At 44.9% G+C, this 223,956-nt stretch overlaps 20 protein-coding genes across 41 annotated transcripts; 9 read left to right on the top strand and 11 right to left on the bottom strand.

Annotated features, from left to right (window-relative positions):
* Nucleotides 1-2,142: 2,142 nt before the first annotated feature.
* Nucleotides 2,143-7,181, bottom strand: LOC119229110 (atypical chemokine receptor 3-like). The gene is made up of 2 exons (XM_037489271.2): nt 6,937-7,181; nt 2,143-4,211 (listed from the first exon to the last, which is right to left on the bottom strand). Exon 2 carries the CDS (start codon nt 4,139-4,141, stop codon nt 2,993-2,995), a length of 1,149 nt encoding a protein of 382 aa, XP_037345168.2. The 5' UTR covers nt 4,142-4,211; nt 6,937-7,181; the 3' UTR covers nt 2,143-2,992.
* An 8,883-nt stretch (nt 7,182-16,064) lies between these two features.
* Nucleotides 16,065-24,731, bottom strand: LOC119228818 (ribosyldihydronicotinamide dehydrogenase [quinone]-like). Of its 4 annotated transcripts, none has more exons than XM_062565115.1 (6): nt 24,679-24,731; nt 17,122-17,289; nt 16,910-17,040; nt 16,723-16,836; nt 16,546-16,647; nt 16,065-16,408 (listed from the first exon to the last, which is right to left on the bottom strand). In XM_062565115.1, exons 1-6 carry the CDS (start codon nt 24,680-24,682, stop codon nt 16,109-16,111), a joined length of 819 nt encoding a protein of 272 aa, XP_062421099.1. In that variant the 5' UTR covers nt 24,683-24,731; the 3' UTR covers nt 16,065-16,108. The 4 variants fall into 4 exon arrangements, with proteins under 4 accessions (XP_062421099.1, XP_062421100.1, XP_037344655.2 ...); XM_062565116.1 differs by having other exon boundaries at nt 17,122-17,286; nt 24,679-24,703; XM_037488758.2 differs by lacking the exon at nt 24,679-24,731 and adding an exon at nt 17,411-17,483.
* On the top strand, nt 20,416-21,837 carry LOC119228820 (ribosyldihydronicotinamide dehydrogenase [quinone]-like). Of its 2 annotated transcripts, none has more exons than XM_037488762.2 (6): nt 20,416-20,467; nt 20,600-20,764; nt 20,843-20,973; nt 21,047-21,160; nt 21,237-21,338; nt 21,477-21,837. In XM_037488762.2, the coding sequence occupies exons 1-6, from the start codon at nt 20,464-20,466 to the stop codon at nt 21,774-21,776; spliced, it is 816 nt and encodes a 271-aa protein (XP_037344659.2). In that variant the 5' UTR covers nt 20,416-20,463; the 3' UTR covers nt 21,777-21,837. The 2 variants fall into 2 exon arrangements, with proteins under 2 accessions (XP_037344659.2, XP_037344658.2); XM_037488761.2 differs by having other exon boundaries at nt 20,597-20,764.
* Nucleotides 23,322-24,761, bottom strand: LOC119228826 (NAD(P)H dehydrogenase [quinone] 1-like). Of its 3 annotated transcripts, XM_062565114.1 has the most exons (7): nt 24,741-24,761; nt 24,679-24,704; nt 24,383-24,550; nt 24,174-24,304; nt 23,987-24,100; nt 23,810-23,911; nt 23,322-23,676 (listed from the first exon to the last, which is right to left on the bottom strand). In XM_062565114.1, the coding sequence occupies exons 2-7, from the start codon at nt 24,680-24,682 to the stop codon at nt 23,377-23,379; spliced, it is 819 nt and encodes a 272-aa protein (XP_062421098.1). In that variant the 5' UTR covers nt 24,683-24,704; nt 24,741-24,761; the 3' UTR covers nt 23,322-23,376. The 3 variants fall into 3 exon arrangements, with proteins under 3 accessions (XP_062421098.1, XP_037344666.2, XP_037344667.2); XM_037488769.2 differs by lacking the exon at nt 24,741-24,761 and having other exon boundaries at nt 24,679-24,730; XM_037488770.2 differs by lacking the exon at nt 24,741-24,761 and having other exon boundaries at nt 24,383-24,547; nt 24,679-24,723.
* A 1,581-nt stretch (nt 24,762-26,342) lies between these two features.
* On the bottom strand, nt 26,343-27,778 carry LOC119228814 (ribosyldihydronicotinamide dehydrogenase [quinone]-like). Of its 2 annotated transcripts, none has more exons than XM_037488753.2 (6): nt 27,708-27,778; nt 27,407-27,571; nt 27,198-27,328; nt 27,011-27,124; nt 26,834-26,935; nt 26,343-26,694 (listed from the first exon to the last, which is right to left on the bottom strand). In XM_037488753.2, exons 1-6 carry the CDS (start codon nt 27,709-27,711, stop codon nt 26,395-26,397), a joined length of 816 nt encoding a protein of 271 aa, XP_037344650.1. In that variant the 5' UTR covers nt 27,712-27,778; the 3' UTR covers nt 26,343-26,394. The 2 variants fall into 2 exon arrangements, with proteins under 2 accessions (XP_037344650.1, XP_037344648.1); XM_037488751.2 differs by having other exon boundaries at nt 27,407-27,574; nt 27,708-27,772.
* Nucleotides 27,779-33,347: 5,569 nt separating this feature from the next.
* LOC119228923 (helix-loop-helix protein 1-like) lies at nt 33,348-33,716 on the top strand. Its single transcript, XM_037488918.2, has one exon. It carries the CDS (start codon nt 33,348-33,350, stop codon nt 33,714-33,716), a length of 369 nt encoding a protein of 122 aa, XP_037344815.2.
* A 2,130-nt stretch (nt 33,717-35,846) lies between these two features.
* LOC119228985 (vang-like protein 1) lies at nt 35,847-51,754 on the top strand. The gene is made up of 9 exons (XM_037489043.2): nt 35,847-36,138; nt 40,164-40,412; nt 41,229-41,400; nt 45,545-45,973; nt 46,224-46,399; nt 46,918-47,051; nt 48,819-48,969; nt 49,463-49,697; nt 49,956-51,754. Exons 2-9 carry the CDS (start codon nt 40,342-40,344, stop codon nt 50,214-50,216), a joined length of 1,629 nt encoding a protein of 542 aa, XP_037344940.1. The 5' UTR covers nt 35,847-36,138; nt 40,164-40,341; the 3' UTR covers nt 50,217-51,754.
* A 707-nt stretch (nt 51,755-52,461) lies between these two features.
* Nucleotides 52,462-57,480, bottom strand: casq2 (calsequestrin 2). Its single transcript, XM_037488593.2, has 11 exons — nt 57,005-57,480; nt 55,767-55,851; nt 55,540-55,640; nt 55,331-55,442; nt 54,588-54,661; nt 54,383-54,513; nt 54,221-54,266; nt 54,087-54,141; nt 53,267-53,367; nt 53,105-53,179; nt 52,462-52,974 (listed from the first exon to the last, which is right to left on the bottom strand). Exons 1-11 carry the CDS (start codon nt 57,239-57,241, stop codon nt 52,693-52,695), a joined length of 1,299 nt encoding a protein of 432 aa, XP_037344490.2. The 5' UTR covers nt 57,242-57,480; the 3' UTR covers nt 52,462-52,692.
* Nucleotides 57,481-58,487: 1,007 nt separating this feature from the next.
* On the bottom strand, nt 58,488-59,889 carry LOC119228716 (potassium voltage-gated channel subfamily E member 2-like). The gene is made up of 2 exons (XM_037488594.2): nt 59,796-59,889; nt 58,488-59,246 (listed from the first exon to the last, which is right to left on the bottom strand). The coding sequence occupies exons 1-2, from the start codon at nt 59,823-59,825 to the stop codon at nt 58,914-58,916; spliced, it is 363 nt and encodes a 120-aa protein (XP_037344491.1). The 5' UTR covers nt 59,826-59,889; the 3' UTR covers nt 58,488-58,913.
* Nucleotides 59,890-62,120: 2,231 nt separating this feature from the next.
* Nucleotides 62,121-70,005, top strand: LOC119228712 (mucin-2-like). 2 transcript variants are annotated; one of them, XM_037488583.2, is made up of 6 exons: nt 62,121-62,262; nt 63,152-63,237; nt 65,118-65,171; nt 66,305-66,343; nt 66,966-66,992; nt 67,172-70,005. In XM_037488583.2, the coding sequence occupies exons 2-6, from the start codon at nt 63,231-63,233 to the stop codon at nt 69,514-69,516; spliced, it is 2,472 nt and encodes an 823-aa protein (XP_037344480.2). In that variant the 5' UTR covers nt 62,121-62,262; nt 63,152-63,230; the 3' UTR covers nt 69,517-70,005. The 2 variants fall into 2 exon arrangements, with proteins under 2 accessions (XP_037344480.2, XP_037344481.2); XM_037488584.2 differs by lacking the exon at nt 65,118-65,171 and having other exon boundaries at nt 62,122-62,262; nt 67,172-70,004.
* Nucleotides 70,006-73,073: 3,068 nt separating this feature from the next.
* On the bottom strand, nt 73,074-77,785 carry slc5a3b (solute carrier family 5 member 3b). Of its 4 annotated transcripts, none has more exons than XM_037488586.2 (2): nt 77,651-77,785; nt 73,074-76,527 (listed from the first exon to the last, which is right to left on the bottom strand). In XM_037488586.2, exon 2 carries the CDS (start codon nt 76,304-76,306, stop codon nt 74,174-74,176), a length of 2,133 nt encoding a protein of 710 aa, XP_037344483.2. In that variant the 5' UTR covers nt 76,307-76,527; nt 77,651-77,785; the 3' UTR covers nt 73,074-74,173. The 4 variants fall into 4 exon arrangements, with proteins under 4 accessions (XP_037344483.2, XP_037344484.2, XP_037344485.2 ...); XM_037488587.2 differs by having other exon boundaries at nt 77,085-77,779; XM_037488588.2 differs by lacking the exon at nt 77,651-77,785 and adding an exon at nt 76,727-76,880.
* A 1,005-nt stretch (nt 77,786-78,790) lies between these two features.
* Nucleotides 78,791-98,197, top strand: dop1b (DOP1 leucine zipper like protein B). 2 transcript variants are annotated; one of them, XM_037488184.2, is made up of 38 exons: nt 78,791-79,025; nt 81,637-81,814; nt 82,351-82,532; nt 82,626-82,796; nt 83,112-83,301; nt 83,470-83,568; nt 83,713-83,836; nt 83,917-84,026; nt 84,419-84,530; nt 84,622-84,742; nt 84,870-84,989; nt 85,209-85,317; nt 85,693-85,929; nt 86,019-86,329; nt 86,413-86,816; nt 86,904-87,175; nt 87,277-87,429; nt 87,558-87,658; nt 88,050-88,240; nt 88,318-89,914; nt 90,095-90,194; nt 90,278-90,469; nt 90,668-90,790; nt 90,877-91,011; nt 91,108-91,163; nt 91,235-91,339; nt 91,535-91,601; nt 91,703-91,862; nt 93,624-93,706; nt 93,808-93,917; nt 93,995-94,144; nt 94,964-95,025; nt 95,503-95,631; nt 95,746-95,882; nt 95,960-96,015; nt 96,107-96,250; nt 96,373-96,505; nt 97,051-98,197. In XM_037488184.2, the coding sequence occupies exons 2-38, from the start codon at nt 81,677-81,679 to the stop codon at nt 97,306-97,308; spliced, it is 6,942 nt and encodes a 2,313-aa protein (XP_037344081.2). In that variant the 5' UTR covers nt 78,791-79,025; nt 81,637-81,676; the 3' UTR covers nt 97,309-98,197. The 2 variants fall into 2 exon arrangements, with proteins under 2 accessions (XP_037344081.2, XP_062420815.1); XM_062564831.1 differs by lacking the exon at nt 78,791-79,025 and adding an exon at nt 79,461-79,623.
* Nucleotides 98,198-99,074: 877 nt separating this feature from the next.
* Nucleotides 99,075-108,856, top strand: morc3a (MORC family CW-type zinc finger 3a). The gene is made up of 19 exons (XM_037489180.2): nt 99,075-99,293; nt 100,687-100,759; nt 102,084-102,216; nt 102,374-102,597; nt 102,840-102,993; nt 103,325-103,469; nt 103,594-103,722; nt 103,830-103,949; nt 104,047-104,144; nt 104,289-104,396; nt 104,501-104,629; nt 105,180-105,251; nt 105,403-105,445; nt 105,574-105,648; nt 105,964-106,051; nt 106,132-106,204; nt 106,289-107,354; nt 107,763-107,953; nt 108,078-108,856. The coding sequence occupies exons 1-19, from the start codon at nt 99,255-99,257 to the stop codon at nt 108,235-108,237; spliced, it is 3,120 nt and encodes a 1,039-aa protein (XP_037345077.2). The 5' UTR covers nt 99,075-99,254; the 3' UTR covers nt 108,238-108,856.
* An 868-nt stretch (nt 108,857-109,724) lies between these two features.
* On the top strand, nt 109,725-116,679 carry chaf1b (chromatin assembly factor 1, subunit B). The gene is made up of 14 exons (XM_037489661.2): nt 109,725-109,840; nt 110,258-110,398; nt 110,592-110,724; nt 110,819-110,939; nt 111,658-111,761; nt 111,849-111,945; nt 112,077-112,155; nt 112,620-112,713; nt 112,812-112,881; nt 112,978-113,069; nt 113,171-113,330; nt 113,586-114,197; nt 115,090-115,178; nt 115,870-116,679. Exons 2-14 carry the CDS (start codon nt 110,273-110,275, stop codon nt 115,968-115,970), a joined length of 1,878 nt encoding a protein of 625 aa, XP_037345558.2. The 5' UTR covers nt 109,725-109,840; nt 110,258-110,272; the 3' UTR covers nt 115,971-116,679.
* Nucleotides 116,680-117,677: 998 nt separating this feature from the next.
* Nucleotides 117,678-124,574, top strand: si:dkey-229b18.3 (uncharacterized). 2 transcript variants are annotated; one of them, XM_037488800.2, is made up of 7 exons: nt 117,678-119,004; nt 119,311-119,378; nt 119,540-119,768; nt 120,190-122,129; nt 122,419-122,631; nt 123,260-123,387; nt 123,550-124,574. In XM_037488800.2, exons 1-6 carry the CDS (start codon nt 118,665-118,667, stop codon nt 123,362-123,364), a joined length of 2,895 nt encoding a protein of 964 aa, XP_037344697.2. In that variant the 5' UTR covers nt 117,678-118,664; the 3' UTR covers nt 123,365-123,387; nt 123,550-124,574. The 2 variants fall into 2 exon arrangements, with proteins under 2 accessions (XP_037344697.2, XP_037344695.2); XM_037488798.2 differs by having other exon boundaries at nt 122,416-122,631.
* A 15,547-nt stretch (nt 124,575-140,121) lies between these two features.
* On the top strand, nt 140,122-161,714 carry bcl9 (BCL9 transcription coactivator). 4 transcript variants are annotated; one of them, XM_037487777.2, is made up of 10 exons: nt 140,122-140,273; nt 142,376-142,544; nt 152,970-153,443; nt 154,548-154,861; nt 155,160-155,267; nt 155,403-155,589; nt 156,265-156,361; nt 156,450-158,646; nt 158,967-159,239; nt 159,336-161,714. In XM_037487777.2, exons 3-10 carry the CDS (start codon nt 153,157-153,159, stop codon nt 160,373-160,375), a joined length of 4,503 nt encoding a protein of 1,500 aa, XP_037343674.1. In that variant the 5' UTR covers nt 140,122-140,273; nt 142,376-142,544; nt 152,970-153,156; the 3' UTR covers nt 160,376-161,714. The 4 variants fall into 4 exon arrangements, with proteins under 4 accessions (XP_037343674.1, XP_037343675.1, XP_037343673.1 ...); XM_037487776.2 differs by lacking the exon at nt 140,122-140,273 and adding an exon at nt 140,280-140,686; XM_037487778.2 differs by lacking the exon at nt 142,376-142,544.
* Nucleotides 161,715-162,380: 666 nt separating this feature from the next.
* On the bottom strand, nt 162,381-168,543 carry acp6 (acid phosphatase 6, lysophosphatidic). Its single transcript, XM_037487782.2, has 11 exons — nt 168,255-168,543; nt 166,828-167,053; nt 166,607-166,735; nt 165,873-166,003; nt 165,665-165,744; nt 165,488-165,575; nt 163,740-163,872; nt 163,327-163,427; nt 163,124-163,219; nt 162,860-163,025; nt 162,381-162,779 (listed from the first exon to the last, which is right to left on the bottom strand). Exons 2-11 carry the CDS (start codon nt 167,044-167,046, stop codon nt 162,645-162,647), a joined length of 1,278 nt encoding a protein of 425 aa, XP_037343679.1. The 5' UTR covers nt 167,047-167,053; nt 168,255-168,543; the 3' UTR covers nt 162,381-162,644.
* A 2,526-nt stretch (nt 168,544-171,069) lies between these two features.
* Nucleotides 171,070-172,496, bottom strand: gja5a (gap junction protein, alpha 5a). Its single transcript, XM_062565220.1, has one exon. It carries the CDS (start codon nt 172,432-172,434, stop codon nt 171,271-171,273), a length of 1,164 nt encoding a protein of 387 aa, XP_062421204.1. The 5' UTR covers nt 172,435-172,496; the 3' UTR covers nt 171,070-171,270.
* A 16,497-nt stretch (nt 172,497-188,993) lies between these two features.
* Nucleotides 188,994-220,842, bottom strand: LOC119228773 (guanine nucleotide exchange factor DBS-like). 6 transcript variants are annotated; one of them, XM_037488694.2, is made up of 33 exons: nt 220,233-220,842; nt 207,634-207,717; nt 206,187-206,301; nt 202,969-203,059; nt 200,190-200,309; nt 199,807-199,923; nt 199,369-199,518; nt 199,155-199,279; nt 198,167-198,281; nt 197,957-198,076; nt 197,081-197,272; nt 196,798-196,989; nt 196,469-196,628; nt 196,250-196,311; nt 196,080-196,165; nt 195,455-195,521; nt 195,255-195,370; nt 195,060-195,129; nt 194,889-194,981; nt 194,720-194,812; nt 194,507-194,632; nt 193,787-194,008; nt 193,597-193,689; nt 193,134-193,212; nt 192,901-192,970; nt 192,697-192,803; nt 192,414-192,506; nt 191,936-191,998; nt 191,403-191,468; nt 190,734-190,843; nt 190,266-190,378; nt 190,072-190,175; nt 188,994-189,985 (listed from the first exon to the last, which is right to left on the bottom strand). In XM_037488694.2, the coding sequence occupies exons 1-33, from the start codon at nt 220,480-220,482 to the stop codon at nt 189,936-189,938; spliced, it is 3,714 nt and encodes a 1,237-aa protein (XP_037344591.2). In that variant the 5' UTR covers nt 220,483-220,842; the 3' UTR covers nt 188,994-189,935. The 6 variants fall into 6 exon arrangements, with proteins under 6 accessions (XP_037344591.2, XP_037344590.2, XP_062420989.1 ...); XM_037488693.2 differs by having other exon boundaries at nt 188,994-189,988; nt 220,233-220,841; XM_062565005.1 differs by lacking the exon at nt 220,233-220,842 and adding an exon at nt 215,637-215,963 and having other exon boundaries at nt 188,994-189,988.
* A 1,889-nt stretch (nt 220,843-222,731) lies between these two features.
* LOC119228922 (putative gustatory receptor clone PTE01) lies at nt 222,732-223,676 on the bottom strand. Its single transcript, XM_037488917.2, has one exon. It carries the CDS (start codon nt 223,674-223,676, stop codon nt 222,732-222,734), a length of 945 nt encoding a protein of 314 aa, XP_037344814.2.
* Between the last annotated feature and the right edge of the window lie 280 nt (nt 223,677-223,956).

Genomic DNA, 223,956 nt, shown 5'->3' with positions numbered 1-223,956 from the left:
ACCTTGTTTGGTTAACTAGTTGGTAGAAGTTCACTGGCCTGGAGCGAGCCGTCATCAGGCTGCATTATCAGGAAGCGATCGACGGGACTCAGGTCAGACGAGTAGGTCCTGTGAGGGGGCAATCATTCAAATAAGAAAGGAGAGGAAGTGACCGGTTGGGACGGAGATGACCGCCTCACACAGGGAGTGCACAGAGATCAAGGCATTTTCACAGGGGAGAAGAGAGGCATCGTCAGCAGATCAATCACTCGGTTTGACCTTTGTGAACTTGGTTTGACCAGAGCAACCCAAAACACGCCTGGCCCCGGCTGCACCAACACATCCCATCACCAAGAATACCTCAAGAGCACCACAGCTGGTGACGTGTGCAGAAATATCTACAGGTAAAGGGTTAACCACCAAGGAGAGAAGGAGCTTTATGTCATTTTTATTTATGACATTTTTTCAGATGTTAATTTTTACTACGGGGAGGACACACACTGTTGTTCTTCAGTGGGACAGCAATATATCTATTTCCTCAGGATAGGGAGGAACGCTGGAATGAGCTGCATCTCCACTTCTCAGGCGGAAATGATAATGACAGCATCAGGGAGATGTCCTCGGGAGATATGGTGGCGCGGTTCTTTTGAGCACCAAACTGGTCTTTAATTTGGAGCTCATCCTCCCGTAGAAGGAAGGGGAAGACGGCTCTCGGAAGACGGGGGAAGGACTAACAAATTGAAGATGGCCGCAGAGAGGGACTCTGGCGGCGATGACAGTGGTGGGGTGGGGTGGATCCGACAGGGTAGTGGGTCAAGAGCCGGGGTTCAAGGGAAAACACTGATGGGCTGATGCATTGGGGCAAACTGACATTTCTTTTCCTATAAAATATACTGAATGATGTACATAATGAAAGATGAAACATAATTATATTGCATCCTCAGACCTTGATGGTAAAAAGAAATGCTCGTGCTGTGCCTTTAAGTTGGTCAGCGTAAGAATCTTTTTTTTTTTTTGCAGTGTGGAAGAAAGTTGGTAAGAAGATACCTGAAAAACATCAAATATTCTGTCAAACTGAACTGAACCGTAACTTAAATGGAGCACAGATGACACATCACACGGCAGCTGGAATGAATCACACACAGCGGTGCACGTTTGAGCCGGACGAGGTTGTTTGTTTGATTTGTATAATTTCAGTGCCGTGTGTGGCGTGTACGGTACGCCAATTAAAACCGTCAGCTTAATTTCCAAAAACCAATGTCGATGGAGCGTTTTGGGTCAAAACACATTTCAGGAATCTCGGGCCACGGCCATTAAGTAAAAAAATGATTATACTGCAAGAGCCAAAGAAACTCAGACGCCGAGGCATAACATTTTCTCAGTATTTAATATATAACAAAACACATACAATACCAAAGGAATGCCTTCATTCTTGTCGACACATGTTTGTGTCCCCAAGTCTTTACTTACTGCAACAGGAAATCAGTGTAAAAGCAAACATGTGCAACGAAATAACATGACACAATGAGCTCTATGTCAGCGCATCAGAATGATATGTTGCTTCCTACAACAGTGAGTAAACTGTATAACTCAATATTTATGACACATAAATTGTCATTACTGGGAGTCAAGCTGAGGCACGCCAACACACATATACAAACTATAAAATAAAAATATACACTTGGTTGTTACAGCTGCTGCTTGTAAAAAAAAAAAAGCAGTTTGGCTTTACTTTAATGTTGTTTGGTCATAAATATTTTAGCCATCTGCTGCCTGTGTGCTGACACACGTGGGTGTGCAAGTGCACATGTACGTCCGTTACACCATTAAGCACTGACATAAAATACAGCTCCCATAAAACATTTCTATTTAATACTGAACATTGACACGGGACCTACATCTATTTGATCTTTAAGCTGTCACATGCAAAGCGCAACACCTCAGCATGCGACTTTCGGGAAAATCTATACTGTTGAGGAGAGGTTAACTTTAGATGAGAGGGTCGATACATGGTCACTCTTGTGTCCGTATGCACTAAACGTGAAGCTAAAGCCAGCGTGTGATTATCTAGCTGAGCTAAGAACGACTGAAAAAGAAGAGTCACTGCCTCAGCTGAGAAATATTCCATGTTAATTAGTCAACTTTGGATGTGATTTCGGGGGGGGGGGGGGGGGGGGTATTGCTTCCCTTTGGACAGAGCACGGCGAGATGTTTCCACATCTTGTTGCTCTCATACAAAGCAGCGAGCTGTAGCTTCATATTTAGAGAGAACGGATCTACAGGTCACACTAATCCTCTAACAGTGGGACGCAGATCAGACCCGTTTTACATCATTTACAAACATTAGTTTAATGAACGAATGCGTTTGAAGAATTGAGCTGATCTGACACGAGGTCATGATCAATAACAGAGACAGCAGGACTCAAACACTGAGCCAGTCAGTTCCTTCGATTAAATGGTGAAGCAGCATTGTGGGAAGTGTAGAACTGATCAGTGTGTGATGCCTATGATCATTTATAATGGAGGAAAAACATTTAAAATGTACACTATATAAATACACATTTATTTTAAAAAAAAGAAAAGATTAACAATATTACTCTGTTGATACTATTGATATTCAATGCCAGTCACATTATACACACCGCAGACACACACACGCACACACATACACACACACACACACACACACACACACACACACATGGAGTACAATCCTACATCAACAGTACAAGCAATGGTTTTACACACATATATATATATATATATATATACAGCCACTGTATTGGCTTTACAAATGAGTGACAATGAGTGAAATATATATAATCAGCTGTTATAATAAAACTGCTTTGTAAGTGCTTTTTGAAACGATCCGTCAACCTTGACATTATCTTCAAGCCCCTTTCTGCGAGATGCACATTTCTGTACAAAGGGTGCCGTCTTTCTGCAACGAAACGAATCATTTGTAACAGCAATTATGTTACACGTGTCGTCTTGTAGATTCAAAAACCCCGCCTCAGACCTGTGGAGGGTTCTCTACAGCTACCGCCGAGTACTCGGCCTCAGACATGTTGGAAGTGTCGATGAGGCGTGCCAAACCCGTCCTGGTGGAGTATTTAAAGATGAAGGCCTTCATGAGGTCATAGCGGTAGTTTCTGTTGATGAAGTTGTAGAGGATGGGGTTGAAGCAGCAGTGGAGCAAGGACAAGCACTGGGTGAGGTGCAAGGCCACGTAGATCACATTCTCCAGGCCGCAGGTCAGAGGCACCAGGCCCAACTGAGACAGGGAGTCAACCAGGAGGATACCGTGGTAGGGCCCCCAGCAGCCCAGAAACACCACAATGTAGGCCAGGATCACCCTGCGGCTCACGCGCCGCTCCTGGTCCACGGGGGAGGACGCCGCCGCCGAGGAAGAAGCAGGGGACGAGCGGGCGAACGCTCTGGCGAGCATGGCGTAAAAGACGGCGATGACCGGGAAGGGCAGAACGAAGCCCAGCAGGATGAAGCTCAGCTGCACGCCCACCATCCACTCGCGGGGGTTTCCCTCCGGGTACACGGGCCTGCACAGCGTGGCCTCCCCGTGGGTGGACTTCACGGTGCGCAGGAAGTAGGTGTCGGGCAGCGAGGCGGCCAGAGCCAGAAGCCACACCCCTACGCACACCGCGCCGCGGATCAGCTTCCTGCGCGGGCCTCGCTCGCCGTCGCCGTGCCGGGTGGCGCTCACGTAGCGGTCCACGCTCATGCAGGCCAGGAAGAAGATGCTGCCGAAGAGGTTGACGGAGAACAGCAGGTGCGTGAGTTTGCACGCCACCTCGCCGAAGGGCCAGTGGCCGTGCTGGGCCAGCGAGCTCACCCACACGGGCAGGGTGGCGCACACGCAGAGGTCGGCGACCGCCAGGTGGGAAATGTACACGTGCGTCTCGTGGCGAGGGGCCGAGTCCCTCTGGGCGCGGATGTTCACCCAGAGGACCAGAGCGTTGGCGGCGAGGCCGATGATGAAGATGAAGGTGTAGAGGACACACATGGAGTAGAGCAGCGCGCTGCGGTTGAAGGCCGTGGCGCACACCGTCGTGTCCACGCTCGATATGTTGCTGAAGGCTTCGGAGAGGTTGAGGTCCTCAAACGACTCCCACAGGTCCTCCAGCTCACTGGTGCTCAGACTCATTTTTCCGCAGTTAGGAGAGGGCCGAAGGCGGCGGGGAGGTAGTTCACACCACTTCAAACCAGGAGGGAAGCTGAAAAAACAGGACACACCACCAAAATCATTATTTCTTGCAGCATACTGTATTTATTTACCTGGATAACAACTAAATGCAACCTTCTGTTTTCATATTTAAGAAGCAATTTTATGTTCATAAAGCATGGCTTATTTCACGGTGTGGACAAGCTAATAAAAACAGAAAGCCGCTGGTGCTGTGCCACCCGATCCCGAAGATCTTAATGCGGTTAACTTGTAAAAACACCGCTTTCATGAGTTAATGCGAGCTCTCTGTAGCCGTGTCAAAAACATATTACTCGTCCATGATTGATGTGCTGTCAGGGGGTCGTACAATAAATGTTTACATTAGCTCCACTAGATTAGACATGAGGAAGTGGGTTTGAGAAATCCAAACAGGGTTTATTTCCGGAGCGTTCCGGGCATTCCAAGATAAAGCCGCTGGTCAGGGTGAGAAACCCGATGCCATGTTTTCCTTTAACATGCTTGTTATAGTAAGAAAAAAAAATCAGATATTTCTCTCCGGCTCTTGGAGGAGACGGCGAGTGAGAACCTGTCACCACCCGGATGATCAAAGAGAAGACTGCCTTTAACCTTGAATACGTCATTTCACAACATCTGAGTCCCATAACTTGAAAAGGCCCTTGCGTGCGGATTTAAAATACAGCACACAGTTAAATCTACGTGTAAAGCGACTCAAGCCATGTTCAAGCTCCCAGAGGAGGTAGTCGTGAACAGATTGGTCCGGCGATAACCTGGTGTGATTAGTCTGAGCCCAAAGGACCACTGAAACCCTACCTTTTCTTTTTCTGTGATGTCTTTCTTTGCTCCCCTAACTGGCAGCTCGCCACAGTGTGAAAGATCAGAGGTGAAAGGTAATAGATTAAAACCAGAACACGAGGGGCTTAACCCCGCTGTTGCCCCCGTACGACTCGTACGCCCACGCGGGGAAATGTGTGCAGGGATCAGCGTGAGTCTTGACGCCTTCAAAACGCTCCGTCCGAGGTCAAAGCGGAGGTCAGCGACCACTGGGCGACGCGGCGTGCCGGAAAACTGTGAAATGTGACCGCTTCACACATCTGTCTTTTGCTGTACAAAGTATACTTGACACAAAGGAGCGGAGGATGATGACAGGAATAAAGGCAATGAAAACGCACGCTAGCACACATGGAAGTTATTATGACGTGCAGCTGTCAAGTGTGTGTTTTGTCTGCTTTTGTTGTCTGTTATCGATTAACTTTTGCATTTTCATTTCAAGCTATGCTTCTACCCTTTCAGAGGGAAATGCAGTTTTTCAACCACGGCATGTATTTATCAGCTACATTTGCCTGTTACTTTGCAGGTTTAACCATGTTGAACACAAAAATCCAATTATGTTGTCAAAGATGCTGAAATGCCTTATTGAAATAGCCAAAAGCATTGCATATGCAAAGTGGTTCAAATGAGCTCCTCTTGAGTTGGACTACTTTCAGGAAATCATCATCTTCATCACAATTTGGGTAATTTTTTGCTTGAAAGTGTTTTTTTGCATATATTTAATTCATTGGGTTAACCCCAAAAATACTTTTTCATCTATTCAAGTCAAGCTGGAATATAAATTACATATATGTGATGAGAAATGTTGTACTTCTCACCCCCTACTATCCATGGCAAATGAATAACTTTATTGGATAAAACTTGCATTACATTTTTGAATACTGGACTCTTGTCTGGAATGAATTATTTAGGTCATTTTTCTAAAATAAGTAAATTGCCTCCTCGGATTAGTAACCGATCCCTCTTTTGATAAAGCAGTTTTCAAGAAGAAACGTCACACTCTTGGCATTTCATTCTATTTCCAATTACACTCGAAAGTGCCTTTCGTTGTAATAGAAGGATTTTCAATGCCGAGATAATCCCTCACAATGGCCTCTGTCTAATTCCGTTATATTATATGGAAAATACCTGGAGGTGCCAGGTAGCCCGACAGGCTTCAAGCTAATTAACCCCTTAACACCCACACCGTCAGATAACGGAGACAGCACATGTTGCCCCCCCCCCCCTCCTCTCTCTCTCTCTCTCCCCCCCCCCCTTCCCTCTCTCTTTTCAGCTCGCGCGCATCCAGTTACAAATAAGCCGGAAAAGTCTTTTGTTGCTCAATACACACGTTAAAAAAGCGATCCAAAGCGATTTTCACGTGCTAATGCCGCCGATATGAATGGCGCAGGTGCAGCGTGTTTTGTCAGAAGTTTCTGCGCACTTTAGTTTTTTTTTAGGCTTTTAACGACGAGAGCACTTCAGGTGGTTTTCTTTTCTTTTTTTTTGTTGTTGTTGTTGCGTAGAGTCCTCGTGCGTCGTTGTGCACAGCCGATCCATCCAGCCGAATGTCCCAGACGGCTCCGTAGTGTGGCTGCACACATCATAACACGTCATTGTTGCCATTGTTGATTTGTATCAGGCTGGAAACAAACATCCCTTATCGGATGTCCGCTTGCTGCACAGTAGCCGCTCCGTGGCTGAGCGTCCATGCAAATACGCGGGCGCGGATGCCCGCTGGGAGGATGGAGGACCCTTACAAAAAAAAAAGTCACCTAAACGGCATAAATTGCCTGCTTTAGTTCAATAATACAAGTGAGCATGCGCTGTGTCCCGGTTTGTACTCGCAGGTTATTTTAATTAGAGGAATGCAGTAAACAACACATTATTGGTATCGAGGTATTCAAGTGTTAGAAACCTGCACCAATGAGCTCACACACGCAGCTTACCTGTTTGTATTCCCGATCCCTCGCTGAGGTCTTCTCTTCAGAAGAACAGATGCGTGGTTTCAGTGTGTGTGTGTAGCTTTGGGTGCTGCGGGGAAACTTCCACTCCACTGCGGCAGTCTGGTGTGCGCGCCCTCGTGTGATTGTGAGTCTGTTGCTTGTTCTGCACTTGCTGAAACTCCGAGGAGAAACGCCTCTAAGGCTGGTCCTATGGCAGCCGCGCGCATTGACATGGCATCGCCAGAGGCGCTCAACAAACACCAAGGTGCGGGTGGGTTTCGGCTGGAGAAGGAAATAAAAAGAACACGTGGAATTTCCTGTTTACAAATCTCCATAAATGAAGAGTCATACGTTTTTGCATTGCCGAACGTTATGTGTGTTTTTACTTTATTGGTGTAAGAATGCACGTCTATAATATGGCATGCAGTAGGACAATGCATCATAGAAAGGGTTTTATGAATACATTAAGGAAAATGCTACCAAGTAAGATAAATGCAATAACATGTGATTATGCAAATTTAAGAAACGAAAACATGAGAAAAATTGTTCTGCAACAGTGGTCGACGTTGATCATGATTTAACACAGGGCAACACATAAATTCGCAATAAAAAAAGGTTTATAATTTAGTATCAATGTTGCCACAAAAAGTCAAAAATGTAATAATTCTTATTACTTTTTTGGAAATTGGAATAATTTACTGTGATGCAATAATGTATCACACGTGCAAACCACGATGTTACTTTGTGACATTTTTGTCCAGATGATTGATCGTCACAGGCTTATAGTACATAATAAATGATGATACATCAAAATCATTCATTCATAACTGCATATTTCCTCATTCCATTTTTTGATATTGCAGGCAGAACTATGTCTATATCATACAATTTATATAAAGCATTAATACACGACATATTGAGACACATGTGCATTTCACCACTTATCTTAAGGTTTTATCAATTGCCTTGTATTTCTATGATCTGGCCAATGCAATACAACAATGTCAACCTTTGAACACTGATATATGGAATTAAATAACACATACAATGCGCAGTACACATTAATGCATTACAACGGCACCTCCTTGTGCCCTGCCCCACGTTACCTAAACATGAAACCAGATTTGCAGACAGTCAGTAAACCACATCTGTTTTCTGCTTCCACCCAAAACCACCAAACGGGTTAAACCCACACCAAGCCCTTCCGAGGTAACTGAAAATACCATCTGAATAACGAACTACACCAACAACTATGTTCACGATTGAGTCAGCAGGTCGATCTGATTAAAGGCTGTATTATTAAGGAGAATTTTGACAAAATGAAGGATACAGTTATATCCTTCTTTTCTTGAAGCTTGAAACTACGAAAAACAACATCATCTGCTGGAGCCTTTTTTGTGTCTTTGTCGGTGGAGCCGTATTCAGTGTCCATACGGGCACATCCTCTGGAAGCAGCACAAAGCATTGTGGGAGGCTCATGTGTTTACTGAGGACCGTTAAAAGCTCACCTGCAACTCTGGTGGCCTCACAGCTGCTCCCACCAGGGCAATTATCCCCAAGTTCAATACAAAGGCGGAATCACAAAAGACGGCATTATGGAATTTGTAAAAACACACACACACACACACATTTGTTATGTTAGATTTGTGGTGTAACATACTTTGATAGAGCTCACGAGTGAAAGTAATTGTTTTTTTAATACCAACGCCCAATTGGTCGCGGCACAGACCTAACCAGGTACAATACGTCTCGCATGTTCTCTCAGGAAAAAGCTGTTGTTGACTCGTACAGGTCAGCCCACTGAAGTTTATTATGACTGCGTGTTCTGTATTCGGGGATGAAATGTAGCCAGCAGGCTATACTCTGACCTCATTAAAGACCAGAGTTTAAAGTCAGTTTCAATGAGGCTTTAAAGAGAGCTCCCACTACGCACGCATACCCATTGTCCTCCATATCAGGAGCATCGGGGGGGGATTTGTAAGCCTTTCTGATAAGCATCCGTAGCTCTGCAGACCGCTGCCAACCTCTGTTCTGCAGACCTCATTCACAGGGAAGCCGGACTGGGAACAGCAGGGGTGTGTGTGCGTGTGTGTGTGTGTGTGTGTGTGCGTGCGTGTGTGGGTGTGTTTTGTTGTAGAAAAGGCCATCCAGCCACCAAATAACCTTTGCTAGCATTAGAGGCATTTTGATTATGCTATAATTACACAATGGGAACATCAAATATTGTTTGAGCCTCTTTAAACCTCTTCACCCTTTGAATGTGTTCACATTCATTATTAAATGGCATGCTACATATTTCATTTTGTTTATCATTCCTATTGGTTAGATGATTTTGTGTTACAGCTGGTTTGTTTATCATCACCCTAATTACACAACATTAAAAACAACGGTCAGAAAGTATAAAGAGAGATATTTTCCTCAGATGGTAGAAAAAGGGCTAATATGCAAAATGAAGGCTTGCTGACAACTTAAAAGGTCAAAGGTCATTATAGATTTGACAGCTGCTTTCCCAAAAATGACCCCCAAAAGAACGATAAATGCAGGTTCAATCATTATAATTATATTTTCATTCATGTGACTCTACTACTTGTGCCCAAGCTGTACATGGGAATCCTCCAGCTTTGCTCTACATGTGTTCCTGCTCAAAGCAACAACCAGTTTTTATTTGTCCGCTATTCAAACACAAGGGTGGGTCCTTCATTTCTCTGGAAAGTGCATTCAAACACTATGGCCCCTCTTAAACAATTCCTGCGGGGTTTTAGACACAGCCAAGTTTGTCATGTAGATTTTCACACTCAGGGCAAACACACGATCTACAGATAAAGAGAGGAAAAAGGCCGTCGATCACATAAAAAAAAAAACTAAGAGAGGGCTCTAAAAGCAAGGTTGAGGAAAACGGAGGAAGAAAGATTTAAGAGTTATTCCTAATGACTGCCGTTTCCATTGTAGTCTAGTCCTGTGTCACAGTGGGGGGTCTGATAGACACAATCTATTTTGGTGCAAATCTCCATTCAGAGGGTCCTTCGCAAACCACATCTTTACCATCTTTATTGTTGCCCTCCCTCCCACTCGGAGGCTCCCTCTTGCATTTCTCTACTCCAGCACATTCCTCCCTATCCTCTGCCTCCAACCTCACTCATCTTGATCACTTTATTCATTTACCTTCTAGGTGGATGAGGGCCTGTGTAAGTGAAGCTGAAAGCGGGGATCACGAGGGGGAGGATGGAGCTTGCGATGGAGTGTGTGAACACCAGGAAGTAAAAAAAAAAAAAAAATTCAAAAGGACAAAAGATTGGCAGCTATTTCTTCCGTTCGGCTTTGTCTGGGGGGGGTTTTCAGCCAGTGTTTTGTCACTGGGGATTTTCTGCGGGTTTGCGATGAGGTGATCTTTTGTTTTCTCTCAGGGAAATGTTCGTGCAGGTGCACGTTTGACAGAAAGAGCATGTCCCTCTCGGGGAATGCAGAAACCAAGGCATTCCTCACTTTGAAAGCGCACCCCTCACACTAGCCTCGGCAATCCAAGCGAAACCTGAGAACTCCCCAAATGTCAAACAGGCAAAAAAAAAAAAAGTGAGAATATACCAAAAATCCTTGTGTTAAACGGGAATGTTAAATACACGATGTATTAAAGTTGTTATTTTGAGCCACTTGGGGGCAGCAGAGAAAAACTGTATTGACCCATCACCAGATTTTTAAAATGATATGGTGATCTATAACCCCTACGTGAGACGAAAGGCAAAAAAAAAGAAGAAAAGAAGAACTCATCTACAGCGTTAACAGAGTAGAAGTAAAGGCGATCTGGGGCTCATACAGTCCATTAGCGTTGTCTATCATCTCTGCACGCAGCAGTAGATCACGCACACACACATGCAGGTTTCACTTCCCCCCCCCCCCCCCCCCCCCCCCCCCGACACAAGCCTCACAGGTTTCTGTTTCGGCCCCACCCATTCAGCACCGCGGCACACCAACAGGCGCCCTGTGCACTGACATGAGCCAGCTGACAGGTCACTGGGGTCGTGTAAAAACGGGCCTAAAAGATGAAGAAATGTCCTGCTCCCGGCGACAGTGATGGTGCACTATGGATCAGTGACAGAATCTGTCCACAGGTTGCACAGGGAGGGAGGTGTCCCTCTCACCGTGTTCCCCCCGGGGGGGGGGCTCCCATCTCGTAATCCTATCCGGACAATGCTGATGTGTGCCTCATGCAAACCGACACAGAGTTCACAGATAAGCTGGCTAAACTGGAGGTTGAAACTTTGCATTGATGGTAAACACGGCGGTTTAACGTAGACAAAGTGACGTTCCACTCGCAAACAAGAAATGTCGAGTTGTCTAAGAGCGTGAGCACGGAGGGAAAACTAAACACCGCACGGCTTTATTGGATGTAAACACCACTCCGCAGCACTCAAACAGGATGGTGGGATAAATATTGTCGATAAACAGCAGAATGAAGCCTGTCTCCCCGTAACGAGACGGGACTGAAATGAGGATACACTGTAAAAGGATTCTTTTAGAAATTACCCTACGGCATAAACTTATCAAAAGCATCACGGGAACAAAAAAACACCTCAGGCCATTTTTCTCTGTCGGAGGGGTGGGTCCCATTCACGCTCTCCCCATTGCACACACAAACACAAATGTGGCAATTGAGGGGTATTACGGCCAGGATGTGGCAACCCGGGGCAGCATCTGGAGTTCAGCCATGTTTGCCGAGAGTCAATCGCACTCCCATTCATCTATTCTTTCCCCAGAGTCCCCTCCGTAGCCCTGAGCTTCAGCTTCATCTGTTTCTCACAGGCAAAGACACGAGAGGCCATTTGTAGTCTTTCATTGTTCGTACCGACGCGCGACACTGGGTGAAATATCCAAAGGGAGTGGATACATGAAAACAAAAGCCAAAAAGCAGATTGGATCACGAGATGGAAGCGGAAGAGGAGTCGACATGGGAGCCGGGGGATCAAACGGGAGTGAGGCGACAGGATGTGCTGTGATCACTACGCGTCTGTTTCTCCCACCTCTCTCTCCCGGCTGTGGAGATAGTCGGAGATCTGCTTCTCATTAAAATATAGGGGGGGAAAAAAAAGGGATTTAGAGAGGAGGATAATGGCTGACTTCAGGCTTAACCCTGTCTCTCCCCAAACCACCAAGAGGCTTCCCCCCCCCGAACCTCGCAGCGTCACTCGAGCCTCGTAAATACGAAACAGCTTTGCTGGGCTCACGTCATTTTGCCGGCACCGGGCGCTTCATACATCAGAGGCCGAACGGAGGGCCAAGGGCCTGACGTCCGTTCATTCATCAAACCACGGTGGCGGGCCTTTCCGTGTGAGGGGTTTCAAAGTTGCACTGCACAGACCGTGTGCGTGTCAGGATTTGTCAACAGAACTTTTAAAGTCAACAAGCGTCGGCCAAAGTGCTTTGTGATTGAATCGTTGGAATGAGAAGAAGGAAGAAAAAAAAAACGACTTGAAGGGGAGAAGGTCGGCGGATTCCTAAGAAAACAGGACGACTATATAGAAACATCAACAAAATGAAGTACAAAATAATAAAAACTGGGATAATGTCTTGGTGGTGATAAAAGGGAAAAAAGCGAGATGGGCCTTTCGAAGAGTTAAATGCATCAGTGGAGGCAAACTCAATCGATGGCAAAGGGAACATGCTCAACAACCTGCGGCTTTCACCTGCTTGTGTGGAACGATGAGCCTGTGATGTGCTGGAAGATCAATAATATCAGTTCACAACACACCTCCAGTGAATGTTCAAATCGCTAATGAGCGACAGAGGTCTGTGAAGTGCCATTGTGATGTGAAAGTTTCCTGTGCATTTTAACACTGGTGAGAGGAGAGGACCAACACAAAAGAAGGATGGAGATGTGAAGGAAAAGACCAAGGCATGAAAGACACATCCGGCAGAGGTTCGTGAAAAAAGGAAGGAGGCAGTGATTGTTATTATTCCCCCCCCCCCCTCCCCCTGGTGTTTTTCCATCCTTTTTTAGGCTCCTCTGCCATATTTGTGGGGGTGTTCCTCCACAGCTGTTTTAGTCCACTGTTTTTTATAATTTGATCCAACCAGCTGCTTGGATCACAAACATTGGACCGTGAGAAATTCATCTTTGATACTCACACACACACATTTTGAAATATAGATGCAAGTAGTTTACACTCTGCAATGTATGAGTACATGAATTGTATTTATTACCAGAACGTTTCAATGTAATTTATTTTGTACAGCCTCTCAGGTAAGTTACCACCTGAAGTAAAACCATATAAAAGATGTTTGAGGAACAGTAAAAAGTTTCTCCTTAACTCATCTCTAGGAACTCATCCACAAAGCACACGCTGCAAGAATAACTTGGTTTGGGAGCCTGCTGTGATTGGTGTAGTTTGGGGGATGATTGTGCTCAGATGTCAGAGTGAATTCCTCTTGTTTCATAATGATGGAGAACATACAATGGACACTCTGTGGTAACTTCAGTTAAAGCACCAGGGGGAAAACATAGCTCTTCATTAAAGAGCCGCCCGTTGCTATGTCAACATACCTGTCTCACTCATGCACATGCACACACATGGATTCACTCACACACCCACGTGCACGCTCACACGGGCAAAGTTTGACAGGCTGTATGTTTAGCTGAGGTTTAATTGATTGAATTTTAATGTGGCCTCTGAAAGAGTGAGATGATTGTTGATAGGAATAATTTGCCTCATTTCTCAGTTTTGCTTACTTTCTACTTCACTTTGCCATCACTCTCTCTCTCTCTCTCTCTCTCTGTCACACACACACACACACACACACTCTCTCTCTCTCTCTCTCTCTGTCACACACACTCTCTCTCTCTCTCTCTCTCTCTTAGCTGTCTATTTCTGGTCATAGTGTTAAATGGCTAGCCTGTTAACACCATGACATCTGGTGCTAACACAGGGACCCTTTAACGGCCGGTATCAAAACACCCAAAAGTCAACGACAGCAATCAGTCACATCTGGCTCAGCACGGTCAACATCAGTTCTAAGGGATCATGCATTTTTCTGTATCATTTTTAGATTTGAACTTTATTACAGTCCCAGGTTATATGAGTCCATCAATAAAACTGTGTTTTGAATATTAAGGAGACATTAGCTGGGGTTTTTTCTTTCCATTTTTTGCGCTAAGCTTAGCTTGCAGAAATCAGAGCAGAATGGATTTTGTTATCTAAAAGAATCTGTACGATTGTGTGCAACTTTTCCAGTCAGTCTGCTCTGTATCGAGTTCAATGGGAGGAAGTGGGCACCGTTTTTCTTTTACCAGACAAAATGGGCTTCTCTGCAGGCAGTGTGGGAGAACTGGGATGGACAATGGAAAAGCCAGATGGACAGGAGGAGAGTGGATGGCTCAATAGGCTGAGCAGAATGTTGCAAACCTAGAAAATGTCTGATGTTTACTGGATAACCTACGGATCTTGACATTTGGACTACTTTTGACAGACAAGGGGAAAATCTCAAAACATTTCAGCTTTCGAGGACAAGTGATCATGAAACTGGAGCCAACTGAACACAAATAGTGAGCTTTCACAACATGCACAATGCTGGAGTTTCTACATGTCCCAGGCTGTGCCATGGACGTCAGAGTGCAAGGCCATTTCCTTAAGTGTGCTCCCCGTCCCGACCCCACCCCGATCTCATTTCCTCCATACCCAAACAAAAGCTGCTTCTTTGGGAAAAGTGCTCAGCCACTTATGTTGCTGCGGAGCGCAAACCTGCTTGCAGACTGCCGTCAGCATGTCTGCACATAAAAGGTACAGAGCAGACAGAGCACTTCGGCTTCTACCAGAAGGCACGGGATGACCGATTTATTCAAAATAAGCAGTACAAGCTTAGCCCACCCAAACATTCAATTCAAACTTTCCACAGGAATCAGCAAGAAAGTAAAGCTTTGGTGGAGAACCAATAGGGCAGCGCTCGTCATTACACATGTTTGTGTTTGAGGTTTCCCCAGGTGGGTTTCCCGTCAGGAAAAACTTGTTTAAGGTTTCAAACAGACAGCTGGAAACTCTTCTTCCATCAAAGCTGTTGTAAAGAAAGAAGAAAAAAAATCACAGGGCTCTTAGCCCCACAGGCCATGCAGATCTGAGGGGAAAGAATCAGGATACCAGCCTACAGACACCACAAACGTGGCTTAGAATATAGATTCAAACACAGAATGGGCAAGTTGAGAGTTTGATACAGAATTAAGTTAAGCTGGTAAAATAGTTATGCGCAGACTACGGTCCATCGAGTGTCTGGTTAAGTTGCAAGAGATCTAAAGACAGGGCCACTTTTTGCGGTGCAAAACTCTGAATGGTGCAAGACAGAAAACCTGGCACTCAGTTACATTGAAGAAATGTGACTTTTATATTCTTTAAATCCAGCTCTTCATATTGAGTAACTATTGTTCATGCATCAAAAACTGAGAAGTTATATACTTAGGCCTTTAGTCACAATAAAATACAGCAGCCTTCATGTCATTAGACTCCTGCGTGGACCTGGCGGTTGGGTGGCAGTGTTTTTCCCAGGCGGAGGGTCACGTTGCAAAATTAGTCGATGGAGCAGGAAGAGGATCAAAAGCTTTTCAGACCAAAGATTTTAAACTGGTAAAAAAAAAAAAAATATGGATACATTTAAGTTGTCCCAACATGTGACAGCTGACCATGGGAAGTAGTCTGTAAGCACAGTTATGTGAGTCTTCATGAGATAGGATGCTTTAAAGCCTCCAAAAAAGGGGCAAAGGAATGAAAACCAAGCTGCAATTATACCATCGGGTAGAGAGTGCAACATTAAGGGACTTGCTAACCAAATATTTAGCATGACACTCTGGATCACAACAATGTGTTCCATAAGTCTTCTACATGCTCAACTGGTGTGTCAAGTTGATCGCATGCAAAAGGCAGAACACAGATAACCCCTGATATGCAAATATAAAACAGTCCTCACTGCATCTTTATCACTACTTCAAAAAAGCCAAAAAGTTTTAGTAAAAGGTTGTCCTAATAGTTGCCAGATCTGGTAGAGATAAAAATAAATACTCTTTCAATACCATGTCCTTCAGATAATGTTTTGCTTTCACGTCAATGCAACACACTAAAGCCATAGAGGACTTTACAGACGTCAATATAATAGTTAAGCCTTTATTTCAGTTTAATAAAATACAGCAGCCTTCATGTGATCAGACTCCAGCCTTCATCTGGCTGTTGGGTGGTAGAGCTTTTCCCAGGTGGATCCCAACAGTCAGACCGTACTCCTTGGTGGCATTTTTCTCCTGGAACTCAGGCTTCAGCTGGAAACCCTTCTCCCCGTCAAAGCAGTCCAAGGGAGTGAAGGAAAGGGGCTTCTCTGCCAGGACACCCTGCAGTCGTGTACGCCATCCCTCCAGCAAGGTGCTGCGTGCCTCGGAGGTGAGATGAGAAGGAGCCCAGAAGATCTGAGGGGCCAGAACCTGGAAGCCACAGTAGTGCAGGATGCCATTCTGGAAGGAGAGAAGAGGCAAATGGGTTCAACAGTTCATTCATCATGGTCCTTTGAAATGATAAGATGGATTGAGGGAACCCACTCAAAATCCTTGACCCTTTATATTCTCAGTTAAGCAATATTCTGATGCAGTACCTGTAGCGGCCATAGTGTGACGTTCATGTCTCCATTAACACCATCTGCACTAAACATGGACTCCTGAGACCCAGTGGTGAAGGACAGCATGGCTTTCTTGTCCTGTGCAGAAAGGAACAAAATCAGAAGAAATCATCTCAAGTCGACCAAAGCAAGTCCTTTTATTTGAGCCTTTACCTTGAAGATGCCCTGGCTGTATCTCCTCTCTTCAGAGTAGGCATAGCCCAGTGTGAGCACCCGGTCCATCCAGCCCTTCATGATGGCAGGAACAGTGAACCAGTACATGGGGAACTGAGGAGTAGGGCTCGGTGTTAGTATGGAGCATGGAGAGGCTTCACCAGCACACTAGTCACCAAGCCTCTACCTGGAAGATGATGAGGTCGGCCTCACTGAGTTTGCGTTGTTCCTCAGTGATGTCTGCACACAGCTTTCCTTCCTCCCATGCCAGCTTGGTCTCCTCAGCATAACGGAAGTGAGCGGCATTCTTCACGTCTCCTGCCCAGACAAAGCATTTCATTCAGTTCTGATATTCAATGATCACCAAACCTTTTTAATGCCAGGGAGTAACTGATGTACCAGTGATGTCCTCAGCAGTAGCAGTGGCTTTGAACTTCATGGCGTAAAGGTCTGATACTTCCACCGTGCAGCCCTGATCTGCCAAAACTTCCTTAGCAGCGTCTTTGGCAGCAGAGTTGAATGATTCAGAGCTCTGGTGGGCAAACACGATCAACACCTTCTTTGCTGCTAAACCAAGGAGTGGAGATTGGGAAATGAACACCCAACAAAATGTAATAAGTAAACAACACAGTCCACAACACTAAACTTTTTTCAGCATATCACATACACTGCAGACTACATAACTCACCCATTCTGAATCCAGCCGTCTACTGCTGAGCTTCACTGAGCGTTGGTGTGTTGAAGGAGAGAGCAGATCAGTGTGGTGCAACAGTCAATGTGCTGTTTTATACACCACAAGACCTAACGCATGCTGTCAATCAGCAATCAGGGTCATTAACCAATCACCTGGCGTCTCTCAGCGGTCCCATCAATGTACCAACATATCTTTTACTGAGCCTGGACATCATTTTTAATTCGGGAGTTGAACTTATGTGTTCCAAAAGTCCAATACAATGAAGGTTTTATTAGTGAAATCTTACATGTTTAGTTAGTTTTAATCCAAGAAAAATATACCATAATTATTCATTCGTCTTCTATTTCAAGTCAATGTGGGTTTCATTCTTTTCAGAAAGAGATTCGTTAAAGTCTTTTCATGCGTCTTTTACACGGGAACCGTGTGGACATTTGATAGCTTGCATGTCTTCCTTTTGTGTACAAGATGTTATTAAATCATGTGCCAGAGCTGATGTCTCTGAACCACATGAAGCAGATGCGGCTCGGTGATCCTCTCAGTCTGGAGCTGGTGGTTTCCAGCTCGGTTATCCTCAACATTACTTTCCTCTGAAGAAAAATCAGCCTGTGGTCAAGCCCACTCACAAATGTGGCCCTGTTAAAACATAACATTTGAGACTAGAGGCTGCCCACATCTGGGACCAAGATCAGTTCTGAGTTTCAGCCACTGAGGATGAGCGGTTAATGGACAACTACGTTAGCGTTCAGCTGCACATGCGTGTGAGCCTGCAATTTGAGTGACACAAATCAATTACTACTGTCAGCTAACCTAATTTTCCCAATGTCTCATTTTTTGGGGGCATATTGAAATTTTAAGTTGTTGGGTTTGTAGGTGTTTGCAATGTCAATATGAGCATTGTTTTTCAATCATCCAATTTTTAAGTCCTTTTTGATTTTTTTTCTCACCATCACCACCTCATTTGTGTGGCAATTATATTAAAACTGGCGACCTTCTCTCAGTTGTGATGGGGAGGGATCAAGTGTTTAGCCGGAAGGTTTGTTTTCATGGTTTGAGACTTTATTGAGCTACATGATCTTAGACTTATTTGTCACAACATAGCCTGAAGTAGTAACCTTTCTGCTACATGCGTCAGGTATTTAGCGTGTGCTACTCATGGTTTCAGTGAAGGACTACAGCCCACTTTTAGAAGCTCCATTACACAAACCTCAAACACATCAGGACGCAAAGATGTTACATTCACATAGAGGCTTTGTTTATTACGTTTATAAATGCTGGATATGGATTTGAAAATGTGGCCTGCAGTGCCATCATATGGCCGCTGTGAGAAAATACAGTCCTTTGATCCTTTACATGTGGCATTACCTTAAGCACAATACTTACATCTACTGCACATTAGAAGATGTAGCAACAGTGTGCAGATGTTACACAAGTAAACACATTGTTTACTGTAACACTAACACACCAAGGACAAGCGGCCTGTAGTCAAGAGTTTCCGTTGTGACTCTATGAAAAACGGGATGAAAAATGTATGGATCTGAATGCTGAGTGTCTTTTTCTCCATCTGTTCAAGGTTTTACCACCACTGTGAATATCTGCCGGAGCTCGAGGGGCGAAGTGAGGAACAGCTTTACAGATGGTGATTCATGAATGTCGGCTGTTTAATTGGCAGAAGAGAATCACTGTAAAACATGCAAACTGAAGCCTTTAACAGATTAATGTCACCCATCTAATCAATCGAAGGACCAAAAGTAAGCAGAGCACCACAATTTACTCTGATACTTTTGGCTCAATCTCAGCACCGTCAGGGTTGCAAGGTAAAAGTCAATCAAGTTGTTCATCAGCTCCAAGGTTCTTCATCCTCTGTTATTTACAATCGGCCTTTGTCAGAAATTCTAAAAGCCAATTCTCAAAGAAAATCGCTCTCTCTGGACACATTTTCAATGTTAACACCGGCTCCGGAGCCAACGAGACACGTCACCTGAAACTCTGAACTCTTACTTTGATCAGGAACAGTGGATCATGAGTTCATCATCACAAGATCAAGAAAGAAATAACTGCAGGGACATTAACTGTTTTCATTAGGAGAGTTGATTTGGCAATCCTTGTTTTGCACTCAATACCTGAAACATGTAGCAGAAATTTAAAGAGATATTTGATGTTCTTGATGCAATATTGTGACAAATAAGTATGGGATCAGGCCGCTCAATGCATCACATCCCGGTGCCTTAATTTACAAAAAGCGCAGTGCCATACAGAGCATCTCTGGGATGGTGAGAGCTTTGTGCTGCAACTCAAACTCAAACCCAGCAAAACAAGGAATGCACCCAGATGCTCAATAAAAAGCATAACTATTGTGGTGATGGTGATAAAAGAAAAATAAAGACCAAGGAGTATTTATTAGATGTCCTGTTAAAAATCCAGAATGTGTATTTGAAAAAAGAATTATTGTATGGATGTGGTAAACATCAACTACCCTTTAAAACTGAGGCTTAAGGGGCAACATTCATATGCGAGACCCGGGCCAACCGATTCTTTGAAGAAAATATTGTTTGGGATGACAGACCTGAAACCAAAATCAGTACAGTGAGCGGATCCCTGAACCAAATGTGCATCATGAGGTTTGGAGACATCAGGACGGGAGCTCACTTTCATTGAGACGAACGAACACAGAAATGTACGGTTCTAAAACATCCACACGGTGACTCCGTAAAACACATGAGAACCAAGACCTCCGAGACCCAAAGCATCTGCTCAAAGTCTCCTTCTGGTTAGTGGGTTGCACGAATAAAAATCTAAATATTGTTGGGTGTTAATTCTCCGTTTCAAAATGTTGTCCAGACTCCAGACAGTAAAATATATGTATATGCCATGTTGAGAGTTCTGAGAGACACAATGTGATTGGTTGATAACTTCATGTTGCTCATTGAAAGCACCTGTGTTATGTCCTGTGGTGTATAAAACAGCGTGTTGACTGCTGCTCCACACTGATCTGCTCTCTCCTTCAGCTCACAGTCAGCGGTGAAGCGCGGCAGTAGCTTGTTATCAGAATGGGTGAGTTCTGTGTTGTTGGGGGGTTTTGTTGTGTGTTTCATGTCCTGTGCAATGTTGGCTATCATCAACTTCACCCTTGTTGAATTCTTGACTTGTGTGTTCATTCCCGATCTCCACTCCTTGGTTTAGCAGCAAAGAAGGTGTTGATCGTGTTTGCCCACCAGAGCTCTGAATCATTCAACTCTGCTGCCAAAGACGCTGCTAAGGAAGTTTTGGCAGATCAGGGCTGCACGGTGGAAGTATCAGACCTCTACGCCATGAAGTTCAAAGCCACTGCTACTGCTGAGGACATCACCGGTACATCAGCTACTCCCTGGCATTAAAAAGGTTTGATCATTGAATATCCGAACTGAATGAAACGCTTTGTCTGGGCAGGAGACGTGAAGAATGCCGCTCACTTCCGTTATGCTGAGGAGACCAAGCTGGCATGGGAGGAAGGAAAGCTGTGTGCAGACATCACTGAGGAACAACGCAAACTCACTGAGGCCGACCTCATCATCTTCCAGGTAGAGGCTTGGTGACTAGTGTGCTGGTGAAGCCTCTCCATGTTCCATACTAACACCGAGCCCTACTCCTCAGTTCCCCATGTACTGGTTCACTGTTCCTGCCATCATGAAGGGCTGGATGGACCGGGTGCTCACACTGGGCTATGCCTACTCTGAAGAGAGGAGATACAGCCAGGGCATCTTCAAGGTAAAGGCTCAAATAAAAGGACTTGCTTTGGGTCGACTTGAGATGATTTCTTCTGATTTTGTTCCTTTCTGCACAGGACAAGAAAGCCATGCTGTCCTTCACCACTGGGTCTCAGGAGTCCATGTTTAGTGCAGATGGTGTTAATGGAGACATGAACGTCACACTATGGCCGCTACAGGTACTGCATCAGAATATTGCTTTAACTGAGAATATAAAGGGTCAAGGATTTTGAGTGGGTTCCCTCAATCCAACTTGTCATTTCAAAGGACCATCATGAATGAACTGTTGAACCCATTTGCCTCTTCTCACCTTATAGAATGGCATCCTGCACTACTGTGGCTTCCAGGTTCTGGCCCCTCAGATCTTCTGGGCTCCCTCTCGTCTCCCCTCTGAGGCACGCAGCACCTTGCTGCAGGGATGGCGTACACGACTGCAGGGCGTCCTGGCAGAGAAGCCCCTTTCCTTCACTCCCTTGGACTGCTTTGACGGGGAGAAGGGTTTCCAGCTGAAGCCTGAGTTCCAGGAGAAAAATGCCACCAAGGAGTACGGTCTGACTGTTGGGATCCACCTGGGAAAAGCTCTACCACCCAACAGCCAGATGAAAGCTGGAGTCTGAGCACATGAAGGCTGCTGTATTTTATTAAACCGAAATAAAGGCTAAACTATTATTGATTGATTTTTGTTTTTTTTGGACACCTTCATAGTATAATTTTATATTTAGGGATTAAGCTTTACGGTCTAAAAATGGCATTGAGGATGTATTTTAGAGTTTGGGTACTTTTTCTCACATATGATGATCTGGCTCCTCCATAAGCTTACCTGGTGCTGAACTGAGTCTATGACCACCGGGAGCTCAAATGAGACCTTCTCAAATGTTGCACTACTGGAACTTCTGCATAGAAGACTGTATTTTGGTATGAGTTTATTTCTCCAGCGTCTTGCTGGATTCCCTTGACTTGTTGGCCTCTAACCGCCTTTCCTGTGCTGACCATGTGCCCAGTTTACTTGTTGACATATGCAAAAAGTATTTTTCTTATGGTGATTCAGTTAGGTTTTCTGCCGGATGTGAGTAAGGTTATTGTGCAAGTAAACAACCTGATGAGCACAATGCACTCTCCAGCTAAAGCATCCTTGGGACAAAGTCCCCAATTTTCACTTTACCAGTGTTCCCTAAAGCTGTAGCTCCTGGTGCCAGCAGGGTCCTGCTCCCCCAGCATTAATTTCATTTGCAGCCACAAATGAATTACTGTGTTGAACCTGCTGTTCCAATCAACTTAATTCAAAGCTGCTTTGACAATTTGGGGTAAATTATTATTCGTTCAACTGAGGCCTCATTATTTTCCAGCATTTGCTTTACCTACAATCACATGGCATATTCCATAAAAACCTTCTAAAGGCTTATTTAGGTCAAACTAGCAGTCATGGTAGAAACTACCAACTTGCAAGGTTCTTGTCTGTACCTTAACGCAGCCATCTCCATCCTGTGGCGCTTGTTTTACCTTCCTTCTCTGCCAATTCTTGCAGGAGGTAAAGGTTCCTGAATAAATGGCATCGGATTATAAATCAAAATACACAAGTTTAATGTTGTATAGTGTAATGTTTTAAACAGGCAAAGGGAGCACTTAATGCCATAAGGTGATACATGCAATGCTCAGAATTTATCCCCATTCGCACAGCTTGCAGAAGCAGAATCTGGCAACCCAGTTTCTGCCTTTGTGTGGCCATTTTTCATGCAGATCAGTTGAGTATTTCTCTTTTGGGTTTGTATGGATATGGTTGAAGTGCACTTAGGGAACGTTGCTTTGGATAAAACAAAATGGTCCCACTTGGCTTTAGGTTATTGTTTGTACACTGCAATTTTAGCTCCACATGCTAACGTTTATGGCCCCTTGAAGTTAATATTTCTTTGGTTATGGCCACGTGAACAAGTCAGTTACTCCAGCCTCATTCATGCATGCAGAGGTGGCGTAGCACCGAGTGGAAACTAAAACTACAGATAGTGATCACAGGATATTTTAAAAGGGATTGGTCAAGTTTTTGGAAACCCTACATAGACAAGCCAACACCAGGGGAATTATTCAGGAGCACATGAAATAAGGGGAAGGGGAAAAAGCTGCAATGCAGAAATAGTGATGCGGCAAAAACTATGCAACAGACAATATAATAGTTTAGCTTTTATTTCGGTTCTTCAATAAAATACAGCAGCCTTCATGTGCTCAGACTCCAGCTTTCATCTGGCTGTTGGGTGGTAGAGCTTTTCCCAGGTGGATCCCAACAGTCAGACCGTACTCCTTGGTGGCATTTTTCTCCTGGAACTCGGGCTTCAGCTGGAAACCCTTCTCCCCGTCAAAGCAGTCCAAGGGAGTGAAGGAAAGGGGCTTCTCTGCCAGGACGCCCTGCAGTCGTGTACGCCATCCCTCCAGCAAGGTGCTGCGTGCCTCAGAGGGGAGACGAGAGGGAGCCCAGAAGATCTGAGGGGCCAGAACCTGGAAGCCACAGTAGTGCAGGATGCCATTCTGGAAGGAGAGAAGAGGCAAATGGGTTCAACAGTTCATTCATGATGGTCCTTTGAAATGACAAGTTGGATTGAGGGAACCCACTCAAAATCCTTGACCCTTATTCAGTTAAAGCAATATTCTGATGCAGTACCTGTAGCGGCCATAGTGTGACGTTCATGTCTCCATTAACACCATCGGCACTAAACATGGACTCCTGAGACCCAGTGGTGAAGGACAGCATGGATTTCTTGTCCTGTGCAGAAAGGAACAAAATCAGAAGAAATCATCTCAAGTCGACCAAAGCAAGTCCTTTTATTTGAGCCTTTACCTTGAAGATGCCCTGGCTGTATCTCCTCTCTTCAGAGTAGGCATAGCCCAGTGTGAGCACCCGGTCCATCCAGCCCTTCATGATGGCAGGAACAGTGAACCAGTACATGGGGAACTGAGGAGTAGGGCTCGGTGTTAGTGTGGAGCATGGAGAGGCTTCACCAGCACACTAGTCACCAAGCCTCTACCTGGAAGATGATGAGGTCGGCCTCACTGAGTTTGCGTTGTTCCTCGGTGATGTCTGCACACAGCTTTCCTTCCTCCCATGCCAGCTTGGTCTCCTCAGCATAACGGAAGTGAGCGGCATTCTTCACGTCTCCTGCCCAGACAAAGAGTTTCATTCAGTTCGGATATTCAATGATCAAACCTTTTTAATGCCAGGGAGTAGCTGATGTACCGGTGATGTCCTCAGCAGTAGCAGTGGCTTTGAACTTCATGGCGTAAAGGTCTGATACTTCCACCGTGCAGCCCTGATCTGCCAAAACTTCCTTAGCAGCATCTTTGGCAGCAGAGTTGAATGATTCAGAGCTCTGGTGGGCAAACACGATCAACACCTTCTTTGCTGCTAAACCAAGGAGTGGAGATCGGGAATGAACAGACAACTCAAAAAATGACAAATTAGATTATTAAGTTCATGAGATCCAACATTGCACAAAGCACAAAAAGGCCTCCAACAAATAATTCATGACTCACCCATTCTGAATACGCTGCTGCTGCTGCTGCTGCTGCTGCTGCTGCTGCTGCTGCTGCTGCTGAGCTTCACCACTGGTGTGTTAAAGAGAGAACAGATCAGTGTGGATCAACAGTCAATTTGCTGTTATATACACCACAGGACTTACTTACACATGCTGTCAATCAGCAATCAAAGTCATTAACCAATCACTTGGTGTCTCTCAGAGCTCTCGTCAATATAAAAACATACGTTTTATTCAGCCTGGAACAACATTTTCAAATTCGGAGTGGAACTTCATTTAAAAAACCCAATATTATTTAATCTGTTAGCAGTGAAACCAGCTGCAAATTAAACTCGTTTCAATCACAAGGAAAACATTCAACATGTATAGATATTCATCTTCTACTTCACCACAATGTGTGTTTGTCCCACTTTCCCCTACAGACGAGACAAAGTGTATGTTTCTCATTGCCTTTGTATTTGTTTGTTTGACACAGTAACAGTCTGGATATTTCAGAGCATTCCTGTCTTTGTTTGTGTACAAGATGTTTAAAAACTGTCTGCCATTCTGATGTTTCCAGGCCACGTGATGCAGATGTGGTTAAGTGATGCTCAGTCTGCTGTCGTGGTTCCCAGATCTGTTATCCTTAATTTTGCTGAACCTCTAAAGAAAATGTGGCCTTGTTGAGCTTAATTACAAATGTTGCACAGTTAAGAAACTAGAAAGAAAGTCTGAGTCAAAGGGTTAGTATGTGTTTTGGAGATAATTAAGAGCATTTCATTTTCAAATTTGAATTTTGTGTTTACTTTCAGAACAAAATAATATTGGACCATGCAGCAGGTTTTGATGAAGTTATTTTAAAATTCATAATTGTGGGCATTTCTTTAGTTTTAGTGGAGGGCCGGCAACCCTCGAACTGTGTCGCAAGGCCCGATGCGCAAGTACCTTATTGCTTTTATAATACTATTACTAGTGAAAGTATAAATAGCAATTAGGTGCCTTTTAGCACAAAATAGTTGTAGCCACCAAACATCTCATTTCATCAGTCGAGAAAAAAAAAAAATAGTACCCCGTATGTGCATGTACGCAGCGTTGGGTCTCCTTGAAAGATCTTATTGACAACGCTCATGACGTCCACCTTAAATGTTCGGTTGAGAAAACTCTCATTGCCTCAAAACAGTGGAATTTGTTTATTTCCCCCCAGTGATTTCTGGAGCTGAACATTGAAATGTCAACCGTTGCAACAAATCTAACCTTTTAATTTGAGTGTGCATTGATATAAAACGCTAGCGTCAATGTAAATGGCAACTGTACAGGACTCCCTCACATAATCAGAACACTGGATTTCAGCAACCCATATTATAATCAGTATGGCGGAACAAAAACATGCACATAATATGTGTCAAGTAACACTTGCGGGTCAACTTTCGTTGGTGGGGAGTCACTTCCTAAGTGGAATACTAACATCCCATTACTATAAACCCGTAATTGTGAATGTTAAACAGCACTTTGTTAATCCAGCAGACAGGCCATAGATGACTTAAGTAATGGCTGACCTCAATTATAGTTATACAATAAAACAGCAGCCTATTTTATAATTTTTTGATGCCATTTGTACACATTACAGACAAAGCCCTCAATAGTCAGCTTTTGTATGAGGCAAAGACTTTGCAATAGACAATATAATAGTTTAGCCTTTATTTCGGTTTAATAAAATACAGCAGCCTTCATGTGCTCAGACTCCAGCCTTCATCTGGCTGTTGGGTGGTAGAGCTTTTCCCAGGTGGATCCCAACAGTCAGACCGTACTCCTTGGTGGCATTTTTCTCCTGGAACTCAGGCTTCAGCTGGAAACCCTTCTCCCCGTCAAAGCAGTCCAAGGGAGTGAAGGAAAGGGGCTTCTCTGCCAGGACGCCCTGCAGTCGTGTACGCCATCCCTCCAGCAAGGTGCTGCGTGCCTCGGAGGGGAGACGAGAGGGAGCCCAGAAGATCTGAGGGGCCAGAACCTGGAAGCCACAGTAGTGCAGGATGCCATTCTGGAAGGAGAGAAGAGGCAAATGGGTTCAACAGTTCATTCATGATGGTCCTTTGAAATGACAAGTTGGATTGAGGGAACCCACTCAAAATCCTTGACCCTTATATATTCTCAGTTAAAGGAATATTCTGATGCAGTACCTGTAGAGGCCATAGTGTGACGTTCATGTCTCCATTAACACCATCGGCACTAAACATGGACTCCTGAGACCCAGTGGTGAAGGACAGCATGGCTTTCTTGTCCTGTGCAGAAAGGAACAAAATCAGAAGAAATCATCTCAAGTCGACCAAAGCAAGTTCTTTTATTTGAGCCTTTACCTTGAAGATGCCCTGGCTGTATCTCCTCTCTTCAGAGTAGGCATAGCCCAGTGTGAGCACCCGGTCCATCCAGCCCTTCATGATGGCAGGAACAGTGAACCAGTACATGGGGAACTGAGGAGTAGGTCTCGGTGTTAGCATGGAACATGGAGAGGCTTCACCAGCACACTAGTCACCAAGCCTCTACCTGGAAGATGATGAGGTCGGCCTCAGTGAGTTTGCGTTGTTCCTCAGTGATGTCTGCACACAGCTTTCCTTCCTCCCATGCCAGCTTGGTCTCCTCAGCATAACGGAAGTGAGCGGCGTTCTTCACGTCTCCTGCCCAGACAAAGAGTTTCATTCAGTTCTGATATTCAATGATCAAACCTTTTTAATGCCAGGGAGTAGCTGATGTACCGGTGATGTCCTCAGCAGTAGCAGTGGCTTTGAACTTCATGGCGTAAAGGTCTGATACTTCCACCGTGCAGCCCTGATCTGCTAAAACTTCCTTAGCAGCATCTTTGGCAGCAGAGTTGAATGATTCAGAGCTCTGGTGGGCAAACACGATCAACACCTTCTTTGCTGCTAAACCAAGGAGTGGAGATTGGGAAATGAACACAAATGAGGAACCTGATAAGTGAAACAGCGCTGAGATTGGGTATGACTCAGATCTTGAGAAACACAGAAATCACTTAACACCACATAATTTATAGCTCACCCATTCTGAATACAGACGTCTACTGCTGAGGTCCACAGCTGGTTGGTGTGTGGAGGGAGAGAGCAGATCAGTGTGGAGGAACAGTCAATGTGCTGTTTTATACACCTGTCAATTGACACCTGTGCTGTCAATCAGCAATCAAGCTCATTAACCAATCACCTGGTATCTCTCAGAACTCTCATCAATATACCAACATATATTTAGTGAGCCCGGACACCATTGTTAAAAGGCGAGTGGTTATTATATATTTAGGTTATTATATATGATGATGATATATGAGGTTTTTATCAGTGAAACCACCTGCTAGATTTGGCTAGTTTTAAACAGAGAACAATGTACAATATTACCTGAAGATAATTATCTTCAGTAACACGGATGTGTTTATGCATATCTGGCATATCTGGCTGTTTTGAGCGACATGCCATACTCATTGACGCATCATTGCATGATTCTGAATATCTGCTACGTGTGTCAGGTAGTCGGTGTGTACTCCCGAATGTTTGATAGAACAACAATTTTAAGGCGTTCTTTTACACAACAGCGCAACCATAAATCTCTGGGGTACTGGGGGACAACAAAGAGATACACACAAGCTAAAAGCCTCTATTTAAAACTGGGATTAATGCTGGAAAATATTTAGAAAATGTGGCCTCTACTGCCATCATTCGGTCAATGCGAGTTATTTGATCCTTTTATATTGTCTTGTTATTTAGGATTCTGTTCCCTGTGAAGGCCAGAGGGCTGGTCCAGTATTGCCATGGTTACTTTAGATTTAAGTGACAGGTGTGTGTGTGTCTCTATGTCTTCCCAGTGAGTGTGGCGACGCCCTGTCATGGTTGTCTCTGGCTGCCGTCACAAGGGAGGTGACCAGAAAGGATTTTTGGGTTCCCCGTTGTTCTCTCAAATGAGAAAAGTTATATTCATTCAAGACTAAACGTTTCAATTTCAACAATTCCACATCTCAATCAGTTTCTATTTTCATTATAATTTGTTTTTTCAAGCAGCTGATGTCAAAAAACTAAAAAAAAAAATGTAAATATTAAAGTAGTTCTCACAGCAAAACCGGTGTATAACTGAGCAGAAATATAACAACTAGAATAGATTTCCAGAGGTGTTTATTTTCCCAAAAGGTTTGTGCCAATAGTTTAACACAATCCTGAACTGTAGGTGCAGTGCTTGTTGACCTGCAATGTGTCACTAATAAGAAGCAAGGTGGCGATGTCTTCTTTTCCATCTGTACCGAGGAGCCCGTTAAAAATCAATGAATTCCCATACTCCAGTAGACATAATATTTCCTCCTACTCTGACAGTGGTCCAGTATATTTTCCAGGACAGCGATTTGATGCTCTTCATGGTTTAATCACATTGTGAATATCTGCCAGATTTCAGCTGGTGATTCATGAATGTCGGCTGTTTATTGGCAGAAGAGAATCATTGTAAAACCTGCAAACTGAAGCCTTTAACAGATTAATGTCACCGATCTAATCAATCGAAGGACCAAAAGTAAGCAGAGCACCAGGATTTACTCTGATACTTTTGGTGCAATCTCACCACCGACAGGGTTGCAAACTCAAAGTCAATCAAGTTGTTTATCGCCATGGGGAAGGTCTTGCAGAGACCTTGATTAGTCTCTGTGAAACATACCAAGCACCTCCTCCGGATAGCCATCACAAACCAGTAATTTGTTGTACTTATAATGGCTCTTATTTAAAGCAAGTTGGAACTCGGCTTATTTGATGAAATTGCACTTTGTTGTTTCTTGTTCTTTTGGGTTTGTATCCTTATGGTTGAAATGCACTTATTGAACGTTGCTTTGGGAAAAAAGCTAAATGACATGTTATGTAATCCTTCGTCAGAAATTTAAAAAAAAAAAAAAGTAAGTACATATCCCTCTCACCATTTACAAGGTCAACAACAGGTTGACAGAGACACATCACCTGAGACTTTTACTTTCCTCTCATCAATAACTAATGGTGAATTCATCATTACAAGGTAAAGTGAAAGAAATTAATCCTGTAAAATTACCTTTCTTCATAAAAGTTGTGAGGCCACCAGAAAGTGAAGTATAATTAAGGGCCATTTTGCGGACAGAAACTCACAATTTCCCATGACATTGGCGCGGTACCATGTGCACTATTGTTCAATGTTTATTTAAAGTTTCATTTTGAAGCTGTAATAACAGTTTGACATTATTCTAAAGTAATAGTTGAAGCAGACAATAGATGGAGTATGATTGGATCCCAATCCCTGGCCAGGAGAGTAGCTTTATGTTGCTTTGTTTTTGTTTTTTTACTAGACAGTGTAATGGTAATTTGGTTCCTAAATATGCTAAAAAGCCACTGTCTGTCATATGTATGTATCACATTAAAAATGAAGGCATCAGGAGAGAAAAGTACCTTGTAGACTTCCTCTCAGTTCCTCACACATTTAAATGAAGATTTACGTCTCACAAAACCTCCTTATTATTGTGGATGCTTTCAGGTCATGGACGAATCAAATCATTTTCCTAAAATAACAGTACCGTGGATGTGGCATCGGGCCTGACTTGTGGCCATATATTAATCAGTTTGCATTCCTGGCTGTTTATTTATACATCAGACGAAAAAATGTTTCTCATTTCAGTTAAAAAGGGGGCCAGACGTTCTGCTGTAGCCGAGACCTACGACTGCAAGTATCCTGCCAACAGATGCTCCCAAACAAGGAGCGATAGACACCTGCTATAACAATGAAGAGGAGACTACACATATAAAAAAAAATAATTAGATGGAAAAATGTTTTTACATTTGTTTGTCCTCCTCTTTGTAATTTTTGTTCTCTTCCAGCCTGCCATTATTATCGTAGTTTTAAATACACCCTGGCATTGCCATTTTTGTGTTTTGTCTAGGGCGAGATTTGGCCTTTGGGCTGTTATACAGTGAAAATAGAAGAAAAAAAAGCCAAATATTATAATCGCATAATCCTCATGCTTATCTTTTCTTATCTTCTGTCCTTGTGGGGATAACAAGCCACTTACTACATTTTGTCAGCCTGAAATATCCTGAGCCGAAGCCCCTGAGGGCAACATGGTGAAGTGATGTTCACTGAACCGCGACAGGGTCTAGCGGCTAAACACCGAGTTGCATTCAGAGTGAATGACAGAAAACAATTTACAATTAAAGCTGCGGGCAGCGTTGGACGGGGTCCTCGCTACTCCGTGCATTGTCATGGTCTTATCGTAGCCTCTTATTTCAACATATCACCAGGACATTCTGACCTACCATTCCAAAATCAAAGTCTCTCAAAATACCATAAATGAGCTGAATAGTTTCCTTCAAAATCTTTCACAAGACTACGTTTGGTCAATTTCAGGTTATAAATAAAAGGTAACTAAAAATAATAAATAACACACTACGTCCACGTCCGCTTTAAAGTACACTTCCCCAGGGTGTGACTTGGTGATAACCAAAGTAAAATACCATACATGAGCCAATTTCCACCGCCAATCACCAGACTACATTTGGTCAATTTGAGAAATTGCCAAAAATGTGTTTTTCAAAATTCAAAATGGCGGATTATCTAGTTATGTGCATTTGCATACCATGATTGACTTTTTCGTAGAGCATATCCAAGAGCACATGTGTGCCAAGATTAAAGGTGATTGGACATCAGGGGGGGGGGGGGGAACTGGCCTAGTTTTAACAACTTTTGGAATATGATAAAGGCCCCAAAAAGGCCCTTAGTTTGGGAGAATAATAATTCCTTGAAATACAATAGGTTGCTCTATAGTCGCAGCGAGGACCCTAAATATATATTGATGAGGTGGTTTGCTTTGCTATGTTGTCAATACATGGAAGTTAAGAAGACAACACAATTAATTTGTTATTCAAAGAATGTATTTTGTTGTCAATTCAAAAAACTCTTTAACAACTTCACTCTCTCCTGCACATCCTTAACTAACCTGTTCCACCATCATCACAGGGGAGGAGACCCTTTTGTAATTTATTAACTATATTGATATATTATCATGTTTTCCTCAAATGCAGAGCAAGATGCCAGAACCTCAGACACAGCCTCCAAGTAAAATCCGAACCACACAATCAGGAATTATTCTTCTGTGGCACACACATCATTTGCACTAAGGAGCGCTAGACTGAGTAGCCTTTATTCAATTTACACAGTCCATTTTCTTGCATGGACGCATGAGCTGTTTTTATGTGCAGACCTCATACGCTCACCCTCTTTCTCTAAACCCAGCTACCCCGTCAGCACTGGAACCATTAAAGCATGAGCCTGGTGAAATAAACACCTTCTGACCAATACATCAATGGGATTTTACAACTCTCATTACCAGCTGAGGCTTTGCAGTTACTACACAGTAGTTTTTCTGACAAAAGATACCCTGAGCTGTCATTGTTTTGTAATAGGAAAAAATAGATGCAGGCAATTTTGATTTAGCAATGAGACCAACTAACACGTTTTCCTATTTAAATAGAGGAGCTAAATTCAGTTCACACTAACAAGATGTGGATTTGTCGAGTAGATTATATTCAATTTATGTTCATTGTGATGGGTCTCAACCAAAGCTAATCTGTGCGTGCGTCGTAATGGGGATCAAATGTGAAACTGGAAGCTGGAGGTTACACAACAAACACCCTCAGTCATCATTCGTCTGTGTCGTCACTTCGCTCCAGTCTCTCTGTTTGTATACTGTATGTCTGAGCTGGGGTTGTGTTATCTTGCTCACAACCAAAGAGAGGTTGGTTGGGAGAAAGGCGCAGACGTTTTGCCAAAGGATGTGATGTGCAGCTAATAATATGACAGACAAGGAGGAGGAGAAGACGAACCAACGTACTGTTACCAGCATTTTCACTCCACCCATGAACAAGGAGAAACAGCACAGGGCTGGTGGAGAGATAACTTCACGTGATGCTGCCGCGCTGACTGATATGGAATAGGAATGCTGCTTTACTGTGACTTTTGAATCAGTGGGCTCTGTTGATCTTGAATGTATAAGGTAAGTTAAAATGGCATGTATGTATCTTGCACTTCAACAAAACCTTTGCCCTGCAGCACACTTCCAGAGGTTTCAGCGGTTCTAAATACAGAGTCAGCTGGTTGCAAGCTTCATACAGGGTCGGGGGGGCTGGAGTGAATCCCAGCCAACATCCAGAGAGATACGGGCTCCCAATATAATAATTTATGGATCTTAGATAATAATTAAATAAGATTTATAAGTCGCATTTGATTGTGTCTTGACATTGTTTCAGCACCACGGACAGCGCTCCACTCAAGTCCCTCGTATTTCAGAGTCCTTTGATACGTAGCCAAGTTTTACAATTTGAATATGACAAAACAAGAGTAATATAATAATGTTGTTGATTATAGTGTGTAGTTTATTATGATGTAGTCATAATGTTTGTTTTTTAGTTGTAGTGGATTGGACGTGTATAAAGTGGCAGAAAATAGAAATAGTCAAATAAATTAGTGCCACAAAGTTGCACGTGTAGAAAAATAAGTTAATGTAACTTTACCCCTTATGCCTATTATGTGACGACTGTATCGGTCGTTTAAGTAGAACATCATCCTATCATCTCTAGCTGTAATTTCTACTGACTTTCTACTATATTTTCTGCAGGATCCTTCCGTCTTGAGGACAGAAGCATGATGCTCAGTCCTCGCCACGCCGAGTCTGACAGGCCCTGGGTACAAACAGACTCTTCCAATGTGCCCTGTGGGTCCGGGCCTGCCCAACTTGAGGCGTGTCGGGGCAAGGTGCGCTCCGTGAGTGTCCTCGCTCTGAGCAGGGAGGAGAGGAGGCGGCAGAGGCGTGCGACGGCTACGTACCGATCTGCGCACGCCACCAGGGAGCGCGTCCGCGTGGTGGCCTTCAACGTGGCCTTTGCACAGCTGAGAAAGCTGCTGCCGATTCTTCCACCAGAAAAGAGCTCGTCCAAGATTGAGATCCTGCGACTCGCGATTTGTTACATCTCCTACCTCGGGCACGTGCTGGATGTTGAGGAGCACCAATAAGAGGATGCAGGGTGTTTGTAGACACCACAGATGAATGATTTCTGGATGGTGATGCCAGTGGATTCTGAGGAATGCCTTGGTGTTATTGTCGTAATGGCACACTGTAGACATGCATGCATCATGCATCTAGGTGGTGGGAACATCACATTATTTTTTACATTTCATGGGAGATAGTTGCCGAACTGCGGGTCTCCTTTCAACAGAAGGAACAGGATGAAAAGTATTTCGATATTTTGAACAATGCTATATATTATACTTGTTTAGTCAAACTACTTAAACAGGCTTCACCATATATTTGCTATCAGTTATCTGACTCTTCTGTGTGGTCGGTTTGCATTTTTTAAATATATTTATTAATTTACACAGAACCTATTCTGTCTTCTGTCTCTATGTGGGATTCCGGTGCAGGAAGTCCTTATGTTAAGCATGAACTAGGACAGCTTAGTTGCGTCCTCCAAGTATCTTACAATATTTTGAAACCCAGAATTTTCTTATTTGAAGGCCTTGCTATTAGATTTCATCTTACAACGTGTCTTCTGAAGCTTTTTGTAGCAGTGCTATATTTATTTCAGATAAAGCCATAAAGGGAAGCTACACAAGCTGTTCCTCTCTGTTCGGATGGATGTTTCTCTAAAAGAATAAAAATAACCATAGTACAGCATCTCCTTCCTCCCGGCGGACACAGGCACACAAGTGGACATACTTAGAATGAATGTACCAAGACAAGAAGAGAGAAAGAAGTTGCAACATTTGGCTCACTGTTGTGGGATGAATACCAACATTATTTTATTATACTGTCACGGTTTGGCCTCGCTTCCTGTTTTAGTTTGAAGTTTCATGTCTCTTGTGGTCCTGGGTTAACTTCACTTCCTGCCTTGTCTTGTGATTGCGTGATTGTCTCCACCTGTGTCCAATCACCTGCACCTCCCTTGTGTATTTAAGCCCTGTGTGCCTGTTGTCCTTTGTCGCGTCATTGTCTATATGTCCCTTGTCGTTGGAGCACGTCTTAAGTTTGAGAATAAAGAGCACTTTGGATTGAGAAACTGAGTCTGGGTCCTCACTGCATCCTGCCCCAGCCTGAGTGTGACATATACATTGTATTTTTGTAATTTTTAGAGCATATAAAATGCTAAACAGTCCCTCAGACTGTAATTTAGGATGTTCTGAGTGTTATTTACATCATAGTCTGGCTATACAAATTCCCAAAATATGGCTTTTATATTTTTTTATGAAATCAGGCAGTGGATACAAATTATTTCACGTCCCTTTGAATTTTCTTTCTTTTCTTTCCATTAGCCGTAAGCCGCCCCGTGCTCCTTCTCTCATCCCTTTATGTGAGTCTCTGTGGTGTAATGTGGCCCTGAGGGCCTTGAGGTATTGTTCATTTCCACTCCAGCGGTAAGAGTGACATCCCTTTGTATGGACACTGCACAGTACACACACTACACATTTGGTGTACACACTGGATACAAAAGGTATGTTGGGAGGAGAGGAGCACGGGCCTTAACACAAGGATTTTATGATGAATAAGGCAGTGGACGCTGCACATAAAATCATATTCTGTAGTTTTTGCTCATGGTTAAAATACTAAAACCAAGAACTGTGACACATACTTTGTTCGGAAGGAGCTGCACTGCCCTCTGATGGAGATCTTTGGAGGAGAATGAACCGTTAAAAGTTAATGTTCTCTTTTCTTTGAACAGGCAACCATAAGGGCATGTTTACTCACCTGTCATTACCACCAAAGCCAAGATAAGGGTAGAAGGTGTCGTTGCTGTTCTGATGATATTAAAGTTCAATGTGTGCTGTTTTGTGCTTTATTTGCATTTAGTAGTTATTGAACTTTCCCAAATTGTATTACCATCACCACAAAATGTATGCCGTACAGTACGCGTGTTGATCTTGGGTTTCAGTGCACTGGCAACTATATGTGCATTAGGCTACAATTGTGTACGATATTGCTCAATGCTGTTTAGCTTTATTTTCAGCAAAGAAAGTTCAATGAAGTAACAACGGCATCCACTCGTTCTGCTTCTGTGGATATGCACATTTCCGAAGGACCACCTTCGCCCCCAAACTGTGTTCACCAATCGGCACAGTGAAGCTCAAACGTCCAAGAAAAACAGATTTTCGGAGGGTGGTTATCAATATTCGACTCACAGGGACCGCACCTCCTGCTGCTGGTTTCGATCCGTCGTAAAGAACGACCTCGTGTGGGCTGCTGCAGAACACACCGATCGCAGGGCATCTAGAGATGCGCTGTACCTCCATGCTGCCTCCCTCCGGTGCTGCTAACCACAATGGGCAGGACCGTGTGAGGGAGCTGCCCTTGTCAGTGCGGCACGGACGCGCCTCAGCGGCACCGCAACATCCACCCCGAGACCCAAGAGCGGAATATGGCACACGTCTGAGGAAGGAAACGGTAGGTACATGCATCGGTTGTGCGTTTATTTTTACGGGGCAGGAATCACTGATGAAGTTCAATGCCGCCGTTGGGGGGCGGGGGGGGAATGGTTTCCTTCTGATCAGACATGCAGCCTTTAGTCGTCTTTCCCAGCATCTCCGTTGAGCCTACATCGCGGGCTACTTGTGCCTTTCATTCAGACACTGCCCGTCGCATTAAACGCATCGCGGCCAACACAGCAACGTAATGGATGCACTTTGTGTGATCAAATCTGCTGCGGTGAAAGGTGTCCAGGAGGCTACGGAGACCAGGTCGATCGTAACCGAAACTGCATCTGCGTAACAGAGAACTAAACGGCACATCCTTAGCACCCTTTCAGACCCAGTAGCCTACACAAATAAAGGGCGTATTAAGCTGCGGCTGCAGGGTGATGGCGTGTATCGCCACCACCCTGCAGCTGCCTGAAGAGCAGTGCGCACAGCTGGATGAGGTGTTACCATGACTGAAGCCTCCTCTGACACCGTCGGTGCTTTCTATCCCAGGCATCTGGGAGTCACGGTGCTGCAGGGGAACTGTGGTGCACCTGCAGTCATGCATTATTGATTAATGCTGATAGCTCCCCGAGCAGAGAGCTGGGAGGGCACGTTGAGGTATGGCGACCCTTTGAATAGGTGACTTATTCCCATGGAAGCCATTCTTGCCACGAATGATCAAAAGGAAAGCGTTGCCGGCGAGGCTTTTGTCATCGCACTCTTTTAAACCGTGTCATGCAGGGCAGACTGCCACAAGTGTAATGAGCGGAGCTTTACCTTTGGGCTGATAAGGAGTGTTGGGATCCTGCGAAGCTCGGCTAGCCAATGTAATGCATGGTGCATTTTAAGATCAGTGCACACAAGTGTTTTTACACGCATACAAGCATACTTTTCCCAAGGTAGGAATGTACTGTTATCTCTCCCCCCCCCCCCCCCCCCCCTCACTCCCCCTCTTTCAACTGTACTTGGATTTAGTTCCACATGAGCAGACCAGGAGGGACTAAGATTGCATTCCAGAGTAATGTGTCACGCCTCAAACCTTCTCTTTTTACTGTGCATGTGTGTGAGAACAGCATTGTGGGTGAGATTCTCTCCAGTCACTCAAAGGTCACATGTTTGCTCTCTTCACATATTTAAAAATACCTTTTTTTGCCAAGTCAAGACTCATACATCAAATAACGGAAGGAAAGTAACTGCCTTATTAAATACATCCCTGGAACAGTGGTGAAGCACTAAATGAAATGGCTTCATTTCATGGGATTTCAGTCAGTAAACAGCGATGTTAGAATGTGTTCATTAGAAGCTGTTCCTCTAGGTTATCCAAAGTCCAGGGAGGGATTAGAGATTGTTATCACTATAAATAACACTGGCACAGTGTGTCACCTATTATTTGATTTCAAAGAGGTCTCACCCGGCTTACTCGACTGTGTTACTCACTTGTGTGTGTGTGTATGTGTGTGTGTGTGTGTGTGTGTGTGTGTGTGTGTGTGTGTGTGTGTGTGTGTGTGTGTGTATATGTGTATTATTTGCCTATTTAAAAGAAGGAGAATATATACTGGATACACGGTTACCAGTTAATGACATCAAATACATGATAAAGTAAATCCACACAGCAGATTGCCGGCTGCTGCATCTGCAGATTTTGGTATAATGACACCAGTTCATGGTGCACATGAAGCAAGGAAGGCACAAGGGCTAATGGGTGTGAAGAATGGCACAGATGCCATGGTAACCAGGCCTCATCATGTGCTCCAGATGAGCAACCAGGCTGATCTGTGCAATTTAGGTTGCCAGCAATCAATTGGGTATTTGATGCAAATATTAAATTCCACACCTCTTACTCTGTCTGTTTTGGAGGACAAAGTCTGTTTGAGGGCCAAGGATATTCGACAAAAATCTGTAGTTTTGAATATCTTATTATTCATTGATGCGTTGGATCAGCGGGTAAAATGGGACAAACAACCTAATCCGTCAGATGTTACTGGTCTCCCAACGGACTGCCCCACATATTTGTTGCAATATTACATTCTGTTTGCATTTTCTCTTCAGAATATGAAAAAAAAAAAAAAAAAAGTCCATGATGCCACGTGAGTCTGTACCTCTGGGCCTGTGTAGTTACAGTAGCCCCCACTGTGCAACAGCCTCCATCCCGCTAAACCAACACATTAATGATTGTTGGTTTTACATTAGTGTCACTTTCTGCCCTTGTGAATCTCTCCACGGTGCAGCCAACCAGAACGCGAAGCATCCCGGCCTCAGCAGAGAAACCCTCAACCACGCAGAGTCCGTCACAGACGACCACTGAATTCTTTTGATGGACTGACTCAGAACGCGGCCTCTGGTGCACATTGTTATGCTTTATTCATAGTTAGCCGTTGGTTTGTAACTGATAGTTTTTCTAGCCCCGCGGCGTTGATTTTCCACATGGCCTGGTTCGCTGTGCCTCTTCAGGCTCGTCTCGTGGATGAGTGGGTCCTCAGAGGAATCACCCTGGCCCACATACCACTGCCACGCGTTCAGGGATCAGCACTCGGGGGGGGGGGGGGGGGTTTAACAGCTTTTATTCAAATCATTGCCTTATTCGTTTAACCATATGGGCGCAGGGTGCAATGAGAAGCCATTGTTTGCTCTTTGTGCCCTCTCTGACTTTCTCACAGACGCATAACACAAATTTACCCCCAGCAGGGGTGATTGATTATTGCTCCGAGATGGGGCCTCCGGTGTTGCCAAGGCAACAGCGGACGCTCCAGATGTGGGTTATAAAGGATAGATGTGACTTTCCTCTTTTTGCGTAATAGAACCGCTGCCTTGATGTTGTGAGTGCTATGTTCAAGTACAATGTTTATTGAAGACCTGTAAACAGCCCTGCCTTGTTCGGCACATGTCGCCCTACATGTATCAGCGCAAAGCGATACGATATTCAGTATCAGTGAAACCAGCATTTTTGTGTAGCGTTTGTCTGGCGCCATACAGTGGAAATCAAACCATTATTTTATTTCCAGAGCATGCCGCTGCGTGGATTCAGATACTGATATGATGAATGTGCGGTTTTTCACTCTTTGTATTGGGTACCATTGGGTACAGAGACGACACATAGTCGGTAGACGACGGTGAGGAGGCGGACAGGGGGGGAGTAGTAAAATGAGACTGGGCTGGAAAAAGTGAGGGCACGTGGTTGTCTGGACAACAACTGTGAAGCAGACAGTAGATCGAGGCTTTAATGAATGGTCATGCATGGTGAAACCCTCGTGCAGATGTCCTCATGCATCGCACAGCGGGCCCAGGAAGTGAGTCTGATCCTCATAATGATTTAAGCAGGAATGGAGAGTTCACATGCTGATAATGTATCACATGGAAAACATTTAGTTTATGCTTTAAACATCACCATGGCTACGGTATTAAAGAGGGTTTTATCCTTGTCTTATTTATTCATCTAGTTCTTTTATGGTGTATTCTTTTTTTATTTGACTTTTACAATATGTTTCAACATATTGTCATTCTGAATCTAGTTGCGATACATCGTCTTTGTTTTCTCCCTGAAGTTCCTGTACGTTTGTTGGGTCATGACAGTATATTTAACCAGGAATTATCCCGTTATTTATTTTACAAGAAGGACCTGGCCAAAATGGCATCATTAAGACGCAGTCATATGTCTACATTTTGATTGGTTTGAGAGGTATAAATGAGTGACCTTATTTAAAAGACTTACATTACTCGTCACACGTGTTGCATTCAAAGCATTTCAATGCGTGGTTTTGCCTGGTTTCAAATACATTTTCTCTTGTAAATTATTCCAAGCCCAGTTTGAATTGTACAAACATGAAATCCAGAATATATTCTGAAGACAAGTCCATACAGTCAGGATAGATATTCAATACAATAATAAAAAATTAAAATACATAAAGAAGATTATCACTCAAGCTTGTATGGCCTTGCTAATATAGCTGATGCATTATGTGTTGAACATGATTTGCTGCAGGCCTCACACCCTCTTATCTCTCCATCCTGCAGGTCAATGTGGCTACTAAATCAGCTATCTGGGGTGGTTGTCAGTCGCTGCGGCTTCCCGAGGCCCGTCTCCATAGCAACCGCTTCCTCCTCCTGAGTGCTGCTGGCAACTAACCCTCTCTGCCACACGACGATCGCTCCTCATCCCCCTGGCCAATAGCCAGCTCCGTGCCGCGTTGGAATGGACACCGAGTCGACCCACTCGGGATACTCGTATCACTCCAGCCGCTCAGGGAGATCCAACCGACACGGGTACGTCTCCTGTTCTTGTTATCGCTCTCTCTCTCTCTCTCTCTCTCTCTCCCTCCCTTCCTGTACAGATGATTTCTGCTGGATCACCAATCGCAGCTTTTTGATTTGGTATTTTATGTAATCGCTTCAGTGCGCAGTGTGTCTTCTGTTTAGTTGTGTTGGCTGATGGTCGAATGAATCTAGCTTAGAGGGGAAAGTGAGAAGCTGGAGATAGAGACAGAAGGAGCTGGTGGATTTGGGTCGTCACAGCTGAGTGAATCCATCCCATGTCCCTGATTCACATGGTCCGTCCCGCAATTGAGAGAATAACTTGATTCCTCTCCTGTCCCTGTCCCTTCCTCAGAATTCATTTCTACTCCTATTTCAATTAGAGCTACAGCTGTTATCTTCACTATAGAACAATGTTTGTTTTGTGTGTGTCTTTGTGTTCGAGCTGAAAAGATTTATATTTTTTGATTGATAGAAAATATGAGCAGATATTTTAATGAGTCTCATCCCTCAAACAAACATGTGGTTGTTTGAGCTTTTCATATATGAACATTTTAAGATTTTCCTTTTCACATAAGTCATCAATTAAGTTAACCGAGTTGTGTGGTGGTGGACTGCTGGTTGGACGAAATAGGAAATTTGATTACATCAGCTTGGGCTCTGGCAATTTGTGAGAGCAATTGAATTGCTTTGGAAACACTCTATTTATAGACAACACGGGTAACTCAAAGAAATAATCTCCAGACTCAATCAATAATACATAAATGAGATCACGAGAATGTGTTTTTCAACGCGTCTATATCCCTCTTTTTGTTTGTTCCACCCCAGCGATCGAAGCCGCGAGCGGCACAAGGCGAGCAGCAGCAAAGACAGCACGCGCTCCGAGAGGTCTGTCGTCATCAACCCCCCCGACACGCCCTCGCAGGACTCCCCCGTCCACAATGGAGAGCCGCTGCCAGGGGAGCCCACGTCAACAGCAGACCAGGAGGACGAGGGCCAGGTATCTCACACCCAGGTGTCCAAGGCGGCTGATTTTGGAGAGAAGGTCTTTATTCCTTCAGAAAAAAAATCAGAAGGCGGGGCTCATTCTGAATTTGGTCACGTGACCTTATAAACTCGTCCTTAGTGCAGCCGGCTGCCCGTTGCCACGGCGCCTGACACATGATGACAATGGTGACAAGGGATCAAATAGGGCAGAGGATTAGCATCCATCTTGGAGGTCTGGACGGATTTGTACGTGTGTGTGTGTGTGTGTGTGTGTGTGTGTGTGTGTGTGTGTGTGTGTGTGTGTGTGTGTGTGTGTGTTATAGTGGGTAGAACTGTCAGACCTGAACGCTTTGAAAGCAGAGCAAATTGATTCCAGTCATTCCATAAAGCTGAGCTCTACAATAAAATAAAGCAGAATGCTGTTATATTGCAGCTCAACTACAGAATAGCCATAATTTCACTAAGCTGACGCCGCAGAGATTAAAGAGGCACTCAAATGTTGCTCACAGACTGGACACAGAGGAAAACATTCCCCATGTAAAAGAGAAACTTGTTGTTAAACGACGTATTTAAGAAACAGGACATATAGCATTGGGTCAAATTGTAGCTGTTCTAGAGCTTTGGAAAGAGTTGTTTCAGGCGGTTTCCAGTTTAAACAGGAAGCAAACACTCTCCTAGCTACAAGCTCCCCCCCATGCCCCCCAATGTCTATTCCTTTAAATGCAGATGAGCACATTCGTTGCAATGAAAGTCAAAGAAAAGGGAGCGAAAAGCGGTAAAAAAAACTACCAAATGAAGGGAAAAGACTTAATGTTCGGGCTACCTTGACTGGCTCCCTGACCTACTTGAAATCTATAGTACGAAGATGGTGTATGTACTCTTGTATGTGCTGTTTGTGTGTCAGGGAAAAAGTTGTGTGTGTGTGTATGTGTGTGTGTAGAGAAGCTGAGGTCTGAAGCTGCTGGAAGAAGATGTACTACGCAGCACGTCGTTTAATGTCATTATGACACGGACATGCTTTCAGACAGACTTTCTGACCATTTTGGAGAGGTCTGACCTACTTTGCCGTCTCTGCTGTGCGTTCCCTTCCGGCCGGGCAGCCACATTCCAGCATGTCAAGGCGCTGTCAGCTCCTAGCCGAGGCCCATTGTCCGCAGTGTAAGGTAATATGCCATTGTATTGCATTAGCCCTTCAGACAAATATGTCCAAATGGCATAGGACACCCATCATCACCAGCACCAAAGTCAACCCAGCCGGGGCTTTTTTTTGGGGTAGGAGTGTGTGTGGGTGGGAGGGGGGGGGTGGGGGGGGTTGTTGCTCTGTTAAATAGCAGAGCCGCTGTAACACTAACGGGCTCCAGAGCAGAGAGACGTTCTCACACACTGAGATTAGCTTGAGCATCCGGCCAAACGGCGCTCTGAGGAAAGCTGATCTCAATAATGCCCATGACATAAGGATACGGCCTCTTGGACCACAGCTTCTGTGTGTGTGTGTGTGTGTGTGGCTGTCACTGAGACTGTCCATGCTGCTTGGTGAGAGACGTCGGGACTTTTTTTGCCAGAAGGCGGTGAATTCAAGTTACACTGTCGGCTCCGTGGATATCAAAGCGTACGGGGGAGAACCTTCTGCTTCTCACAGCCACTACTCTCTCAATAAAAAAAATGAACCACCTCAATTAGAAGAACCAATGGTTGGAAACCTGCCAGGTATTTTAATCTAGTTAAACAAACACACCAGTGTGTGAATGTAACTTCAACAGCCCCCATCAAGGGCTCGGCTTTTGTGTTCCGTAGCTGGCAGGCTGTCTGCTGTGTGTTTTTGTGGTTGTGTGAACGCTGGTAATCAGTATGTTGTTGTGTTGTTGGTGCTTCGGGGATGGCGGAACAGGCCTAAACATAATCCACATTCACCCTCTGCCAGATGAAGACCCTGCCAAGCAAGCAGCAGCGGCCGTGCTCACCCCCCCCCCCCTCTCTCTTCTGTAACCCTTCTCTGTTTCATTCCCTCTCAGTTACTCTTACGCTTTACTGTATGTAGAGATCAGGGCTTGATTAACGCTGCGTTAATCTTTGGGATTAATCCGCTGAGACTCAATGGCTGCGTTTAACAGTGTATCAGGTCGCTAAGTGAAAAGCTGTGTCTCTCTATAGGGGAGACGTGAGCATGAAAGCTGGTCCATATGAATCATTATTTATTACATATATACTGTATTTCCTCTTTCAGCCGGCAAAAAACAAAACTGTGCCTCAGAGCTGACGTCTGGTGATGAGTGACACAAATACTCAACAGACAAACAGTAATGCCACATCCAATCAATTGCAATTTTTACTTTTAGAAAATCCAACTCTAGTGGAAAACTCCTTTTGCATTTAATAATGAGATAGCGAGATAAACAAAAGCACAAGTGCTAAAATGCAGCAAAAACGACAACTTAAGCACCAAAACACAGCTCCTACTGAGCATCTTTAAATGATGAATGCTGGGAAATGCCATCAAAACCGCACAAGAACCAATTAATAAATGGAGTTGGAGTTGTTTAGTCAACTTTTGTTTCGACAGTTAAAGCTGAACGGGATATTGTTTTTGTGTTACCACATATTCCCCTGGACCCTGTTAAAATAAAGAGTGAAAGAGATGTGAGAGGAATAGAAATGAGACTGGATACTAAAGGGAGTTGACGGTGCACTTACATGGGGGACCTCTGGCCTCACAGATACCCAGAATAAATCGCTGCTTCTGGATCCTCCCCCACCTCTTTTCTTACTGCTATCCATTTAAATTCTACCTTAAACCCTACTTTCAACCACTGCCACCCTCCCGCTCTCACTTTCCCTCCCTCACATCCTCTTATGCTCATTCATCTTGTGGCTCCTCCGGCACGGCAGAGTTAATTAGCCGTGCACAGCAAAGGACGACAGAACTCATATTTATGCAGTGTTCACCCTACATTTTCCTGATTGGAAATATGCAAACGCCATGTCAATTTCATATATTTCCTATTTCACAAATAAAATAACAAAAGTTGTGTTTACTTTTTTCAGTGGGCGCCATCTGTCTTATTACTAATTGTCTGGTTTCTTTGCACCTTCAGCAGGCCCATATGCCTCCAGTTGGGCTTTCCAGACAGTTGTGCTTAAGTGTGTGTGTGTGTGTGTGTGTGTGTGTGTGTGTGTGTGTGTGTGTGCGTGTCTGTGTCTGTGTGTGTTTGAAGCCATGTTCGGCTTGTCTTTCTTCCTAGCCCTCATCCCTGTCTCTCTGCAGCTGCTGTTCCTGTGAGTGATTGTAGTTGGCGGGATCTACAACGCAGGAACACATGGGGAACAGAGCATGGCTAATTACCCAAATTAATGACAGGCACATAAAAAAAAAGATATTCCATTTTAGAGCAGACTTGTCATTCATTTATACTCCCTGTCGCTCTTCCTGGAAAATATTTATGCAAAAAATGACCCTACTGAAAAACAAGCTCCTTCTTTTATGCGTGTGTGTGTGTGTGTGTGTGTGTGTGTGTGTGTGTATTTTGGCACATTCTAGCCAATGTGAACGTTCCAGCACTGTCAACCTGTCAGTTTGCATTACTTCAATGGGACTTTGAAAAGCCTGTCACAATGAGGTAAAACTCCAAGAAAATGAAATGTCTGTGTGAATGCTGCATAAAATCCATGATTACTCAGTAGTCGAATAGAATATTTGAGGAATTGTTGAACGTCAGATATAGATTTATATTCCCTCTGCTTTGTCTATTTTGTCAGCCATTTTAAAATGACAAAGAAAGACATCACTCTTAGGTCTTGATATTTCCTGGAGTGCACTTGTAGTTTTTGGTTGTACTACCCAAAAAATATGATATCTGTCTCTGAGGTTTTATTCTCCACCCAAAATACCCAAATAGGACCAGAATTTCTTTAAACTCACATCATTGAACATTTACATTTAAAGCCGCACTGGCTTCAGTGGACGCAATAACTGTTGGTAATTTGAGAGAAGTTCCTCATACAGAGGTTTCAAATTTCATTTTTTGCATTTTTCAGAACAGAATATGCCAGACGAGTTTTTTTTGGGGGGGGTTGAATCAATCCTTTAAGTGCCAACAGAGACCGTCTAATATCTACAGTTAAATTACCTTTCCTTTGCCTTTCTCTCTTTCCTACCTCAGGATGATAACTGGGGGGAGACCACCACCGCGGTGACAGGCACCTCCGAGCTGAGCGTTTCCCAGGAGGATGTGGTGGGACTTGGGAAGGAAATGCAGGACCGGACCCGGGGCTTCCGACGTTATCTCCCGCTGGCCGTGGGCTCGTGTGTGGCGCTGGTGGTGCTGGCCACTCCCCTGGCCTTCCTGCTTCTTCCCGTTTTGATGTGGCCCGACAGATTGCAGGCTTGTGGCGCGGCCTGTGAGGGCCTCTTCCTTTCCATTGCCTTCAAGCTCCTCGTCCTCCTGATGGCCATGTGGGCCTTGTTTCTCAAGCCGGGCCGTGCGAGCCTGCCCAGAGTGTGTGTGTACCGCGCCTTCCTCACCACACTCACACTCCTGCTCACCATGTCTTATTGGCTCTTCTTCGGGGTCCGGATACTTGATGCACAGGTGGGTTTGAGACTGAAAGTATTTATATGGCTTCAAAGATAATAATAATCTTTGAATGTTAAAGGGGTTAATGATGTTGTTTTTTTTAGGATAATGCTGGGATTTTAACTTGCCGCTGCTGCTTATCTTGCTCTTGAAAGCTAGATATTTAACCTCAGAGACACTTTTCCAGTTAAATGTAGGCGGAATACAATTGAGGAATTGTTTTTTCATCGTGCAACACATGTTTTCCGGTCATGTGGTCCAATAGGACGAGGACTACCATGGGATAGTCCAGTTTGCTGTGTCCCTCGTGGACTCCCAGCTGTTTGTCCACTACCTGGCCGTGGTGCTAATGGAGCTACGTCACCTCCAGCCCTGCTACACCGTGTGCGTCATCCGCTCCACAGACGGAGAGACACGGCAGTACAACGTGGGACAGCTCAGGTACGTGTGTAGTTACTGATGAAATATGAGGATTAAAGGAGAAACTTTACTACTCATCTTCAAAGCACACATTAAGACACACACACACACACAGTCATACACTGTTGAAGTATGTGTGTTACATCACATCATTCACAGAGAAGAAGGGCATAGAAAGTAATTGAGTTACTCATCAGCCTCCCGTCAAGTTTAATCAAGCTATTCTAGGACTTGAGGGGGGGGGGGGGGGGTGCCCGCCTAACTTTGTTACTGAACCAGTGTATGACTTCAAGAGGACTATGAGACAACTGGGCTAATTACACAAGGTTTGTGTCACGAGGCTAAAAACGTAATGTTTTTTTTTATTGGCTGGTTGAAGGTTGAAACCTTCATGAAAGGCTTATACAGGTTAAGGATACACATTGTGTTAATCAGGATCTATTTAAAAAGCATGCAACACATTCATAACAAAGGGATCCGAATCAGATTTCATCCTTAAAAAAAAAAAACCCACTCTGTGTCTCTTTCTATTCATGTAGCGTTCAAAAGGCTGCTCTGTCCATTTTGGAGTATTACTACAGAGACTTCCCTCTCCATAACCCAGCCCTCCTCTCCGCCTCCAAACACCGGGCTGCCAAACACCTGGCCGGGTTGAAGGTCTACAACGTGGACGGTTAGTCCCCTCATCTGTTGGATATCAGTAACCTCTACATTCCCTAGGATTTCCGTTGATGTTCTTCTAAACTTGTTTTAAGCCTATAACGTCACCCATTCAGCAGTTGTATGTCACAGTAACTCAGTCTTCCTTCAGATAGTCAAGAGGTTTTCTGCAACGGATTCGTCTGGACGTCCGTCTGAAGTGTGACTCGTTGTTGGATCCAAGCCGCAGTCTTTCCTTGTTTATATCCCTGTTTTACTGCAACGTGACGTTTTCTTTTCCACCTCCATCTCTTCCATGAGCAGCTTTTAAAAACAAACTGAGAAAATACCTTTTGGACCGTAAGTAGAGATGAAAGTCCTGAGCCATCCCTCTACCCAGCACTTTATCACGGGAAGCCACTCACTTCACGGTTCGCTTCCCTCCATCTTTACTGCACTCTGATGCCTCCGTCCCTGATGGAGTATACTGTATATTGCATCCACTGAAAGCACTCCTACCACGCACACACTTAGACCCTCACAAACCCCAACTCTGACACTACAATACTCTTGATATATTGACTCCCTGCACCCACATACACACTCCTTGTAATGTAATGTAATATTGCACTCATTCCTGCTGTGAAAATGCTCCTCACCACTCATAAACCCCTCCCCACAGCACAGCACAGTGGATTTGATGCTCTTTGGCAGGGGTGCAGCATGGGAAATGTTGTCCTCGTAGCACCGTCCCTCCGCCCCAGCCCCCACCCTATCAAAGTGCAGCGGAGAGGCCTCCAGGGAGCCGTGGAATTTCAGGCCTTAAATAATTCATCAGAGTAACGCTCATTCCTCACATACTCCCACATCTCTCCTTTCTCCCACTTAGCCCGTCTCCAGCTCGACCCCCCCTCCCCCTCCCCGTCTTTCTTTTCATTTTGCACACGCTTCAACCCCCCTCTCTCTTCTTCGCAGTCATTCAAAGTCGCTCTGCTCATAGCGTTGATATGTGGGCCAGGAACTTAACAGGGCTTGTTTACCAATGCTTTCAATGAAAGATGTTTAAAATTCTTCAAATGGGTGCACTGCATTCTTTCCCGAGTATCTACTAGACTGCTCTGCCATCCATATGTATTGAGAATTTCGGCATCTCTTTCTCACCTGCACACAATCACACACATATGCAGATAACATTATTAATTATTTATACTCGTACCTGACCTGCAGCATTTACTCTTTAATCTCCCCCAAACTGTTATGATGTTCATTAATATGTACCAGACCTTACTCCCCCACAGTAAAACCCCAGGAACTCTAATATACCTATAATACACTGCTACGGATACAAGCTCCCTTTGCTTTATGGGTTTGTCATATTTACCTGTATATTCACAGATTAGATTAGAGCTATGGCTTTTGAAGTGTAAAATAATGAATATTTAATCTGCAACTGGTATATAAAGGTTTCTGCATAGGAGAAACCTAAAATCATTGCAGTTTATTTTTCCTCTTGTTATTGTGCTATAATCAACATTCAACATCTCTGTGACTGAGAGATAAACACACACTCTTTTAAAATCCTCCGACCTATGCAATGGACCTAACAATGAAGAGGCAAATGACTAATTCTTTGACACCTCCAATGATGTGTGGGTTCAGAGCTGTTCTCCCATCTAGCCTTTTCTGTCCACCATTCAGACTGAGGAACAGCCCATTAATCATAGACACTGGTGGGGCCAGGTGCCATTTTCTCCGACTCCTAATAAAACCAATTTGCCTGTGTCCTCCCCGTTTGGTGCAGCCCCGGGGAGTACTGCAGGAGCGCAGCCTGGTAATGGGAATCAGTCACGAGCAATGGTTACAGCTGCCGCCAAACGCAAAGACAGCGCCCACAATGAGCTGTACTACGAAGAGGCAGACTACGAGAGGAGAGTGCGTAAGCGCAGAGCCAGGTGAGTCGCAGGAACAAAGGCCATCATGCTGGAGGGCAGCTTATTGATCTCTAGACTGGGTCAGACACGCAGCTCGACAACAACATGAATGCGTGCTTTGTTACGCCTCCTCTCAGGACGGCATCACAATTTCTCTCAACACCGCCTTAAGTCTCTTGAAGTTGTTGTTGATATTCTTCTGCTGTGAGATTTGTCTTCAAGAATAGGTTGTTTCCCCCGTGGGGAAAAAAAAAAGGTTAAGAGTTGGAACGACCGTACAACATTTGTATTCAAACCTGCGGTCTACATTCCCCTTGTTTATAATTTGCATTCATCTAGTTGGGCATGTAGAAACAATGTCTAAAGAAAACAAGTCTGCAAGCCACCTTTTGGTACCAGACACTGTGGTGTGAATAACAGTAGAAGAAGAAGAAGAAGCCAGGTGTGTGTGTCCCATGTCTGAAAAGGGGCTCCACAGTAGCTGACTGCTGCGTGTGTGTTGCCTCTCTGTCAGGCTGGTGGTGGCTGTGGAGGAGGCCTTCACACATGTCCGGCGGATGAAGAAAGAGGATGAGCAAGCCACGCCGTCCGACATCATGGATGTGCGCGAAGCAGCTCTGGCCATATTTCCCTCCATGGCCAGGGCCCTGCAGAAGTACCTCCGCACCACCAGGAGGCAGCACTGCCACAGCATGGAGAGCATCCAGAAGCACCTCGCATTCTGCCTCGTCAACAACATGAGCCCTAAGGTGAGGTTCGATTAGAACCTCTCTCTAGGTAACCAAAATATTGTATTGTCGGGAATGAAGCGCGTTGTCCATATTTCAAGCCTCAAAAGGAAAAAGTTAACAGGATGTGAAGGATATTCCCAAGTTATTACAAGTGGGATGTTCTCTTAGAGCAACGTCTTATCAGCTAAGACAACATTGACAGCGCTTCAGCAAACAAATCAACAAACAAATCAAAGTGTTTTGACTTGGTGTCTTTGCCTGTGTGTGTTTGTCCAGGCCTTCCTCGAGGCCTACCTGGCCCCTGGTCCGACCCTGCAGTACGGCCCTGAGCGCTGGATGGCCGACCAGTGGACTTTGGTCAGCGAGGCTTCCGTCACCGGCGGCATAAAGGAGGGCTCCGAGTTCCTACTCAAGTGTCTTGACTTTAGCCTGGCTGTGACCATCAAGGGCATCCCGTACATTCGACTGACCGAGGAGTACATCGACCCCAAGTCCCACAAGTTTATACTGCTGCTCCAATCGGAAACCTCAGTTTAACGCAGTGGACCAGCGCTGCTCATCTGGACTTGCGAGACTGTTACCATTTTTGGTCTGAATTTTTTAAACTATGACTTTTGTACAATTTGTTTTTTTTTTACCTATGTGTATGTAAGTTTTTCACATAAAGTATCTTGTGTCCTCGTCTTTGTTCCCGGTCGACATGAAAGCATTAAAAGATAGAAAATGGGGGAGAATGGGTTGTTGCGGAGTTTGCAGATCACATTTCAGCATGTGGGAGCCTTCATGATAGAAGCAGTGTGTATTTAGGAAGAAACTTGCTGTAATGTTAATGTTAAAGGATATTTGATGAAACCCGCAACCATTCTCACCAAAATGTTTCTTTTTCAGTCCCAGCAATGATTATTTAAATGTCCCGTATTGAAAATGTATGTACAGTATTTATATGTGAATATTTCTTTATCACTTCAGACTTTTTATATGGAAATTTTGCATTGCTTGAATGATTTTTTTTTACCTTGTCAAAATCATTTAGCCTTGTTTGTATTTGTGGAGATAGATGGACTGTAAATAGATCAAGGCATGTTTGTAAATGTCAAAATCACTGGAATTTCTTTGACTGTATGCCAACCTCAGCAAAGCTGAATATAGATGGAGTAGGGAATAGATTGTGAGCAAACACATGTGACTTCTTGTTATGTATGTATACCTTAGTGTGTGCAGTATACACTGAACTATTTGTAGGTTAATAGACATATACTTCATGTTTGGACGGATTGAGATTCATGTGGTTGATCTTCAAAAAAGGGCACTTTGGGCTCTTTCATTTAAAAACGTATCCTTTTTTATCTTTATCTTCATCATGAGGTGCATTTTTACAGCATCTTCTGCATTTACATAATGCATTAGACAATGCATAGCCCAAATTCATACTACTTATATAAGTAGTATAAAATTTGGATCATTGAGAAATTGAAGTTTCTCTTAGTATCTCCCCAAAATTAATTTTCTCACTTATCTCTCTGGCAAATGTTTTGAGAGTGTAAATGAACTGAAGCCAGTGTCAGTATTTCTGCTTCCAGTGTTTTGTCTCACTGCCACACTGCTGCCACCTTACTGCGGCTACTGGAACTGCACCTTTGTGTGAGTACTTGATCTGTAGTTTTAAAATCCTTTGTGTTCATGCGGCGCGGCACGTTGTGAAATTCATCTCCACACAAGTGTCACCGTGGTCACTGATGGCGCCGTTTTTGTTGAGGCTTTTAGAGTTTTGATGGTTGCAAATAGTTGTTTATTACACATGTGCCTCAGTTAAGGATAGGTTGTGCTCAGCATACTGTACATGTGCGGCCAATTGTGTGTGGGACCGGGCGTGCATGTGTGTGTGTGTGTGTGTGCCTGATTAAGAGAGAGAGAGAAAGAGAAAGGATTTTAGAAATAAAAAGGGAACATAAGGAAGAAAAGAAGTTGTTTTTTTCAAATGCTTTGTCCTTGTCTTCTTTTATAGAACATGTAAAATCACAGAAACTGTGTCAAAGTCACATTTGTAAAAATAATAAATATTTGTATTAACCTTTTCAAGCATTTGATTGTTGCCTTTCTCAGTAATAGTATTCTGTTTTACCATAAGAATGGTCAGCCTCAAACAGCCTTTCCAGTTGTATTTGTGAGATCTGGATTGTCTGGTGTCTGCACATTTCTGAGTGGACTGCTGAACTTCACCAATTGAGCATCTCGTGACGTTATTTGCTAGATGGCCATGTTGTCCTTTATGGCTTCTCAGTCATTTGTGGGTTCTCCATGGACTGAACATTAATGGAATACGTGTTTTCTGGATCACAATCAATAGATGGATGGACGGATGGATGGATGTACATATGAAAAAAGGGAGACAAGAAGAGAGCCGTTGAGGTGGAGAAAGGAGTGGTGGTGGTAAAAGGTGTAGAAGGGGAAAGCAACACAGAAAAGTAAAAGGGCAGTACTGCAAGAGAGGAGGAAAACAGGAGGAATTATTTTTCCAGTCAATCCTGGGATTAATGGCATTATGCCCTCATCAATCCGGCTGGGAAATAAAGTGGCTGGAGAATGGAGAAAGGAGTGAGAGATGGAAGAAGAGATCAGTGGTAAATGGAGACTCTGAGCGCTTGGTTTTTTTCCAAAGTTGGGGTCAGCCAGTAATGTTTTTCCTGACTATTGACTTTTTCATGTATAGAAGATATTAATTAGATAGCTGGTTGACATCGACAAGCCTTTATTATTAAATTGTGTCTATAAATGAGTGATTTCTGTGTGTAATGTGAGAAATGTCTGGTCCAGTATAAAAAGCCCATTCCAGTCACATTTACATTGTCCCCCAAAAAATGTTTTTTTTAGCAAACATTATGGATACATTTATTATTCTTGTTATTATTATAAATAATAATTGTTTATTTTTATTTTTTTATGTAACAGTACAGTTGTTTGTCTGAGATCCATGTAAAGAAGAGAAAGAACAATAAAGTCAATCTTCACTGGATTACTCATCATCATCATCTTCATCGTCGTCATCATCTTCATCGTCGTCGTCTTCGTCATCATCTTCATCATCTTCGCCATCATCGTCTTCGGCATCTTCGTCCTCGCCTTCGTCCTCGTCTTCGTCTTCGTCCTCGTCTTCGTCATCTTCCTCTTCATCGCCGTGGTCGTCATCGTCCTCAGTGTTGACCTTGCCCGAGAGCACGTCTTCGATCCAGTCCTCCAGCTCCTGTGCGGTGGGCAGGTCCTCCTCGTCCTCCATCTCCAGCCACACGCTGTCGGCCTGTCACAGACGGAGAGGTCAATCATCATCAGAGAGGTCAATCATCATCAGAGAGGTCAATCATCATCTGAGAGGTCAATCATTATCATCACATCACTCGTCACATCGTCCCTTGTTGTTTGGGACTCACATCTGTGACGTTGACAACTCCAATCTGGGGACGGAACAGGTCCACCTTGAAGGTCTTCTCCCAGTAAGGGATCAGCTGAAGGGGGTCACCGACAAAAAAAAAAAAAAAGATCATATCAGACCATGTCAGCTAAATCAATCTTCTTTTTTTTTTACAGCTCACCAGTGGAAAATCGTCGGGGTCGATCCAGACGATGCTGAGCTCTGGTAGGTGGGTGTTGTCTCTCGCAACTTCCTTCAGGATCTCCAAGAACTCAAAACCATCTGGAAGCAATGTCACAAATCATGAACTAATAAAACGCCTAAAAAGTATTGATTTGGAATGAGAAAGAGAGAACAACCTGATGAAATTTGACATTACGGTCATGTGTTTGTTGCTTTTTACTTAACGCTAATTGAGAAGACTCTCGTATGTGTCTTAAATGCAAGGCTAGAAACCATCGGCTAGTTAGCTTAGCTTAGCATAAAGACTGGAAACAGAAGAAAACAGCTAGCTTTTTTTCTGAAGGTAACAGAATTTGCCACATCGAACACTTGGTATATCTCGTTTGTCTGTTAACAAAAAGTGTAAACTCAACATATGATTTGTGGTTAACTATCAGCCTCGACTGCTGCTAGTCTTTATTTCAAGCTAAGCTATGTCCATGATGGCTCAAAATTCGTATTTATGGTACAAACATGAGGATGTAATTGATCAGCAAGTAAGCCTAACCCAAACCCTGATTCAGTGTATTTTGAAAATCTTTATTTTCTGTTTTATAAATGGTGTTGTCTTTCATCTGCTTATATAATTTATACTATTACATTGTTAATGTACGCATTGTTCTCAATGTATTTGATTGATTGATGATTGAGAGTGAGCATTCAAAAGTGAACAAAGCATTTGCTGTAAAACTCCAGGGTCTGAATCAAATATGTTCTGGTTTACCCAAATTCAATAAAGGCCAACAAATAGGGTCATATAGCATGTGACGCGTCCTTACCAGGGTCTTCCTCCTCTGCAAAAGCCACAATATGGATGCCCTCAATGTCATCCTCCTGAGGAGAAGGAGACACGTCGTACATGCAATGTTATTGTGAACTAAATTCAAAAGGCTGAATGCTGAAGATCACTCACCCAGGTCTCAAACATATCCTCCGCACGCAGCTTTCTCAGAGTTGGTCTGATGGCACAGGCGACGCATTCAGTTATAAAGTATGTGTCCAATGAATAGACCATAAAAAGAAGTTGGTTAAATAAATACACATTTGTTTGAGTAACCATTTTAATGATGTTTACCGTCGGTGTTCAGTTATGAACTTCACCAGATCCTCCTCAGAGTGAGGCTTCCCCGGGATGGTGACGGGCTCCTCCATGAAGGGTTCATAGAAATCCACCTCGTTCAGCTTCAGAGTCAGCTCCTTGGCCACCTGAGGCAACAAAGACGGATCCCTCCAGACTAATCATGCATTCCTTCGGGTTTGTGGGTTTGTGTGTTACTTACAGATTTCTCAAATGTGGCAAAGAACTTGATGTAGGGCTGAAACTGCTCTGCAGCTTCTTTAAATGCTTCATAGTCTGCGGATGAAACGTGAGAAGTATCCAGTGTCATTCAACTGCATTATGTTGTAAGCATGAAGGTTTTCCTGGTCACACGTCTTTTTGAGTTTTCTTTGGCTGTTGCATACGTGCCACGTGTGAACATTAGGGAGCGGAAATAGCTGAACTTTGACCAGTCCGAAAGGGATCTAGCTGCAGCTCATCACTGCAAGTTAACTACTCTAGACTCATTTCTCCCACAGCACGAGGGATGGAAGCAGGCCGCAGCAGCTGTGTTTGCAACAGTGATAAAAATGGATCTGTAAATCCGTGGAGATGCGAGGGGTTAAAATGCATTTATGGTGAAAGCTCGCCCCCCCTCCCCCCAAAAAAGACTCTGCTTTAATCGTGCCATAGTTTTAAAAAACCATACACTTATACGTAAGGCACCCTTTAAAACAGTGGTTCTCAACTTGTCTGGCTTGACGGGTGGTGCCTTCGCGTTCTAATAAAAAAAAACCGACACTCCGCTGTCCCTTCAAAATAAAAGCACAGGATGACATTTTTTTTTTTTTTACATTTTTCCATGCAAAGGCCCGCAAACCACTACAAACGGGTCCGCGACCCACTAGTGGGTCGGGACCCACCAGTTGAGAAACACTGCTTTAAAACATAGTATCCCTCATGAAAACAGGCTCAAACGCTCACGCTCAGAGTCCTCGTTCTTGAAGAATCCAACGAGGCGGATGTCCACTTCCATCCGATCGAAGGCTCTCAGCTCCAGAGGATTACCGATCAGCTCCACCGGCTCCTCCAGCAGCTACGGACGACACAGACAGAGGCACCGGGATGAGCTTGTGACGTCGTGAAGCGCGGTTTCCGATTGCTGCCAACAGCTGGGGATCGGGCCGACTCACATCCAACAGAAACTCCACCAGAGTGTTTGCCGAGAGCAAGCCGTCAAACTCAATCACCCGGTCGGCCTTGAAAACATACACGCTGCCCTCCTCCTCCAGGCCTGTGGTTGAAGGAGATTTCGTATCAAGACACACTGTTCTTAAAGTTATTCGACTGTTCTGTCAATGTGTGATAAAGGCCATTATCTCGTAGAACAAATAGGTTACCTCTCTATTTATACACCTACCTAGTTTCTTTGCCACTTTTGCATCTTTGTGGGAGTCGACCATTCCAAACCCAACGTCCTTCTCCTCCAGAACCTGAGCGGCGAGCTGCGGCCGAAAGAAAGAGAGCGTGAGGGAATAAACGGTAAAAACAAGACTGAACACATAAAGAAACAAGTTAATGGCAGTGTGACCGCAGCGTTAGGTCAGGTTCAAATAAAAATAAAATAACACCAAAGTTGGTCAAATGTCAGAAGTACTCAGGGGCCACGGAGATGCAATTACATAATCGCACAAGCTGCACGGTTCTAAATATAGCCGAAGCTGCAGCAATTGTTCTGAGAAGTACAGTAGGTTAGAAAATGGAGACTATTCTGCCATTAATTACCGTTTCCTCCACGCATACGCGTGGGCACGTAGGCGATGGGATTCTGAGCTGCCATCCGTCACAAGCTATGCCCCTGACAGTTGATGCTGGCATTGTGCGAACAAACACAGCAACGCACTAAGAGAACATAGCTTGTGTTCAATCACTTGAAAATAGTCGCATGCTTTCATTTCTTCGGAATGAGGCGGTATCGACATAAAGAGCAGAGCCTCCTCGAGGAGAGCAGCTAACCCTCCGCCATGCGTAACATGAGACGAGACACAGTGCTCACTGTCTCCTTGTGTGTGGGATTCCAACAAATGCATTTCTTTGACATATCGACCTGTAGCTTGTCGGTTAGCTGAGGCCGAAGACAACATATCTAAAGTCATGTTTGAGTTTGCTTGAAAAAAAGAAAAGAAAAGACTGCAATATAGAGGGGAAGTTAGTTGTCTCCTTGACAAGAATTGCTCTAAAACACAACTCGCATGAGCTGCCGGCCGGTTTCTGCCCGCAGAGGAAAGTCGTTGTTGGAGACAGAAGCACGCAGAGCTAAGCTCACCTGACTAATGAGTATATGCTATACTTGTTGACCTTGACAAAACTCACATGCACTCACTCACACATTAAGATGGAGTTTTACGTGTTGCAAGGGCAGTGCACTCTAAATATTTGATTTGGGTCCTTTCCCGCATATCACTGATTACACATCAAACCTTGTTATTTCCATCAGCTTTTTTTCCTACGTCTCTTGCAGCAAAGAGAACGTCTCTTTTTTTATTTTGATTTGATCATCATTAATTAAATGCTTATCCCCCTTGGTCTTGTTTTGTTTTTAAATGTGACCCAGCACCTCTTCTCCAACTACTTTCATTCCTTCTGCTTATACTTTACCTCCAACACCAACTCGGTCATCTTGTGTTGTTTTTGCAGCTCCTTGCTCTCTGATACGGGCCCGTGGTAGAACATGCATACCATGCTGTGCTCCTTCAAGGCCTTCTTGTAATTCTTGTCATTGATGTCGAGGACGCGGTCTTTCCCGTCGTACTGTGGGTACTCGAGGCCCTTGGCGGCCGGGGCCAAAGGCACGAGGCTCAGGCACTGGAGCAAGAACAGGCAGAGGGACAGCATGGTCCACAGCGAGCACGCACGCGCAAGGTGAGCGGCCGGCTGGCGGAGTTTCGTTTTTTAATTCACAGAATTAAACTGCACAATCGAAAAGGTTTACCCCGGCCCTGTGTATACGGGAAAGTAGGAAAAGCTACAGTAGGTTTTGGAGGTAAAAGTTCTCACGCATCCCGGGCTGTGCAGACAAATCCGGGTTCTACGGACATCCTCAGGTCCTGGCGCACTGTTTCTTCCTCCTGCACGCCTTCCCTCAGGCAGACACAAACACAAAAGAGGAGCTCTCCTGGGCCTGTGAGGGTACTGAGGGGGGGTGTACCATACATAGCTACGCTCCGTTACCACTTCTGGTGCAGGACAGGCCCATTTTTAGGGACCAGTTGTTTGAATGCTAAAAATAAAGCTGCGAGTGAGAAAGAGAGATAGCGAGGGAGGGGGGAGGGGGTTCATCGTGAGTACAGTTCTTGCTCCCATTGATGTGGGTGACGTGGGAGGAGACAGTTGAGTCCCAGACATTTGGGGTATTTAGTTATTTCAAGCCGTTTAATTCCATGAGAAGCTTGAAGTTTGGAGGAGAAAACGCTGGAGTATTTTAAGTAACATCTGCCAACAGGTGTGCAAAGGACACTACAATAATCTTTGTATGGTGATTATTTAAAAGATTTATCAGACCACAAACTGACTATACTCTTATCTATATATATATATAACAGCAGTTTGTGTTGTTTTTTGCCAGAATGTGCCACCTTGATTGATCAATAGTTTTCCCCATTTTGCTTTTCCCATAGCTACACACTGACTGTACTCTTTAAGGTGTATTATGCAATCTTCACACGTTATTCCCCATTATTACTACTATCATGGAAGCCAGTTTGAGAAATGATGGGATAATGAAATACTGTCATAATTTTGGGGTTTCCCATTTCAGAATTGTTATTTTTTCATAGCTGCAAACTTTTAGTCGTTTCTACCTCTTCAGTCCTCTTCGTCAAGTATAATAGTTTTCAAGCTGCTTGGAGAAGAGCCTCGTCTGTCCTCTGCAGGCAGGAATCATGTATGACATGCTGAATTATAAAAGGGTTATTAAAGTGTCACATTCTCAACCAGACGTACCTGTATCTGTACCTGTATTTGAGCAGGTATTTACCATGGATAAACTGTGTTGTTTGTATTTTTGTAAAATAATACAATATGTACATCGTGCAAAGAAAGGCTTGTATCTACTTACATGTTGACTTGTAAAAGCAGTAAAAGGACCAGTGTTTTCACTAATAACATTAACAATGGCTCTGGCTTTGTAAAGTCATGACAGTGTGAAAGCGAGCCAACATTTTTGATTTTGTTATTTCAGGGTCACAATGATTTGCAATCAACCCATTGGAACAACACGTGCTTCCATTAAATACATGTTGGATAACATTCTCCAAAAAATCAGATGAAACAAACACATTTGTCCGTGACGTGATGCTTGACTTCATATGACATGGCTGTGACAGGTCGGGTACCACTGTTCTAATGCATTGTGGCTGTTAGTGGAGTAAATCTTAAACAACTAGTTACATACACAATATCTAATAAATCGTATCATATGAAATAAAAAAAGTTTTGACCGTGAGAACGATTTACTAACTGATTCGCTTGTGAAAACCGGACGCTCTGTTGAGGCTCTTTGCTTGAATCATCCAGCTCCAAAGTTGGTGATAACATCGCCTTGTTGTATCTGAGCGGTCCAGTCCTCCTTGATGTATTGGTGGTAGGGGTCATTGGAGTGCTCTCTCCTCTTGGATTTCACTGTGCTCACCAGCATGGCTACAACAATGAAGGCAAACATGCCAATCATCACCACTAGATACCAGATGACGTTCTGAAAGTTCTCCTCAGCCAGAGTTTTGTCCAAAGCGTTGGCTGCAGCTGTCATGTTACGCCTCCAGTTGTCCAGGTAATGACCCAATGCACTGGTCAGGGACCCCTCCAGCCGAAGGGTCAGATTGGACAAATCAGATGCACTCATCTAGGTGGAGGGAAAACAAAGGATGTTTTTTTTTCTCCAAAATGTAAGCTTAATTCAGCAAGTTTATTAAATATATTTAATGTGTATTAGTATATTGTAAATTCTGAATTTAGACTGAATGCATACTCAAATAAAGTCCAATGAAGAAAAATGTATTTAAAGTAACCCAATTACTATGAGTAAAAAAAACTGCGTACAAATGTCACGAGAGTCTGGGATCTATCTGTCACTTGAAGATATTTAGCAGGTCCTCTTTACAGAGTTGATCGCCATGTTTCTACAGTAGCACATTACAGACAAACCTAACAATGGCTCTGGGTCGACCACTGTGGTTCTCTCACAACTGAGTTGTTATTTAGAGACGGCAGGAACAATGCTCAAAAAGCGGAACCATAAGAGACATCAGCCATCGTCCAGAAATCAGTATCGTGATAGAAAATTGTATAATAGAGCTTTGAAAAATGTCAGATCCGCAGTGCCAAAACAGATTTTGAAGAAATTTGAAGATATCTGAAGAATGCTGTATCTGTTTAGCTTTTCTGTACAAACCTTCTGCCAGGCTTCCAAAGGCTGAATCATGAAATCGGTCGTCTCGGACACCTTGGAGGGGAAATAGAACAAAGCAAAGAGGCCCCTGACGGACAGCAGCTGTTTGCAGTAAGAAGTGAAATGTTCGGCTCACGGAAACACACCACTGCTCATTCTTTGTTTACTTTTTTAATCTTTTCTGTTTGGCTACAACAGTGGATTTTGAGGGGGGGTTGACCTTGAAAATGTAAGGCATACAACTTGTTAATGACCTTGAAAAGAAATGGGAGCGCTGAAAGAATTTTTAGTGGCTGACGAGTGTGTTTATTCAGCTAATTGCGCATTTGGCCACACGGTGGAAGCACCCTAAAGGGAGACATTGACTGCAAGGCCTTAATATTTTTATGCAACCAATGGAAGAATAAAACAGGCAATCAAGGCAATTTGAGAAAGTGTGAGTAACTATGCACGCAGCCATAACTGGCCAATTAAAATATTGTGCAGTTTTGTGGAGCAGGACACACCTCACACACCTGAACAGGCACCTCCATTTGTCAGTGGGATGAAAGAATACTACAATGTGTCTTAAACTCACCGGGCACCAGAATGTCTGAGGTTATTTGCAAGAAAGCAGCTAGTGAAATGAAATGGATTTGACGCATTGTTTTACCATTTTTGTAAATCTTTATAGAAAGCCACCATTTAAATAAATAAAAATAAATGTTTGCCAATAAAGTAAACTGGTTTGTATTTTTTATAATTTATGTTTTGCATAAAGTTGGATCACCCTGAGCAGTAGAAGTAGGGGGTTCAATACTCCTCTTTGATGATCAGTTTCCAGTAGCACCGTGACTTGCAAGAATGAGACCATGTGATACATGGTTTGACTCGTTAATCAGAATCAAGCATCATGTTCTGCATCATACAATTAAGTCATTGTTGTCGGGCCTGTGCTTGAAGAATGAGATTTCATTGTGTTGTAATTGATGGCTTCCTCCACAGTCCACACATGGCATGGCTAGTTACTAATAGAAGCAGACAAACCACTTTCATTTTAGTTGCAGTATGACCATGATTCCATTCTATAATTATGAGAATCTTGAGATAATTAATAATTCATAGGAATAGAAAAACCATGCATTAGCTGATCATTCTACTGATTTTCCTAAATGAAAAGCGCTGAGGGACTGGAACGTTGGAAAAGATATCCAAAGTAGTACTTTAACAGATGTCTTAATAGACATGTCAATACCATCATAAGCAGTCTGAAGATGGGTATACAACTAATCAATGGTTAAGCTTCCTTTATTTTGAAACAAATGATAATCAAATGATCACACTTCAGGTGCAATTGTCACGATCCAGCGCTCCTCTTCCCCTGAAGAGGCCTTCAAATCTGTTGTGCCCCCTTATCCCTACACACCTGTGTCTGGTTACCCATCAAGCTGGTCTGTAAATATACCCCTGATTCCTTTGTGTTGCTTGCAAAGTCTGGTGTCTGGTGACCATCACATTCTGAGCGTTATCCTGATCTCCTGTTTTGCCTCGTGTTGAAGACTCCTTGTTTGTTCCAGACCTCGTTGCCTCCTGCCTTGATCCTTGTCGGTACCTTTGCCCATCTACCAGAGGGGTATTGCACGAAACCCGGATAAGGGATTTATTTTTTTAACATGCATCACGTGTCACTATTGCTCTCACCAGTTTGGTTTAAAACTCTACTTTTGCAGATGTTTAGTTCGGTGGTCCCAAACTTTTAGCTCACGGACCGTTTTCACAATATTTTGCGGACCGTAAGAAGGTAAGAAGGATTATAATCACGTCGAAATACCACCGGGGGGGGGTATCGTTTTCCAGACGGACGGACCGACGGGGCGGGGTTAGGGGGGGGGGGGTATCGTTTTCCAGACGGACGGACCGACGGGGCGGGGTAAGGGGGGGGGGGGGGGGGGGGGCGCTGGTGGGCGAAACTGCGCAGTGGGGAGTGAACCATTGACAACTGACTAAATTGTGATAAGGGCGATTTATAAAGTCCCATTCACCGGTGTTTCTTCCTGCACCATGATGTCCGCTTCTGAACGACGTGTTGGATGACGAAGCGCTGATATTAAGACGTGCTTTCAGACGTGAGAGGGTGTTCCGGGACAGATCAGAGTATATATCACACACACACACAAATGCAAAGAAAAATGTAATTCATTTATTTCACAAATTCAATTCCTTAAGGGTTCTCTTCAGGAGGTTAGACTCTAATTTGTACAATAGTCACGGATGGTGTAGCAATATTGTTGTCCGGGTGGAAATCGGGAGAAAGGTCGGTCCGGTAGATTTTCGGGAGGGGCTTTGAAATTTGGGAGTCTCCCGGAAAATATCGGGAGGGTTAGCATGTCTGGCTGCGTCTTGCAGCCCAGGGAGCGTGGCTGCTGCACGGAGCGTGTTTGGTGCCTGTCCATTCCACGTCATCGACGGCGTCTGCCGACTGAGGCTTGAGGTGGGAGAGCGTGGCCTTTAAGCCGGTGTTACACCCCTAATGGTTTTTACACCTACTGGTTTTCCTACGCGTGCGTGTTTGTGTTTGCCCGACAGCAGCAGATGTGTCTGCGCCTGTTTCCTGATTCGTCACACATTCACAAACATATTGCTGAGAATCTACAAAACGCATCACAAATCCATTGCAGCGTTCACGATTGCATAAGTGAGCACTTCATCACAACCACGTATGAAAACATTTATTTAAGAAAATATTTTTAAAAATTTTAAAAACGATCGGGATTCGGACCCCGTGAGTCAATACATCCTTAAGCCGACGAGCCCACTGCTCTACGCAGTGAGCTAAGACAATTCATAGGTTTCCCACACTTTATGTAATAAATATATTGCATTTAAGCAGGACACGATGGCTGGAAGAAACGTTTTGGTGTGGGATCTAAAACAACTGGATACCTCGCGGCGAAGAACACGTCCAAACAGTTGTAACGCTACTTTTTCGCGAGGCTGCAGCCTTGCGCCGACACATTTGGATACAAACGGATATCGTTTTCTTACGGGCTTGGTGTGACCTACACGTTGAGACAAATGTATCGATTCCTAATTGTCACACAATTAAAATTGCAAAGATTCTAAAGGAGTCAAATCTCGTGAAAGTTCTCAAATTACATTTTCGCTGTCCAGCATGTTTTCTTTAGAGATACTTTATTTGGTTTTTCAATGATTTATTTATTGTGACTATAAAAAACGTTATTAAATGATAATAAAATGTAATGTAAAAATGGTGATTATCAGGGTTGGGGCATTTCTTCTTCTACTGCATTGGCCTTTATAATCTGTACTTTTAGTAATAGTCACAAGCACTAATGGCTTGTACATGGACCAATTTGCAGGGCATTGTAGGACCAAGGTTAGTCCAGCTACACATCTGGTTTTCCAGTGAAGAGGTTTCCAGGGACATCATCTGTTTCAATGCCAGGTAAACCTAAAACAGTTATAGTTACATATGTGTTACAAGCTCTTAAATACCTGGAAGGGTAGATACTTTCACTGTGATAAAACAAATGTATGAAAGTAATAAAAGGTGGTTACATCAAAGATGAATTCATTGAATCGTTCACTGAAAAACACTTTCCAATCCTGGTTTTCCAACAACTGTTAAGTTAAGGACTTCATTTATCTAACAGTGACATTGGTGATTGTGAACTATACATGTTATAAACTTATCCAAGCTGACGATGATGAAACAGAGAGCTGGAAAGTGAAACACTTGTTAGTATGGGGCCTAAACTAAGCTTAAGAGGGGCGTGTGCCAAGAAGTACTTCAACACCCCTTGGGTATCTTTTGCTTAGCTTATTTTTACATTACATGTTATTTAGCTGGCGCTTTTATCCAGAGCAACTTACAATAAGTGCATTTCAACGACAGGCATACAAACTCAGAAGAACAAGATATAAGAAAGTGATTTGACCTTAATAATCACAATCCTGCCAAGCAGCCCCATGAAGCTGGTTATTAACTTTGTAAATCAATCCAGGGTTTCCTTGTCCGATTACAAATATAATTACTAATTGGATATTTCAGTCTATGACAATCTACACAATGTCCGACTGCTTATAGTTCTGACTAATTAGGAGTGAATTTATTATTATTTTTTTAATTAGGGCTATTTTGTCAAACTCTGAGGCCTATAGATATATCTACTGTATATATAATATTATCACATGATGTTAGGTGTGTTATATTAAAAGTTACACAACCAGACTTAGGTGAGTTTCCTTGTTGAAATCTGGAACAGCATGAAAAGAAAATCTAATGATGCAGTGATCAAAAATTCCCCAACAAGAACACAACCACGTCACCCATTTTTTCCTGCGTGTGGCCTAGTTTATTAACGCAATTAAAAAACAGGTCTGGTCTGCATTGTTGGCATTGGGGACACCAATTACAGTACTATTTATGTCTACTTTGCAGTGTGGGAGTTTGCTATGGATAAACATTTCCGTGTGTTTTGCACCTTTCAAAGTACTTTGCAGGTTGTGTTTAAAGTCTATTTAAGTCTATTTGAATTCCATTTTTTTAACAAAACAAAATGAGAAGGAGTTAAAAAGGGTTAAAACGTATGTCTTTTTTGAAGAATATCTATTCTCTCTTGACATTGTGAGACTATTACATGATTCATCTTAACAACACTCAACCCATACAATCCCAAAATCTCCCCTGAAATGAGAAAATGCAAAACTGGTGTCTTTAGTAAGCCTTTGAAACAATCATTCATAATTAGTCAGAACTGTGACAGTGGGACATTGTGTAGATTGTTTTAGTCTCAATTTCTGTTGTTTCTTATTAGTTGAACATACCAAATAAAATTCAAAAGGGGAGGTATCTAGGAGGCATCCTGATCAGATGACAAACTCAAGCGTCCTTTTTTGTGTTTTGTATAAGGCTACCTGTATGAAAGTGGGAATACCTTGTGTTCATTTTCATTTGCTTTTGTTGAATTTTGGGAGGACTGAGCTGATGGCTGCAGAATTAAAATGTTATGTATTAAAAAAGTCATAATTCAGACTTAAATCGGACACAATTAAAACAAACGCATGCAAAAAAACCGCCTGCAAGTAACTCAGAATGAAACGATTTTAATATCACTGCTTCATGTAGGCCATGATATTTCTGAGTGTCTATAGGGACCTGATAATGTAGAACGCTGATGCTGAAGATCTGTTAATTCACTCATTAACATTATGAGGGTCTTTATTTAATAGCTGTCATTTACTCAGGTGTCATTTGAAACCATGTTGCTTTACCATGTAGCAACCTTCTTATTTGTCAAAATTACAGTTTAGTCTTTGTTGTAGATTGCAGCGCTGTGCTGATTGCAGACCTTTCCATGTTTCTGATAGTCAGATGCTGTAAGTACTTCCAGTTCAGGGGAAGTTTTGGGATTGTATGGTTGTTGTTCAAATCAATCATATTATAATGTCACAATGTCAATTGCCTTGTTACCTATAATTATACTTAGGGACGAGAGAGAACAGATATTCTAATATAAGACGTTAAGCACTGCTATGAACTAAAAACTAAAAACTTTAAGAAATGCTTTTCCACCGTTTGTATGAATAACAGATATCACATGGCATCAGGTGTGTTAAATTAAAAGTTACACAACTAGACCTGGGCGGTTTCCTTAAAATGTGGCACAGCACAAAGAAAATAAGCAAGAACACAAATACTTTACACCCAATCTCCTGTGGCCTAGTTGACTGACCTAGTTGAAAAACATTCTACTGGGTTGTCATGGAGCATGTTTATATTTCGAAAATAGGGCTATTCAGCAGTTTGAACCCCTTTTGACTCTTTCCCATTTTGTTTTGTTAAAAAACTGGAATTCAAATAGAGTTAAATAAACGTTCAACACAACATGCACAGAACTTTGAAAGGTGCAAAATCATCCATCCATATGAAACTATGTAATTGGTGCCCATTGCCAACAATGCAGACCAGACCTGTTTTTCACCTGTGTTAATCAACTAGGCCGAAATAGAGCGTGAAATGGTTGTGTTATTGTTCGGGAATTTTTTACCACTGCGTCATTAGACTTTCTTTTCATGCTGTTCCGCATTTCATATCATATTTTCACATATATCTGTATAGGCCTCAGAGTTTGTTACAGAGCATTATCGGATAACGTTCAGCTGCATAATTGGAACATTGCGACCTACATATTTGCAACACCTTGTCTGCTCCTCGAGCATAAAAAGCATCGCTGCAAGTCATCTGTCAGTCACTAGACACAGCAAAGACAGTGCTTGCTTCTTTCACCTTTTGTAAGTATACCTTTTACTTTGATCCGAACCATCGACTTTTAACTTATTCCTTTTTTTTGTGCTCTCCATATTTCTATACATGTATGAAATGCAGGGATACTGTCGATTTATTTTGGGGAATGTCTCCTAAACATTTTTACTCAGGATGAGAATTTGTCAATTCAACCATTGTGCTGACATTTTTCACGCTGCATAATAATCTAATGCTTCTTTTTCAGGGCATCCAAACCGTGTCAAAATGCTCACTCTAACTGCAGGTAAGCACACTGATGAAGTAAATGTTTGAATTGAAAAGGTCAGTTTAACCAATTTACAAACATTTTTACTAACTTGACTCCTTTGGTATCTTAACAAGTGGTGGCCTCATCAGCCCAACATAGTCTTTATCTATCGTTCAATGATAGCATAGATGGCTATGGTAACTTAAGCTCAAAACCTAACCTACATCGGAACAGGTTATGGTAGAGGCGAGATCTCAACTCCTATGAAAGCAAAGCATTCTGACCGATCCAAGCTTGTACGGGTATAGTTAATTATTATTATACAATTAGCAAAAAGAAAACAGAACTGTGTGAGTGTAAACTGACTGGTTTACAATTTCCCTGCTTCATCTAGGGCACGAACGATCTGACAATAATTCTATGTCAATGTAGTAAAAATGTATTTTGCAGATGTATTCTTAAAGCAGGTTTGACAAAATGTAGCCTTATTATGTCAAAATTATGTTTCATAATGTCTATTTTATTTGCTCAAAGTGAATTTCAAACAGCAAGAAATAGAATATATTCCTTTTGGTTATATGTATGTTGTAATGCGTTGTGGTACAGGCCCTGTTAATATTAGTTTGAACCCATTACTAAAAAATGTGTCCCTTTCAAGGTCTCTGTTTGATCATCGCCAGCTTGGGTAAGTTTACGACATGAAATCATGTAATCGATGTTGTTAACTAAGTGGAGAAGTAAACTATTAGTAGTTTTAAGTATATATACAATACAATGTCATCATCTTTGTTGTATTCTTTTTTTATTACATTTAAACACATGGTTGAACAGCAATTAATACATATCTGAAAATGATTATTCTAGGTGTACCTGGCCTTGCGAGAAATATTCCAGTGTACAAACGAGGATATGGAAACCCCTGTTATGGAATGCAAGATGGGCCGTACCCCAACCCCAATGATCCTCATTCGTATTACAACTGTGTTTGGGGACTCGCCTACATCCAAAAATGCCCATTGCATTTAGTGTATAAGCATTCTATAACTACTTGTTACTATCCCGGATCATCTGAAAGCAGCAGTTCATCACATGAAGACACCAGTGAGCAAAGACATCCTACCAAACCTCCCATTATGCCAACTACTCCTCCCACCACAACTCCTCCTGCCACGCCGATTGAGACAACAACAAACGGTACTTACTATCCTGGAAGCCTCTGCGCTGGAAGACCAGACGGGCAGTACACCAACCCTAATGACCCACATTCTTTTCTCAGTTGTGTAGCTGGACAAACCTACATCTTACAATGCCCAGCAAATTTGGTCTATGTAGAACCCACTAATAGGTGTGACTATCCCAGTAGTCCAACTACCAATGGAAGCCTCTGCACTGGAAGACCAGACGGGCAGTACACCAACCCTAATGACCCACATTCTTTTCTCAGCTGTGTAGCTGGACTAACCTACATCTTACAATGCCCAGCAAATTTGGTCTATGTAGAACCCACTAATAGGTGTGACTATCCCAGTAGTCCAACTACCAATGGAAGCCTCTGCACTGGAAGACCAGACGGGCAGTACACCAACCCTAATGACCCACATTCTTTTCTCAGCTGTGTAGCTGGACTAACCTACATCTTACAATGCCCAGCAAATTTGGTCTATGTAGAACCCACTAATAGGTGTGACTATCCCAGTAGTCCAACTACCAATGGAAGCCTCTGCACTGGAAGACCAGACGGGCAGTACACCAACCCTAATGACCCACATTCTTTTCTCAGCTGTGTAGCTGGACTAACCTACATCTTACAATGCCCAGCAAATTTGGTCTATGTAGAACCCACTAATAGGTGTGACTATCCCAGTAGTCCAACTACCAATGGAAGCCTCTGCACTGGAAGACCAGACGGGCAGTACACCAACCCTAATGACCCACATTCTTTTCTCAGCTGTGTAGCTGGACTAACCTACATCTTACAATGCCCAGCAAATTTGGTCTATGTAGAACCCACTAATAGGTGTGACTATCCCAGTAGTCCAACTACCAATGGAAGCCTCTGCACTGGAAGACCAGACGGGCAGTACACCAACCCTAATGACCCACATTCTTTTCTCAGCTGTGTAGCTGGACTAACCTACATCTTACAATGCCCAGCAAATTTGGTCTATGTAGAACCCACTAATAGGTGTGACTATCCCAGTAGTCCAACTACCAATGGAAGCCTCTGCACTGGAAGACCAGACGGGCAGTACACCAACCCTAATGACCCACATTCTTTTCTCAGCTGTGTAGCTGGACTAACCTACATCTTACAATGCCCAGCAAATTTGGTCTATGTAGAACCCACTAATAGGTGTGACTATCCCAGTAGTCCAACTACCAATGGAAGCCTCTGCACTGGAAGACCAGACGGGCAGTACACCAACCCTAATGACCCACATTCTTTTCTCAGCTGTGTAGCTGGACTAACCTACATCTTACAATGCCCAGCAAATTTGGTCTATGTAGAACCCACTAATAGGTGTGACTATCCCAGTAGTCCAACTACCAATGGAAGCCTCTGCACTGGAAGACCAGACGGGCAGTACACCAACCCTAATGACCCACATTCTTTTCTCAGCTGTGTAGCTGGACTAACCTACATCTTACAATGCCCAGCAAATTTGGTCTATGTAGAACCCACTAATAGGTGTGACTATCCCAGTAGTCCAACTACCAATGGAAGCCTCTGCACTGGAAGACCAGACGGGCAGTACACCAACCCTAATGACCCACATTCTTTTCTCAGCTGTGTAGCTGGACTAACCTACATCTTACAATGCCCAGCAAATTTGGTCTATGTAGAACCCACTAATAGGTGTGACTATCCCAGTAGTCCAACTACCAATGGAAGCCTCTGCACTGGAAGACCAGACGGGCAGTACACCAACCCTAATGACCCACATTCTTTTCTCAGCTGTGTAGCTGGACTAACCTACATCTTACAATGCCCAGCAAATTTGGTCTATGTAGAACCCACTAATAGGTGTGACTATCCCAGTAGTCCAACTACCAATGGAAGCCTCTGCACTGGAAGACCAGACGGGCAGTACACCAACCCTAATGACCCACATTCTTTTCTCAGCTGTGTAGCTGGACTAACCTACATCTTACAATGCCCAGCAAATTTGGTCTATGTAGAACCCACTAATAGGTGTGACTATCCCTAAATAAATTAGTACAGATAATGGAGGCCATGTATTAGAAGAAATGGGGAATACATAATAATCATAATTACCATTCTTCTCGGATCCATCTACCAAATTTTGTTAAATGTGCAATTTTGTTTGTTTCTTCAATGCTTTTGGATGTGAGGAATGTAATAGTGGTTTAATATCACATTATTTTCTTAACTTCATTGGTGTTGTATGGGGTATAAGCCGATGTAACTGTTGCGTGTGTAATCACATTGGGTGTTTCCTCTTTGGTTTGTGTTTAACCCTCAGTGAATGAATTGTTCTTACATTACAAAACAAATGTGGCATATTGTAATTATATTCATGTGATCTCAGTTTAAATTGAAATAAATACCTTTATTATAGTGAAACAATGAAGGAATAAATTACCGCAAATATACCTGACTTATTGTGGCACGTTTTCTTTGCACTATTTTTGGTTGTTCTGTATTAGTTTCTCTTCACCTGTCTGCCGTTTGTTAAAATAAAAACACAGCACGTCATGATCATGTTACAGTGTTAGATGGAGACAAAACAAAGTCAAGAATAGAGGCCAACACTGAACACCACTTCAGAGTAGCAGCTACAGTTACACATCAACAATGTCATCTTCCTGTGTTCTGGGGTGAGAATTGATGTTGCATTTGTTTTTAGATAATTTACTGTTGCTGGGATAAAACCCGCAGTTGGGCTCATCCATTGCAACCATCACCAAATCATGGTGGAACCAGCAAAGACAACCAGTGGACAGCTGGCAATTCAACTTCCATTTAATAACAGACAAAAGTAATGTGTTTTCCCACGCTGTGACAAGTCTGAGTAGATTAGTCATATATAGTGCATGCTACTCTGGCGCCAGTGCGTTTCCAGGGCATCCGCATTGTGAACTACACAAACGACGGGTTGATTTTAGCGCCATACGAGCAGCTGACGGCCCAACACCAAGATGTTGCGCCTGCCCACATCACCCGTCTGGGGCTGAGACTCAACGCGCTGTCCCCAGTGCATTGGACCACCTTCCTGGGCGTTATTTGGGATTCGACCACGACGCGGGCACATCCGTCTCCCGCTCGAGTGGTTTCCTATGTGATCCTTTGCTGCCTGTTACATATGAGACCGTTGCAGTGGTGGCTCAGGGCCAAGGGGTTCTCCCCGAGGGGAAACCAGCGCCGTCTGATCGAGGTCATTCGGCGTTGCCTGCGGGCTCTGGCCGAGGGGGAGACACCCTGTCGAGACCCAGGGACTGGAGACTCCATCCCGTTGGGGTGGAACTCCTTTGGTGACACCTCGGCACGGCCTCCAGAGAGACTTCTCTTTGTCCTCTGTGGTTCTCCCTGGTTGCTCTGCTCCCAGGGGTTCTGGAGAGGGTCCATCTGGACGGTGGTCTACTGCTAGTAGCCCTGCTCTGGCCGGCCCTAGAATGGTTCGCAGACTTTTTGTCGCTCCTCGCAGGTCCTCCGTCGGAGACTCCCATCAGGGTGGACCTGCTGTCTCAGGCGTCGGGGTCCATCGTTCACCCTCGCCTCAAGCTATGGAATCCATGGGCGTGGCCCTCGAGGGGTCCTCCCCCGTTCCTAACGTCGGACCAGGAGAAGCTTAACCTCCTCTGCCCAGTCAGAGCCCTAGACCTTTACGTCCGCAGGAACGCCCTGTGTAGACTTTCCGAACAGTTGTTTGTGTGTTTCGGACCACCCAATACTGGCGGCCCGGTGACCAAGCAGATGATGAGCAAGTGGGTGGTTGAGGCCATCACACTTGCTTATGAATCGGCCGGCCAGCCAGCACCTTTGGCTGTCCGGGCCCATTCTACTAGGGGTATGGCGGCTTCTAAAGCCCTTTTATCGGGAAAAGTATCGCTGCACGACGTTTGCATGGCGGCAGGCTGGTCCTCTCCCCACACGTTTGTGAGATTTTACCGCCTAGACCTTAACTCTACGCCTGGAGCACAGGTGCTCTCGTCTGAGTGTGCGTTTTAACTTCACACCACGGTCACTTGCTCGTATGGTGGAGTGGGTATTGGCGTTCCCACCGCGTTTTTACGCAGCTTGAGTTCCCTGAGAGGGAACGTCTCTGGTTACGTATGTAATCGTAGTTCCCTGAAGGGAACGAGACGCTGCGTACACTTGCCATACTCCCGGCTTGCCCGTAAGCACTTGATTTGGCCTTTCAGAGATGAATGGTCCTGCCTTTCGGGTCCCTTTATAGCGTCCTGGTCCTGGCGTCGCCCGCCTATGACGTACCAGCTCGCCATTGGTTAGATTTCACACGTGCTTCATGACGCGTCACGCAGAGGCGTTCCCACAGCGTTTTTACGCAGCGTCTCGTTCCCTTCAGGGAACTATGGTTACATACGTAACCGGAGACGTTCCCCCACCACCACTTCCAGGACTACCACAGGGACCACGGGTTTAGCTGAAACCATTTGTTCAGCTTCCAGATCAAATGAAACTAGCACTACAGTTTCTGGATCAGCTAAAACGATGCCTTATTTAATGCCATTTATGGCACATATTGCGTTCATAATTGTGTATTGTATAGGCATTTAAATAATGCAAATATGTTATGCAAAGGGAAAATATAATTAGTAGAAAGCTACAATTTAAAGAATACTGTTACATTGTAAAACTCTTGATTTTAACTTTTTGAAATTCTATTATGAAGGCTGTTTGCGGTTTCATATGCTAAACTAATCTTCAATATAGGGGAAATTTAAATGTATGATACTTATTGGATTGGTAGAGTATACGGTCAATGTTATATTTAGTGTAGTGGTGGATGTTGAGGTAGCACAAGTTTTGGTAGTTATATTGTAGATATTGGTAGTTTTTAGTGGTGGTAGTGAGAAATACAGTACATTGTATTGTAGAGTCATGGCTGCAGCAAGACAACAGTGTCTCCTGGTGGTTGTTCGCATACACTGCAGCTAGGCCAGAGCGGCTCATTTGAAAATGAAAAGCATTCCTATATATTGTGAAAATGTATTCCTATGATCCTTTTGTGATGAAACATGAAGTAAGTTAACTTAAAATATCTATTTTTTATCTATTGGAAATCGGGACTGGAGCTGCTAATCAAAATGAGTATTTTTTTTCCTACTATGGAAGTCAATGGGGTCCATCAACTGTCTGATTACCGACATTCTTTAAAATATCTTTCCTTGTGCTTAGCAGAATAAAAAAATCATACAGGTTTGAAACAACTTGATGGTGAGTAAATGATGACACAATTTTCATTTTTGGGTGAACTGATGTCGAATGGTCTCCTGTCAGGGCGATATGATTTACTTGAGCCAAGACCTCTTTCCTTTTTTCTTTTTCGTTTTCATAGAGCTCGTGGATTTTCGTCATAACTGTGGCTCTTGACGGTGGCTTATAGGATGAGTCTTGAGACGCCACTTGCAAAACATCAAGGAAAGCTTCTACAATGCTAATGGGTCTACCGCGCTTGGGTCTGCTCCTTTCTCCTGTGATGCGTCACAGCAATATTGTGTAGTCCCTTATGTCAACCAAATCACCTGGCATGAGAAGAAAAAAGAAAAGAACATAAAAGGGCACTGAATTACATTTTTTATTTTAAGCCTCTAAAAACATCATCAATAAAACAATAATGTGTGTTCTCTCAGAGAGAAGGACAACATTTTAAAGTGACATTGCAATCATCGCTCAATCCTCCAAACCCACTGCCAGCTCATTTGAGAGAAAATCACAACTCTTTGTTTTGTCTACTTTAGCATATTAAGACACATTTGGTAAAACGAGTTCATACGCACTTGAAACAATTAATTGAACTGCAACAAAATGTACATTGTGGGTGATCAAATTCTCAATAATATACCGAACGTTCACATATTGCAACAGACTCTACACGTGAACAACGTTACAATGACATATTCCTAGATTACGAATGGATACACAATAAAAAGCATTGGTCGAGGATTTTTGTTGAAACAGTGTCTTAATAAGGATATTTCTTCTCAAACGAGAAGAAATCTAGATTTAAAAAGTGTAACAATTTCTAATGTTGTGCCTCTCCTCTTCAGTTCTTATAATTACCAGATATTGACTGTAAGCTCAGACATACCTCCAGTCGGGCCCACATAATGGTGATGTGTTGGTGATATATATATGTTAACATATATGTTTGTGAGATCATTTGCTGATAACCATGAAATGACAGTCAAGGGCTTGAACAAAATGTATCATAAACTTAAATAATATCGTAACAATTTAGGATTCAGTGGCAAAAACTCGCAAAAAGACGCAAAGGCCCTCGAACATAAAACAGTTTTTTGACTTGACAACATACAAACTACGGTCACCATTTAAATAGAAAAATAAATAAGCATAAATCGCGGAATACATTAATTTGTCACAGAAAAAAAAACAGTGCAAATAAGGCAAATATTAAGTTAATAGATTACATAAAAATCCCAAATGTAAGTGCTGCACAAATAAACTTCACAGTCATTAAGCCGCAGAATTGCTTTCATGTTGAAAAGCTTTCATTATTAAAAATAACCGATTAGAGTAGATCTTTGTTAGAGAGCTACGAGAGACATTACCACGGATCTTCTCAATTTAGCCGCCAAACCCCCACACAACGCTTACCTCAATAAACTAACATCCACGCAGTTCACAAGTGCAGAGTTCACCTACAGTGAGAAATAAACATACATTGAGATGGCCAGACAACAGTTGATGAACAGACCCACGTTGAGGAGAGCTTTAACTTGAGGCGGCTCGTACAGCCTCTCGGCAATGACTCTGGCGTCCTCCTGCATGAGGCTTTGCTTTGGGCTCTGTGCTTCCTCCTTACATCCACAAAACCATTCCAGTGAACGCATGAACCTGGTGGTCTCCCCAACATCATGGCAGCTTTCCTTTCTGATCATCTCCATCTTTGCACTGTCAAATTGCTCCGGAGGGGTGGTGACAGGGGATGTTTCCGTACTTGGTGTTTCTGGGTCACAGACAGTGGATGGGATCAAGGGCACGACAAATGCCCCATCCAGACACTTCTCCTCTCTGACATTTAGGGGCATTTCTTCCTCCAGGCTTCTGTCCGCACCGCAAAGGCTCTTCTCGGTCAACCTGCCAGTGTCCTTTTTCTCCTCTGCGGGAAGCATTTTCCTGTTGCGGACCCCCCAGAATGTGGTGGTGCGAACCTGCTCCTCATCCGGCGCAGGGGTGCAGAGGCTGACCACCACTACCACGAAACACGTAATCCAAAAAAGCCCGGCAGCAACGTACATGTAGTGAATTTTAACGATGAGAGCGGGCCTATCGTCCGGCTGGTCGCAGCGGGGCTGGCGGTAGATAAAAGCCAGGATCAGCCGCGTGACACCCAGCGTGAAGCCCGTCATCGCTCCGCAAAAGGCTCCTTTCTCGTTGCACCGTTTCCAGAACACACCCAACAGGAACAGGGCTGCGATCGGTGGAGTGAGGTAGCCGGCGACCTCCTGGATGTAGAGGTACGTCTGTCCGCCTTGCATCTCGATGATAACAGGGACCCAGGCAATGCTGATCGCCACCATGAGCACCACGAACAAGCGCCCCATGATCAGCAGCTCGCGCTGAGAAGCCTCGCCTCGAGCCGTTTTGTATATGTCCAGGGTGAAGATGGTGCTTGCGCTGTTAAAGATCGAGTCCAGGTCACTCATCAGGGCAGCGATCATGACCGCCATCATCAGACCGCGGAGTCCCACAGGCATCACTGCCATGACCAGGCGCGGGTAGGCGAGGTTTGAGCAGCCGGCCTGGGAGCCACACACAGATGTGCAGTGCTCCGGCCCAATGCAGGCGAGCTCGTCCACAAACATGATGCGGGAGATCATTCCCGGGATGACTATTAGGAACATGGGGAGGATCTTGAGCAATCCAGCCATGAGCGTAGAGCCCTTAGCGTGAGCAAGGTTCTTTGCTGCCAGTACTCTCTGAACAATCACCTGGTCAGCGCACCAGTACCAAATAGATGCGGGGGTCTGGCCCAGAAGGAAGCCTGGCCATGGGATGTCTTCGTCCAGAGGACCCCGAAGGACACGTAGCGCGTTCGGTTTAGGATCAATTCTGCAGGAAGGAGAATAGGTGAAGTTTCCGGTGGCCATTATTGCAGTAACATTGGGGACCGCCTGCATGTACTTGGTTCTGACACCTTCTAGCCCACCTACTTTGATTAGGCTAAGGATGCTTAAGGTTAGGGCTCCACAAATCATCAACACTGCCTGAAGTGAATCCGTGTAGAGCACTGCCACCAATCCGCCGGTGACGGTGAGCAGGGCGGTCATACTAATGAGCAGGAAGATAGACACATAAAGGTTCCAACCCAGGGACTCTTGAATGAAGAGAGCTCCAGCAAATAAGTCCACAGACAGCTTAGTGAAAATATATAGCAGTAGAGACAAGAAAGCAAAGTAAACCTTTAGCCTGTTGCCACCAAAGCGCTTCGACAGGTACTCAGGCATGGTGTAGACTCCCGAGTGTATATACACAGGGACAAACACCCAACCAAGGAGCTGCAGAAGTAGAAGCGCATTAAATTCCCACGCTCCAACGGCAAAGCCGCTAGCTGCGCCAGAGCCAGCCAGGCCTATGAAGTGTTCACTGCCAATGTTGCTGACGAAGAGCGACGCACCTACCACGATCCACGTCATGGAGCGTCCAGCCAGGAAGTAGCCACTCACGGTGCTGCGATTGGATTTCCACATGGCAAAAAAACCTATGGCTAGCACCAGGACAAAATACAGGGCTACCACAACTACGTCTACTGTTTCCATTCTAGAACCCATTATGACAGATTACCTAATGATATATAATATGACATAAGTAGGAATCCCAATTATACAAATTCTTAATGGGAAAAAAGGCTACAAATGTTTCATATGGAGGAAAAGGAAATGTTTTGTTTAGGTTTGATGTCTGGATTCTGTGGTAACCACCGTCTGCTTCAGAGGGGTTTATCCAACGGCACTGTGGTTCGTTGTAGTTTTGGAGGATGGCGTTCAAATATCTGGTTCGGCAAAGAGAAAGGAAAAAACTTATTAGAGCAGAATTTGAATAGAGTAAAAAAAACAAACACAAATGCTTGAAAGTTTACAGCCTCTCTGAAAAGGATGGAAACAGAGTGGAGCGTATAAATGACTGGACATCATCTCACAATCAATAATACGTTCTATGAATCACAGGAAGATTTGCTGATTCTACTTAACTCAGATTTGCAATCACAGTAACTTTCTATGTTTAGCCCGCTCATGGACTTTCCTCCTAAATCTTGTTAACATAAAGACATCAAGATTGACTTCCAAGAAAGAATAATAACACCATTTAAGAAATCAGCAAGTCAAGAAGGAACTCAAAATCGTAAAATTATTTAAGATAACAAACATGCCTGTGTCTATAGTCATTTTCATACAATACTGCCATATCATATTTGAATATTATCATTATGTATGCAGTAACATTGAAGATGCATTATAATGACTGACTGCAAAAGAGGAACTTTTTTCCTTTTTACATCGTTTAATTTTATGTATTTAATATGAATAAATCGAGTGAGGAGAAACGTACAAAATATGCCTCACAACGGATGCCGCTGTTTAGGGGGGAGTTGCCACGACAGTTATTGCTGCTTTGGGACAGTTGTCACGACAGTTGCCGCTGCTTTGGGGGAGTTACCACGACAGTAGTCGCTGCTTTGGGAGAGTTGCCACGACAGTTCTCGCTGCTTTGGGGGAGATCCCTCCCACCCAGATGTTGAGTGCGCGTGACGTCAAACTGACGTCTCGCATCGCCGTCGTCGAGCGCTGTTTCCCACAAACTAAACCCACGCCGTACGTAATGCTAACCACCGATGCTACGTGCTATCATTTTAGTAAGAGGGAAACACGGTTGGACGAGGGAACAGAGTTCCTTTTAACGCATAACCGCTGTTCTCCGGTCTGTCTCCTCCAAACTGTGGGGGTGGGGGGGCCGAGTGTCTGTTGTAGGACAACGCCGACTGCGTCACGTACGACTCCTCTGCGCAACAACGCTCACCTAAAACCACCTGAGGCCGATGGATAAACTACGGGGATAAACCCTAGTCATTTGACACAGGTCATCATCAGCGCAGCTTCGCAGAACTTAACACTCACATGACCACACGTATGACGTGACGCACGATACCACACGCGGGCTCCCCGGCTCCTTTGTTTTGAACACGCCCCGGAGGACAGATGTGAATGAAGAAGTCACTCGTTGCCCGCAAGACTTCAGCCTCCCGGTTCGACGTTCAGCCTGGTTTCTGTCTCTTCAGACCGCGCCCCCGTGGAATTTTATTTTTCGAAACGACAATTTGTATTGTTCCAACGACATGTTAAAATGGGCTGAACAATAAAAAGGGAAAGCGTGTATTTCTTTTAAAAAATTGTCATTCAAAAGAGGAGGCGGATGCATCAGCCAGTATTTGTCTTTTCATTGATGCAATTTGTGTTCAGTAGGCGTATCTGCTGATTCACTCATAATGTTTATTGAGCTTTATACTTATTATATTGCACTCTGTACGAATGTATATTTTACAGCAGAAAGAGGGATTGAATGATGAGGCTTTAATTATTCCCTCTTACCCTGAGTATGTGTGTGTTTGTGAATATATTAAATGAATGCACGCGTGATTGTACCTAATGCAAATTTGAGCTTACTATATCAAGAGACAGCAACATACATGTATTTTTTTTATCAGACAAAGAAAGCAAGCATGTAAAAGAAGCTACTGATAGATTGTGTATTAAAATATATGTACAACAGTAAGTGATAATAATTAGCAGTACATTATTGTCCAAACTTTGGACTCTTAACTATTGATAAAAGTATCAGGCGCAAAATGTTGGTGTTTGCTTTTCCTGCAATAAAAACTGGTCAAAGTTAACTAGTTTCGTTTTCTTTGCAGTTAAGATATAAAGTCAAAGACAGGATCAATTCAGTTATGGGTATTGTTTTGTTCAGAGGTTGCAGTTCAGTCACTATAGTTAAAGCCTGCAACTATCTGACGTAGAGGTGAGAGGTTTGTAAACATTGCACATCCTGGATTATACCAAAGCCTGTGGGGAGTGAACGGTGACGTCCACCTCTCAATTCAAAATCCGCACGCCGAGAAACTGGTTTATTTTTTGCTTCAAGCGAGGAAATAAAATATTCTTTTCTTGAGAAACACCCTTCACGCGACGGCCTATCGACAAACACCCCATTCGCCGGGTCAACTCACCCCCGCCGCACCCCTTCCCTTTCAGAAAGTGAACCCTCCGCCTGTTTAGGCTGCGCGGATCAGCTGAGTTTGACTATCCCGCCCCCGTTGTGGCTATCGCGCCGTGGTACTCGTAACGCTCGGTGACTCCTAAGCGCAAATAACAGGTTCACCACCTCTTTTCCTTGCGCTACGTGTGCTCGAATGAGGCTCCACGGTGACCGCGCCGTTGCTGCTGTGAGTCGGGCTGCTCTCCGGCGGCGCTCCTTGGGCTTGTTTGGCAGTTGGTGAGTCATCGATGCACCTGATAGCTAACGTTAGCTTTTTTTTTGTTGTTTTTGTTTACGGCGGTTGTCTGAACGGTACGTTGTGTCTTGTCATAACCAAAATAGCATATTTATTTCTTGTGATACTACAGAGGGAAACCGTGTTTTTTTTCTTCTCAATATTACGTTAACGTTATTGTTTTATTTACCAGCTGCCCTATTAAGCAACGGGTAGTTTCAATTATAGCGTAACGGTAATTTTAATAATGCTGTCTGTACACGAACACATCCGACCGCATATTCATTTCTGCTTTCCTGGTCTTTGAAGCAGGGCTGTTATGATGCGGTCCCAAGTCGTGCTCTTACATAATACACTGATCCTACAGTACAGTTACCGGCCAAAAGCTACAGCAGGCAACTTGTCATTCTGCCACAGCTCGCGTTCTCTATTTATCTGAAACTTGTCTCCAACAGAATCCCCTTAACGTCCTTAAGGCGTCACGGTAGTCTGCGGGCTCGTTGGTCCGCCCTCATCGATCACACTCCGGCCTAACAACACTTAGCAAAAGTGGATGGTTTTATTGCGTCTGCTGTTTTGCTTTGGAGACCCAACGAGGAGGTGAGAAGGTGCGTTTAGTTGTATGACCTAGACCTGTCGTTAGATTTGATTTTAGGGATCCTCATTTGCTTGCAGGTTGCAAACAAATACCTTATTATCTAAATGGAAACATGCGAACAGGAACTGTAGAAAAGCAGAAACTAATTTGGGCATAATTTGCTATATGGCATGACTTGTTTTTTTACTGACTTTATCCACGGCTGTCAATGTAAACTACATCATTGGAAAGGCAACTCCACCAGTAACAAGACACGTGGCCTTCGGTGGTTAAGACATGTTTAAAAGTCATTAAACCGTTTTTATGAGAAAATAAATAACCATTTGAAATGCATGTTTATGATTTAATTATTTCCTGACACATATTTTTAAGATGTGACTACACAGCAATTGCTTAAATGTATAATGGGATGACGACAAGTGGTGGTTAGTGCAGCTAAACATTAAACTGAAAACCTTAAAATAAAAAATTCCACTTGCCGAAGAGTAGTGGTTCATAAAAATGGATCACTTATTATCACTTCTCTTTTTAATGTAACGCTCATTATAGTATTATTTCTGTCTCAACTCAATCAGTCACCAGGACAGTATCCTTTAGTACAAGAGTGTTATTAGTACATTAAATGATTTAGAGAAACTCTCAGGAGGTGTAGGCCTACCTGCTGACTGTTGAGGATCATGAGAACTAAATATACCAACCTGCCTAGGTTGTAGGTTGGTATATTTATTGTAGTAAAATTCCCGCATTAATCCTACTACAAGTTAACAGAGGCTTCAGTTTTTTGTTTCCACATTGCACATTATTTTGATTAAGCAAAAAATGAATCACTGTATTCCTTTTAAACTCTGCAAATGTAATTTGAATTTGTATTGATTCATATAAGTGTCTTTCTGTCTGGAGGCTGATAGTTTCACCAGTACTAAAGAGTCGCCCTGCACGTGTTGTTGGTGTTGGCCCCGATGGTAAAGCTCCTCTCGGGTCCAGATGTCTGTGCTCATCTAATCCTGCCTCAACTCCCGAGCCGTCTCTCCGTTTAGCTTGATTCAAATTCACTACATGCTTGTACAAACACCGCCTTTGTAATGTGCTTGAAAGTAAGAAAGCTACACCTTTTTAAAATCATGCACTATATTTACGTTATATATTTTCTTTTTTTATCTTTGTAGAATAAAATTTAGTTGATTTCCCAATGTATTCCTAAATTCGTTTTTTAAGGCAGCACTAATTAACATTGACTAAAAACAAAATAGAAAAGCCAACAGCAGACAACGTTCACATACGCTGGTGGACATAGTGGAGCGGTTAGCATAAGTGCCAGACAGAAGTTAATGGGGATCAATATAGAGCTAAAACGAGATGGAATATTGAACTTATATTCATCAGCGGTTGAGAGCCAGTGTTTCTCTGCTGGATGTGTGTAATAACAACACCATTAGGTAGTTGAATATTCATTTTTTTCCCCATGTTGACCTCGAGAGGCCAAAAATAAACGTTTAAATTCTGCTTTAAATGTCACTGCGAGGACAGTCGATCCATATATCTCTATCGGTTTGCGCTCAGTCCATAACTTGTTTTTCTCTGGGAGAACATGCATTGCTACACAATGTTATCAGGACTCTCCCCCCTCCCTGGCCAAAATCTATAAATGGGTCAGTCAGATAAACACTGACCAGTCATGAATGAAGACATTTGTCTTCAAAAACTACCCGCCTTTTTATTTAGAAGAGAGCTAATTGGCTAATCCTATTTGCCAGAGACGAGCCTCGGGGGCAGAGGGACGCCCGAGAAGCTGCAGAAGCTGCAGGCTGACTGATAATATCAAGATCAGGAAACATTTATTACCAAAATGTGTCAGGCATACAAGGAATTTGACCTGGCGGTTGGCGCAGAACAGTTGGACAGTTGGACAATGGACAACATGACAACATCACAGAGCTGATTCTTGTTCTTCTGATAAACAGACTCTCCTCAAACTTTCCTTTTCTCCCTGCTCCCCCACCCCCCCTCTCATCCAGAAATATTGTGCCGAACATGCAGGGATCAGACTGAAGTACCATGGATCCCGAGGAGTCAGAACTGCAGAGTGACTATCGCTATCGTAGCTATGCGGCGGTCATTGAGAAGGCGCTGCGTAACTTTGAGTCTTCGAGTGAGTGGGCCGATCTGATCTCCTCCTTGGGCAAGCTCAATAAGGTATGCTATGTTGCAGCGGGGCGGCGTTGACGCCTTAATGTAACTGCTGATATCTTTCTCTGGATCTCTCATTTCGTGCTGCTAATGCTCCCAGAATAAAGTGTGTCGATATAGAACATTGGTCTTTTTTAACGTTTTTTTTGCAGGTGTCAACTTCACAGCTGCTGTTGTTAGTTTCAGTTCTCTGTCCGAGGAAGTCGTGGTTTTTCTTCAGACGGTTATACACCCATAGTGCTGTAGTGTTGTAGCTATTTGTTTTGGGCAATAGATTTGTCCCTTTTCTTTTCCCTAGTAGAGCATGTGTTTACTTTGGAGTGTCTGTGTGTTGATGCAAAATTATTTGGCCTTTAAGTACAACAAGAATTTAAAGAAAAAAAGATCTGTTACACATAACATTTTAACACAATTATATGCACAACATCTCTTCCAGCGTTCCTATGATTTATTCAATTTGAAGGTTATGCCACATTTGAACACGTAAATGTTTTTGCTAGTGACCAACTCAGTATTTCTGTGTTTTTCACTCTTTCTTTTAGGCCCTACAGAGTAACCTTCGCTACTCCCTCCTGCCCAAGAGGCTGATCATTGGGAAGCGTCTCGCCCAGTGCCTGCACCCGGCTCTGCCCAGCGGAGTTCACCTCAAGGCTTTGGAGACCTATGAGGTCATTTTTAAAATTATTGGAACAAAATGGCTGGCCAAGGACCTCTTTATTTACAGGTAAAGAAACAGGCACGAACGTTTAAAGAGATAGAGAGCCTGGTTATGTGCGCAGTGTTGTATGTAATAACGTGTGTGTGTGTTGGTTTTCAGCTCCGGATTGTTCCCACTGTTGGGTCATGCAGCCATGGCAGTGAAGCCGATGCTGCTGACACTGTACGAGCGTTACTACCTCCCGCTGCAGAAGGCTCTGCTGCCCAGTCTTCAGGCCTTCATAACAGGACTACTTCCAGGTCTGGAAGAGGGATTGGAGGTTTACGACAGGTACACATACTCTTAATTGATCCTTCTTGCATTTACTTGCTCATAAAATCCTATTCATCTGTGCTTTAGGGTCCTATTGTTGTCTCAAAATGATCAAACATACCTGCACCGTTGCACTGGAGGATATGTTCCTTCCTTATTACTTACAAAGGCTGCTGTGAAACTGAAAAAAAGAGGACTTTTATCTGAATTGATTGATGTGACATCACCAACCAAAGTCAGCCCTACAACTCAGACGTATAGATTAGTTAGGGGACGTATTGTTTGAACACATGTCAATGGGTTGTCTGTACTTTGCCATCTCTCTCTGTCCAGGACTGATGCCTTGCTGCTCAGGTTGTCGCTGCTGGTGGGTCAGCAGGTGTTCTACGGTGCGCTGTGGGGCAGCATGCTGGTGACCCCCATGGTGCGACTGCCCGCCTCCGTCTTCATAGTCACACATTTTGACTGCAAAGCTTCTCCGCGCCAGCAAACGCACATGCTGGGCTACGACCACAGACTGGTGGTGAGTGTCTGTGTTTGTCCTAATGCACTGTTGCGGTATGAAGCACATTTAATTATGATGTGCTTGTTTTTTCCTGTCCTATTTCAAATTATTTCTGCAATGTGCCCCATCGCCATCTTTTGTCATCCGTCTAAACCTCTGAGCTCCTCGACTTCTGTGTGTCTTCAGATGAAGTCGGTGTGTCTTTCTCTGCAAGATTCAAATGTCCTGGTGCAGAGGAACATGCTTGAAATCCTGCTCTACTTTTTCCCCATCGCTGTGTGCCTGGTAGGTACACATACAAACACACGGAAACATCTTTGGTTCCATGTGATCTCCCGCTTGGAAGTATCCATTATTATTGAGTTGTATCCAACAATCGCTCTCATGATGTTCCTGGGACAAATGTCACTCTGTGTGTTGTTGCTTTAGGACCCAGCGGAGGCCAGTGTTGCCATGAGTGGTAAAGACATGATAACGATGGTTTCTGCTGCCATACTCACTCTACTTCGCAGAGACATGTCCCTTAACAGACGCCTTTACGCCTGGCTCCTCGGTACTGACCGCTGAAGAACTTTTCTTTAATGAATGAACCACTTAGTTGCACAGATAATTCAGTACTTTTCTGTTTTTCAGGGGTAGACAAAAAAGGAGGAATGGTGGGACCTCACCCCACCCTGTCCAGCACCACTGAGGAACACGCATCCTTTTACTTCAGCACTTACTCTAGGGATTTCCTTGTGCAGGTAACGCACTCCTGGCAGCACACACCAAAACTTGGTATTTTGTTTTTAGTACAACCTGATTCGTCAATGTTGTTATATATATATATATACAAATATATTTGGAAGAATACGCAACCAGAGGATGACAGCAGAAATGGAGCTAAAAATTCTCTCTGCACAAAAATAACCATATTTACCGAAATGTCTGAATATAGTGAACTAATAACATGTCTGCACTAAACTATTGCTGTATGGATTTTTTCCATTTAAAGCATACTTTTCAGCTAGAACAGTATTTGAGCAGACGCACAATACAAAAACATCTTTGTCAGGTGTGTCTGTTTGATAAGTGTCCCCATATATCTTTTTCCACTGTTTCTTTTAATTGCATTTGTTTGTTCCTGTGACCGCAGGCTCTCATTAACATCCTAAGACAGCAGGATGTAGAGAACGACCCTGAGAGTGTGATTGGCTACCTCAGGCCCTTTCGCATCATCATCAGTCTGCTGGACAAACCAGAGATAGGTAAGCACACAAACACGTCAAAAGGCTGAATTACTTGATCCGCCACTTTACTCTAAACACGCTTTACTGGGAACATGGCGTTTCTGCACAGGTCCAGTGGTCTTGAGCAGTGTGCTGCTGGAGGTGGTCCGAGCTTTTTACAGCTACTGTAGAGAGATGCTGGGGGAGGAAATCATCGCCAGCACAGGTCTCTCAGGCAACCAGCTAGCCAGGTAAAAGGTGTACTGTAGAGGATGGGAAAGATGCAAGGATGTCAGTTGTTGAATACTTATTCAAATGAACTTATGACAAAAAGGCAACTGACAATAAATGTGCTTTCCTTTTTGTTGTCTGAAACAGTACAATAAAAGAGAATAAGAATGCAGCGGACATTATAAAGACGGTGAATATGCTTGTGACATCCATGAACAAAGAGTACCTTTGGGAGTACATGACCCAACGCTTTTGCACTTCTCTCAGGTATGGCAAGAATGACTGTGACATCAGATGTTGATTATACAGCCAATTGGACTGTTGTAGAAACATGCAAGATAAACAACATAGCTTTAATAATGGAAATGAAAGCCAATAGATGGATTGAAATAAATTGGTGGCAAAAAGAAATCTGCATGATTTCTTTTTTTGCTCTTCAAAATCAACCAACAATGCTGTTTTTATTTCTCCTTCTTTACTCAATAGTGACAAAAATGACCCACCAACACCTCCTCAACAGGAGCACAGTCATTCTGCTCCGTCCATCGCAGAGATGTCCAGTCTCATCATTTTTCTGCTTGATGTTCTCCCTCTGGTAAACCACTGACACACTTTGACACCTTTTAGTTCCCCATTGTACATCTAAATGTATTCTGTACTTTATCAGCCCTTGTTTCTTGTTCTTCTGGGTTTGTTCCCTCTTGGTTGAATGCACTTATTGTAAGTCGCTTTGGATAAAAGTGTCGACTAGCTAAAAATTGTAAACTAAATTGATGCAGTGAATAATGACTATTATTAAAGAAAAGAGTTTTGCCAGAAAAAAAATAATAGTGGTTTTTGGAAGATTTAACAAGTACTACAAAAACAGACAAATTGAAAAGGAAGCAAGCTTTTACTTTGTTAGCCATTGTTGCACCCCCTGACACACCAATATATACACCATACACTTGCACCGTTTGTTTTCCCACAGGAGCTTCATGCTGACATCCAGTCCCAGTTTCTCCCTGAGATGTTAAGCACCATGTTGGAGACCCTGCACAGCCACATGGACTTAGTGTGCCTGGAAGATGTCACACAGTGTCTACGTGCATGCTTCAAGGTCCTGAGCAAGATCCAGATGCCTGTAGCTTATTTGGATGTTGAGGCAGGGGCACGGACAGAGGACATCAAGTTACAGTCCCCGGGGGAGGAAAGCAAACAGACTCCGGTTGGTAATAACGTCTGCGTCAATGTGGTTTACTTTTCATTGATGTTATTGATGCGTAACAGTGTTCATATCGATTATACTCTTTGTAGGATAAAGAGAAGACGGGCGAGAAAGATGCTGTTGGTAATGAGGTTAACGGTGACCTTGGCGATGAACAGATGAGCAGAGATGGAGATGAAGCAGATCTTGCACATGGTGTTTACCCAGCACTCCGGTCTGAGGACAGCGGATTGGGGATCAGCGCCTCGCCTTCAGAGCAGCATGTCCCACAAGGGATGCGGATGAGGGGGGGGGAGGAGAATGGAATTTCCAAAGAAGGCGAAGGAGTGTGGAGGAAGGGAGGCTGTGTAGACACCATGAGCCAGTGTCTGCAGGACATCCTGGCTTTTATAACCACAAGGTAAGCTAATGCGCAATCCAACCCACATGGACCTCTTTCTATAGTTTTGAGCTCTAAATATCTTCACTTCTACCATGTTGTAGATACTTGCTGGTGCAGGTGGAGGATGTCGGGGGACTGCAGGAAAGGCCCGAGCACGACCTAACTGCGGTTGCTGTGGATGAGAAGACTTTGTTGCCGGGAAAAGGGGGACGTGACATCAAAGACAAGCTTACCGAACTGTTCATTCCACACAAGCTTAAGAACCACCCTAAATCCGAGGCCCAGCCCTTAGCAGCCCCCGCAGGGAAGAAAAAGGAGCGTGGGCATGTAGGGAGTCTGGACTGGGCGGCTGGCTACATGCCCCGCGGCAGGGCAGAGATCCCTGAGGCCTGCCGACAGGCGTTCACCGCCACCTGCCACCTGCTGCTGGAGTCTACCACCTTCCCCGTCTACCTGAGCGAAGACGAAACTCTGGTCCTCAACGGTGACATGTTTGACCTGACAGGTCAGCACACAGATGTTATTTATCACGCTGTTACTACTGCTGTCCGCTACGTTCCTTTTTTCACGTATATTTTTTTTTTCCCCACAGATCGTGATGTCGACAGCTTGCCAGTGTGGTTGAGGTCCTTGATGACGCTGTGCTGCCTGTCCAGGGACTACAACATCCAGCACACTGCAGTGTCCGCCATGTTGGAACTCATCAATCACTCCCAGTCCCTGGCACTGGTCATCCAGGACAAGCACAGGCGCTACATGGGATCTGACTCTAACCCTCTGAGTGGGCGGCTGCAGATGGTCACCGTGCCACCCATCCACCCGGCGCTGCTTCGCGCCATTGAGGAAGGCACAGATTTCTATCAGGTTAGGCCACACAAGGGAAACACGTTGGTGTAACTCAGAGCTGTAGTGTAAATGCAGGGTTCATTTTTCTTCTTCTTCTTCTTCTTTTTGCTGTGACTCAGAGGGTGTCCCAGGTATTGTGGAACCAGCTGGACACCGAGCGTAGAGAGCAGCACACTTCCTGTGTGGAGCTCTTTTACAGGCTCCATTGTTTGGCTCCATCAGCATCCATCTGTGAAGACATCATCTGCCAGGCGCTGTTGCACAAAGACAAGGTGTGTAGGATGCCTTCCCACATGCTGAACACATTTTAATCTGCAGCCAGCATGCGTCGGATTGTCTGTGACGCACAAAGAGAGCTGCTAGGAAAGCCAAATGTTTGCTTTGTGTTTGTATGCCGCAGGCTGTTAGGCTGGAAGCACTACACCGCTTCACAGTTCTATGGCACCTGACCCGGGAGATCCAGACCAACAGGACCACGTCCCTCAATCACTCCTTTGATCGGTTAGTACATAGTTGAAAAGTGGGGACTAATGGTGGTAGTTTCTTTATGAATGCATATCCCTTAAACACTTAATATTCTGTAAGTATGTGTCACTGCTTCTCTGATAGTGGATAAACTTGCTGCACAAGGAGGCTTTAGTTTAAGATGCAAAGTGAGAATTTCATGCAAATGTCTAACACTGAGTGACGCGAAACCGGCAGTAACAGTCCAATTGGACTTCACAATGAATATACAGCTCTTGAAACCTGCCAATTGAGTCAAATCTGAGACATAGTTAGTTAATACCTTCTTTGTATTATTCTTACAAGTATGATTATAAGCATGAGATTCTCTGTGTTTGGAGATCCTTCATATACCAAATCTGACTGTTGAGATGTGTGTCCCTCTCAGGTCTCTGTGTGTGGTGGTGGACAGTCTGAGCTGTACAGACGGCTCAATAAGTGCAGCAGCTCAATGCTGGCTGGTCCGAGCTCTTTCGCTCAATGACGTGATTCGGGTCCTGGAGCCGATTCTGTTGTTGCTTCTTCACCCCTCTACTCAGCGCTGCTCTATACAGAGCATCAAACAAAATCTCACTGCTGGTAAGTGCTTTCGTCAGAGCAATTTGCCTATCCTGTGTTCAAATTCCAAAATGACTGTTTGGTCTTGTTTCTCAAAGGTAACCTGAAGGTTCTAAGCAACAGAAGCCGTAGCTCCACCAGAACCTCTGGAACATCTGCGGACTCCATGTCAACAGAGGTCACCACCTTAAATCTCCTGAACGTTGTGGACCGGGAATCCCTGTGGGCAGAGTTGGACAGAGGCCCGGAGTTGGCCCAACCGCCGGACACCTTAGTGGTGTCTAGGAGTGAGAGTGAAGGGACGGAGGAAGAGCAGGAGGAAGAGGGGGAAGAGGAGGAGGCGGAGAGTGAAAACACAGAGTCCGCTGACACAAGTGGTCCTCATCTTTCCACTGAGAACTCCAGCTCAGGCTCCGTCCCCTCCCGCAGCATTGAGGAAGGAGCCGTAGTCAACGGCCTGCGGCGGGCAGAGTCCGAGCACACGCAGGCCTCTGATTCACTGTCGAGCGAGGATGAGGAGGATCTGGAGCTGGAGGCCATGGCCAGGTCCCGCCTCTTGAAACAGGAGCGCGAGAAGAGGGAGGCCATCGACTCTCTGTTCCGCCATGTGCTTCTTTATCCCGTGGCGGGCGGCTGGCGCCATCTGCTCCAGGGCCTGGCACTGCTCGACAGCCTGCTGCGGAGCAGTGCAGAGTGCCCTCTTGTGAGTGCCCTCTCCTACACGTCTCTGGACACCAGCTCTGCTGCACATTTAAACCTGGTCTCGAACCTCCTTCAGCGCCACCAGCAGGCCCAGGACGGCCTGGGCTTCTACGGCAGCCCGCTCTCCCCTTCTTCCTCCCCCTCCGTGCCGCCATCCTTGCTCATTGAGCTGTTGATGTCCCTCTGCCTGCGATTCCTGCGCTCTCATTACCCTTCCTATGTGAGCCTGGGTCCCATGGACCTGCAGGGGAACAGGGAGGTCCAGGTGAAGAGTGTGGCGGTGCTCACGCGGATTGTCCACCAGCTGGGCTGCATGGCACGCGGACAAGAGGGCAACGGGGCCGGTGTGGAGACCATCCGCAGACTCCTCTTGGGATGCAAGGTGCAGCAATACGCTCTGCTGACCCTTTCTGCCTCGATGTATGTCTGCCAGAGGGTAACGGACAAGGGGCCGCCCAAGGAAGTGCAGGTGCTGGATGAGCAGGGAGGCCTGTCTGAGGAGGGCCTGGTGAATCTTGGAGCAGGAGGCGGACAGGAGCAGTACCCCTTACAAATGGAGTTATTGAGACTCCTCCAGGCTCTCATAGTCCTGGAGTCCCACGTGTGGCCCGGGGGTGCCGTCTCCGCAGCTACGTCAAGCGGGGCAGCATCCGGCCAACCCGGGGAGCCTCGTGAATCGCCAACTGCCACCACCCCGCTCGCACGTGAATGGCAGACTGCGGTCCTCTTCCAGCAATCCATCAAGGCAGCGCAGTATGTCCAAAGCCACCCAATCACGGCCCAAGGGATGTTTGTTTCTGCCGCAGCCAGGGCTCTGCAGCCCCAGTACGGCTACGCCATGCACCCCCACTGGGTGTCACTGCTGTGCTCCACTCTGCCATACTTGGGTCGCTCGTTGGGCATCATCGTGGCTCCACTCATCGGTCAGATCTGCAGGAACTTGGACGAGCTGGTCAAGCTCTACGAGCACGATGGCGGGAAGACCAACCAGAGGTAGACGGATCAGCTCCGCTGTAATGATTTGATGAAAGACGCACTGCTGACTTTCCTAATTGTTTTCGGAATTCAAGAAGTAAAGCTATATTATCTACATTTTACACTGTGTTTCATGTCTGAAATCTAAAACTATTGTTTGGTGAGTGTCTTGATGTATGTTTTCTGTCCTGTGATAAGCCCGAGTTGTAGGAGGGAAAACATTGCTCCTGACTACCCTCTGACGCTGCTAGAAGGCCTGACCACCATTACACACTATTGTCTACTGGACAACAGGAAGGTGCGGAACACACACACACACACACACACATATTTAGCTCTTCTATGTGTGAGAATAATAAAACCCATTTTTCTCCCTGTCAGTCCCTGGTGGCCTGTGATCCTGTGGATGTCCGCAATGCACGCAACGCTGTGATTGAGGCGCTGCCACACATGCTCAGTAGCATGGCTTTGCTCTGGGGTGTCGTCATGAGGGAAGATTTTCAGAGGCGCGCCTCGGAAACTGCCCAGAGCAGCAGACACGCTTCTACCTCTGTCTACTTTAAAAGCACCAAGGTGTGTACTTTGCTACATGCGTGTACATTTTCTTTTTGTGGGAACAAAATCTATGCAATAAGTTTCCTTTATGGTGTTTTTCTTGGGTTATATTGGCTACACTTACACATATTTTACCTTTTAAGCTATGTGCATGTGTTGGAAAATGAAAAAAATAATGTAAAATGTCATCCCTTTTCACGGCGTGTACATGTGTAGATCTTACGGCAGCGGATACTGGAGTTTCTTCTCCCTCTAACTGGGCCTTATGGGATTCCGCTCATGGCTTCGCTGGGAGCCGTGTGGAGCAGCAGAAGGAATAAAAGGAGACATAAAAATAAAGTAAGAAGTGCAGCGTCGAAATCTGAGCTCCAGCTCACCAGAAGCCTTTAGAGCAGCTTGCTTTCATCACACTTCGTCTTCTTCAGGTTTTACCAGTGGCCAGCGAGTCTCGTCTAACTATTGTGGCTCTGGTGAAATCGTTGCACACCTTGCAAACAGAAACGGTTCTACAATTGGTGAAGGAAGTGGTGAAAAAACCACATCAGATCAAAGGAGAGCAGGTAAACAAACATACAGCCGCTCAAGCATTTTGGAGGTGTCAGGTCAATTCTTCTTAATCTTGTAAAAATCTTTGCTTTACTTTTGTTCTCCATCAGAAGTCAACGCTAGTAGATATCCCCATGTTACAGTTCAGCTACGCCTACATCCAAAGGTATTTAAGAAATACAATGCAAGTCACCAGTATGAGAATATGTTTTTGTTAAATGATGTTTCTCTATGCAGCATTTCAGCTCAGACTCTGCAGGAAAACGTGGCTCCTCTCCTCAGTTTGTTACGGGAGTCTGTTCAGCTCAACCTGGCCCCCCCTGGACACTTCTTGCTGCTGGGGTCAGTTCTTTAACACATTCAGTTCTTACAAACAAAAGTAGTCTGGTTAGTATTAGTTGTAATACTATTGTATTACAGAATACCCTCATACAGAGTCTATGACCTTGACATTAATTGGCCTGCTTGCTGCATTTGCTCAAATATTTACCAGTTTTCTGAAAAATCTGATTCTCATCCACGGTTTCTGTCTTTCAGAATACTCAACGACATTGTCAATAGGCTCCCTAACCTGGAAAACAAAAAGGACAGTAGAGATCTCCAGGTATGATGCACGTTGTCTTGTTCTCGCTATGATGGAGATGGCGAGCCAGTGCATTTGAGATGCTGCGTGGCTGGTCGACTGATGGAGACATTGTCCCGCAGGAGGTGACTCAGCGGATCCTAGAGGCAGTGGGCGGGATTGCAGGCTCATCTCTGGAGCAGACCAGTTGGCTCAGTCGCAGCCTTGAGGTCAAAGTTCAGCCGCAGGTGGGCCCTGAAGCAGACGAACTCGATGACGCCGAGGTGGATGGTGATCATTGCGGTAACTTTTCATCTTCTTTGACAAATTGACCTCATATGCAATTTCCATCCTCTGTTTTAGAAGATGAGCCCAGATGATCAATATCTTGCACTGGCAAATTGATAATGGAGCTCACAAATCAATGCTCTTTCTATTGTAAACTATTGTAAAGATTGTTCAGACTTTTACTATTTGGGTTTAATGAGGCACTAGCCACAGTCACTGGATGGCTATAAGCACACCCCTAGTTTGAAGAAGCAGGCAGGACTACCAGCACTAATCCATCATGTTTAAAGGAGCTATCATGCTCTGCTGCTGCGTCCTGATACAAGGATTTTTTTTATTTATGCTTTGTAATGGCAAAATATAATGATGCCATAATGTTTTATTAGATTAATGTCTAAAACCAATCATGACTTTAATTCTGAGGAAGTTCCAAGACACCAGCAGTGTGGGAACTATCAGAGCAGAAGAATCTCAGAGCACCTCTCCTCTTTGATCCCATTTGTCTCTCATAACACCGCTGCATGAAGGAAGGAGAAGGTGTGAATCTCTTCAGACGTAGTCCTGGATCTAATCAAACATCTGTTGTAAGCACCTTGAGTTTTCCTTTTAGGTCTGGGACCTCCTTGGCTGTCTCAAACTCTTTGGCATAACAAAACCAAGGTGTTAACCCTGTCGATGTATAAATATAGCCTTGTTCCTCTCAAACATTAAGAAGAAGCTCACCACTGCCTGTCCATGTATAGATGTTGCAGACCTCTTCTTCCTTGCAAGACATAAACGGAAAATGCAACTTTGGTTCACAAGAGACTTTACAACTGATTCCCGATTGCACGAGAAAATCTTCCACAACAGCTTCAACCTCTCTAGATTTGGCCTTCCGTTCCTTTACGGTTAAAGTGTCGTCATTATCAAGGGAAACTGCCATGAGGACATGACACGCATTGTGTTCAACCCGTGCCCCACAGAGCGGCTTAGGTTACAAGCGGCAGGTGCCGCAAAGAAGCAGAGAGTGAGGAGAGAGAGAGATAGAGCGAGAAGTGCAGCATCAGAAAGGCAGTGAAAAAAGACAAAGTGCGGCACAGAAAAAATGCTCTGTTCCCAACTTAATTGAAAGTAAATTAATTTCAAAAATATGTTTACAAAATGTAATAAAACTATTAAGTGGAAATGAAAAGTGATATGTAATTATTTAATACTATACAAATTTTAAAAATGTTTTTTGATAGAGTTTATATATTATAATGCAATAAATTCAAAACAAAGACCCAATGAATTTTTTTTCTTTGGCGGCGGGGGGGTGCGATTGGAGGGTCTTACAATGCCTCTATATCCTCAAAGGGAGCCCTGACAGAAGAAGATCGGGAGTCATTGTCTTAGATGATGTAATCACCTCCAGACCCTTTTCTGCCTTATCACCGTATCTCACAGTTGGCGCCACAAAACCTCCTCCACAATCTGCTGCTAGTGTAAAGGTTGCGTTGTAGGTTTTGACATCACGGAACAGGTTTGTTCCTAATCATTTGAAAAGCAAACAGAATTAAAAATCATATATTGGTTTACACCGAACCTTAGTTGAATTTTCCCAACAGCGTCAAACAACCTGTATAAGGCTCGAATGGCAGGAGCTTTATTTAAAACAACTTTGACTTGTCTTCTGTGGTGAAATATGTCCTATATTCTGGTTGTTTTTGCACATGTCGCTCGCTCCCAGAGTTATTACAGGTATAACAGTCCCCAGTGAGCTCTGTATTCTCTTTCACCTCATCTCCTTTTCAGACCCAGTGGCTGAACCCAGCACCATGGTTTCCTCTTCGGCTCCCTCCGCTTACAGCGTCCAAGCTCTTGTACTTCTGGCTGAGGTATTTACACTTTCCCTTTTTTAGCTTGTTTTAATGTCAATAAGATGAACAGGAGACTCTTTCTGTGTTCGTATTGTTTAACACATTCTGTGGGTGCTTAGGTCCTGGCACCCCTTCTGGACATGGTGTACCGCAGTGATGAGAAGGAGAAAGCGGTTCCTCTCATATCTCGGCTCATGTACTATGTTTTCCCTTACCTGAAGAACCACAGGTAACGAGTGAATACTAACAGCTTTGGTCTGTTGCGTGTCAATGGACCTCCTTTCACGTGTGCTTTCTTTCTGCCAGTGCCTACAACATGCCCAGCTTTGAAGCGGGTTCTCAGCTACTAAGTAGCCTGAGTGGGTATGCCTACACCAAAAGGGCCTGGAAGAAAGAGGTCTTTGAGCTCTTCATGGACCCCCTCTTCTTCACTATGGATGTCTCCTGTGCTCCCAAGTAAATATGTTTATTTGTTAGGAATACACAAACGATGATTGTGTACCGTCTTTTGTTGTGAAGACAAAAGGCCAATAATGAAACATACAAAATTAGAGGGACAGTGTAGACAACTCCGGAAATTTAAAAGATGTATAAGGTTAGGTTTACAAAAAGTACAACAAAGAAAAATATTAGTAATTAAGCTGAATGATTAGACAATAGCTAATTACACAATAAACCAGGTCTATTTTATGTGCAATTTTTAAAAAATGTCCTTCCTTAGCCTTATTTGAAAGTAGAGTACTTAGGGTAGAAACCAAGCACTTCTCCAGCTTATGTTCTTCATTTTAAGAACTCCAGGCAAAGTAGAAGAGATCAGTCAGTCTTTTCCACCAGATGGGAAAGTGTTTTTTTTTTTTTTGGTCAAACAAATGCAGTAGTCGACATTACTTTGGATGTCAACGTACATATTCTTGTGATGTGAGCATGCAGTAGTGATGCATGTTGTTGCCTTGCAGTCGTCCTCTTTGTCCACGCCATGGCCAATGGTTGCTTTTGTCTTTGATGACTAAGATTTCTTTAGTCAATTAGTTGATTCTTAAGCACTAAGAATTTGTGTCGTGGAGTTTAGCCCTAAATGACGTGAGCGTTACAAACCGGTCGTTCAAGACTTAAAGAAGTGGTTAAGTACGTCACCTGTTTCCAGAGGGACGAGTGAAGGGATGCTTTTGATTGATCAACATTCTGGTCAATTCTGCACGCGTGTTATTAATTTTTCAATATACTTTTGCTCTAAATGCTAATATTCTTTCATTGACTGCTCTTTATTCTCTATAGTTGGAAATCCATTATTGACCACCTGCTGACTCATGAGAAGACCATGTTTAAAGACCTCATGAGTGAGTACAGCTTTGAGGAAATGTTTGTGGTGTAAATCTGAAGGTGAGACCTAGTCATTTTTTACTTTTAACATCTACTATAGACGGATACATAGCAATCTGTGAACCCTTTGTTCTGAAAGTGGAGGAGCCAACGGCCAAGAGCTCCCTTTTTGGTGCAAGGCTCATTGTCTACAGTGTGACTCGAGTTCAGAGATGACGTGTACAGACTTTTTCACCAGTTTATACATCAATTCCAAATCCCCCAAAAAGCAAACAGAACCAAGCAGATCATTCCTCTTTGACTCTCCATATGTTTACTTGTACTCATCAAAAGCCAACAAAGACATGGTCACTACTACAGACACTAAAAAGAGGAAACCGAAACACCTCCAATATCAAAATCTTCTCCCGTTGCCCAAACTTTTAGAATGTCACTTCTGGAAGCAATGTGTGAATTCCAACTAAAGACCCGATTTTGATTTGATTATCCTGTAGGCATGCAGAGTGGCTCCCTGAAACTATTTACTAATGTGGACCAGAAACCCATGCTGCTGAAGCGCCAGGGATTCGCCATGTTCAGTGGAGAACTCGACCAGTATCATCTCTATCTGCCCCTCATTCAAGGTGCGGTGCCGTTTCTGAATATTTATGTCAAATTCATCTAAATTTGTTTATCAGAATGGAAGAAATAAATTGGATGGATATATTGTGTTCTAAATCTTCCCCTCCCCCTTTCAGAGCGTCTCACTGAGGCATTGCGTATGAACCCCAGTCCTGGTGTTTCAGCCCAGATGTTCCTGATGTTTCGTGTTCTCCTGTTGCGGATTTCATCCCAACACCTCACATCTCTTTGGCCAATCATGGTCACAGAACTGGTACGACGGTACTTGCTTTATTCACAGTGCTCCACTCGTTCATTTAGGTTATTGATGATGTAAACTTGTCTTTTCAGATTCGCATGTTCGCTCGTTTAGAGAAGGCTATGCTGATAGATAAAGACGTGTCAAAGTGAGATGATCGTTTTATTCACAAATTCACATTTTATCATCGCTCTGTTGACGCTCTCACTCGAACTGTACTCATTTTGTGGACCACCTAGGCTGGCCAAAGTGGTGCGGGGAGCCCAGGACAGGAGTGGACCAGTGAATTTCTCTCAGGCTGAGTTGGACATGTACTTGTCAGCCTTCAAGTTTTTGGACACCTCCCTGGCTTTTCCTCCAGAGAGGATGCCACTCTTCCAGATGTGAGAGCTCGGGACTAAAGGACTCAAATACATGGCAGCAGATGTCTTCGTATGAGTCGTGGTGGTGTGTTAATCATTTTGTCGTGTCATTTTGTGCCTCAACGTTTCTGTTTCGTGTCCAGGTATCGTTGGGCATTTGTCCCTGAGGTGGATGTGAACCGCTACTCTGGCCCAGAGACCACGCTGATGGAAGGCGAACAGGAATGCACACCCCATGTTGTAAGAGTACTGGAAAGGATCCAGCAGCGATATGGGGTAAGATAATCTGACTCAATAGCGGTTTTCATTCATCTTTATTAAATTACATTTATTCAGGCAGTGTATTCAATGTGTGCTCCATAGTAGCTCTGACACAGTAATGGGTGGAGTTTGGCGGAGGGTACATGTTTGTGCTCGAGACTTTGGACTCACCGCAGTGTAGACACTCACAGACGTGCAATGTCCATAAGGGTTTAACATGTTCAGCTCTTTATTCACACAAGCCCACATTTCTGCAGACTTTCCTGAGGGAATTCCCCACCATAGTTCACTGCAGATTTAACTCAGGGTTACCAGGGGGTATCCAGGGGCCTAAAACACCAGGGGAACCAATGAAGGCGACTCACATATTGAAATAACATTAACACTTACGATTTAGAATTTGACACACACACACACATTAAATCCGAATCTTTGTGAGACACTTCAGCCAAAACTGAACTCTGTAGTCTTTGTTGTTTTATAAAGGACCAGACAAAGTCCAGTTTTTTGAGTGTACACACACTCAGTCTGATCCATAGAGTCCTGTCTTTATGTTGCAGACACTGAATGGGCTGAGTGAGGAGTCTGCCACAGAGGATTTGGAGTTTCCTCTCCTCCCCCAACGCTCACTGTCCTCCATCACCCAGCTGGTGCCTTTCCTTCGCACCCTTTGCTGCTCCTTCCAGGGCCCTCCTCCCAACAGCAACCCCATGCCCCCCCTCCCAGTAGCAGAGTACCCAGCAGCCCGTGCAGACACAGTCCTGAAGAGGCTGGAGCACATCACGGAAGAAGAGTTCCTGGACTCCATGGAGAGTTAGAACTCAAGCAGGAAGCTTTCAATCCATACGTCCTCTTCTCAAGCTCTTTAACTTGCATCCGTACAGTTGGAATACTTGAAATATTCACAGGTATATAGAAAAGAAAGGAGACGTTTAGGGATTCTATTTTAAATGTTTTAAATTTGCTTAGCTTTGAGTTGCTTTCACATTGAATCTGTGTTGAAAAAGCCAGCGGTTGTTGTAGTTATTTCAGTAGTTGTAACTTAACACAAGTATGAAATCTGAAGGACTGTGGAATGCTTGTTTATCTTTCAAGGACGAGTATCATCTGGGTTGGAAAATATTTACAAATTTAGATTATGTCATTGTATGCACTTTCATTTCATATGGGTTTAGTGGTAATATGTTCAAATTAGCCGCCATGCACCTTGAAATAAATTCCAGTCAATATTTTAAATGGCAAGTTCGCTGTGAAGAACGTCATTGAGTATTGTTGATGTGATCTTTGGACTTCTTCATAACCTGTTTACCACACCTTCTGGTGCGAGCATAATGTCTGTTTGACTCCGACAATGTTAAATCTACTGTATATATGGCTGCTGTTGGGTACTCTCTTGTTAGTGGATACGTCATTATGGGACCTCGCAACCCTTCCGCTTAGATTCATGTGAAGAGTTGTATGTGAAAGTTACTGAATGTCATTTGTGTACACCTGGAAAACCATTTGAAATACTATTTGGGGTACGCTGCTAAAATACATGCTTGCCATTTCTGGTTTTAAAGGGATATCAGTTTTTACAACTGCCTATTATATTTTTTATTTCCACAATGCTGAATGCTTAAGTAATTTATTTTAAATGTTTAAAGGATAATGTTGTGTTTTGAATTAACAGAAAGAGGACTCATTAAATTCAATTTTAAGCATAAATACTGTGTTTTCACTTCACAGCTCCAGTTGCCTGTTTCTCTACATTTGTGTTAGAGAGAAATAGTGACTACAATAATTCCCATTCCTCCCTCCCATATCCTAAAATGTCCATTTTACTACAGGCAAAGCGTTTCTTGCACCTTTCATAGAATATTCAATGCAGCGGGGAAGTTTTGGACTAATTTGCCTAATCAGAGATGAACCCCTGAAAGATAATTGACAACTAACTGGGCAAATTGGATAAGTCGAATATAGCTTACATGAATGAATAATGCAAAGCCTACTAAAGTCAGGAAAACATAACTTCAGCATTTTTTGGTACCAGAATGTTCCTTTTGAGAAAGCTGCAAATAGAAACCCCTTTGATTTAGGTTAAAATGCAACCCTTTTAACATCCTCTGGCCCAAATTGAACCTTTACACACTCGGACACTAACTCCATGAGGGTTTAGGGCTGTCCCTTTGTCGAATTTAAGTTTTTGAGGGCTCTCTGGTAGACATTTTGAGCCCTTTATAAATGAATTCAACTACACGATGATGGGACGTTAAAAACGGGGTTACCAGGAGAAACGGGAAACAACGAGGACAGCACGTGTGTTCAGACTGTCATAATAAAATGTATACATTTAAAACACCAGGGATTTAAGATGGAGAAACACACGAAAACAGACAATATGCATTAATCTACTCATGAAATATGAAACGTCACCGAAGCACTTTTGATTTAAAAATTTGTTTAAAGTACATGTATCACTACCAACACAACGCTATGGTTGAGCGAGCTGACTGTAGCAAGATGGCCGCCATGTGCGGACATCTAGCCCATAGACATCTAGCCTTTATATACAACGTTATTTACGGGCCCAATAGCCCCCGATGGGATGCGGAAGATCGCCGGAAATTACGTTTAGATTTTCAACTCTAAAGTTTTTTTTCTCGCACCACTTTTTCCACGCCGCGCCCTGAACAAATGAAGAGACCAATACCGAAACCTAATCTTTGCCGTTCGCTATTCTCCATGTCAATCTCTCCGACCAGCTCCCGTACTTGAGTGAAAGATGGCGGCGCAAACGGACCGCGGCGTCCCGCTCAGCACGGTGAGCAGCACGACATACTCGTCACCTAAGTTGTAATTGGGACATTTTACGTTATTCCTTCGTGGTTAACTGTCAACACTGCGGCCACGGCTGCTGCGCTCCGTGGGGGGGGGCGGAATATGTGTCGAGAGCCCCCGTTGAGCGACGCTAGACTGCGTGTTTACCTTTTTATTTGGCTTGTTTATAATGACGCCACTTTATTCTCTCTACCGCGAGTTTAACCGTGTGAGATGGAGAGGTTATTGCTCCCTGTAGCAGAAAATGTTGGCGTTTTTTTAAATTCACTTTACCAACGCCAAGTCGCCCCGTGTGTTTTTCTCACGTTTACACACGTGTAGTGACGCAAATGACAAAAAAGTTTTCCCGGTGATTTAATTCTTCAAAGTTCGTTTGTACCGAGCTCGATCATCCTGCAGTAGGTTTCGCTTTCGTTTACGGCCTTCGTGTTATTCAGCCGTACATTCAAAAGATATGCAAGGTATCTTGTCTAAGTCATCATTGCTTACTTTGTCTGCCCAGACCACTTTACATGTACGCATAAGCAGGTATACATGAAGCCACTCATAGCAAAAGTGCTGGTAATCTAAATTTGGCTCCTGTGTTGCTTGACTTCCCACTCTAATCATCTTTCTTCCCGTATTTCTATTAAAATTAAAAAGACTCAATCCTTTTCCAACCATAAACATACGTGTTGTTACTCAGGTAATTAACTCCAAAGTTTTCTCTCAAATACAATCCTCATCTTACGTTTTATAGTAAGGTAAATTCTCTGCATGCATGATTCAATTGGTAGGACTACGACACCCAAATGCACACGTCACATAAGAAACCGAATATTATGGAGCTAGGATGCACTTTTCAGAAAATCAGAAACATTGATCAATTGTGTACCTCTGGGTTGGTGGACCGGACGGACTTGTGTGGTACATCACTCCGGTTCCAACGGCTTGTTCCCTCCTCAGACAGGCAAAAACACACTGGAATGAATGGAATAGCATGATGACTCAACGGTTCCCTTCCATATGATTGGGTATTTTATTTGTGTATTTCCCTCTCTTTTGGGATAGTATTAAATGAAATAAACCTAATATCACTGTAGATTCCAACAATAATTGAATAATAAATGCATAAACATGTACCAAAATATAAAGTGTGAATTCAAACACTCACACGGTCCGCACACACACCTACACTGACCGTCCTGAATAAACTGTTCATGGTGAAAAGCTGCTGTGAGTTTACTGGTCATTTGACTGCACGTCACGGCCTTTTGGCCCGCCGTGATGAACACAAAATGAGCGTCCTTCTTAATAGCTTTCGGGTTAACGGTTGATGGATGAACAGAAGGCCACTTTGATAACTATTTTCTCCCTCTTAATGTGTTCCTGTGCAGCTTTGTCCCAAGTTTCTTCATTCAAATTCCACCAGCCACACCTGGCCCTTCAGCGCCATAGCTGAGCTCATAGGTGAGTCGTCATCACACGGTGTGTTGGCACGTGAAAAAGGCGCTCTTACTGATATTTACTGTCAAGCGATGTCCCTGGTTTATCTGGTTTAGCAAATTAAACTTGTACCGACACTAAAGTGCCTTCAAATGGATGCATTTCCGTCACCATAACATACTTATGCGGTGGAAATCTGTGGATAATGCCCTTGTGAGAAATCCAAAGTATCTTAAACTAGTCTGTGATTAAGTATTTATTACTAACTAACATATAGGAAAACAATTAGAATACACAAATGATCATTACATGCCGTAAGTACAGTCAGAAGTCCATTGACTCAATTCAGCTGAAAAGGGACAGATTGTTCCTTCTCCCTTACTGGAGCAGCTTCTCGGTGTAAGAGAAGCTTTAAACACACATCAGAGAGGTTTGTGTTGTCCAAGCAGACACCCATGGACAAGGAAGGTGAACAGGATGTTGAAGGAATGTACCCTCTGTCCCCCTCCCCCTGCCCACAGTGTGACCGTTGTCATGTTGGACAGACAGCTAGAAGATGGACCAATGGGTTGATCTGTTTCAGTGCAGAATAGAGGTCACAAAGTTCATGTTAGAAAACTCAAAGGGCAAAAGACAACTCAGCACGGGATCAACCAATTCACCCCCAATATCCTGCCTGCTTTAATCCAAAGCGACTTTCAATAAGTGAATTTCAGCCATAAGGATACAAACCCAGTATCCATAAGAGCCATTATAAGTACAATTTAAGTGCTACAATTTGTTAGTCTTTTTAGTCAAGGTATTGCCTCAAGAGGTATGTCTTTAGTTTGAGATCATTGCAGGAATATTTATACAAACACATATTAGAAAGAAAAAAAGAAAGAATACAGGCACCCGAGGTCCCACACAATACACGTCTGATTACACTTAGGAGCCTTATCACCTCTGCCCTGGTGCTTTTGTCTTGCGTCTGGGAGCGGAGACACGACCTTAACGCGCTTAGACTCATGATGAGCTTCAGACCTTTATTCTTGTGAAACATTTAAAATGCCTGCTCAATTCACGTTTCTTCCTGGAATGTGAAAGCGTTCCTGGAAGTGTGCATCGGCTTCTCTGTATTTCAAACTTAAGTCTATCACAATGAAAATGTCAACTCATTGCCTTCTTTGTTGTTGTAAAATTATTATTATTATAGGTATTTTCCATCTTTTTTCCTTTAATATAACAATTGCAGCTCCGTAGAAGGAAACAAAAGGGGTCCACATTCTAGAATAGTGTGAGCAATAAATGCTGCAGTTTGAGATTCTTTTGTGAATTTAATCTCTCCCTAAATTGTTTATCTTAACAGACAATGCCTATGATCCAGATGTCAGCGCCAAACAGTTCTGGATCGATAAGACTGTGCTCAAAGGACAAGAATGCCTCAGCTTTATGGATAATGGTAATGGACTGGACCATGAAACGATGCACAGGATGCTCAGGTGCTGCTACTTTAGGTTTCATTTGGAAATGAACATAACGACCATTGCTTAAACCCTTTTAAAAGTGAATGTTGCACGTGATGCTGCATCGGTGTGTGTGCGAACCATGACATGAATCATGTACCGACTAAATAACAAATCCCTGTTCCCCCTCTAGCTTTGGGTACAGCGATAAGGTCGCTGTGAAGGGCGTGGCCCCAATCGGCATGTATGGCAACGGGTTCAAGTCTGGATCCATGCGTCTCGGCAAGGACGCCATCGTGTTCTCAAAGTCTGAGAAGGTCTCCTGCGTCGGGATGCTCTCTCAAACCTACCTGGAAAAGATTGGCGCCAACCAAATAAGTGTTCCTATCGTCTGCTTTGAAAAAAGGAATCCTTCCTATATCCTTCATCTTCTGCATTAAAGCATTCTGCTTCATGTAAAAAAATGAAATGTCCTCAACTGGTTACAAGAAGCCTGCAGGGAAGATATAGAGAAATCTGATGGACACTCAAAGAGTTTGTATGAAGCATATTGGTTTGTAGTTATTTGTTTATTGCAAGTATTTCACGCAGGCCGGATGGAAGTCAAAGTCGTTTGACCCCTGCTTTTCAATGCAAGTTGTCCTTAACTTTGGCTTCACATGTTGTAAGAGAGGAGCAGAAATCCAGCCTGAAGGACATCCTGGAGTATTCCCCTTTCAAGACAGAGCGAGATCTGCTTACCGAGGTCAATGCCATCACCAGCTGTTCCGTCAAGTCAACGGGCACACGGATCATCATCTGGAACCTCTGCAGGTCCGTCCGTGGTTCCTTCCCCCAAATGCATGTTTTATGTTCACTGTGCCTCAGATCTGTTCAGTGTTCATAAGGAGAAATTATGTTGGCACCCTAACTACTGACCTGAGAACTCAGTACATCATTCCTGCAGCAAACATGCTTTAAGGCCGTGTTTCCTACAAGCTGCAGGAGGGTTGATGAACATGGTTATCAATAATCAATAACGCTCCAGTGGCATGCATGTGAGCGTCTGTTTGTCACAAAGGGGCTGTTTCCCTGTGAGTGGAGTGATTAATGTGATTAACGAGACAATCCAACTGACTGTGAGACACCTTTATGTTTTCAACAGGCCGTCCACTAGATCCACGGAGTTTGATTTTGAGACGGACCGCTACGACATCCGAATTCCACCCGTCGTGCACGAGGAAACGAACGACGCGCAGCCTCCGGTCACGGCCAATTTACACATCCCTGAGAGTTTAAACTCACTGCGGGTGAGCAGGGCTAGTGTGTGTTTCCTCCAACGGTTCTTAGTGATGGAATCATACCGCAGCCATCACTGTACATGCCGTCAACTCTACAATGTTAATTTAAAAATGTTTTTTTAAATGTGTGTAGGCCTACTGCAGTATTCTGTACCAAAAGCCGAGGATGCAGATCATCATTCGGGGTCAGAAAGTGAACACCCAGCTCATTGCTAAGAGTCTTGCCTTCCGCATAACGGACCAGTACAGGCCCACATTCCTTGTATCCTTTCATCGCAGGCTAACTATGATCTGAGTTTCGTTTGGCACGGTTTGTGCGCGTGTGCAGGAAGTGTTGCTCGAGTTTTCCTTAACTATATACTATTTCAGAACAAACCAATTCCCATTACTTTTGGCTACAACACCAAAAGTAAGGACCAGTATGGCATCATGATGTATTACAAGAACCGGCTCATCAGAGCCTACGAGCGCATAGGCTGCCAGCTCAAGGTGATTGTGTTGTGCTTGTTGAGTACACACATTGTCATGATGTTTTATTGGGGTTGTTAGACCAGTGTTTCTGTTTCTGAACTGTTGGTTTCTGCAGGCCAACAACAAAGGCGTTGGGGTCATTGGGGTCATAGACTGTTACTTCCTGGAACCTACGCACAACAAACAGAGCTTTAGTGAAACAGATAAGTACAGGTACCGGCACCAATGCTAAATTCTGCTCTTTTCATGCTGATTGATGTTTATTTTAGTTGCAGCTCAAAACTTGCAGACAAACAATATTTTGATTATTTCTCAGCACTTGGCCAGTAATGCAGAGGTCTAAATGTCTTGCTACAGGAAAACTATGTCCAATTTGGCGACCAAACTGGAGGACTACTGGAAGGAGATGAGCTACAGGAGAAAAACGGAGCATCCAAATTCCACCATACCAGTGGAAGATACCTTGTTAGTACATTTTGCAGTGGCGGACATTGTGCGTTCTACATGCGTAGTCGAACCATGTGAGCTTCCCACATGCTCTGATACCCGTCCACATCTTATGTCCTCAGGAAGCGGCCAGACCAGGCCTGGGCGCAGTGTGATGATTGCTTGCGCTGGCGCAAACTCCCGGACGGGATCGACTGCGACAAGCTGCCGAAGAAATGGTTCTGCCGCATGAACCCGGATCCTCAGTTCAGGTGACCACAGCATTATCTCCTGTGATGAACTACACCAATGCAGATCTGTCTTTGTTTTAAACGACAAACTAAAAGTAAGCAAGTATTTCTCCATTTAAGGATACATGTGATCATTATTTACTCTTACTCACATTTATGATTTTTTTACCAAACTGTCAAATTTTGGGGCTGGTTCAGTTTATTTCACTGTGCAGTGGAGACTGAAGTTCACAACAAAGCTGTAATATGATATACAAAGTTACAAGGTGTGGCCTCAGCTTCTCAGGACAGGGTCCTTTTGAATTATCGGCGCCTGACATGTGTATTGGCTGTCGGTTGAGGGGCTGAATTGGCTGTGAGAACTGGCTGTAGGAGTGGGTTTCCATGTAGACAGAGACGATCTATTTAAAAATGTAAAAAAGGTTTCTTATCTGAGACCGAGGTCACTGAGGACGGGAGGGAAAGGAATACATAGAGGCACTATGAACAGAATATAAAATAAATACTAAGATGTATTTCTTCTTACTTTTACTCCCTGGATGTTTTAATTTCATCTCTTTTGCCCTCCCAGGAGCTGCCTGGTGGAGGAGGAGGCTGAGGACTCTGAAGATGAGCAACCATACTGCAAGACGTATAAACAACAGTGAGTCCAGTTTCACTTCAACACCCCCCCACAACTTTGCCCCAAGATGTAATTGAATATATTTATGTATTTTTGTATTAAGCTCCCAAAAGGCCTATAATCCTAGTTCATCATAATTGAAGGGACTTGATTTGGCCATTTGTTTTTACAGAGAGAAGGAAGACAGAAAGGCTGAAGAGGAGAAAAGACGAAGGGTAAAACCAGTTTCCTCCACATGTTGCCTGTAACAACAATAAACGTTACTTATCTGATGGTAAGGTTTGTGATTTTTAAAAGCATCACACGTGATTAATAGTGTGTTTCAATATTTTTATAATTGGAGGAGGCCAAAAAGCACGAAGAAGAACAACGTCGGGCTCTTCTCAAGAAGCAAAAAGAGGCCCTGAGACTTCTGCAGGTTGGAAGTCATGATGACTAAAGTTGCATTGCTTGTGTAGATGCTTAAAGATTATTTTAATTGATAAATAGCAGGAAGGGAATATGGTGTAGGATTATTATTATTTCCAAAAAAAGCACATCCTTTTGTTTGAACGCATTTAAATGTGTTTTTTATGTTTTAGATGCAACCTCTTTCAGCTGTGAATGCTGTTACAAATCACTCTTTATCCTGAAGAGCGATGCCTGTACTGTTTGTCTGCATGAGCTGATCAAGCTGCAAGTTTCCACATTGGGATTCACTGAAGCTCTTTCTTTGTGTTTTGCTTGTTGACAGACTGCCCGTTCCCCCTCCACCTCGCCGAGGACGGTAAAACAACCGGGTGCTGCTCTTCTAGTTAGATTTCCTCTCCTGACACAAGCTGGTAATGTGTGCGTGTGTGTGTCTGTGTGCGCGCGACCGAGAATGTAATGAAATTCTAAATGTATTTTTTTGTTTCTCTAGCTTACAGCCCCTCCAGTAACAGTGGTCTTCCAGTCATTTCTTCTGTATGCTCATTGGTACCACATCTTAACAAGTAAGGTGTTGTTGTTTTTCTAGCTTTAATAGATACATTTCACTTTGAGAATCATATTAATCAATAAAAGTATATGCTCTGCAGGAGGAAAATAACACAACCGGCTACACCAGAAACAACTCTCAAAAAAACTAAAATCAATGGGAACTCGGATACGTCCACATTCCTCAATATGAGCCTACAGAGTTCCCCATCAGTAATAAATGATGATGATGATGATGATGATGATACAGATGAGGACATTTCCATTTTGGAAACCACCAGTAGCCCCAGCGTGAAAAAAGTCAAGATGGAGCCCACATCATCACTTGAAGAGTTGTTGCTTTGGGAGTGCAATGATGATGATGATAATGACGCCCCAGAGACGAGTGTTGCAGGGACAGCCTGCGCAGGGTCTGCAGCTGCGGGAACCAGTCCCACCCCGGGACCCCCTCTACCGGTGTCCAGCAGCACCACCCAGACAGAAGGACCCAAAATAAAGATGGAAGAGGAGGAGCAATTTAAGACTGAAGAGGAGGAGAGAGCGTGCCACAGCAAATCCACTGAGACAGGTAGTCGGCAGAGTTTGAATGTGGACATCGGCGTGTGCACGGCCGAGCAAAGACAGGTAAAGCTTGAGAACGGTGGAGACACTCACCGTGCAAATCCGACAACCCCGGCCTTGCAGAACAGAACGACACACAGTCTGGATAGTGACGCGGTTGCGGGATGTCCCTGTGCGAATGCGCGTGACGAGAACCAGTCGACGCTTCACTCTCCCAACGTCCCTGCGGCTGTAGAGCCGATGCAGGCTACAGCTGGAGAGAGAGACCCCTTCCAAGAGCAGGTCCAAAAACTCGCCTTCCAACTGCAAGACATGCGGAAAAGTCTGCAGGAGCCATTTCAGGTCAATGTAAAGAAGGAGTGTTCTCACCAGGCCACCCAGACGGAGGAAACCGGGGGGGGGACGGACTACAAAGCTCTGTTTGAGAAGGCCAATCAGAAAACGAACGAACTGATTAAAGAAAAAGAGCTTTTATTGAGAGCTACTGAGAGCAATCCGAGTGTTGCAGAGTGTAAAGAGGAAAGCGATGATGTGTCGCTGCATGTTGACCGCCTGAGGAGAGAATTGGATGAAAGAACAAAGGAGAGGGATGAGCTGCTCGCAAAGGTCAGTGTCCTAGCTTAAAGAGTGGTGATGCTCTTTCCTTTTTTTTTATCTATTGTTGTTGACAAAATATTATAAACATACATGCACACAACTTATGCTCATTGAAATGCGATTGACTGGTATTGTATGTACGTGCATGTGTGTGTGTATATATATATACAAGTGTGTATATATATATATATACAGCCGGTGAAATAAGTATTGAACAGTATTGTTTTTTTCCCGGTTTCATTTCACATTGTTACACATGTTTCTGAACGTCTTTGTTTTGGTTTCCTTATTACTTGGGTTGTTACCAACATCTGGTGAAAATTTTGCATAATTTACTCTTTAAATATACCATCTTTCTGCTGACCTACTCACCCTTCCTCATTTTATTTTCTCCTGGGGGATCTGCTACGCCATCAGGTGGACCACCTGCAAACGCAGAATGACTACCTGCAAATCTTTTCTATGGAACAGCAGCAGGGGACGGACAAGGCTCGTGAGAGGATCACAACTCCACACAGAGCCACGGGTTCCACGGTACAAACGGATCCAGCGGAACCCGGATCGATGGCACAGTCGGACACAAATCCTGTGTCCGATGCATCAAGGAGGTTGGATTATTGGAGAATCACCCTCCTTTCAGTGTGAATTTATTTGACAAAGCCATCGAGGAACTCGGCAAGCCCGAGACGCAATGATGTAAATCACAGTTTTGCTTTTCTCTCCTCCCTTCAGCTTAATCGAGCTCCGGCACAACATCGGGCGTCTTCTCGTCTCCTATGTGCCGGCTCTGGACCTGGGCCAGGTGAATTATGAGTGCAATGTAATCGATGAGATCCTTGAACAGGTTCTTTCTAATAATGGGGAGATGGATGCGGGAGAGTCACCGCATTGACTGAATTAGCAACTCCTAGAATCATGGAATGAAGAACCACACACCGTCTATGATCAATGTGTAACTTTATGGTTCTGGGTGATTAAGGTTATTTTAATGTTTTTTAAAAATTAAATACCATATTGATTTGCACTCTTTATCTCAACAGATGTATACTGCTATAAATGAATTGTGTGGCAATACAACTACAGTGTACAATAATGAATGTTATATACCAATCACTTTGGTGATCGGATTTTAAGTAAAACCAAAGGCAAATGTAACAGTAATTGTCTTCTTTGATTTGAATTGTAGCGTGTTCTATTTGTTTTCTATGAAATATATTTGTATATTTTCTCTTTTACTATGTGATGAAATGCACATTATAGTTGGTATCTGGCTGAACCCTTCTGGTTGGACAAACCTAGAAGAAGGGGTTATTTCAGAGTGACACTCAAACTTAACTGAAAGATGAATCAACAATCGCCCCCTTGATGTCTTTTAACAGGCTGTACTGTTTTTTTTTTACAATGTTTAATAAAAAATGATCATGGTAAAGTTGAACTACTAACACCATGTGCAAAAAATACTCTCTTATAAGTAAAAGTCTTACATTCTCAATAAAACTTCTTGAAATATACTTAAATCCCCAAATGTAAATGTTTAATTGATGCATAATTGTGCAGGCATCACTAATTCTGCAGTGGGTAAAGGTGAAGTTTAAGGTGAAGGTAAAGGACAATTTTACCTTGTGTAGTATTGTTGAGTATAATGTAGCCTAAAGTGGAAATATTCTGTTAAGTAACTCAAGTGCAGCACTTAAGTGAATGTACTTAGTTTCATTACACCACTCCCCTGGATAAAGGACTAACTGCAGGCTAATACTCTCTCCCAGGATAGATTATCTTCATACAGATATTTTGACAGGTGAAGTGCACCGTGGGACAAAGCACCGAGATTTTTTGGATGTGAATGGTTTCGAGGCTTTATTTATTTATTTAAGGTTCATCTCTCTGTTAAATGTAAATATTTAAAAACTAAATGTTTTCAAAATTGCATATCGAAAAGACACGCTGAGCCGCTAATGTTTTCATGAAATATACTGGTGATTGGGACTCTTTTGTCTTTGGTAACAAATCGCATGATGCCCTGATTTGTGATAGTAGTGGCATAAGCATTTATGAGATGTCCTGTGTGATAAAACCGCATCCGAGCACATTTAACTGAAAAATGTGGTTATTAATCATGGAAATAAAAGCGCTTCCTAATAACACTTGAAAATCTTATACTTTCATTACAGATTAATCCGTGTGTAACAACAATACTTTTGTGTTTAATATACTCGATTCGTGAATGAAAAATGATCCCTTTCTCATGTTTGACCTTAACTAAGCTGTTTCTAGAGATACATCTGTATCATTTGTTTTACAAGTGAGGGTTAACCAAACTGTACCTTGAGCAATAACGTTAGTGATTAACGCATGAGTAAGAACCACCATGGTTAGGATTCACAGGCGCTTTTGCTTCCGGGTTCCTGTCCAATCACAACACTCCAGTCGGCCGGAAGTTTGGAACGAATTGTACGCGGGAAATTGCTCAGCTCTGCAGCTGGACGGCAGTGGAGGTAGGACACTCTAATTTACTTAGAAAACTTCAGTTCTAAGAATACATACATATATATTTATGTATATATGAGTCGGTGATATCCGTGACGAACATGTTTGTTAGTAAACAATACCTCATCCGGCGTTGCAAGTTTACGCGGTTCTGTCACTTGTGAATGACGTTGGCCCCGTTTAATGTATTGCTAACGGTGTTAGCTGGTTGTAGCATTTAGCTTTGTTTAGTATGCGACCGAGTAACGTTATGTCGTGTTATGCAATTGTTTCCTATTGTAACGTGTAACCCGGGCTTCATGTTGTCCAGAATGAGGAGATAACTGTGTTCCGACATGTGCTAACGTTAGCTAATACGAGCAGATGAGAAACTACAACTAACGTTAAGTCAATCGATGCATTTGTTTCCCCTCCCCGTGGGTCAGTGTCGGATATAGAAAATGAAGGTGGTCACATGTGAGATTGCATGGCACAACAAGGAGCCCGTCTACAGTCTGGACTTCCAGCATAGCGCAGATGGACGCGTCCATCGGCTGGCCACAGCTGGAGTGGACACTACAGTCAGAGTGAGTGCAATGAAGGGATGAAAGCTCATCGTGATGCTCTCAAAAAGCTGAACGTGTCGAACGGGGAACTAACCCTGATGGCACCTTTTTTTTTTTTAGTAACCAGAGTTGTACAAACTCGTTTGTTTCGTGGGACACGCAGCCGATTTAAAGAGTGCGTGTTTAACGACCTTTTACCCTGATGTTGATGCAGCTGTGGCGGGTGGACAGCGGTCCAGACGGTAAGGCGGTGGTGGAGTTTCTGTCTAATCTGGCTAGACACACCAAGGCCGTCAACGTGGTGCGCTTCAGCCCCAACGGAGAGCTGCTCGCCTCCGGCGGAGATGGTACGTCACCCAAAGCAATAGTACACACACGTTAGATGAGACGTGCATATAGTATCTGAAATACACTACGGCGTTTATTACTCGTTTTGTATAGATGCCGCAATTCTGCTGTGGAAGCTCAATGACTCAAAGGAGCCTGAGCAGGTGTCCATGTTCCAGGAGGATGAGGATGCTCAGCTGAACAAGGAGAGCTGGTCCGTGGTCAAGACTTTAAGGTAGACAACTGCTAAAAGTACTGGGTAGCTACTGCTGCTATGTTGTTTATAGAAACAATTTGCAGAAACAATGTCCGATCTACTGTGTATTTATATTCAGGTGAAGCTGATTTCTAACACAAAGTACTTTTGATTGACTGATAGTTCACGTAACTAAAAGTATCAAAACCCGGCTCAACTTTTGCTCCAACACAATTCTGTGTTACCAGATGGTGTGTTGTAAAAGCACAAGTCTGTGATACCTACACAAAAGATCATTTTCGCAAATGACCCCCACTTAGACTTTTCTGAGCTTGAATGAAATCAGCAGAGGTAAAATGTTTTAACTTTAGGCCATAATCGAAGTACGCCACGGTTAAGCGAGTGCAGACCTAAAGAGGCTGTGAAGGCCTGCTGACATTTATCTCGTTTAGCTCAATGTTAGGAACCACCTTTTTGAGACGCATAAATAAATGAGTATTTTCTGGCTTATTTTATATTGTAGATCTAAATGTTAAGTTTCTTACGCTTGTCTTATTTACATACCTTATTTCACGCAGCACTACAACAACAAAAATTGCAAAGATCAGACCGTGCCAAGTCAACATTTCAGGACTTTTACTTTTACAGTTTTACTATTTGATTACTCTAGAGCCTCTAGATTTTTTTGTCCATTTGTAATTGATGTGAAGCAATAGCGTGATTGTACAAAGACATTTCTTATTACATTTTTCGACAGGGGACACATAGAGGACGTGTATGACATGTGCTGGACGCAGGATGGAAACTCCATGGTGTCCGGCTCCGTGGATAACACCGCTATTATGTGGGACATCAACAAAGGTTTGCTTGCAACCTGTAAAATGATTTATCCTTTACGTTCATCATGTTGGTTTCAACTGTTTTGTTTTTTTGTGTGTGTGTGTTTAGGACAGAAGCTTTGCACCCTGTATGACCATAAGAGCTACGTGCAAGGAGTGACCTGGGACCCTCTGGGGCAATATATAGCCACTCTCAGCTGTGACAGGTAGAAGAACAGATATTCAGACAAGCCGGTCAGCCCACATGGCCCCATGGTGGATCTAACCGGCATTAAATTAATGCCTTTTCTGTAGCGCAGCTTCGTACTTGAATGTTTTGTGTTTTCCTCCCTTTCAGAGTGATGCGTGTGTACAGCACTCACACCAAAAAGAAAGCCTTTTGCATCAGTAAGATGAGCTCTGGGCCAGAAGGAGAGGTCAGTGGAATGTTTGCACTTGCAACTCCTTTTTTGTTTATTTAATACGGTTTTCTTTTATATACATTCAAGTACACTTGTGTATTTAGTCTGTTTCCGTCATATAGTCTGCTCACACTGGGGTAATATATTATTATATATTCAAAATGTAACAAAATCTCTTGAGTGTAGGTGATAGTGATTCAGTTTAACTTTCTATTCGTCCAATACAAAACATCCGTGAGATGCACGGTTTACTTTTATTTATTAGAACTAGTCATGTACGGTGACCCGATATTTACCTTTTACATTGTTCCATTTGGAGAGTTTTCTGCTTGAAACCAGCTCTCTGTTCTCACTCCTGCTCCTCTCTCGGTCCTCTGTTGACCCAGACATAGTCTTCTCTCTTTGAGTTTTCTGCTGCCAAGTGAGTGAGAGATGTAGCACCCACGTTCCCAGCGCCGTGTTTGTCTTCATCGCTGCAGGTCAAGCCGTACAGAATGTTCCACGATGACGGCATGAGGTCGTTTTTCCGTCGCCTTTCGTTCACACCCGATGGGTCTTTCTTGTTGGCCCCAGGTACCCGAGCATCCCGTTCAACGTGCTGTAATATCCTGAATGCGATGGCCTACATCAACTGATTTCTGTCTTCTCTTGTCGCACTTACATGACCGTAGCCGGCTGCGTGGAGGTTGGTGAGAACATCATAAATACCACTTACATCTTCTCCAGGAAGAGCCTCAAGAGGTAACTTTTATCACTTCCTGGGACATTTCTGCTTCTTCTTTTTTTTCATTTTTGGCTGCAATGATTCCGGGTTACTGAATCCCAACTGTGTTTCAGGCCTATTGCTCACTTGCCTTGTCCAGCTAAAGCCACGCTGGCTGTGCGCTGCTGCCCCGTCTACTTTGAGCTGAGGACCAAGACGAAAGAAGGCAAGAACACCCGTCCCCCATTAGTTAAGAGACAATGAGGAAGTCCTCCCTTTTTTTTTTGTCTATACGTTTTCATTTTTTTTACCCTTTCTCCCCGACAGACGGTTCAGTGGAGGTTCTTCCCAACGTCTTCCAGTTGCCGTACCGCATGGTGTTTGCTGTGGCGTCTGAGGACTCCATCCTCCTGTACGACACGCAGCAGACCATCCCTTTCGGCCTGGTGTCCAACATCCATTACCACACACTCAGCGATCTTGCGTGGTAAACTACGGCTGTCCTCCTAGCACAGTTGTCTTGCAGTAGTCCTATGTTTGAATTAATCGTTGCCGATGTTGTGGATCCGAGTAATACGTTATATTTCTATTTCTAGCCACCTCTTTATTTGTGTGTATTCTTTCGGCGTTCTAACATCTTGGGGCGGGTGTTGCAGTCTTCAATGAGCACAACACCAGACTTCTCTGAATCTGAGACGTCCGAAACGCCTTCTGACACGTTTTTGGATCGTATCTTCTTCAGGTCCCGCGACGGCTCCTTCCTGGCGGTGTCCTCCACAGACGGCTACTGCTCCTTCCTGTCCTTCTCTCCTGGCGAGTTGGGTACTCCCCTGAAGGAGCCCCCCACCCTGGAGGTCTTTGCACCCACCAGTGGTGTTGAGAAAAAGGGCAAAAAGTCCTCAGCGGCTAAGACCTCGTCTCCTTTGACCCAAGCACCCAGCTCCGTCCCGACCCCCACGTCCAACAGCGGCCTCGGCAAAGACGTCCCGTCCGTCACCACCCCTGAGGAGAAGAAGGGCACCCCGAGAGGAAGGTCTAAACCTCAGCCCCGTAGGATCACCCTCAACACCCTGGAGGGCTGGGGGAAGCCCTCCGCCGCCAAAACCACGGCTCCTCCGGCAGCTCGGACACCTACATCGGCACCATCTACTCCCCAACCCTCCGCTCCCCAACCATCTACTCCCCAACCCTCTAGTCCCCAACCCTGTACTCCGCAACACGGTGTCGCCACGCTCACCCCCACCAACTCCTCCAAAATACAGCCACGCATCGCCCCCCTCACTCCCTCCACACCAAAAGCCCTCAACGGTGCTAATAGTGCTGGCTCCACCACTCCAAAGGGGCCGACCCCAAGGTAATAAAAAACGCTAGATATGTTTGATTCTGTCCCAGTGAGTTATAGTGTGTGTGTGTGTGTGTGTGTGTGTGTGTGTGTGTGTGTGTGTGTGTGTGTGTGTGTGTGTGTGTGTGTGTGTGTGTGTGTGTGTGTGTGTGTGTGTGTGTGTGTGTGTGTGTGTGTGTGTGTGTGTGTGTGTGTGTGTGTGTGTGTCCATGCACAGCGATGCTTTGGTTGTGGTAGGACGGGACTGCTGCTCATGGTTATTGCATTCAGCCTTTAATATTTCTAATATGATATTGCAGCAAATAATGAGAAATACACATCACCAAGATGGTGTCTTCAAACTGTATTTTGTATAAAATATTTTAACTATTCGTGACTTAAAAAAAAAAAAGGCATTCAATTAATGGTTATTTTTGGAAACACTATTGAAATGTGAGGAAGTAATGCAGTGAGCGCTCTGCGTCCACTTCCCTCCTGCTGATGATTAAAGCAACTAAGCTCATTATTTCTGCCAATGCAGTTTGAAAGAGCACCAAAATGCAGAATGTGTGAAATATTCTCAAATATAAACAGCTGTAGAGGGCCTGTGATGTTTCTGTCTGTTTACATGCAACATTACATCCACGGAGAACAAAGCCTGTCTGGAATGAAGGATCCGTTGGACCCCCGCTGGCTGTAAAAAAGAATCACAGGCTGCATTAGACAATAGCAGGTCTGCTCATGCTTTTGGGTTTGCCTTTATATCAACTTGGGGCGTTTGCCGTGGCCAGTTTTGACCAGTTCGCCTCCCCGGCAATTAAACAGACATAAAGAGGGAGGAAGCGGTTTTATAAATGTGGGTCATATCTGGTGCTCGTGTGTTTTCTCCTGCTCGAAGCCTCTTTACCGTCGTTTCTGTTCACAGGAGAGTATCTCTGACTCCCATCGCATCCCGATCTCCGGGTATTGGTTCCCTCTTTCGCACTCCTTCCTCCACTGAGAAGGCCAAACACGGTTAGTGATTGCAACTGTTGGCCTTCATATTTTAAATATTACAAAAGAATGAAAATGATGATGCGTGACTCAATGTGTGTTATGATATATTGGGCCAACGTTTTGTTCCTCATTACAAAATCAGATGATGCTAAACATTTTTTTTTAAATCTATATATTTGAAATGAACTCCTTCAATCATCTAATGTAACTGAGAAACGATGGAAACACACTTTTTAGGAACCGATCCATTTCACCAGGGAAGTGTCAGCACAACAGACTTGTGCACCTGGTTGGAATCAGTGTTATTTTGGCAGAAATTGAGCTTTTAAAAGAAATCTTAACCCTTGAAGGATTTATTTTATCCTTTGATTTTTTTTTTTCTGTAATTTGTTAGAAAAGCCAGAGCTTTAAAACTCCTTTATTTAAATAATATTACCGTTTACATTTGGTTTTGACCATCAATTTCGGATACGCCAAAGTACTTTGTGCCAAACCGATAGTTAGCTCACTCAAAACATTAGCAGTACTTGTTGAGCTCAGTAGGCTCCAGTTGAAGCAGGGAGTCGACCTTCGTTCCGCTAGGAGTGTGTTTTCAGAATGCAGTGTGACCACCTGCTTCTTTGCCCAGTCAGACCGTTCAGATGGGTGCATTCCTCATTTGTGGGACGCTTCTGTCACTGATTTTGTTCATTCGTTTGTGTTTCTGCAGAACGTCCGTCTCCCCCCTCCGACCCAGTGTGCCAGCCTCCGGAGTCCAAGCGGCCGAAGACCAGTGATCCCCCAGTAAAGACCAGCGGCACACAGACCTAGTGTCCAGTCGGAGCGGCCGCGACATCGGAGGAGAAGCCCCCAGTTACAGAAGCGTCTGTACTAAACCACTGAGGCTACTCGTGGAACATGGCACCATTGTGCAACGTCATTGGGCAACGTTGTGTTAGTTGATCAATGAGGTCTGTGCTTCATTGAACTAGATGAAGCCGTGACCCCCCCCTCTCATAAAGTAGTCGTTCTAAAAACAACCGCATTGCAGCAAAGTGTTCTTGAATTAGTACTTATTTTAGCTTTGTGCGTTTTTGTATCATACAGTCAACAGATAATTGTATTATATTTCATTTGTTTTGTATTTTGACGCTAAAGCGCTTTCATACAAAAGGAGAGGGTTGTCTCACTTATTTTCAAGAACATTTGATTGTGAAACTTACAGGTTGAAACCTGAGAGAAAAAACTCAAGCACCTCAAGGGTTAGTGCCTCGTGAGAGCGTTGAATACTCAACCCGAGTCTTCAGTTGTTGCAGACAACACAGCCGGTTGAGTGCAAAGTTAAAAATGGACTTTCTCCTTGTCTAATAAAGAATGTTTCATACAGAGTGAGTGTTTTAAGTGGTTTGCAAAGAATAACTACTGCATGACACATGTTTACATATTGACTCCCAAACAAATACATCCAGTAAATTACCCTGGACATGGGTATTTGTTATAAAATATAATGTCCTCCGAGGTTAATAATCCCGCTAAATTCCCACCCAAGATACAGACGAAATGTCTGTGCCTAATTAAGTAAAAATCACTTCTGATGCCCAAGGGTACACATGCCACATATGTTGCAATGCTTGTAATCAAACGTACAAATGACCCACTCAATGCATGTTTGCAAGCTTATCATCAACCATGGTCATTTTTATTGATGTGGCCTTAGTGTTTGAATTGGGCTTAAATGCTAAACAAAATGCTTCATTGAGTGTTGACCTAGGACAGTTGGAGATGCATTAACTTGATACGGAGGTTTTGATTTTATTTGAAATGTTGGGGACAATAGATGTGTCTATACTATTAAATAGTTATTAGTAATTAAAACGTAATTAAAGTAATTTCACCCTGGCATTCAGTAAAAGGCAATATATAGCATCTAAATATTTAAATCAAAAGATCTGGAAACATTTGTAAAAGAGACAACAAATCCACTTGATGGAATTTATTTGAAAGGAAATGTGTTTAAATGCATGTGTTTTTAGATGAAATTGAAAATGTTTTTTATGCTTCTGTCAAAATGAAGGCATTTTTAATTGCAACTTAAATATGACAGCAAGCCAATGTAAGGACATGGGAACGCTGCAAAGTTTTCATTGGTAATCACGGGGTAGAAAGGGATAGAATGTGTGTTGAAAGTTTTGTCAAAGCAATTGTAAAAATCTATATGTGTCTCTATTTTTGACAAGAGGGGGAAACAAATACATTAGTGATTATTTAAAATAATTGGATGCAGTTTATTCCAACTAAATAACGGTCCTTTTAGGAAGATTAAAACAGGGTAAACCTAATTTGGGAATATCTGTCAGAATTGAGCCAAGTACATTTATCACATGTTCATCTTGACCGCAGACAAGTGAAGCAATACCAGTTTACTGGCGTGTGCGAGCAACCTACCCTGCTTCAACGAGAAAAACACTAACTTGAGTGGCAGCTCTGTCAGCCAATCACACGTCGTCTGGTAGAATATCTTTAAAGCTTCTGCTAATGGCCTTTGTGTGAAGGCGGGTAGGACTCGTCTCGGTTAGGCTACTGATTAGCAACAAACAGAAGGTTACGACTTTAGGAAATTGGATCAAATTTAACCGCCGGGCTGACTTTACGGCGGCCCAGAGCGACTATAAGGGTTTCGGATGTCTACCCGGAGTTTGTTGTGTCGCTTTCTACGGGGAACCCGGTGGTGATTTGCAACATTTCTGGCTTATCGACGAGTCAAACCCTCGCGTTTTGGGTCGTTCAAGTGGCGATGCTGAGCCCATAGCTGCGTCATCATGTTGCTTCCGTCTCGAGTTGTCGAAAAGAAATCTCAAGTTAACGCCGGAGGTGAGGCTGCCCGCCGTCATCCAGCCCCCGGGGGCCACTCTCGACCCCTGAAATAGATGGAAGGCGAGCTGTCGGTGTGCGGGGTTTGCGGTGAACCCGTTTTACGTGGTCTCCGTGGAAACCGGTTGACTTTAACGCACATCACTCGGCGTTCGGTTGGCGCGATGCTTTCGGTATTTCGACGTCACGCCATTTAACGCGTCTGTTGATGTTGCGTCGCGTGAGAACCCGCGCGATATTTTTTTGAGAAAAACCAAAATACGACCCAAATGCTAAAAAAAAAAAAAGCCGGATTTTATTTATATTTGTAATTTAAAGAGACGTTAGCCACGACTGTGTGGGTAGTGAGAAGTGATGCTCTCACTGACAGTTGCTGGGCACCTTCTGTGTTAGCGTCGCGTGGGCAAAGCTAGCTTCTGTGAGCCGTAATGAGAGACGTCGCGGTTCATTTGAGCTTATTTGCAGCCCCGCGCCGGACTATTCGGAGTGGTTAGGCCCGGTGCGTCCGCTGTCACCGGTATCAGGTCGCTGGGTGAAGTTTTGCCCTCGCGGCCCACCGCTGTGACCCCCTCCCTTGGGGGGGGGAGGGGGGAAGTGGATACAAGTTAAATACACAGTATTTAACGTTAACCACCGTGTTTTTAACCAAAAAAAATGGCTGGTATCTGCACCCATGTCGGTGCCAGTTACGCGAGCGCGGAGACGTTTCGTCCGTCCAAACCGTGGACTGATGAAGACAGAGCCGGAAGGATGGAGACAGCCGGGAACTCTGAAGGGCGTGGACCTCCCGAACGGCGGTCGCCCAACTTCGAGACGATAGACGGGCTGTTGTACCGCAAGAAGCTGGAAAGGGGCTTCGTCAACTACCGGGAGGTTTTGGAGGAGGACCGCAGGCAGGAGGCCCTCTCCACCTTTCACCGGCGGCGCCTCGGCCAGCGCCACCTGTCCCTGGAGGAGACTTATAAATGCGTGGCTGAGAACTACTGGTGGGAAGGTAAGAACTTCCCTTCCTGTTTACACGTCTGACGTCATTGGAGGAAAGTATGTTGTTGATGTTCACGGCGTGCGTCACCATGCGTGAACTTCTTCTCTGTTATCTACGTCCACCTGGTGACTGGGATGATTGTGTATTGTTGGGGGAGAGAGTCATTTAACCCCCCCCCCCCCTCCCTCCATGCACCACCGCCCCTCCCCACACACAGTAGTGATTGAATCAATCGTAGATCAAGACATGTACTCGCACTGTTGTTCACGCCACCGTTGAGACCCGTTCATGTTGTTGATTGCATTTTCTTCACAGGGATGTACTTCCAAATCAGAGATTTTGTCCTGGGCTGTCTGGAATGCCAGCGAACTAAGAAAACCGAGGTATGGAATAGGATTCTGTACTCAAATTCTCAATCTCTCAGCTCCTCTATTTTTATCTGCATCTCACATTTTTTTTGTTTTCTCGCTCTCTCGTTCTCACGCGCGCTCTCTCACACTTGCATGTCTCACATGTCGCATTTCCCTCTGCGTTTGCCTCTCAGGAGCCGGGTGGCAGAGGATGCGTTACGAAGACGATGGTGTCGCACGGCGCCGACATGCTGAGCAAGCTGAGGGGTCAGCGGGAGGCGGGGCTGTTCTGTGACATCACGCTGCGGACAAACGGGCGATCCTACTCGGCCCACAGAGCCGTCCTGGCGGCCGTCAGCGATCACTTCCAGGAGATCTTCACAGAAATGGACTCGAGCATGAAGGCCGATATAGATCTCACCGGTAAGATTAGAGGGCCAAACTGATGTTGAAAACAGCTCAGCCTGGACCATGTCCACAGACCCCCCCCCCCCCCCCCAAAAAGAAGCATGTGGGTGTTATCTTAAACCTCTTAGTCAAAGCTTTACTATGAGAAAGTAAAACATTCTTAGGTTGGAGAAGCTGGTACCGGGCAGTGGCTGGCTGTTCTTCTCAGCCATAGTCTGTCTTCTCATTTACACGTCTTTTTGATGTGATGTGTGCCATCAGACAGCAGCAGGCTTTAACCAGTGGCCCTGATTAAAGCACTCGTTGTATTGTCTCCCCCGTCGTTTACACTTGCTCCCACTCTCCAATCCGCTGTTTACACACAGTCACTTTCATCTCACTCCCTGATTGACTGAAGTTCAACACGTATAATAAAAGGCTCCCTCTCTTCTCTCAGGTTTTAGTGAGGACAGCCTTCTGTCTCTGCTGGATTTCTCCTACTCCTCCACTCTGTGTGTTCGCCAGGAGGACCTACCCGAAGTCATCGCCATGGCACGCCACCTGGGCATGTGGCCCGCGGTGGAGGCCTGCTCCGCTCTCATGAAGGAGCAGGAGCGGAAGCTCCGTCCTCGCGACGGTCACATTGCTGCTTGTGCCGGCCCATGTCGCGAACGTTACTGCCAGCGCAGGGAGGGCAAAAGGAAAAGGGCTTTTGGCTTGGAGGACAACGGGAACAACGGCTTCTGTTTGCTGCTGGATTCGTCCGACGAGTCGTTTCAAGGAGGCCCGAGGCGAAACCTGCGTCGGACCCCGAAAGCCCACAACGGTCTCCCTCTGAGTCCCTCGCACAGGATGAAGCTCATGGACTTTAAATCTCCCTCCTCCAAGAAAGCCACCACGCCTCGACACGCCATACCCAACGCACAGTCCCAGAATGACTCTCGCATCTCCCCATCAAACTCCCGCCTCCTCCGCTCCACTCCCGGGGCAGCCAAAGAGCTTCAGAGATTGCTGCCCGCGCCGGAGAGTCCTCGCCGAAACCGGCGAGCTCCCCCCGTCCCGCGGCTGTCCCGCGCGTCCATGTCCCGGGTTGCGAAGATCGCCGCGTGCAGCCCCGTGCGGGTAAAGCAGGAAGTGGTGGAGGTCGGAGAGGACGAGCAGGACAGTGCGAGAGCGCAGGAGAAGTACGAGCTGATGAGCGTCCTCGGGTTACAAAGGACCGCCCTGCTCCCCCGACCGGAGGATCTGATCGGCTGGAGGCAGAAGAAACGGCTGAGGAAGCTGAAGGCCAACAACTACTCGCTGACGAAGCGGCGGAAACCCCGCCCCGCCTCCCCCGTCCTGCCGTACGGGGCCGTGGCACTGTCCCTTCCCCTGTGTGACCCCATTAACACTCACCTCCTCGCCAAGTCGGGGAAGACCAAGCCCGCCGGCCCGGTCGGCAAACCGCAGGCGAAGGCAAAAAGGCCCAAGGGCGCCCCGCGGCGGGTCCCTCCAAGTGACCGGAGCATGCGAAGTCAAGGCGCCTTGCCCGACATGTTTCAGCCGTTCTGCGGGCGGGAACTCCGGCGGTCGGTGAGGAAGGGCGACGTCCACCTCGCTGCCCGGCAGCCTCGGCGACGCAGCGCCAAGAGGCCTCCTGCGAGAAACCCGGTCAGGATCAAATCCGAACCGGTCGACTACTCCGTCTCGGGCTTCTCTCTGTCATCCGACAGTCGCCGCGGCAACGCGCCCCACAGGTCACCGCCTCCGCACGAGACGCGAGCCAAAGGTAACGCCGCCGCCGCCGTCAAAGCGCCGCGGTACAACAGCAGCCGGCGGGCACAGAAGACTAAGCTTGCGCGGAGCTCCGCGGTAAAGGGGCCGAGGACCAAGTGTGAACCCGGAGAAGAGGAGGAGGAGGAGGGGAAGGTCGGGGTCTTGGACAATAAACCCGGTGGGCTCCAGTTTTCGGAGCGCGCGCATCCGGCGTCCATCTACAACAACCCCCTGTACAAAGTGATCAAAGAGGAGCCCGCAGACCCCGTGCCCGTTGGTGGCACCTTTCCCGAGCCGCCCTCGCCGGACCTGGGCAAGCGGCAGAGCAAGCCCCCCATCAAACTCCTGGACTCTGGCTTCCTTTTTAGCTTCTGTCGGCCCACCGGGGGCCTGAAGAAAGAGGAGGAGAGCGTTGACATCTGCCTGACGCGCTCTGTGTCACAAGTCAGAGAGAAATTCGCAGCGGAGGAGTCCCCACACAGGGCGCTGAGGGCCCGGGGGACCACTGCCCCACCCGCGGTGAAGAAGGAGAGGGTCGCGAGCCAAAGCAAGGTCCAGAGACCCAGGCAGAACTCCCGACACAGCACTCCTCATCTAGCCAAATCTGTCAGGTTAAACGCCACAAGCACCGTGCCGAAGGTGGGTAGATTGATTGATTGGGTGTTTTATGAAGGTTATCGCAGTTTTCTTTGTTTTAAAGGGAGCATTAAGCATCCACGTAGTTCAGTGGGAACGATAGAGAAAAGTTCACCTTTGGCAGCAGTAATTATAAACCATCTGAACAGATCATTTTGAGTGATTGATTCCATTCAGCTTTTTTTGTTAGCGTCTGCTCCTCTTCAACATTTTGACGTCCACGACGTGTATGCAGAATGTGAGGGGAAGACCCTTCATCCTGTGTCACTCTTTTCCCCCGCATCTCCAGCAGCAAGCGAACCCCCCTCCGAGTGGCAGGAGCCGCGTCTCGCTGGACGCTGTGCAGCGGGCGAGGCTGAAGCAGCTCCGGGGGCCTCGCAGCCAGGTGCCCAAAGTCCCAAAGGCGGCCCATTCCTGCTCGCAGTGCTCTGCCTCCTACAAGGACTGTGACGCACTCATCATGCATCGCCTCCGGCACATCGAGGGCAAGCACTGGCCGTGCCTGGTAAGCATATTTGAGATTGTAAAGTAGCGGTTGGGAACCTTGGGTACACGTGCCCTCATTGGCCAACGGCATATTATTGGCCGTTTATTTGATTTTCTTCTGCTGTGCCGCTGATCGGCGAATGGCGTTGCTTTAAAAAAAAAAAAAAAAAAATTGTTTATTGCTCCTGAAAAATATTGGTTGAGGGTTGGTCAGGTTAATGTCCTGAATATCGGAAAAGTTTTATTTTGTTTCATTAAATATTTCACTTCAATTTTCCTAACACGAATGGCCTAGAATTAGGTATCAGTTGGAGATAAAAATGTTGATTCGGCTCACTGATTATTAAGAAAATAGAAACCTAGCATTTCATATCAAAAGGTTGCCCATGTTTAATTTCTATTTGACTACACTGTAGTATAATCTAGTTCATTCACCAGTTCCAATATTTTTAAATGCATGACGGTTCAGTGACAGGATTATTGCACATAATAGTGCTTATACATTTTGCCCGACAATACTACTTGTGATTTTGTCAGGTCTTAATTCTTTGTGCTAAGCTAACCAGCTACTTTGTAGTACCCTGTGTGGAGCGTCTCTGTTCACGTGCGTGCTGTTGACCCTTCGTCGTACCCTCTGTGCCGTGCAGCTCTGCAGTAAGACGTTCTTTCGACTGAGGAATGTACGGAACCACATCCACACCCATGACCCCAAGTTGTACAAATGTCGGAGCTGCATTGCTGCTGGCTCCTGAGGCAGCTAAACTGCGAGGCCAAGGTGAGCGGAAGTGGCTAAAGTGCTGTAAAAAAATGTATATTTAAATGTGGATGGCCTCTCAACCGTCATTAGTAAAAAAGTATGTATTTGAGCTGTCAACACACTGTAATGCGTTGTGATCACGTGTGCTGATTTTGTCGGTTTCTTAACACTATCTTCCAGGATGAAGGCTTTTCGGGGTGTGGCACCAGCAAACAGGCTGTGGCCGGAGGCACATGATCGATCAGCAGCTTGTACATAATGCATCTGTCACGCATGCACACACACACACACACACACACACACACACACACACACACACACACGGCGCACAACAGACTGGAAAGGCATAATTATACCGATTCTAATCATTGCTGTTGCCAATGATTGCTAATGTTAATGAAATAACCAAACCAAGGTTTGCTGGTCCTGTTTGCGTTTCCGTAGCAACAGAAGGTTAAACTTGAACATTACACTCAGGGGGTGGGAGAAGGTGATGCCACGGTATGAAGGGATTATAACGTGCATCAAATGAAATGTCAAGTGATTGTTATAACTATTACTGCTACTTATTTTTTTGTATGTATAGATGCATTTTGAGTGCACTTATATAATAGCTTACGTTGTTATCCTAAGAAGAGGGGGTGCGATCGAAGGTTTGGAGGCCTTGGTGGGTAAACTTGAAGTGATCAAAGTGCTGGAGGGAATACTTGAAGTTGGTGGTGGTGGGGGGGGGGGGGGGGTCCTAGGAGAGACTGTCCTTTTTGGGTGTATCATTGGGTCTTTGTGCTTTTTGGTGTGCTAACTTTAAAAACACCTTGAACAGTCTGCCCCTCCTTGCGTATTTATCTCTCATGGTCTGAGTCAGGGACTCTTCGGGCTGGTATGGTGACACCACTGCATGTGTATTTGCAGGCCATTTGTGGTCCACTGTCTTTTCTAAGGCTGCCAATTTAAAAAGGGGGGGGGGACATGTTCTTGGTTTTAATGTGAATTTCTGACTAGTAATCGGCAATTGTAGAACAGATGTTTATTGATCACTTCCACTTTGATCCAAGAAAAGACACTTCTTGTTCCACTCAAATGTCCCCTTCTGAATCAATGCAATGCGTACACATTAAGAGATATTTAATTTTCACATTGATTTTAGAAATAAATGAGCTGTCTATTGCTATCTGTTAAAAAACTGAATAAAGTTTTGCCTTTCATATCTTGTTTTTCTGCCTTTTATTTCCATAACGTTTTATTGAGAGGGATAAAGGGCCGGTGTACCCTGCAGCGCACTTTATGACGCAAGCTGGTTTTGATCATGTGACACCGGGTTGTTCGATAAACCTGCTGTGGGTTGTACGCTGCATTTATCCAGTCAGGAGGAGATCTGTCTGGATGTCGTGATCCAGGAGGAATGAAGAAGAGCTTCATGCATGAATCACTACTCTGCATCCTTTCTGACTGATTCATCTGCAGCCAAAATAAAGTTTGTTGTATTATTACGAGTGCAGCAAGACGGATATAATAAGAAGCCCTGATGATCCCTCTGAATGCAGAAATTAGAACGGAAAAATGGGAGCAACTAACGTTTGGATGCATGGGAAATTAAGACCTCACATGTTGAAACATGAGGAAGGTCAAAATTGTTATTAAACGTATAAAATGTAGTGGAATTAGGCAATAATTGACATAACTAAAACATAAAATATTTGAAAATAATTGCAATGATTCAATTAAATCCAATTATTAAAAAAAAAAAAGTATATAGGTGTGTCAAATCACAGAGAAAGAATGATGAGGTAGATTTGCATTTTCTCCCAATCTCATAAATATTTTCACAAACAAACCCTGAAGGTTGAAGCAGCCCGGGAAGAGACAATGGCATCGTTAAATAGAAAAGCAAAAATATACACTCACCGGCCACTTTATTAGGTACCCCATGCTAGTAACGAGTTGGACCCCCTTTTGCCTTCAGAACTGCCTCAATTCTTCGTTGCATAGATTCAACAAGGTGCTGGAAGCATTCCTCAGGGAGTTTGGTCCATATTGACATGATGGCATCACACAGTTGCCGCAGATTTGTCGGCTGCACATCCATGATGCGAATCTCCCGTTCCACCACATCCCAAAGATGCTCTATTGGATTGAGATCTGGTGATTGTGGAGGCCATTTGAGTACAGCCAACTCATTGTCATGTTCAAGAAACCAGTCTGAGATGATTCCAGCTTTATGACATGGCGCTTTATCCTGCTGAAAGTAGCCATCAGAAGTTGGGTACATTGTGGTCATAAAGGGATGGACATGGTCAGCAACAATACTCAGGTAGGCTGTGGCGTTGCAACGATGCTCAATTGGTACCAAGGGGCCCAAAGAGTGCCAAGAAAATATTCCCCACACCATGACACCACCACCACCAGCCTGAACCGTTGATACAAGGCAGGATGGATCCATGCTTTCATGTTGTAGACGCCAAATTCTGACCCTACCATCCGAATGTCGCAGCAGAAATCGAGACTCATCAGACCAGGCAACGTTTTTCCAATCTTCTATTGTCCAATTTCGATGAGCTTGTGCAAATTGTAGCCTCAGTTTCCTGTTCTTAGCTGAAAGGAGTGGCACCCGGTGTGGTCTTCTGCTGCTGTAGCCCATCTGCCTCAAAGTTCGACGTACTGTGCGTTCAGAGATGCTCTTATGCCCACCTTGGTTGTAACGGGTGGTTATTTGAGTCACTGTTGCCCTTCTATCAGCTCGAACCAGTCTGGCCATTCTCCTCTGACCTCTGGCATCAACAAGGCATTTCCGCCCACAGAACTGCCGCTCACTGGATGTTTTTTCTTTTTCGGACCATTCTCTGTAAACCCTAGAGATGGTTGTGCGTGAAAATCCCAGTAGATTAGCAGTTTCTGAAATACTCAGACCAGCCCTTCTGGCACCAACAATCATGCCACGTTCAAAGTCACTCAAATCACCTTTCTTCCCCATACTGATGCTCGGTTTGAACTGCAGGAGATTGTCTTGACAATGTCTACATGCCTAAATGCACTGAGTTGCCGCCATGTGATTGGCTGCTTAGAAATTAAGTGTTAACGAGCAGTTGGACAGGTGTACCTAATAAAGTGGCCGGTGAGTGTACATTCCGGATGAATCGGAACAAAAGCTGAGGGACGCTGGTTGTGGTTGGAGAGGATTTGATGCGCTGTCAGTGCAGAGGAGCTCAGTGCTCTTCAGTCCCCTCGATGCGGGGAAATGTTCATGTGAATTCCAGCAGCAGTTCCCCCTGCTTTACTTTGACTTTGTGCGTTTTAAAAAGCTGAAATGCTGAACTGCTTGTTTTCCCCTGATCACTTTGCCCTGCTGATGTGCAAATCAGAACATCATTTGCATGTGACGTGGCGACGGCGGGTGGGTGGGGGCCGCCGCCGTCCTCCAATCAGAGGGTTGGTGGCTTGATCCCAGGCAAGACACTTAACCCCATCATTGCTCCTCTAGCTGTGACTACAGTGTGTGAATTACTGATGGGCAGGTGCCACTGTGTGTGATAGGTCCTGTCATTAGTGCATGAATGGGTGAATGATGTCATGTAGTGTTTAAAGCGCTTTGAGTGGTCAGAAGACTAGAAAAGCGCCTACAGGTCTGTTTACTATGTAAGATTTCAATGGAAGACCTACCAGGTTTCCAGAGAACTCTTGCATGCAGAGCAATGCATCGTGAGAGCAGAGAACCAAATGCAAATTCCAAATGATTTAAATTGGGTTACATGGAGTGCGTGAGATTGTATTTAATAAATTGACATAGACATTTCAACTAATTTCTCTCCCTCCCTCCTTTCTTTCCCTGACTTTGAGCACCAGCACTGAGGACACATGTTGAAACTTCATCAGTGTTTTTTTTTTTAGTCAAGTAGCTGCAACCCAAACTCTGCAGCTGAATTTAGCTCTTGCACGCTGTGCAGAGTCAAAAGAGAATATTTCAGCGGAGAAACCTCAGTGAGCTCTTTGCTGTGAGGGGACTGCTCGTCAAAGCCGACAGACGGAGGACTTAATCACTCCATATTACACTCAAAAAACACTCTCACTCCTTGGAGCGGGTCCCTATCCGCTTCTTTTTTTGCATTCAGGTTTCACTGACAATACACCCATCACCAAAACCAAAATACATGATCACTTCTGCTTCAGATACGTGATCTCGGCATGAAGTAGATTTAAAGGCCGTTTCGCTGTGAAATCTCAGATTGGTTTCATCCGACTGAAATCCCGCCTCTGTGAGGTCCTTTGGAGTTTCTGCCTCAAAGCATCAGTACCGTGACCTGACACTAGATGGCAGCCTGCACTAGCCCGTAACAACGGCTGCTTGGTAACAATCACGTTTAAATGCGATCCATATGAACCCCCCTCGCCGCTCGTGTGGTGTGTGGCTGAGAGCAAGCGAGGGGCGCGTTTCCAAACTACAAGTTGACTAAAAGAGCTCCAAGGATGTGATCGTATTATGACCAGGACTTCTGGAGTTGTGCATCAATACAAATAGCTGCTGACTGAGTCTTAAAGGTTAATGATCGTGGTCTAAAGCACCAAGGAAATGGTAAAACTCCTCTGACAAAGATCCCCAATAATAACATGTTTTCAGTTAATGATTCCAAAAGGTCAAAAAGAAAGGATAGTCAAATACAGATGGAGTCTGTCTGAGCCGACCGTGGAGCCTTCACACTGCAGCATTATTCGGGGGCCTCAGCGGACTCTTTCAGACCCACTGCCGAGGGGGCTTACTTAGGTTACCCTTGTCCCACCGGCCACTGCATATGGAGGCTTATGTGAGTTTAGGGAGCCATGGAGAGTACGCCCAGGAACAGCTGACAATTTATGCTAGTGGGGCCCCCACATTCTCAGAGAGAGAGAGAGAGAGAGTGGGGAGAAGAGTGGGGGCGGGGGGGGAGGAATGGGGGAGAAGGAGAGATGAGGGAAAAATAAGGGGGTGGGGGGTTGAAGTGTGCAGAAAGAGTAAGAAGTAGGGAGCACGGCAGACCTGGGCTCAAGGGGTGAAAGGAAGAGAGAGGAGGAAGAAGAAAGAGAGAGAGAGGGGGGGGGAGAGGGAGAGAGAGAGAGCGAGAGGGAGAGAGGGAGAGGGAAAGGGAGGCTGTCTTGTTTGTAGCTTGTCAGCAATTGCTTGAGACAAGCTTCCCCTCCATGTGTGAAAGCTACTTGGCAGGAATGCTCGGGCTGTACCAAGTGTGGCCAGGCGGGAGGGGTGTTCCACAAGAGGCCAATGTGTGGCTGAAGTAATCCTTCGGCGGTGGCGGCTCTTTGATGTTGTATCTTTGTTGATGTGTGTGTGTGTGTGTGTGTGTGTGTGCGTGTGTACGTGTAGGAAGAGGGAGGGAGCGGCGGTGTGTGGGTGTGAATGGGGCTGGAGAGAGTGTTCTCTATGGATATGTGCTCTCTTTCCCCAGCAGCAACAAAAGAGAGGGAATGAGACACCCCCCCCCCCCTCTCCTGCCCCTCCAGCCCTCAAGAGAAAGAAACCAAAAAAAAAAAAAAAAAAAAGAAGGGAAAGAAGATGATGAAACCTGAAGTGGTTTTGCGGTGTGAATTGCGCGTGCGTTACAGCGCGCGCACACACACACGCGGATGCTCCTGTTTGCGTCTACCTATCCGTGTGTGTCCCTGCGTGCATGCCAGTGTGAATTGCTTCTCCAATTTAATCTGTTTACTAACAATCTGTGTGTACCCTGTCTGTGCTATTTATGTGTGTTTGTGTGCGTTGAGGCCCGGTTTGTGGGTGTGTTTTTTCTGCATGCGATTGTCTGTGTGTGTTTGAGTGTGGCCATGTTATGTGTCTTGTCCCCAGTAGAGGCTGTTATTGTCCTAGGAATATATATATATAACAATATGTGTGTGTGTGTGTGTGTGTGTGTGTGCGCGCTGCAGGTCAATCTCCAGTAGCCTGTTGCTTTCTGCTTCGGACGTCTCTCTCTCTCTCTCTGCATCAGGAGGAGTGCAGACCCAGATGGATTCTTGCATCCTGAACCCTCCTCTCTGGCTTCCTTATTCCCATTGAGGCCTGCCCCGAACAAACACACACACACACACACACACACACACACACACACACACACACGTGCACACACATTACTGCTGCTTCACTGGCACAGAGAGGAATATTTTACAATTTAAACTGCGTTTAATGCCGAACACACACCGAGTAGTTGGCTCCATTTCTTCTCAAATAACTACAAACTCCTCCTCATCTCCCCCCTCCCCCCCTCCCCCCCCATAAATATCTGTCTCTGTCTCTCATATTCTTACAAATGCTCACTCTGCTGTTGGCAGTCCCAGGGTTTCATTTCCACACTCATCCTTTTGTGTGTTTGAAAAGCAGTTAGAGAACGTCCAGTCAGCAGCAGCAGCAGCCTCTGTGTTACACAAGGAACTGAAAGCTCCTCTCATCCCCCTCACCCCTGCTCATCATCTGTTTCCAGGCTCGTGGTAAAAGAAAGGGGAGGAAAGGAGGCCAAGAAACGGGATGCAATTTTAAATGAATTAGGCCGTGAATAATTTTCAGGATGTCAAAATGCGTTGGGGTGAAGGGGTTTATGTAATTGGAGCACTTGGTTCACTGGTATACAGCTTAAGAGAGGCAATTCTTTATTAGGACTCAAACACACACACACACACAAGCACCCCCCCCTCCCTCCCCTCATATACACATCAGTGGACTCGCATGTTCGATTTGTGAACGTACACACACGTTGGTTCACACCAACGCTCGCTCACACCTGAGTGATGCCGTTGATGAACTCGACGGTGCTGACCTCATTTACATGTCGCCTTGAGGAGGTGTAGAACGGAGGGGACGAGGCAAAAATAAGGGGAGGAGGGGAAAATAGGGTAGAGGAAAGGGAGAAGGGGACAGGAGAGGAGAGATAGTGAGACAGAGAAATAAAGATGGAGGAAAAAATGGGAGGAACAGAGCGATGAGGAAAGGAGGAGGAGAGGAGAAAAAAAAGGAAAGGACATGAAAGGGGGACTTGATGAGGTAAGAGGAGAGGTGAGGAAAGGAGAGGAGTGAAAGGTTACAGGTTATGATAAAAGAGCAGCGCAATGTAACGTGAAATGAAGGGAAGGAAAGGATGAGATGTGAGGAAAAGTGAGGTCAGGGAGGGAGAGCGCATGCAGAGAGTGACGAAGAGGAAGAGATTTAGAGAAAATGAAGGGGAGGAACGGCAAAAAAAAGGGGGGAGGGAAGGATGGGGAAATAAGGCAACGGAAATAGGAAGAGAGGGAGGGGGTTTGGGGAGGAGAAGAAGATGGGGAGTAAAAGGGTACATGAAAGACAGGTAAAGTTGAATGGTAAAGGGGGCAGAGGAAATGAATGAAGACCGTGGTGGAGGAAGGCAGGGATGTAGAGAGAGAGGGGGGGGGGAAGGCTAAAGGAGGAGGGAGGGAGGGAGGGAGGGAGCGAAAGGAAAGGGAGGAGGGTTGATCTCTGGGGTTTGAAGCACATTAGTATTCATGGGGAAGAGGAGGCCACAGACAGCAGAGAAACAGAGGGACCAGACTGAGTGCAGCACACACACGTACACATAATTACGCTCACACATCCCTCTGTGTAGCCTACGTGATGCCTCCCCCCCCCCCAGGCCCCCCCCTTGCGCACTTGCGCTCCATCTTGTCTTGTCCATTACCTCCGGGTCGTGCACGTTAAGGTGCACACACACAAATCCGACAATCCCCCCCCAGAGACAATTTAGCGGTTTGAGGCCTCCGAAACCACACTCCCCGTTCGCATCCCATTCCTCCCTCCTGTTCTGTCAATAGGTGCAGGGCCTCGACCACTACTCCACACCTGGTAGAAGCTGGCGAGAGGAGCGACGGACAGAGCAGGTGACTCATTTCTCCGTGGGAGAGGCGGCCCGGACTCAGCCGGGCTCCGGGGGAAAAGATGGAAGACGTCCTACCGTGGTGGAGGCCACTCGTGAAAAAAAAAAAAAAAAAAACCCGCTGACGGAGGCTGGAGGAGAAAGAGAGAAAGAGAGGAGGGAGGAGGGAGGGGAAGGAGAAGAGGAGGTGGAAGGAGCAACCACACTCCTGGTGTTCTAACCCTATTCTTAGTGTCTTCTCTTCAGACTGTGTGTGTGTGTGTGTGTGTGTGTGTGTGTGTGTGTGTGTGTGTGTGTGTGTGTGTGGGAGCATGTGTGGGCAGGCAGGTGGTGTACAGCTGACAGCTGATTTGCTGTGACACCAGACACACTGGCTGCCTTGGACTCCCATGGCCTAGATATCAGTCTCCTGGAACCCCCTCACACTCTGTTTCACACACACACAAACATGGTCACACACACACATGGTCACACACACACACACACAATTAATCACATCCACACACTCATTTGTGTCACTCTCTTTCTCTTTTTGCCCCCTCCCCGTTCTCTCTTTTTACATATCACTTCCTGATTGGGGAGCAGGTGCACTGAGTGTCCTTTAGGGTTCAGAAAAAAAAAGATGCCCTAGTAAAAATAACACCAACAGCAAGACAGAAGAGCCCGAGAAAGAAAAGGGAGCTTGGGATGGTAGAACAGAGAAATTGTGACACGAGAGAAGCGAAAGAGAGAGAATGATGGAGCGCAGAGTGCCGATGGAGGGAGAGATGGAGGAGTGAGAGGGAAGAAGAGATCCCATCATGTAAACAGTCTGAAGCACTGCATAGAGATGGAGGAGGCTGTTGCCATGGCGGCAGAGGCTGCATCCTTTTGTTAGAGATGTCACTCAGGGGGAATCAGGGCTAATGAGGAAGGACTTTGCGCCCGCTCGTGCGCGCGGGCGCGTGCACGGCCGACGTGTATCCGGGCAACGCGCTCTGCCGGTATTCTTACGTGTGGAGGTGTAATGGTTCTCACTTAAGGAAATATAAAATACACGCAGGACGAGAGGAAGGAAGAGAAAAGGCTCGAGAGCAGTGGGATGAGTGGAGAATTAAAAATAGAGAGCTGAAGTCAAGCAGCGGCCACACAGCCCATGTAGAGAAAAGTCAATGTCATTGGTGAGAAGGGCGGCGAGGCAGTGAACTGTGTGCGTGTGCTTTTGTGTGTCTGTGTGTGTGTGTGTGTGTGTGTGTGTGTGTTTGTGTGTCAGCTTGCCCGAGTGAACTATTGAGACGTGGACGAGCGATGCGCTCGTGTGGTTTGGTGTGTGATGCGTAGGTGGCTTGTTCTCTGTGCTCTTCATCTCGCTGCAAATTAGTGAAGAATCAAAGGGAAACAGGTTTCATTTAACCCCCCCCCCCCCTGACTCCCCCCTCTGTCTCTCTCTCTCTCTCTCTTTCTCTCTTTTTCTCCTTTCCCTCTCTTGCCTCTCCATCCTCTGCAAACAGCCTTGAGCCTCCCACAGAGTCAACGCAGACATCTGCCTGCACGTTTTCTCTCTCTCTCTCTCTCTCTCTCTCTCTCTCTAACTCCTGTTCTGTCTTGAAAACATCACACAAACACACACACACACACACACATATTTGTTTTTCTGTCAGCACCGTCATCAAAGAGAGTGAGAGAGATCTTCGCGCCATTCTTCCATTCTACTCCATTTCCCTCCCCTCGCTCGTTTTTTCTCCCTTCTGTTCCTCTCTTTTTTTTCCAGATCTTCCTCTCTTTTCCCTCCCTTCCTCTGCCTTTATAGACAGGGATAAATAATTTGATCTGGAGGGTTTTGAAATTCCACCACTCTGAGAGGCGCGACGTTAATCTTTTATTATCATTCTTCCTCTCCCATTCTCTTCCATTTCTTTTTTCCTTATCTCCCTAACAGACCCCCCCCCCCCCTCCACCCACCCACCCACCCCTCCACACCTCCCTCTTTCCCCCCAGCCCGTCCTTGCAGTATTCTAATGATTCATATTTCACATCCACTGCCTTTTCATTTAGCCTGTCTACACCGCTTCAGCGACAGCCACTCACAATCTTAATTGACTGAGGAGATAGAGCGCCTGGGAAGGTGGCAGAGGTATAGAGCCACCACGCACCCCCCCCCCCCCCACTGTGCACAATCAAGCGCACACATGTGAGGGGTGAACCAGAGAAAGACGTCAACACGCGTTCCCTCTCTCCACCGCCCACATATTTGGACAAAAACACTCCAGATGCATGGGCAGGCATGTAGATTTTGCCTCCGTGGTAATTAGGCTGTCGATTTCTCTCGTGGGGTCAAAGGGAGTGACGCAGGAGAGCGGCGCAGAAATGATGATGTGAAGGAAAGGATGCTCAGATGAGGAGAAATGAAAGGACCTACTCCCTCCCTCCTTCTCACCTCACCTCTCTCTCTCTCTCTCTCTCTCTCTCCATCTCTGCTTCTCTCCTCCTCCTCTCTCTGTCTGTGTATCCACAAACACCCACCCACCCACACCCGCCCTCCCACCCTCCAAACCCATCTCTCTGTCTGTCTGTGCCTCTCTTTGATCTCAGCCTCTGTCCCACACTGCATATTAAGATCCCCAGGCCCCTGTTTGGTATTCTGAGGCGGGCACCAGGATGCCAGTCTCCATATCCTCTACTCGCTTCTCTGTGAAAGAGGGCAAAAACCCCTCTGTCTGTCTCAAGATGCTTATCCCGCTAAATGGGTCTGAAATAGCTGGAGAACAGGGCGGGGGGGGGGGGGGAGCAGTGGTGGCGGCCGGTTGGAGGAGAAGAGATGCATGGAGGGGGAGAGAAGGGCTGTAAGGGGGTGTATTAGACACATCACAGACGGTTGGTGTGTCGGGGGGGGGGGGGGAGCGGGAAGGGAGGCTCAGTGTGGGAAGGAGAAGCAGAGCGATGGGGCTGATTTTAGCTGAGAGGATAATTAAACGCTATTATCACAATGGAACAGTAATAAAGCTCGCCTGTACACAGAGAAGCCAGCCCTCCCATGTTTGCCTCACTAAAAAGAGGGAGGAAGGAATGAGGGAGGAGGGGGAGGGAGGGGAGCGGGAGAGGAGAGGAGAGGGAAGCACAGATTAATAGGCGGAGGAAGAGCAAGAGAAACAGAGAGAGAGAGGGGGAAAGACAGGGAGGCGCGGAGGGGGAGAAAGAGGGAGGGAGAGAGAGACGGTGAAATGGGCAAACAGAATTAGAATGGGAGAGTGAGTGGGAGAGTTTAGTGGCGGGGTGATTTCTCAGTGTTGGGGATTAGCACGGCTCTCTTACCCACACACACTCTCTCTCTCCCTCTCTTACGTATATATCTCCCTTTTTCTTTCGCTCCTTTTCCTTCTATAAGCCCTGGGGATGGCACAGCTTTAGTTAAACTGCTCTATTAAACGGCGCCTGCTGAGAAAATCAAATTATAACTTCCTTTAATCAGCGAGTATCAGTGGCCCACACAGGAGCAGCCGGCTCTGACAGCACACACACACACACACACACACAGAGAGAGAGAGAGAGAGAGAGAGAGAGAGAGAGAGAGAGAGAGAGAGAAGGAGACTGTGACTGGAGACCTGAGGGAGGCCAATATGAACCTGTCTCCCGTCTGCTTGGGTTCCCATGGCAACAAGATAGAGTGAGGGGGGGGATATGGGTTGTGGAATGTCTGCATCTATGGTTTCCTCTCCGTGAGCATTCGTACACACAGAGGGGAGAGAGGAGCAGAATGCACTCGGGCGACCCGCGGCGTCTTTCTGTTTGAAGGTGGGCGCGTCATCGATGTCCCCCGTGTGTCCCCCCCGAGAGACCCGCGCGGATTTACTCAGGCGGCGTGCTCCAGCATGCCATTAGTGAGATACTTGAACTTTAGTTGAGTACTTCAATTATCTTCTCCTTTTCTCCTTTTATTTATTCAGAGGAAAATGTTTTTCTCTTTATTACACCACATGGATTCTACCGTTGGGCTCACTTACAAGATGAAGATGTTACAATAAGAAGCATATAGGATAAGATCATAAAATATTCAATGCATATTAAACCAGTGCTTTGCAACCATCGTTGGCTTGTGACGTCTAGCAGACAAACATGTTTACCTGCCCCCCCCCCCCCCCCCCCCACCCCTTGGTACACATCCGACAGTTGTTATTACTACATTGCATCACCAATATGTGGTGCTCACTAATGCCATTTATAAATCTCAGCCTGGTGCACACGCCCAGCCAGTCGTAACGCTTGAGTTCATCGCAGGGCGGGTCTTGACAAGGGAAAGCAGCGGGATCAAAATAACGCAGCTACGAGGCGGGCAAACAAACGGGATTAAAGAGATTAGCATGCATTAAAAAAAAAAAAAACAGTGAATTGTTAAACATGAGCATCTCTCTGTGGTCCGTGCGCAGCTTTGGTTTTTCCAGCCGGCGAGTGTTTGAGGCACACACCCGAATAAGTGACCCTGACTGCTGCTAACGTCAGCGCACTCACGCACGCTGACTGCAATCGGGCCCTCCTGCAGGACGGGACAGGCCACACGGCCGCCAGCTTCCACGCAGCACGCGTGTGTGACAGAAGCCAGCCATTTGAACACAATTTATAGACCATGGTTTACTCTATAATGTTGCATTGAACAAACATCGATATCCAAGCATTGATATCCATTGATATCCAAATATTGAGATAGGCCTCAGAACTCATGCATCGTTGCTGATACCCATCCCTGGCAAGCCAGCTATTTCTCCATGTTATATAACAGAAGCCAGTTAGTGACGTAATAACAGTGAGTGAGTATTGAATAACAATACATCAGTGTATCAACAACTTGCAATGTTTCCGCATTTGACAGAGAATGGCATTGTATCTGTTGTTGCTAATTCTCTTTTCTCCTTTCCTTCTTATTGATCACAACGCTAAACCCCAAAATCCTAAATTGGGAACGACTCGACTCAACAAGTAGTTTTGTTGAAGCCGGCTCCCCTCCACCAGCTACAAACACCAGCGTGTCACAAACACATCGACGTGTCAGTGTTGGCAATCAAATGAGATGGTAATATGTAAATCTGCACTAACTATATGCGCACTTTATTCAAAAAGGCAGGACTTGATACTGAATGAATGGACCAGATTACGTTTGCATTCCCTGGATCTGAGCTCACTTCCTGTTATCGGTGTGACGGCCTCAGCCGTGTTTCGGTCATAAATCCTTCTCGTTAGGAGGCGATCTAATCACTCTCGCCTCTGATTAGTCATTAACAGTCCAGTTAGCGAAACGGCGAGACGCAGGTGGGTGGGAGAATGCTTGGATCTCTGGGGGATGCCTTGACTCCTTAATGATTGCTTGATTAACATTGTTTTAGTCCTTCGGCGTGTTTACGCTCACCTGCCGCGGGGGAAGTCAGAAAACACTGCTGCGGGGGGCAGGGGGGGGGGGGGGGGGGGACAGTAAACACGCGGACGAGGGAAAGAGGCCGCGGGCTACAAAGGGAATAATGAGGTGGCGTCGGAAATCCACTGAGACCCACGCAAAGAGAGCGTTTAGACAAGAACAGGACTGGTTGTGAGTGTGTGTGTGTGTGTGGGGGGGGGGGGGAACAACACATATCGAATAAGACAGGCCGAGCGTGGACACCCCGCTGCATCGAACCGTCGTTGAGGCTGTGCAGGGCAGTTGTAGTCTCCGTTACTCATAGCAACGAGTGCATACCACAATAATAGGCTGACTGGTGATTGGTCAGGGCTGCCACACCGTGGCGAGTGACCTCACCACTGTGTGAGTGAGCTGTTTTGACAAACCCAGCCCCGTCCTGCCGTTGTACGCCGCAACGCCACCGAGCCCGTGAACGAACAAACTGCGAGCCGCCTCTGGGGGCCAACGCTGAACCCCCCCCCCCCTCCTCCACCGCCACCCAAACCCACCAGCCCCCCCCCCCCCCCCCGTGTTCCTGCTGCCACTGGTCTGAGGCCAGGGGTTTTCGACATGTCACCTTGTCCGAGCTGCACCTCCTCGCTGTCCCTGCAGCGTCTGTGCGGTATGAGACTGTTTATCGAAGCTTTAAATAATGCAGATGGTAATATGATAAGCGAACAGTCAATGTTGGTGTCCTGCTCAAACACACACAAAGCCCACACAGATGATGCACGCGCGCGCGCACACACACACACACACACACACAGATGCAGGCAGACACATGAGCAAACAAAACCACACATTCCGCTCGCGGTGCAATCGATATGATTCCGTTTTTTTTTCTCCAGTTGTTTCAACGTAACACTGGGCACATTTTGGATTTTGTGGTCCCGTGCCCAAAGCATTCTGGGTCAGTCATGCCAGAGAGTTTCGGTGCTGGAGAGCCAGAACATCGACCTGAAGAGCTTCGGTAGTGTGCATGTCTAATGAAACCCAGTCTGGGAATACTGCCAGTCTACTGTTACTCCAGCAGTGGGGTTTATCACACACACACACACACACGCACACACCCCCACACACACACACACACACACAACCAGAGAGAGAGAGGGAGTGTAAGACGGAGCGGGGGAACAGAGCTTCGTGGCGTGTCCCTGATCTCTGCTGGCGTGCGCGAACACGTCCAACGTAGACGAGGCCCGCTTGTCAACAGGCGCGGAAGTGCGCCTCTCGTCCCGTTCACTCGTGTCCCGCGCACCGCGTGTCATCCCAAAAAAGCTCCGCGCCGCGCAAAGGCCTCCGTGTTGCCGACGCTCCATGCGGTTTGCGTAGTGCATCTGCAGAGAGACTCAAAAGGATGTGAGCTCGCCTAACAAGGACGGGGAAAAAAAAAATACATGAAGGAAATTGTCAAAGAAACCAAATAATGAACTGTAGGCTCACAACGAGTTGAAAAGCCAATGAAAGATTATTATGTAATATTTGGAGTTAAATATTGAAAAGATCAAGCGTTGCCGGCTGTAATGTGAGTGTTTGTTGGGTTCTGGTCAACCGTCGACCTCTGTGAACCCTTTTTTTGATTTTTGGCTGCATTTGCCGTGATCAAACGAGCCATTTTACGCTTTGGGAAATCGCAAGGATGATTTTTTACTTTCTGACATGTTATTGACCGAGCTAGAGAAAAGATGAACAAAATATAAGTATGAAATTAGTGAGCACAAAACAAGCCGTCCGAACAAAGGTGGAATGTGTTCAAATCTGCTGTTTCATATGAGCCTAGTTTTGCAGTTGAAGATTGGGAGCAAAAGAAGTCCTGTTAACTGAATAAAATTGTGTGATGCAACTACTCCTAAAATACATAAAGATGAAATACGCTATCCTTGTGAAAGTAGTCTGCTATTCACACATACAACTGAGCCCTCTCCCTCAAACAGCCTCTTAAAGAAGAATGTCTCAGTTTGAAAATAATTCTTCTCTTTGAGTCTAAAACCAGTTCTCAGAAAATTACGGGAACAGTCACACACACACACACACACACACACACACACACACACAAACACACACACACACATGCGCACGCGCACACAAGCCTCAGAGGAAGAGTGTGAAACATTACGAACACGCAATGTAAGAGTGGTCCTTCTCAATATTTAATCAAAATACATTTCCAATCTAACCCAAATGTTTAATTATGACAACTGGGGATTGAATGAATTGGTGCCTAATTGCACACAATATTAGTTGGCCTAAAGGTGTGTGTGTGTGTGTGTGTGTGTGTGTCTATGTGTTGTAGCCAGACGTAATTTGAATTGTCAAAGGTAGATCAGGTAGTCTATAGTTTTGATATTAGTTTTTTGGAGAAAATATAAACTAAATATTACAAACATCTCACATTACAATGCAATTTAATATCAGTAGTTTCTAAATGCTTAAAAGGCCTCTCTGCATTCAATACTTTCTTTTATCTTTCTTTCGTTCACACATAATAAAATAATGACAATTTGCTTTATTACAACTCCCACTATGATCATTTAGGGGTCTATCATCCCAGAGTACACAAAATGTGTTTGTAAGTGTCTTCCAGGGGAACTTTAACTGATGTTACACAAAAGGTCAGTTTCATCAGGGTTATCTATGTGTGAGCTTCATAGGAGAAAACATGAGTCACAAACTGGGGGTGGAGTTTGAAATACGTGGTCATTTGCCAAGCAGGGAGGATCAGGGAAGGATTGTTGCATTGTGGGAAATGTAGGATTTAATGTTTTTATGAACCCATTCTCTGGATTTAGCTGGATTATTAACCATTGCTGCTTTGACTTTAGATGTTTCCTTCTTGGAAGTATATCAGTGAATGTATGTACTCTATCCTAACAAATGCATATACAGATAAGTAAGGGCTTTAAAAAAACGGAACAACCAACCGAGACACTGGATAAATGATAAGCTTCATAAATGTAGAAAATCATATCATCAGCAGTGACATTAAGATCAATCTTCAAATGTTTTTCCCCCCAAAGCAGGTGACATTTCATCTGTTGAACAACAGTCCAAACCTTAAGGAAATCACCAACTTTAATACAATAATCAACTCGCAGTTATTTGCACCAGAATTGAGTTATATTTTCATGCGCTTCAATAATTAAATATTTCACTGTGGGAACTTACCCAAGTTTGATTCATATAACTAATGCAACGTTTATTTTTTTAATGGGAAGTATGACATCTCCACAAAAACAGGGGTATAAATCTGGAAATATATATATATATTTTTTTTAAACAATATAATTAGTTTGTAGTGCTCTGTACATTTGTATGTCACCCTGTATAGCGTGTACCGTCTAATGTGGAGTGGACGTCTCGCTGCTGTCCGACAGTAACGTTCACACTGGCACACAGACCTGACCTAGAATTGCTACTTAGAATTCGGACTAAACCATCGAGCTGGAACGGAGGGGGGGGGGAGCCGACAGGAAATCTTGACTGGGATGTAATGGAGTAGGACCACTGGAAAGCTCGGGCGAAAGGGGGGGGAGGCATATTTCTATTTTATAATGTTCCCGTGATAATGTTGTGATTTGATTAGTGTACGCTATGAATCCGTCGTTCGAGGAAAGGAGGAAACCGAGCTAGCGTTCCAGGTGAGTGCTCGTTTATTGAAATTCAGGTGGAAAGTCTCGGTTCCGCGGCTCGCCTCCTGGCAACGGGCACACGCGGAGTCCTCCTCCCGGGGACATCTCACTCCGGTATCCGTTCTTCCCTGCCTCTCTCCCCGAAGGCTGGCTAGCTTAAAAAAAAAAAAAAAAAAAAAAAAAAAACCCGCGTCGTGTCTGGTGTGGCAGACAGGGAGCATCCTTTCGACCGTAAATGCCGATTTCTGCCCCGGCGCAGCAGCAGCGGATTACACAGGATGTTTTCGGCGTGGCGTAAAAGCCGCGGAGAAATATTGGTTTTTACCCCATTATACCGGAGGACCGCCCGTGCTTCGTGAAAATGAAAAAAGGATACAATGCAGCATGCATGTTCTGCATTCTTCGGGAGAACCGCACCGCTGGTATTGTATTCCCTTCTCTTTAAAAAGAAAAAAAGAAGAAGCTATCTTTTGATATGATTTGTAAACGCGCAGCGGCGTTTACAGGCCTCTGCTGCTGATTGTGTCGACCAGCCATATCATCCGCCTGAGCCATTTAATTGTTACATTGTTACCGGAGCTAGCACAACTTGAAGAAGAAAAAGAAAATGAACGTTTCCCCCGAAGAGGGCCCGGATTGTTTTTTATCGGCGGACGAAGAAAGCCCTGAAATGAATCTCATTTTTCGGGGGGGTTTGGTGTATTTCTTTATTTGTTTTTTCTCTCTCTCTCTCTCTCTCTCTCGTTGTGCTTGTGGCCGACGTCGTTGTTCTCTCGCTCTCCGCCGCCGTCCAGTGCCTCCCTCTTCGGGGAAGACTTTGTTTGCGCTGGCCGACGCTCCATGAATGCAAGTGCTGAAGTCCTCCCTTCCCCCCCACTTCTCTGGCGAAACAGGAACAACTTCTTTTAGGAAAAAAAAAAAAAAAAAGTTCCTGGAGTTTTCAAGCGCCATGAAATCACTTTGTCCGCCAAGAGTTGTCCAGTGAGGCGCTGAGATTTCATGAGGGAGTCTCTTTAGCTCAGTAGTTGTTTCCTTTACGGTTGTTTACGGGAGTTTTTATTTTTATTTTTAGGTTTGTAGATGTGTGTTTGTATTTTCGGGAGACTTCCTCGAGTTAAGGCACTTTTCGAGTAACTCATGCTGTGTTGATTTGCCAAGAACAACAGAGCAAAACATGGCAAAGAACGTGTAATGTTTTTGTTTTTACCCACGTTTGTTTTTTTAAACAATTCTTTTTCTTTATTGACTTGTGAGTAAACGAGATCCACAGGTCCTATAAGTATACGCATTTTTAGTAAATGACACCTGGTGGCAAACAGGCGATAGTAAGTGTCTCCTAACTCATTTTTCCCCCGTTTTTAAAAAAATAAAACATTTGGCATGAACTCAAAATGTGTATTCAGCATCGTATTGCCTTTGTGCCATGTTTTTTCCTGCTCTGTTGTAATTCCGCAGAGAAAAATCTCAGTGGTTTTTGTGTGTGTGTGTGTGCAGTGTGCAGTTTGCATGGTTGTCATCCAGAGTGGCTTCTGAGTTCACAGGTAGGGGCTCAGCGCCTGGTCCCAGGACCATCCTGGTTGCTGGGCCCGATGTGCCGACCTTCCCATTGCAGGACTCTGGTTGGTCTCTGATTGCTAGGCAACACTGCTGTCTGCCACTGAGTTGTATCTGTTGCATTGGCTTTGTGCCGTTTCACATATATATATATATATATATATATAAAAATCTTCAATGGCCACTACGTCTACTCTTTTTTTTTTTTTTTTTTATTATTGCGGTGTCTCATTTTCACTCCCACGGTGGATATTTCGAAGGAAGTCCTCTTTGATGCAGAGGAGCAAGGAAGCTCTCAGAAGAGTATCATACGCTGTTTTGTAGTCCCTTATGTGTACACGGGTCGATAACTGAAGTATAAATGAGTGTCTGGGTTTCAAAAAAAAAGAAGAAAAAATGCGACTTGAATCCGTGGCTGCCCCTAATGACCTGAGCCTTCGAGCCGGTTGTGTTCGCTGCATGTTGGTCTTGTCAACATGAGCGACTGAGTGCTTTTCCGTGCTATTTTCCCTGTTTGCGTTTCACCCGATGAGCTGAGTTGTCTCCCTCTGTTCCAGGTGTGAATGACTTGTGGCTGTAAGGTGTCGTGAGTGGCCCAGGTTCCTGCGCAGCCTCAGTGGCTGACTGCTGGGAGGAGTCAAGTGGAGAGCAGACATCAGTGCCCAGGGGACCCGAGGCCTGGTTCTCCATATGAGGCCCTGCTGAAAGGGCAGGGGGGCTTCTGAGGTAACCCAGCTCAACTCGTTTTTTTTTTTTCTCCTCACTTTATCACAGAGGTTCTTTCACTGCAAACACATCTACCCTGTTCTCAAAAAGCGTACGCCCATAACAGACTGCACATATATGCTGTTCTCTCTTCCCCATTTTTTTCATTGCCTCAGTGCTTATGACTCGGTTAGAAGGCGTACGTATCGGCGATAGTTTGGAACGGGCGGAAAGCCGATGCTCACCGTACAGCTTGGGTTGCATTGTTGGAATATGTATGTCTTTGCCGAGCCGTGGCTCTTGAGTGGCTGGTTTTGCTTGCGTTTTGCATCCTGTTGCGTTGCAAAATGCCACTCTTTAACCGTCATTAATATTGGTGCATCGTCCTCGGGTGAAGACGATCCTAAAGCTCTGGATTCAATTTCATGAATGGATAGTTACTTGGTTGGATTATTTGTAAGACAAATTAACTCAAACAAGTCAGCTATGACATGAGTACCACTTGTCAGCTTGCCGTAAAATCAGTGATTCCCTGGAATGGTAACGTTTTGTCTTTATTTCTTACTGCCAGAAGGATATATTTTTGCATGCAGTGGACAATTTCTGAAAAGAATGTCCAAATAACTAAAACGTAATCTAAAGACTGACATTCATTTATAGATGGAGTGCAGTAAGTGCCGGCCCTGCTTCTACAGTAAATGTATGTGTGTGTTTATATACATCATCTTTTGCATGCAGTATGCTACAATAAGTGCAGATACAAAATGACCACATCCAAATTATTTTAATTATTTTAACTGCTGACTATAATAAAGGGAGCAGTGACTTGGTGAATGAAGAAATGCGTCGTGATGGTAGTGATTTCGGACACATTTCGAGGAAGCAGAATGAAATCCTTTCCTCTGCCACGTGCTCTACTGTGTAGCAGTTCACACATCTTCCTCACTATGATTTCTTTCTGTTCATATAACCCACATTAACTTTTCCTCACGTTTCAAAGTGTGGCAGCAAAGACCGAAGCGCCAACAAGCCGGGCCCAGGCTCCCCCGGACATCAGTCACTGTCTCTCTGACGTTTACCTCTGGATGCGCCTACTACGCGCAGGGCGGCAGTGTGATGACAGAGGCCTCGGATTCCTAAAGCGCTCTTGATGCTCGAGGACAATGACCTCACGGCGTTGGTCCAGCGCGACGTTTGGTCTTGGTCTGTTGGACACAACGCGCTGTATATTCATGCCACCTAATGTGAAGCGTGTTGGCCTAAAACCACCGTGAGGTGAAGGGCTCCTGGGAAATGGATGTTGACGTGTTGTCGTGTTTCCATGCATTTGTTTGCTTTGTGAGTTTTCTAATTAAAACTCGTCTCATGGCCTGCGCAGCGAGTGGCAGGAGGTTCAGCGTGATGTTGACATGTTGCTAACTTTACTGAAGAACTGCAAGTCAAATTGTCTACAGTTACTTTTTATATCAGCAGCAGGACATGAAAATATGTAAGTATGAAACACAAAAAGAGAATTCTTAGGAAATCCTTTTTGTTTTGCAAAATTTGCTTTTGTGTCAAAGTTCCAAGAAAGTATTGCATGAAGAATTGGCGAGTGGATTTTGGTATATTGATTTATTGACTGGGGTAAATATGGTCCTTGCCAGCAGCAGCAGCAGCAGTGGTCAGTGTTCACATCTCTTCAAAATAGGCCAAATAGTGATCTGATATAATACATATAACCAGCGTTGATGTCATCGTCGTAGTTATTAAGTAAATCAGGCATCGACCAGACGTGACTTAAAGAGCATTAAGTTTTAAGATTACTATTATTTTTTCCTGTGAAATAGACACCAGACAGGTTAATAACACACTTGTAGATGTAAAGTCAGTTGACCAATTCAGAAACAAAATGGTGTTGGTTCTGTCTCAGCCAATGGATCTTGATTTGGTATCAGAATGAACATGCAGAGAGTTTACCTTCCAAATGAATTCCTTTATACCACATGTGAAAGACAAGCGAGAGATGGCAAAATACAATAACATATAACGGAATACAACACATAAAATGTGACTTTGGAAAGCACACACATGAATAGATAATGGATGGATATTATGGTTCATTAAATAAACAGTTAACGGAGACTGGTATTAAATGCTTTAAAATAGTTCAAATAAAGTATCTCATTTTTAGCCACTACGTGCAAATCCTTCAGCAAGTATAGAGAAATAACCGCACCAGTTGTTTTCCAAAGTTACTCCTTTGCTCAGATTCTATGCCGTCCAATATGGAGGAGTCCTCACTTACACTTCTAAAGATACATTATCATAATAAAGTAAGTTGGCTCCACGTAGCTGCTGCATGTCATTTTTAAAACACATCTTTTATGCCTTTCGTAGTAAGTCTTTACTTAGTGTGCCTTTTCCCAAACAGTCGCAGCTATAAATACAGTTGTGTTTTTTCTACGAGCTGCATTTCATATCTTCTTAGTGGAGGCGGCGGTGGCAGTCTGTGTGGTGGGATCGTTGCCCCTAGTGGATCCCCGGGGGATGCGTCTGACGGAGTCAGAATGTGCCTATAAATCTGCTCTCATGTTTCTCTGCTGTGATTGACAGTCACTGCTCTTCCCGCCCCGAGGGGGGGGGGGAGGGGGTCCTCTCAATCGCTCTCAGGTGGAAAATTGTGGGGCTACGCTGACCCTCCGTCACCCCCGGCCAACTCCGGCTAAAAGCTGCCACCCCGGTGCCAGATGGGCCGGGTGGCGCATTGTAGCGTGGCGCGATAACCAACGGAGGTCCAGAGATCCTACTGTCCTCAAGCTGTACGGTTTGTCTGGAGATTTTGGGAAGGAACACAAGATCTCAAGATTTTCTGCCATTTGTCAATTGTCCCATAAAGCTTTGTACACGGGGCACAATTCGAAAAAGCTCGCTTTGAATGACAAATTACAAAGTTTTGCTGATTTGACAAACCGGCGATAAGCGTCCATCGACCGCGGCAAATCCTCATTACCGAGTGTTCTTTGACTGCACTGCCCGTGTAAGTCCCTCTAATTCCTTTGGTCTGAGGTCTTGATCACTAATGCTCTGCTTTGCAAAGTCACATTTTGGTTTGTGAGGGAAAACAAACGGCTTCACAGGCCGCATTGTGCCGAAGTGGCTCCGTGATGAAGGGGACTACCACACATGGGCTGATGTCAGATTTTGCAGCCATTTTGAAAACCAGTTTGTGGACACCTGCGTCGTTCGTTTCCCACTCGCCTGCACGCCGTTGCAGTCTGATCGCTTCGACGCGAGCGAGCCGCGCATGGCGTGCGGCGGTCCTCTCTGTAATATCAGTCCGTCGCCAAGGCCGACCATCGGCAGGGGACTCCCGAGAACACACGATATTGATCCCTACGGCGCTGATGCTAATGCGCTAACATCTGTTGTGAATCTTTGAGTGCTCCAATTCTGTTATTTTTGGGGGTTTTCAAATATTATGGATTATGAAGAGCAGATTCCCTTCTTTCTGCTTCTGCGGCGTTCAGCTGCAAAATATTCTATTTATTTTACAAACGGCTGTACTCTTTAAGTCACTTTTTTAAAACTAGATTTGAACTGCTCAAATCTCATCTCCGTCTTCTGTGTTTTGTTTGTTTGCTTGTTGTCCAGGAAATTTCAACCACGTCCTTATGCTCATAAACACAGGATGTTAATGTATTTTCTTTGCCTTTCCAATGAGGTTCAAACACATTGAACGTAATGAAACACCATCCTATTTCTCAAACATGCCAAGCCCCCCCCCCTCCTCTTTGTATCCAACACAATCAGCTACTAGAACTGTACAACCTCATGCAAACTGAGGTGTGACTGACACCCTCATCACCACCTCCACTGAGAAGATGAGGTGTTGGGGGTAAGGGGGGGTGGTTCAATGCGTCGCCAATATGAGAGGACTAATAGGCAGATTGCAATTTCAAGCCTCTTGCGTTACATTTACAACCTACATTATAATGTGGGTAAGAGCCGGGTAGACGCCACTCGTTCCAGGAGCACGCGAGCTCCGACTCATGGGAGCAGCAGCAGCAGTTTTCAGTGCATCTCGGCTAACTGCTCCCGCATGTGGGTGTTTCAGTGTGCAACCGTATGAGTAAGTGCATGTATGCTGCTCTGTGCCTGTATATCTAATTGGGAAGGCCTTAGCCAGTGTGTTTAAAATTCCCCGGCAATGACACACACACACACACACACACACACACACGCACAAACTGGGGTAATTCTGGGACACAATCTGGCTCGTATTCTCTCCCAACGTGCTAATTTTGTCGCACGATGGGAGACAAGACAGCGTTTGACTTGTGTAGTCTGTTTCTTTGCCGCTTTGATTAAACTATGTCTGCTCGTTTGATGTCATGCCAGGTCGGTGACGGCGCCTGAACACGGTCTGACGGGTTGAGAAGTCCCCCGTCTTAAATCATTTGATGCTACGGAAAAAAAAGCACTTTGGGCCTAATGTTCTTGGTGCTATAAATGGTGGGTTTGCATGGTGTGGGCGTTATTGACTGCTGCCTCTAACGTGGTGCTGATGTTTCTGTGCCGTTGGGTTGCGAGCTACTACATCAACGCCTTGACACTCGCGCATAAGTGGAAGTGGAAGTGAGCGAGGAGCGCGCGCCTCCTTCACGCGTGACCTCGATGGTCAGCTCGGCCTCCGCAGGCCCGTTGGGATTTCCCACAATGCATTTAGCCACAGGGAGACGTCCTCCCAGCATGAACAAGGGAGGAATTTGGCCCGGGTGTGGGAGCGACCGTCGCGATGGAGGGGGAGTGGGGGGGGGGGGTCACGGACCACAGAGCATGGTCAAGGGAAGGGAGGAGAGAAGGGGTCTGCACAAAGGGCAGCACACTCATTCTGAGCAAATGGAGTTTCTGTTTGGCCACAAATCGGATGAAGAGAGGTTTTCTGTTAGCGGTTGTTTAAACATTTTTAACCAGCCGTAAACTTACCGTAACCAGATATGCATAAAATATTGTATGTTTAAAAAAAAGGGGGGCTTAACTCAAAAGGTTTCACACACTTGATCTGAGGATATGGATATGGAGCATATGCCGAATGCCTGAGACCCAAAAGGAGCCCGCAGACAGCGAGCTGGTGGTGCAGCTTTAATAGACCACGAATCAACGAGTTGCTGGAGCCCAACACGTCTTCTCTCAGCTCTAAAAACACATTCTCTGTCAGTTTGACACGCGTGGAGATCAGAGCCGATAGCAACAAGCTAGGATCCATTTCTACATTAGACATATTATAGAGCGATAGAGATATTAGATATTGATTCAGAGACTTTACGTGGACCCCATTTCACGCAAACCTAATCTGAACCAGTCCCAACTTGTGTCCGGGGTGGGGTCTCACTCATTAGAGCGGGGACGTGCTCTTGTTACTGCTGATCAGTTACAGTGCAGAATGCCATTGTGCTTCACAGGACGGTCACTATCAAGTTCTAGCTACTGTGTCCATGTCTTGCTATGCTTTTAACATTTGCAACTCACCGAAGCGCAACCAGTTTGTGGTGCAAAGTACTAATGGTAACAAAAAAGGAAGCATAGTTTTATGTGCCTGACTAAAGAAGAAAATCTGCATTCATAGGTGCGCTTCTGCTCTGCTTTTATGTCTCGCACATCCGCTGTTAGCTGCAGGAGAGACTTAAAAGTTATTTTCCACTCAGTTGTCTGAAATTGACCAACCAACCTGGTGCTGTTTTTCTTTGCAAAGTCTAAAAGTTTCAGAATATGCTTCATTGTTTTTTTTCTAATAAACGCGAAGCTAATGTGTTTTTAACTGCCTCTCTACCATTACACTCATTGTCGTCTAAGCATTTGACAGTAGTAGTCGTTTGATAACAACACACCCTGGAAATAGAACCCATGCTTGTCTTGCATGAGATATTAATGGCACGTTGTTGCCATTTTTTGAGGTCTCTTTGTCTTGTATCCAGAGAAAGGTGAGTATGTTTTGTGTGTGTGTGTGTGTGTGTGTGTGTGTGTGAGAGAGACACACCCACTTAGCCGGAGATCCAGAGACGCGGGGCAGATGGACAGTGATGGAAGTGCAGACTGAAGTGTGTGAGACGGAGATCAGAGCCGGCCGGAGTGCTGAGTGGCAGCCAGCTCCAGTCCTGCTGCTGGAGCTGGCTGCCACTCATGGCCCTGTGCCCAGGCTACCCCCAACAGATGTGTCGCCAGTGAGTCAGCTGTGTGTGTGTGTGTGTGTGTGTGCGCGTTTCAGACACAAACACCCACCCACCCACTCTGAAGACCGCCTTGTGTAAAAACCTGCCCCCCCCCCCCCTCCTGCTACGGGTAAATCTGTATCCCACCCTCTTCCTATCCTCCTGCTTTCATTGCCGCTTCAATCATTGTGACGGACGCGGCTGGGCTTCTATCACCGCGATGTGACATGACAGAATGTGACATTACACACATGTCGCCTCCCCCGGGGACGGGGGGGGGGGCGGGCGGGCATCGTCTGCGGACCAAAGGGAAGGATGAGGAAGGATGGGCCGAAAGAGGTGCAGAACGCGGCCGGAGCGGGATGGTGACGTGAACTCTAGGATCAGATCGGAGAAGGCGGAAATGCCGGCGTGAAGTTTTCTGTGTTGTGTTCATGTGTGTAGGAGCCCTGCCGCGGTAGATGCGTTATGTCAAACGTTCACTCTGTGGCGTCACAGCGCTTTCTTTAGTCCCACTTGGCATTCCTGACATTCCGTAAGTAATGAGTCACGACTGGTGACTGCAGGGTGCGGCGTTTTTCTCTCGGGGAGCCGCCTCAACAGATGACCACACAGGTGTTCCATCAGCCCGGGAACCGCAGGCCGGCCGACAGGTCGGCAGGTAGATTCTTTCTAAAAAAAAAAAAGAAAAAGAAAAGGGAGTTAAAGCCGTTTGTTCTGTATTTACAAACGACAGGTACGTGTGGGAAGTAGTTCTCCAGAGTTGTGGAAAGGTATCGCAGGGAAAAACACGGCTCACTGATGCTGACTGTATTTCCCTCCAAAGCCACGGCCCCCAAAACTATGGCTGTGAACGTAACCGTATCAGAGATATAATGGATGTCAACAACGCACATGGCTTTCGTTGGTAGTCGTAGCTTTCAAGCTAGCTGCTCAAAAGCTTTCTAGAATACATCACCCATTTCTCGAAGAACCAAGAAGCACTTTAAACTTTATATAAATATGAAGTATTCCATTCAATGCCTGTTTTTGTTTGCTGTTGTTGTTTATTCAGATTTTGTCCAAATATTTAAGTTGCTTAATCGAGAATCATTCCACATGAAATGGAAGAAGAAGCCGGCACACTGTGGATACTACATATTATATATATATTTTTATTTATGGCAAATGAAATGCATGATTTTTGTAGGAATAGTTCATTGTTTTCAGCTTTTGATCCTCTTACATCTCCTCTTTTTCTCTCCAAAGCGTTGACTTCATACACTGTAATATGATTTTAATGAATATGGGGTGCGTGTAACTTATACCCTTTTATAGAAAGAGATTAAAAGGCTTTTCTGTGTAAGAGGGCTTGCTGCTCCCTTCTTCAGACCGCACAGCTTCTTGCTGATGGCTTTGCATATTTGTACATTCTCGGCAGAAAAATATGAGGAGAGGTGGAAACAATGTGTCTGCTATTGGCCTAAACAAATAATGGGAGAGAGAGAGAGAGAGTCTCTTCATTGTGACTGAACTGCAAAATGGGATTTGCATAAATAAGGCTGAAACGTCAGCGGGGCTGAGATGAGGTGAAGCCAGTTGCTGTGTGTGTTTTCCCCTTCATCTGTTTTCATAGATTTCAACCCAGTGGACAGGGTTGGCAACACGGTCTAGGTTTCTACCCCCCCTGCCCCTCCCCATACCAGTGTACCCTCTTCTGGTAAAAAGCCCCCCCCATCTGCCTCTCGGAGGAATTTGGGTGACGTAGCAGGGACGGCCTGCTCTGTACAGCCAGCGCACCACAAGCGTTACATAAGCAGGGGAGGAAACGCTCCGTTTTTAGTGCCACCCGCGTTCCAAAACCCCCCCCAAACCTAATTGAATTGAACTACTTCGTGCCCCCTTTTCATGTGGAACCTCATATTGATATCAGAGGCAGGAAGCTCGTTTTTATAGCCTCATTATACTGTTTCCCCATTAAGTGGAGTTCACTGCGGCTCCCCCTGTGTGCTGTGACGGACAGCTCAGCGTCTTTACTGGAGAAAAAACTCTCACTCTCTGTGATTGCCTCTACCGTGTTTTGTTGTGGATGGTGTACGTGTGTGTGTACGTGTGCGTTCCTTATGACAGTCATGCCAGCAAAGCTCCACAATTAGTGTCTTGTGAGCTTCCGATCGGAGAGAGGCCAGGCGATTGACGGCTCGCGCTGTTTGCGTGCTGTTTGGGCACATTTGTGTGTGATTAGGCTTTAGGTTCAGATAACGGCTCTTGAGGGCCTGAGATCTCCTTTTAGCGAGCTGAGCACACATCCCAGTGGGCCCTGACGGGCCCCAACGGGCTTCCCACTGCGTCTCAGGGCCCCCGCGGCACATCGGCTCGGCGCAGACCGCCCCGCGGCGGATGTCTCCACCTGAGTCACCCCCGCGTCTCAGGATCGAATGGCAAGAGAGGATTTAAGTGCGGCGATTTTCTTTGCAAATAGCAGAAATCCAGAATCCAACGTTCAATCTTACTTGATTTAGGGAAAGTGTGCAGAGCTGGAAATGTGAGCAGGATTCTTATTTCTCCCTCCGCTAGAATTCATTTTTATTTTCATTTTGCCTTGAATGTCATTTAGGAAATTAAGTTTGTCATTGTCACCATATTTGAGCAATCATCTTGTCCATGGCAGTCATTTATTTATGTCCTCGCACATGATTGGATGGCGTGGGGTGGGAATCGGTCTTCTTGAAGCATCCCATGGCCGTTGTATACCTACACTTCTTTTGCAAAAAGTACAAAATCCTTGATGTTGTTGTCTGTTTTGCTTCAGTTCTCTTGTCTGGCGGCTCTTTTCCGCTGTGTCAGTTCTTCAGTTTGATGAACAAATTATAGTCAACAGCAGTTGAGCTAAGTGGCATCTATGTTTCTGCCACTTTGTCGCTCTCACACATTTTGACTTCCCCATGTTTGAAAGTTCGCTTTGAGAAAAGAACCCAACTCCAAAAAACACCACTGACCCCACGCGAGCACCATGTTTTTTTCACTTTCTGTAGGCTGTGCATCTCAAAAATCGTTATACTTTGTGTTTCTATTAATCATACATTAATTAATCTCAACGTCCAGCAATCAATAATATGCCCATTGCTCCTACGTGTGTTTTTCCATTTGTACATTTACAGCAGTCTGATCACACAAAGAGTGTCCTTTGGACACACAAGGCCCCTTTGTGCTTCTCCCCGTCGTCTCTGCAGAGCCGGCGGCCTCCGCTCGGCGTGCGGCGTGATGTGTGGACCCTGCTGCTTGTAAATCACTTCTCCTCAGACCGGCGAGTGCTGCTGCTGTAGCAGGAGTCAAGTGTATATGTCTGGTTCCCAGTGCCCCCCCCCCCCCGCCTCCCTCCCCATTAACCCCTTCCCCCGCCCCCCTGAACACTCCACCTCCTTCTCCCCAGGGGAACTCTGGAGCCAGTTACAATGTGGAGTGTTTTTGGAAGAGCTCCTAAATATTTTCAGGATGACAATGTAATCCGACTGACTGGGCTGCTTCTCTCTCTCAGGCAGCGGCTCGTACTCGACAAACGGGCTCGTGCAGTTAGTGTGGACCCCCCCCCCCCCCCCCGTTTGCTACGGTTACAGTTTAGCGCTGGTATTTGCAATGTTAATGCGGATTGAGGGCTGATACTGATATTTAGTCAACAGGTTAGAAATTTGAGAATGCCAACCAACCAACCAACCAACCATTTTTTTTTTTTTTTTTTAACTAATGAGTTGCTTAGGATCCCTCGGATGTAACTTTGGACCCAACACACACACACACCCACACACTTCTGCTGCAATTTCCCCTTCTTACTTAACGGCCAACACAAAATACAGGCTGTTGTGGCCATCCCAGCTGACATTATTGTGTAGCGGGCTCAGACGGACACATCGGTACAAACCGTGTCATTCTGTCTTGGTATCGTCCCGCTTGTTGAGCAGGGGACTGAATAGGGCATGCTGTTATAAAATGAGAGTTATTGAATGTGTCTGCGTAACGGGGTCTCCAAACAACGTGCAAGAAAAAGAACAATGAGAATCAGAAGTGCTCACACTCCCAAAGAATGTCATTCTTGCAGAAATCTCCATGTCAAAGGTTTTTGTACCCAACACAGCATACAACGTTCCTCAAAGAACAATCAATTCTAAAGTGGTAAAAACACCAAATCTCTACTCCCTTTGGGTGTGTTCAGACTGTGGCCCTCTTTTTCCAGTGGTGTAAACGGTTCCTTCTCCTCTCTCTCTCTCTCTCCCCACAGTGTGCCCGAGGGCCGTTGAAAGCCCCCTTGGGGGAGTTTCATAAAAACACACCGAGCAAAGAAAAGACTTCTGGACTATCGGGACGTCGCTACACACTTCCTCACTCATACACACACACTCACGCACGCACGCACACATTCTCACACACGTGCACAAACCACCCACACAGACCCGGACATAGAGAGAATGTTGGAGGTCCAAGAGGAGAGGCCAGCGGCGGCAGGTACAGCAGCGACACACTTCAACAAGAAGGAGCGAGGGAAGAAAGAGCGCGAGGAGGCCAAGGACGGCCGGGGAAACCTCTCCAGCATCGGGAACCCCGTCCCCGGCTCCAGGAACGTGCGCGCCAAAGCGCCGCTCGCACACGCCGGCAGCCCCCACCAGCTCATCACTCCACCCTGTTCTGTAGTCCTGGGAGCCCCTTCAATGCACTCTAATAGGCTAAAGAACTCCCCGTCCACCAACACGCAGAGGTGAGTCTCCTCAGCCACCTAGCGTGTGTGTGTGTGTGTGTGTGTGTGTGTGATGATTGTTTCCTTATCAGCGAAACACTTAAGTCAGTCATGTTATTTAAAAAAAAAAAAAAAAAAAAGCATCTCAGCTTATTGGAAAAATGATTATACATTAGCTGTCAGTATTTAACAGTTTGGATGAGATGACAAATGCAAAGACTCGGGTTGAAATGATGGGTTGTAGATTGATTGCATCCTTCCTGCCAGTGTTTAGTATGTTCTCTCACATCTTCATCACTTACCAGGTACATATTGTGTTATCTTTTTGAATCTTGAAAAGGATTATCAGAAGCAGGTGTGCAGAAAATGTTTCTTTCCCCCCTACTTTTAATACCGATGGGTAGATGTGAGCCATCCCGACTATGTGAGTTAAGTGAGTGAGCAACTACCTCTAAAAGCCAGCGGTTGGTTGATTGGTGGCAGAAGGCCTTGTGTTCCTCAACAGGGACGTTTTCTGTTATTGGTGGATTTGTACACGGGGGATGTCATTCATTTACCTGCATGGTCTTGTAAGGGTAATCCAGAGATGTTCGAGGGTCAGGGAGTACACCAACGTTGAAGGTTTTCCCTGCTGACTCATGGTTCTGGAGCCTCTGGAAACAGCTGTCTGGACTGCCAGAATTCTGCTAGCTGTGTGTCTGTGTGAACGTGCAGAAAATGGACTCGGCTGCAACTGTGCTCTTTGGACATGTTGGCGTGTTATTTCATGCTTTTTTACAAGTTTTGTGTTTGCACGCGCACGTGCGTGCGTGCGTCTGCTCACATGCAGAAGGGGAAGAGAGAGACGTTAGGGTGTGGTAAGGTGGTTCTCTGCCAGTTGGATGTGTCCTGCCTCAACCGAACTGCTCTCAGAACTAGTAAGCTTTGTAAATAGTGTCTTTACTCTCTGTTCCTTCATGATTAACTGTGCACAAGTCAGGATAATACTATGGAAGTTAGCAGATATCAGTGCAGGACGTCATAGACAATGTCAAGACATTGTGTTTACCAGTTGCAGTTTTCTTTCAGCTTTTTTAATTATTAGTAATTATGTCTGACCTTTTTTTCCCTTTTCTCTCCTCTTAGCCCTAAACCTAAGACGGAGGCCATGGTACGCTCACCTCCCGTCATGTCCCCCTCCACCGCCACCCAGATAGACTCTAAAATGCCCAATCAGGGTAAACCCGGGAGCACTGGCAGCCAATCACAGGCCTCGCCCTGCGACCCCAAGACCCTGGGTTCCAAAGGGGCTCCGAATGTGACCGGCGGCATGGGGCTGAAGAATGGCCAGGGCCTGACCTCTGGCCCGAGCTCCAAGGTCAAAGTCAAAAGGGAGAGAAGCACCTCGGTAGAGTCGTTTGAACAGCCAGAGAGTGGCACGCCCACTAGTGACGAAAAAGGTGAGTACCAACCAGTGGAGCCAGTACTCAGTATTATCCGACTACACCCAGAAGGAAACTGGGCTGAGAAATGTTAATCAGTTCAAATCTGAGACCATATAATTCTGAATTGAGGAAGGTGGGCAAGACTCATCGGTTACTTGTTGACGTCTTCACTTCAGCTTTTGTTCTTAGCAAAAGAAACAGCTGGACACCTTCAAAGGATATACTTTGTAGTCGCTTGCACAGATAAAGCGGAGCGCACTGATGGTTGTGCGTGCGTGCGTGTGTGTGTGTGTGCGTGTTTTCGCGTTCCCAGACAGCAGCAGGGTGAAGAGGATGTGCGTGGCAGAGAGGAGGCAGCCGTACAGTGGAGCTGACTGGTGCTCCGGGGGAGAAAGTGACGAAGACGACAAAGGATTCTTCAGTGAGTGTGTTGACGTGTTCATTCGAGCGTCCACAGGAGCCCCCTCTGCTGATCAGCAGCTCCTCTGTAGAACTACATTACCCATCGGCCAGTGCGGGTCCTAAAGCCGCGGTCTTCCTCCTTGTGTCTCCGCAGACTGTAACTCCAGTGACGTGAAGCCCCAGGACTCCGTCACACATTCTACCTCCAATGCCGGACTCAGTCGTTCTTCCACACCTTCCCACAATGCACTGGGAGGCCAGGGTTCGACGACGGAACCTCAGAGTGGACAGAAACCAGGAACAAAATTTGTTTATGTCTTCACCACGGAGATGGCTAACAAGTAAGGAAGCTGAGACTGAGAGTTTGTGTGTGTGTCCTGGCTTGATCCACACTATTGTAACGCCATATTTTGCCACTCGATTGTTGATCCTGAGTGCAATTATTCTACATACATGTGTAGCATATTATGTTTGGGGAATAGTTCTACAGTTAAAGCTTATCCCTGCATGTTTTAAATATCAATGTGTTCATGTTGGCTAATTCAATCATCTCCATACAACCACAATGAAACTCTTTCAGAAAGTGTGGAAGTTTAGTTAAAAATTAAATGGAATTAGCAATAATGTCAATTGCCTGAAGCTTCTCTCTGCCCCCGTCATCACGGGCGGTTGGTGTCTTGTTGTTTGTGTACGGCACTAAGATGCTCTCTTCCCACCACCTTCTCTTCCTTCCTTTCCCAGTCGTAGCCTAAATCCATTGTGTGTATCCGAACAAGCATGAGTGTTCCTCAGCGGGAGCATACACTTAGATTAACACTCTATTGGGGAATTAGACATCAAAGATGTGTGTGTGTGCGGGAGAGAAATAGTTTGCTTAGTTTGTTGACCTTGGCGTCAGTACTCTTGGTCCCATTTAGTATTCATTCATCCAGCCCGCTGTCGTTCGAATGGAAGCTTACAGACGCACTTATTGTGTCTGATGACAGGTATCTGACTGTCTGCCTTCTTGTCCACAGGGCGGCTGATTCGGTTCTAACTGGCCATACAGAAAACATAATTGCCTTCCACATGAAGAACATCTCCAACAGCAAGGACAAAGCTCACCTCCTCCTGGTAAAGATTTCTTTCAAAGCGCATTCGTGTACTTTTTTCACAGCAGCATCTAGCATGTCATAACCCAATCCCATTTCTGCCACTATAGAACAATGCAGCAAACGCCCTTCGAAATGACTCCAAGCCCCCCCAGCAGCCCCCGTCCCACGCTCAAGATCAGAGCCACCAGCCCGGATCCAAACCGTCCTTACCTGGCATGGGCGAGCCGACCACGCCCCAGCCTTCAAACCAAGGGAACCAATCTGGAGTTCTTCCGCAGGAAGGTTCATCCTCTGCAGGCATGGAATCCAAAAATCTTCCCGGCAGTAGCCCCAGTAACGCCGCTGCCCCCGTTGACCAGGCCCCCATCGCCCAACCCGAGGCGGGCCTCAACCCTCAAACCGCAGTCGAGGGAGGGCAGGGTGGAGGCTCTGGTGGAGCGGGTCTGACACCCCAGCAGCAGCAGCAGCAGCAGCAGCTGGCCCAGGAGCTGCTGAACATGGAGGCCAACACAGAGGGCCTGTCACAAGAACAGTTGGAGCACCGCCAGCGCTCCCTACAGACCTTGCGAGATATTCAGCGCATGCTTTTCCCGGACGATCGGGATGCTCCGCCAGCTGGGCCCCCACAGCCCCATGGCGGGCCCCACGATGGAGGCCCCGATGGTGCGCCCCGAAGGTCCGAGCAGGGCCCCTTACAGGCCATGATGGCGCAGTCTCAGAGCCTCGGACCGCCCGGCGGGCCAGGGGGACCCCGCCCACAAGGGCCACCCTTTGGCCCGCCTCATGGCCCGCCCCATGGTCCCAGGGACATGCCCCCATTTCCGCAAGATGAGATGGGGGCGCACATGGGGGGTCCAGGGGGCTGCGGAGAGGGAGATCAGATGACGCCAGAGCAGGTGGCTTGGTTGAAGCTACAGCAGGAGTTTTATGAGGAGAAGAGGAAGAAGCAAGAAATGCAGCACCGGCCCCTTCCTCCAGACATGATGATGCACCCCCATGGTCCCCGGGGCATAATGCGAGGCCCCCCGCCTCCTTACCAAATGGGTCCGGGAGAGATGTGGGGAGGACCGGGTGGTCCTCCAGAACACTACCAGGAGCGCATGGGCATGGGCCCCGGCCCGGTCCCTGGCCCCCGGGGAATGCCCCCACATATGCAGAGAATGCCCGGTTTCTCTGGTATGATGAATCCTGAGATGGAGGGACCCCCGAGGCCTGGAATGGGCTGGCCCGACGACATGCCTCCCCGTATGGGAGATGCACGAGGCTTCCCTGGAGGACCTGGGGCAATGTTTGGTGGTCCAGGGGGTCGTGGCGAGCGTTTTCCAAATCCTCAGTCAGTCCAAGAAGCAATGTTCCACCAAGGTATGGGCGGGGAGAAGGGCATCCCTCCAGGGATGATGATGGACATGCAAAGGATGATGGGGCACCAAAGAGGTGGAATGGAACCTGGTAATGGCATGGGGATGTTTCCCAGAATGCCCATTGATGGTCCAATGAGTCCGTCTTCTAGACTCCAGGGGATGGGGGGAAGGGAAATGGGACCCGAGTTTGGCATGGGGCCCGGCCCCGGGCCAGGTCCTCACATGCACCCCGCGAAGCTCCGAGATCCCTCCATGAATATGAGTCCCGAGGAGATCATGAGAATGAGAGGCGGAGGCCCTCCAATGGAGAACATGGGTCCGCAAGGCCGGCCCATGCAGGGCCCTCCCTTCCCTGACCAGTCACAGCAGGGAGACTTTCCTATGGGGCCTGGGCGGCCCTTCCCAGGGGGCCCTGGAGGAATGCGGGGTCCGCATGTAGATCAAGCTTTTGGTCCGGAGCACAGATCCACACCAACAGGAGGCAATGGCCGTATGAACCACCTCCCTCCTGGCGGTGGCCCTTCACAAGGTCAGAGGGGCCGCAAGCCAGCAGATCTGAATGTCCAAGCGGGAGGGGGAAACTCTCCCAGTATCAACCCACTCAAGTCCCCCCCCCTGAGGCAAGTGCAGTCCCCCATGATGGGCTCTCCATCCGGAAACCTTAAATCCCCTCAGACGCCGTCCCAGCTGGCTGGCATGCTCACTGGTCCCACAGGGCCCGGTGCCCCTCCGCCATCTTCAGCACCAATGAAATCCCCCCACTCCATGATGGGCTCAGCTGGTGCCTCTCCTGTTCATATGAGGTCTCCTTCTCTTCCAAACCCCTCTCCAGGATGGGCATCCTCACCAAAGCCACCCATGCAGAGCCCTGGAGTACCACCTCAGGGTGGCAAACCTCCCCTCAGCATCACCTCACCAAACATGATGGGTGGCATGGAGCAAGGTAGGTGTCTCTTTCATCCATTTTTTGTTTATTTCCATTTTTAATCAAACATCTGATAGCACATATTTAATATATGGCCCTCTGTTTTAAATCTGTATTATATTAGTCTACAATAGTATGAAATACAAATGTGGAAGCTCTTTATCAAGTTACCACATCTGTAATGAGGGTGGGGTTAGTTGGGTTGTGGACCAGCAGCTCCCTCTTGTGGCCACACGATTATATTTCACTGAGCCTCGAGTGTTTAAAGATAATAACATCTGACTCGGGTATTCACCATCTCCGTTGTGTCTTCCCTTTCTCATCATGCCGTCCACCAGGTGGTAACGGCCCCCCTTCAGCCCCACCTTCAGGAGGGCCCCCATCTGGCCCCATGTCCCTCCCAGGCAATGTTCAGTCTGGCAGCCCGTACGCCATTCCCCCGGAGCCGACTCTATCCCAGAACCCTCTCTCCATCATGATGTCACGCATGTCCAAGTTCGCCATGCCCAGCTCCACCCCACTCTACCATGATGCCATAAAGACTGTTGCCAGCTCTGACGACGACTCGCCCCCAGCTCGCTCCCCTAACCTGCCTTCAGTGAACAACAATGGTGAGAACATCGGAAATATTTGTTGTTTAATTTGCTCCCATGCTCATCGCATGCTGAGAATAGAGAATCACTCTTTTTTTTGTCTCTCATTTACAGGTATGGTAATGAACCACCAAGGTAATCCACGTATGATGGGACCTGGAAATGCTGGACCCATGTCTGCCCTCAGCCCTCTGGGCATGAATCCCATGGCGTCCCAGCCCCTCTCCCACGGCATGCCCCCACAGATGCCCTCCCCGAATGCCCCCAATATGGGCCCAGGCATGATGCCTCATGGCATGATGATACCACAAAATCCCCAAGACCCCGGTATGGGAAACCCCCAAATGATGCCCCAGGGACGCATGGGTTATCCTCACCGAGGCCAGCCGTACCCTCTGACCCAGTCGCCTTCCCAGCAGGGCCCTTTCTCCCCGCACAACGGCCCCGGGCCCCAAGGCTTCCCTGGCCATCCCATGGGCTTCCAGGGAGAAGGGGGCCCCATGGGAGGACGGATGGGGAACATGCCTCACGGCGGCGGGGTCGATGGGGGCATGTGCAAGCCCAATAACTCTGGGGGGCCCGAGTTCAACAGCATGCAAGGTGGATTCAGCGACGCGGACCTTCATGAGGTGATGCGGCCGGGAGCGTCCGGTATTCCCGAGTTCGACCTGTCCAGGATAATCCCATCAGAGAAGCCCAGCCAGACTCTGTCTTACTTCCCCCGAGGTGGGGGAGACAACCCCGGAGGGAAACCACCACACCCCGGAGGCTTCCCCATGCAGGGCATGATGGGAGACGGTCCACCGAGGATGGGCATGTCGATGCAGGGGATGGGGGGGATGCCAGGGGGGCCCGGCGGGGGAATGGGCCCCCAAGACATGCCAATGGGCAACCCCGGCCACAACTCAATGCGGCCCCCGGGATTCATGGGCCAAGGCATGATGGGCCCCCAGCACCGGATGATGGGTCCTGGGGGTCCAGGAGTGATGATGCAGGGGAGACAAATGGCCCACCCGGGCCCTGGCGGCTCACCTAACATGATGATGTCGCTGCAGGGCATGGGCGTCCCCCCACAGCAGACGATGATGATGGGGGGTCAGATGAGGCCACGCGACATGGACATGGGGTTCAGTCCGGGCCCCGGAATGTTTTAATCCTCCAGAAACCTTGTACGTAGAATGTTCTTGGACTATACACAAGGATGGAGTTAAGGCGACTGGCGTGTGGATAGTGCTCAGAAATAACTGATGAACTCGAGTAAAGGAAGTATAACACACGAGAGCGAGGACGTGCGCAGAAGAACGAACCTAATGGAGCTACGCAGTCACTAAGTAATGTCCTGTGGGACTCGGACAGGCCCACACCGGAGTACTTTTTCCACAAGAACATTGAATTTTGGCTCATGAACTTCAGAATGTATGGGATTGTCGTGCATCGGTTTTCGCAAAAAAAAACTGTTCGTGGTTTTTGATTATCTGACTATAAAGATGACTTTCAACATCAAAGAGGAATAAACCTAACTCAAAGTCAGCGTGGAGATGCTACAGTATATGTCTACTTTTTTGAAATAAAAAAAAAAAAAACTAATTTGTCATGAAATGGTATGGAACAAGAGAAAGGAATAAGAATTTGTGCTTTGTGAAGACTTTAGTGGAACTCCATCCTGTCTCTCGCTCCATTGTTTTGACTGTTTCTGTACAGTATATACGTGAGAGTGCGTGTGTGTGCTTGACAGACTGTGTGTTTGTGTGGTATGTATGTGTCCGTATGTATAGGCATTCTATCAGTGACCTCTCAACTCCTCTTACCCGACTTTCATTGGGGGAGGAATGCCCCCTAAAAATACTGTACTGTTTACCATTGGTGGGCTATTCGAATTTTAGTCTATTTTAATTTCCTTTGTAACTCCAGTGTATAACAAACCAAACTATGACCTCATTAAGATAATAGTATTATTAAAAAAGCACAAACATGGAACGTCTGCAGAAAGCGTCTTCTTTCTCTATTTTTCACCATTGAGAGCAACACAATTAGTGTGAGCGTCTTGGCAGCTTTGCGGCACAATGATCCCCCCCCCCCCCCCCCAACCCCCCCAGCCCCCATTTAAGAGTTGTGGATGACGTTGGACTTGATGCACCAAGAATTTCAGGACTCAACTTGTGCCAACGTGAATAATACTTGCTAACGGGTCTGTTCTTCTTGTTCCTGTTTTGCTCGCGTTGACTCTGGGTCATAATCATTCCCACAGCAATAACCTCCCCAGTGGTCAGCAGAATGGGACTGAAGCGTCTGAAGTACTACAGGTGTTCTAGGACTAGTTGACCCAACTTGTAGAAAGGGAGGTGAGGAAATGTAAAGCGCGTACTGCTAACCATCCAGCTGACTTCTTTTCTCTCTTGTATATGCTTCTCATGTGTTTCTCATTGGCTTTGGTGCAGAAAAGCCTACCAGGGCTGTGGTGATGGACTACAAATAAAAGATATTGTTTTGGTACATACATGTTGTCTATGGAGTGTGTGTGTGTGTGTGCCTGTATGGGTCTGCATGGCTGTTGACTTTTCACATCTTGTTGGTCATGTGGAACAAGTGGCGTCTTTCATTGTACACGTTGAACAAAGAGCAGGTCACACACACACACAGACGCAGCATTGCCAAGAGGACATTTTATCAGGAGCTACTTTCACTGGACACCAAGCTTCCAAATAAGTGCGAAAACAGCAGGGCACTGGAAAGTCCCATAGAAGTACAATGCGTGTTATTGTAACACAGGTTAATATGATGGGAATTTATTCCTCTATACATTATTCTGTGGTCCAAATCCCCACATTAAGGCAGCTTCATTTTACATCCTGTAACAGAATTTCTCCATTTCCGCATTCACCTAAAACAAATGAACCCTTACAATGGATCCGGTTCATGGACTGATTAGAATCTTTTTTTCAACAAAATGAAAGATATTGTTGAAAAACAACCTAATTGGAGACTATTGCTTCAGCAATCAGATCACGGCATTGGTGCCACATTTACATTCTGTTAAGCCAAACCTGAAGTAGTTTAGTACTCTGTGGCTCAAATGAAAGTAAACATGTTGTTTGATTTATGACTGTGCAGAAAAAGAGTCGACGTAGCTAATTTTGGTGGTTTTTTTACCAGAAGAAAAACATCAGAGCCTTTGTTAAGTGCGTTCAAACCAAGTGGGATTCACGAAGCATGTGATGTCACACAGTTTGGTAAAATTATTTTACACTTATACTTGTCAACATGCCAGAACCGGGACTGGGACGTTTCACTGCCTTTGTTACACGGAGATGAGAAACTATGACATAGCAGCCTGATGCAAAACATGATGTGATCCACAAATTGCTTTCCCTGGAAGTGGTGGCCGGATGGAGTGAGAGGAGGAAGTAGACCTGTGCTGAGGGTTCAGGGTTCAGTCGGCCCCTCGGTGCCGTTACACCGCGAGCGGTGGACTTCGGAGCTCAGTGAGTATGCGGAGAGGACCTGCTTGAACTGCTCCAGGGGGCAGTAGACTCCACTGCAACCCGGTATGAGTTGATCCTGGAAAGAGATAACCACCGTGAACACAACAAGGGAAGAAATGTCAACGCTCATGAAATAAACAGACGGTCAGACCCTACCTGGCCTACGTAGGACACCTTAACAAAGGGCTTGTTGGTCTGCCGGTGTTGGTGCAGCTCTACGGTGATGTCAGCGGCAAATGGTGGCCATTTCATGTCAAAAATCCCCAGAGCCATCAAACACGGAATCAAAGTGGTATCGTGTGCAGAGTACAAAAACAGCTTCCTGATGGAGAGAGAATGTCAACAGAAAGTTTGAAAAGGACCAAAACCAAAGTGAAGTTGGTACAAAACAAGGTGTGTGTCCATCCAAGAGGGTCCAACCTGTCTGCCTCTGATAAGGTGCCCTCAAGTTTCCCCTCAATGTTGGTTAACAGCGAGTGCAGGAGGGGTCCCACACACAGCTGCAAGTTCACCATGCTAAAAACAGAGCAAGATGTGGAGCTGGCCTGTGTACAGAAAACGTTTTCCTTCTTCTCAAAAGCCCCCCCCCCCCCCCCCCCCGGGCGGACATGGTGTAGTCCAACCTGCTGTTGTGTTCATAGACATGGCACATCATGTCCACGGCTCTCTGTTCCACTTTGTTCTTCCAGGTGCCCAGCGCTGATGGACAGGGCAGGCCGTGCGTCTGGCAATGCAGAGAGATGACCGTCAGAACAACCTCTGCAGCTTAGCAACACAAACCTCACAAACCTCGCTTTTGTCTTGTCATGAAACATTTTGCCACCGTCACCGGGTTCTACCTTCATCGTAGTTTCCCCCCCCCCCAGCTTACAGTAAAAGCCTGCTGACTCTGTTATTTTAGCTTATTAAAATGGAAGCCATCTTGCATAAGCAGCAGCTTGCCAGGGGGCCGAGTCCTCCTAATAACACCCTGTAGGCTGATGGCTTGTGGTGAGACCGGATAACGGTCACATGAATGGTGACGCGATGGTGTCACCTCTCTGGCGACCATGTCGTCCCTAATGAGGATGAAGTCGATGCGCTGGTGAGGGGCGATGCCCAGCGCGCTGTGGACACTCTGCAGGTCTGCTGCGATGTCTGGCAGGGTGGAGGACTCTGCCCAGCGGGGGCTGCACACACAGACACAGACACAGCGGGACGACTTGTCAGAGGCATCTCAATTCTGGATGAGTTGGGGGATAGCGAGTGGTACAAGTCTTGTGTAAAGAAAAAATAGAATATAAAATGATATTATATATATATATATACACTCACCGGCCACTTTATTAGGTACACCTGTCCAACTGCTCGTTAACACTTAATTTCTAAGCAGCCAATCACATGGCGGCAACTCAGTGCATTTAGGCATGTAGACATTGTCAAGACAATCTCCTGCAGTTCAAACCGAGCATCAGTATGGGGAAGAAAGGTGATTTGAGTGACTTTGAACGTGGCATGATTGTTGGTGCCAGAAGGGCTGGTCTGAGTATTTCAGAAACTGCTAATCTACTGGGATTTTCACGCACAACCATCTCTAGGGTTTACAGAGAATGGTTCGAAAAAGAAAAAACATCCAGTGAGCGGCAGTTCTGTGGGCGGAAATGCCTTGTTGATGCCAGAGGTCAGAGGAGAATGGCCAGACTGGTTCGAGCTGATAGAAGGGCAACAGTGACTCAAATAACCACCCGTTACAACCAAGGTGGGCATAAGAGCATCTCTGAACGCACAGTACGTCCAACTTTGAGGCAGATGGGCTACAGCAGCAGAAGACCACACCGGGTGCCACTCCTTTCAGCTAAGAACAGGAAACTGAGGCTACAATTTGCACAAGCTCATCGAAATTGGACAATAGAAGATTGGAAAAACGTTGCCTGGTCTGATGAGTCTCGATTTCTGCTGCGACATTCGGATGGTAGGGTCAGAATTTGGCGTCTACAACATGAAAGCATGGATCCATCCTGCCTTGTATCAACGGTTCAGGCTGGTGGTGGTGGTGTCATGGTGTGGGGAATATTTTCTTGGCACTCTTTGGGCCCCTTGGTACCAATTGAGCATCGTTGCAACGCCACAGCCTACCTGAGTATTGTTGCTGACCATGTCCATCCCTTTATGACCACAATGTACCCAACTTCTGATGGCTACTTTCAGCAGGATAATGCGCCATGTCATAAAGCTGGAATCATCTCAGACTGGTTTCTTGAACATGACAATGAGTTCGCTGTACTCAAATGGCCTCCACAATCACCAGATCTCAATCCAATAGAGCATCTTTGGGATGTGGTGGAACGGGAGATTCGCATCATGGATGTGCAGCCGACAAATCTGCGGCAAACTGTGTGATGCCATCATGTCAATATGGACCAAACTCCCTGAGGAATGCTTCCAGCACCTTGTTGAATCTATGCCACGAAGAATTGAGGCAGTTCTGAAGGCAAAAGGGGGTCCAACCCGTTACTAGCATGGGGTACCTAATAAAGTGGCCGGTGAGTGTATATAAGTGCTGTCAAACAATTAAAACATTCAATCACAATTAATCACATTTATGCCATAGTTAACACTTCTAAATGTCCCTTCATTAATATTTTTCCATAATTTTTTCTCATTTTAATGCTCTTATCAACATGGAAAAGTGGATTGGCTTGATTTATGAAAATAAATCATTACATCGTTATTAAAATGGGTTTGCATTAACGTCGTTTAACTGACAGCACTAATATATATATACACACAAATTACATACAATACCCTGCAAGGATTTTCAGCAGCTGGCATCCGTGGTAGTTCGGGTAGAGGATTTCAGAACCGGCGTCCGTAGTGAATATAGGGACCGGTTCTACATGTAGAACAGGAGATTGCGAAAGCTGATCAGATGAGATCCAGGAGAAAGAATAGCATCTTGCACGTGTGGCTTTCTAAAACTACCTGTTTGTTTTTGCAGGAAGAGCCCTGCTACTAGGCACCTGGCGGATTCAATGGTCCTCAGAATGTTTGTGGAACGCACACTGAAATTGAAATACAGGTCATGGACTGAAGCCAACTCACGCAGCGCTTAAGAGCATCATGCATCATGCCTGTCGTGTGGAGGAAAGTGCAATGACCCCTGCTAGGCCTCACGATTTGCAACACTTACTAGACCTCGGCCGGGCTAAAGGTGGAGCTGAGGAAATGGGTCTCCTCAACGTACGTCGTCCTCAGCCTCTTGCCCAGCTCGTACAGCTGCTGCATGCCCACCGCGGTCAGCTGACCGGGGAACGTGCCACCCTGCCAATTGCGACAAACAGGATCAGGATTTATCTTTTACTCACAAGCGTGGCCTAACACACACACACAACACACACACACACACACACACACACACACACACACACGGGGATGGCAGGAGTCCATATTGTGGGATTTAGTTAAACCCAGTGAAGTAAACCTCTTTAGTAAAGCAGCTAACTCAGCGTAGAAAGCTACTCTCAAAGTATCATTTCTATGGGAAGAGGGCGGCCAACATGCCTCGCTGGAGAGAAAGCGCCACGCACAGTTCAGCAGCGTCACAGAAAGGCGTTCAATGACCGCTTTGAAGGCATTTGTGAGGCTTTGTAATGAATCCTGGAGGCCACTAGAGGGGGGGAGGGAGGTTTCTAAACCACAAGGTGCTTCAGATCAATGAAGCAAAAAAATAATTATCTGAAAATGTACTAGTAATTTAACAAAGTATTTAACCCGAAATCACCAGTTAAATTGCACACAGGCAATGAAATGACCATTAAACCTCAGGCCTTTGACAAAGCATATATTAACTTTGCCACATTACAAGTTAAAGTACAGTAATGGTTGAACTATGGCAGATTGCTCAGTGTCACAAAGCCCACCTACGTTCAGAACGTTCTTCCGATAGCTCTCTTCCACTGGAGCCGGGGGCCTTGGGCCCCCATGAAGGTCTGTCACTTTGTAGTTGATTTGGGTGTGTGCCGGAGGCTCCAAGAGTGCTGGCACCCATTGGACCTTGACCCATCATAGAATTAATATACAGAGATGATGTAACATTAGGTCATTCTTACTTAACGTACTTAACAATCTGGTAAAAAAAGTTCTACCTCCATAACACCAGGTATCGACTTCAGCGGCGTTCGTGCACCATGTCGGAACAGGACTTGAACCAACTTTAGGTCGTAGGGAGAAGTAGGATTCGCATCAGCAGAGGTGCAACTGGAAACCAGCTGGTCCGATTCAGCTTGCTTCTGGGACCACAGCATTGAACCAAAAGCCACCGACATCGAACCTAGAACACTTGCTTTGGTCCAAAGTTTCTTCATGGCTGAACTGGGAAATAAAAAGACACGTTGCATTAGTATCTGAATGAACTGCTGCCGCCGCTTTACGGTTCATGTGACAGGGAAGATTAAGAAGAACTTGTTCAAGGACTGTAACATAATCACAAACAACGCCGGTGCATTAATTCTGTAAAGCGGCCACTTACTGTTTAGAACAAGTGACATTCCTCACTGAAAAAGCTCTGACCTTGTCTTCACATTTTGTAGAACTAGTTCCATTCCCTTGGCTCACATTATCTGGGTGAACCAAAGTGGATTTGTCCTCTACCTCCTCTGCTACTCAGCTATGCTCATATCACATGACAAAAAGAGCATGTTACCTGTTTTTTATATTTTTATGCAAACACACAGATTGCTGGGTATTTTATTACACTTTCGGATGCACCGATGTCGATATTGGGCGAATACTCACTCAAATATCTGGATCAGGGACAATGAAGCTGATCTATTGAACGCAATGTTTAACGACTACATAGGTGGTATAGTGGAATTTTACCATCGCCATGTTTAAGGATTCAAATAGAAATCAAGCTATAGCGATAATAATAATAATAATAATAATAGATAAATACATTTTGCATGTATAAGTGAATAGAGTATATCAATTAAACCACCAAAAAAACTCCATTTAATTACTTACATTATGACAATTCAATGAAATGTAAATATTCAAAATAATATATCCTAATCTAATGTCAACTTTTAGTACATTTAGGATACACAGATGTCCACAATTGGGGGGTAATATAGAACATGGATTTTTAAAATGACCATTTAAGGCACTTAATAGTATAAATACTACCAATAGTAATGTCAATAGGTAGTAGTTTTTAACCCTTGTAATCATCGTCAAATACAATTCGATGCCCACTGTACACGCTCCTATCCACCTTGCTCAGGTATGGAGCAACGTGTACAGAAACACACTGGGTCCTTACAGCTGACGTTACGTAACTTCCTCTCAAAGAGAGAAAAGGAAGTAACCGCTGCATTGTGATATCTACACGCACGAGACTAATTGAATATGCAGCATATAACTTTACCGTTTTTTTTTGGAAATGCTTATAGAAATTTCTTAAACTAAAGTAATTATTTATTAATAGAAAACAAAATTAGCTAGGACTGGCGATAAATGGTCAACCAGTTGTAACAACACCATTCTAGAGTTAGTAAAAGCATAATGGACGAACCTGTGAAACAGCGTTACATCCAGTAAAGCACGTCGCAGGCGAAAGGATCCACGTAACGGTTCTTTTTACACTCGCAGGTTTCCTCACTCGCGAAAATACACACAGAGATCTCAAAACTCCCCCTAAATACCTGACCATTCACCCCATCTCAAATCAAACATTGCGTCACTTGTTTCAACACGAAGCCGTCGCTGAATGAAGCGCGTTGAGAGAACACCTTTCCACGCAACACTAGCTCCCGTGTTAGTGGCGTGACAGGCGGAATGAAGCTAAGTTAGCCCGCTAAGCTAGCGACTTACTTTCTGAGGCGCAGGTCTTTTACTTCCCTTAAATTATAAAACGCGGCGCTAGGTGAATTATATGTTCTCTTGACATTAAGCCAAACTCTCCACCGCCGCTTCAAGTCGATGTCATGTCGGGAACTGTAGGGAAGTACATGGCACTGTACGGTGAAAGTGTAGGGGATGTTTGTGTGAGGGGAACTACATTTCCCAGCGTGCACCACGGCATTGGTCTTTTTCTTCTTCTTCTAAAATAAAAGGTGGGAAACATGCGTCGGGGCGCTACTGCCATCTACAGGTTTATCTGCAAAATAAGAGTCCTCAACAATTTTTCTATTTATAAAATGAAAAATAAATAAAAAAACAAGATCTGAGGCCCCATAAAATAATGTTAATGTCCAACAGTTTTAAACAGTGGGAACGGTTTTACATTATTAAGAACCAAACAATGCAAAACTGTTAATTTAATTCATTTTATTTGATTGGTCGGATCATTCGAGCTTTTGAACTAGTCGTCAGATTATTTCATTTGGTACAGTAATGATGACCCACCCGTGTATAGTAAGAGGGTAAGATTACAGATTAAAATCTAAAAGAAATATCATATTGACAGCAATAAAATAGTGAGGAATATCTGCTACAGTTCAATGCATTGTGGATGTTAATTCTACCATACCTATGACAATATAAAGCCCAGAGTAATGATTTGGCTGCTTATGGTTAATGGTTAAAATGGTTTTTCGATTCATTTTTGATAATTATCACTTCTCCCACCAAATATTTCCACTCAACATTAACCCAGAGAAGGGACATTCAAATTATATTTAAATGGGACTAAATGTGTGTCAGCACTGAATACCATTGTATTATTGGGTTTACAGTTGTGTTATTAGTCTTTTGAACAACCAAACCAATGGGAGTGGTATAAGGACTGCATTTGTAAAATCCCTTTTGTAGTCAATTAATAATAATAATTATTATTAACAACTAATTCAAGTGCTTTTCGACGACAAGCAACTTTCCAACATCCCACTCAGTTGTACTGATATTCGGTCCGATAATACCTCCATCAGGTACCATAAAACAGTGCCTCAGCTTTGCCCATCGTTGATATACAGAGAGAATATTTTATTGGCAATGTGATACTTATTCCGGCTGCAGCTCTTGAATATAATCTGCGTGTGGCATGATCTCATCCAGTGAAATTAAAACACGGCTAACTTTGTAGAGGTGAATGTGATCTGCAACAAACAAATGAAAGGTCAGCATCTACTGGAGCTCTGCTTTCGACTCAGCTTGTGACGAATCAAGTTGGATTCTAGCACTCAGCTTCCTGGCAATGACGGCGAGACAGTCTTAGTTTGTGTAAATACTGCACATCCCGCCCCCAGTCTGTCCTCTGCGGGTCCTGATGAAAACAGACTGAAAAATCCATGTGGTGATACTGATATAAAACTGCAGGAAACCTGTCACATACGTATGTACGCACATGTTTCACCGTATAATTTAGTTCTTAGCAATTCTTTTAATAATGACAGGAATTTCTGTGCTGTGTTTTTGAGTGTGAGGTTAATATATCAGTAACAAAAATCAGAACTTGCTTTAACCACACCCCTTAAGGACAATAGAGCAAAATGTACAGTTGACGATGATTGCATGAGTGAAATAACAAAAACAAACAAAAAAAATGATTTTTCTTGTTTTATGTGAATTTACTGTGCAAGATTAACTTAACCAACCTGTATATTGATTTTGCAAGACAACGGAAATGAAATGACATACATTAAAGATATCAACCGGAACATGCAGGACGGGTTTACTATTTACATCAGGACAGAAAAAGTGCAATATTGCCACCTAGTGGCAGGATCTCCTCACATCAAAGCAGGACCTCCTGTTTTCTCTTCAATCAGCTGGAAAGGGAGCATCTCAAGAGATGCACACATTGGCTCCTGTCACAGAACTAAGGAACACAGTTTTAGTCACTTTCTTCTAGATAGTAAAGGGATTAATCATGAGATACATTTCATGACCTGTGTTGTGGGATCAGGTTAGCAAGTCAACAGATGACTTAATCTAAATGTACAGTCTTTATAATAGCTTTTTCAATAGATTTGTATTAAAATCATATGGACTATATTTCACTTTGCCGTGACCCCCATATGCTCTGCAAAAAAACCCCATCTAATTGATATTGTGGCAAGCTTCACAGTTTATTGCATATTTAGTCCCTGTTGCCTCACAATTTCTCATCTCATTCAGTTTGCTCCGGCAGAGCAAAACTATTGTAATTCATTGAATAGTTGAGGCATGATCCATACGTTGCTTTCCAAGCAGTTTCCCTTGGTCATCTCACTCCAAGTCATTTTCAGTCATTTCTCTTTTCAAAAATATCACTTTATTTTTTGCTTAAAAAAAAAAATCTTTTCACTAAAACGTCAATATGCAACAGTCAGGTATCCTGTTACCCGGTTCTCATTTAGAAAATATTTTTCTTTAGCAGTTTGGTTTTAGGAAACAGATCTTTTCCCCCAAGGACCTCTGCTCACAGAGCTCACACAAGTCCACACGAGTCCTCCGACAGACCTGTGCCCCTCCCTCCGGTGAACATCCAGTCCGTCCTCTGTGATCATGGTTCCAAAGTGAACCTCACGCTTTTGACCCCTTCCCTCACAGGCAGACTCCTCTTTGATGCGTCCTGAACGTTCTGTCCCTTCCCCCTTTGTGCTTTGAGCCTACACTGCCAGGTCATCCTGGCGAGCCCGGCTGCTGGTGCCGCTGGTCTTGCTCAGGCGGCGTTTGTCCTTCACGTAGCCGGAGTGCAGCAGCGGCGACGGGGAGCAGCTGAGGGGCATCTCTGGGGCCACGTGGTCGAATCGCATCCTGGTGAAGTCTTTCTCGTCCTCCAGGTCGTCGCAGCTGTGATGCCGCTCCGTGGCCAAGTTGGCGCAGTTTTGTTGCAGCGCCATCCTGTTGCTGAAGGGATGCGAGGCCATAGAGGTCATGGGGCTCATGGGGCTCGAGGCCGCCAGGCATTGGCTGAAGTCAGGCGGTGGGGTGCAGGAGGCTGAGGGCAGCGGGGGGCCGTTGGGCTCCAGGGCCGCGGACGCCGCGGACGCCGCCGCCGCCGTCGCCGCCTTTCGGCTGCCCTCCTGCATCCTCTTCTTGCGCAAACACCTCGTGGCGCTCTTCCAGCCGAGGTGGTAGAGCTCGAGCACGGAGAGCAGCAGAGACACGGCGGCCACCACCAGCATGAAGACGATGAAGACGTTCTTCTCCGTGGGCCGGGACATGTAGCAGTTGACGGGGTTGGGGCAGGGCCACGACTTGCACAGGTACAACGCCCTGAGGAACACCCCGTAGATCATGTACTGCACCACGATGAACGTCACCTCCATCACCGTGCGGATCATGATGCTCAGGATGTACGTCTGCAGCAGCGCTCCTTTCAGGCGGACGCGCCCGGTCCCGTCGGATGACACCATTCTTCCGCTCGCCTTCTGCTGGAGGTACTCCTTCTCCCCGGCCAGGTCTTCTCCTCCTTCCCCCCGCTCCTCCCTCTCCTCCTGCTCCACCCGCCGCTGCTTCTCCTCCCTGCGCACAATGTGCATGGCGTGGCCCATGTAGATGAGGGACGGCGTGGAGACAAACACAATCTGCAGCACCCAGTAGCGGATGTGGGCGATGGGGAAGGCGCTGTCGTAGCACACGTTGGTGCAGCCGGGCTGCTGGGTGTCGCACAGGAAGTCGCTCTGCTCGTCGCCCCAGGACGACTCGGCCGCCGTGCCGAGCACCAGGATGCGAAAGATGAAGAGGACGGTGAGCCAGACCTTCCCGACCGAGGTGGAGTGTTCCTGGACCTCCTCTAGGAAATTCCCCAGGAGACTCCAATCCCCCATCACTGCTCACAGGGCCCGAACACACACCTGGGACACAAAGACTGGAGCGGGAGGAGAGAAAGTGCGAGGGCAGAGGGTGCACGGGGGGGGGGGGGGGGGGTGGAGAAGGGGAAGTCACTGCAGGGCGGGGAGAGGTGGAGGATGAACTGAGCAGAGAGGAGGGTGGAGGGGAGAAAACATGGACAGTCAGTCATAGACGAACGGCTCCAATACAGATGCATGCAGATGAAATGACCTGAGTGTGCGGGGCATCATATAAATAGCATCTCTGTCTGTGAATTACTTGCGGGCCGGACAATGGGGCATGAGAAGAACCACTTTCCCATGAGCGAGAGAGAGAGAGAGAGAGAGAGAGAGAGAGAGGGAGTTTGAGAGTCATTTCAAAGTAAATATTGAGGTTGTTTAAAGAAAAAATGACTCAATATTACAGTATGTGTGGGTTTACATTCCCCCCGTGTCCAATTCCAAATGATGTTTGACTGACAGTCAGTGTCACAGGCCACCACGGGGCAAGTCAAAGCTAGGAGACTTTGTCCTTTAAACGCTGTGACCCAGCCTGAGCTGATCCCGCCTGTGGCCCCGTGGCCCAAAGACTTCACCAACAACGACAGCTTTGATGTCCACTGTCCTCTCTGCGACAATGAAAACCTTCAAAAAAAAGAGCGTCAATCCAACACATGTGTGTGTGTGTGTGTGTGTGCGCGCTTTCACCTGCAGCATTAGTAAGAGTTTGGGCGAGACCCAAACATGGCAGTGACAGGCTGGCGAGTCTCAGCCAATAATGACCCTATAAGGCAGCAGACCAGACAGCTTTATTAGTGCAATAAAGTGACCCCTATCATTGGGGGGGGGGTTAAGAAAACCCATCAAGCCCCATTGAAGGGCCGCCTCTGACCTCCGAATGCACCACGTCCCTCTGCCTGCCGTCAACTTTTTACTTTAGCAATTTGAGATCCAAGCCAGATTAATTAGAACATACTTTAAGGAGGCCTGAAGGTAAGTGCTTGACAGGTTTTTCCAACACGTCACACATCTGAAGTTACTGCCCCACTTGGCAAGGTTATGGAAAACATTCCTCAAAAGCCGCGTGTCGAGACAAACTGTTATTTTAATGGTGCGCCATGAAGGATATACAGTGTAATCACTACAATCACAGGCGTGTGAAAAAAGCCAAACACTGAGTTAATATTCTCTCTTACCACCTATCAACTCCCTCCAAGTGTTTTCCACAAGCAGTTCCTCCCATTGTGCAGTCCACCGCGCCGGGCTTTGACTTGTCTCACTGACACTGACACTAGTTATGTGTGAGAGAGACAGATGGTCCCCATGACCCCCCCCCCCCCCTCCCAGTCTGTCTCACACCCCCTCCCTCAGGGTCTCTGTGAAGTATATATATGGCAATACCAAGGAGAATCACAGCGTTGAGCTTGTAATCTGTGAAGTACAAAGAGGCAGGAAACAACCCCCCCCCCCCCCCCGATCAGAACACGTGGGAGAGGTTTCGATCTCTATCCACGCACGGGGCTGATAGGCCCGATGCGTAGCACGGCGGATGTCCATTGTCCGGCACTTGTTTTCCAGCATGCACGTGGGCCCTTTCCCACTCGGGGAACTGGTTTTAAAGCTCTCCCGATGAAGCTAAAGATCTGTACAGGTCGCTGAATCACTAAGGCAGAGAACTGGGGGAGGAAGGGAGTGAGAGTTCTGCCCGACACAATAGCAGCAGCTACAGCCACGTTCTTATCAGCGCACACTGACAACAGGCTTTCCTCACTCGTGCAGACCCCCTGGTAACAACAATGCACCCCCCCCCCTTGGGCTCGCTCAAATATAACCACAGCGATAGGATCACATGAGGTTTGGATCAGTATCATGGCGACTATTCGTTTCGCATCAAGTCAAATACGGAAAGGAAAAGCTGAGTGATCTCGGTGGGAGACAATGAACCCACTGCAGTGTGTTCATTTGTCATCTGTTTTATGAGTGTGGAAACTTTTATATAGGTGTGGATTTACTGATCTGTGCCCTTCAAAGATTTCCAGATCCTTTGTGTCTTACAATATTCTGCAACAATGAATAGCCCTTTAAAGAAAATATACAAAAAATATAGAAAAACAATAGAATAATCAACAGTACAGCTAATCATTTTGCCATTTAAATGATGTAATTTTTATTACCCTGAGTTGAACAAATGAAATGGCTCATTTGAGTATTTTAAAATCAAACCAATGTTGGATGTAAATGATTGGAGGACACCAAAGTTCTCTGAGTTTATCCTCATGAATGAAGGCACCGTGAAAGCAACATTTCGTTGAAATCCATTCAACACTAGTTGAGATACCTTTGCCTGGACCAGAGATGTGTACTTCTGCTAAATACATTTACTTAAGAGGAAGTAAACCATGGCTCTCTCAAATGTAGAGAAGTCAAAGTACGGTATATCAACACCTCATACAAGTTGATGATGAAATGATGTACCAGGGACTGAAAAGGGTATTTATGGAGAATCCTTCCTCTTCCCCAGTGGTAGCACTGTGGTTTATCATCTATGTACATAAAATAATACAGTTCACACAATATGACCTGATTATTACATCTACATCTAATCATCTACATGATACTATATGATAGTAGATAAAGTGGTGTTGAGGCTGTGTTTCTCTGTCTCCTTCCCTCAACAGCTTCTTCCCCTCCTCAGAGGAAGCAATATCAAACAATATGATTTCCGAAGGACCAAAAGGGGCATTAAAAGGTTTCAGCCGAGACCTGGCAGTCAATTTCTCTCCTTCAAAGAGCACCTTTTTGCCGTTAATTGTCGATCGTACCTATGATCTTGTTGGTCCTCTGGCAATAACCAAGGATTTACTGGGGCGCATTGTGCCCTTTGCTGAGTGGTCTGGTTCGCTGTAAACCATCACGGCTGTCACATTTGTTTATAATCGCTGTGGGAGAGTAATGGAAAATTGGGTTGTAAGGTAACGGTAAACTACGCAAACGAGGTATTCCGCACCTCTGAGTAATTTATGCCCGGCGTCATACCCGAGGCTCCTCGTGCCTCTGCGTGTCCCGCACAGGGAGGGCGAGTTGTTGTTGAGCTAAAAGGTTTCCATGGCGACAAGGTGTGAGGGGGGGTACCGTAAAACAAACTGAGTGCGAGAGCTGACTTGTTTTACGGTAGCCAACGTCAGTGTCCACTCTCAAACTGGCAACCAACCACGTGTGTATTTCAATTTCAAGTCAGACGTGCACGCCGACGTTTAAGCACATCTGGATGGCAGCCAGGCAGCTCGGGGGGGGGGGGGGGGGCGGGGGGAGAGAGAGAAACCGCTGCTATTAAACCGCGTCGCAGCAGAGTGACGGCTTTGATTACCTGTGTTTCTCTCGCCGCAACACGACAGTAAATCCTGCGGTGTGTGTCGGAGCAGCCTCGGCGTTGCCTTAGAGGGCCGCGACTCTGCCCAGGATGGAGGTTTTATAGCATCATTAAGCTTTTATTGCTGTATGATGGCACACGGAGCAATGGATTCAGATTTATGTATTTCGCAGAATCAATGTGTCAAAGTTTTAAAAAAAAACATTTTTATTCAGTCATAACTCAAGAGGGAGGCGAAAGACCCCATTTCACTGTCCTAAGATGTTGTCTTTGTCGCTCAGAATATAAAATCTTATTTTCAGACCAAATATAAAACGGCTGATGACGATTTCTCTTTTCAAATTGTGTTTAAAAGCAGATCTCAGTACAGTAAGCCGGTGGCCCTCCACCTGCAGTGTGTCCACAGGCCAGAAACAACAGGGGGCAGGGTTGAATCAAACATTTCATACCGTGATCGGCTCCTTTCGGCACTGAGCCGTGTTTGGCAGACTGTGCGTCCTCCTCATTCAGGACCAGGGTCCAGTAACTGCGCCGCGCTGGCCCTCATAAACACACAGAGCTTTAGATGGAGGAGCGTACATTTTCTTGGATATCCTCCTTTAAATGGGGGATGTTTAGACGAACACTGGGGCAGGAAAGCCTTTACAGAGTATACAATATCATTATTATAAGCGTCTGAGAGGATTTGCTTCAGACGAAAGAAAGGTTTCCAAAACAAGGGCCTGAAAGAAGGAAAAAACTAATTGTTTAGAATGTAAAACACATTAAGGAAGCTCATTTGTTACCAGGAAAAATGTCTTCATTATTTGACATATTCTAGAGGGTTACATTAGGCCACGCAGGCTTACACTGGAGGGGCCTAAAGTCAGATACTGGAAAAAAACAATCCAGAGCCAAATTTGGGTGGGCTGGCCGGGGGAGGGTTCTGGTGTAGGACAACTTTATAGTTATACAATCCTATTGTTTTTTACAGATTAGACAAACATTGTATTTTGGACCTACGGGTTTGTATCATCTCTGCTGTGAGTGGAGTGCAACAACAATCAATTACTTGAAACTAGAAATGAAATGAACTACCTGACATTTAGGTGTGTTTTTGTGAACCAAAACTATGTTGCAGGAGAGATTTGTTTCAGTGTTTCAAAGATTGATGTACAATTCATGTAATTTACCCAGTAACAATGGTTGAGAATAATGACCTTATATAATATGGTATAATATGTTTTGCTTCCATTGCTGATGGCTTTTAGTTGTTTAATCTCAGGGTACACATGTTTCAAGGTTCAGTTATTATAGATTTCATAACAGTCATCATTGCTCTCTGTATGACAATCAGGATTAAATATGAATGATCTTCTCATGATAAACTATTTGACCTCAGATATTCCAAATGTACGCATCAATCGTCTAGTTTCAGGTATTATGGACCTTTCAAACAGAAAAAAAAACTTCCCCCATGCTACATTTAATTCACCTCAATGAGATGTTAATACTTGTCTATTTGAAGTTTATTGTCAGTCTTTGTTTCTTGTTTTAGTTCTCACTTAATTGTTGGTTCTCAGATTTCTCTCCCAGTCGTGTGGTGATACAAATCTTTTTTTGAAGCAAATTCTCTCCTGAATAAAATTCTCTCCCAATAAAACACCGTTACTAACTGACCAAAAATACTTTTGCAGTGCTGTGACAGCTCAGCGACTCCTCTGTGGAAACGCCACAGCAGAGTAAGTGAAAGCAACATCAGACCTGCCGCACAACTTCTCTGGGCCGGGCACATGTATTCGGGAGGGGGGGGGGGGGGGGGGGGGGGGTTGCATCCGTCCCAGCTGACCTCAAGGGATCCGACATACGGGATGCCGAACATGCCCAGCATTCAGTTATTAAGCTCGGTGATGGTTATTTTTACTCTCAGGTTGATAGACGCAGCTTCGTGAGGTTATCTGGGATAATAATGGAGGGATTCATGGAAGTAAATTAAGCCGAATTCATATACTGTGATTACGAATAATCAGTGCACATGAGTGTAAAAGTTCAAGCTCAAATGTGACACGGCTTTGAAACTAGGACTCAAAACCTTTAGAGGGTGAATCCCAGTATATATATATATATATATATATATATATATATACTATGCAGCAGCTGTTTAGCTGCGGGGCTTCATGGGTGGTGTGCGTATCTCTAGCCCGGGATTACGATAAAAAATGAGCATGTTCAAGTCCAGCGGTGTTGCCGTGCTGGAGGGGCGAGTCGGAGGATCCGATTGCGAGGACGCTTCCCAGTTCACGTGAGTCACCTGTTGCCACCGCTCTGATGCCGGCACGGATCCAAGCTGCCAGGCGTCAGTCTCCCCCGGCGTGAAGCCGGGCGGGCCGGTGCGCTGCCTGCTACCTTACATGGCTGTCTGGCTCTCCATCTGCCCACTGCTGTACACAGACCCACAGGCCTGTTATGATCTATTGTTTCGCTGCATATGGCGTTACACTGGAGCCCCTCAGGCCAAACAGCTGGAAGGTGTGGAGGAAGATTCTCCTGACCGATAACCCCCCCCGGATGGCTGCGGTTTATTGTTGGGGGGGTCACAGAATTGTTTTCATTTTTTTTTTTTTTTTACTTATATATTTTTTAGGCAGATCTTGTTTGTAAGTTATGTAAGATAATTATTGCCAATGGAAACAATCGAGTTTGTAAAGTGAGCCTGACATCATTTATCTTTTGTTGTGTTCTTTTCTGAAATTGTATGTATTATTTAGAATGTATTATATGTTATGTTTGATTCATTTAAAACATTTTTTATGATTGTGCAGCAAGGTGGGATTCAGTATAATGTCACAGAGCTGCTTCATCTTTGAGTTAAAACAAACCGACTGAATGGACTTTGCCTTTGATTTATGATGGAAACTCAGTCCAGCGCCTGCAGATTCTTTACTTTTTAAATAATTTACTTCAGTATTTGTAATTTTTGCTACTTTTTTTGTTGTATTTCAGTTGGGGGAAAATTGTGTTTTTGACCATACTATATCCATTCAATATCTACAGTTACTTTACACCCCCCCCCCCAAAAAAAAAAAACACGTTTGCATTGCTAGTAATAATCAAGTGATAAAATATATGAGGCTATAACACTGACCGATTTGTACCCACTCCATTGTGAGACCTTGACACAGTTTCGCTCTTGAGGCAAAAAAACCCAAAAAGCATTGCTGGTGGCCCTGCGTGGTTCTCCAGTGCCGCACTGTTTAATACATTTGTCTCTTTTGAGAGTTATGAGGAGAGACGATGGAGAGAGAGAGAGAGAGAGAGAGAGAGAGAGAGAGACATGCAGACTGAGATGAAGGAAGAACGGAAGAGCGAGTGAAAACGATGGCTTTACCTGCGGTGGACAACGAGGACACTTCAACATCTCACCTCTTTCTCACAGATTTCCCTCGTTCAGAGTCCCCTGCTGTAGTTTTGTGAGACGCTTTTGTAAGTGTTGATCTAAAGGTCTGCATATTTCTAGTCGTTCACCTTGAGTCAGAGCTGTACTTGCGTGATCATTGGTGGCTTACCTGCTCCTCTGCTGGTGTCTGGAAGGCCTTTTCCAAGTCTTCCTTGAGCTCAGGGGGACAAATGGCAGGTGACGGCGAAGAGACAAGCAGACGACTCGGGGGGGGGACTCAGTGCGATGGTGGGACAGTCTTCTTCATCTCGTGGAGAAAACCGGGTCGAGGTCGACGGCGTCTGAGCGGCGTGTGGACCCAGCACCAAACTGTTAGTCCACGCAAGGGGCAACGAGAAGAAAAGCTGGGGCATCACAAGAGTGTTTCCCCCCCACCCCCCAACGGCCCTCCCTTCTGTCTCTCCTCCTCCATCTCCTCCTCTCCCCCTTCACCCCCACCTTTTTGCTTACATCCCTCGTGCTCTATTTTTTGCTGGGAAGCATTCTTGGGCAACGGGAAGGGAAGTGGGATTGTTTTCTGGGATCAATGGCAAATCCGCTCGGAGTAAAGTTCCAGAGAGCTCTTGTCCGCTGCGTGGTCCTTTATGTTTACAGCTCTGTTGTTTTGTACATTTTTTATACAAACCATTAAATTAAGACAAAGACAAACGGATGTAGAAATATCACAAATTCGCTCTTAGCTATACTTTTTCGAGAGGTTAAAAATTTAAGCCGTGGAAAGAGAGGAACAGTCATGAAGTCAGGTGTTTCGAGCCACGAGATCCAAAACCTTCTGCCGCATCGTGGGACGCAAACAAAGAGTTACAGACAAAACTCAAATAACACATTCTCCTCCTGGTGTTTTTATTATTTTACGGCGCTGTTGGTTTTAAGCCGGAACAATCCCTCACCAACGCAGAGTGCCTGGAGACATGCTCCGCATTATGTAATGGGGATCCTTTTAGTTGGATTTCTCCTTGCTGACGGGCCAACGTGCAGTCAAATGGCTTTAATTTTGTGGTGAGGGCAGACAATGGACACTCAGACATGGACAGACGATCCTAAAGAACCTTCACACATGATGTAACTTTGTTCCTACGTTGCATTGTTCTTTGATTTAAGCATTGTTGCACCTGTTTTCTGCTTAAGGTGTGTCAAATTCCCTATCTGGACCTAGGGAAGGGATAGTTTTTGGGAAATAAACATATTGGCTTTTTTCTGATAGAGGAATGTTTCCTGTTTCATATGCTTAGCATACTGGAAACTATTCCAAACCATTATGTTTAACTACTTTTTATCAAGTTATATCTGAATATAACCAAACACTAACTGTTCAGGGCTCATTTGCCAGGGAGTCGGGTGAGCTGTTTCCAGTCTCTGTGCTAAGCTAAGCTAAGCTAATCGGCTTTTTGAGGTAAATGATATGTAATGAACATACCAGAGTCATGTCATTTTTCTCCTTTAATTATCAACAAGAAAAGTCCATTGACCAAAATGAAACCCAAACTAGTGATGATGTAATTTCAGTGAAGTACATTATTAATTTAGGACACACATGGTTGCTCTTTACTCAATCTTTCTGCTTCCTGTTGATGTAATGGTTTGCTTGGTAATCTAAAAAGGCTAAATTCTCCTATCTCCAAACCTCTGGAATAGTTTACCGATCCATGTAAGAACAGCTCGGACCATTGCAACGTTCAAGTCCATGGTTGAGACCCACTATTATTCATTGGCTTTTAATTCAAGTTGAGCTTTGATATATTGACCTTATTGACCTTTTTCTTTCTCTGTCAGTTGTTTTGTCCTTTACATGGTGGCTCTGTCTGTGTTTTATTGTCTCGCTGCTTTTGGAGCTTGTCAAGCACTTTGGTTTTTAAAAGTGCCATATAAATAAAATTGAACTAACAACTGTGACTGAGATAAAATGCTTTAGTGTGAATACATAGGAGGAGAAACCAAACCAACCAGCCGTAGCAGATCTCGGGCCCAGCTGCATCATCTGCTTCCCTGCTTTCGTGTTCTTTTATAAGACAACATAAAACATATTTGTGATGGCTGCGTCCGAGGACTCCGTCTACTCGACACGTCTCGACACTAATTCCTAATTACTTGGCCTCCTTCCCTTCTGCAGTCCGCTCCGACGTTGTGTGCTTTGTGCCGCCGGTCAAACCGGATTTCGGACGTGGAAGTGATCTTCAACGAAAGCACCGACGTCCCGTGACTTCACCTAATCTCGTCACTCACAGATTGGGTCCGGTGAATGTTTGTGCGCTGCACGGACGTGTCGTCTGTTGTGCACTCGAGTGCTTGATGGAAAAAGCCAGCACTGCCAGGACGCATCAGCGTGACCCACTCCAACCCCCCCCCCCCCCCCCGCCCCCCCCGCTATGCCGCTCCATTCTGCTCCTGACACCAGCAGGTTTGATGGACGTGTGCACTTGATCGGTCACCTCGACCTCACATGAACTCTGCGACTCATCCCCGCAACCCACCGGAGGCTGTTGCTTCTGTGACAGTAGCGCGAGACTCCAGAGTGGGAGAGAAACTTTAGTTTTCCAGCCGAGGTGAACACACAGTGTCAGAGTCACAGGCCTGACCCACAGCACTGGCACTGCTGCAGACTTCCTGTTAATCCCACGCATTTACTGCACTTGACAGTGTAAGTGGATTGTTGGCGTGTGTTTAAAAAACCCCTTTTTTTGTCTCCTCCTTTAATACTCTCTAATTCTGTCTTTTTTTCTTTTGATTCTTTTGCACATTTGTCTTCTCCTCAATACCATTCGATCTATTGCATAACTGAAATGATTATGGTTGCTAGTTTGGGAAAAAATAAAAACAATACATTGGAATACATCAGTTATTTTTAGAAGCTTCCATGTCAGATTTATTTGAGGAATCTCTATGCATCAATGATGCTTCGTAACTCAGTAAGTAAGCTCAGTAAGTAAGTTTTATTTCCAACTTTTAAACTGCGCACTAAGCAGCATTTTTGAAAATGAGTGTCCATTTGGTCCAAAAGTGACCCCCTTGTCACTTCCTGAAACACAAAGAGGTAAAAGGCTCGTGGTGTTAACTTTCAACTTCCCTGTGTCTGTGAGCTCGGCTGAATAAAATGGATTCAGGGGGCAGGGGGGTTATTTTCAGCTGTGCATGTGCTCACCCGCGGCCACAGTGTGGCTCTCTGGTAGGTTTTGAGGGAGCTCTGTGACACGGAGGCATAAGGCTTTGAATACACAGGCTATCATTGTTGGTTGTATGGAATAAGTGGCAACTTTCAGCTCTGGGATTTCATTCATTCATTAATAATGCATGAATTCATAATTTAGTAGTTTTGGGAATTAGTTTTCCAAGATCAGCACAGAACAGTGTTAAACAAACTGTCCACTTGGTTTAAAGTGTAAAAGAAGATTCAACAGCATCAATCCCCACTCTCCTCTCATCGACGTATTTCACACTGAAGCCAGGTCATTAATACAACCCGTGTTTCTCGGAGAATCGAGCACATGTTCATGGGTAACGTACAATTATTCATGCTGTTTGCTTATAATGAAGTGACAGAGCTGACAAAACAGGTGAGGGATTGCGTGAAGCTGACACGGCGGACGGTCGGTCATTCTTTGTGTATTTTAGACTTCTGTCTATCTGTTTCCAACTCAGATTTAGACCGATGTTATTCTTACCAGCTGCTCTTTGACCCTGCCGCTGAGTGAAATGCAGCACCAGAGTGGAAGCATAGATGATGATGATGATGATGAGCTTATGAAGTTATGTATGAGTCACACATGCATTACTGTGTGGGACCGAAATAATGCACATTTTCGACATTTTGCTCTATGTTTGCTTGCTATATGTTGACTATATTTCGACTTGCTTTTTAGTGTTGGGCTTTCGTCAAAGGGTCAGTAAAAGGCTCAGTGTTCCTGTGGTACCCATCAACATCAGACACATTGTTTATTTTTATTAAAATGTCAGCTGTGAAAAGAACCTGTTGTGTCGTTCGGGGCTGTAGATGAAAACCTATTGATGTTTTTATCCCAAAGGTTTTTATGAGATTACTGTGTTGCTTTGTGCGCAGTCAGTTAACAAAGGTTTAAGAAATTGAAAGCAAACATAACCGTGTTGGTTCCTCCTCCGCCTTACCAAAACCAAGGTTATCAAGATATGGAGCGTGCCAGAGGAAACACGGACTCTCGTATTTCCCCCCCCCCCCCCACCCCGTCTCAGCCGCGGACTTACAGCATCCCGGTGTGCCGCCGAGGAGAAGGAGCGGTCTAAACAAATGCAGGAAGGGGGATATCTACAAGAACCTTCACCCAAGACAACTCACTCAGACACGAGGACAGACAGCGTCCATGTTTTATGTGTGTGTGTGTGTGTGTGTGTGTGTGAACGATGATTGAGGACAGACATGGGGGGTGTGCGTGGGTTTGTGTGCCCACCATACATCCCTGAAAACAAACAGGGAATGAAAGGGCCGCATTGTTCATCGGGTCCAGCAGGCTTGAGACACGCAGGCAGCGGCCAAGGGCAACGAAAAAGGCCATTCAGGCGTTTCAATGCAGCCTCTTCCTCCTCGGTGAACCTTTGACTGGAATTATTCAGAATCAAACAGTTAAGAGAGTTGTATTTTCTCAACACGTATAATATACTAGACTGTGACAATGTTTAACTTTTCACTGTTGCACGTTCAGTTATTAAAGCGACTGCTTCATTTGAGGAAGAAAACAGTCTGATTCTAAATCATTTCTCTCAACCGCCTGAACGCGTGTGAGAAACTCGTTTGGGTGGTCGCCAGTGGACGGTTGACCGCGTGCAGCAGGCACTCCTATCCGTAGATAACATTGTGTTGGGCGGCCGTCTGACTTTGGGGACCCCGGAGGCCTGAAATCACCCCGTGTCAGAGCATGTGTTCCCCTGATAGTGACAAGGAGGGTGTTTCCCTCCTCTGAAATCTACCTCCAGCCCTTCAGACAGCTCTTCCTGTCCTGAGTGATATGCACACTAACATGTGTTTCTAACATCCCATTTCTCAGGAACCCGGGGCACCCGTCATGCAGCGAAAAAAGGGGAAAATAATCTTAATTATTCTCATCCTCCTTTTGTTCCCTCATAGGTTTAGAAGTCTGTTAACACTTCCTACCAGAGCTAATACCGTGAGAATGAATAAATAATAAGGTGTATCCTAATAAATGACCCAAAAACTTTAAAAAAAAATGTTTGATGGCGTTTGATTCTGCGATGAATCACACACACGAGCACAAGAGCCAGCAAGCCAAGCAGCACCCAGCGATGAGAAGTGTGGATCCCTGATCTCAAAAATAATTGTTACCACAAACCTACAACAATTTGCAACTGTCTTGACTTGCAAAATGACAAACATCAATTGTGTAATCAGTGACAGAAGTTGACCATTTTTTTTACTGAGACTTTGCCTCAGTGATACCGACCACTCTGCAGTTCCCCCTGGTGCTATTGAGCATGTTGGTCCCTTCACTCAACCCTCTTTTTGACTTGCAACTCACACAACCGTTACGTTTTACTGTGATGAAGTCCTTTCACTGATGTCATGCACATGACATTTTGTCAGCATGTAGAGGATGTTGTTGCTATGGTGATTATGTGTGTAAAGACACCCGTAGAAATTAAATGCTGACGTTCATGTCGTACTTTGTATTTGCTGCATTTGCTGCATTTCGTTCCGAACCATTTACTGTAGATTTTTTTTATCTCACATCCTGAATTTATTTCAATTGGTCGGTGGGATTGACTGACATCAAAAATGAATCTGAAAGACAAAACGATGTTAATCTACAGGAGACTATTTCCTTTCCTTTCCTTTCTTTCTTCAACTATCATCTCAAGAGCTAACATCCTAAACTTCACTCTCTCATCCAGCCTCTGGTATCCAGGCAGCACTTACATCCTCCCTCCATTAACGCCCATGTCCTCCCCCCCAGCCCTTCTCCATTGTGTGCATTTCGGTTCTCCTCTCCCTCCCATGGATGCCGGGGGGTTAGACAGAGAGGAAGCTGCCCTTCCACTTCCTTTCTTCACTGGTGAGAACAATCCGTGCCTCGTCTCTCACCCCGGCTCCCTCTCTCTCTTCTACACCCAGACCACATGAAGCTGCCAGGTCACTTGGTTTCCTGGTGCGGGGTCCGATCTAAATAGTTCTGGGAAAGGCTAAACAAATGTTCAAATACAGGAGTTTCCTTTAGTGCTAATATCTGTGCGACCAGCATGTTTGTAAAAGTGTTGTCAGCCCAATTATGTTGAACATAAGAGCCCTAAGTCAGTTAAACCCGCATGTGACCGTACAAATGCCTTTTTAAGAAATCAAAGCACATCATGTTATAAAAAATAATTTAAACTTCAATTAAATAACTTCAATTCAGTCAATTTTAGGCTAAATGACTTAGGGGAACAGCCAGTGTCACAGCACATCAAGACCCATGTTCACCAAACTTCCCGTGAGACACATCATCAGCATCGTAGACGTGAACACTAGACTCACACACCCAAAACCAACGCACAAGACAATAGTGGGCACTGTAAACAGCAGAGTCCCATTCACAGACACAGGAGGGTTGTCTGGGTGCTGTAACAGGACATGGAAGGGGAAACCTTAAGCACAAATGCAGGTAGTGAGTCCAAACAGTCTCAATCTTCTCACCGTTTAAACACACCACTCTCTTTTGTAATCGCACCAGCCATCAAACTCTCGCACAAACTGTCATACAATGGGCGGTGAAAAATATTTATGGAGGAACAAACTTCAATTTTTTAAGAAAACCACTTTTTCCTCTTAAATGACGCATTTTACTTTATCAGCTCTCCGAATTGTATGTGTCAAGAGTGTTTTTGTGCACCAGTTCCTGTAGAAACCTTGCAGTCAGTCTCTCACGAGACTACGGCCCGTCAGTTCAGGAGGCACAGCGGACCGGACCCGGTCAAACAAATGCAACCCCCCCTGCAACACAGTGATCGAAGGCACGTGTGTGCATTCATTTCACTCATGTTTCAGTCTGCGCACACGTGCGAGGTCAGATGAGCATGCGTTTGACCTCAGTTTAAGCTCAAGCTCACAAAAACTGCAGCGTTTTATCAATCTGCGCTCCAGTTTCCGTTGGCTTTTGCTGCAGCGAGTGGCCCACGGTGGGCCCGTTATTTACTTACTTACTTTACATTTGACATGCCTTTGAGGCTAGTTTCAAACTTTCTCACCACCGCAGGAATGAAACAGTTGGCTGGTTCTCAGAGGAAGTGATGATGTGGCCGGAGAGACGAATGTGCGAAAAGGGTTCTTATAACAAAGTGAGCCGTTTGGTAAACCGCTGGGACGCTGACGTTTAAAATCTGCGCTCAGAACAAAGGGAAGTGCACTAAACAGATGACTCATGACAAAACATTTTTTTTAAAAATACCTGGGAGGAGGAATAAATGATGGCTTTGTCACTGTGGCAGTAGGTCACTAACACACAGAGAGAAATGATGGCACACATATGGGCAAAAATATGTGTGGAGGTTTTCACTCTGAATAAACAAGTGTCTCTCTGTCCTTTAGCGTAATCCTCGTGACATTGAGGTCTTTTTGAGGTCCTTTTTTTTGCCCGGTCATGGGACTGCGCTGCCCCCAGGTCACGATGTATCTGTGAAGGCCATCGCTGATTTCATCTCTTTAAACCTGCTGTGAATGCCTCCTTTCTGTGAATGTGAACCTGACACAGACAATTAAATTAGTGACTGAGGGAAAAGCTGCAAACATCAAGCGCTTGGAGTCAGTTTTACTTCAATATGCTGCGTGGTCATCTGAATTTTAAAAGACAATAATTCAATAGAAGCCAATTGATGGTTTCATTATAATACAAAAATACCTTCAACAATGAGTCCTGATACTTGGATACTTTAGATGATAAAATTCACATATTTCTTTAAGGGACATTTACTTGTAGTGGAGTATTTTCACAGTGTGATTTTTGTACTTTTACTCGTACACAAAGTACACAACACAACTTGCCCAGTACGAGATGTTTTAAAGTTATAAGTTGCTTTTATCGACACAAGTTGAGCAGCCTACTGTCGCGCTATCCACATGCGAGGCAGAATATACGGCACCACTGGCATCAACCATTCAAGAGTGTCTATACCTAGAACAGTCACTGGAAGGTAATGATAACTATGAGTACACACAAACTGTAGTACATGAGGACAATCAGGGAACAATCGCTCTCGCCCAAAACCCTGTAAACAGACGAGGATGTAAACATATTGACATAAAGTATCACTTCATCAGGTCAACTGTGAATGAGGGAAGAGTGACTTTGATGTATTGTTCTACTGATAACATGATTGCTGATGTAACGACCAAACCTGTAAATAAGTTGAAACTGAAGAACCTTGCAGGTGCTCTTTTTGGAGATTGATATGTGTATGACCCGAGTCCACATTCATTCTGTTTTTGTTGTTTTCGTTTTGCTTAAGAGGAGAGCAATCAGAGTACAAGTGGGGGTGTTAAAATATGTTCATTATGTCCTCAGTTGTAGTGATAATGTACTGTAATGCAGCGCTGTTCTGTATTGTGCATGAGCCACAAGGGGGCACTAAGGTGCAGGCTAAAGAGGACGCGTTTGCATTACTGTATTGTTTGTCCCAAATGTTTTGCCGTTTTTTATAAAAAATGAAGGCTGTCTGACCGCAAGACTGATGTGTCGGCAGCAGCTCGTTAAATAAATATGCCGAAGACGGCTAAAGACGGCTCATCTCTATCGTCCACTCTTTTCCTCCGAATGCAACGTTAGCTGCAAGAATGTAAGCGACACAACTCAACACCCCCCCCCCCCCCCCTCTCCACACGGACCCCGCAGACAGTATCAGTATCTGGTCCAAAGCTAAAACGAGCCCCTGCTCTAAGAAAACGAGCGCTCACTTGTCTCAAATAAATAATAATAATAATAAAAAAAAAAACGTATTAACGTCAAGGGCTGTTTTCTAGGAAAACTTGGCTCCGCCCACTCGGCGTGACGTTGTGACGTTGTGACGCTCGCTCCGGACTCCGGACACTGAATTACTGGCAATTGCCACTCGCTTGCCTTGTTTTGCCACTCGGTGCCGCTCAGTTGCCTTTTCAATTGCTTGCCAGCGCCACCAGGAGGATCTCGGCCCTGCAGGGGGGGGGGGGAATTGCTGTAATACTTTTTTCTCGCCCCCAAGAGCCCCACGTGACTCCTGCATTAGTTCGCAGTGGGATAAGGAGGAGGTTCTGTGAAGTGACTGCAGGGAGCGTTGAGGGATTTATGTTTTTGTTGTCCGGGTATTCTCGAAAGTTTTCCAACTGGTGCCTGGCTTTGACCTTGTTCCCTATAAGCTCTTCTCCGTCACAGCCTGGCTTTTATTGGAGTTTTTTTGAGAAACCATTAAATATAAATTCATTCAACTAATTAATCAACTATTCATCACTCATTTCAGCTAATTGTTCATACTCTTGAATAATCAATTCATAACAAAATATGTTTAATAGACGTTCCATACGTTTTAGTATGTAAAAATCTTAATTTGTAAATATAAAGCTTTCAAATAAATGTAATAAATATTTCCCTCTGAAAGCTAGTGGCATTGAATTAGAAAGTGGCATGTACAAATACATCCCATCTTCACATGTACTTCAATACAATCTTTGAGTGACGACTTTAGTCACATTCCACCAGTGCAAACCATACGAGTTCATCTCAGTGCCAGCAGATATAAAGACAGGCGTCACAAAAAAAAGACACATTCAATTGAAGTTGTTTATGTAAAAAAACAAAGTGACGGCACCATACTTAATGTACAATATAGCATCTCAGACAGACATTTCATGACAAACTGATAATAATATCTACATTCAGAACATAATCCTCCACAGGGAATAAGTTAGCGCCATACAGTAATGGAGAACATGAAAACTCACAGAGTTATACTATGAGGCCCTCAGAGACCCCAAAAGACAAACCTCAACGTCTGGGGCAGCTGTTTCTAGTTTCTAATGACAACAGACGTAAGAAGACGGAGAAAATAAGTACAAAAAAGTGACTAAATATATATGACAGCTTTTGTTTCTTACAAATAAATAAGCTCGTAAAGGGAAAAGCAGAAGAAGGCTCTCAGAAAACATTCATCAGAGCCAAAACAAGCTGTACATGTTCATCCCGCTCCCTCGGTTTCACGGACAGTGCCGCTAGAGTTATGAACCGCCTGCCTGCGTGAACTAGTCAGACGGTGAGCAGAGAGACAACCGACATCCCCAGATCACTAATCTTCTGCACTTTTAATGTGAACATAAGTAGATGCATTAACAAAGATCAGTCCCGCTGGCCCATTCATACATCTTAAACACAGAGACCCACGGTCCTCCTTAAAAAAAGAATGTACAGGGAAGTGTATGGTTAGAGGAAGATCACTTCACAGTGACGTGGAATGACATTCTGTGATGTATTTATCCATCCGGCGTTCTGCATTGTCACCGCACGACAATAAAGTCCATAACATGTGCACACAAGTGACAAAAAAAAAAAAAAAAAAATACAGCGAGAAATATTGTGAAAACCTGACAGAATTCTCAAGAGTACCGACGTTTGGCGACAGTACGGATAGCAACACGATGCTAGCATTAATGAGGGCAGTTTGGCGATGGCGGTAATGACGAGGAGATCAGGGATTGATGTCAAGGAGGCCGTTTTAGTTCTCGCTGCAGCTGGACGATGTGCTGAGGTTTCCAGAGCCACTGCCTTCTGGTAAAAACACACACACACACACACTTAACAAATACACACTTGGCGGTCCCACTCTCTTTGAGGCTGTTTGGTTTCGTTACCTGAGCTGGTGAGCGACTGGCAGGACTTGGACTTCCCGATGAGGGTGATGAGATCCGCAGCTGCGATCAAGCCCTCCTTAGAGCTGCTCAGGTTACGCACAAACCTGCACGAACACACAAGGCAAACCGTCACAGCGGTGCGACGCAACATGGTGTTCCTTCCTCACGGGCAGCGGTTGGGACTGTGTTCTCACCAGTGCCCGTCGTCCCCCTCTTTGACCAGCCGCACAACGTCGCCACTCTTCACCCGGAGCTCTTGGGCGTCCGCATTCTCACAGTCGCCCGTCACCGTGTATTTGCCGGCACACTGTTGGAGGATGAGATCAGGAGAGGAAAAGGTGCATTGACGTGTACGATTTTTTGTGCAGCCCTGGATAAACCAATCAACAGAAGCCAACTATGAAGCTGCACTTGTGAATGTAGACTAAGCGCGAAAAACAGCTGGTGGACAGAGGGGAGCATTTATCAGCTGATCATACAGATGTTTCCCTCTGCAGTTTAATGGAGGAGAAACCTGACAATCATTGTGTGGCGCATTCTGGCCACATATTTGTCTCTTAACAAACATAAAGTTTACTCATGTCTCCTTAAATAGGCCGGTGAATCCGGTGAATCCGGTGCACAGGCAGGTTGGCGCGTCTCTGTCTCACAGGGTGACTCACCAGCTTCTTCCCGCCATCGTCCTCTGGGTCCGAATTAAGAGGATCATCAGCGCTGGAATAGCCTTCAGGCTCCTCTGAGGCGTCCAGCGACAGCGAGGCCTTGTTCCAGCCTGAGGGGAGGAGGGAGACACATGTGTTTAGCTAACTGACGTCAATCTTCAGCCGCCGTCAAACACGTCCGTGACCCGTAGTGAGAGATCTAAGAGTGTGAAAAAGTGCGAGGAAGAACCACGAAAAAGCTCTTTGAACAGAGAATCCCATCATAACACAATGAGCTCCTCAACGTCAACATAAAAAAAAAAAACTTGAGACCAGGGAGACTGGCATGCACGTCAATATTATCAACTCTGACTCTAACAAAGAAAAGGTGTCAGGCAGGGATTCCTCCTGTGTGTGTTCTTCCACCAAGGCTGAAGGAAACGTGGAGATGTGGGACCGCATGGCAACAACCTTGAGTCCTTGAAGGGTTTATAGGGGTTGAAGGAGTGGGCCCTACACAGTGTACCTCTCCACTTTGTCTGTAAGAGACTAGAAGTGCTGAACCACCTGGCCCTGCTCGGGTGGGGGGGAGGCAGGGCCTGCATCTGATGGACAGGAGGCGATAGAAACACAGCTAGTCACTCGCCCTGCAGCGGCTACCGCTAACAAAACCCATGTTTAGGGACTGACCTTTGAAGCCGAACGGCGTGGGGTCGCTCTGGCGTTTCGTCTTGTGATCGGGACTCGTGGGACATCCTGCAGTCAAGAAGAAAAAAAACGGGCAAGGGCGGTTGTTTAGGCACAGAAGAAGGAACGACCAAAATGGACCTTTTCAATGAGAACGGCCCAAAGGTCATGTGGTTAACAGCAGAGTTTCATCTCTGGGTAAAAGAACACAGACTAAACATGTGGATCAGAATAGGATGAGGAAAGATGACTAATACACAGGTAGAAAAACAACTCAATGCCAAATGCAGCTCAATGTTGTGATGCTTTTTGAATGGAGGGGGGCATCATTTTAGTATGTTTACAGTAGGAAAAGTGCAGGTGTAAAAAATACATTTCAGTTTAAGGGACCTTGCGGGCTCACTGTCACACCATCAGGACCTACTGAGGCACCTGGATAAGTCGTACAAGTATAAGTAATAAAACAGTTTAAAAGCCAACGTTAGGAAAAGGTTGTGCTGGATCAAACGGACCCAGGGTCTAGAGTTGTGTGATACCTGATGAGAGGAGGATCATCATGGATGGTAATGTTAAACTCTTATCATCATTAGTGGAGGACTCTGTGGAGGGAAGCATGCGTGTATTTGACCTACTGAGCAAACGTTCTTGGAAGTACATTGCATCTTTATTGAGGTCATCTTTATTTTGTCCCTTTGGACATCCTACTTGGCTTAAGTCAAATGAGAAGTTTGATACAGTAAAAATGAAGCCACCACTGGTAGCGAGAGTGAACGAAATCAGCATCGCTAAAGAACTCAAGCTGTGTAAAAACAATAAATCTAAATTTTATGAGGTGTGAGTCAGACTTTTTCTTGGCCAAGATCAGTAAATTACTTTTACTTTTACTGCATTTTCCATCTTCTCATCTAACTCTCGGCCAGAAAGCAAATGAGTCTAAATGTCTATTCCCGAACGACTTGACAATAATGACGATGTGTGACCATGTGACATGCTGGGTATGAAAGTGACTGTTACCTTTCTGGGCTTTGAGGTTACTGAAGCCCTGTAAAGTAAAACGCTTTTTAGCCACAGCCGCTCTGTCGGCGGAGAGGCTGGTCACAGCCTCGTCTGACCAAGAGAAGAAGATGGGACAGATAAGGGGGAGGAAAGAGGGGGGGGGGGGAGGTTAAGATTGCATAGAGGAAGACAAGTGGGAACGTGTTAATGATTCTGTGGAAAAGACAGAAGCTAAGACGAGGGTTAATGACGACGAGGTACACAACGAGTGCAGTGTGTTAAGTGCGTTCTCTCTACTCGCCTTGTCCGGTGGGCTTCGGTGAAGAACAGGAATTGGCATCAAGGCTGCAGGGTTCAGCTTTCTTCTCCTCTCCCCTCTTAAAGCTCTTCTGACCAGACTTGAAGGGACTGCAGGAAGACAAGGTGCAGCATGAGCTTCAACAGCGTCATCATCCGTGGAACAACAATAACAAATAACAGTTTAGATGGAATGAGGTGGGCCTACCTGAGACTTACTGATCCACTGGACACAAAAGGAGGCTGGACCACCTGATCAGGTGCCTTCTGCTGACTGGCTTTAAAACAAAGAGGAAAAACAACCACTTTAAAACAGCCACTATGGTACATTTTCCAGATTTCTCTTAATAATAACATTGCTTCGGTTTCTGGTTGAACATGAATATCAGCATGAACACAAATTTAATAAATAGCTTCCAGAGCACTTTTTTCTCTGTGTACCTCTGCAGGCTTCCAGCTGGGTGGTCAGAACCTTCCTGATCTCGTTCACCCAGGTGGTTTTTACTTCAGCTGTTGGTGCCTGAAAACAGAAAGGTTAACAAACTTAATATTAGGTTTATGGTAAACTGTTTAATCCCAACGGTTACCCTATAGGTAGACAGATATGTAAATGCCTAGTGTTCAAATGGAGAAAATTGCTCTTCATGGATAATCTGTTGTTTTTTTTGTATTTTTCTAATTGTTAACAGATTCCAGACGAGACAACTTGAAATGTGTTCTGTCTCTAAAACCTTCTCACGTACATTTATTTTTCAAAACGCCCAATCATTTCCTAAAGACAGCAGGACAATCAAAATGTACGGTTGTTATAGTAGCCATTACTGAAACACATTAGCCTATACGTTTAAGTGCAAGTGTGAGCTGGATGTAGACCAACACTGTTCATCATCAGGATTAATTGTACCTGAACAATATAGACCTCTTCTCTGGAGTTGCACCAGATTTCAAACTTCTTGTTGTCTCCCTTTGCGTTCTCAGTTATGCCGACAGCACTCATCTAATGAAAAGAGGCAAATCGTAAACATTTTCATGAATACAAATGCCACGCAGATGGCAGTTCAAAAGACAAATGCAGCAACAATAGATGGGCTCACATTCAGAGATTGCTTGAAGCTGTACGAGGGAGCCTTCTCGTAGCCTTCGCCGTTCTCCTCCCTCCTCTTGCAGAAGAGCAGGGTCTTCTCGTGGAGGAAGAGGTGCCTCTGCATGGGCTTGAAACGGGCCAGGTCCTTGACCTTGGCATGACCTTTCTTGTGTTCCGTCCACACACTGAATGACCCTTGCATCAGTAGCTTACCCAGTTCACTCATATTACCCTGGGAGAAGAAAGAGTTAAAGATGCTTAAAAGGCAAAGCTTCTGTTCTACTATACTCTGTAGAGGCCATGATGTGATATTACAACAACTCTGTTCCATTTAACCCATCTGTTTTCTGTCTAGTCTGTTATGTGTTATGTATTCAGACCTGCAGTGAGCCACTAGATGTGCTCACTTGATTTCACCTGTAAACAGCAAGGGGCATGTATTTGTTGTAGAGAGCTTGGTTTTGTTTTTAATGAATAAAAATATATACACGTCCTTTTTATTTTAGTTGGATCTGATTGTACTTTGTTTTGCTTTATTTTAATGTATTGCCCCGTCTTTATCTTTATTGAACTTGTCCATCACATAGACAAGAAGCAAGACACACTTCACCACAGATCATTGTGGTATATCAATATCACAAAATGCCTCTATATACCATTTAATGCCTTTGTGTTTATATACAACCGTTATACTCTGATCGATAAACCTGTGTACTTTTTAATGATTCACCTCATATCCTGTAATGGCGATGAGGTGCATGGAGTCATTGACGGCCTTGAGGATGCCCAAGATGGAGGTCAGCGCATCCTGCAGGTCATCCGCCCCCTCACAGCTCTTGCTGTACTTCAACATTTCCTGTGGTCAGAAACCCAACGAACGTGAAGCTCAGCCGTGCCCAAAAGTGCAGAAATCCCACTGAGAAGACAATCGGTTCCATCGTACCTTCAGTAGCAGCTGATATTTGGTAATCCTTTGAACGGGCTTCAGAAGGTAGGAATCTAAGCCGAGCTTATGCTCCAGCTTTTTCTGACACTCCTGATGGCAGAAACAAAAGTGTCAAACCGAAGAAAAAACACGAGACTAAAAACCTGATGGTGCTCACGGCGCTCACCTGGAAGAAGGCGCAGTCTGAGCACTGCCTCCAAAGGCTTTCAGAGCGAGGCTTGTTGTGACAGTACTTCTCATAAATCTGCAGGTCCGTCATCTAAAAACAATCTGCATAGTCAAGAAACATCTTCCTCAGCACAGTGGGATTCACGCCTGCGTGCTAAAATTCACCCACCCTCTCTAGAAAACACCTTCCAACCAACTCTGGGCAGTCAGTGTACTGCTCCAACTCCCTCAGAAACGTCCTGGATGCAAAAATAAATCATGTTGCAGACCAAAATGCAAAGATGATGAAGAATGCGAAAACAAGAAGACTTTGATGGCTGATGTCAGTCAGCATCGTCGATGACAGCTAATGGCGCTCCATCACCTCTCGTGGAAGTGGTAGATCTCTGACATGTTGCCGAACAGAACCTCCTTCTTATTCTGCAGAGGAGCGGGGATGAGGTGAGCCATCGCCGCATTATCCATCTCTGAGGCATATCCCTGCAATGCACGAAACAAAACGTGAAATCCTAGACACCAGTAAAGGGCAGAGACATGTGAAACATGTGAGAGACGAATACACACCTGCAGCACACAGAGCAGCTCTTCCACGTAGGCTCTCTCGGTTTCCAACAGCTCGTTCATAACATGCCTGCAGACGAGGAGCGATTAAAGAGTGAGATGGATAGAAAGGCTAGATAACAAAATGATTCTGTCACATAATATAAAATAAGTGGAGCAGTGTGATTGAGTTTAGTTTGTTTTGTATAGTTATTTATTTTTTGCTCCAAAATGATTGTTTGCTGTGATTTTCTTATATCATTGCTGTGGTTTTTCGTTATCATTCGTGGCTGTGAGCCCCGGCACGCCGGAAATCCTGGTCCTTATAGATGTGGAACGGACTATTTGAAGCATCCTGTGCCGGCAGCAGAGGAAAACACGGAGCTAACCCCAGTCTGGACTGAACTTTGATGTGAGGTTTTGACCCTGGACAGAGCATTGCATCTTCCCTTGGGTTTTCACTTGAGATGTTGTTTTAATGTTTTAAACTCATCTTTAATAGAAATAAATTACTATTATTTATACATATATATATTTTTGTCTGGTCATTTCTCGCTGTGTTGGTGTGGCCCGGGAATCTAGATTGATTTATTTCTACATTTCCACACAGTCCATCTGCTGTGTCATTTGATTAAAGATGAAGCAGCACCTCCTGAGCACTGCCAGGTTCTCCTCCTCCTCTGAAAGAGACGCGTGTCTGCTGTTACGGTCTCCATTCGGCAGTTGCACGTTTCCCTGAGGGGGGGGGGAAAGATACATCGGATCACTATGATCAGAGACTGACACCACTGACAGAATCAGGATCAAGGCTCCACTCACCTCCTCACAGCTGTTCCCAGAGTCTGCCTCTGAGCACTTTCTCTCCTGCTCTCCTGTGTGCGCTGTGGAAGATGAAATGCCGAGAAGTAAATAAATATTGCATTCATCTACTCACATTAGCGGATGAATGATCTGTCTTTGTAAGTTTTGGTTCATCGCGAGTCCACCTCCCGCAGAGGGTGAACTGAACGGTCCACGTGTGGATGAGTGGGGACTGACCAGGCGAGCCCAGGGGGGATTTGATGAAGGCTTCCGGTCTGGGGGCTACCGGCTGCACCGGCCTGGTCTGTTTGGCTGCAAGCTTCTTCAGGCTGACCCTCCTCTTGTCGAACATCTCCTGCATAGACAGCTGCTTCTGGAAAACCTTTTCCACCTGGTCCTGAGGCACAGTGAGTTATCAAAGGAGGAGGATTTAAACATGTGCTGCATTGTTGAGTTGTTTCTCTAATTTAAATATGTCTAACTATCCCACACTTCCAGCATAAATAACGCCTACGGTTTCTTTAAATGTAAAAGTGCAATTGTTATTTGTTGTTTGTTCGCCTTACTCTGAACTGCTGGTTGAGCACGGTCTCATATTCCCTCCAGATGGTACCGAGTTCTGACAGCTGGTTCTGGGCCGCATTATCCAGGTGGCGCTCCAGCTCATTCAGGGCCAACTCTGCCCCCTCGTGTGATTGACACTTGTCTACTGGCTGAGATGCCAGCAGGTATATACCCTCATCGACCCATTTCGAAGCCTGAGGACAAAAGGGCGGGAAGAATCAGTAAACGAACAACGACTGAGAAAACAAGGCAGCTACGCCAGTGTTGTTGTGTGGGTGATCTTACTCTCTCCAAACAGTGGTGCAGCTCTATGGCTTTGAGGAGATGGTCTTTCCTGGTCCTCAGGCAACTGCTCACATTCTCGCTGACGGCTCTAAGCTCGGTGCATTTAGGCAGAATGAAGTCCTCGGCATAGTGGGAGTTGTGGATCAGGTCGTCGCCATCACAGGCCAACGACGAGGCTCTGTCCAGCACCTCCTACGGACCAGTGTGGAGTCATGCTTAGTAAGTTATGTCCTTCAAAGTACTTTTCTTTTCCAAATTCTTCATACCCGGATGAGCCCTAATGCATGGAACCGTAAGTTTGAAAAAAATATGTCATACAATTCTCAAATACTGGCTGCAATTGTTTTTTTAAGCCATTATCTATTGACATAAATTGTCATACTTCTTGAAGGCACAGTCCACTAATATATATGCAACTGTCATCTCTGATTTTCCCCCCAGGTGGCACTATATAGCAACATGATACATCTAAATGATGTACTGGTTATGGGACTCTTTTGCCAAATGTATTTTTCTACGAAGCACTAATATTCCCAAATAGGATTTAAATCTTTAATCCCAGAAATTATGACCACCATTGACCAACCAGCTTGATTGGAATGTGAATTTCAAAACACATGTGCAAGCAGATCTTGATCCCAATTAGGACCTACTTTAAAATGTATGCTCAAACATCTTTATTGATCTACTTTTAAAAAATGAGGCAATTTCCATGATTGTGCAGCTGGCAGAGCAATACGCCACGGCTTATAATAATGAATCACATTATTTTGTAACACCGACCGAGTCCCTGAAGTTATTATAAAATATATTATTCATCTATTCACGCCATGGCTAAAACAAAGCCTTATTTGTGAGGAGTTAGGTATTACTCACACGGACTCTCTCCTCGTAGGTCGTGAGTTCGCAAAAGATGTGGTCCGCGTGGGCTGGGCTGATCCCCACCTCAGAGAAGGTTGCAAGCTTCTCAGACACCTGATCCAGCAGAGCCCTCCCCTGCAGCAGAAACACCACCGTTAAGTTATAATCATGTGGTCTCTGGCCAAGTCTTGTCTGGACAATTTGGGCAGCGCTAACCCGGCTCACCTCTCTGTAGTTGTGCTCAAAGTGGCGCAGTTGGAGACACTGCTGCAGTTTGGTTTGATGCCTCACCCAAAACTCGTCAAAGGCCCTTTCTGTCTCGTCTAGCTGGGACAACAGTCTGAAAGAGGGGTAAAGAAATGTTGGGGGCGTGGTGAGGTGGAGAGGGATTGTTAAGAATAAATATCCATCCATCTTCAACCTCTTATCCGGGGTCGGGGTCGCGGGGGCAACAGCGCCAGCAGGGGGCCCCAAACTTCCCTTTCCCACATCTACCAGCTCTGACTGGGGGATCCCAAGGCGTTCCCAGGCCAGTGCAGAGATATTACCTCTCCACCTGGTCCTGGGTCTTCCCAGCTGAACGTGCCTGGAACACCTCCCAAGGGAGGCGTCCAGGGGGCATCCTTACCAGATGCCCAAACCACCTCTGGTAAAATAAAATTATATCAATATAAAATATATGTATTTTTAAAATCAGGACGTAGTGTAAACCCAAGCAGTAAGTGGAGGAACCAATGAAGCAGAAAAAGCAGTGGGGATACGGACGCTGGTATTTGGACGTGTGTGAGTGTGTGTGTGTGTTATGCAGAGCTGATGCCCAGTGACATGGGATTCAGTGCACTAGAATACTGCACTGACTGACCTCAAAGCTGACTTCATCGCTTTGCCAACTATACTGACAGCAGCAGAGCGCGCAATAATATGAACAGATTAGCAGCAATCAACAAAAAAATGAATGCAACTTAAGTATATTAAAAGGCTTAAATCTTAGTGCAAATATGTTTAATGTAACAAAAGAATAAGAATGTAATGTTGTAAGGTGAACAGAGTATTATCTTTTAACATGGTTTTAATCATTCACAAAGTAATTGAAAAAAACATTTATGCGTCAATAGATGCCGACGTGTGGAAAGGTCCAAACCAAATGTGTCAAAGGTCAAAAACAGTTCCACTTTCGTCATCTTTCTGGCTCATCAGCTCTTGTGTTTCTAACCTCTGCACAGTGGCCAGATTCTCCAGCTCGTCCTGGTTCATGTTGTAATCGGGGTCTCGCACCACCGGCTCGTTGATGCTCTCCAGCAGCCTGCTGCCCTGATTCAGAGCTACCAGCAGATCCTCCTACACGCGTGCACAGACAGGACTGAATGAATGCACAGCTGATAGTCACACCTGATGCACACATAAGTAATGGGTCCCAGCGGTGTTACCTTCATTTTGTCCTTCTTGTTGGTGTGTGTGCTCAGCAGGATGCTTGTGGCCTGGATTTCGTTGGGGAGTTCCGTTTCAGCCAGCACGGTCCCAAACGACTGCAGGATCTGCGCGGCTTTCTTCACCATCAACGCGAAGCCTTCAATGGCCTGAACCACGCAAGACACAACAAAGACTGTTGGCATGCCAGCAGTGACTGTGCCTTTGATGTTATTGCCATTTATTATCTGTCATTTTACCATGTGAACATGTCTGCAAGACAACAATGGACCTCAAAAGAGTCTCAAATTGACCTTCCAATTCTCGGTCTCCCGTTTATGTCCTGATTGTCTTTGGCCTTTCACGTGCCCATAGTTCCATTAATGTGTTCATACGGCTCTTGCAACGTGGGGCAGTCTGCATGCCGATCACTAAGGTGGTGTCTACAGTGTACATACAGTGCGGTGAGAGATCCACTTCTCGTGGCAGTACTCCTGAGTTCCTCCGAGTTCCCTGGTCAGTTGGGAGTGGTCGATATAGGCGTGGAGCTCAGTTATTGAGCTCAGCATGATCACCTGAGAAAGAAATTACACACGCAGCCCTTGACGATAATCATATTAACAACAATCATTTTTACGGTCTTTCTTCAATAAGTTGGTTTGTTCAAAACAGGGCCGGGTCTAGACAGGCATGTATGAGGGCGCAGCCACAAATCTTGAGGGGGCATTGTGCTCCAGCACCTAGTTTGAGGGGGCACAACATTTATTTGAGGGGGCCAGGCCCCCTCTTGCCCCTGCCTAGACCCGGCCCTGGTTCGAAAGATAAGAGTGACTGTACGCACCGGCACCTTCATCTTGAACTCATCCTTGTTAAACTTGAAGAGTATGTCGGAGAGTGTTCGCTGCAGGAGGGTGGTGGGCCTCAGGACCAAAACCAGCTGGAGGTTCCCTGGGAAGGAGCCCTGAAAAGAGAGAGAGAGAGAGAGAGAGAGAGAGAGAGAGAGAGGACAGAGACGGCCATTTATCTAACAGGATCGTCCTCCTCCTCCGTGAGTCCATTATACGCTTCAATGGGATGGGTTCTTTTCTTTCTGCAGACAGCCTACACTTGCTTTTATATCCCCTGGCTTTGTATCCCAGGTGGAAACCCTCGCTCAAACACATTACAGCATGTGGGTGGAGTGTGTAGCGCACAGGAGCGCGGAAAAGACGCGGCGGGGGTCGGGGATGGTCTTGTGGCAGCGGGGCCATTAATCTTCACATCCCCGGGATTCTCCTGCGTGAATAATGAGGCAGAGTCACCACCAACTCATATACAGTACATGTGTGCAGGCACACAGGGCTGTCTTTACCCAGCTGGCATCGGTGAGACACACACACACACAAAAAAAAAAACCAAGGCCAAAAGAAAAAGGTTTGCTGGATCCTTTGGAAACATATTTATCATTCTATGCTAACACAGTTCAGCTCAGCCAATAAAATGCTATTAACTGTCAGACTGACCAAGGAAGTGCTGCGCCAGCAGCTGGATGATGGTTAAAGGTGAACACTGATCTCCCCTCCTGAGGCAATACCATTCTTAATGCTATTTTAATCAGCTAATGACCTAAACGGCTGCCTCGCCTGAATGGCTGCCCTTCCTGAGTGAGTTGGGGAATGCGGCTCTAAGCAGAAATGGCAATGAGGCAACCCTCAATAATAACCACTTGGGATGCGCGCCGTTAATGGAATTAATAAATCAATGCAGTGGTTGTCCTTGTTGACCTGCCAAAACAAGGAGCTCAGTGAAAATGGTCACTCGCCATCTGGAGAAATTAAAGTGGGTCGTACTGCTGTTTTCATAAAGTGGTGGTAGTAGCGGGTGCCACCATACAGGAAAGAGTTATATTCAGCGTATTAATGGTTGAAAATAATAATATAAAAAACTGACCTTTGCGCTTGTGTCAGTTTGGAACTGACAGTGACCTTTAAATGCAAATTGTCATTTATATGGTCACTGGCATGGTCTACTTGTCCTTTGTCAATTGTTGGCTCACACACACACACACACACACACACACACACACACACACACACACACACACACACACACACACACACACACACACACACACACACACGCACGCACACACACACACACACACACACACACACACTTCCTTCAGGGACTGACAGAAACTCTACAGACTTAATTGGGAGCCGTCTATGAACACGCTTTTCTGTCAGTCATCAGATCAAACTCAGGCATGCACAGCGCCCGGCAGCCTTTCCTGGAAACACACTGACCCCCATTTACACAAAGGTGTGTGCATAAAAAAGGCCCAGAAAAAGACAAAGGGAATCCCTCAGCACCACGCGCATTCAATAGCCCCTCGCCGACAAACATTTTTTTACCTCGCTGGGTGAATACGTCACACGTTGTGCCGTTTAGCCCATGAACCAAACTCCACCACGAACACACACAGCAGCTGCGGCAGCTTGACAGGTGTCTGTTCTCATCATCATCTACTCAGCAGCTGAATCTCCCCAAGCAGGACATTAGTGCAGGGATGACTGAATGCCCCATAGTACCAGCCTGTAAAAGTCCTCTTCTGGGATTAATAAAGCTTGATTTCATTTGAAATGAGCCATGGGGACTCACATGTCTCTCGAGGCCATGCTTGGTGATATTCACCATTCTCTCTCAGACATTTCATCATTTCTATCCCTGTGTTGAGTTATTATCATTCCCCCAGCAGCGTTAATGACAGACCTTTAGAGATCTGGCAGAACGTTCCTGTTTTTTGTATGTTAACAGCAATTATCATGTCTGAGCTACACCTGCAGCAATATAAACTGGTTATGTTGAGCTCAATGAAACTCACATTAGAGCATGACTATCACTGCGGTGCTGGTCTACTTCTCATTGTTTTAGCCAAAAAAAAAGGAATTTGCCGAGATTGTATGACTATGAAAGTCTCTCTCCCACACACACAGACACATTTCATGGAGAGTTGCCAGGCCATCGCCTCCACTCACAAAACATTTAGCACAGATTAGTAGAACTCTAATGAGCCGAATGAAGAAACACTATTTGATTTAGCAACAAAAATAACATTACTAGTATACTTTCTCTCAAAAAAAAAGCAATGAAGCAAGGGTGATAGGAAAATAAAAAACATTTTATAAAGCCATCTTCTCCTATTAAAGCATCATTTAGCAATTAATCATGGTACTACAAAATGAAATATGTGTAAATACATGGATTGTCTTCTGGTGCAGAGATGATGAGTAAGCTATTTCAAAGGATGGCTTGAACAAAACAACATCCACTTCTGTTCTTTTTTGGCATGGGACTATTTATTTTCGCCTCTAGCTATGGCAGGCTGTGATGGTGATGGGATGGAGATCAAGGATGAGGTTGACTCATATCAACCCCCCCCCCCCCTCATTGTGAAAGAGAGATTTGTGGTGGAGCTGTGAGACAGAGATGGAGACTCTTCAACACTGCTTCTCTGGCCTGACAAACCCTCTCCCTGTGGGTTATGGGGTGCGAGCCCGGCGCCTATTTAACAGTTGTTCCTATTGCACAGACATCAACAACAACAACAAAGAGGAAGAGAAAGTGCATGGTCAACTTACTGCGATGCGAAGCAGGGTCCCCTTGACGGCCGCCCATCGGTCTTGCCGTCGATCGATGACCAGGATGAAACCCACGCCAGTCGAAGACAAACTGAAGGACACGGACAGAACATGTCAAGAGGAATGAGTTACTGATCTGATAACACCAAGCTACAAAGTGCACAAAGAGATCAACTTTTACCTCACGTTCACAAACTATAAAATCACAGTTATGTAACGATCCAATGATTCGATACTTTCAAGAGTGCAAAGAGAAAAAACGAAGACATAAAACATACATGTAGTTTTCAGGTGCCGTGTGCACAGTGAGACAGCAGTGAACTTGAGTGCTTGTTCACAGCTCGGTGTTTAGTTACGCTTCTCTTTATCTTCTTAAGACAGCTGGTGCAGTCCATAAAAGGAGATGCTGTGAGGTACCTCCAGATTTCTTGCCCCCCCAGATCTCTCCCTGCACCCCCCCCCTCCTTCCTCTGGTCCCAGAAGAGAGGAGGGCTGTATGGTTTACACGCCGCCAGCAATCAACAACAATGGCATGTGCCGTTCCTCTGAAGAATCTCCCGTGTGTACTTAGAACAAAAAACTACAGTCCTGCCAGAACCATGCAGGAAAATCACTGTAATCCTCAAGCATTTGCCTTGGGGTCCGCCATCCTGCAAAGACTTACTGCACGAGATGACAACCGATTAAAAAATGAGCATTCCTGGGAAGGTAAAAAAAAACAACAAAAAAAACACCCCGAGTCTTAGAGGTAGATCCCAGTGTGCTGTGGTGTTTGAAGGGGAAGGAGCCATATGCTTCAGAGCCCACAGCATCCAGCCGGCCACCCTGCGCTGCATCCATCAGTCATCCAATGAGAAACCGGGGGCTTCTGGGACGGAGGCCTATTGCAGAACGGCTGCAGAGTGATGAGCAGCTCTACAAGCCAGTCAGCAGATGTGGGGGGGAGGGGACAGACTCAAAGGAGGGGGCTTCTGTACGCACGAGGGCTTCATTTGTTAGAAAAACCCTGAATGTTTATCCACGTCTGCCGTTTTACTTTGTCCCACTGCAACAGTTACATTATTACTAGCACTCCACCCATTTTCTCTGCACTTTCTGCGTCATCCCCATTTGAAAGCTGTGCGCTGAGACACCCAGGGGCCAATTTACAGCGACTCTGGGCTTTCAAAGCACAAACTGCTCTAACCTCAGCCAAAGAAGGGGGGAGGGGGAGGAGGAGGAGGAGGAGAGCAGGCGAGTGGGACAAGACACTTAAAGCTGCTGAGATGCTGGTGGTTTATGGTGAACACAGAGCACCTGAAAAACATGATGAAATAACTGCTGTCGATGCCAAAATATATCAATATCTCAATATATATTTCAACAATACAATAGATACAATTTTAAGTCTACTGGAGCTATGGGTGCAAGTCAGGTCATGGCATATTCATACAGTTTTAAAAATGTAAATGTTGATGAAACAGCATGAAGCATCATTTTAAAGTTTGGGCTGTAAAAGGAAGGTTATTTTGAATGTATAATTACGTAAACAAATATCTTGTACGCTTGTTATTTTTATTGTGGACTGAAATGTCGTTGTTTAATTCAAATATGCATAGAAAGCACCTGGTGGTTATGCTGCTGCACATGCATCAGTGTGCTAACAATAATAATTGGATTCCTCTGGACAAAGTGTGAAGCTGTGAGTTGTGAAAAAGCTCTAAAGCCTAATGGCGATGCAGTGATGAGGCGATTTGCTGCATGAATGCATATGCAAACATTGCAGCACACTGCTGCAGCGTCCCTAAAAATAGTATAACGCTGTATATGTTTTGATTCGACAAGTCGAAATCTTACTGAAAAAGGTACCATTTTAAAATAAAACCAATCAGCCAAACATATGTCCTAAACTGCATTTTGTTGTCTCAGTATCTCTGTATCTGTGAAATGACAAGTTGAATCTGAATCCCCAGTGTAAAGCAAATTAAAAAGGATTTGATACTGAAGACATCGTAGCTTTATATTACAAATATCATACCCGGTTTTCCATAAATAAACAATGTATAGCAATAACCATATGGTATAATAAACCAAAATAATGAATTAGGTCTCCCATTAATATTGATCCAAAGGTATTTGCTTCATAATCGCAGCAGGACATTTGCCCCCGAGCTGTGGACTGTGCGCCCTGTCATCAGCCTTATGTTCAGAACACCTCAAGGTTCAGCACCATCTCACCAGCGCTAATTCAGGTCTGATCATGAAGAAGTTCAAGTTGAGTTGATGTGAATTCATCAGACACACGAAAAACGCACTAAAGCACACAGCTTCACTCAGCGGTCTGCATTCATTATTTAGATCCAAACGGTACGACTTGCTGCAGTTTCTATTTTTAGGCCAGTCGGGTCACGATAAAGGAAGGTTCGTGGTGCCAGGAGGAGTGAGTCAAGTCATGTCTATGCAAGACTTACTATTGGGGAAAATACCAGTATGGGGATGCCATTCTGGAGGGATGGGGATAGAGTTTCCATCATTTAACCCCACCCACGTCTCGTCCAGGTCCGTCCAAGTGTACAAAGACAGTCTGCAGAGGACTGATAACAGACCCTGGATTTTTAATTGGCTCATTTACTAATGCAGGAATCATTCTTCCCCCACAGCGATCTATGCAATACACACTGGCTGTCCCATCCAATGCATAAATCATCTGCAGCTTACGTCCTTCTGCAATTAAACTATGCTTAAGTATTCACTGCCACCTACTGGCAGACCAAATACACAAAAGATATTTGAACAAAAGGAAAACCTTTGCTGCCTCTGACTTAATCACATCCATTGCCACATGCATCTATTTTGAGGAAGAACATTTTTTTTGACACCAGGAAAACTATGTTAAAGTGTTTAGACTTTAACTTGACTAAAACACTAACTGTAGCACTAACAAAATGTAGAACTTAAATTGTACTTATAATGGCACTTTTCTATAACATGTTTTGAAACTGCTTATTTGAGGAAAATTGTACTTTCTTGTTACTTGTTCTTCCGAGTTTGTATCTCTACGGTTGAAATGCACTTATTGTAAGTTGCTTTGGATAAAAGCGGCAGCTAAACGACATTTGATGTAAAAAGTGTGGATAACAAGAAAAGGACAGGAAATCAGTGGTAATACCACGAAAGAGAAGGAACGTGGCCCCCACTAGATGGCATGCATGTGATAGTTAGCCAGTGAGGGGCATTACCTCGGAACACTAGTCAGGTAGGTCAGCACGTTGTGAAACACTCCGTCTGTGATCTCTCCAAAAGCAGGGAATTCTGGGAACACAATGATGGGGCTGCCAGTATCTCCTCTACCTCCTAGAAAATTGAAAGACAGAGGAGCATTAAGACATTGTTATCAATTGAGGGATTACATGTAAGAATATTTGCATCTCTTTGGGGATGATGCAAAAGTCCCCGTGTTGGGGGCTGGGAGAAAAGAAAATGTCTTTATTTATTACAGTTAGAATGAAGCAAGAGGGCCCTCAGAAACAATGGTCACATGGGGGCACTGGTGTTTAAGCTCCATTACTGATGGTTGGGGACTGTCCTGAAAAATATCTGAAAAGGGGGAGAATGAGGCAGTCGACAACAGTCCGTTGATTAAATAATAATAATAATAATAACAATAATAATAATAATAAACCACACAAAAGGGTCTATCATCTCATTATTCACGTCCTGTGACAACCATCCTACCACAAAGTTTTACTTAAAGCCCTCGTTTTCTGCTCTCTTCATAATGACAAAATATGCAAAATAGAAAAATAAGATAATGTCTGTTAAAAAAAGTTTTTTTTAATACCTAAAACAAAGCTAATTTGCATGCGGGATTTAAATATAATAAAATTCTGATGACATCACATAAATAAATGCTATTTCTTTTTCCCAACAGAGCTCTACCGGCCTCAAACTGGGGACAAGAGAACAGACATGAGAATATAAATAGTGTAAAATCTCTCATGTGATGCAACCAAAACATTAAGAAAACCCCCTGGCTAATCTTTAAAAGCTGCACAAAAAGGTGTGTTTTAAAAGGGTCTTTATTTACAGGAATTTTTATTACATGACAAAAATAAAAAAACAGCTAATCTCAACACACACCCCCCCCCCCCCCCCTCTCTGTCAGTGTGCATGTGACTGGAATATAAATCCCTCTGCCTTTTCTTCTCTCATCACTATAGCAACAGTGAGTGCATGGTCATGGTTTCAACGTTGTTGCTTAAATATTTGTCTAGTTGGCTGCAGTCACAAGGTCAGCTCTTGTACACAGCACTGTACTGCTAGAAAGTACGTACAATGTGTAACAAATAACTCTGAAAGACACCCTTAAATGTTGTGGGAAGAAACAAAACATGGCTGGATCGTGAGCAAAACGCAGCTCAGCTACCAGCAGCAAGAACATACACAAACATAACAAACTGCAATGACGATATAGAGGGAGTGGGGCATTTGAATAGCAAATAATATCTGCAAAGAGCAACCGTTCACATTAACTAGTCAAATATTAGGTGCCGCAAGGAAAATATAAACGATTCCTGTGGCAGTGGAGATACGGTGGATGATTGGTTCCAATTAAGGAACAAACTGACAGATGCCAGACAGACTTCCCAGTACACACAAAAGTGGTGAAAGACATGGAGGAGTCACCTGAAAGGAAGGCAAACTGCATCCTGAGGTCAGGCATGATGTCAGCAGCACGGAGGGGACTGCTGTCCAGCTGCATGATGTCATCTGGAGGACACAGGGAAGGGAAATATCAGTGACATCAGAGCTGACGATGCACTGAAATCCATGAAAGAGCTTCTTTGCTGTACGTGCAACAGAGGGGGGGCAAAATACTCAGGAATAACTGTGGCAGTAACATTTACAGTACAGTCACTTACAATCTCCCTTTGTTTCGATATTACTGGTTAGTCTGATTCCAAACAGAAGTGTTTTAAAGAGTAAGGTGTTAATGAATGAGCACATGTTTGACAGCACTGCAGCGACAATTACTACAATTCAATGAGACATCAGTTTATTATTATTTTTTTTTTCCGAGTAGCATCACAGAAAAAGAAAATAGTTTTCTTGACGAGGGGTAATAGGTGATATGGAAATGGTCATTTTGTTGGTGAAATGTTTGTTGAGGCGTGGGGCGATTGCTGGACCAACGGAGAATTGTTGTTGATCTCCACATACACAGCTCAACAGGCTTCATTAGTCCCCTAATTCCACCTTCAACAGCGATCCATCCCCCATGGACTCCCTCTATGAGGATTAAAATAATCAGATTTAAGGTTCAATACCCCCCCCCCGTGGGAGATCGGGATTGTGGTTATTACGGGGGTCAAACTGGTAGGAGACGACACACCGAGGACAGAGGCAGTGCACTAGCAGTTTAGCAAAATACTTTAAGATCAGGTACAGTAAAGGCTGGATCTTTGTATCGCAAATGTTGAAACAATACAGTAAAATATAGAAAAGCACTTAGAGTGTATGTATTGATTTGTATTCAACAAAGGGCAAAACCAATCAACACAAGATTGGTGGCTTCTGTGTGCATACATGTTTTAATATGTTTATGTATGGGTTGATAGCACTTTGTTGCCACCAGCACACAGTGTACAAAGAACCTTGACATTTCCATCTTTAGCTGACAAATACTCAAAATAGTGATTGTATTTCCAACTTGAAAATGCGCATCTCTCTCTCTCTCTCATAAACATAAAACATAACATACAGGAGGTCTGTGCCGTGTCCTCAGCTTTATATTGTTTCCGTGACAAGTCTCACACACACACACACACACACACACACACACAAACATAGTGCCTTGAGAAGCCACTATAAGAGTAGTTTTCTTCAGTATCAATCCTTCAGGCCTTTTTGGTGTGCAAACATTTGTGTTAAGATGCCTTCCATCTGGGCGACTCAGTATCAGAACTTGAAAAACAACTGCTCAATTACTGGCCACATCTGCCAAATGGATGTTTAAAGATACATACATAGTTTATATTTAGTTACAGGAAAATTGTGCTCTGTAGTCTACTCTGTCATTAAGGGTAAACAGATGTAGTCATGAGGAACATTTCAGATTTGCACGGTTTCTTTCTTTTTCTGTTCTTCTGTGAGAAACACTTCCATGTCCGTGGCCCTACCCACCATTGCGGTCATCGAGGTCCGTTCCTCTGTATTTTCGGACTAAAAATAATTTTATTTTGGTGCTGCAAAGACGTTGTCAAATGCCAAGGTTACCAACTCGCTCATTTGGCCTTGACCCGGTTGCACTGCGTTAAACTCAGGACAATAATACTGGCTATACAGTTCGACTAAAGATCATTTAAAGCTTCTGTTCAATAAGTGCTGATGGTTTAAAAATGCAGGTGGAACATTTTTGGAAAAACAGAGGATAAAAGCCATGAGAATACGAGAAGGGAATGAACCATTATCCTGTAAACATGGTCACAAACACAATATTCTGCAAAGTTAAATTTACCATCTGGAACTTTTTCAGCTAGTCTGACTTTGTTTGGTAAAGGCCACTCATAAAGTTACGTAATAATTCCCAAAAATGCAGTAACTATACAAGTCAGTGTCTTTTCAATTTTTATAGCTCTCGACGAATGTGGATCCAATGTTTTGGTAAACAGTAGATCCACTGCATCGACAGTTTTAGTCAAATGGAATAAGTGGCAAACACAATCTCTGTCAACAGCTTTTGTGTGATACTTCGTACGACACAATACCTTCCAAGGCTAAGAAAGGTCCTGCTGATGTAGCTTCATACTCACTGGAGCTCAGTCCAAAAAGAACCGTCACCTTTTGGATGTTGTTTCCCTTTTTATCCAAACCGCAGGTGTTTGTCTCTTTACAGTCACAGTCCTTTTACTTCAAGCACTCCGGGGCTCCAGTGTTAATAAACCAGCGAGTGATGCTGCGAACTCTCAATACTCTTCAGGTTGTTGGCCCGAGGACATTGGTGCACAGAAGCTTATTGCTTGCTTTCTATCTCTCTGACAGTCACAGACAAACACACGCTGTTTGAAGACAGGATTAATTCACTACAACACTACACAGCGTACCATAATGGTTGAAGATCGCTTTCCTGACAAGCATTTTCAACCTGGTCCAACAGAAGTGGCATGAGAATAAATTCCTTAGGCATGCGCTTTTGTCCAAAGCCATCGATAGTAAGTGCATCTAGAGGAAAAAGAGCTAAATGAAGTGGAAATAGGACATTGTGCAAAGTTACTGAGAAACAAGACAGTACCCTTGTGATTGCTAAATTAGTACCTACTGAATATCTCTGAGAACCTAGTGTATAAAATAGCAAATAATGAGGGACTGGTAAACAAAGATTCTGTACTTACTGATTCTGATACTGTAACACAATTACCAGTAAATATCATAACCAGGCTGATAATTAAGACAGATTAAAAGCCTACTTGTGGCCAGACACACATTATTGATCCTGCAATCAAGCTGACTCTCCCAGTTTTTCTTTTATATTTCTACCAGAAATACAGGGAATAGGGTTCTGTATGAACATATTAATGTGTATTAATGGGATACCATTTCCTTTGACATCTGTGGTCAACGTATATTGATTGAAGACAAGTAACTAACGGCTATCTAGGGATGTTATATAGTTTCCTATTCTTTTCTTTCAATTTAACCTAAAGTATGGGTGTGTGAACCAAAATGTCTCCTTGACAGAATTCCGGCAAGTCAAAATGAGACGAGTCCAACCATCCTGTTGCAACCGTTAAAGATGGCCGCCCGCCGCCTACAGGCTGCAACTGTCTGGCCATCTGCACAGCGCTTACAGGCACTCACAGGCTCCTCGTGGAGTCAAGTTCACACAGAAACCTCTCACAGTTTACACTCCATGACCCTGCCTCACTTACTCAGCTGGCCACGCCTCGCCCCCAGCGACTCCCACACATATCAAAACCACCCCCCCCACCCCCCACCCCCAGCCCCCATCCAGGCCAGCAAAAAGCTCCACTTTGTCTCCAGATGGAGGCTATTCTGTTACTTGGGAAAACCCCCTCCAGGAAGATGAGGTTTGAATGAAAAGTAGCCTCTTTTTACACCTGCTTCTTCCTGTCCGGCCTCTCTTTCTTCCTACAAACCACATTACCTCCTTTCAAACTTCCACTCAAAGTTGACACAGTAGTGCACAACCGCTAGCGGGCCCTTTGTCCATTGGGATGGGAGAGGATGAGCCAGCTTGTGATGCTACTGTAGTTCTGATGGAAAGAAACTACACTTTGTGAAGATATTATTCCCACAACACAACACACACTCACCCACAGAACCTGCTGGTTGATGCGCTAATGTTCTTTGGACGGCTTAACGATGGGGATTAGTGTCCACTCGCGCTCGTGGGCGGCGAGTCAAACATTAGTGGGTTAGTGTCACACACCTGGAACTGCCTGCTTCTACTGACACAGTTCAAACAAGCCTAGAGCAGAAGCCCTAAATAGTACTATCCTTTGGACAAAATTCTGTTGGGGGCTCAGTACTGGACAGGTCAGAGTTGAGGGTAAAAAGCAGTGAACAGAATGGACACCAACAAACGGAAAGAGCGGGGGCAGCCATTCGGAATTAGGGGCTTACAGTCAGGGTGGGGGACAAAGACAAAGCTCACCACTAAATAGGGCTCAGCAGTGATGGATGAGTCCATATTATATCAGGGGTTCAGATGATGGGTTGAAGAAGGCAGGAATATTTAGGGTGATTGCTCTGCTGGGTCTTTAGTCACACAGTGAAGATAATAAGGGAACGGTTTGTGATCAGAAACAAATCTAGGGAATCGTATTGCCAAAACACATGATACCTCCTAAAGAAAGAGCTAATCAACCGACCAAGCACAGCTCTTTACTACCTCAGCTCATCAAAACTTGTTCGAGAACAAATACCCATGGGTTGGTCTAAATAATGCAATAATGCTCCACTTTTGATCTTTATCAAAATGTTGTGTGGTTTACAGTCTCTTCTTCTACATCAAGAGATTTTTTCCAAGGAGGGAAAAAAAACAGACATAAGAGGAAACTGAACAAATCAAATGGCTCAAGATTTCATTGACAAAGGAAATGCTTTGTTTTTTCCAAATCTAAATCAAGGTGGAAGCAATGGTAGAAGACTGGTTAACTCATGCAGAAATTAAGGTTGTTAAGATAAAAGAGCCAAACTGTGCTTACTAAAATAGAAAGGGACAAAATCCCCACAAAAACATATGCTGTAAATGCAACATAGAGAAAGAAAAATAATCATTATGTGAACAAAGAAGGTGAAGATATTTTAAAAACATCCAATACCCACCACACAGCCATTGGCAGCAGCGAGCAAATCGGTAATATCTTGCCACCTCCTCCAGAGAGATCCGTACATGACCCCCACTCCCCTCCACTGGACACAAACGCACATCCAGTGACCCCTCCGCCTTCTCCTCTTTGACCTTTTTGCTTTGATCATCCATCTCTAGTGCTCTCTCTGCTTCAGTCCCACCCTTCTCCATTAAACCTGCTTCTGCCGGCGTCTCCCCTTCCCCTGACGTTTGACTCCCATCAGCTCCTCCGTGACTTTCCTCATTTTTCTCCTGGCTAGTTGACAGAGAATCGGTGTGCGCTGTGCTCTCAAACCAATCCGGCTCCTCCCCCTTTGGGTGTTCACCTGAGCGTTCAGTCACCTGTCCGCCTAAACTTAGCTCCGAGTCCACATCGATGCAAATCGAGAAGCCTGAATCTGCCGCCCCCCCATCCATCCTGCTGGACCAGCCTACGTGCTGTTCCCTACTCTTGTGCTACAATGGATCCATGCAGCTTTGCAAAAAGCCAACACTGCGACAGTTTCCCTCTCATTCCGACTACACCTTTCGCTTGACTCCACATTCCGGGCCTCTCGCTCTGTCTCCCGCTCCAGGTGCACTCTACCTGCAGGACATCACTCGGTAACTGTGGGGACTTCCTATTGCAACCTCAGGTTACCTTCTCTGAAGACAAAGGAAACACTGTAGCAACCTAACCCCTCCCTCCTTGGTCACCTTGCTACCCTTTTCCCACCCTTACAAAAAGACAATTGCCTGACCCTTCCTGGTTTCAATAGCAATGCATCCAACCTGATAATGATTGACTAAGACTGACCTCTGAAGAAGGAATAAAGTTTTGACTCCTTGAGGAAGAAATTGTCCATGCAAAGTTATGTGACCAAGGAATAGGTGCTGCAGCTCCCAGTCTGTTCACCAGCGCTCATTTACCTAAGCCAACAAAGCTCTCGCTCCTCGCCTGCCTTATCGAGGGAGATGCGGATCAAAAGTACAAAGCCTCTATTCTGAGCAGCCCATTCAAACACTGCGTGCATCCCCATTTAACCATTTGCAGACTGTGTCCATTCAAAACCCCTATTCTGGTTTATAAAAGACCCCATTCTTAAGCATTTACTGAAAGACGCAGTTCCAAATCAGACCTCTCAAAGAAAGACACTGTTTAACAGAATGTGGCAATTTAGATTCCATTTCAATGAGCTACACAAAAGATACATTTCTCCTAAAACAAGCCAACATATTATATTATCTGTCCCAATTCCACCATTATCTTCAAATACAAGTTCAGTGTGCTAAAGGGTTGGCAAGAGATGTCAATTGTGTTAACTAAGTGTGTTTTACTGCACGCGAGTGTGCATGGGTATCAAAGCTTGCATCTGCCGGTATGTGTTTACTCCAATGGGGGGTGGGGAGGGTTTAATGTATGTGTTTACTTCAAGGGCAGGCAAGAGGTTATCAGTGTCATAAACCTCGAGATAAGCCCGAGAGCCAATAGGTTAAAGAACGGCAACACTCAACGTGAGCAAGAGGGTCAAATAGAGACCGAACACTCAGTTTAATTCAAAGAGAATGATTCTTTGCTCTCATTTTTGGCTTCATGAGACTAAAACATAAAGGCTGTATTAGATAGAACAGAATAAGATCTGATAAATGAGCTCAAGTGATGATCACAAAACAAAATCATTAAAAAAATTAAAGAAATGAATGAGAATTAGGTGTTGATGACCATACCTCTCCAAGTTGCCCCTCATCGGTCTCTTCTAGTTTTGAGCACTTGTTGACACAAAGTACCAAAATGAGTACTTGATAATACCACGACAGTTCCAACAATGAATTTAAAAACATTCATGAGATGATCCTCACTTTCGGAAAGTAATAAATTAAATAAACAACACTTTTTTCAACACTCATTAGTGATGGGTGACATTTAAAGGCTCAGCTGACATAAGGTTAACTTTGTATTACCATTGTGGGTGGGGCTGTGTATGTTTTAAGTAATAATGATACCAGCATCACTACCAGTACCCTTTTAAAGATATCATTGGTATCATCCATTATGTTTCAGTGGAAGAGGAACGCCTTCCATCTAATTACCCCCAAGGTTAAAACGTTTGTCTCTCCCAGATTCAGCTGTAATGATTTGATTTGTCAAGTCTTTTTTGTTTATACTTTCCCAAATCACAAGTTCATCACTTTGCAATCTTTAGAATTCACAATATCCTCTAGTGTCAATTCCATAAAGTACATTTTTCAAGACAAGTAAGACTGCTTTAAGTGCTTCGTATTAATTCATTTTAATCTCTTCATAAGTGGAACAACTTGCAGATACAATTTGGTTTTACTTTTAGTGACCGACATTTGCAATCAGGCATACACAAATATGCTTTCTTTAGTACGAGTATAAAACCAAACCGCTAAATCAACATAGTTCCGCTCTTGTACGAATTCACCTCATGGCTAATGATTTGAACAGACCTTTCCTACAACTACACAGCATGGAGCTACAGACAGGAAAAGCATTTGTAGAGTCCATAGATGACAACTTATATGGACATGCTGTACTGTACTGTAGCTGCACACACACATATATACAGTATATGCAATCCAAGTGCCACAGTAATATATTTGAACATGAAGTGACCTCCAACCAATAATATATCAAAGAAATACCTCAATGAGGAACAAAGATTTTCACATTTCAGACAGCTACAGGGAAATAACTGATAACACTGACTTTTGCTCAAATTTCTCCCTATAAATAGAAAAAATGGACGAGCATAGCGATTCCATGCACACGTTTCCTGACTCACTTGGCTTAAGCGGGACCATCGGCATCCCACTGTCCCATCGCGAAGCGCTCCTCCTGGCTTTGCTCACCATGCTTTTCTCTCTGCGTGTTTCAGAGACCGGGCTAAAAGTCCCCTCTCTATGCAGTGGAAAAAGCAACGGTCTCTAAGTAGAAACACTCTGGCTGACAGACAGGGCGTACACCAACTTGAAAAGTCAGCAGCTTTAATCAGCAGTTCCCAATCCTTTGAACTTCTGCATATGATGAAGAATCTGTTGACGCCACGGAAAAAAATATCAGTGCAGCTTCGAAGATCTGTGAGCTTTTCAAACTGCGCAGTCACACACTCTCAAGGGCACAAAGACCCACTAACAGCTCAGTGGGAAGCCCACTGTGTGTGTGTGTGTGTGTGTGTGGCTCTGGGCGTGATGCAGCTTGGAGCTGCAGTCGGGAATGTTGCACATATATATGCACATATATATGCACACGCAGAAAACACTGGACGAGTGCACAACCACACTCGCACTCTCTCTCCTTGCCTTTCAGCCTTACCGTCCCAGTCTCTGCAGGACCTCCTGCGGCCGGCAGGGTTGAACGAGAAAGAAGAGCCCAGTCCAGAGACGTCCAGGTTCTGGACCAGGTGACTGATCCGGCTCACTATCCTGCACGACGCCTCACCGCCCTCCCGTAGAAACTCATGCAGAGACATGAGAGCAGTCCGCTGGTCCCACACTAACTAACTCCTCTGTCATGCAGAGAGACCCCTCGCTGCACCTGCAAGGCGTCGCTGCACACTCTGATAGACTCCAAGTGGCAGCCCCCAAATGCAGGCATGGGAAGGACCTTCTTGGCTAGAATGTGTCGGTTCACTCGGAATCAAGCCGACATGGGCTCACACACATCCTCTGAGGAGACTATGTGGAAGACAAGTCAGGTTTCCTCTGCAGTGCCACCAAATGGGGGACTCAGGACAAAAAAATGCTGAGTCACTGCCTGCACAACCTCTGAAACCAACTGTATTGACACTGAAAAAGGTGAGAACGGCCCCAGCCTGGCTCTGCAAAAACGCAAGCTAACTCTGCATACCTCGTCGCGAGTGCAACTATCGACGTCTCAGTAGTGTGGGTTTCCATGGAAGGACGGGGAGGGGGGGCGGCTGGAGGTGAGCTGGAGCAGAGGGCAGCCGGTGGAGCACAAATCCCCTTCTGCTGCTCAGGCTAATTATATTCCCTCCACTCCTTAACTAATCTGCCTTTTCTCTCCCTCTTTCGATCTCCCCCGATCCTATCATGCTTTCACGTTCCTGGTGAACCGGGAGAGCATTTACAAACTTTGCAGAGGACACAGACAGCGCACAGTATGTTGGTTACTGAGGTGGAGAAGCAAACAGGGTCCTCTTTGATGGCAGAGTGGAGGAGGTCGACAGCAGGCTATTGAGTGTGTGAGTGTGAGTGTGTGTACGTGTGTGTGTGTGTGGCGAGCAAAAGGCAGCTTGCAGTTTACAGGCTTAGAATAGCGATGAGAGAGAGAGAGAGAGAGAGAGAGAAGACACTTCTCTCAGAGTGATGCGGCGACTGCAGGACAACGAGGCACGCAGCATCTACCCACGACCCTCCAGCTCTGCCACCCCACATTAGGTTGAATTTCTTATTTTAGTATCACACACGTCCTGCATGTTACTTCAGCTGTAGCCCCTTTGTACCATTTTCCCCTCACACTTGGATATAGCTGCATGCAGATAAAGGAGCACGCCAAGCCCATTTGTCTAAACATCAGCATAACAATATCCTGCTGATGACAATGCTAACATACTGATGTTTAGGAGGTGTAACGTCCACTATCTCGGTATTGTGTTAGCATGCCCACCTTCGAAGTATAGACCAAAAACACAACATTCTTTTTGCCATCTTCTGGTGGCACTAAAGAGAAAAATCCAGTCACAAAGTCAGTGAGATGCATCCTCTTGCCACCATGGTTGTCATTACCTAGCTAGTAGTTTTAAAATGTCTGTTTGTTATTTCCATCTAAACACAAGTATTACCAATATAAGCATACATGAGATAACAATCTAAAGAAGGGCAATGGCATTTAAAATAAGGCTTTCACATGAATCTGCAGACCGATTAATTTATATTCATTTTGAAAGTAACAATAAATTGGAACTACACTTAACAAAATGCAAGGACATAAATTAGGAATGCTTTATTATTGCAGCCCTCTCTGTATCTCCGCCACTTAAGTCCCTCTGACCACCTTTGACAAATGGTGACCTTAGATCCATCTGGCTATCCACCTGGTATGCTTTTAGGTATAAACCACACAGCTCACCTAGGCAGGTTGAACCCCTGACCTCGAGCTAATGAATACCTTGACCCTCACGTTACAATGACAAAAAAGTCTTGCGTATATCTGATTTATAAGAAAGCTTCCTCACTGGGCTTTCAATCTAAAACAATGCTTCAGGGTGGCATCTGATCAATAACAACTGACTGAGATCGACTTTAGTCATGAGACAGCTGGGCTGCCTGAAGCGGAGACATTTTTCATAAACCTCAGCTCCTGCTGGGCTCAGTCCCAAATAGACAGTCTCTCCCATACAAACAGAAGGGTGTGAATACATACTGGCCATGCATCTGCACACAATAAAAGACCAAACACAACATATAATATGTGCCTTCTGCACAACGAAATAACTTAATGGCAGCCTTGGAACATATTACTGCTGGAAAAGCTGAGACCTCTGACTCACTGAACTGGATGTGTCCCTTTAAATCAAGTGGAAGTAGGTCAAATGCTGAGTTCAGGAGAATGCATTGTGGAATAGGGCTGCAAGGAACAATTATTTCAGTGAATAACGTAGAATATGCTAAAATAAAAAATAAAGTACCCTCATACCAGAGCAACCATACCTCAGTAACTATTGGATCCAATGCCATCAGAATGGTTGTGCACATTTAAAGACACCAAACAATGCACCCTTTGATGGCTTTGATGATCCTCGGACTTTTCCTGTTGAGCAGGTTAACTTTCATTGTTTCATAGAGAAATATATCGACAACTTGGTACATGTTGTACACATTGATAATCCGTTAAAAGATCAATAATAATGCATAGGTTGAATCAACGCTTTTTGTCAGCACATCCGGTTAAATGTTTTCATTTTTAATACTTTGGTTTAGGATAAAATGACATTCCCGTCAACCAAAGCTAGATTTTCCATTCTAATTAGCAAATATTGCTAAACTCGCTAAACTGAGATGGTGAACATGGTAAGTATTACACTTCATGTTCTGTCTGGAGATCTGTACAAAATCCAATTTATTTATGTATACTAAATGATGAAGAATTGCACATTTAATGTTTTTTATCAAATGAGTACAAATAAGATGTGCTAAACAGCTTTGCTCACGTACTGCCGACTGAATGATCACACTGATGGATGGATTGGATTACTGCCAACGATAAGAAAGGGAAAATACAGGGAAGCCACTTGGTGGGATGCAAACAGATTCTCTTGAATGGTTTGAGAATATTGCATGTTCAGAAATGTCCTGCAAGAGAGTCAAGATCTGTTTGCATCTTTTTCTCTGGGGAACAGAGAAGTAATTTGCAACATGACACCTCTTGTTAAGCAATGTTGAAAACCTCTGTTTGATAAATCCTCAGTTGACTTTGCTTCCCCAGTTTCCCCAGTTTCCCCCCTTCCTCTCTGCTGTCTTCTGTGATCAGTGTTAGTCGCTCCGAGCCGATTAGCTCTCGTCTTCTAGCCACAGCACATTCCTGTCTCATTTCCTACAAACAAAGTGCTACCAATGATTGCAATCTAGGTAAGTTGTACTATTATGTCGCTCGCTTAATGCTTAATGCTATATTTATATATATATATATATATATTTCTTTATCAATTTCATTTGATTTTGTTTTAACATGCCTTGATACATGCAGCTCATTATTCTTTTTCAGAGCTGTCAGTTTTATTTCTGTGGCACCGTTGCTATGCCCCCTCCTCGCACAAGTCCACCCACTCACTGCCGCCATACTTCACGATCTCTGGTGCCAAGAAGGAAATGCAACTCAAGCCCACTCTTGGGATTTTGTTATTGTAGATTTGAAAAAAGTAGGTAAAATGGACAATGTCACAGTATCAGCATATAACGCATCATTCCTCTTCCCTCCACATTCATTCTGTAACTGCACATACATTGAAATACGGCTAAAAAGAATCATGAATACCACATGTGTCACTTAATAAGCAGCTGTGGCCTCTCTAAATCCAACATCCCTGATTTCCATCGAAACAAGATCAGCACCACACAAAATGAAAGGTGCACTGTGAGAATGGCTATGTGCGGGCAGTAATTGGATTAACGAAAATCTCTAGAAGGGTTCAAAAAGGAAACAAGAAGCAGACATAGCATTCATCTTTGGTGCATTTGTTAGATTAACAAGAGAAATCTGTCCTTCGGTCAGAGGCAATAAATCATGAAGCTGCCGCAGAAATGTCAGGACATCACATCTACAGTCTGGAGAAGGGTTCTCCTGTCAACTCAGAAAAGAACTGAAATAGCTTTTCTATTTCATGACTGTGAAATTATAGACATAAAATGTTTCTGTGAGGCTGCTTTGATTAGTCAGAGAAAATATAAAAGGCCCACACAAGAGTCTGGCACAAAGCACATTAACAGAGCCATGACGGCGAAAATCTGAGAGGTGAAGTAACTACATAAAGACAGTAATCAGTCCAGGGTTACATGGGGAGAGGAAGATCCATATAGATATAACCAGACATAACTTTTAACTCTATAAGGAGGTGTTAACAGATCAGCTAGATGGCCAAACACCACCCTATCTCAAGGCAGACAGCATGAACAGCAGGTTCAGGCAGATGTAAAACCTGGTTCGGTTTCTGGCAGAAACAAAGATTTATTGCATATTGACAAGATAATCCTGTATTTTCCTTAACACACAATTGTTTCAATTTTTATTTCGTAGATCTAACCAAACAAGGGATGCAATATTGTCCCTTGTTGTAGCTGAAAACCAATTAGTATTTCACCTAGAATAATGTTTCACACAGCCATGCACAATCCTTGGCAATGAAGAATACAATGATCAGGAATTTCTGTTAAGTGTCTTGTTGTCACCCACCTATGCTTTGAGTGACTGTCCTTAGTCTCTCCAGAAGCTCCCCTAGGGCCATCTCCTCCGTCTTCATCCATAGGATCATCCTCCAAAGGGCTAGTGGAAGACCACCTGCCCAGCCAACACACACCTGTGCAGAAAAAAGAGACAGCTTGCCAGCTTTTTCCTGACTGGCTAGACGACAGGCGGATGGTTGTGAGGAGGACGAGAGATGGGGACTGTTGTGGTGGTAAGCCCTGCCAAGCAGAAGGGGCATAAGGATGCGGCCGGGTAAACTAGCCCTGGATGTGAGTGCCGGGCTGCTGGCCGCTTGTACGAGACGCGGTTGCTGGAGGAAAGAGAGCTGAGAGACAGGCTGGGTGCGCAGCTCTAAGCTGTAGGAAAACGGATGCTGCCGAGGCTGACGGAGGGGATGATGCTGAAGCTGCTATGGCTGTCACGGCCCCAGCTGCACTGACGGGTCCTCGGCAGCGAGATACAGAACGCAGGATTCCGCCGATGGAGATGGGGAGGAGGTGGAGCAGGAGGAAGCCTCATTCGCACATGCATGCTTCGGCCTCAGCACACATGATGGTGCAAACCTGTGAAGACCGGGGAGACATGGGGGAGGGGATTTGAAGGTCAGCAACAGTTTCCCACAATCAGCTGATCCAACAGCGACATCCAGTGTGGAGGCAAGGCACAACAGCTGTGTCATGAAACATTGTCATCCACAGAAACCAATCAAATAGCAAGTATGAAACATTTTGAGTATTGATAAAAAACAACTTAAATTCAAATTACACTTAATTTTCTTTAACGGTTTTGAAGTTTAGAGTTGATATTGTTAGCAGAATACAGCTCAACATCTTTTTTTCACAATTAGCAGGACAATTTAACAGAAGTAACGGACCATGAGACACTAGAATATCAGCTAATGGGGCTGCAAATCTAAAGGAATAAGGTACGAGAGGCTGCGCGTCGGGCCTAACACCCTTGAACTGTTACATTATTGAAGATAAAGTACTGCCTCAAGTACCTTATTGCTTTTATAATACGGTTAACAGCGAAATTATAAATAGTAGGTAAATTGCTGCTTTTCAGCACACAAAAGTTGTAGCCAATAAACGTATATCAAATTTCATCAGTATAGAACGTGCATCTAGGAGCATCTCGAGGTTACACTAGCTTAGATGCTAGCCTACACTTCAACTGACTTTTCAAGACCGAGATGATTTATGGGTAATATATGGAACTAGAAAATGCATTTCTTGCTGAAAATGCGTTGGAATGCAAAAAGCTGAAATTAATTTCAAAAAGTTGCTTAAAGTACAGAAATGAAACGCTGAAATTATTCTAAACATTGCGGAAAGAATAGAAAAAAGCTGAAAAACATTTAAAAATTGCTGAAAATACAAAAATGAGAAAAGCTGAAATGAACTTAAAAGAATTGTAAAAAAAACAGAACTAATTAAAACTGAAATTAATTTAAACACTGCTGAAAAAATAGAAATAGGAAAAGCTGAGAATTAAAAAATGTATTTTTTGTAGTAATATAAGGTTTAGTAATAGTTATTGTAGTAATTGTGGAACAAGCAATACAAGACATAAGTACTAGCTGTACTTGTATTTGAAAGCAATTGTGGTGTACCTGTGGTTGAGGTACAGATAATCATTGAGGCTGAAAATAAGTCATACTCTTGATTAGCAGTAAACTGAAAATGTCAGGTGAAAAGTAACAATGAACGGCACCAGACTCAATAAAGATGCATACTTTTGTTTCACAATAAACATCACAATAAACATGATGAGTGAGTTTCATTGGTCCACAACATTATCCGTGCATGCCCTTCTGCATTGGGACCAGCAGTCACAAAAGAAAAATCCAAAAATTATTTTTTGAAGTTGTATTAAAAATACATAACTATAATAACAAATAGTCAATATGTGTCTATTTGTGTTTTTGAAACATGTAATATTGTTTCTGTGCAAAATATGTGCTTTTCCTGCATGTCTCAGCTGGGCTCGTTCCGTGTCCCAATGCGTCAAAGAAGCAGTTTAGGCAATCACTGAATAATGTTAATAAGTGACATTTCATTTCTAAAGTCCTAAATTACATTCAATTTTGGGCTTAGCCAAAACACACAGATCGAGTGTTTCCCCAACAAACTAGGTTTATTGGTGCACCTCAATATATAAAAATAATTATATAAATATCATATATAAATATTATATAATAAGTATATTACAACATAAATTCATATTCAAATAAAATCTATTAAAACATAAACCTAAATATACATGAAACATATATTTAACTGCAGAGTATTAATGCGTGGTTGATACCTTTTTTTCTATTTAATCATACTGGGATGTTTACTAAAACTGATTGGCCGGCTCTACCAAAAAAAATAATCCTGCACCCGCCACTGAATATAACTCTCCTTGCTCGAAATAAATCTGTGCCACATTAAGAGAATCTCTTTTTGTAATGGTCAAACACATGAAAGAACATTAATCACAGTTTTATATATCCAACATGTTTATTTTTTTATCAAACAGAAGTCTTTTAGACGATTGTCTTATTTTGGGTAGGTAAAGCCCGTACATGAAGGGGGTGATCATTGGTTGTAGTATATGGATGTATATGGATAAAATAACGCGCACTTCATCTGGTAAATAGTGAATATCCATCCTGGACCCCACGAATTGAAAAGTGGCGTAAACAAAAATGTTTCCCAATGATACAATCTGAGGTGTGCAGGTTGTTAGGACTTTTTGTTTACTTTCTTTTGACACAATTAGACAAATCCAAAAAATCTTCATGTACGAGACTGAGATGAGACTAAATGGGAGAATCAAACTCATAGAGGCAAAAAACAGGTCAGATATGCTGGTAAGTGCTGAGACTGAACATGCAAGTTTAATTACTAACTGTTGGTCACAAAACACTTTGTTAATAACATTTCCACAAAATGTCAAAGGGAGGATGAATGAAAATGAGAACATATAGTTAGTAAATGAATAGATCCAAACAAGCAGAATGATCTTAACTACTCTCTCGTTGCTCATTAAAACATTGTAGTGTAAAGGATAACAGATACAGATATATCTGTCATAGGCCATAGCTGTTAAATTGCATAACTGGACACAACCAAATATGTAGAAACAACACATCTGCAGAAAACACCATGGCAACGTCACTTCATGTGTATCTGAAAACATCTGTGAGAGCAGAAGAGGATATAATGATGTACTTGTACTTATTTCATTCAGAAACAAATGACCTAATAATAAATACATTGGCTCATGCAATCCTCTGTCCTTATATATGACCACAATAAGAATTGTATTTGACACACAAACAGAGATGTACCATAATAGTATTATGCTGAAATACAGGTATTTTAAGTTTCCAATGTTACCATAGGCAGACAGCACAAAAGACACAACCTCAGTGGAGTTCTCCATTTCTTGATGTGCACTATGCGTACAACAACGTGAGTCATAGAGGATGTAACAGCAAAGATGGCTCAGTAATAGTGTTATCTGTTATCCTTTTGAATAATGCTTTAACTCAATACTCTACCTGCTTTTAAATCTTCTTAATTGTAAAGTATCTATTACATTCAAGAGTACTGAAAAAAAGCACTAAATAATCTCATTGGTTTGAATTTTTTCCAAAGATATTTTCTTCATCAACTGAGATAAATCTAAACAATGATCTTTTCGTACCAGAGTAAACCAGCAG

Source organism: Pungitius pungitius, chromosome 10, assembly GCF_949316345.1.
Source record: "Pungitius pungitius chromosome 10, fPunPun2.1, whole genome shotgun sequence".
Lineage (NCBI taxonomy): Eukaryota > Metazoa > Chordata > Actinopteri > Perciformes > Gasterosteidae > Pungitius > Pungitius pungitius.
The sequence above is the reverse complement of the archived record's forward strand: the minus strand, read 5'-3'. Positions and strand labels throughout refer to the sequence as shown.

Excerpts from the sequence above, each read along its gene's own strand:
- LOC119229110 (XM_037489271.2), bottom strand. The coding sequence starts at position 4,141 with ATGAGTCTGAGCACCAGTGAGCTGGAGGACCTGTGGGAGTCGTTTGAG.
- LOC119228820 (XM_037488761.2), top strand. Across the intron at positions 21,161-21,236 it reads ACAGCCAGGGCATCTTCAAG|GACAAGAAAGCCATGCTGTC; the intron begins GTAAAGGCTCAA and ends CTTTCTGCACAG. Across the intron at positions 21,339-21,476 it reads TCACACTATGGCCGCTACAG|AATGGCATCCTGCACTACTG; the intron begins GTACTGCATCAG and ends CTCACCTTATAG.
- LOC119228818 (XM_062565115.1), bottom strand. Across the intron at positions 17,041-17,121 it reads TACTGCTGAGGACATCACTG|GAGACGTGAAGAATGCCGCT; the intron begins GTACATCAGTTA and ends TTGTCTGGGCAG. Across the intron at positions 16,648-16,722 it reads ACAGCCAGGGCATCTTCAAG|GACAAGAAAGCCATGCTGTC; the intron begins GTAAAGGCTCAA and ends CTTTCTGCACAG.
- LOC119228826 (XM_062565114.1), bottom strand. Across the intron at positions 24,101-24,173 it reads CCGACCTCATCATCTTCCAG|TTCCCCATGTACTGGTTCAC; the intron begins GTAGAGGCTTGG and ends CCTACTCCTCAG. Across the intron at positions 23,677-23,809 it reads TCACACTATGGCCGCTACAG|AATGGCATCCTGCACTACTG; the intron begins GTACTGCATCAG and ends CTCTCCTTCCAG.
- LOC119228814 (XM_037488751.2), bottom strand. Across the intron at positions 26,936-27,010 it reads ACAGCCAGGGCATCTTCAAG|GACAAGAAAGCCATGCTGTC; the intron begins GTAAAGGCTCAA and ends CTTTCTGCACAG. Across the intron at positions 26,695-26,833 it reads TCACACTATGGCCTCTACAG|AATGGCATCCTGCACTACTG; the intron begins GTACTGCATCAG and ends CTCTCCTTCCAG.
- LOC119228923 (XM_037488918.2), top strand. The coding sequence starts at position 33,348 with ATGATGCTCAGTCCTCGCCACGCCGAGTCTGACAGGCCCTGGGTACAA.
- LOC119228985 (XM_037489043.2), top strand. The coding sequence starts at position 40,342 with ATGGACACCGAGTCGACCCACTCGGGATACTCGTATCACTCCAGCCGC. Across the intron at positions 41,401-45,544 it reads ACCAGGAGGACGAGGGCCAG|GATGATAACTGGGGGGAGAC; the intron begins GTATCTCACACC and ends TTCCTACCTCAG. Across the intron at positions 45,974-46,223 it reads TCCGGATACTTGATGCACAG|GACGAGGACTACCATGGGAT; the intron begins GTGGGTTTGAGA and ends GTGGTCCAATAG.
- casq2 (XM_037488593.2), bottom strand. The coding sequence starts at position 57,241 with ATGCTGTCCCTCTGCCTGTTCTTGCTCCAGTGCCTGAGCCTCGTGCCT. Across the intron at positions 55,852-57,004 it reads TGACCGAGTTGGTGTTGGAG|CTCGCCGCTCAGGTTCTGGA; the intron begins GTAAAGTATAAG and ends TTTCGGCCGCAG. Across the intron at positions 53,180-53,266 it reads ACCCCGACGATTTTCCACTG|CTGATCCCTTACTGGGAGAA; the intron begins GTGAGCTGTAAA and ends GACCCCCTTCAG.
- LOC119228716 (XM_037488594.2), bottom strand. The coding sequence starts at position 59,825 with ATGATTCAGCCTTTGGAAGCCTGGCAGAAG. Across the intron at positions 59,247-59,795 it reads CTTTGGAAGCCTGGCAGAAG|ATGAGTGCATCTGATTTGTC; the intron begins GTTTGTACAGAA and ends CCCTCCACCTAG.
- LOC119228712 (XM_037488583.2), top strand. Across the intron at positions 65,172-66,304 it reads GTTTCTGATAGTCAGATGCT|GGCATCCAAACCGTGTCAAA; the intron begins GTAAGTACTTCC and ends CTTCTTTTTCAG. Across the intron at positions 66,993-67,171 it reads TTTGATCATCGCCAGCTTGG|GTGTACCTGGCCTTGCGAGA; the intron begins GTAAGTTTACGA and ends TGATTATTCTAG.
- slc5a3b (XM_037488586.2), bottom strand. The coding sequence starts at position 76,306 with ATGGGTTCTAGAATGGAAACAGTAGACGTAGTTGTGGTAGCCCTGTAT.
- dop1b (XM_037488184.2), top strand. The coding sequence starts at position 81,677 with ATGGATCCCGAGGAGTCAGAACTGCAGAGTGACTATCGCTATCGTAGC. Across the intron at positions 85,930-86,018 it reads AGGAAAGCAAACAGACTCCG|GATAAAGAGAAGACGGGCGA; the intron begins GTTGGTAATAAC and ends TACTCTTTGTAG. Across the intron at positions 89,915-90,094 it reads GGCGGGAAGACCAACCAGAG|CCCGAGTTGTAGGAGGGAAA; the intron begins GTAGACGGATCA and ends TCCTGTGATAAG.
- morc3a (XM_037489180.2), top strand. The coding sequence starts at position 99,255 with ATGGCGGCGCAAACGGACCGCGGCGTCCCGCTCAGCACG. Across the intron at positions 105,446-105,573 it reads AAGAGGAGAAAAGACGAAGG|GAGGCCAAAAAGCACGAAGA; the intron begins GTAAAACCAGTT and ends TTATAATTGGAG. Across the intron at positions 105,649-105,963 it reads AGGCCCTGAGACTTCTGCAG|ACTGCCCGTTCCCCCTCCAC; the intron begins GTTGGAAGTCAT and ends GCTTGTTGACAG.
- chaf1b (XM_037489661.2), top strand. The coding sequence starts at position 110,273 with ATGAAGGTGGTCACATGTGAGATTGCATGGCACAACAAGGAGCCCGTC. Across the intron at positions 112,156-112,619 it reads GCTCTGGGCCAGAAGGAGAG|GTCAAGCCGTACAGAATGTT; the intron begins GTCAGTGGAATG and ends TCATCGCTGCAG. Across the intron at positions 113,331-113,585 it reads ACACTCAGCGATCTTGCGTG|GTCCCGCGACGGCTCCTTCC; the intron begins GTAAACTACGGC and ends TATCTTCTTCAG.
- si:dkey-229b18.3 (XM_037488798.2), top strand. The coding sequence starts at position 118,665 with ATGGCTGGTATCTGCACCCATGTCGGTGCCAGTTACGCGAGCGCGGAG. Across the intron at positions 119,379-119,539 it reads AGCGAACTAAGAAAACCGAG|GAGCCGGGTGGCAGAGGATG; the intron begins GTATGGAATAGG and ends TTTGCCTCTCAG. Across the intron at positions 122,632-123,259 it reads GCAAGCACTGGCCGTGCCTG|CTCTGCAGTAAGACGTTCTT; the intron begins GTAAGCATATTT and ends TGTGCCGTGCAG.
- bcl9 (XM_037487778.2), top strand. The coding sequence starts at position 153,157 with ATGTTGGAGGTCCAAGAGGAGAGGCCAGCGGCGGCAGGTACAGCAGCG. Across the intron at positions 156,362-156,449 it reads ACAAAGCTCACCTCCTCCTG|AACAATGCAGCAAACGCCCT; the intron begins GTAAAGATTTCT and ends CTGCCACTATAG. Across the intron at positions 158,647-158,966 it reads GATGGGTGGCATGGAGCAAG|GTGGTAACGGCCCCCCTTCA; the intron begins GTAGGTGTCTCT and ends GCCGTCCACCAG.
- acp6 (XM_037487782.2), bottom strand. The coding sequence starts at position 167,046 with ATGAAGAAACTTTGGACCAAAGCAAGTGTTCTAGGTTCGATGTCGGTG. Across the intron at positions 166,004-166,606 it reads ATCGGAAGAACGTTCTGAAC|GGTGGCACGTTCCCCGGTCA; the intron begins GTAGGTGGGCTT and ends CGCAATTGGCAG. Across the intron at positions 162,780-162,859 it reads AGGTGTCCTACGTAGGCCAG|GATCAACTCATACCGGGTTG; the intron begins GTAGGGTCTGAC and ends ATCTCTTTCCAG.
- gja5a (XM_062565220.1), bottom strand. The coding sequence starts at position 172,434 with ATGGGGGATTGGAGTCTCCTGGGGAATTTCCTAGAGGAGGTCCAGGAA.
- LOC119228773 (XM_037488693.2), bottom strand. The coding sequence starts at position 220,482 with ATGCCCCTTCTGCTTGGCAGGGCTTACCACCACAACAGTCCCCATCTC. Across the intron at positions 196,990-197,080 it reads TGCACCACTGTTTGGAGAGA|GCTTCGAAATGGGTCGATGA; the intron begins GTAAGATCACCC and ends TTTTGTCCTCAG. Across the intron at positions 190,176-190,265 it reads GAGGGGGACGACGGGCACTG|GTTTGTGCGTAACCTGAGCA; the intron begins GTGAGAACACAG and ends GTGTTCGTGCAG.
- LOC119228922 (XM_037488917.2), bottom strand. The coding sequence starts at position 223,676 with ATGGAGAACTCCACTGAGGTTGTGTCTTTTGTGCTGTCTGCCTATGGT.